This window comes from Vidua macroura, chromosome 1 (assembly GCF_024509145.1).
Source record: "Vidua macroura isolate BioBank_ID:100142 chromosome 1, ASM2450914v1, whole genome shotgun sequence".
NCBI lineage: Eukaryota > Metazoa > Chordata > Aves > Passeriformes > Viduidae > Vidua > Vidua macroura.
This window is the reverse complement of record NC_071571.1, coordinates 58,627,094-58,915,451: the sequence shown is the minus strand read 5'-3', so window position 1 is coordinate 58,915,451 and position 288,358 is coordinate 58,627,094. Positions and strand designations below refer to the sequence as shown.

General features: G+C 39.7%; 1 protein-coding gene across 1 annotated transcript; it reads left to right on the top strand.

The window, feature by feature from the left end:
* Positions 1-135,655: 135,655 nt before the first annotated feature.
* TNS3 (tensin 3) lies at positions 135,656-271,869 on the top strand. Its single transcript, XM_053993578.1, has 29 exons — positions 135,656-135,660; positions 147,932-147,979; positions 162,401-162,453; positions 163,194-163,365; positions 167,149-167,199; positions 168,429-168,551; positions 170,050-170,114; positions 174,465-174,548; positions 177,731-177,843; positions 179,488-179,548; positions 179,711-179,783; positions 189,502-189,631; positions 190,582-190,647; positions 193,950-194,054; positions 211,475-212,731; positions 223,224-223,402; positions 223,748-223,865; positions 223,967-224,050; positions 245,751-245,922; positions 248,649-249,292; positions 249,937-250,023; positions 253,973-254,101; positions 256,359-256,454; positions 261,247-261,324; positions 263,060-263,137; positions 266,968-267,136; positions 268,106-268,174; positions 268,298-268,324; positions 269,298-271,869. Exons 2-29 carry the CDS (start codon positions 147,953-147,955, stop codon positions 269,440-269,442), a joined length of 4,455 nt encoding a protein of 1,484 aa, XP_053849553.1. The 5' UTR covers positions 135,656-135,660; positions 147,932-147,952; the 3' UTR covers positions 269,443-271,869.
* Positions 271,870-288,358: the final 16,489 nt, after the last annotated feature.

Here is a 288,358-nt window from a genome sequence, read left to right as displayed (position 1 = left end):
TAATGGCATGTCTCAAGCTTACATTTTATGGAGAACAAAATTGTCTTTTTATGTCCAGACCCAAAGTGGGAGAACTGGATTATGCTCTCCTTACAAAGACAAGGATAATTCTGTGGGGAGAATATATATATCTCCTATTTTTCTAGTACTCTCTGAAAGAATATTTTGTGGAACCTGCAGTATAAAATAATGTGATAAAGACTAATCTCCTCTCTGTAGGTTAACATCTGTCTCCAAGCAGAAATACCTGTGTCCTGCTTCTGGCAGATATTGATATGATGTTCTTCTAAAGACTTCCAGTAGACTCCAGCCTCCCTTTGCTTGGCAATCTAGTCCAATCTAGGGTATCTTTATCAGTAGAAAATTTTTCCTAATAACTGACATCAATTACACTGCTACTGTTTAAACCTATTTAATCCTTATTATCATGCACTAGGGATATGCAAAATGCATATCTTTCCCCTTTGTCATCAGCTGTGTATGTGCTTAAAAATGAATGTTCCCTCCCCAGCCAAATGGAAAACATAGACATAGAAAATAGCAGAAGCAGCCTCGTAGGGTGTGAACCATGCAAACTAGAATCCTCTTTACACTGCTGAACAGTATGCTAGCTAGCATCTTCTTCTGTTTGATGTGTTCGCAGAAGTTACTTAGTTAATAAATATATACACTAATATTTACACACATAAATGGTAAGACTGAAGTTGTAAGGAATAAGAAACTATCAAAAAAGAAACCTTTTAAACCTCATTCCTCTTATCTCCTTTCCACCTCACTTGAGGCACACAGATTTAAAAAGTACTTTCAGACCCAAAAGGATACATTTTAATGGATTTGCAAGAATAACTAATCCTTACTTTTACAGACTTTTTTTCATTTGAAATTTTCAAAGTGTTGCAGAAACACTGATTAATTCAACTCAACTGCATATACTGTGTGAAAGATACTGCAGTGTTATGCCAACTTACAAAAAAGGAAATGAGACTGTACAGACTCAACCCAAAACTGGGCATAATTAAAACTAGACATCTTAACAAGTGGTCAAATTTTTAGCCTTCCTTAGTAGTGCAATTTTTACAAGTGCCTTCTTATGGCTGCTAATAAAAATGAATTAATCAGCTCTTGAAAAGAAAACATTACTGAAATACCTTTTTTTTTTTTTTTAATCTATCACAATTATTTGTTTACTGTTGTTGTTATACTACTTTCCAAAGACATTTCCAGAAGATACGTTGAGAAGAGATGCAGCAATGCTATTTTCTGCAGAGGCTTTATTACCTTCTTTAATTTTTTTTTACTTTATTCAAATACAGTCATGCAGGAAAAGACGTTATCAATATTAACCATTGAAATGAACATAAATCTTGGGTGGTTGACCCCAATCTATCTTTGATGACAACTGAACACAAACTCACTTCCATATGTTGCTCAGTGTTTGCACACTCAGTTACCTAAACATTTTGAGAATCTGGACATTCAGCATTGCAGGAAAAACTCAGTGAGCTTTTGGGGTAACAAGGAATGCAGGATGTACCTCCGTAATATGAAGCTTGCCAGACTAAAATTAGATGCATTAAAGAATTTGTATGACTATTTGTATAACTATTTCTTCTCAGATTGCAGTAGCATTCAACAAAAGTAATCTACATTTCTAGACCAGTGGGGGGAAATAAAACTTTAAATCTTTCAAAGCTTTAATGATTTTGCCAAAAATTTAACTTCTCTATAATGAATGATATTTTGTCAGCCTTTTTACCCTGAAAACTTTAACACAAAATAGTCTATACAACATTAGAAACTAAAACCTGGACAAAGTTCTGCAGTATGAGGACACATTGTTACATCTTGTCCTAGGGTGGCTGTATGATGCCTTTATCCCCAGTCGTCTGCCCTGTTTATGTTGAATAATAAGTTCTACACCTTTAAGTCTTGTTCCAAGAGTGAAAGGAGGAGGGAAGAAGCTCAGGGTTTGTTTTCAAAAAACTCACTCCCTCCTCCACATTCCTGCTCCGGGACGGTGTTGTCTGTGAACGGACGGACAGCAAGACAGAGCTCTCCTTTGCTTTTTTCTAGTTAGTTTTAGCTAGTTGAGGCAGAGAAGTTCCCTGGACTGTGGTTTTTTTCCCTTTCTCTGGACCTGCTCTGGACTGAACACCAGAAGAGCATCAGCAGCTCACACCTGTGGCCCAGCGGGCCAGGCCTGGGCCGCGGCATTGCCAGCGCCGGAAGGACTGGTCAGAGACTGAGTGAGCTGAGCTGCAGCCCGGGGGGATTTGCTCTGAATTTGTCTCCCTTGGAGTGGCAAGAAGTCTTATTGTTTAATATTGTCTAAGTTCTCTTGTATAATAAACAGGTTTTTTCCACTTTTTTCCTCCAGAGGTATTTCTTCCCGAACCGGCTGGGGGGAGGGACCAATTGAATCTGCTTTCCTAAAGGAACCCTTTTGTGGGGGGGAGGGGAATTCTTTCCCCAGACTTGCCCTGAACCAGGACAAGTACATTATTTTGGCGCCCAACTACCAGGGCTCGAGAAAGTGGAAAAAACCTTTATTCCTCTACTGATTGCATGCTGGTTGTGTTTGTTTTGTAGTGGGTTAAAGCACCCAGTAGCCATGTTGCTTACATCCATAATGTCTCTTGGGGTGGAGGCCTTCATGTGGTTCTGGTCACTAGGCCTTTTTGAGGTTTTAGTACTTTTCTGGTCACTAGGATTGTCCCTTACACGCGGTTTTTACAGTAGAAGAGCACAGATTAAAATAGCTATTGTGCTGGCCTTGGCAATAGTGATTTATAAGGCGCTTGTAAAGATACTGGATTCTGTTCAAAATATGTATGCCTTATGGTTTTTTCACCCTACCCTGCATCCTAGTTCCAGTAGGATGTTCTGGGAGTTTATTAGTAATTGCACCTGGTTTGTTAGAGGAGGAGCAGAGGATGAGGTTTTCCAACCCCTCCTTTCCTTCTTCTCTTTTGAATCTGTTATGTCATTTTTTGAGAATGTTCAGTTTCCCCTGAATGTTAAAGAGACCCTCTTTCTGGTATTTATTCTGGGAAACTCCCTGGGAAACTTCCTTTATACAGCCTGCAGTTTCTCTAGAGTGAAGGCTGAAAAATCCAGAGGGACTGATGAAACCCCTCATCCGGATGTGGAAAATCCTAAGTGGTGTGGAGAATGGGAGAAAATAGGCCAGACCCTGAAGGAATTTTCTGACCCTGTAGAGTGGGATTTTCCAAGTGAACAAATTCAGAACCCAGATGAGGTAGGGAAATACCTGAAAGAGAAGTGCCATGATGACTCTAAGGAGAAAAGGATCATTGCAATAAGCTGGGCTCTGGCTTATGCTTATCGCACACTGCTAGATACTGTAGGCCAGCAGACAGAGGCAGGGGGGCAGGGAGATAAACCAGCAGCAATCCCAGTCACTCAGTCCGCAGCCAACCCCCCAGTTACTCAGGCTGTAGCTAAACCAGACAGTGAACCTAAACCACTGGCAGTTGCTGCAGGAAAGAAGAGAAGCAAAACTGACCAGCCAGGGACTGATGATGATGATCCAGGAGAAGGACCCTCAAAGCTAATTACTGACACAAAAGCCGAAGTTAAGGCAACTGATGCAGGATCAGAAGTCACTACTGAGTCCTATTCCCTGAAGGACCTTCGTGGCCTAAGGAAGGATTACACTCGACGACCTGATGAGTCTATAATTAGTTGGTTGTTCCGTCTTTGGGATGCTGCAGGGGAGGCTACAATTCTGGATGGTAGCGAAGCGAGACATTTGGGATCCCTGTCACATGATCCTGCCATTGATCAAGGAATGATGAGGGGGGCTAATCCTCGCAGCCTCTGGGCACGGGTTCTGGACAGTGTAGCACAAAGATACTTGTGTGCAGATGATCTTTATATGCAGCAAACCGAGTGGAAGACTATAGAGCAAGGAATTCAACGCTTGAGGGAAATGGCAGTGGTAGAGATTGTCTTCTCGGATGATCTAGATACTGTAAATCCAGACTTGGTACCATGTACATCTGTGATGTGGCGAAAACTTGTAAGACTTGGGCCAGATGAATATGCTTCTGCTGTAGCAATAATGAAGCAAGATGACGGTGAGGAGACTGTGCTCGATATGACAAAGACGCTCCGAGCATATGCAGATGCTGTACATGGCCCAACACACATGAGAATTGCAGCAGTAGAAACACAACTGCAGAAACTAGAAAAAAAGATAGAGAACAAGATAGAGGAGAATCTTAAGAGATTCAGGGAGGAGATTAAAGAGGACCTTTTTAAAATTTCTGCAGTACAGATCAGAGGTCCTGGTACCCAACGCAGACGTCCCTCAGATAGGGAGAGAAGGTACACCTCACGAGCTGAGCTGTGGTTCTTCCTGCGTGATTGTGGAGAAAATATGAGGAAATGGGATGCGAAACCTACTGCTGATCTGGCACAGCGGGTGCGTGAATTGAAGGGAAGCAAGACTCCGAGAGGAATTTTCACCAAAAGGGAAGCAGCTCCAGTGACCCATAACCAAACTGCCATATATGATGATGATGACGATATTTTCGATCCCCTTGAAGGAACCTCCAAGACATATGCCCCAGGAAAGAAGGATAACCAGGCTTAGAGGGGCCCTGCCTCTAGCCAGGTAGAGGCTAGGGAAAACCGTATTTTCTGGACGGTGTGGATTCGTTGGCCTGGCACATCAGAACCACAAGAATATAAAGCTTTGGTCGACACTGGTGCGCAGTGCACATTAATCCCATCAAACTATGTGGGGACAGAACCTGTTTCTATTGCTGGTGTGACAGGGGGATCACAGGACTTTACTTCAGTGGAAGCTGAGATCAGCCTGACTGGAAATGAGTGGAAGAAACAGTCTATTGTAACTGGCCCAGAGGCCCCATGTATTTTAGGCATAGACTTCCTCCGAAGTGGGTATTTCAAAGACCCAAAGGGACTCAGGTGGGCATTTGGGATAGCAGCTGTAGAGACAGGGGGCATCAAGCAATTGAACAGCTTACCTGGACTATCGGAAAACCCATCTGCAGTGGGACTTTTGAAGGTAGAAGAGCAGTGAGTACCAATTGCCACCTCAACAGTGCACCGCCGGCAGTACCGAACGAATCGAGATGCCGTGATCCCCATCCACAAAATGATCCGTGAGTTGGAGAGCCAAGGGGTGGTCAGCAAAACCCATTCACCCTTCAACAGCCCCATCTGGCCTGTGCGTAAATCCGAAGGAGAATGGAGATTGACAGTGGACTACCGTGCCCTAAATGAGGTGACTCCACCGCTGAGCGCTGCTGTGCCGGACATGCTGGAACTCCAGTATGAGCTGGAGTCGAAGGCAGCAAAGTGGTATGCCACTATTGATATTGCCAATGCGTTTTTCTCCATTCCTCTGGCAGCAGAATGCAGGCCTCAGTTTGCTTTCACCTGGAGGGGCGTGCAGTACACCTGGAACCGACTGCCCCAGGGGTGGAAACACAGCCCCACCATCTGCCATGGACTGATCCAGGCTGCACTGGAAAAGGGTGAGGCTCCAGAACACCTGCAGTACATTGATGACATCATTGTGTGGGGGAAGACAGCAGCAGAGGTATTTGAGAAAGGAGAGAAAATCATCCAGATTCTCCTGAAAGCTGGTTTTGCCATCAAGAAGAGCAAGGTCAAGGGACCTGCTCGAGAGATCCAGTTCCTGGGAGTGAAGTGGCAAGATGGACGGCGTCAGATTCCTACAGATATCATTAACAAGATCACAGCGATGTCTCCACCAACCAGCAAGAAGGAAACACAAGCTTTCTTAGGCGCCATAGGTTTTTGGAGAATGCACATTCCTGAGTATAGCCAGATCGTGAGCCCTCTCTACCTGGTCACTCGCAAGAAGAATGATTTCCACTGGGGCCCTGAGCAGCAACAAGCCTTCACCCAGATCAAGCAGGAGATTGCCCATGCAGTAGCCCTTGGCCCAGTCAGGACAGGACCAGATGTGAAGAATGTGCTTTACTCTGCAGCCGGGAACCATGGTTTGTCCTGGAGCCTTTGGCAGAAGGTGCCTGGTGAGACTCGAGGCCAACCACTGGGATTTTGGAGTCGAAGCTATAGGGGGTCTGAAGCCAACTATACTCCAACAGAGAAGGAAATTTTAGCAGCCTGTGAAGGAGTTCAGGCCGCCTCGGAGGTGATCGGTACAGAAGCACAACTTCTCTTGGCACCCCGACTACCGGTGCTGGGGTGGATGTTCAAAGCAAAGATTCCCTCCACCCACCATGCCACCAGTGCCACATGGAGCAAGTGGATTGCCCTTATTACGCAGCGCGCCCGGATTGGAAAATTGAATCGCCCTGGGATTTTGGAGATAATTACAAACTGGCCTGAAGGTGAAAACTTTAGTCTTGCAGATGAAGAGGAGGAAGTGGCACATGCTGAAGAAGCGCCACCATATAACCAACTGCCAGCAGAAGAAACACACTATGCTCTTTTCACTGATGGCTCTTGCCACATTGTAGGAATGAAACAGAAGTGGAAAGCAGCCGTATGGAGTCCCACACGACGAGTTGCGGAAGCTACTGAAGGGGAAGGTGGATCGAGTCAATTTGCTGAACTCAAAGCGGTTCAACTGGCCCTGGACATTGCTGAAAGGGAGAAGTGGCCAAAACTCTACCTCTACACTGATTCATGGATGGTAGCCAATGCTCTGTGGGGGTGGTTGGAGAGGTGGAAGAAAGCTAATTGGCAGCGTAGAGGAAAACCAATTTGGGCTGCTGATGAGTGGAAAAACATTGCTACCAGGGTAGAGAAGCTACTGGTGAAAGTTCGTCATGTAGATGCCCATGTCCCCAAGAGCAGAGCCAATGAGGAACACCAAAACAACCAGCAAGTAGATCGGGCTGCAAAGATAGGGATATCAAAGATAGACTTGGATTGGCAACACAAAGGGGAATTGTTCTTGGCACGATGGGCCCATGATGCCTCAGGCCATCAGGGTAGAGATGCCACTTTTAAGTGGGCACGAGATCGAGGGGTGGATCTAACCATGGACAGTATATCTCAGGTAATCCACGACTGTGAGACGTGTGCTACCATCAAACAGGCCAAGCGGGTAAAGCCCCTGTGGTACGGTGGGCGGTGGTCCAAGTACAGATATGGGGAGGCCTGGCAGATTGACTACATCACACTGCCCCAGACACGCCACGGCAAGCGTTATGTGCTCACAATGGTAGAAGCCACCACAGGATGGTTGGAAACCTATCCTGTGCCTCATGCTATGGCCCGTAACACCATCCTAGGCCTTGAAAAGCAAATTCTTTGGAGGCATGGTACCCCTGAGAGGATTGAGTCCGACAATGGAACTCATTTCAAGAACAGCCTTATCAACACTTGGGCTAGGGAACATGGTATTGAGTGGGTGTACCATACTCCCTACCATGCACCAGCTGCAGGAAAAGTAGAGAGGTACAATGGATTGTTGAAAACCACACTGAAAGCATTGGGTGGGGGATCTCTCAAGAATTGGGAACAGAATCTGGCAAAAGCCACCTGGTTAGTTAACACCCGAGGCTCTACCAGTCGATGGGGCCCTGCCCAGTCTCAGCTTTTGCATATAGTAGATAGAGACAAAGTCCCAGTAGTGCATGTTAGAGGCTTGTTAGGAAAGACAGTGTGGATCAATTCTGCCTCAAGTACGGACAAACCCATTCGTGGGATTGTCTTTGCTCAGGGACCAGGTTGTACATGGTGGATAATGCAGAGAGATGGAAGAACACGATGTGTACCTCAGGGAGATCTGATTGTTGGGTGAGAACTATGTATAACTATCACTGTTTCCTGAATACTGCTGCCATTGTCTGTGTATAGTTGTATATTAGATGTATAATGTATCTATTTATAGGGTTTGAATATATATATTAGTTTTAGTAGTAAGCTGACGATATGGGGATAAGGGGTGGAATGTCCTAGGGTGGCTGTATGATGCCTTTATCCCCAATCGTCTGCCCTGTTTATGTTGAATAATAAGTTCTACACCTTTAAGTCTTGTTCCAAGAGTGAAAGGAGGAGGGAAGAAGCTCAGGGTTTGTTTTCAAAAAACTCACTCCCTCCTCCACATTCCTGCTCCGGGACGGTGTTGTCTGTGAACGGACGGACAGCAAGACAGAGCTCTCCTTTGCTTTTTTCTAGTTAGTTTTAGCTAGTTGAGGCAGAGAAGTTCCCTGGACTGTGGTTTTTTTCCCTTTCTCTGGACCTGCTCTGGACTGAACACCAGAAGAGCATCAGCAGCTCACACCTGTGGCCCAGCGGGCCAGGCCTGGGCCGCGGCATTGCCAGCGCCGGAAGGACTGGTCAGAGACTGAGTGAGCTGAGCTGCAGCCCGGGGGGATTTGCTCTGAATTTGTCTCTCTTGGAGTGGCAAGAAGTCTTATTGTTTAATATTGTCTAAGTTCTCTTGTATAATAAACAGGTTTTTTCCACTTTTTTCCTCCAGAGGTATTTCTTCCCGAACCGGCTGGGGGGAGGGGCAATTGAATCTGCTTTCCTAAAGGAACCCTTTTGTGGGGGGGAGGGGAATTCTTTCCCCAGACTTGCCCTGAACCAGGACACATCTGTTTAAAAAAACTAGGTAATTTTCTTTGGATTTTTGATTTAAGAACTACAGTAACTTCAGATTTTTAGTTCAGCATTTTAATGTTTTATTTTTGGATAGGCTTTTCACTTTCATTGACTTTACCATTGGATACTGAAAATCAAAATTAAAAGACAGTGTTTCTTTGTGCTTAAAAAACCACTCTATTTTGAGACTCATCCCCAAGATGTATATATAAAAACATGTGGGTTTTAATGGAGATTGTGGAGCATGGTAGGGGTTTATTTGGAGGTCAGGTGAAATTAGAAATTATGAAAAACCTGTATGAGAGAGAAAACTCATTCTTCACATAGCCTTGGTTATTCATTTATTTTTAACATGTACAAAAGGCCTAAACATTTTGCTATTTGTCAGTGTCCAAGTAGAGGAAATAATGACTTCATTTTAATCAAGTGGAAATTTGAATATGTAGTAGAAACTGCAATATGACAGTTGGAAATAAAAAGTGACTAAAGAATTGTTGACATGACTGCTTTAGTAATGGTGTGTAAATGTTTCAGGCTGCAGTTACACAGTCAGACCAGTTCCAAGACTTTTGCGGTACTAGGATTATGGGGGAATGAGGGTGGGGAGCTTGTTTGTATCACTTCAATGCATATCCCCATTTATTTTCCTACTTTTTCTGAAGATCTTGTTTTTAACATATTACCTTCACTAGGAATTTATTAAAGTTGAAGCAACTAAAAGATACAGTTTGCTTTCAATTCAGCATATGCATCTTTAATCTACCCAGCTATAGTCTCTCCTTTTGTCAAATGATTTTGAGTTTTTGTGTCCACAGCAGAAGTTTTTTGACCTTGTGTTTAACAAGCAAGCAATCAAGGACAATTCAGGAGCATATGGATAATAGGATCAGACAATACAACCACATTGGTTTTCATAAGTAGAAGAGACTTAGATACAAAACTACAAAGATGGAAAAGACAAGTGTAAAATTGGAGGGGGTAGTTGTATCACTTGAACCAGCACACATGCATTCACATAAAAAGAAGTTATTTTGCACTGATAGTGTCATGTGGCTGAAGGCCCCAAAACTAGCTGACCAAGGTGATGAGTATGTACCTTTTGGTCTGTCAGAGATCAGGCTGTCTTTTCTCCATCTCTTTTTCTAAGGAAGTGAAATACAGAGCTGAAAACTTGTCATTAGGCTGGGATTCACTTGAACAGGGCAAAACGTGAAGGCAAGGGCTCTCCTAGCCTCTTTAACTGTAACTCTGGAGAAGGGATTGGTGGCAGAGAAGAGTAACACAGTAACACTTGCTGTATTTTAAAGTAGCTGAAGTAGTCACTTACAAAGGTTAAGCTTGCAGCCCTCACATATAATTACACCCCTTTTTTTGGTGGCTTTTCTACCATCCACATCAAGGAGCTTCCTGTCAGCTTTGCAAAAGACACATGAATACACAACAAATTAAATTACCAGATGGCTCAACTAGAACCTCCTTCCAAAAGGAGCACTATGCACACGTTTATGCGCATGCATTTGCAGTTTGAGGCCTACAGTATAGTTAATATATTTCAGACCCCAAACTGCATTAGAACTCAAAAAACTACTTTTCTTTTACTTTGAAATCTCGCTTTTCTATCTATCCTCCTTTTATGCATTTATGCTCATTATGCAAGATGCAATTACCTGTACTGATTAGCTGTATCTACATATCTTATCAACTGTTCAACAACCTGTGGGAGACCATAAAAGCTACTTTGAGTAGAACCAAATATTTTTTCTTTAAAAATAACAGCATAAACATATCAAAACAGATTTTCATTTTCATTTGTTGTAAGTAAGCAAATGTCTTTGGAAAGGGTTTTTTTGATTAAAGGCTAAAAGAAAGGGTAGTTTTGATAATATGTTAAAGAGTGCAGAGACAGCTTTGCTAGGGGAAAGTTTATTGAATACTTGGAGGAAGCACCTTGTATAAACCGTCCTCAGTTCTGCAGAGCTACTCTTTGCATGTGTTGCTGTTCTGATTTTTTTCTGAAGGCACCCTTTAGAGACAAGTTTGGTTGTGAGTAACAAAAGTCTGGCAGAGGTCAAACTCAAGTCACCTGCATGCTCCTAGAATGACCAAAGCACCAGAAAGCTGGGGTAGAGGGGATGTGGAACAGTTCAAAAGCTTAGATACTGGACAAATGAAAACATTGCTGCAACTGAGGACCATTTCCTGATATTTCACTGCTATTTTTTAGCAAGCAGAGATGGGAGGGGATGGGTCTGGAAAACATCAAATTGGCCCCAGAGCATTCAAAAAAAAGTGGAATTTTGGAGGCATTAACTGTCTGTTGTATGGCTGTGTGTTTGGAAATCCAGCACAGTTATGTAGCATGTTTGGGGTTTTTTTAAACTTCCTTTTCTTTACAAGGTGGCACCAAGAGTTTTGGCTAGTGTCTTCACTGTAACAATGTGAGTTTTGAGGACATGTTCCCATTTTTCATCAATAGCTAAGCTAATTTAAGAACAAATACAAAATCTGAACAATTCTCATTCAGAGCTGCATTTATGCAGAGGTTTGCCTTTCTACTGGTGGCTTTTGAAAAAGATGATACTCTTAGCTTAATTACTTTCAGGGCGAAGTTTAATTGCAGTGGGAGAGTTAAGGACATAACTATATGGGAGAAATTTCAATGGTTTAGCTTAACACCTTTTCCTCTCTAATCTTTTCAGGCACATATACTAGGATGTCTTTTCATTAGGTTTCCCAGACATAGTGAAGCTGTTAAGTCTGCCACATCTGTCTCTTCTTTCTCGACCTCACACATTTTTGGCTTGGGGTGAAAGAGCAATGTCTTCCCCCATAATTGGATGGCAGAGCAGGAAACTGGGTGTTCCTGTATTTCGGCTTGGTGGTCCCCGGGGGTCCGTCTGGCCCCCAGGGCAGCAGCCGCTGTAGGTGTCCCAGATAGCACTGTGCTGATGAGGTGCAGCATGTCTGGGCCCCTCGGCTAGCTCCAAGCCGCTGGCTACTTTGCGAGCAATTGTGGAGTGATTTCAGCTCTTAGTGATTTCAGCTCTGTGCTCGCAAAGTGCCTCAGCAGATGCAGGGAAGGAGAGAGGTGAAGGCTGTGTGGAGTTCTGCGGATATGTCTTTATTGGCAGCTTCTGCAAAGGGTTCCAGTGACAGCTCTTCCGTCTGAACTGGGCAGTGGTATGGGTTTATATAGGCTGTTGAGGAATCAGGATTTGTCCTATGGCTGAGGTCGAGGAGAATACGACCTATAGCCTTACAGAGAGATAACAGGGGTCTGATGTGCAGAAGAGGGGCAGCTCTGTTCCACTCATCACGACTCTGCATTTCTTATCTTAGGGTAGTGACCGCCATGGAGGCCTTGCAGGGCCTCTGACTGCTACACTCCGGCAGCTCAATAGCAGAGCTAAATGACATATTTTCTGAAGCCTTTTATGATTGGCCTCTTTGAGGGGAAATTTTTTGGGTTAGACTTTATTATGAAGGCATCAAAAAGAGAGGTTAGCAGAGACAGTGGATAGAGATAAGAGAATGGCCAGAGTAAAATTTTTAATATGTGAACTTTGTTCAGTTTTTGAATTCAGTTTGAATTTTGTTCAGTACTTTCTCCAAAACAATCCTCACAAGTTAATGTATTTGTATATGCTGGTCTCAGATTATGAGCCAGGGTAGTTACACATCTTGGATAAGTGGGTTATGGAAATTCTGTTATTAGCTCTTGATGGGAATTACATTCACACAGGTTTTCTCAAAACAAAGTTCAGAACAGTATTTAAAAGTGTCTCAATTATAATGATACGTATTAGAGGAATAGAGGAATTAGAGGAGTTCTGACAGTGTAAAGGCCATGTTTTTCTTCGGGAACTGTAGGCACACAGTTTGTGGTAATTGGGAGTGGGGCTGGGGCCAAGCCTCATCCCTAATGGGCTACAACTCTGCAGGACAGGTGAACAGTATTGAAGGTAATGAGACATGGAGTGCTGAGGTGTACTACCAATCACAAAGGGGTACAGAGGGCACAGAGGTGTAATGCATGTAAGATGAAGGGTATAAAAGGTTGTACTGAAGAACAATAAAATGCTGATATTTGAAGCCTTCTTTTGTGTCAGTTGTATCTTCACTGTCAGGGAACTTTCCATTTCTGGTTCTAATGTTGTGGTTTAGCCCCAGCCTTTAACTAAACAGCACACAGCCACTTGCTCAGTACATCACAAGTGGAATGGGGGAGAGAATCAGAAGAATAGAAGGGAGAAAACTCATGGGTGTGGATTGAGATAAAGACAATTAAACAAGAAAAGCAAAAGCCATGTGCACAAGCAAAGCAAAGCAATTAATTCATTCACTGCTACACACAGGCAGATGTTCAGCCATTTCCAGGACAGCTGGGCTCCATCACACCTAATGGTTACTTAGGAAGATAAACACCACCGCACCCCATTCCCCCTTTCTTCTTCTTCCCCTAGCTTTTTATGCTGAGCATGGCATCATATGGTGTTAAATATCCCTTTGGTCAGTTAGAGTCACCTATCTCAGCTGTGTCCTCTCCCAGCTTCTGGTGCTTTCCTAGCCCAGTCACTGCCGAGGCAGAAAAAGCCTTGATGCTGTGCAAGCATTTCTCTACGTTATCAACCCTAGTTTTAGCACACATCTAAAACATAGTTCCACACTAGCTACTGTGAACAAATTACCTCTACCCCGGCCAAAAATAGCACAAATATACACTTCATCCATATGTCCCAAGATGAGATTCAGGCTTATTTTATTTCACCTCTCTTATGCTGTATTCAGACCTAGAACTGATTAGGTTAGCCAGGGTATCAGCCCCACCATTTCAGAACTCTTTACTGCTATTGGTATAAAGTATTACTGGTACTACAGAAAATGAGTATAGTGTATAGTAGCTTTCATTAAGATAAATACTTGGACCCATGAGGGAAAACACCCACAAATGCCAATGTAACTGTCAGACATCATTGCAAGGTAATCTCAATTATCTTTGCTCAGTTACAGAATCTGGGAGAAGTACCTGTTATAAGTAAAAATTAATTGAGCTAAAATTAATATTTAATAAAAATAGATTTTTATTACACGACCAAAATTTGGTCCAAAATAGCCACAAATCAATCAGAAAGGGTCAGTGTCTAGCCTGGGTATCGGCACTGGGTTAGACACAGGTCTGATCGCTACAGCATTGGGTCCCCTATGTTTCACACCAACTGTCTTGCCTGAGTGGTTTTTATACAATTTTTCCTGCCTGAGGAAGAGTCCCTTTTCTTCCTTTCAGGAGTTCACATATTCATGTGGAGTTCTTTCTCTGCAACAAACTGAACGAAACCATGTCCGGGGAGTGATGAACATCCATGATTGTGTTCCTGGAATCCGGAATCTGGTATTGAGATGTATCTCACTAATGGCTCCGGCTATCTCAATCTTAGATATTTATCGCGTATTCATCATCCGTGCATTCCTCGGATCACCTTGGGGAACGACCCATCTCCGGGTTGGCCACACTCATTCATTTCTAAATGAGGTTCTCCTTCCTCTTGTCCAGGTGGTTTTAACACTGTGATGCAATCCCCAACCCTGACTTGTGCACTTAAAAAATCTTTTAAAAGGGTGTTTCTTACCAATATATATATATAAGATATATATAACATTTTTATACGCACGAATTATCCCATATACACATAACAATCCCTCCCCTTCTACATAAACACATTAATTTGTGCTTTCTAAAAACATTCTACATGATTATGTGTGAATTTACTTCTAACCTATGCAACTATCCAATTTCCTAATTCTTTAAGAAAAAAAGAAAAATGAAAAAAACCTCTTAGTTCCCTCGAGGCTCATCATCCTACTCTTCTCTTCTTCTCTTGGAATTTCTTGTTACAGTTTGTAAACATCCCCTTCTCCCTTTATCTGTTCTTCAAATCTGGCCAAGGCATCTGCTGCCCTATGGTGTAGATTTTCCTCCAATTTCATTATTTTTGATACCTGATATGTTTTTCCCATATCACATTCTGGGTCTGTGGGCATGGCAGCTATCTGCATACCCTACACTACTGAGTGTATTAACCTGATAAAGCAGGGTATCAGGCAGGGCAGGAATATGATCTCAGCTATTCAATGTTACATCCCGGGTTTGGGTTCAGATTAGGGGTTCTGTTATGTGTTAGTTAGCTGGTTATGTGTACCCCTGTGCACCCCCCATGTTTCCCCCCCCAGCGGTGGTCTGCTCCAGGTCTCTTACCATTGGAGCATCACCATGTCAGTCCTGTAACCACCCCCCGTCCACTCTGGAGAGTTCTGTGTCTGTCACCCCGTCCCTGCAACCCCGTTTGCCCCGGAGTCCACCCCCGTCGTGTCCTCGCTGGTTACCCCGGTCCACGTCACTCCCCTGTAGCCTGCCCCCATTGGGCAAGGAGGGCTTCCGCCCCCATTGGGCAAGGATGGCTTCCGCCCCCATCGGGCCACACCCTATAAAATCCCGAGTGCCCCTGGTCCCAGCGCCATTTTGTCCATGTGGCGCTAGGGAGCGAGCCACGCTTCTCTCTCGTAGCTCCATGGAACAATAAAAGCTCTCCAGCTGACCACATGGACAGAGTGGACATTCCTTCCCTCTTTGTCTTGCCCCTCATGCACGGTAGCAGAACGCGGCCAGCCCCCCCGCCGGTGCGCGGAACGCAGCAGCACCCGGAAGAAGCTGCACTCCAGTCCTGCCGAGAAGCTCTCCGGAGCTGCCCAGGACCAGGGAAGACAAAGCAAAGCCGCAGTTCCACACAAGACAAAGAATATCACCTTCTTCTACCATGCTCCATTAAATAAATGATCCCACCAGGATGCTTGGAGTATGGACTTCCATTTTCATACTGGGATGTATGCTACCCTTTTAATTTCGGTCGCCAGGCCTCTGATGGTTTCTCCATAATCATTAATCTCTATACAACATTCTGATTCATTAAATTTTCTACAGACTCCCCCCTCCTCTGCTAGTCCAAGGCTATCTTGTTTTGGTACACGAAGGCCCTAATTTGGGAGTGTTGTTTAGACAGTAGCTCAAGGGCATCTGAGGTATGGTTAGAGACAATCTCTACCACTGTCTGAAGTCTTATTAGTCGGTTCAACAGATAAATTGGGGTCCTATACCCCCAACTTCCATCTTGGGCCCATGTTGTGGGACCATAATATTCTATTATTCTTTACGTGGGCCATTCTTCCTTGCCCGAAGTCTGGCCCCCACCAAAAATAGGGAATTTCTTTTTCACTTCCCTTCTCCTTCTGCTCAAAATTTCGTGTAAGGGGGCCCCTAGTGAGCTACATTCTGATCAGGGCAGTGTAAAGAAAACAGGTCTGATCAATCCTATAGTGCATGACCCCCTCCACCATCGAGGTAGTTCACGATATGCTTTCTTCCCACAAATCCAATATAAACTATTTGGGGCTTTCCATCTGACTTTTGTGTTTTTGAGTTCATTCTAGAATCCTCTCAATTCATCTATGGATTGATAAGGGTTAGCTCCAGGGCCTTTGTTCTAACAGAGTCCAATTTTTTTCACTCTATTCACATTTGGTCCCTTTTTCCTGGCTCTAGTACCCTGTAGGGTTTTCTGGCTGCTAGATTTTGCTTTTGTTAGAGGAATTTACTGTTAGAGTGGGCACACATGGAGTGTATCCTACCATTTCAGTATACTCTTTTCCCTCCCTGCTAATGCAAAATGTCCCAATTACTTTCTTGTCTAAAACCCATCCCTCAGGTCTCTGAATTATCCTCGAGGTTTTAGCATTATCCCATTTCAGGAGTTGCTCTGGAGCTAAACTCTCACTTTTCCAAGCTCATTTCTCTGCAGACTTGAGCCCTCCGCAAATCTAGCAGTCAGATAACCCCAATCCTGTTTCAATTTCTTGCATCAGATCCACAAATAGGTTTTGATCTGAGGCAGGTAAAACCCTGTTGCATCCCGGAGTTTGGGTTTAGATTAGGGTTTTTAATTTATGCTAAAATAAGTCAAGTTCTGTAATCCCGCGTTTCCCCCGTGTTGTCCCCCCCCGCGGTTTCTGCCCCCATGTTGCCTGCTGCCGGCTCTTACCCCTGTGCCGCTCCTGTAACCACCCTGCCATCCGGCCCCGGGAAACCCCGTGCTGGCCACACGATTCCGCTCAGCCCGCGGCTCAGTGCCCGCCCCTGCGGGGTTCTCTGGTTGGTCGCTGTTGCTGGCGTCACCGCCACGGCAGCCGCCCCTATTGGGCGGCAGGCTGTGGATCCTCTCGCCCCGCCCCTCCATAAAGCCCTGTCCCGCCGGCAGTTAGGCGCCATTTTCTCCCATGCGAGTGCCGGGAGCGGTCGCGCCTTTCCATCAAACCGCGCCACGTGACCAATAAACCGTTCCTGCCAAGCACGGAATAAATGGACAAATTCCTTCCTCTTTGCCAGGTCCCTAGTGCACGGTAACAGCGGCTGGCCAGCCCACGCGCCCGAGACACGGAGCCGTGTCCGGGAACCCGCGGCAGCAAACCCCGGCAGCACGTAGAAGCTACGCCACAGCCGGGCTCCCAAGAGCCGCGTGCAGCCGGGGAGAGAAAAACCCACGCCGCAATTGCAAAACCCCAATTGGTATATTGTTTTTCAAGCTGATCATATTGCTCGCTTAGGCTTCTCAGCCTTTCTTGCTCTATCTTTCTTTTTCTCATCTCTGCCTCCCGTCTTTTTAGTTCCTGTTATACCTGTTTCATTTTGCTCTCTGGGTCCACTCCCTCTTTATTTCTTGATAAGCAGAACATCCTGTCATATTGCAGGCAAACCCTGTCATCCTGATCCTCTAAAAGGTCCAGGATAACTGGCTCATTTTTGAGGGACATTTTGGTCTTTCTTCCCATCACACACATTCCCAATTGATTATTGTCATAGCACAATGGGTTAGCCTGAAAGTAAGCTACAAATACTGACTCCATCCTTCCCCTAGTCCATACTGTGCGGTTACATTTATCACTGATTGGGACAGATATTTGTTCAACATTCCTTTTATGTACTTTGTGCTCTGGTTGCCTGTCCTTAGGGGTTGCCCTTTGTGAGTAACACCTTATTTTTTCTTTTAGTCTGCATATCCTCTGCTGAGTGCTGTTTATGGGACAGTGTCCGCTTATCTTACCCTTGCTGCAGTTCCTTGGGGAAGGGGATGTCAGAGCCTCCGATTCCCCTTGTCCTCTCTGGACAGTCTGTATGCATTGCCTGCACTTGTCACCCGGGCCTCGCACCTCTGTGTTGGGTGAGTTATTCAAATGCATACTGATCTTGAGGCACATTGCTAGACTCTGGTTGATCAGGATCCCCACGATTATTATTATTCCTCTGCCTATGCCCACTGGGTTGCCACCAATGGCGAGGTAGGCCATCTTCTCAGCAGCAAGAATAGTCTTCTGGGGTGTCATACCTGGACCGAGCTGCATACCTCCGTTTAAAGATGCCCCACCTTGATAGTTTAACTGTATCTGTGCTGCAGGGTACTTTATTTAACCTCTGTCACTCAACAGTAATGATTTGAGCTTTTGATCTTAATTTTCACTTTAGCCTGTTTTGAAACAAACAAAACCAGATCTCAGAGTCCACTTCAATTATTCTTAGACTAGTGGCAAGCTCTAAGATAATGGCTAGTCAGGCACAGTTCCCCTTCTAGGCACTTATCGCATAAACCCTTTGGCCAATATCCCCTTCTACAGTGTGTGACCCAAACCTTGTTACAATACTTGCATTTGAAATGTACAAATGGATAACATTCACAATCATGTTCAATGCACCTTAGCAGATCTCTATCAGTCATTTACTTGGCCGACGCAAGGTTATCTTCAGGTCTCCAGGGGGAGAGGTGACTTTCCACGCTGATGTCTCCTCCTGGTGCTCAACCTTCTTCACTCAGGACATGTGTCTAACCCTTTTCTGCTGTTCATATTGCTGTATCTGTGGTTAAGAGGACAAGAAAAGGGCCTTCTCAGTGAGGTGTCAGTAGGGCTTCTTTCTACATTTTTATGAGCACTTTGTCCCCAGGTTGTACTTTATGTATGGAAAAACCCAAAGGGGTTCCTTGTGTTATTATTCTCTGCTTCCGCAATTCCTGCAGATTCTTACTCATGGCTATGAGATACGGCTGTATCTGTCCATCTTCTATCCTCGGATGCCCCACTGGCATGCCATGTTCGTATGGCATCCTGTACAGCATTTCAAAGGGTGACAATCCAGTCTTGGAGTGAGACATGGTCCGGGAAGCATTTTAACCAGGACATCTTTGTTTCCAAAATCAATTCTGCTAATTAAGCCTTTAATGTTTGATTTATCCTTTCAACTTGTCCAGAGCTCTGAGGATGCTGCGGGGTGTGGTATTCCCACCGGATCCCCAGAGCGTCGGCTAGTTGTCTAATAATTTTTGAGGTGAAGTGTGTCCCCTGGTCTGAATCTATGTATTTTACTAACCCATATCAGGGTATGATTTCTTCTAGTAGAAATTTTGATACTGCCTGAGCTGTAGCCTGAGAGCTTGGGAGGGCTTCTACCCAGTGGATTAGTTTGTCCACTATTACCAATAAAAATTTATGTCTCCCCAAATTAGGCAGATCGGTGAAATCTACTTGAATTCTTTCGAAAGGCCAGTATGCCACTGGGCGACTTCTCAATGCCACCTGCTGTGTTTTTGCCTGATTAACCTTTTGACAAATCATGCACCCTTGCACCTCTTGTTTTGCCAATCTCAGGAATTGCTCTGCCAGAGCCTGCCCCCCAGTGTGTTTGTTGATGTAATCTCCTCAGGATCTTTCTGGTATAGTCTTTAGACAACAGCTCCCTCCTGTCTGGCAATTTCCACTTACCTCCTTCTAGCCTGCCTCTATCTTTTCGTACCACTCAATTTCCTTCAGGGAAGGGTGTGGGGGATATTCCTGAACCTCTCCTTCCTCGATTCCTGGGGTACTTACCTTCATCAGAGCCGCAGTCTTGGCCTCTTTGTCTGCTAAATTGTTCCCTCGGGTCCTGAACTGCATTCCAGTTTGGTGCCCTTTCACATGAACTATGGCAATTGCCTCTGGCCCCCTTATAGCCTTTAAGATTTGCCTGATTATTTCTTCATGCACTAATCCCCTTCTCTGAGTATTGAGTAACCCTCTTTCTTCCCAAATCTTTCCGAATGTGTGTACTACCCCAAATGCATACTTTGAATCTGTGAAAATTGTTCCTTTTTTCCCCTCTAATTTCCACAGGGCCCTCAATACTGCATACAATTCACAAGCTTGCACTGACCATCCAGCATTCAGGGGTCTGGATTCTACTACCTCCCCAGTTTTGCCATCCACTACCGCATAACCTGATTTCCTTTTCCCATCTATGACTCTCGCAGAACCATCCACAAACCATTTTTCACCTTCTTCTAATTCTTCTTCTTCTAAATCTGGTCTTATTTTGGTCTGCAGCTCCACCACTTCTGTACAATCATGGGAAGGGACTCCTATGGCTTCCCCAAACAGGAACTAAGTGGGATTTTGTGCTGACGTTGTTTGCAATTCTAAATCCTGGGAGCAGATTAAAATAGCCTCATATTTTAGGAGCCTGGCATCAGTCAGCCACTTGTCAGCCTTTTGCTGCAGGATGCTCCTTACACTGTGTGGGGTGTAAACTACCAGTGGTGCCCCAAAGGTCACCTTCTTAGCCTCCTCTACCAATACTGCCACTGCTACAATTACTTGTAAGCAAGTAGGCCACCCCCTCCTCACAGGATCTAAAAGTTTTGATACATACCCTACTGGCTTCTTGGCCCCTGCCCAATCCTGGGTTAGAACTCCATGTGCAGTGTGATTACTGATGTCCACGAACAGCTGAAAGGGTTTCTTTACATCAGGGACGCTCAACACCGGAGCTGCCATGAGGGTTTCTTTTAATTCCTTGAAACCCTCTTCATCCTGCTTTGTCCACTTTAGCCTATCCATGGTAAGCTTTTAGTAAAGAAACCTTACCTTCTCGCTGTATCCCTCAATCCATTGCCTGCAGTACTCTAGAAGTTCCAGCAGCTGCCTGACCTCCCTTTTTGTTCGTGGAGGGGGTAAGGTAATGATACCTGCTATCCTGTCTGGATCCAATTTCTTCTTACTTTTTGTTAACCAATGCCCTAGGTACTTGACCTCAGGCTCTGTGAACTGTAATTTAGATTTTGAGACTTTCAACGCTTTTCCCCCAAAAAAGTTTAATAGTGTAATGGTACCTGCCTGCATGTCCTCCTCCCTGGGTCTGGCTACCAATAGATCACCTACATATTGTAGTAATTTGGTCCCTTCAACTGGCACAGACTCACTTAAGAGTTTTTCAAGGGCTTGTCCAAATAGGTTTGGTGAATCTACAAAGCCCTGAGGCAAGGATGTTCACTTTAGTTGTTGTTTTCTATTGGTGTCTGGATCCTCCCATTGAAATGCAAAATAGTCTCGGCTTTCCCGGGTTAATGGGCAAGTCCAAAAGGCATCTTTTAAATCTATTACACTGTACCAGGTGTCCTCCAGGGATATATTATTCAGTAGTGTGTAAGGGTTTGAGACTGTAGGGAACAAGGTTTTTGTCCTCTGATTTACCGCCCTCAAATCTTGCACCAGCCTGTAACTACCATCCACCTTCTGCACTGCCAAGATAGGTGTGTTATGTCTTGACATGCACGGTTCCAATGTGCCTTTCTTTATTAGGTCTTCTATTACAGGCTTTAGCCCCTTCCTTCCATGGGAATGGGGTATTGTTTAATCTTGATCGGATCCTCTGGTCTCTTGATCTTGATGTGGATTGGTTCTATGTCTAACCTCCCCACCTCCCCCTGAGTGTACCACACTTCAGGGTTTATCTCATTCTCATCCTCAGTGGTTAATTTGTATAAATTTACCATGAGCTGAGAGTCCTGTGCTATCAGGCTTATCCCCAGAACAACCATTAAATCCCTCCCCAGCAAATTATAATCTGCTTCTTCCACTAATAATATGTTCCCTAGGCAAAACTTATTCTCTGATTCTATCTCCACATTCTTTGAAACCGGTACCTTAAAAGGTTCCCCTTTAGCCCTGATGACCACCATTGAATCCTTGCTTTTAGTGCATCCAGGTGGCAGTCACTGAACCGCAGTTCTCTCTGCTCCTGAATCGATCAGAAACCCCAATTATTGTTTTTGGGGTCTAGTTTTCAATTTTATTAAGGGCTCTCCAGGTGTTCTGGACCCCAAAATATAAAGCCCCTGATACCTCTAACCCTCCTGGAAGATCCTTTCATCCTTCATTCTCTTCTTGCATTCCCTCAGAAGTGCCCTTTCTGTTTACAGTAAAAGCACTCAGGGCGGCTTACCTGTTTATGCCTTTCTTCTGAGGCCCTGGGGTCATTGTGTTTGTGCCACCTTTCCAGGATTTTGTATCCGCTCCTGTTTCTGCGCTTCCCTTACTGCTGCTACCAGTACCCTTGCCTGTGCCTTTTGTTTTTCGTCATCCCTTCTCATGTAAACCTTCCGTGCCTCCCTTAGTAATTCTTGCAGACTTTTTTTCTTGCCAATTCTCTATTTTTTCTGGCTTTTTCCATATGTTCTCCCATGATTTAGCAACAAATTGTGTTTTCAACAGAATTCCCCCGACAGGCGAATTTGGATCTGTCCCCGAATACATTTGGAGGCTCTTTCTCAGCCTTTCCCACTATTCGGTGGGTGTTTCATCCCTCCCCTGGCATTCCCCCACTGCTTTACTGATGTTCTATCCCTTTGGCACTGCCCCTCAGATACCCTGTATTACATGTTCCTTAATCCTATCATTTTAAGCTGATCCTCCTCCACCTGGACGTTCCACGATGGCCTCTGCTCAGGCCATTTCTCGGCGCCACTCCCTCCCTGGGGGTTCCTGTGTTCTCAGTCTTTTTTTGAAGCTTGCCTTATCATGTCCTGTTCCTCAGCATTAAATAACGACCTCAGAATGGTGCTGATGTCATCATATGAATACATGCTATTCCCCAAAAATTCATCCAGCCTCTCCACCACTCCCAGAGGGTCATCCATTAATTTTCCCATTTCCTTTTTGAAGGCTCTAACATCCCCCGTGTTGATCGTCACATTTACATACCCAACGATTCCAGGAGCGGTTGGTACTTCCCTTAGAGGGTAAAGATTGGGTCTATCTCTTTCCTCCTCACTATCATCATTGTTTTCTTTCCATGTCTTGTGCCGTGTTCTGCTGGCAGGGGGAGAAGTGGTCTCCCTGGCGGGAAGTGTGTGCCCAAAATTGCCTGTTGTGGCGCGAGTAGGGGCTGGTAGGGACCCAGTGAGTCCAGCACCACTGGAGCCTAAGGCTGTATGCTATGCGGCGGTGCCTGTGCCTGTGCGGGTTGAGGCAGGTGTCCCGCTGGTGCAGGTAAGGGGGCCTGAGCCTGGTGAGGAGGAATCTGGTATGGAGGTGGAAGGTTGTCCAAAGGCTCCCAGATCTCACCCTGGTTTACCTTACTGCCACAAGTTCGGACTGGGAACAGCCTCGCACCAGCATATTCCCACAATCTGGCATAGTCTTTCTCCTCACTTTCTGGCTCACTTACTTCATATATACAATCAGATAATGCTTGACACATCCTTGCATCAAACGTGCCAAAAATAGGCCAAAATTGGTATTTCCCAATTTCCACGTTCCCCCATACCTCCAAGCAATAGTGAATCATTTTTTCCTTTGATTTTCTCCGTCTCTCGGGGCAGTCTTCCCAATGTTCTAGCATCCATCCCAACTGGCTCTCCCTTGGGATTTCGGGCAAGCAGTCCCATTGCCCCTTACCAGGTTTATCCTGGGCTTTTCCCTGAATTTTATTCTTCCTCTGTCCCATTTCTTAAAAGCTTTCTTACCTTAATTCCTCGAACAAAGTCCTTAAAGCAATCCCAGTCGGTACCGTGGTTTTAACCTATTCCGATTAAATGTTACCAGCCTATCAGTCACAAGCGAACTGATCTGTGGACTTATGGCTGATAGTGAGCTCTTTTACCTTTTTCCCCTGGACTTCTGAAGGCCTGGACTGAAGAGGTTTACCAGTTCTCACACACCCGAGAATGTACCCTCCCTCCTTGATCTGCCCGTAATTGAACCCCTGAACTCCCTCAGTTGCAGGCTTTACGTGTGAAATGAGTTTTCCCGGTTTCGTACGCTTCCCCCGTGACCAACCACTTTCTTTGCAGAAGAGTGGAACTGTGATCTTGGGGTCCGCACCCACTTCGTGACAGCATCATGTCTCACACACACGCTTGATCACACCTCACTCAACCATGCGGTACTTACAGTCCTTTTCTCGTGTGGATTCTTTGTGCACGTAGATTTTAGGAGTGAAAAAATTAACCACAGCCTCGGAGATTCTGCTCCAAGTTCTCGAGAGCTCTGGGCCCATTTATATCCCCTTTTTGATAGTGGCTCTAGCACTGTGTTCGAGATCTGATTGGTTCTGCAGGATTCCCCAATCCTGTCTGGCCACCAAAATTGGAGGGGCACCGCCCGGACTAAAGAGGGGGGTCACCAGACCCCTAAATCAGACCACGTCGGGATCACCAAGATTGTCATAAGTAAAAATTAATTGAACTAAATTTAATATTTAATAAAAATAGATTTTTATTACACAACCTAAATTTGGAATTTGGTCCAAAATAGCCACAATCCAATCAAAAAGGGTCAGTGCTGAACCCGAGTATCGGTGCTGGGTGAGACACAGGTCTGACCGCTATAGCATAGGGTCCCCTATGTTTCACACCAACTGTCTTGCCTGAGCGGTTTTTATACAATTTTTCCTGCCTGAGGCAGAGTCCCTTTTCTTCCTTTCAGGAGTTCACATATTCATGTGGACTTCCTTCTCTGTGATGAACTGAACAAAACCATGTCTGGGGAGTGATGAACATCCATGATTGCCCCGGAATCTGGTATTGAGATGTATCTCACTGATGGCTCCGGCTATCTCAGTCTTAGATATTTATTGCGTATTCATCATCCATGCATTCCTCAGATCACCTTGGGGAACAACCCATCTCTGGGTTGGCCACGCTCATTCGTTTGTAAATGAGGTTCTTCTTTCTCTTGTCCAGGTGGTTTCAACACTGTCATGCAATCCCCAACCCTGACTTGTGTGCTTAAAAAATCCTTTAAAAGGGTGTTTCTTACCAATATGTATATAAGATATATATAACATTTTTATACGCACAAATTATCCCATATACACATACCCAAAGGCTGTAGGAGAGAAAATGTCATACCTATCTTCAAGACAGGCAAGAAGGAGGAACTAGGGAACTACAGGTCAGTTAGCCTCACTTTGATCCCTAGGAAACTGATACTGGAAAACATTTTCATCCTGGCTACCATTTCAAGGCACATGAAGGACAAGAAACTCCTCAGCAGCAATCAACATTTTACACTACAGGGAAACCCCCAACCTGATAACATTCTACAATGAACTGATGCATCTGGTAAATGAGGGGAGAGCAGTAATTACTGTCTGCCAGGCCTCAGTAAGGTCTCTGACACTATCTCATGTTACAGCCTCATAGACCTTCAGGCAGGTGCTTTAGGGGCTGGATAGGGAGGTGTATTGAAAACTGGCTGAATGGCCAGGCCCTGAGGGTGCTGATGAACAATGCAAAGTCTAGTTGGAGGCTGGAAAATAGCAGTGTCAATATCAAGAGTCAATACCAAGTGAATCCTGTTAAACATCTTTGATAGCGATCTTCACGATGGGGCAGAGTGATTTTACTGATGGCACAAAGTTGGGAGGAATGGCTATTGGGCCAGACGGGCATGCTATCATCCAGCACAAGATTGACAGGCTGACGAAATGGGCAGACAGAAACCTTGGGAAGTTCAGAAAAGAGAAATTCAAAGTCCCGCACCTTTGGAAGAACATTGTGAAGAAGGATGTGTGGAATTGTGAGGAACAATTCCACACATCACTGTATGCTGGGGGTCACCCAGCTGGAAAGAAACTTGTCAGAAAAGGACCTGGGAGTCCTGACGGACACTAAGTTGGACATGATACAATGATGTGCACCTTGTGGCAAAGAAGGCTACCAGTATTCTGGTTTGTTTAAGCAAAGTGTCAGCAGGCTGACAGAGGTGCTCCTTCTCCTCTATCCAACACTGGTGATGCCACATCTGAAATGCTTGACCTAGTTCTGGGCTACCTGCTACAGGGGAATTATGGAGCTACTCTAAAGAGTCCAGCAAAGGACCTCTAAGATGATTAAGGGACTAAAGCATTCTTCCTATGATGAAAGGCTGAGAGAGCTGGGACTATGAAGTCTGGAGGAGAAAGGCTTAGGAAGGATCTCATCAATGTATAGAAGTATCTCATCAATGTATAGAAGTATCTGAAGGGTGACTGCAAAGACAACACAGCCAGGCTCTTTTCAGAGGTACTTACAGACAGGACCAGAGGCAGTGGCAGAAAGAAAAACACAGGAGGTTCCCTCTGAACATCAGGAAGCACTGTTTTACTGGGAAGCTGACCAAGAGCTGTCACAGATTACTCAGAGAGGTGCTGGACTCTCCATCCTTGCAGATACTCAAACGTTTTCTGCATGTGGTCCTGGGCAATTGGTGCTAGGCAGTCCTGCTTAATGCAAGAGTTTGGACCAGATGGCCTCCAGAGGTTCCTTTGAATCTCAGTCACTCTGTGATTCTATGATATTAGTATTTATTGATTATTATACTGAGTCTGGAATTCAATCTGGAAATATTAAACCTTATATGCCTACTTTCCCCTCAACTTTGCATGCTCATGATTTATTAAAATATGAATATCGATCTAATATCAATATCCAACTGAGATGGACAAAAAAACTAACAGTTTAAAGTTAGAAAGTGTATGTGTATTACAACGGCCGGGCAGTATGTGGAGTAATTCCCTAATGCACACTGCAAAAATCACAAGTATTTCAAAGCCCTTTTATTTACAGAAGTCTTGAATACACAAAATATGAATGCATATTCATATCCCTGTCACTTCCTCTGCTCCGCTTCGTATGCTAATTGGCAAAAAGGCTATTAAGCATGCATAGTTTTGTTCCCTGAAATGAGCTAGGGGTCCATTTTGGGGAGGGGTCTCCCAAATGAAGAAGTAAAATAAGTCTTCCTCGTTCTGACCTTTCTACCTTTTCAATGCATACGTGACAAATGAATCCTTGTAGTTTTCCTGTGTTCAATGGATTCCTCAAGTATGGGAAGTCTGCAACTGTTTTGTGTCCCTGAAATCTGTTTATCACATTCTGTTTTTCACGATAAGCACAGCTACCCAAACATAAAGTTGACAAGCAATGAGTTGCTAGATCCTGGATATCTTATCTCAGATCCGGCTACTGTTAACTATGAGCAAAGCCTATTTATCTACTTCTGCTAACTCCGCAACATCTAATTTAATTATCATCTGAACTTTCCTAAAATTCTTAATTCTTCAAAATTAATGTCTCAGTCATATTCCTTCATAGGAAAAAAATATTTTGTAGGAGTTATTAATAGCAGTGCTTCTTTTGCATAGGTATCAGACTCAGAGCTTGTGATTGACATCAGTGTATCACACCCGTGTCAGAAGGTCTACGTGCTGCACTGCACAGCTGAGGTACTACTTCACTTCCCCTGGAAGACAGTACTTTAGTTTCTTTGGTCTTTAGGACTGGATGTTACCACTAAACTCCTTACCAAAACCAGTACTGTTTGTGCTGACTGAAAAATGTGAAGTGTTATAGAAGAGCACATTCCTTCTTGGTTTCGCTTGGCTCTTAAATTGTGCCATTTAAAGCACTATGCATGAAATGCAGTGTATTATTAGTCTTACAAAACATTGATCTCTGTTCAAAACTGGCTCTCATGGTTTAACCCCAGTATCTCAGTTTAGGGACAAATTTAGCAGAAGACACTCTGGAATGAGTCATCTCCTCTAAAAGCATTCCAAAAATCCCTTTCCACCAATAGGAAATGAATACTAATGGATAAAAGTGAAGGGAAGAAGTCCCCAACAGTCTATTAATGCCTACAAGATGAGGAAAAAAAAGTAAATAAATGCTAGGTATTAAACTGTCACACCTTTAGCCCCACACACACTGGAACAGAACTCCAAAATGCTAGGGAAAATACCCACTCACAATATGTGGTACAAGATGGTGTTGGGGTCTCTCTCAAGGAGGGAAAAAAAAAATAAAAACAAACAGGAACTTCATGCAGCAATTTGGGCAACAGATAAAAATCTGGTTACTCTCTGGCATTGACCTCCTCTCCACACGAGATGAAGCAGGTGGGCTGGAGCCCAGGTTGGTGTGTTTGGTGTGCTTTTTCTCCCTGGCTCACCTTTCCCAAGGTTTGGGGCTGAAACAGTGACCCCTCTCCTGCAGCCCTCAATTCTCTGGTCTTGTACTAACAAACTGTCCAATTCACATAAAAAGGTTGCTGAAGGATTGCTGCTGCAGCTTCTCCAAGGCCAGGGAAGGGAAAAAATTTCTTGCCTTGGCTAACAAAGCCAAGCAAAAGCAGACCACATGGCACCTGGATGCCTGGGGAGTGAGGCTTTGAGAAAGCCCGCCAAAGAGCCCAAGGCTCCCCTTTCCCCTGGCCACACTTTAAAGATACAGCAACCATTTTTGGGCATAAAGCGGAGGATCATAGAATAGACTATCATCAAAAAACACCCCAACACACCCAGCCAGCAACTAAGTACCATGCAATGGGTCAACAATTCTCTCCTCTCTGCCCCAGAAGGATGGGAGATGAAAATCAGAAAAAAGTAGGACTTGTGCATTAAGTGGAGAAAGATTTAATGCTTGAAATAAAGTAAAATATACTACTACTGCTACTAGTATTAATTGTAATGAAAAGGGAGATAACAATGAGAGACGAGTAAAACTAAAACCAAAACCTACCCCAAGTGATGCACCATACATCTGCTCCCCACCTGTTGGCTGCTACCCAGTCAATCCCCAAGCAGCAATCAACTCATACTGGCCACGTCCCCCCAGTTTATATACTGAGCATAACATTCTATGGTCTGGGATATCCCTTTGGCCATTCTGGGTGAGCTGTCATGGCTGTGCTACCTCACAACTACTTCTGCACCAGCTCACTGACAAAGCATGAGACACTGAGAAGTCCTTGACTCAGGGTAAGCACTACAGAGCAACAACTAAAACAGCAGTGAGTTATCGACATCATTTGCATACGAAATTCAAAACACAGCACTGCTACTAACAATAAAACCAACTCCATCCCAGACAAAATCAGTACACTAGTGTAGATTGATTGACCTAATCAAAGACTTAATTTTGTCAGTCCAAGTAGAACTGTCATTTTTCTACTAAAAATATAATTTTTGTTATGTCCAGATAATCTGAATAATAAAAAATAGTCTGTTAACATATACTGTTAAGGCTAATGGGAGTCTTTTGGCAGTCATATACTGGAAAACCAAATCTTTCAAACAAAGTTAAGTATTTGAATGACAGAAGGCTAACTAATAGAACCCGGACAATAAGTGCAAAATTTAGGGGCTGGTCCTCTTTCCTCTGCAACAATACTTAAAATTCCTAGAACTTTGAAAGAATGTCAAATAACTTCTGTGATCTTCCTCTGCAGATGTTCAAATACAGATGCAGCAGCACAAAATCAAAATAATTTTTCTTCTGCTCAGTAGAAATAATGGCACACGAGGAAAATGTCCTTCTTGCTTGACCAATTTCTCTCCCACCAAGTAATTGGCTATAATTTCAATAATGACTTCACACTCGTACATTTACTGGAAAGCTAATGTCAGACTTGATGCTAATATTCCTTTGCCTGTGTTTGTGGTCATGTTCTGGGTAACCCAAAATGTTACTGCTGTGAGAAGCAACTTCTCACTTTTAAAATTTCAAAGGTTTATTAAACGTTAACAAAATACAACAAAGGACTGAATAAGGAAAAAGGACAATGCTGCTGGGAGTTTGTGACTGGCAGCCACGTGCTCGTCTACAAAAATCACTGCTCCACCTTTTATACGGCTGGGAGTTGCATCAGGCAACCCGAGCCCCTCCTAACGTCTGTCAGTCAACTCTTCTTTGCCATTTATTGGTGGAGGCTACGTTCTTCCAACTTGATTGGAGGCCAAGCGTTGTTATGCTGCACCCCCTAGCAACAAGCTTTTCTCATTCTCAACTGCCCCATGCAAGGGGCACATGTACATGCCTTCTCTCCACATGTCCTGGACAACCCATGCTGACCAGTGGCAACAATACAGGGGTGTGGGGGGAAGGGGACTACGGGGAGAACAGAGGACATCTAAGGAACAAACCACAACAGCATAACCATACATCGATAAAACTTCTTTTAACATACATACAATATTAATCCCCTAATTGCGAGAGCCAATCATATTGCCTCTCTATAACACTATTGGCGCGTCCCGTCCCAACTTCGCAAGTGCAGATCCCTTGCTAGCCCCGGCTAGCTCTTTTCGGGGTGAGAAGGACAGTGAGAGGCACTCCCTGCTGAATCCAGCTGGGCTTTAGAGAGTGCCTTCGTGGGTCCAAGGACACTGCTGATCCCACTGGCAAGGAAGGAGGTGACACTCTTCTGGGGGTAGGTCCAAGATTTATTGTGACTCCGAGGAGAGCCCCAGAGCCCAACAGCACTCGAAGAGGTCCCAGAAGAGAGTGAGTTCTGGGCATTGAACAGGCCCTGATATAGGGTGGGTGGGGAAACTCGATCAGCCAATGGGAGAAGACATGGGTGTGGCCCTCCGAGGGAAGGACAGCTGAGGTATCCACTTAGCAGGGAGGAGGGGAGGGACCCCAGGCCATTTTCCAGTCACCCAGTGACCCTGGCAGAAGCTTCCAGACAGAGGGGAAGGATGGACAAGTCACCTGGGCGGGGTCAGGGGCCTGAGTCAGGGTTTTTGGGATTGATGGACACACAGGTGCTGATGGGAAAACCCGGGATGAACCAAAAAGGCACATGGGGGGTACAGAGGGATAAACCATCTTGAACATACATACAGTGGAACCTAAAAACACAACTCCACACACTGTATTCCACATACATCTGTGACCCAAATTGTTACTGTCTCTTTAAGACCCAGCACCATGCAGAACAAGAGTCAGCAGATTGCCAGCATCCCTTGGAAAAGTCAGAGCTGCCCAAGCAGATCTTTTTTGCTTTGTGGTTTTTGTACAAGGTAGAGGTTCTGCATTGATTTTTTTTGTTTTTCCCTGGCCTCCAGAGGTGGTTGATTCCAGTAAATTTCTGTGCTTGCAACAGTAGCAACTTGAGAAGGTGCCTTTTGCAATCAGAAACTGTTTTGGAGTGAATTTTGTAACACCTGTCAGCTGTGAGAAGCTTGAGTCAGTATGGGGGATTGGGTCACAGCATGTCCATGCCCAGGTTACTCCTCCTGCTCCTTCCATTGGAGTGGGGACCCAAGGCACTGGCGGAGTCCAGCGGGTGTCAGGAGATGGTAACAGTGACCTCACACATGTGGTAATCTGTTGTTTTTCAGTTTGTTCTTCTGTAGTAGGTTTTACATATTCCTTGTTATAAGTTTGTAATGGTTCATTCCATGTACCCCATTTGGCTTCCCCAGGTACAGTCCTGAGTTGTTTACCCCAAGATTTCCCTGCCAAGTGGATGTCAATCTACCTGTCAGTCTCCTTGTATCTCCTTGGTTCCCTTCTGGAATGTTTCCTGTCCTTCATCCCTTCCTCAAAGCAAGACTGGGGTGTGAGTTTTACTCCTTCCTCTTGTTGGCTTCTATTGGATAGCCCTTACCCTGCACTCCTCTCCTAATGCCTTCCTATTGGTACAAGGTTGTGTTCTCCCCTTATTCCTGCCTCTCCTTAAAAGCAGCTTTTTGCCCTCAGTTATTGTCACTTGTCGCTGAATCCTCTAGGGAAATAAAACTTCCTTGGAACTCAAACAAGTGATCCCTCTCTATTCCTTTGCCTTGGTTCCTCGTATTGGGTTGCTGCTGTGTCACCTACACCACAGTCATCTGCTGCAGGGAGCTGTGAGTCCCTGTAAGCACCACCACCCGGGAGGGTCCCAGTAGAGATCTGGGGGCGGCCACTCTCGTGACTGTCCATCAGTCTCGGGGAGTGAGCTGGCTGGAGAACATCTTCCCTGTGACCAGAGCGCGCAGTTACACACACACTCTTGCCCACTCCTTTCTTCCACTAAAAAGCCTCCTATCTGCCCTTCTGCCCTTTTTTTTTTCTTTTTTTTTTTTTTGTTCCAGGGGGAAGGTGGAGCCAAGCAGGCTTTGGCGACCATTTCTCTTTTGTCTCCTGAACCATGTGGTCACCTGCAGAGGGCCCTGTCTTGGGGGGAGGGTTTTCCTGACATTTTCCCTTTGTCTTCCCACATGTGGTTGCCTGTGGCAGGTGCCATCCTGCTGAAGTAGGGTGCTTCTCAATTTTGCTTGTCTTTGTTCCCAGAGAGTTCCTAAGATTTAGAAATTTTGTATCTAGTGATTATTTATTGTTATTTTTCATGTTGCTGTTTAGCTTCTTAGCTAACTGATGTTTTTCCACTTTTATCTACTCATATTTGTTTCTCTTTACTGGTGGATGATTAAAAGTATAAGGGGAGGTAAGTAATTTTAGATTATCCACCTCTGAAATTATCTTAAACTAAGACAGGTCATTAGCCTCGAGAAGTGATCTATGTCATAATTTCAAATTGTCAGGAAAATTAATCCACAAACACCAGAGGTTTATGTCCAAAAAGGAGACAGAGGAGTCCCATTACTTTACTCAAATAAAGGGAGAGGCCTTGGGGCATTTCCCCACGGGCCTCTCAAAAGGATGCAGGCTCCTTTCTATCCTAATTTCCCGACTGCATGTCCCTCTCTCTTTCCCCTTTGGCTGAGGTACTTCAGAGGTATAGACTCTCTCAAACGCCCAATACCTAAGACCCCCTTCTAATGTATAACCTCCTCCCCCTTTGTCTTTTCCTTGTCTCAATTAGTGGAATTCCTTGTGGAATTTATGGGTCTTCCCATTGTTTCATTTGATATCTATAGATCAAAGTTACAAAATGCTTATATAGCTTGAGTTATATAAATATAACCTGATGTATCTATATAACCTGATATCAATATAACCCAGATCATGACTTTTTATCTATCTGTATAACCTGATCCCTATATAACCTGAATCATAACTTCTATAACTATATAACCTGATATAAATAATTTTTCATACAATGTAATGACTAGTATATGGGTAATTAGTTACTTAATGCTGAAAAGACAAAAAAAGAAGAAAAAACTCACCAGGTAGATAGCTTTAGAGATAGGTAAGCATAGTACTAATGAAAAATTGGCAAGTGCACAATTAGCCACAAAACAAAGAATTTAAGCCGGTTAAGACCAGACAGACCAAGTGTCAAAAATAGGTTAGAAACTGTTGTAGAATAGTTAATAATTGTTAAATATATACTGTTAAAATGTTTAGTTACTATATTTTAAAAGGGGTTAGAAGGGTACTTATAAGAAATATGGTACTCAACATACCGTAATAGACCTAAGTAAAGTGCACACATCCCACCCCCCCAGCAAAAGTGAGCCAGCCTGGACAGAACTGTAGGAGCCAATCAGCATCTTACACTTCATGCAAATATAGGATCCCAACAGAAAGCAATCCAAAGGAACAAAAAACTGTATAAAAGGGGGCATCCAAGTCGGTGAGAGTGTGCCACTCCACCTGAACATCGGGAACATCCCTGCTCAAGAAAGGGAGAAGTTCCAGAGCTGCGTCTGCAGCATCCTCGCTCACTGTTGACCGGGAACACTCCTGCTCTACCCGTGGGCCCCTATGCTCTAGGCCTTATAATAAAAGCTAAAATCACTTTAGTTCTGGGAGTGTGCTCCCATTTATAACACCAAGGAACACTCCAAAGTGTTGCGCACATGCCCCAAAGACAAAATTGAAAAGCCCGGATGCAAAGAAGACTTTGGAAGCCTTCATCAAAGACTCCCAATGACCCCAGAATTGGGGTGCAAGTGCAGTGCAAAAGAACTAATAACCATGAGATCATACTATGTAAATTAGTTCAGCATGTTTATGATGATGTTGTAGTGACATAGTGATACTAAGCAATACTTACTGTATAAATATACCACAGCACTTGACAAAGGTGAGAGAGTTAGGTGTAGATATCCCCCTCACCACCAGCGCTGCAATAAACAATTTGGCTGGCTAGTGAAATAAAGAGTCTCTTTTCTGTAAACATATGGACTGACTCAAAATATGCTTTTGGAGTAGTGCATGTACACAGAGCACTGTGGAAGGAAAGAGGACTACTGTTTTCTCAGGGTACACACATTAAACATCAAGATGCAGTCCTTCAATTGATAAAAGCAGTACAAAAACCTAAAGAAGTGGCAATTATGCACTGTAAAGCACATCAATCAGGAAGCTCCAAAATTTGTGAGGGAAATCAAAAGGCAGACTGGACAGCCCGACAGGCTGCTCGAAAGGTGCAAACAGCAATGGCATTGGTACCTTTAAAACTTAATGCATCTCAATTCAATTTACCCCCACAGCCAAAATATTCAGCAGAAGATGAGAAACTGGGACATTCGCTGAATGCACAGAAGAATTCAGAAGAGTAGTATGTAACTACACAAGGACAAATAATGGTACCCCCCCTTGGTAATGAGAGAAGTTCTACAACTTAAACATAATGAATGTCATTGGGTTGCAGAGGCATTGGTAGAGTTCCTAAAATGCAATTTGATCTCAGTACGAATGCTAACAATGGCAAAATCAATAATGTCAAAATGTGAGATTTGCTTAAAAAACAACCCGGTGGCTAGGCGACAGGCACAACTAGGAAGGATTTGGGTAGGAATAGAACCAGGAGATTATTGGCAGGTAGATTTTGTAGAATTACCAAGAACTCAAGGATACAAATATCTGCTAGAGGGGGTTGACACATTTTCTGGATGGCCAGAAGCCCTTCCCTGTGGCACAAACCAAGCAAAAGAAACAGTTAAGTTGTTGCTACAAGAAATCATTCCCAGATTCGGGGTGCCTCTAGGGATATCAACAGATGGAGGCCTCATTTCATAGCCACAGTAGTAAGAGAAGTAAGCAGGTTGCTGGGAATAGCCTGGGATCTCCACACACCATGGAGACCCCAGTCAAGTGGACAGGTAGAGAGGATGAATCAGACATTAAAGAGGCAAATCAGTAAAATATGCCAGGAAGCCAAACTGCAGTGGCCACAGGCGTTATCAATAGCATTGCTGAGAATTGGGACAAAGCCTAGGAATGGGATGTCAATCAGTCCCTTTGAGATATTGTATGGGAAACCATACAAATCTCCTGGACCCAATCCAAATATACACGCCATGGGAAAGCAGAAAGTATATAATTATGTTCTGTCTCTCAGAAAAACTCTAGTACATCTTCAGAGCGCCCTCATGTGGAATAGGTCACTGTCCCTTGAGAACCCAGTTCATGATATATATCCAGGGGACAAGGTGTACATTAAGAATTTGAATGAAGAACCACTAAAAGAAAGGTGTACTGGACCCCATCAGGTACTGTTGACCACCTTTACAGCAGTCAAAGTAGCTAGAGTGGACCCCCGTATACACTACACCCGAGAGAAGAAAATCCGTCCCAGACTGTGGACCGTGTAAACTGGGGGACCAACAAAGCTGTAGATAAGATGTTACCAGAATGTTCAAGAATGTTACCAGTAATTGTACCAATGCTCATTTCATGGTCTTTGGCATGTGGGATGCAAAAAGATCAATTAACCACTCTTCATTCTGGAATGAAGAGGGAGGTACAGGCAGAAACACAGGTGATAAAGGTTTCCAATGCAATTCGGGCTGAGAATGTAATGATTGGATTAGTTAAAGATTTTGCCAAAATGCAGAACACAGGCAGCAAAATAAATGCTTGTCTGCCAATACCAAAGGCAGCAGAAGACCCAATAAATTGGGGAATCATAACATCAAAATTGCCTGAAATACAAAAGAACAAAACAATTGCATGCAAACAGGTAACAGAATCAAGGCAAGTAGTCAAGGAAACCTGGAAAGAAATAGGAAAATGGATGAAACCTCTGAGGAAATGGGACTGTATTTTAAGTCATGGCACGGTAGGATAAATCATAGAGTGGTGGGTTGAAGATCAAGACATCGCAAATTGCGAATGCTTCTTGCAACACCATAAAAAGATTACAGAAAATGTTACAGAAACCACTCTGGTGTGGAAGTGTGAGGCAAAAAATCAGAAAGGTCAAATAGAGCCTTGGGACAGTGCATGGTCTCTGAGTATACTTCAAAAATTCCAATACATGGCAACCATGCCTTGGTGCATTAAATGGGAAGGTTCTGAGAATGAAACAGATCCAGCAGTAATGAACACTGCCACTAATAGTAGAATAAAGGCAAACAAAGTAAGTTGGTGGGCATGTAAGAAAACTTATGATTGCACTTCTGATGATATAGAGATAAAGCAAATGCCACCACTGGTAGTTGCCTTACAAATTGGTTGTGCCTGCAGAGGAATCAAACAAAAACAAGGTAAAGTGTATCACAAAATAATTGTAGGATGTACCAAGAGTACAGTCCGAAGTCCAGGACAATTTGTATGGGCAACAAGTGATGGTACCTGGACCACACATCTACCTGTAGACGGGAAAGTAAAAGGAATTACTTTGGGCCTCCCTACTTTATGTCTAATTTGGAAAAAGTCCCCATTTAATGGAAAACATGAACTTCTGCAAATAAGAACAAGACGAGAAGTTCCAAATGATGAAAATCAAGATGACACTTGGCAAGAACTCTCTAGTGGAGTGAAATTTGGGTGGGCCCTAGAATCTTTGCTCGGTCCTATAGCAAACTATCAGAATAGAGAAATGTTGTACAAACTTACTGGTCAAGTAGATAGACTGGCAAGAGTTACCTGAGAAGGATTTAAAGAACTAAACGTACAATTACAAGCCACCACAAAAATGACTTTACAAAACTGATTTGCCTTAGATTTGTTACTCCTGAAAGATCATGGAGTGTGTGGATTTTTAAAGGGATGGATTGATCATTGCTGCGTCCACATCCCAAATGTAACTGCAGATGTAGAATATTGTAGGAATATAAAAAGGTAAAAGACTTTAGAAAGTGCAAAAAGGCCCCAGAAAGTAGACATAAAGCTAAGAAAGGCTGGAAAATTTCAAAACCTTCTCATGGGAAGATAGGAAGTTAAGAACAAAGTGAATACATTTATATTTATCATAGGGAACAAGAAAGAACAAGAACTTACTGATATTTCAAGATGTGAAAAGTCCTAGATATATGCTTTGCAAAGATAGAAGAAGTTTCAATCTTAAATAATGAATTATTGTGTATTGTTTGAGGTTCGTAGAAGTCCCTTTGTTAATGTTAAACCCATGTGAGGTCCCTTTCTTATTGGTTAGAGTATAATGACTTTACACCTTTTCTTTTATGCTTTTGGTTCAAAGAATATGTAGAAAAAGGCTTTGCATAAGCTGCCATCTTGTCTCTGATCTGGATTTGCATGGATGTTGTTGTTTCTCTGTGTCTCTTGCTTTTTGCTACGGACAGATAATAAATCCTAAATCTGCAACCAGTCAGGATCCCATCCCGTTTGTGAGACACAGACTGATCCGGCAGACATCAATCTGACATCAATCAGTTGAAACAAATAGAGCATGAATTACAAGAAGACCAAAATAATTTGACCACGAGCTGGTTAGACAAAGTCTTCAAAGGGTTAGGATGGAATGTGAGTTCATGGATTAAGTCTACCATTGACAGTTTGATAATCTTATTAATCATGTTCTTAGTAATTTGTAATTACAAATCTTAGTAATTTGGTTAGTTTACAGTGTTCTAAAAGGAGAGATACAGAAGAAGGCGTCCCGGAACCGAGAGATAATAAAGGCAGTGACACAGGATCCACACCCACATCTTCCTGTAGGCTCTCCCCTTCTGAAACTGTTTGCAAAGTCATTCTTTGTGTCAACTTTACCCGGTTTTCAGTCTCAAGTTACTCGGGTACTATCAGCTAACTTTAGTGGCAGACTGCTGGGATGTTTGCTTTTCTTCTGCACAAAAGCAGCACACCCTCCGAAGCAGACTGTTTTGTAAGTCACTAGTTTTGTTGTTATTGAATCCATACCACTCAGTGATCCAAAAGCCCTCCTACCCTTCTTCTTAGGGAAGACTAAATTTTCCAGCTGGAGACAGAGATTTCCTCAGCGGCTCTCTGATTTGTCGTCCTAGCCATGGAGGGAGCACATTGTGGTCAGCTCTGGAGCCCGTTAACAAATGGCAAAGCGAAGAGGGAAGGGGTTTGCAGAGTGGTCGATCTGGAGATGGCCAGGGGAGCTCACAATGGCCAGGGAAACACCACACCAGCCGTGCAGGGGTGGAGGTTTCATGACTTGCCAATATTGGGTGAGGAGTGGACAGAGGAGAGAGCCACAGGGCTGTGCTGGAGGCAGGAAGCGGGCGGGAGTGCCCTATGGGTGGCAGGGAGAGCCTGGCGTGCTCTGGGAGGAAGATGCATCCCCTGCCCCATCGCCATGCAGAGCAAGAAGAGGATGTGACAATGATTCAGGTACATGGCCGCGGAGTGGGCGGCAGCACGGATTTTGGCACTGCAGAAGCTGCAGCCACTTCCTGCCGGGCGACTGCTCCGTTCACCTCTCAGGGGCTGCGTGGGTTGTTGTGTGGCAGCGGCAGCCTGCATCTATCTCTGCGGTGATGAGGGAGCCAATCCATGGATTTGCGGAGCGGCATCTTAGCTGCCTCCCTTAAGTCCTACTGGGGCCTTCCCAGCACCCAGTTTGAACCCGGCGGAGCCTAGAGCTCCGCTTGGTTCCGGGGTGCCTACAGGGAAGTTCTTGCTTGTCACTGCTCTGGTGATGGGTGCTGAGCCCAGGGAGCTGGAACAGCAGCGTGCTGCTTTCCTCTGACACCAACCACAACTGGCACGTGCCACAGCATGTGTTCACCTGCCTATTCTTGGAAATGTTCCTGGTTGCCTTTTAATATAAATCTAAAGCTCTTTTTTGGAGGCTTTGTCTTTTTTTTGTTATTCAAAAATGAGAATGGGTTGACAGTCCTGAAGTATACATACTGGCTTTTAATGGGTATGAAAGCCTGATCAACATTAAATAATACTGTTTTTAAGTAATAGGTTCCCTTTGATTTTATGACAATGGACAAAAACAGAGAAACTGACAAAATAGCAGATTCAGGGCACAACTGCAGATAGGAACTTACCAGAAATCTGTAGAGCATTAGCCAAGAGTCTCATGCCACAGAGCTCATTCAATTATCTCTGGTTTTGGTTTGCTAAGCAAAGTTCTGGACCTTTGAAGTTTCATGCACCTCCTTCTGGGTTACTTCTGAAAGCTTGATTCAACAACAGACTTTAATTAATTTTAAGCATATGTTTAAATGTTTTTGCTGACTTGGGTTCAACTTAGCAGTCTTTCTCTCCTTTTGCATACTTAAGGAAGCAACCTCTTTCATTTCAAATTCTTTCTGAAAACATCCCATTTCTATTGTACCCTTTTAGGGTTAGATTCCCAGAAATTAATGGACAATATATCACACAGGTATATGGCATGCACTAAATAATCCTTACTGGTTTCAAGTTTCCTTTGACTGTCTCATGTGTGCACTCTACCTGTGAAAATATCTCCATCACTCTTGTGTCTAACATTTCAACCAAGTAGCTTCAAATAGCCATTTAATTATAAAAAATTGCCAAGGAAATTGCCGAGTCTATGTTTTTCTGCCAGAGTTGCTTTCCTCTGAGGCTACTCACAATAGTCAAGTGAGTCCTTTAAAGGGCTGAATTTTTGCCATCTCTCAGACCTAGAGGAACGAGTGTGATTCTATTTGAATGCATATACAATGGTGTCCAGTGATCTCTTGGTAAGTATCAGCCTGTGACCTTAGGCACAATATTAAATTTGAAAATCATAATGCTACATTTGAAAGAAAAATCAATGCAACAAACTTTTTTCAGGGATTGTTATATATCAGCTTTCAAGTAACTCTTAGCTCCAGCACTGTGAGTCTGATTTTAGAATCTTAATGAAAGTAGAGGGAAGACTACTCTTAGTCACGTGCAGTGGCTCAGTTGGCACCGGGGCCCCAATTTTGTTGGGTGATCTTGAAACAAATTGAAAGAAGGCACCTCTCTATGTGAGTTTGGGAGCAAAGCTCTTGTTCTCTTCTTCATGCTAGCACTTACATTACTAGAACTTAGTTCGGGATGGGTAACCTGTTCACCATGACATTTTTGCCCCACTGTACTTTGCTGCTTTTCTTTGTGGGTGCCTGGGAATGCTAAGAGTCTGCTGCTCAGATGGCTCTCCAGGGATTAATGTTACTCCTTTTAAGTTAGATTTTGCTTTCATGTTTGTTCTTGATTCTTCCTTTCCTTTTTTAAGATATCCTGAAGGGTCAAGTGAACCTAGCTGCAAGAGAACAAACTAAATGACAAGTCCAAGAGAACAAGTCCTTTTTATGTGACATTTAAAAGGACAGGGGGAAGTAATATCAAACAAGAAAATAATGAAATCTCATTGTTTCCTTACCACTGGTCTATAGGGATGTAGGAGGGGCTGACTGAGGCTAAGCTGAGCTTCACCACTCTCATACAAAGTTAACATGAAATGTATGGTCTGCATTCTTCTCATATTGCGTGTTATTATAGATCAAGAGATTCTTCTTTGAAAGAACCAATTGCATTTCATCAGTTTTAAATTAACGTGAGTGATATGGGCAGCAAAGCTAGTAATTCTCAAAATATTAGTTATAAAATGAATTCAAATGGTGGAATAGTCTAAAAAACTGGCATAGACTCCAATTTATGCTATTATTATAAAATAGAAAACATGTGGGCAAGATGTATTAATATCAGTGGCTTTATTTTACCTCTGGAATATGAAAAAGGAGGCAACAAACAATAGCTTAAAAATGAGCTTTCGGTATTGCTCTTGATCTTTCTTTTCCAGCAGGAAGATATATAATTATACAACAGGCGATCTGAATTTCTATCACTGGGTGTTTGAAATAATTGTAACATTAGACATTCTGCCTCAGAAAAGGCCTTAACATATATTTGAAGGGCAAAATGGCATGGTTTTGAGTCTAGGAAGGTATTCTAAAGACTTAGGAGGTTGTTTTGGTTTATATTTTCAAGGGGAGTGGAAGATTTTCCCAGTATGATTACATTACACAAGTATTTTGTTTTTTTAATCAATCAATTAAATTAATTTAAAATTAGTGGCAACTAATGCCAGGGGGTTGCAGTTGTGTTATTTTGTTAGGCCTCATCCTTGGGTGTTTTATCAGCTTTCTGTGAGAGGCTGTTGTGACACTGACTATTGAATTCCCTGTTCAGTCTGAAATGGAGTCAGGACTGACCACCCCAGGCCCAGTTTCTGTAGGTAATTCTTCCTCAGCACATCCTAATGCAACCTGAAAACTCATTGTCTTTACTTTTTAACCACCTCTTTAAATAGTAATTTTTTGGGGTGTAGTATTGTAAATGAGGTCAAACTCCCTGAACAACTTTTTGTGAGATCAGACTTTCCTGAGGATCAATTTTTGTGATGTTTTTGGTTTAGGTTTTTTTTTCCCCTTGGAAGTTGACTGTGGGAGACAGGAAATTGTTCACATATGATTTCTGATATTTTCAGTTCTATGTCTGGTGTTTTTACAGCTCATAACATTTTATGATAATAAATACCTGTGTTTTGCATTGCTGAAAGAAGAAAAAGGTTTATCAGTCCTGCTGTCTTACATCAGCAAAAAAACAGAGTGAAAACTGAAGTGCAAAGTAAAGCAAATAAAGTAACTTTTTCAGAGTTGCTTAGCAAATACATAAAAGACCTTAGGTTATCTCATTGTAAATGCCTTTCCACTGAAGTACATTACTTTTTAAGTAATGAGTTATCACATGTGCAAAGCAAGGGAAAAGGGGAGTCCAAATGTATCTCTGTGGTGTTTTCATTTGTACAGTAGGCTTTTGTATTGTAACTTAATATCTCTGACTGTAAGAAAATGTGCAAATGTGAATACATCAGAGCCAGCCACCAATGTTACACAGTCCATAATTTCCATGCAGAAATATTCTGACTTCTGGTACGCATGACCTATTTGTACATATAGAAAAAATAGGAAGTAGTTCTTCCAGGGGAAAAAAAAATAGATATATTATGGATTGAATATCAAGCAAATAGCTGCTTTAGCTCAAAATGTTCACAGGTCCATAAGTCTTTAGCATCATTTCATGGTATGGTGTTTTGCAACAGAAAAGTCAGAATAAAACATTTTTTTTTTGCCTGTGCTAACTTCTTATTGCAGATTGCAGGCCAAAATGACAACTATAGAAAACTGAGCCAGTGGGGTCATTATTAGTCATATTCTATTCAAGATGTTGATGAACCCTGTGGGCCAATCACCATTTTGTTATTGAATGTGTTCTTTCATCTAATGAATACATTTTGGAGGAAAGTGGCATTAGTTTAATTATTTTATATAGACAGGAAATGCCTTAGACTGTGTATCTGGTTCCCTCTTCATGATTATTTAACAAGTCAGGTTAATTCATGTAATGGTGTTCCTCTTGCTAATGTTACTGAGTGCATAACAATCTTGGGGAAAATGGGAGTTAGACTAACACAGATTACAAAGCAGTATGTAACTGGAGCTCTTTTCAAGGTCCTCAACAATTCCTGGTTCCTTAAATGCAAGCTGTCTACCATATTTTTAATGACCAAGGAGGTGAAAAAGCTTTTTAAAACCTCAAGCAATTTAAGCTGCTTTCTGTTAAGTTTCCAAGTGATCTCAAACAGTTGAAGTACAATGAAACATATGATGGCTTTTACTTGAAAGAGTTACATACATCTTCAGTATTCTGCCTTCTGTCTGACAGCTACAACATGTCCTGTGGAAAATAGGCTGGATAGTTTTCAGTCATTATAATCCAGTTTTATAGCGGTTTTCAGCAAGAGGGAAACATTCTATTTTAGGAAAATAAATGCAGCTTTAAAACTTGAAAAAAAAATTCTTAGAGAAAATGATAAGTGAAGAAGGATTTAAAACACTTTCTTTCCAGAAGAATATTAAGTGAACAGTAGTGTCTTAGGTTACAATGTAAGATGTAACCAAAAGTATGTATTCTATTACTATCTGTTAAAGCAAGGTGGGGCAGTGTTCTTTATCTCTTCCATGACCCATCCTTCATAACTCCCGAGGGGATATCTTCAGTTAATGGGCCATTGAGTCTCACTGCAGGACTCATAAAATTACATCATACCATTGTGAGATGCTCTGTTCAGGGGGAGGAAACAAGCATTTCTACCTGGATATAATCTGAGGTTTGTAATATCACAAGCAGCCTTATCCACTGAATTCCCAGAGGACAAGAGTTCCATAACCACCATTGGATCTTCAGAGGTACAGGATCACTGCTTCAACAGAATATCTGTTGTCACAGTACAGCTAGACTGTAGCTGGAGACAATATAAATCTAGCCACATCATAAATCCAATTTGGCTTGCCTAGCTCAGAAATACACAAGTGTCTGAGTGAGCAATCATAGGATAGATTTAAACTCAGACACCTCAGCTAATTATGTTCAATGTAGAATGCAGAGATATCACTGGTCAAGGAGCTGGGTAGTGCTGAGACCTCGACCAATTAGTTGTCTAGACCTGGGAGTTTTGAACTCCCTATATAAGAAGGCTTTGAACAATAATACGCTGTTTGTATTGGAGTTACCAATATCGAGAACGGGACATGCCTTGGCTTGTCTGGCCCCTGCTGCTGAACCAAGTAGCAGCCACTGTGGTATTTCACCCCAGAGGCACTTTCGGCTAGCTGGATGTTGCAGCTGGGCACATGGAGACAAGTCCAGACATGCTGGAGCTCAGGTGATGGCAGGATGGAGCTTCCTCTCGCAGAGGGTCCGCTCCTCAGGTTTCCCTCTGCCAGAGAAGCCTTTAAGGTGATGGTGAAGGAAAGGAGTAAGTTCTGATGGAGAGTTTTAATCCGGAGGTTTTATTCTGGCCCGCAGGCCTCTGAATGTAGCAACAGCTTCAAGCAGAACTCCCAGACCGTGTGGTTCCCCTCTCTTTTACCTGCGGGAGGGTGGGGGGAAGGGATAGGGAGCTCACCAACCAGGTACAGGAGACGAAGTCTCAGGAGACAAAGGACACCTGGATGGCCCAATGCCCCCCCAGGGGTGGAGGGCATCTTTTGAATCTGCCCAATCACTCGACGCACCTCTGGAATGCCAGGAGTGACGGACAGTGCTGGCAGGGTTCAGGGTGGGGAAAGGAGAAGTGATTGACACACCTGGGAAGACATCTTCAGGGGAGGAACCAGGGTTCGGGGGTAAACCATGAAGGCACACTGCAACAAATACATCTGCAAAATTGTAAGTAACAACTAAGAAATTAAAATATCCTAGTGTGCAGAAATCCAGACATAAGATATTATTTAATGTTAATTGTGTCCATTTCTTTGATTATTTATAAGTTCTTTATTTTGAATAACTTTTCCAGTAAATATTAATAAAAGTTTGTTTTTAAAATATGTTAAGGAAAACTTTCCCAACCAAGTCCCCGGCCCTGATCAAGCCCTGGACTTGGCTAGTAAAGGAAGAATGCCATAAATCCTAAGTGTTTCTATCCTAAAGGATTAAATCAAGGCACTTTGACTTGCAAATTTGGCCTTATAAAAGCTGAGCCCGCTTTTTGAGCTAAACTTGGAAACTTGTGTCAGAAAAGGCAATCCAGGTCTAGCTATGACAGACCCTAGGTGAAAATAAACATTTAAATAATTGTAAGTAATTTTGTTTAATAGTGCTTATTGTATTATTAGATGTATTGTCTCTTACTGTTCATGATAAAATAAGTGCATATTTTCTTCCTGTTATAATTGTTAAAACAAAGAAATGGGGAGAAGTATGAGGTGGAGTTACACCCCCCTCAAAAGTCTTGGGTGCTCTCATGTTTTTATATTTTTCTCATATTTTTTTAATCAATTCACAACATAACCTAGCAAGCTGACAGCTTGTTGGAAACAGAAAATTAAGAATGGTGCAACATTCTGCCCATCACCCTATTCAAACTTCAAGATTCAAATATTTGGAAGACATCAATAGTAGAAATATGCGTGGTTTTAATTGAAATTATTTTAATTGTTTATGGTTTTTAGTGTTAAGTTGTAACTTCTGAGCAAATAGCCTGTGACATCCTAACATGAAAGATTGTGATATTGGTAGTTTTTGTCTAACAGCTCCTAGACATTAGTGCTACAGCTCCAGTGATACATGAGACACATTACTAAGTTTGCCAAATCGAGTAGAAAGCCTCATTCAAATTAGACTCATGCTGTCTTTGTCGTCCTATCTGCAAGGCGCCTGCAGGAAAGATAACAAAGAACATTTTGCATTTTTAATAAAACAGAAAAGGAGGAACTGTCACATTACAGCTAGTCTGTAGCTGGACAAGATAAATCTAGCCATATCATAAATTCAATTTGGCTTGCCTAGTTCAGAAATACGGAAGTCTCTGAATAAGCAATCATAGGATAGATTTAAACTTGAACAGAAACCTTAGCCAATCATGTTCAATCCAGAATGTGGAGATATCACTGGTCAAGAGCTGGGCAGTGCTTGAGACCTCGACCAATCCATTGTCTATACCCAGGAGTTTTGAACTCCTTATATAAGAAAGCTCTGAACAATAAAACTCGCTATTGTCATGTGATCTTGGTGACTCGAGTCATGAATCTGTCTCCAACCTATGGCCACACATAACAATCTGTCACTCCAAGAGGACTGCAGCCACCATTTAATTGCACTGCTACCAACACTCTGACCAACACGGTATCAGGTTGTATTCTCACTCTGTCTGTGTTTCTGTTATTATTGCATTTATTTTAATTTTCCTATTAATTGTATTTCTGACTTGGGATCTCCAACTGGTTTGCTTTCAAACTAGTACAAGTAGGAAAAAGAGGGTTCCCCAAATGGCTGAGTCACTGCTCCCAACAGACATTTGGTAAGATGAACAACTTTCTTATGAAACTTACAATAAAAAGAAAAAAAACTTTTTTGTTTTAGAGTTTGTGGTTCACTTTGAGCATTGCTGTTGCTTTATAATTCCAGAATTTTTTCTTTCCACAGTAACTTCAGTACAACAAATTGTATTATTCTAAAAAGTGATTCATTATTGGTTCTCTCTATGTTATTTTTTTTTAAGTGTAAATACGGGTGTTTCCTGAATCTTTGATGGTCTTTGGTTATCCAGAAAACTGATAGAATCAAAGTCATGGAGAACAGTGAGGGAGAAATGAATATGTTGAATCTAAGTATGTGCAATCTGCTTCAAATCTATCTGCTTGAAAGCAAAAAGGTTAGTTTTGGTCATCCCACCATTTTATAAACCTGTTTCTTTGAATCAATGGCTCAGAATGCAGATAGATCACTGATACACAGTGTTTAACCATCCAAACCGATGATAAAATTATCATAATTTTATTAAAAACACGTGAGGTTCTGTGATATGTAGGTTGAGTCCTTTTCCTATTTCTCCTTTGTTTTAGCTGGTCCTTCCTTCTGACCTAAAGGTTGATGCAAATCTCTTGACCCTTCAAATGCAGAGAGAGTTCCTGCTGATTGAGTACCACTGGTGCCTGAGCAGTCCTGGCTTCTTTCCTTAAAAAATAAAATGTTCACAGTATTTCTGTCCCTCCTTCACTCAGCTCTACTTATGTAAAAGGTAATAATGAATTTGGCATGGTTGGATGTTTACTTAGACCCAGCAGCACTGGGTTTTTAATTCAGGAAAACACTTGAACATTAAACAATGTCTTAAGCCTATAAAATAAAACACAGGCTTATGTGATCTTGACATCTCTAGAAACTGAAAATGAATTTTGAAGATAACTTAAGATGAATTAAATTTAGGAGTATTTAATCCTCTACTGACATATATATGGTGCTGGTCATGATAAATTTCTCCTTTCTACCCAAGCAGAACAACACTTATCATTATGCTCCCTCTTCCTCCAAAGAAATACCTACTTGATATTTTCTTTTGCTCTGTCGTGCCCTCCCAGATAGCCTCACAAAACCAGCTGTCTTGCCCACTGCCCTTCTTTTTCCCCTAATGTGTGTATATAGATCACATGATTTTGCTAGGAGTGCCTGTAACAGACCTTATGAGTTCACTTTATCTGTGCTTTAACTATCAGTCGATACTGCTTTCTGAACTAAAGAATTCCTGGATTTTTATAAAACTATTTTTTATTCTTAAGACTTCTTTGTTCTTAAAGCAAAATTCCTGTTCTTATAGATAAGTAATGAGATTATTTTCTCTCACAATTAAGGAATGAATATTGTGTGTATATTAAGAGAAGCTTTATTGATGTATAGTTATGTTATTGTGGTTTGTTGTTTTGTTGTCCTCTGTTCTCCCCCTAGTCCCCTTCCCCCCCACTTTGTATTGTTGCCACCAGATGGTGTGGCAACCCACAGCCTGCGTTGTCTAAGACAGGTAGAAAGAAAGCATGTAGATATACCACTTGCATGGGGCAGTTGGGAATGGAAAAGCTTGTTTCTCAAGGGTGTGGGGGGGGAATGCGGCATGATAACAACTGACCCTCCAATCAAGTTGCAAGAAAGTAGTCTCCACCAATAAACGACAAAGAAGAATTGACTGACAGACTTTGGGAGGGGCCAGGGTTGCCTGATGCAACTCCCAGCGGTATAAAAGGCAGAACAGCCATTTTGTGGGTGAGCCAGGTGGCTGGCAGCCATGGGGGCGGGGGAGATCCCAGTGCTGTTATTTTTCCTTGTTTAGTCCTTTTGTTGTATTTTTTAAAGGTTTAATAAACCTCTAAAATTTTAAAACGTGAGTGGTCTCTTCTCATACTATTTCTTGTGGGTCTTCCTTTCTTCAGTTATCCCAAATAATGTAGATGTGAAATGTTTTAGAGCGTCAACTGCCACTATGGTTTATCAGAGCTGTTTAAAATCTAGGCAGAAAAGATTGGATAATGCCAGAGGTAACTAAATTTAACTAACTGAAGGGAGTAGGCAGTCTCATTCATTCCTGGCCTATTTAATTTCCTAGCATATACATAAAACTGAGGAAAGAAGTCTTTATGGTGATAGGGTAAAATGAAGTTTATCTCAAACTCATTGAGATTTCTACTTATTCTTAGCCAACAAGTACATTTTCTTGTAAGGACTCCTTCAGATCACAGGAGTTTGCTATGACAAGGATGACCACCTGTCTTTGTTCCTTCATCTGCTAGGGAAGGCAGGAGTCCCCCCTGGAACAGAAAATGTGATCCCCCTCCCTCCAAATTATTATAATTTTGGAATTAAGGGGCTCTTAGGCAAAGGTATGAGAATAAGAATAACAGTTCTTTACTAGTATGTATAATAAAGCAAATAACAACAACTATGTCATTAACAACAAAGAAGAACTAGGAACTGATTTGCAGAAAAAACTTACTCCACAACTTGTAGAACTTGTAAAGCCAGTATGTTTATTTCAGCACTGGGCGCATGTAGGGAGCGTTCCCCTCAAAGGACATGCGCACACCTGAGAACTCCCGATCCTTTTTTATTCCCCCTTACTAGTACATACACATAGAGTTTCACAATAGGTTCATGTGGTGTTTATGCTGTATATTAAGTTCTGCATCTTTAAGACTGGTTCTGAGACCAAAGCAGGGGAGAGAAGCATGGAGTTTTTTTGCAGAAACTGCACTTGCTCCCCCACGTTCCTTCTGATGGACTGTGTTGGCCTTCTTGGCCACCAGGGTACACTGCTGGCTCATATTCAACTGGCTGTCGACCAACACCCCCAGGTCCCTTTCTGCCTGAACACTGTCCAGCCACACTGTCCCCAGTTTGTAACATTGTAGGGGATTTTTGTGGCCAAAATGTAGAACTTGGCACTTAGACTTATTAAACTTCATGCTGTTGGACTCTGCCCATCCATCCAACTGATCTAAGTCTCTGCAGAGCCCTCCTTCCTTCCAATAGATCAACACAAGCTCCCAACTTAGTGTTGTCTGCAAATTTACTAATGAAGGACTCAATGCCCTGATCCATATAGTCTATAAAAATATTAAACAGAACTGGTCCCAGTACAGACCCCTGAGGGACACCACTGGTGACTGGCCGCCAGCTGGATGCAGCACTGTTCACCACCACTCTCTGGGCCTGGCCATCCAACCAATTCCTAACCCAGCAAAGAGTGGTCCTGTCCAAGCCGTGGGCTGCCAGCTTCTCCAGGAGTATGCTGTGGGAGACAGTATCAAAGGCCTTGCTGAAGTCTAAATAGACAACATCCACAGCCTTTCCTGCATCCATCAGATGAGTCACCTGATCACAGAAAGAGACCAGGTTGGTCAGATGTGACCTACCCTTCGTAAATCCATGCTGACTGGGTCTGATACCCTGGCCATCCTGTAAGTGTTGTGTGATAGTATTCAGTATGAACTGTTCCATTATATTACCTGGTACTGAGGTCAGGCTAACTGGCCTGTAATTACCAGGATCCTCCTTCCTACCTTTTTTGCAAATGGGTGTCACATTGGCCAGTTTCCAATCGTCTGGAACCTCACCAGTGAACCATGACTCTTGATAAATGATGGAGAATGGCTTTGCAAGCTCCTCTGCCAGCTCCCTCATCACCCTGGTGTGGATCCCATCTGGTCCCATTGATTTATAAATACCCAAGTGTCCCAGCAGTTCTCTGACTGCCTCTTCTTGGATAACAAGAGGACCATTCTGCTCCCTGGCACCACCTACCAACCCCTGAGGACAGTTGTCTTGAGGACAAGCTGTCTTACCACTAAAGATTGAGGCAAAGAAGGCATTAAGCATTTCTGCCTTTTCCTCATCTTTAGTTACTAGGTTGCCTGCCTCATCCATTAAGGAACAGAGGTCGGTTATACCCTTCCTTTTACCATTAATATATTTACAAAAACTTCTTTTATTATTTTTAACAGAAGTTGCCATGTGTCGTGGTTTGACATGGAAGTGAATTTTTTCCAGGAAGTTGGGTCAAACCAATCAGTAGTCAGGTTTAGATATTAGCACCTGGAGTGACCACTGAAAGTATGGATACGCCTCTGAGAACACAGGGGGTTAAAAGCAAGAACTCCCAGGAGAACTGTCTCTTTTGGTTCCAGTTGTCAGAGAGTGCAGACCTCCCCTGCCCGGCCTCAAGCTGGGTGGGGGAGGGGAAGCCACGCGGCCTTGTCCGGGTAGGCCGAGGAGCTGAGGGTCTGGAGCCAAGCCAGCTCCTGTGGACGGAAGGGTGGAGAGAAGTAGAGATGCCTTTGCCCCCCCCCCCCCAAGAGGGAAAGAGACAGAGAGCCTGGCGGCACCTAGAAATCTGCTGGCAGAGGAGAAAGAGAGGGGGGGGGATGCCCAGCGTGAGAAGCGGAATGCTGGACCGAGATATCAGCCGTCCAGGGAGTCTGAACTTTTAACCCTTTCCAGGAAATGAGGGCTTTTTAAAAGTATTACTCCTCCTTGATTTGTAGTAGAAGAGAGATAGTCCGGGAACTGAGATGTTAGAAAAAGAAATATTTAGGTAAGAAGAGATGATGAAATAACTTTAGCTAGACTTTTCTTGTTAGCCATAGACTGAACCAAACTCTCCTACAATAGAGACTGCATTTTAGGGAAATGCAGTGGTGACCCAAAGAGACCTGTTTCAGCTTCGAGCAACACAAGAATAGCAAGAAACGAAGAAAGCTGAAGAAGGAATAGTAATACCCTCTGTCTTCAGAAAGAAAATGAGTCCTGTTTTTAGACCCCTCAGCCCCAAGGAAAAATGGGGGGGACTGTAGTCCCAGGATGAGAAACTAAACTGTTATATCTTTAAGTCCGTAGCAAAGCATCCTTAAAGGAGCCCTATGAGCAGTCTGTCCATACACAGTAGTGAGAGCACTGTGACATAGAATAGAGAGTGTCACACTAGCAGATTTTTTTTCCGGGCAGTTGCCATGTGTAACAGAAAAACACAAGGGGGCAGCTGTGTTTCCTAGGGGTCTGTAGTACAAGAGAAACTTCTCTCTCCCTTGATAGTTTAAGTATAGATTACCTAAAGAGTAGTGATTTGATCAAGAATCCCGAGTAATGTTTCATAGCTAAGTATTTTTAGAATTAAGAGAAAGAGAGGTAGTTTAAAAAGTCTTCATCCTAGATTTAGTTTATGTGTTTTCTGTATTAGTAGTAGTTTAATAAAGTTTTTTTTTCCTTTGTTATTAAGCTTAAGCCTACTCTACTCTATTCCTGATAACATCTCACAACATTTATTTAAAAAAAGTACATTTTCATAGGGACGCTGGCATTGCGCCAGTGTCCAACCATAACACCATGTTAAGTTCAAACTGAGCTTTGGCCTCCCTAATTTTTTTTTCTACATGCCTTAGCAGCATCCTTAAGTACTTACTGAGAAATCAGTCCCTCCTTAAAAAGGTGATGCATCTTTTTTTTATTTCTAAGTTCCTTCAAGACCTCGTTGCTCATCCAGACTGGATGTTTGCCTCATCGACTCATCTTCTGGCACACAGGGACAGTCTGCTCTTGTACCCTCAAGATCTCTGCTTTGAAGCACACCCATGTCTCCTGGACTCCTTTGTTTTCAAGGGCTGTTTCCCAAGGGACTCTCTTAAATAGAGTCTCTTAAATAGGCCAAAGTCTGCCCTCCGGAAGTCCAACGTAGAGATCTTATTTATATTCCTCCTTATTTCACCAGTTATCAAGAATTCTATAATTTCACGATCACAGTGCCCCAAGCAGCCTCCAACCTCTACATCACCCACCAGTCCATCTCTATTTGTGAACAGCAGGTCTAACATAGTCCCTCCCCTTGTGGGCTTGCCCACCAGTTGTGACAAAAAGTTATCCTCCATACACTCTAAAAACTTTCTAGACTGCTGTTTTTCTGCTGTATTAAGTTCCCAGCAGATGTCTGGTAGGTTGAAGTTGCCTACAAGAACAAGGGCTGATGATCCTGAAACATTGTTTAGTTGCTTATAGAATAAGTTGTCCGCCTCTTCATCCTGGTTGGGTGGACAATAGCAGACTCCCAGTAGAATGTCAGCCTTGTTGGCCTTCCCCTTAATTCTTACCCATAGGGACTCAATTTCATTGTCATTAGTTTCAATACCTATGACATCCAAAACCCCCCTAATATAAAGGGCCACCCCTCCACCTCTTCTCCCTTTTCTGTCTCTTCTGAAGAGCTTGTAGCCATCCAGTGTAGTGCTCCAGCTATGTGAGTCATCCCACCACGTTTCTGTGATGGCAACTACATCATAGTTCTGCTGTTGCACCATGGCCTCCAGCTCTTCCTGTTTGTTACCCATGCCGCGTGCATTGGTGTGCATGCACCTCAGCTGGGCTACTGATTTCTCCCCTAACAGAGTCTTACCATCTTTGGGCCTGCTTCCAGACAGCCCAGATGCATCCCCTTCCCCCTCCAGACCTAGTTTAAAGCCCTCTCAACAAGGTCTGCCAGTTCATGAGCTAAAAACCTCCTGCCCTTAACAGAGAGATGTATCCTGTCTGATTCCAGTAGAGCAGGTGCTGTAAAGGTTGCCCCATGACCAAAGAATCTGAAATTTTGCCAATGGCACCAACCCTTGAGCCACTTGTTAATGATGTGGATTCTCCTATTTCTTTCATTATTTTTTTCTGCCACCAAAGGGACTGAGCAGTATACACTACCTGTGCACCTGTCCTATTAACCACTTGACCCAGTGCCCTAAACACCCTTTTAATTGCCTTGACACTCCTCTTTTCAATCTCATCACTGCCAGCCTGGAGTATCAGCAATGGGTAATAATCAGAGGACTGAATCAGCCTAGGAAGTCTCTCAGTGATATTTCGTACCTGGGCCCCAGGGAGGCAGCAGACTTCCCTGTGGGATGGGTCTGGTCTACATATGGGGCCCTCCGTTCCCCTCAAAAGGGAATCACCCACAAATGGTGTGTGGAGAAATCACATCTCTTCCTGTAGTAAGTCAGAAAAAAAATTGCCACACTGCATTCCTCCTCTAAAATCCTGTTTGCAGTTTAGGCCATTATACAGAAATTGGGAGCCAGGATTAGAGAGGAAAACTCTAATCCTGAAGGGGGATAGAAAAGACAGCAGAGAGGAGCAGAGAGGAGAAAAAGTGAGACAGAGAGAGAAACAGAAAACAGAATTAGCGTTATGGCAAGGACCCCGTGCGCTCTGTTGGCGTCAGCTCAGCAGATGGAGTGTCTGTGCTGCAAGCCGCGGTGAGACCATGCAACTCTTGTGAGTGGTTGGGCACAATTTCCAAGTGGCTGTGGCAGTGTGTCTCCCGCATTGGCGACAAGCTGCGGCGAGCCTGCGCGACTCTTGTGAGAGGCTGGGTGCAGGCAGTGGCTGTGGTGGACTGGCCACTGTGGACTGGTACCGTGGCAGGCTGGTGCAGCAGGCAGCTCTGAAAATATGGTGGCATCTGCTCCGTCCAGGAAGCAGTGGAGCCCCCGGTCATTGCGGCGACGAGCTGTGTCTCGGAAAGAGGTGAAGCAGGGCAAGAGAAGTGCATGCAGGGAAGCAGGACCACAGGTAGGAAAAGGCAAAGGGGGCGAGGAGGGCCAAGTGAGCCCCTGATCCCTCCAAGAAAACCAAAGAAAATGGCCCACGGTTGTGTCACAGTTAACTGCTTTTATGTTCTAAAGTTCCTCCTACAGCCTGATTTCCCAGGCATTTCTTCCTGGGCATTTTTCCCAGACATCCAGGCATCTGGCCCACTGGCCATTGGGTGGTCGCTTGCAGCCCAGTCATGGAAGCTTCTCTCCCAGTTGGCTGCCAGGCGAAGTCTCCACTGGGACAGGGCTGCCAGCACGCATAGAGCTGTCGCCGCAGGCCCCCAGACGGGTAATAATTAGCATTGACTCCATGATTGCAGAAGGCTGATAAATTGCTTTATGATATCGTCTTATACTCTATTATACTCTTGTTATAGGTAAAAATGATCAGGCTGAATTTAATAATTAATAAAAATAGATTTTTATTTCACGACTGAGATTCAGTCCGAGATAGCCACAATCAAATCAAAAGGTCAGTGCCGAGCCTGGGGATCGGCACTGGGTGAGACACAAGTCCGACCTATACAGCATAGGGTCTCCTATGCTCACACTGACTGTCCCGTCCAAGCAGTTCTTATACAGTCTATTCTGCCTGAGGAAGAGTTTCCTTTCTTCCTTTCAGAGTCCCACATATTCATGTGGTTTCTGTTCTTCACATGGAGCTGAACAAAACCGTGTCCAGGGAGTGATGTATGTCCATGATTGAGTTACTGGAACTCGGCATTGAGATGTATTTCTCCGATGGCTCTGGCTATCTCAATCTTAGATATTTATCACATATTCATCACTTGGGAGTTCCTCGGATCACCTTGGGGAATGACCCATCTCCGGGCAAGCTACGTTTGTTCATTCGTTTGCAAATGAGGTCCTCCTCTCTCTTGTCAGTGGTGGTTTCAACACATTGTGAAGCAATCTCCTGACTCTGGCTTGTGTGCTTAAAACCTTATAAGCATATTTCTCACCACCACAACATATTTTATATATATATCTTTTTATACGCATGAATTATCCAAAATACACATAACACTATACTTATTAAGAAACTCAGTAACCCTTACATCCAGTCCGATACAGCTTTTACCTAATTGGTCAATCCATCCAAACACCACCCAGTGTCCAATTAAGAAATCACCCTTTGGTAAACAAATCTCCATGACACATTCCATATGTGCACAACAGCAGGTGCAAGTGGAGATAAGAATTGTTTCTCATTTTTTTCTCTGATCTTCTCACAGCCTTCCCCAGGAAAATGCCTGGGAAAGTCTGCGCCTGCTCTCCGTGGCCAGAGAGTTGCTGCCACATACAGCCCTTATAGGAATCCTTCAACTAATATATAACGTATGTTGAGGCATAAATAAAAATCAGATTGGTCCCTCTCAGGAGGCATTAGCATAGTTTGCATCCTTCAGCTACCTCCTGTTTTCAGGAAATCTGAATGAACTATCCAGGAATGAAATTGCTGAGTTTGAAAACTACTAAAAAAATTGCTTAAGACAGAGATCTAAAGCAAGGTGATTTTTGTACTTACAAGTAATAGTTATAAAACCAAGCTAAAAATAAAAGTAACAGAGACAAATGTAGTTGCAAGGCAACCACAGCCTAATTCCTCGTTAGATCTGCTGCCTCACACTACACCTAGCTGTGAATTTTCAACTTGTCAAGAATTAAACAAGGAAGTGTTTTATAGTGATTACTGTATTTCTATTACTGAAAGACTTCTAGGAATACATGAACATCTCCAGCAAGATCTGAGTCAGAAAAATCTAGCAAATGTGCATGAAGGTGGTTCTGTAATAGCTATGTTTAAAAACTTCAGGCAGTTCTGATGTCACTGAGAGGTACTTTTTAAGGGGAGTAAATATAAATTCAACACATTGTCATGGTTTAACCCCAGCCAAGCACCATGCAGCCACTCACTCACTCCCTCAACAGCTGGACTGTGGAGAGAGTTGGAAAGGTAAAAGCTGGAATATTCATGGTTTGAGATAAAGACAGTTTAATAGGGAAAGCAAAAGCTGTGCACACATGCAAAGCAAAACAAGGAATGAATCCACTGCTTCCAACGGGCAGGCAGATTTTCAGCCATCCCCAGAAAAGTAGAACCCCACCATGCATAACAGTTACTACAGAAGACAAACATCATCACTCCAAATGTCCCCTCCACCCTCCTTCTTCCTCCCAATTTATATACTGAGCATGATGTCTTATGGTCTGGAATATCCCTTTGATCAGTTTTGGGTCATCTGTCCTGGCTGTGTCTCCTCCCAACTACCTCCAGCTTCCTTGTCAGTGTGGCTGAACAAAAAGCAGAAAAGGCCTTGGCTTTGTATAAGCACTACTCAGCAACAACAAAACATCTCTATTATCATCTCTGCATTCAGCACAAATCTAGAGAATAGCCCCATACCAGCCACTGTGAAAAAAGTTAAATCTACCCAACCAAAACCAGCACACATCCTCTTTCATGATCATTAAACCTTTATTACTGGTAAATATTTTTTGTAAAGAATATTCAGATTAAAGGCAAAATTGCTACGGCAATCTTCTACCTCACTATAAAATTTTAAGTAATTTCATTCTGATTTTAACTGTTCTAGCTGATTAGTAGAGACAGTAAAATAATCGCCTTTGAGTCAAGTGCCATTTGACCCCTCTATTCCTTGGGGGAAAGAAAGCTATTGACTGGCGAGCTCCATACAGGAGCTGAAAACTCCTCTTGTAATGGTTAGTATAACCTCAGAAATTATGATGATTTGGTTAAATATCTGAATAGCCTTAATAGAAGGGAAGGGCCAGAGATGTTGCCCCCAGAATCACTCACTAAACACATTATTTTTTCAAGTGTCAGCCATTATTACCTGCATTTCCACTGTACTCAGAAATTGAATGCTTTGACACAATATGGTGTTGATTGTGTGCTTCATATTACAGACACTGACACATGGCCAATGGTTTCCCAAGTAACCAACAGACACAGCTATTCAGGCTCACAGTGTGCTCCAGATGTCAGTTGTTGTAATTATGGTGTTTGGGGTTCCTTTTATTGCTAATTGGTACTCCTTTCTTTATTTTGGTGTTTGTAACTCCAAGTTTTCTTGGTGAGAAAGAAAAAGAAAAGTGATCAGTATTTTATCTTTCTGTGTAATTTTAAATTATTTTCTTTCCTGTTAGTCTTTTTTTTTTTTTTTTTTTTTTTTTTTTTTTTTTTTTTTTGGCTGTGATTTTGTTATACAAAACAATGAAGTGTTTGGAACTTGTCTTGAATGTGTCTTTCCCTGGTGACTGAAATGAAAGGAAGCATTGTGCATGTGAGGTTATAGAATTAATTGAATGGAAGGAGATGGTTTAAGATATGCTGTGGTGTGTCTTACTATGCATAAATCCAGTGCATTTGATAGTTGCCTACTGAGCTGCAGAAGAAGGTGTAAATTATCTGTGGGATGCCCAGACCCTGATGTCAGTGTTATAGCTGTCTGCCCGCAGCATTGTAAAAACTGAAGTCCAAAGAGAGGTGGCATAAATACTTCATGTCCAAGATGTCATCAAAATGTGTGCAAATTATTTAAAATAAAAAACCACTGTAAAAACTTTGAAGAAAGATGCTAGTGCTCTAATTTCTAATTCTAATTTCTGGAACTAGTGTTCTAGTTTATAATCTGTCAGTTAGTTTCTCCTGCTAGATTCTTTCCTCCTAACATGGTCAAAAAGTTTTTGTAAGGTATTATTTAGCTACCAAAACTCTCCCCACCGCCCCACCAAACTAGATAGGAGTTAGACTTACTGCTAAAATCAAAGTAATTTGTTACATCCTGGGTTTTAGGTTCAGATTTGGGGTTCTGGTCTTTGTTAGCTTACCGGTTCCATGGATCCTCGTGAATCCCCCATGTTTCCTCCCCCCCACAGAAGTTAGCCCCAGGCTGCCTGCCATTGGGGTTTCCCCCCTGCCACTCATGTGACCACTCCCCTGTCCGGCCCCGGGAATTCTGTGTCTGTCACCTCATTCTCGTGGTCCCACTTGCCCTGAAGCCCCGTGTCCACCCCTGTCATGTTCCTATTGGTCGCTGTGGCCACGTCACCACCACAGCATCTGTGCTCATTGGGCGGAGGGTTCCTGTCCTGCCGTGTGCCACCCCTATATCCTTCCGCAGCTCTACAGCCTCGGGGCCAGATTCGTCCAAGCAAGGCTGGAAGCAGGCTGCCTCCTCTTCATCGTGGCTCTCGCAACCAATAAAGCATCCAGCCGCCATGCGGACGGATTTGGACGAATTCCTGCCTCTTTGTTTCTTCCCTTGCGCCGATGGCAACACGCGGCCAGCCCACCCCGGGGCACAGCTGCAGAAGTGCCCGGAAGTAGCAGCCAGCTCGACCCCAACGAGAAACCGAGGCGCCCAAGCCGGGCACTCGGGAGCCGACCGGGGCCGAGAAAAGTAATGCACAGCCGCAGTAATTGACATTTAATAGGAATACTTATTTAATAGGAATTTAAAGAAATAAATGGAATTAAATATGAAAACTGATCATCTGGAGATAGTTCTAAAAATGGAACAAAGAGAAGAAAATTACAAACTTAGCAAAGGAGGGTGATTTAAAATGACTGTACGGGTACAGGCATTTATAGAAATAGATTGGCTTCAGCTAAGTAAAAGGGCAGAAAATTGTCAGAAACTAATGTAATTCTGCTTTATATGGTACCTAGAGTTTATGTACAAATACTCTGGTGACAGAAAGGCATCCCAGGTTCTGAGGGCTACAGGCCTTACAGATCAAGAATAAGCTAGGAGTGGATCCCATTTAGGATGGGATTAACTGTGCTGTTAAATTAAAGAATGAGTACATTCACAATTGACAAAAAGATGGACACTAGCAAATACACAGCAAAGCAGGCACTGTATACATAAGCTTTAATAGCAGCTACATATGTAGTGATCAAAGCTGAAGATAAGAAAATGGTGCTAAATAAAAAAATAGTTAATACAGAAGAAATAAACCCAGTATTAATCCAAATAGTATTCATGGTGGAAAAGACAAAAAGTATAACAGGGAATTCCACTAGAAATGAAAGAGTTGTTCATGGATAAACCTTAATTTCAAAGCACACCACTCTTCAAACTTGATTAATTTACATGATTCCCTGATTTCTCTGTCAAGGTTGTTCTGAACAGGGGACAAAAATTCCTATCTTTAAAATTTTAGGAAGTATTTAGATGGTAAAATTAATATGTAGAGTACTCTTACTAAGGAGAAGGCAGTAGCTGACAAGACAGGGCTTACAAGACCTGGGCATGAGTTAATATGCTAGGAAAAATTGTTATATGTACTTGTAAAGGCTTGTACAGATTCACTGTATATCACTTTCAGTCATAACTCACCAAAATCACAAGATGCTTTGGATGTAAGAATAAATAAATGGATATAATTGTACCTAAAGTCACTGGTATTATGATAAACTGTTACATACACACAACCACTTACCCCTTCTAATGCTTCTAATGCAGTGAAGCTAGGGCTTCGCTGTAAGCAGGTGCTGATATCCCATCTATAAAAAATAAACAGCGACTTGAACACAGCTCTTGCTTAACACGTGTCTGGTTTGAGTGATTATTAAAAACTCAAACTGAAATGCAGTTTATTTATAATTTTTGGCATTTCATCTATTTCTTCAACATGGACAGGTGAAGTTGAATTGGCTGAGTCTCTACTCAGTAATCTCTGCTGTTGGAAGAACCTGGACAGAATAGTAGTAGGACACTTTTACTTGCACTGCTGACTAAACTTGGCCCTGGGATCTAAATCGAGGAAAAGAAAGTAGCCTTCCTTTGAACAAAGGCATTCTCTTTCTCTACTTGGATTTAGTTTCAGATATATCATTACAAAATGTCAGACATGAGATCACTCTCCACTCCTATACTTATAAATTGCAGAGCAGTAGTTAGAAGAATTCCTTAGGGCACAAAAGTTAAGGTTGCATGATGTGCATAGTTAAGGTTTCTGAGGCAGCATTTACAAACAATAAATGATCTGTTTTCCTCTTATTTCCTTTGGGGAATATTTTTTGTGTAATTTGGTTAACTGATACAAGTGTGTGCCTATGTGTATATATAAGTACATACCCACAATTATCCCTAGGCAGAAATGCAAATAAATTGCTAAAGGTCAACAGTTGCCCTGTTGCTGAGCCAGTAGTAAGAGGCTCCCTGTTGATGAGCCAAGGAATTATGTTTTCTTAAGTTACGTTCACTCAGATAAGCTAGCTGAATGTGAAAGAAGAGTCCTCTTGATGTCTGTTGAGATGCTAACTAAAATATCTTGAAGACATGTTTGCTGCTCATATTGCAACTTACTTCTAGAATGCATCATGGTAGTATCCTAGGTGAACCAAAAATGTGTACTATATTCTGTATTTCCTCTATGTCCATCTGCACTGTTTGTGTTGCTGTCACTGAGAGTCGACAACCTGGGAAATTGAACTTGTGTGTTTTACCCAGGTTCACAGAAAAGGAGGGGTCTGCGGTCCCTTTAAAAGACAGCCAACAGACATGCAGAGACCCCTTTTGTCACCCTCTGGGCTCCCAAGGAAGTCTCAGAGCTGTTATCTCAACAGATTGTTCTGAGTTGGGGCCTGTTTCACTGTATGAAAAAGGGAGGTGGAGGAAGAGAAATATATTATTTTGAAGCTTTTGTGCCATAAAAAAACCCTGGCAGTCACCAATCATGGAACAATGCACTGAGATTTGAGGAGGCATGTTGTTACATCATGCTATAGGTTCTCTGGGTTTTGTTTTGTTTTGTTTTGTTTTGTTTTTAACTTTGTATAGCCAGTTACAGAAACTTTTGTATGTTCTGCACTAAATTTCCAGTCATGTTACACTAAGTATATGGTACATGGCATTTGATTCAGTTGTATCCCATCACAGGAGTTGAAGAACTGTGCAATTGATCCCTGTGTATGGAACTTCTGTTTGAGTCCTTGCCCTGGGGTGACTTTATGATGCTTGTATCCCCATTTGTCTGTTTAGCCCAGAAATAAGTTTTGCAACTTTAAGACTGGTTCCGAGAGTGAAGGGGGAGAGAGAAGAACCGCGGAGTTTGTTATCAGAAACTACACTCCTCCACATTCCTACTCCTGGACTGCGTTGTCTGCAGACAGACAGATGGCAGGACAGAGCTCTCCTTTGCTTTTAGTTAGTTTATAGCTAGCTGAGGCAGAGAAGTTCCCTAGACTGTGGTTTTTCTTTTTCTTTGGACCTGTTTAAACCTGCTCTGGACTGAACACCCAGAGGAACACCGGCAGCTCACACTTGTGGCCCACCGGGTCAGGCCTGGGCCGCGGCATTTCCAGCACCAGAGGGACTGATAAGAGACTGAGTGAGCCGAGCTACAGCCCACGAAGGGCACTTTCTGAGTTTGTCATCTCTTTTGGAGCGGCAAGAGGTTTTATTGTTTCATATGGCTCATTTATTTTGTGCTGGTGAATGCTTTGTCTTTTAAATAAACAGTTTTTTTCCACTTTTCTCCAAGGAAATATTTTTCTTAAATGGATGGGAGAGGGGCTGCTTGAATCTGCTTTCTAGAAGAAATCCTTCAGAGGTTTTCTCCCAGATTTGCCCTAAACCAGGACAGTCCTATGAGAAAATTGATTTGAGTTTTGTGAAGAGTAAAAAGCAGGAACTGTTTTACTTTTTATTTAGTTCTCTTTCCTACTGGTTTTCTTTGTATCAAATAACATATGACTTCCCTCACTCAGTACCACCAGACTTGCCTTGAAAGCACTTCTGGAGTTGGTGTTTTTTTTTTCTGGACTACAGTTGTGCTAGTATATGTTAAACAAGGCATCAATTATACAGTACATTAGAGGCTTTTCTCTAGCCTTCACAATTTTAAACTTGCCAATTGCAGTGTTTCTTACTAGTTTCTTCTTAAGGGTTCTTAATGCAAGGGAAAAAAAAAAAAAAGGAGCAGTTCTAGGAAACTGGAGAATAGAAAAATGTTTATGGGAATATTTAAAGTACCAGGCTTCTTTTGTTGTATCACAGGGCATCACGTATTGGATTACATGAATACACATATAGTGCTCATTGTATCATAATAATATAAATGAGCCAACCTTAAAACTGCACAGTCCTGATTTTTTGCAATTATTTTCAGCATGCCTATACTATCTTGTCCTGGCTTGTAAGATAAGCATATATTCTATTTGCCATCTGTCGGAGGTGGGGCAGGTATCTTCTGTTGGGCAGTTTTCTTATCTCTTCCAAGAACGTCTCCCTCCGGGGAGATAGCTTCTGTTAATGTGCCATTGAATGGCCCACTGCATGACTGATAAATTTACATCATTCCATTGTAAGATCCTCCACCCAGAGGGAGGAACCAAGCATCCCTACCTGCATAAAATCAGCATTTCTTGAGACAGCAGCTCAGCCTCTTCACTGGATTCCCAGAGGAAGACCAGGCCCATCTACTCTATCACCAGACCTTCAGAGAAAACTACACCCTTCTACTGGACCATCGCTTCAGCAGCATTTCATCTGCCACTCCAGGAGCAGGAGGAGCAGCCACCATTTAACTGGACTATCATTAACACCCTGACTCCTCAGGGTGTCAGGTTTCTGACTCTATCAGTAGTTTTGTTTGTACTAATTACATTTTTTTTTTAAATTTAGTTTTTTCCTAGTAAAGAACTGTTATTCCCATTCCCATATCTTTGCCTGAGAGCCTTTTAATTTTGAAATTGTGGTAATTTGGAGGGAGGGGGTTTGCCTTTTCTATTTCACGGAAGGCCCTTGCCTTCCTTCACAGACTCCTGTCTTTTCAAACGAAGACATATCTTGTAGTGGGTGATGTATGAAATGAACAGGGCTAATGCCTTTATTAATGTTCAGCTCTTTATTAAAAAGATCAGCTGGGCAGGGGGCTCGACGCAGAGCTCGCCCCCGCGGTCGTAGCTTTCCCAGGCAGCCGAAAGGAAGGAGGCGTGCAGAGTCGGTCACTGGAGTCCCGAGCAGCAGCTGTCCTTTCTTCTTTCCTTGTGGCACACTGACGGCCCGAGGATGAGGAAGTGTGGCATGCAGAGTCTGTTGCTGAAGTCCAGAACAACAGCTGTCCCCGCTCCTTCCGTGGTGGCAGCACCAGAGCTCTCTGTCTCTCTATTGCCCTGCTTCTCAGAGCCTAATATAGTCTGTTCCTTCTTAGGTGATGGCAACAGTTAAAAGTCAATCAGGGGATGTGTTTCCCTCTTCCTCAGCTAGGGCATTTGCCTAGACTCCTCTACTGTGTTCAGTTTTTGATTTATATTCTTTTTTTCCTCCTAAAAATACTCCCATGATCCTAAGGGGTTTCTATTTGCATGTTAGTCTCAGAGTGGCAGCGTGGAGGGGTGGGGGGCCGGTTGTCCCCAGGTAGTTTAGAGAAAACAAACAGAGCAATTAGCTAATTAGCATTTCAATATCGGTACTTAGCTAGAGTTAGTAGTTTTCTTTTAGTGTTGCCATGGGAACTAGGAAAGCCCTGCCCGCGTCTCTGGGGAACACCTGGAAACTGTTCGTAACAATGTAGACATGCATTTACAAGGGCTTGCCTTTTAAGCTGATAACCTGCAAAAATGTAATAGTTTTTTAAGAACATGATAAATCAGTACAGGAAGAAAATGTTGTAAATACTGTGCAAGATTCTTGTTCTTATCCATTTTTTATTAAAGAATTGGAGTACCAATAAGAATCATTGATTCTTATCTTATTGATACCAATAAGAATAATTGATAGATTTTTCTGCAGCACACTGCTAGTATGGACTCAAGTTATTCACAGTTTAGAGATTTTGTATTTTTCTTTTGATTTTGTAGGAACTGAACATTTCAGAAGGTTAATGCAGATTGATATTTCATTGCTGCACTTGTAACACAATCACGGGTGTGTTTGATAAGTCAGCAGATTTAACATTAGCTCTTTAACCACCACAGATACCATGTATCATCTGTACCAGTAAGTCAGTAATGGAAAATAGGTCAGGTAGGTTCATTCCTAGAATATAGAACATGGGGTTAAATATGGTCTGTTGGTGTGGTAGCTTGAAAATTTCTGAAATGGTGGTTTAGTGCCCAAAGCTGACATATGCAGGGGCAATTAATAAATCATAGAATGTGTTACAGACACCAGTTCTCTCAACAGTACATGAATGAGATGATTATTAGTTGTACAGCACTGCAGCTATAAGGATTTGTTTTGCTGAAAATGAAAAGAAACAATAAAACCAGTTACGAGAGAACTCTTTTTCTTGTTACCAAAAAAAAAAAAAAAAAAAAAAAGAAAAAAAAGTGGTGGTTGTTCATGCCAGAATACAGAGCTGCTGGAGAGACATTTATGAGACACTGTAAATTCTTATGCTACTGTTTATGTTACATTTGGTGCTACTTAAGGTTATTTTGTGATCTCTAACACTGAAGTCAGCTTACAAATTTATATTAAAATAGCCTAGTTTGAAAGAGTATACTGAGTTTTAGGAGACTTGCTCAAGTGCTCTTGATGTAAATATGATCTATATATATATATATGCCTTATGAGTGATTATAAACATAGCATATGCCATCATTGTATGTATTTTATGCACATGAAAGACTATTGTTCTGGTCTGTGTTATTTAAGCAAAATAGCAATAGGACTAAAACCATTTTTCTGTGCCCTGATTTCTGCATAACTTGCTCTCCAAGTTCTTGGTTGCTGATAAGAATAGATGGTTAGTTTCAACACAGTGATAACTGACCAAGCAATCCTTCTTCCTTCTGATATAAAAACTTTATTTGTTCACCTGATACATTATTCAAATTTGGTTGCTTCTGTAGAAACCAGTAAGAATAAAGCACATCAGGGTAACTGGTAACCCAGTGTGTAAAAGGTATGAATCACTACCATAACTACTCTTACTCCATTCTTTGGAATACTTAAAAGTGTTTGTGATGTCATTAAAATAGGAAACAAGACTATTTTGATAGCAGGTTAGCATAGCACACAGCAGATTTCTTGACTCAGCAAGTTTGTGTCTGAGATGAATGTTTAATGTGGTCAGTGCAACATCTCTAGGCAAGTTCAAAAACACTGAAACCTCTTTAAAACACAGATACAGATTTTCTCCTTTCCTGTCCTTCCCCATTCCTAGGAAAAAGCAATGAATGGAGGAATTCACAATATAGAGGTGATAATCACAGCTGTAAATATATAAGAAGGTATTATTTACCACAGACATACTGTAAAATGTAAAGAACATTTATGCTAGGCTAACACTGTGGTATTACCCCTACACACTGAACTTCCTGGCACTGAGCCTTCACATTGCAGATACTGTGAAAAAATACTTTTTTTCTTTGGCTAGTGTCATATGTAAAATATGTGCATCTGTAAGCTGGTATCTGCAAATATGTGATATATTGCCTAAGTGCAAGAATTTAAAAACCTTGTGTCAGAGTGCTAAATCATGATAGTTTAAATTAAAAAAAAAAAAAAAAAAAAAATTCTGCCTTCTTTTCTTGGAGGTCAAGTTTTGGAACTTTTGCTTGAAAGCTAGAAGGTGATTGTAATTCTGCTTTTGTTTTGTTGGTGTTGCAGGCACTTTGCCTATTCCCATAATATGAAGCATTGCAAAAAACAGACTTAGCATTGAACTTTGAAACCCATCTCTGGGATCTCTAGAGATCTCTGTTTCTTGGTGGTCCTATGTCCTCAATGCAACAGAATTGCAAATATTAGCCACTGTATTGCCTAAATCAGCCAGAGGAAGTGCCTAGTGCTAGAATAGGCTGACTGTAAATCTAGCCTCTAAGAGTAATAAAGTCTTTATTATTGCTTATCACTTCTATGAGCTTGTTTCTGGAACAAGCTACAACCAGGTCACATCATGTTTACATGGGGTCCTAGTCATAAGAGGCATGCTCAAATCCTTTCCTTTGTCACTAGTAATATGCATTCACCTCAAGTGAGGCCTCAGTTACCATCTGATAGTGTGGTGTGTGTTAGCAAATCCCATCCTATTAGAGTTCCATTTTGCTTCAGTTAATATTTGATTAACTATATACATATACATACATACATATATATATATATATATATATATATATATATGCAAGGAATGGCCTCAAGTTATACCCATTTTAGCTAAATTTCAGGGTACCTTTGGGGGTGAAATTCTACACCAAAGGAAAGATATGAACTCTCATTTTTTTGCACCTGGAGTAAAACCTTTGCTTTCTGAAATGTGGAGCAAAAGGACAGTAGTACTTGTTTCTTTCCTGCCCTGCTCTTTGGCTGTGTTATGTCACGGAAGTTACTCCTTATGCAAGTGGAAGTAGCTGTGAACCAGCAGGTACAGAGAACAGTGCCGTGTTTGTATGTCCTGCAGGAACTCCAGGTGAGGGGCTGCCCTTTCTTGAGTTACTTCAAGGGAGAGGTAATTCTTGACGTGTAAATAGCATAAATATCAGTGTAGTAAAGAACTGTACTTGCATGAACATATGTACACAGGGAATCTACAGACTTAGGCAGCATCTAAGCAGTGATTTTAGGGATCATCTTTGCATCTCTGGTGCTGTGCTGAGAAACTAACAGGTGCAGACCTCTCGACACCCAACTGATTTTGGCTACCTTACTGTGGCTGCTTTGCACGTGGCTGCTCATGGGTGTTAGCCTCACTCCTCTGCCGGCAGCCACGCCAAGCCGTTCCGGAGAGAGGTAAATGTTCTTGTTTCAGGAGCTGCAACTTCTAGCCTTGCACTTAAGCTCAAAGCCGCCGAGGTACAGGGAGGAAAGCCAAGCCATGGAGGGCCCTAGGGATGGCGGCGCTCTCCCGACCTGAACATCCCCCACCCCCCTTCCAGGCAGACCAGCTTTTGAACGAGGCAGTCGGGCTGCCGCGGGGAGATGGCGCCAGGTAGCAGGCCAGAGGAGGGGGCTGGTGTCGCCGCCTCAGGGTGAGGGCCAGCAAGGCACGGCTAGGCTGTCCCGTACGTCCTCCCGCCCCAAGCCGGGAGAAGTGCCACGCGCCTCTTCCCCGCCTCCTCTACAGCCTTGATCGAGACGCTAGAGGCTTCTCACGGCGGGAGGGAGCGCAGGAAATAAAAACAAGTGTGTGCAGCGCTGGGAGAGGGGGATCCCTGCTCCTGCTCCCCGGCCGAGCCGCCTTGTCCTGTCGCGGAGCCGGGAAAACGAGGTAAACTTTGTCGGCCGTCGTGATCCACGGGAATGAGAACGCGCCCAGCCGGTGCGGCGGCGCGGGGCTTTGTTCCTGGTGGGGCGGAGGAGATTCGGCGGCGGAGAGGGGAGGGAGGCCCCTCGGCGGGCCGCGGGGCCGCCGCGGTGGGGATTGAGGAGATGCGGGGTCCCCACAGTCGCCGCTACTGAGCGCCAGGGCTCCGCGCGCTCGCCCCAGAGCGTGTTAGGGCGGGAAGGGCGCAGTTCCCGATGGTGGGGCCGGGCGAGGGTTCGGGCAGTCCAGAGGGATTGGGAGCGCCGACCACTGGGACAGTGTTCGGGAGTTGATATTACCGGGAGGGTAGAGGTGGTGGAGCGCCGCCGCAGGGAAGGCAGGATGGCGCCGGGCCTGAGAGCCGTGCCGTCCGCAGGCAGGCTCCGGCCGAGGGGGCGGGAAGGCGCTCCTGTATCTTTGTAGTTACGCTAGCTCTATCCAGGCTGGGCAACTTAGTGGCCGGGCACTCGCTTCTCTCTTAAAAAGTTACTTCAGCCTGTGGGTTTGTCAGGCAGGGAGACCCCCTCGTCTGGGGCTGGGGTGCGTATGCCAGCGAGGAGCCCCCCCTCCCCGCTTAGCTCGTCCTGCACAGACAGCCCTTGCTGAGGCTGCCCTGGACCTCAGCACATCTGCTGGTATGTGTAATAAATGATGTTGTCTTTGGTACCCACCCGGATCTCACCCGATGCCCAGCTTTTCTGAACTGTCGGCAGTGTCTTGCCATCACTAAACTTTCAGCTGCTTGAAGCTTTCTGGTCCCTTTTTTAGATAAATAATCCTTACTGAGGATCGAGATTCTGGATCTTTGTATGTCTTCTGACAAACGTCCAGATCTTAAACAGCTTTTGGCATTGGTGCCGGCCAGTAGTGCAGGCTAGATGGCTCAGGCTCCACAGCTGTGATCCTCCATGTTGGGTGGTCTCCTGAATGGTAAGGAGTTGGACCTTAAGCAAGAGTCCCATTTCCAAGTCTAGGATTAGGTGAGAAGGTGAGAACTACAGTATTTTCTGTAACTTGAATTTTTTATTTTGGAATGCTCCTTATATGTTTAACAGCATGGGTCCTGTCCTGTCCTGAAACAGTAGTGAAAGCTATAAGGCCTTTGGGACTATTTTCTATGATATTTGATAGGAAATTTCTGTATGCTGCTAAACTTTGATTACAGATGTCTTAAGCTGGCTAATTTTTAAAAGAAACAACTACAGTTAGTCTAGGCTAAGCAGGACTTTTGCTTAAACAAATGAGATTTTTGATGAGGTTGAAGCTGTGAAAGAGAACCTCTGAGTTTTTGAAAGTAGTGGGTTTTTTTTCCTACATAGGCAGAATTGGCTTTTTTTTTGTATCTAAATTGATTACTTCTAACAACTCATGTTTATTGGAAGGTTTAATTAGTCATGTAATTTGTTGGAAGTACATGTGCTCATGAATCAGTGCTGCATTACCAAGAGTTTTCTATGATTTAAGTTAAAGCATTCTATTTCAGTTTAGACTGTGCATGTGCCCTTGGGAATGATTATTTAGAGAAGGCAGTGGCCAAAAGTAGTTTAATCCGTGTTCCTTGCAATCTCTGATTTAATCCAAAGTACCTTTCTACAGGTTACACTTTGTTTTACTAGAACAGCTGTGATATTTTCAGATATCATCACCATTGGCATTACCTTCTTTGGCCTGCTTTTGTTTTCTGGTCATTCAGAAAATATTTATATCTCGAACACAGAACTCACAACAGTGGTCTTTTTCTCTCTGGGCTGCTTGCAAGGAGGCATGTGAGTCCATTCCTCAGGGTTATCTGCCTCTGACTATAACCTCTATAGCTAGCAGATCAGAAGATAGCACTGAGATAGAGATGTAATAATGCATAATATTGGAAAAATACAGCAATTTCTTTTGCATTAGAAAAAGCTGATGGGGAGTCTCTTAATCTCTTTTGTCTGACTTCCCTTCTCTGGAAGTGACCATGACAGAGAATGAGTTGGTATTCTTGAGAAATGGGTGGCACTTATTTGGATAAAACCTTGTTAGTATAACTACCTATGTGTCTCCTGAATATACTCTTTAACAAAAAGAGAGATGGTAACTAAAATAGAGTAGTTCTGAAATTGCAGAACACGTATAATGAAGGAGAACCAATATAAGGAAATTATTTTAGAAGTCAGTAAAAATGCTATAGAAAGCTAATAATTGGTTAGCATTTAATTTTAGGGCTTACAGTTCCATAGTATTCCTGGTGAGAATTTCTACTGGTGTTTTTCTGGCTGCCAGTTGAAGAATGGGATTATTAACTAATTTGCATTTGGGAAGTATCTTGGCTCAAATACAGGACTGAAAATAAACAGAAGTTACCATGTCATAATGAGAGTCTATGTATCGGCTACACACTTGACCTGTTGCTGTAGAGTCTCTTGGAAAATACCTCTTGATGGAGACTCTTCAGCTGTGATGTGTGATAGGAGAGGTGGGAGACAGGGAGTGAACGATTCAGCTTTTTTTTTTTTTTCCTATTTTTTTTGAGTTTTCTTTTGGTTGGGCTGGGTTTTGGATATTTTGTTCTGTTTCTCCTGGTCTTAGTACCTTTGTGGATGGAAGGTGAGAAGCAAACCACTTGAGTGGGTAGCCCCTCTGAAAGTTAAGTTTGGTTCCTGCTTAGTTATTTCTTACACAGCAGGCATGTAACAAGGATTTGTATGTAAGTATTTGCAGGTGTTTGGCAGCAAATTATTTTAGTGAGGGGTAGGGAAAGCGAGCATCTGGGAGATGTCAAAGCTATTAAAAGTTTTGGCAGGCTAGCGTCCCCAAAGCCTGCCATTTGATGATGAATAAAAACTGAATTTCAGAGAAACAGCCTGCAATATATTATTTTACACCTAGGGATAGAGCAGGCTGCTGTTTCTGATAAAAGATGTACAATATCAACAATTTGTTAAAAATTACATTTCAATTGCAAACATGACAGGAAAGTCCACCAGGTAAACACAACCTAGCACATATTTTCAGAAAATCAGATGTTCCCAGAAGTACACAATACCCACAAAAATATTCTTTATGGCTACTATTTCCAGGACACTGACTGTTTAAAAAAATATCCTGTAACAAGTTACTATCACCCTGAGGTAGGTCTGAAGTTTTCTTGCATTTATGGTAGTGTGAGGGAGTCTGCAGTGATAATGGTAATACACTTAATCCATGTAAGTGCCCCCTCTCCCTTTTTTCCCCACTTGATCTGGTCATCTTCTTTACTGATGTATTTCACAATGTAACTGCTTTTAAAGTTGCTATTTTTTTTCACAACTTAAGAATATAACTGGATTTGCATACTCAGGATTTGTTAACTTCTGGAAAAGAGTATAGCTTTTCTGTGTTTGATATATTAAGCCAGAATTTTAGTAGTCTTCAGGGTCTGTTGTAGTGATCTGCCAGTGACAGGAAATTAACATTGCCTTGCTTCACAGGGATTAGGTGTCCACCTTTCTTTTTTCTTTTGCTCACTACTCTCTCTCTCATCTTGCCTACCCCACCATGCTACTATCTAATTACCCTGCAGGTACAGACCTGTGTGATAACAGAATTGAGATAATTAATTGCTTGAGGCATAAGGTGGCAGATTGATGTGCAGCAATCTAATGGATAGATGTGTTAATGCAGCCTGCTTTCAGTGTACATCCACTTAAAAGGATCTGAGGAAATTAAGCAGCCTCAGAGACAGAGGAAGGGAAGATGCTGTTATATCTTTGTAGTTCCGTGAGCTGTGCAGACACTCTCTTAGCTTTGGGGATGGCAGAAAGAGGATGTGAATCCATTTAGGAATGTATTTATTTGTGATTTGGGGAATAAGAAAAAGAATGGTGGTGTTTGGAGAACAGTCTATTAGGTTTTATATGTTCAGAAGAAACCTCTAGAGCTTAGCTTTTTAACTTTCTGTCTTGCATTAATTTACTGAAAAAACAAAACTTTGGTAATGGTATCTTTTAAGCCTTAGCCACGAAACAAACAAACCAAACAAGAAAAGCAGAGTAGAGGGCATCTTTTTTCCACTCCATTTGGTCAAATCTATATGCTTGCAGACGGACTGAAAAGGTGATTGTAGACATCTGATTTTACTTCCAATTAAAATGCTGTATTCTGGTTTTTCTTGAAGGATAATTTTAGTTGGGGAAACTATGGAATCCTGTGATGTGAGTTTGAGCTCTTTTCAATGAAAGGAAGAAGGTACATTAGACCATATACAAAATTTTCAATGTACCGTACTACCTTGTATACCTTGCATACCATTCCTCAGATTCTATGCTTTGTAAGCACATTCTCATTGATCAGTAGAAGAACTGTATTTACAGCTGTCTTTTTAGCTGAAGTAAAATGGGTGGCCTTCCTTCTTCCATAGGTCTTTCTGAACTTGTTCTTTTTCTGCAGCTAGTACTACTAAAATTCTTTTGAGGAGATAAGGTAAAAAGAAATCACTAGTGTCTAATTTGACGAGGGATATTTCTATTTGTGTAATATTACCTTGTTGGATACCAGAATCTCTGCTGAAATATTTTCTCTATCAGTGTTTCTTTGTGCCATATAAAGCATGTTGCACCTTTTATCTTTTGGCAGACAAAAACATCAGCTTTTTGCGAAGCTTCTTGATAGCCAAAATAGGACATTTTTATGTCCTAATCGTCTTTATTAATCTCAGTTAGTGCATTTTGGGGCCTTTTTTTGTGCACTCAGGTTTCCATATCTCTTGGTTTAGTGATTCAGCAAGTTGCTGCAGTTGAAAGTGACCCAGAGAACACTTTGATCTGGCTTGCCACCTGTTCTCTGGAGAGGATGAGGAGGGCCCAGAGAGCTGTGTTCTGCATTCTGCACCGTCTTTCATGCTGCTGGTCAGTGTCAGGATGCTGCTGTTGCTTCTTGTCCTTGTGTAAGTGGCTACATCCTCCTTCTCCAGTCCTCTGGCAGCAGTAGTGTCAGTAGCTCAATCCTCTGATATACTGAGGTTTTTTTGCTGTTTCAGGGTTGTGGCTGTGTTTGTAGTGGTTAGCAGAGATAGCTTGCTGCTGTTAGATAAGTTGGTAGTTTAGCAACATAGGGGGAATTGAGGGAAGCCCAGTGTGAAGAAGGGGGGGTAAAATTGGTGTTGGAATCTGAGACTAGACCATTGTGGTAAATAAATAATCTACCATTCAGAGAGCCAAGAAAAGACAGATACCACAGCACTGTGTTTGGGGTGCTCATCTGCAGTCTGGAAGAAGAGGTGAGAAGGAGCTTGAAGGTGAGCCTTCCACGTCAGAGGACAGTGTACTGTCTTAGAGGTCTTCCAGTATGCCTCTTAGTATGCTGTACATGCAGATTTATCCCCTTCCTGCTTCAGTGCTTTAGTATGAAGAGAGCAATTGCTGTAACAGGAGAGACTGAGATATGCTCAGGTCAGGCATTCCTGACTGTTTTATACGAAACACAAGTTAGTGGATTACTCCATTAGAGATTTCTTCCAGAGCTGGATGGTTTGTAAAGCCTAGCTTTAGCAGTGTTAGGTTCTGTACCACATTGTGAGCATCCTTATTTTCTGCCTCTCATGGAGCTAGTGGAGAGGGAGACATGACATGTGTTCCACAGTCTGGTGTGACTTTTACTGTAATTGTAATGCAAGCTTTTGATGAATGGATGATAGTGACTTGTAACAGGATACTTTTCTAACAGTCAGTGTCCTGGAAATAGTAGCTATACAGAATATCTTTGTGGGTATTGTGTACTTCTGGGAACATCTGATTTTCTGAAAATATGTGCTAGGTTTTGTTTACCTGGTGGACTTTCCTGTCATGTTTGCAATTGAAATGTAATTTTTAACAAATTGTTGATATTGTATGTTTGCCAGGTTATGGGTGATTGCTGTTTTTTAATTTATTATATATATATATGAAGAAACTTTATCTGCCTGGATTTTGGTAACAAACTGTTCCCTCTGGCTTTGATGAATGTGTTGCTACCTGATTATAGCTAATAAGCACATACACTGTTGTAGTGGTCAAGAAATGAGAACCTAGGTCTATGGTTTAATTAATTGCTGTTGATTTTAGTATGTAATCAATTTAATTTGTACTTGGAAAACATCTGAAAACATTCAAGAACACAAAATATTTCACTAAGTTAGAAATAAGGAATTCCTGAGGCATGCTATCTTTTTTTTTTCAGTCATTCAATTATTCTTGCAGGTATCAGCCACACTCCATCTTTAGGACTGTTTTTATTTTCAATTGAGATGGATTTGATTTGGAAGATGAAAAGTCAATTACAACCTATTACTGCAGGTTCTGGGAAACCTGGCATTTCCAGTGGCAAATTCAATAGGTTAGAGTGTTTAAGATCAAACTGTGGGGGAAAAAGTATGGGTTGTTTTAGTAGTAGACTGGATTTTAAGTAACGAATGTTTGGATTAGTAGATTTCAGTTGAACCACTGAGATTGTTATTGGCCTATTTCCTAAAATTTTTCTGTCTGTTCTCTATTGGGGCTCTGGTCTAACCCCAATATTGGATTTTTTTTTTTTTTTTTTTTTATCTGTAAGGTATAAACATCTAAAAAAAAAAACCCTGCTATAGCTGCTCTTGCTCTTTGAGTATGGTTTATTGAAATAAAACTGGCTTTCAAATATCAGCAGTATGCATGTTTTAGAAGTGCATCTTCAGTCCATAAGTAAAATATAGCACATAAATATGGGCAAGTCTTGCATACTTTCTTTATGACTGTGGAAACAAATTCTGTGCTTTTTGTAACTTAGCAGGTATTCAGCAGTGGCCTTGCTGCAGTTGATTCCAGCTGTTCTGTGTTATTTTGAGGGCTTTTTTTTTGTTCTGCAATATTTTATGGATGCTAGTATTCTTTTTGTCTAATTTCTTTCTGTCTTATGTACTGTGGTTACATAAAATATTTTGGTGCTGCCCTGCTGCTCCTTTGCCTGTCTGCCTTCCAAAAGTATATTTAAATGTGCAAGCTTGAACCTTATGTTAAATTTGTCTGTCTATATTAAATTACGTATGTGTTTCAAGACACTTAATGATAGGGCAGAGGAGGAAATAGTTTTAGTTCTGGCTTGACACTTAATATTCTTCCCTGGAGTTCTTGCCTTTTGCAGCTTAAATATTCTGCCTTTTCAGTCTGATATTTTGCTTTGACTTCTGTACTGCTGTCTGGAGTGTGCTTAATATGTGATATTTTCTCCCCCCTCCCCCAGCCCCAGCCTTGGTAAGCACTGGACTTTTCTCCAAGGAGTAGCTTTGCTGAAGCACAATAGTTTTATTGTTAGCATTGATAAAGTGCATAATGAGATTTATAGCTCCATCTAGGAAATAAACCTCTAGAGGAGTTATGCCAAAGCTACTTAAAACTCCATTCCCCAGGAAGTGCAAGAGTAGCATGTCAAAATCTTTTAGCTTTTGTGGGGAGTATTCTTTTGTTTAATACCTGCTCTGTCTGCTGTGTAAAGATAATTTGAAGAAAACAAATTTTAAAAAATTGCAGTTTTAACTTTTTATTTCTATGTCATTGAAACACTTTGACTGTCCCTGTGTGTATACATGCTGCTACTCTATTTTATTTTGAAATGCAGATGCTCATTATGCCCTGAAAAGAGAGTTGTCTTTGTATGTTAGGGTAATAAAGTGTATCAACAGGCTGACCTTTACTGAAAGCTGGAGACTACTTAATGAGGCTCTCCAGCTTTCATTATGGTCTGCAGGCGATAATATACCACTTTACCAAGAAAGCGGATTTGGGGGCTAATTGGGAAAGAGTGGCTGTGTTCAGCTGTGACATCTTGAATCTGCAAGTACAGAGCAGTACTTCTGTGGAAAACCAGGACTGAAGCATTGATTCTCAGTCTAGTTTAAGAATATAGATTCAAAATGGTCAATGATCATGTGGTGCAAGATCATGTGTTGCTAGAAGGAACTGATAAATAATCAGAAAAATATTTGAGAATTGTTTTCTAATGGCTTGTGCTCATTTGTGAAGATGGCAGCCCCTAGTTGAATTAACACTTCATATAAAAGACCCAGTTGTCCTGGTTAGTGCCTTTAGCTGTGTGCTTTTAAGTGACACTATGTCCCCTACAGGTGTGAGATTTTGTGAAAACATAGTTGTGGCAAGCACATTTCTCTCTCTCTCAGGATTTTTTATTGAGGTGCACAGAGAGAAATGAAAGAGAAAACAATTTCTATTTCTGCTCCTTGTTTTTCTCTTGTGGAATGTGTTTGGAGAATTGTTTACCCAGAGTGAGCGCTTGGTTGGACCATGGTGGATTGTTTGGGCCTGATGGCCAATCGGATCCACCTGTGTCTGGACTCTGGAGAACAGGGTCACGAGTTGTGAGGAGTGAGATATGATAGTTAGAGAAAGTAGCATGTAGTATTTAGTATCCTCTTTTATATAGCATATTAATGTCTTATAACATAGTGATAATAAAGAAATCATTCAGCCTTCTGAAATGGAGTTAGACATCATTATTCTTCCCATTGGGTTCGCCGACATCTACAACACATAGTTGTTCTGCTTAATGCAGAAAATGAGGTTAGGCTGAGCTGGACTGAAATGTGAGTAAAGCCATATTGGTTTGCATGGCCTGGTTTTTGGCAGTGGGGGGTCACAGAGATGGCTTCTGTGAGAAGCTGCTAGAAGTTTCCACCATGTCCAGCAGAGACAATCTCTGATGGGTCTGAAGGGTCTTTGGCCGCTGGCCAAAGCTGGGCCAATTAGAAATTACAGTAATGCCTCTGTGATAACATATTTAAGAAGAAAATCAAAACAAAGTGGGGGCACAATGTTTTTCTATCCAGAGAAGAGGAGGAGGTAAGAACATGTGAGGGAAAGAACATGGTAACACCAAGGTCAGTGAAGAAGGAGGGGAAGGAGGTGCTTTAGGCACTGGAGCCAAGATATGTCTGCACGCCATGGTGATGGATGACCATGGTGAAGAAGCTGTGCCCCTGCAGTCCATGGGGATCTGCAGGGGATGCAGAGATCCCCAGCCCATGGGGGAGGTGCTCATGCTGGAGTGGGTGGATGTTTGGAGGAAGCTGCAATCCAGTGGGAGACCTGATGGAGAGAGGGGGTCCCTGCTTCCAGGCTGGAGCAGCCTGTCCTTGAAGGACTGCACCCCGTGGAAGACTGACCCATGCTGCAGCAGTTTTGGGAGGACCATTTGTCTGTGGGAGGGACTCATGTTGCAGTGGTTTTGGGAATACTGTTGCTCATGACATTGGAACCACATTGGAGAAATTAATGGAGAGCTGTGTCCTGTGGGAAGGAACCCCATGGTCTCACAGGGGAAGGACATCTCTCCCTGAGCAGTGGAAGAAGATCTGGGGTGACGAACTGACCAAAACCTCTGCCCCCTGTTTCCGTGCACTGTCGGTGGGAAGGAGGGAGGCATTGGGGGAAAAAAAGTGGTTTTAAGGGCTTATTTTATTTCTCATTATCCTCCTCTGATTTTGTTAATGATAAATTTACTTTGTACCTCTAAGTTGAGCCTGTTTTACCCTTGGAGTGTCTTCTCCTGGTCCTTATCTCAGCTCATGAACCCTGGAGGGTGAGTGAATGACTTTCATGGGTGCCTGGCTTTTGACTAGTGTCAAACCATGACAGCATTCTGGGTAATCATTCTAATTTCAAAGACTTTAACTTTTTGCTCTGGGAGGGACTAGAGGGATATAGTATGTGTGGATGGGAGGTGTTGAACATTCCTGAAGGGGATTAATTTTGAGGTGACTTAGATGCTTTGATCTTTTCCATCTGCGGGTTGGCTTGTTTTAGCTTGCTAATATAGGGATAGCAGATTCCCACCTTCCTTTTATGTTTGGAAAATTGCTTATAGACCACACATGACTCTGTAATTGGGAAGAGATTGTTCATTCTTGCCTGCTGTAAGACATTTCTCTGTTTGCTGACATGGAGTTCCAGACTAGGTACAGGGAATGCAAGAAGTATGTAGATGGGAAGCAGGGCTGCACAACTCCTAAGCTACAACTCTTGAAGAAATTGACACTAATTGTCCAGAACAACATCATGCATTCTGCAGGATGACGGAAGCAAAATTGCTCAGTAGCGCTCCGAGCCACCTCTGTAGTATTTGGTTACTGTGTAGAAGCTTTAGTGAGTTTAGGAAAATGATATTTATTGACAATCCACAATAGTTCACTCTCATTAATATGTTTTTCTTGTTTATTTCAAATTCAGACCTCTTAAATGTGGGTAGAAGGGATCATATACATAGACAAGGGGCTGGTGATAGCAAAATTTATGCTCTGCTTCTCAACCAAACATCATAAAGACAGTTAAGCTTGTTCTCTGTTGAACTTGTATTGCCCTGCCTCCTCTCAAGTTGCTCTTTTATAAGTCAAAATTTTCCAAAAGAATGAGGATTTTCTTTGCATTGTATTTTCTCAGAATTCTGCTTAGGTGCTTATCCTTCAGATTAGATAGCACTCATCAGGTTACAGAGATTTAATCGCTTTCCTCTTCCCCAGTCCAGAAAACATTTTCAAAAGTTTTTTATGTGCACATGTGTCATTTGGAACATTTCGTCTCTCTGAGGGTATTTATTTCTTATTAAGATACAAACTAGCAGCACATGAATCAGAGTCCTGGCATAAGCTTATAGATTTTTTTTAGTGGAATTTCCCCCAGTGTTGCTTCTACATTTAAAGATTTTAGGAGTTTGCTTTGGATTGGGATCATGCTTTGATTATTTTAAGATCTCACAGAATTTTTTTCAAAAATGTGTTTGACAAAGGCCGTGTTCTAGGATGAATAAATGTAGTCTGTCCAGCTTTGATTAGATGAGTTACCTTGATGCTTTTGTAGTTTGTGGCTCATTCTAGGTGCACTGGGATCCTAAGGAAAGAAGCACTCTTCTCACCCACCTCACAGAGGTCTTTTTAAAAGAAACCAGGGGCAGTTGAAACCTGCTGAACTCACAGTGACTGTCACCTGCTAGTAGCTGGGCCTCTGCTAACAGGAGATTGAGTATTTGGGGTTAAATTTGAGTAAACTGAATAAATCATGGTTTTTCTTTTTTTTTTTTTTTTTTTTTGTGTTTGAGAGACCTTGGGTGATAAAGTAGTATTAAAAAAATAAAAACAATTGACAATTCTGCCATCTGCTACCATTTTTCAGAAGCAGTAAGTGGTTTCTAGTAATTTAATTGCTTTCTTAACAAATGTCTCTTTAAAAAAAGAAGCTGATGACTAAAGCAAGTTGAGTGAGTCAAAGAACATAAACTGTGCAATACCTGTAAAAAAAATTTTTTTTTTTGAGGACTGTTTGAGATATTGGCACTTATTATAGGAAGACCTTTGGGGGACCTTGGAGGATAATTTTTTGTTGCTTTCTCTGTGGAAGTATTTGCTTCTAGATTTAGATAGGTCAATCAGTGGTGAAGAGGAAGTCTTAGCATAGGTCATGATGCAAGTAAGCATTGCAGTAGATTATAAGCTATGCGAGTTTATGCTGACTGGAATGCTTGGAAATGATGGCATGAGTTGGACAACTATGAGTCTAAATTCCAGGTCATCTGATTCTGCTAGAAATTTTCACTTAGATGACCTTGTAGGATTACCTTGCTTTCCTGAGACTGAATTTACTGGAACATTGAATCTCAGTTCGGGCAGCCTGATGTTTGGAGGATGCTTCACATAAACCAAGAAGTCTATAAGCAGATACTCAGTCACAGAGACACAGTTAAACACAGGCATCCTTCAAGAGGCAGAGTAATAGAAAGACAATAAATTTTCTGCAAAGTGTTACTATGACAAGACATAATTTAGTCTGAAGACATCTGTCTGTACTCACAGCACCTGCAAACAGTAAGAGCAGAAAGGGGATCTATATTTTGTGGTACAGGAATTATACAATTAATAGATTTGGTATATGTGCATGTTTTGCATGGAAAAATATTAATTTGTAGTGGCTGGGTGAATAGAATACAGTAGTTCAGGTCACGAAATTGCAGAATTTGTTTTGGCTTTAAAAAAATTTTATCACTTACTCTAAGAAAAATACTTTATCCTTTACTTGCTTGAAAATGTTATTTCTTTAATGTTAAAAATTTCTGTGCTGGTATTGATGTGTTACTACCTGATCTATCAGCAGTAAATTTTGATTTCCAGAGTTCAAGCTGCTATCATATATAAACATAATATGCTTGTGACTGTATGGAGGACATGGAGACACGTTGGAGTCTTGGGTTCGCATGGTGAACTGTGGTGTGTTAGGTTGTTCAAGGTGGTGAAAGAATAACTGGAAAGCAAAAAGGTGGACAACTAATTGCAGGTAGGGGAAGGTGACAGTTGCAGTCGGTGTAATAACAGGCTGTGAATTGAACTTAAACTGAACTGAACATTGGTTTGAACAGCTGTCTGGCATTTTGCTTTCCTTTACACATTTCCCCCTGTGCCACCACCCTTCCTTCTGCCCCCTTTAAAAAAATTCAGACCTAGTCGGATCTCATACAGGTCTGAATTAAAATATTGCCTTCATCTCTGCTAATAATATTGGGAAGCTTTTTCAGATCCTTTGGTAAATATTTTTATTTCTCACTTAACTGTTTTTTGATGTACAGAAGAGAAATGGATATACTTAGAGCGTAACTATGTGGCTATGTAGGGGTTAAGTGCTATTTAAAATTGTTTTAGTGAGGGGAAAAAGGTTTCTAATTCTAGTGAAGTATTTTTGGAATTTGCCCTGTCAGTTAGTAATATTTCACTAATTGAAGCAACCCTTTATTTAAAACAGGCTCATAACAATTCATCTGGAGAATTGGCTCGTGGGCAAACTGAAGTGTGTTCATTCATCAGTGATTCAACATATTTTATATGCTGCTGTTTCTGAAGTAATGCTTTTAACTTGGAAGAATATAGTCACATCTGTGCATTCCTTGTGGTTTCTCTACTGCTGAGAGTTGCAGCTTATAAAACATTTTACTGCCTTACAATCTTGTGTGTAATGAAAATTAACAAACAAAACAAGCATATAGCCACTGGCTCTCTTTGGCTGTTAGTATCAGGTTTGTTTGGCAACATTAAGGCATTATAAATCTTTGCTGAAAGAACATTATGAAGAGGCAGGTCTCTCTTTTCCCCTTTCTCTTCTGTACACTCTTGCTTGGGAGAACAGTGTGTATTCTGACTGTAGTTTGCTCAGTGTCCTCGTATGTGTTTGTAGGAAAGTGAGTTATTGTTTGGAAATTTTGCTTTTGCTGTAAGGGCAAGGACAGGGCCTATGTTGATATATACTGACAGTTGAAAAAATTTACAAATTTTCCTGCCCTAAACTGCATTACATGAAGAAAGTCACGTAATTCTAAAAGGTCAACATACAAATCTTGAATAGCTAACTGTACACTTGCAGATGGTGTTTTCCCAATACTACAGAATCCCTGCTTGTTCTTAGTTGCTTAGTTTTGTCAAATGGCTTGCTGCTTGTTAAGAAGTCTACTTTGCCAGATAAAAGTATTTTGAAATAGTAAAACCTCTAACCATCTGGCTTTTTGGGTGAAATCTGTGGAGTGATGAAGACCTGCTAATACTTTTGGCTGGACTGAGACTTGGTAGCTTTTTTTGAAAGATTGCCTCTTCTTCAGTAATAGATGATTGCAGACACACCTCAGGTTTTGAGAAAACAATATTTGTGTTTTCCCTTCACATTTATTAAAATATCAGCCTGCAGACCTGCCTTGTCAACAGACCTGCAAACAAACATGTCCAGGCAATAAAGATGCTTCAGAAGTTTTAGTTGATTTCAACAGCAATATTGATACACTACATGATATACTCTGTAATAATGAAAATGTTACCAAAATAATTGGATGTCAAAACTAACTAAGCCTTTTAAATAAGCATTCTGTGGTCTCACCTGCTTTTTGTTATTAATTTCCACGAAATTTCAGATTTTGGCAAGTGTATCATGGGACTATTGCTTTTGTAAATTGATGTGATTTAGAAAATTACTTTATTTGAAGAATCTATTCTAGAAAGTGCTTTCCATTTTGTTTTTCCTGTGGGGCAGGAGTAGTAACTGCTCTGATAATGAATGAAACCCTCTAAAAGTGCAAGAAAAAAATTTAACCTATGATAAAGTTGATGAAGGCTTTAAAGGAAACTTGTTTTCTGAGAAAAGAGTAAAAAAGCAGAATAATACTTTTCCAGTGTGCCAGTATGAAAGTACCCTTGGTGCTACAAATGTGAATGGAAACAGAAGATCCCTGATGAAGTCATACTGATGAGATTGGAGAGTATTTGATAAGAATAAGGGTTTGTGGAGCTTTGTTGTTGGTAGAAGGAAGAAGTTGGTGTTTCAAGTGGATTCTTTGGGCATTGGAAAAGGATCATGAAAATCAAGTTAAGCATGTGTCTTGGTGAGTTTTTCTTTATTTGCTGTGATAAGAGATCCTGATTTTAGTGCCAGAGAAATAACTAGGATAGCTATTTAGAAATTTAAAGTGTGTAGTTTTTTGAGCCAAAAGAAAAGAGCAGGTTAGTTGAGTTAAGCAGCAGTTGTATTTTATGTAATTTTCTTGATTTAATAGTTTAACTATTTGTCCTTGGGTGAGTGTCCAAGTTAATCAGCACAGAGCAGGCGCTGTATAATAACTCCATAAATGTCTCTTGTGTTTGATTTCTATTTCCACAAGAGCTCTAGGTCTTGTAGCTGAATGTGATCCTTGTACTTATGCCATTTTACATTATTCTGGTTCATTCATATGGTAGAGGAGAGGAATTAAAATTCCAAGCCTCAGGCCAGTAGCAACAAATCTTTTCTTGGTTGGATGAGAACATAGAGTGGTCCCAGTTGGTTGCAGCCTGCACTCTTCAGTGACCTGAATTGATGAAATTTGTCAAGGTGGCTATTTTCTTGTACTCTTGCTAGAGGTAAACATTTGAACGGGAATAGCTAACTGAAAAGGCAGAGACAATTTGGACAGGCAGCCAAGGGTGTTATCCCATCTCCAGCCTGTGACTGGTGACTGTGAAAATGATTGTTAATAAGGTGGGGTTAACGTTAACTTAATTAAAATTCTTTTATGTATAAAAATCTGAGGTTCAGCAGAAGTAGGTATAATTATGGTTATTAGCTTTCTATTGATGCATTCTTTTACCATCACATGGTACACTTTGCTGCTAAATATTTCTTAACATTTGCTCTCTCAAATAGAGGTAAGGTTGAAACTGACATGGCAAGTGCTTTCCCTTTCTGTATGGCAAAGGGTGAGTGCATCTTGTGCTCAGCATGTCTGCCAAAGCCTGAACAGCCTACTTTCCATAGTACTGATTGAGGTACCAGAGTGTAAAGGCTGTTTAGAGCTGGAAGCAGTGTGCAGATTGGAAGAGGAGCCTTATTTTTCTGTTTGTCACAGTGAGCAATGTGTCTGTTACAATCAGGTGAACACTGATTCCTCCTTAGCATTTTTAAAAGTCATTATGCATCATGAAAATGTTGTAATGCAAATGATAGTTTTAACTAGGAAGTTTTGACACTAGTGCTTGCTGTTATTTGTTTGTTTGGGTTTTTTTTTTTTTTTCTTTGTGTGTCATTCATGTTCTTCAGTAAAGATACAAACCTACCTAGTACCTGCACTATCTCAAAATTTCATCTGATTTGTTTAGGTGGTGAGTGTGGGTTCTGTATATTGTCTGTGGTTAGTAGTCATTAAGGAATAAGATCAAGGCTTTGATCCAGTAAACTGCTTTAACAAGAAACACTTGTATTCAGTGGTCAGTACCACCAATCTTGTATTATCAAAAATAAAAAAAAAAATCCCAGAAGGTATGCAAAATATACAGTTCAAAGTAGAGTGTTTTTCATCAGCTTGTGTTTTCAAAGACCACACAGGAACACCAGGATAAATACAAAATAAATTACTAACCACAAGTTGTCTGCTCTCCAATGAAAGAAGAATTTGCATTCCAGAGCAGGATTATTGAGTAAACATTTCTGATTTTTGGAGTGACATTTATCCTAGAAAAATTTTTGTAGAAGTCTCTGTAATACTAGTTAGATTCTGTTTCCTGAAAATGGTTGATTACAACTTGATGGAAAAAAATTGTCAAAGCTTCAGTAAAAGAGCAGGAAAAAGTGAAACTAGATGTTATGAAGGAATTTAAGCTTTACCCAGAAGTGCACAATGGAGATTTTAATTTTCCACATGAGGTTCTCTCCTGCTTCCTAAATTACTGAATAAAAAATTTTGTAAGCAAAAAATTTGGAGTCCTTGGGTTTAATGAAATGCAAAAAAATGCTTATATTTTAATTTGTTGTATAAAATATGTTGGTTTAGATTACTGTTTGGAATAGTCAAAAATAAAAATAAAAAGAGGAAATAGATAAGGAAATAATTCCAGGCATACATACGGAGTGTTGTTTTCAGTATGAGTTACTATCATTAGTGCAGATGGTAATCTATATGGGATTGCTTAACCAGAGCTGCTTACACACTGAAAGAGGAGTGTTTGGAATACCATTGCTTCTGACCTAGAGGAATAAATTGAAGTATCTGCTTTGATGTGGAGAGTGAAGGTGTTGAGTGAAGATGTGTTGGCCACAGATGCTGGTGTGCAGTCTGTTCTTTGCTTAGTGTAACTCCAGCCTTTCAAAGTGTAACAGCCAGGTAGACTTCATGCAGTCACCAATACTGTCTTTGTCAGTAGGTCTTATGAGCCATGCTGATAGCGTTGGTTAAAATGAAGTCAGTAAATAAGGATATGTGTGGGGAGAGGAGGAAACTGAACTGAGATTGCCATTTCTTCATCCTGCTGAATACCTTTAATGAGATCTTCCTGCAGACTTGGAAAGCTTGTTATCTTCTGCTTTTAAAGATGTAATGGTCTGACTGATGACCTCCTTGATAAATGCACTTTCACTGTTTATGCTTCCTTAGTACAGCAGCTGCTGAATGCGCATATATATGCAGTGTGCAGCTGTCAACTTCCTTACCTCTGTGTACTTCTCTCCTGGATGCTGATTTTTTTCTGGAGGATAGTGGGTAGAAAAGATAAATCTGTAAGATATCACTTCTGTTCTGCACACATTACCTGCTTGAAGTGCTGCATTGAATATGTATTAGTGTAGCACACTTGCCTCAAGCAGGATTGTTAGGGTAGGAGAGAAAACTCAAGCTGTGAACCTAAATTAAATGGGTAAAAATATTCACTGCATTAGCATCAGTAATATTTTGTCAACTTCTTAGTGACTGATTTAGTGACATACATCTTCAGTCCTCTCAGCTGTCTTTCTTCTGACCAGTGTTCTGACACATAGCTCCTTCTGTCTGTCCTTTCTCTGGTGCAGGTCTGACTTCTTTTGCTTTCTCTCCTTTCTCTGCAGAATCTGGTAAATTTCCTGGTTATTCCTTGTTAGATTGTTCCTAGTTGTTTCCTTGGTAGATTTCCTGGTTGGGTTTTTTTTTTGTGGTTTTTATTTTAAATTATTGTTTTGTTTGTTTTTGTTGTTTTTAATATCTGGTTAACATCAGAAATCACTACAAGAGAACTCTTGGTAGCTCTTTGGTATTTGGCCTTGTATCTGCATTATGCTACAAGAAGGTTAGGTCGCACATTGCTGCAGTCCTTTGTTGCTTCTGGAAACAGTCTCATTAGGGACTATCAAGATAGAGAGGGGAAACATACATGTAAACTCAAAGTGTTTGTGTACGTGCAAGGATTCATCTGCAGTGGGAAAAGATTTGATTGGAAATTCTATGTGTAAGATGATTTTAAAAAAACCTGGTTACCTGGCAATATTTTGAGGGTAGATGCCTGATGTATCTGAATTTTAACTTTTCTTATGCTCTTCATTTTTTTTTCTGTAAACAGAAAATAAACCAAGTATGTTCAGTTGTGGCCTTTTCCCTCCTATTATTTAAATACCTGAATTCTAGTCTTCAGCTGTCTAGTTCTGACTATGTGGGAGTTCCCATCATTACGTAGTAAAAGCAGTGTTGTAGTCTCAGAGAAGACAAGGTCAGTTCAGTTAACAAAGAAGAAAAATAGCCATTGACAAACACTGAAATTTCATAAAAAGTGAAGAACAGTCCTTTGCTGCTTTCAGACATTTCCTTTCTGTGGTATTTTCCCATACTGAACAAATTCTGGCTTGCCAATGAGATGAGGATAAAATAGACAAGTTTTTCAGTGTCTGGAGTAATGATTGTCTTAATGGACTGCCCATCTGTCTCCTAATTGCTATTCTGCTTATACAGATGCATGAGCAGTGGAGAAATGGAGGTGTGGAAACAAAAATGCAAAAAAGTGATGAAATGAAAAGATGTGAGACCTGCTGCTATTTTATGCGAGGAGTGAACCTCAGGCTCCCCTGTTTCTTCCTGTTTGGAGGAGTGGGAATGAACCACTGCTCTATACAGGGGATTGATTCCTAGGGATATTAGGATAAAAGAGAGCAGTGAGGATTTGGCTGGAGAAAGGCAAGAAGGTTGCGTCTCTCCAGCAGGCGTGTTACTCTGCCTCCATTCTGCTGGAAGGAATGTTAAGACTACTAATGGGCATGCATTCAGACAATCCTGGGCGCTGTTTTTCTTCAGCAAGTGTTACTCACTTCTGTGCAGATCTGGACCTATTATTTCCTGGGCTGAAATCTCAGCCAAGATCATAAGGGGAAGAACTTTTTGGAAAATTGCAAACATGATGAAGTTTGTATTTGTTGTTTAGAGTTGGAGGTGGTCAACTTTAAAGCTTAAAAAGGGAAAATAAATTTATCTAATTACTAGTCTTTTTCAAACACTTTATTATCTTATGTTACGTTTGCATCGTGTAGAAATCATTTTTCAAAGAAAGCTGATAGTACTTTGTCTCAAGAATTTAAATTTCTGAGAAGAGCACCTGCAATTGATGAAGGACCTAGATGGTCTAGATAAAGGACCTCCTCTGAGGTGAGCTGTCTACGAAGGACAAATGGGTGTGAAAGAATAGTACACGAGACATAGATCCACTCTCTTATTAGAGAGCAGAGCAGTCGCTGTTAGGTTTAGTCATGGCTCTCTCTGGACAGGTCACTTGGTAGAGTAGCTAAGGCTCCAGACCCGCATTCCAGAACCCAGTGCGAGACCAGGTTTGTTCTGCTTCTCTGTTGCATCTTGTGCTTCCTTGTGTCTGTCTGGCTTTTAACTTGTTAGTTCAGAGCTGTAAGTGAGAGAACTAAGGTGAAAAGCTTTTTGTGTGAGGGCCAGTACAATTTTCCTTTCAGCTACCAAGATGTTTTTTTTTTATTCTGACAGCAGGAATTAGAAGCAGCTATGTCTGGAAATCTAGATCTAGAGTACTAGGCTGTGTGAATAGGCTGTGGAGCAAATTTATCCTTTTGAATTGTTGACTTGAAACTTTGAAGCATGTGTGAGATCCCAGCCTATATATAAAGCATGTGGTGGGGTTATGGAAATGGTGAAGGGGATGGAATAGTTGCTTTTTGGGAAGGGACTGAAAAGATGAGGACTCTTAACTTTGGTTTTCCAAAAACATAAAGCTGTTGGGTAGGTTAACATACAGGGCAAGTTATGCAGGCCCACAATGCAGAAACTAGTAAGTGTCAGACATAGTGGGAGTTTACTTTAAAGTGTACAAATAAAGATACTTTAAACAAGGAGAGTATGACTTTTTGGAGCATTCTGCTGCACAATATTGTGGGGCAGACAAGTACCAGCATGTTCAAAGCAAGAATTTGACAGAATTAGTGGGAAATGGGTCCATTAGCACAAACAGGGAAGATGGGTCTGTGATGGACCTTCTAGCATGCAGGTACATGCAGGAGCATGAAGGGAGTGGGATGCAGAAGAGACAGGGCTGGCTTGCTCTGCTTGAATAGTGTCTCTCTGAAACAACAATTAAGTACTTGTGTGAAGGAGGTGGATGTTGTGCTAACCCAGTAAAGCAAAGTTTATGTTTTCAGCCACGCTTTTTGCAGTTGGCTGTTGATACACTGAATAAACATTGAGTGTTGATGCTTTTCACTTCTAACCTTCTTTAAATCTGTATGGCTTGTAAGGTCATTTGGACAGAAACTTGCTTTTTAGGGGCTTTTTTTGGTTGGGTTTATCTATTTGTTTGTTTTTTGAAAAGTGTATCAGTTTGAAACCCTGGTACCTGGGCAGAATTTCTTATTAAAATAATGAAGACCCGAATTTCTTTAGTCTGAGAAACTACAAAGGTCTCTGCTGCTTGAAATTGTAACACCAAATATTTTCAGCAAGCTGGGAAAAAAGTACTTTCTGTCATTTTATGTTACTTTTTTGACCTCTTATGCTTGTATAGTAAGGCAGTTTTGTACTACCAGATTACATTATTTTTTTCTTTTTGACATGAACTTTACTCAACTGGTTTGGTGCGACATTTTTTTCCTCACTAACTTGTGAGGAAAAACTCTCCATGTGCTCTCACTTGAATCACAAGTCGGGAGCAGACTTCACTTGGAGACATAGGGCTGATTCAGGTTGTATGATCCTAAGTCATAGCTCTCTTCTCTAGCTTGGTCTACTAGTTTATCTTTCTGTGAAACACCTTGAATGAATGAGGAGAAAATGGGGTATCTATAACAAAGACTCCATTGTCTTTGAAATTCCTCTTAAGTTATTTAGTAATAGTGTTGTAGTATAACTAGCCATTTGTGTACATTTAGGATGTGCGTGTAAAAATAAAACCATATTTTTATGCATACATGCATGTATATACAGCCAGAAATGCCTTATTTCAGCCAATGTAAAAATACTTTGGTATTCTAATTCTTTCATCACCATCCCATATTCTTGTCATGCACCATAGGTTCTACAGTATTTATATATTCACTGCTGGTACTTGTGGAAGTAGTTAAATGTGCATGCTAGGTTTAGTTGATTAGTCATTTGGTTAAATTATAGTGCTACATTTGAAGCAATAATATGTTTTCCAAGAGATTCTCATATGAGAGCTGCAGGGAATCTCATATGCTATGCTCTTTGCTATTTCTGGGAAATTCTTCCTTGTATTTTCATATTATCCTTGTGCGAGACTTTTGACATAATCACTTTTTTTAGTCACCAAGAAGCTGTGGTCAGCCCTGTTCTAAAAGCCAGATTTAGAGGAGAGATGGACAATATATTACTTGGTCTGTATGCACAGTAGGCATTCTTAAATATTTTCCTGGAAATGAAACCTGCAGCAAATGTGGAGTAGTGGTTCAGGAGGAGGAAAGTTAGAAAATGCTTTTACTGTGTGGAGAGTAGAGAAACTCAAAACTATTTTGTTTCATCAGTATAATACCAACTGCTGTATTCTAGGAAGCTCTATTTCATCATTATATGCTTGAGGAATGCTGATTATGGGAAAGTGTGGATAACCTGAAGAGATTTTTTTTATTCTTTGATTTTTCCCTGGGATCTTTAAGTAACTGGGCAGAAATCATGTAACTTCTGTGATGCATTTCAAGTAAGAAGGAAGAGAGGAAGTAGAGAAGTGACAATGAGCAAACTTAACAGAAAGGGCTGAGAGATGACATTCCTCTGTTTGGTGTTTTTTTGTTAGTGATATGGTTTATTTATATAGCTTAGTTTTGCAAAGGTTTCCTTTTTTGAACTGGAGCTGAGACTTTTCATGAAGACTTCTTTCAGTCATCTCTTGTCTGAACCTTTCTTTTGGAAACACGTATGGACATTTCTTTAGCCTATAAAAGGTGGTGAAATACCTATTCTGCTGATACATTGCTGTCCCCTCCCTCCATGTATTTAAAATAATAGTTGTAAGGATTATATAATCCAGTGGATTTAAAGCTACCTTGGAGAGTAGAAGAATGCACAAGGAGAGTCCTAAGAAATTGCAGTATAGGTTGGTAAGTTAGAGGATAAGGAAAAGGAATTTGTATGACCACAGGTGGGAAGTGAACAAAACATATTTTTGCTTTATATGATTCTGCTCTTATGCTAAGAGGCCATGTAGAATTCAGCAGGACTAGGGTCTGCCATAGGGAAAGTTAATAGGGCTTTGTATATAATTTTCTTGTAGCTGGAATGAGACATGGATTTTTACAAGTTTTGGAGAATGGAGAAATAATGTGCAAAGATGTTTTGGCTACCTCATCAACACAGAGTAACACCTGAAATAAATTATTTCATTTCAAAAGTGTAATCATTTTTGATTAGATTTTTGAAAATTTTCTCATAAATATAAATTAATCACTGCCTGGATGACTTTGTAAGGAGCCAATTCTGTTCAGCTAAGTGCCTTTTTTTGGTTTGTTTTTAATGGAGCATGTATGTGTGTGAATATTATTATATAGTTTTTGTGATGATTATTTGAAAAGGTTTAATTTTAATATTTTTTTGATTATTTGATAAAATATCTAAACCCTCTGACTGCCTCTTTAAAGACTGAACTGTTATTACAATCGCAGTTTACATGTTGGAAACAGGAAGTTGAAATAAACTAATGTTGCTTAGGTCTATTATTCATTGAAACATTACCTGTTATGTTGTGATATGATATTTGAGAATAATATTAGGAATACCTATTCCATAGGTGTAATGAACCGGTGTTAAGTCTCTGTCAGGAAGGAATTGCTGTACTGGTATTGCCAAAAACAAAGTTGTGGATCTTGACTGTTTTAATATACATTGGTTTAATTTCAGTCTGGAGAGTTTTTTGTGTAAACTGCCTTTGACAGAGTTGCTGTGAATTTTGCACCTGATGATGTTTAGCCTGTAGCTACCTAATGGAAATGCTCTGTCATGAGAAGTACTTGAAATTCATCATCTGATGAGGACAGCTGAGGATGCATCTGTAAGTTTTTACACAGTCTGCAGAGTTACACTGATGTAAGTCTGGGACAGAATTCCAGCTTCATTAGATTTCTGCATGCCAAAGAGAGCACAACATGGCAAAATATTTCCAGCGTAATTTTTATAATGCTATCAATTGAGACCACATGTAATTACAGCCTTTTCTTTGGGCAAAACCTGAGTCTGGAGCCTATGGTTCTGCATTATTTTCTTCCAGTTTTTGCTCCTAAAAATTAGGCACACTTTGGATTCCAATCTTGAGCCACATGAAAGTAGCATTGCTTGCTGTCTGGTGTATTTACTTTGTCTTCCCTTACTCCCACCTCCCCCTTCTTTTTATATATTTGTCTTTCTTTTTCCTTGGTGTCTTTCTTTGTGGTTCTCCACTAAAGCTGTACCAGGTGACAACAAAGAAACCTTTGTCTAGGCTTCTGTAGATTTCACAGTAGGTTACGCTGAGTTCTTGTATAAGGAGACTATGAGATGTGGGCACTGAATTTCCTAAATGAACTGTTTAACTGAATTGCTTGGAGAGCCCACAGTGGCCTAAAATGAACAACAGGGAACAAACATGCACAGTTTTAAATACAGATGCCAAGACTGCAATGCAGAATATTTCCTAAATGCTACAGAGAAAAAATTGCATTTGATGTTTATGTTATAAATTAAATGGACAGGTTGACTAGTTGATCAACTAATGTCAAGACCTACTTACACTAAACTCCAGTATATAAACTGTGAGTTATGGCAATTGTCTTTCTTTGTAATAGTGCAGGTGCCAAGGTTTGTGAAGAAGTGTTTGTTAGGTAGGAAATAAGGAGAAGCAGGCCTAGCAACAGAATAAATTTACAGTGAAGTTTATCCATTAATTTCTTCAAAAAGGCAAGCTCTGCTAAACTCATTTTCAGAGAGAGACACAAACATGTCCCAAAAGTAGAACTCTGCAGGGAAGAAGGGAGGATAAATCTAAAATGAGAATTGTGGTTTTTTGTTTAGAAGTTTACAAAGAGAAATGGCAGCAACCAGTGGAGATTGCTTTTGTTTTTTCCTTTTTTTTTTTTTTTTTAATATATATATAGAAGAGGTATGGAAATGAGGAACTCCCAGCTCTTTGGGAACAATGCCCAAACCCAGTACAGAACCTCCTTGTCTTGGATTAGAGAAGTGACCTGCATATAATGACACTTTCTTCCTCCTAGACCCCCTAGACCCCTGTCTCCTTAAAAGCATCTCCTGTAGTTTCAAAGGCAAAAAAAACAATCATGACGGAGATTTTTCAAAACTAAAACCTTTGATCTGTTTGCCATCAGCTATGTTCCTATGTAATTCTGGAGTTCAGCTATTCTTTTTCTTTATTCTTTATTTTTGATACGAATCATACTTTTGACAATATCTTCAAATTTAACCTGAAGTAACATGCTGCAAATGTCATACAGGAGAATTTGTGCCTTTGGTTTCTACAAGGAGTGATCAAAGTGTCTAATTACCCTGGTTTTAGCTAGGGTAGGGTTAATTTTTTCTCAGTAGCTGTTACAGTGCTGTGTGTTGGATTTGGTATGAACCGGTGTTGATAACAAACTGATGTTTTGTGTTTTGTAAGTTGTGTCAATAACTTTTTTCTCCCCCTTGTCTCATGCTCTGCCACTGAGGAGGTGAGCAAAACGATCTGGGAGGGAGTGTAGCTGGGACAGGTGACCTAAACTGACCAAAGCGATATGCCACACCATAAAACATCATGCCGTATATATACAAACTGGAACGAATTACTGAAAGGGTGGCTGATCTGCATTCAGGAGGGGTGGTCTGGCATTAGTCAGCGGGTAGTGAGCAATTGCATTGTGCATTGCTTACTGTTTCCATTTTATTATCATTATTATTTACCATTGAACATTAAGTACAATACAAGAATAATTAATAATAAATTGTTCCTGTCTCAACATACAAGTTTTGCATCAATTCTTCTCCCCATTACATGTGAGGTGGAGGGGGAAGAAAGAGGGGAGCTGACTGAGCAGCTGTGTGGTACTTAATTTCCATCTGGGCTTAAACCACAGCAGACCCCTTCCTAGGTTTTGGCACTAAAAAGACTGTAGTGGGTTGACCCTTACTGGATGACAGGCACCCACCAAAGCTTCTCTATCACTTTTCTCTGCAACTGGACAGGGAAGGGCTCATGAGTTGAGATAAGGATAGAGTGAGGTGACTCACCAAAGGCCATCATGGACAAACTAGGCTCGAATTAGAGATATTAATTGAATTTGTTGTTAACAAAATGAGAGCAGGATAATGAAAAACTAAGTTAGACCCTAAGAATATCTTTCCCCACCCCTATGTTTTTCCCAGCTCTATCTCCTCCCCCCCAGTGGTGCAGGGAGATAGGGAATGAGGATGAACATCAATTGATGACAAGTTGTTTCTGCTCCTGCTTAGGGAAAGGAGTCTTTCCCCTGCCTCAGCATGAGGGCCCTCCCATGGAAGGCAATGCTCCACAAACTCCACTGATGCAAATCCATCCCACAGGCTACAGTTCTGCATAAACTGCTGCAATGTGGGTCACTGTTCCATGTGTCCTTTGAGAACAGCCTGCCCCAGTGTGAGTCCTCCATGGGGTCACAAGTCTTACTAGGAAACCTGCTCCGTCCTCTGCAAGAGTCTGCAGGTCTCTGCCAGGAGCCTGTTCTAGCATGGGCCTCCCATAGGTTCACAGCCTTCTCTCAGGCATCTACCTCCTCCAGTGTGGGTCTCCTCCATGAGCAGCAGGTGGATTTCTGCATCCCTGTGGTCCTCCATGGGCTGCAGATGGTCAGCTGCTTCTCCATGGTCTTCACCGCAGACTGCAGAGGAATATCAGCTCCCATGCTTGCAGCACCTCCACTCCCGCCATCTCAACTGACCTTGGTGTTTGCAGAGTGGTTCCTCTTACGTATTCTCACCCTGCTTTTCTCTGGCCAAAATTATATCTGCACAATAACTTTTTTCTTCTTAAAAATGTTATCATAAAGGCATTACTACCATTTCTGATTGGCCCAGTCTTGACCAGCAGTGGCTGTCTTGGAGCCAGCTGACATTGACTGTGCTGGAAATGGAGGAAACTTCTATCAATTTCTCATTGAAGCCACTGCTGTAGTCACCCTGCCCACCAAGACCTGGCCATAAAAACCCAATACACTCTTAACCACTGTATACAATTTAGTTGTATTTCTCAAATGTTTCATCCTCTCTTTTAGAATTCCAAGGATGTGGACTAGTAGATTATTTCTCTCACTAATTTCTGCTGATTAATATACCTTATCATGGCAAAGATTTTCCTGAAAGTTTATTCTTGTAGTCTCTAATTTATTGCTTATGGATGTAAGTGAATTGGCTTTACACTGTGGATAAGACCAACAGTATTTCTTGAAGCTATTCTTAAGATCAAGCTGACTTGAACACCTAGTGGGGATAGCCTCTGAGTCCCCACACAGCTCAGTGTGGTCAGTTGTTGCAATCTGTGCTCCTCAGGGCTTCTGTGGAGTTTTGGATAGGCCCATGTGGAGGCTGTATGTGAAAAGTGTAATTGATTTTTATTACTGTTCTTCTGCCTGTCATGTAGTTGTGTTGTAGTTATTTTTGGAGTCAATAAACCTTTCACCTAGAGCCATGGTAAGTTGCTTAAAGTCACAAAGAAATCTTGTTATACCTCTTTACCATGTTACCTTCTGCATTGCACCATGCTGGGAAACTTTCTCAGCCAACATATGGGTGGAAGTCTGGTGCTGCAATGGTCCAGCCATGGGACAGCTTTCTGCTTCTAGACACTTGTGCTGCTAAAGCTCAGCACAGGTGTTAGTGTTGAATGCAGGCTTGTTTGCAGTATTTTAAGGACAGTAAGGTGCAAATGTGAAATGAAAATGAAGAAATATGAAGAGCGTTTGGAGGTTTTCATGGTCTAGTGAAATGTATTTTTATTTATGAATAGGTAACTGATATTTCCAAAAAGTCTGCCAATGAACATGAATGTTGTTCTGCACCTTCTAGAAAAGATAACAGCTGTCAAAGGCTTTTGGTAGCCTTCTCTGTTTTTCTACCTCAATGTTTCCTAAGTTATAGAAGCCATAAAATACACATTCCAAATATGGTATTGACTTTTTGAATTCTGTCCCCAGTTAGAAATTTAATAATTGCATTATATTTCAATATGATATTGCAGCTACTGTGGAAATGATGCTACTTTAAACTAGTGCATGTTTCTTATGCAGGAAAGAAACAAAGGGATTTTAAGGCTTTGGTTAAATTGGCTACTGTGATAGGGCCGTACTTATGATATTTTGAACCAATGCTAGTTTTTATGTAGATAAGACCTTAGGTCAGAAGTCTGTTGGGTCATATCATAGACATTATTCTGTATTTCCTCTTAAAAGATAAGTTATAGAGGGAATTGTGAAATTATGATAAAAAATTAATTGCAGTGGCCATGTCCTGATACGGAAGAGGTTCCTCACATTCTGTTGTCTCCCACACTTGAGAGTGCAAATCTTATGTTAGGGAACAAGAGCAAGGATGAGCGAGCAAGCGAGAGCACTTTCATGTTACTGCTATTATACTGCTAAATATAACATTACTGTTAAATTGTATTACATACAAAAGTATATTGTCAAATTATTTTATATATATACACTACTATATATATATGCACACTACTATATATAACAACACTGTTATTTTTATTTTAAAATTATTTATGTTTCCCTTAAAATTATGACTCAAAAGCTGAGTGAAGGTCTGATGTTATTCTCCTGACTTCCAGCCTCAAGAAACAGCTGTAAGGTCTCAGACCTTCAAAAATAAGTCTTTTAAGAAATCCAATATCTGTGGATTCTGCAAACAAGTCATTGATAGCCAAGGAATTTCCTGCAGAGGTGAGTAATACATGATGTGGTTTTTACTTTCTTGCTTTGTTAAGAAAATTAGTTTTATATTAAGGTTTCTAGGAATACATGTTTTTAGTAATTCCCCTTGGACTAAGTTACCTTCAGTTTATTTCCTTTCTTTGTACAGTAAGGTTCCCTGCTACTGTCAGGAAATAGGGTTCTGTAGTAGGTACTTGGACTTGTATAATCATGTGCTTTTACTACTATGCTATTCAGACAAAATAAGGCAGTGCCTGCTGAGAATCTGTGAAGGGCGTATGAGTGTGACGTCTGCATGGTGGATGACACTTGGCTCTGGAATTCAGTGTACAAAGAGGAAGTGTGTGACCCTTGCTCCCTGAGGCATGAAGGATTTATCTATGTTAATTTGAAAAAAAAGAATCACAAGAGCAGTTGTGTATTTCCCTTAATTTTTCCATTTGCATTATGCTCTGTCTAATCCTTAGTCCTTTAGTCTAATCACTCACAGAAAGAGTAAAGATCTCCTGGATAACACAGACTAGAGACTTTCTGCCTATGGCATTCCTGCCTGCACCTTACTACTGTTTTCCCTCACTCTTCTCCTTTGCTGCACATCCTTAGAATTGTGCATCCTTTCATCTTCTCCATGGGGATACCTGTGAAATAAAATATACCCGATAAAATGAAATATTGGGAAAGCTCATTAGGTCTTTTCTGCTGGTTATCCAGTGATAGGGCTTTTGATCCCCTGGTTCCACCTGGTTAATGTTTGACTCCTGTTATTCTATGTTAATCAAATAGTTTCTTTACTTGCTATATGCATGGTCTACTTCCCAGAATGAGAATGTTATTGGCTGTTCATCTAAAAAGTAGTTGCGGTTTTCACTTAGAGATTTTTGCACCAACTTCAGGTTCTAGTTGGATCTCCTTCTCCCATCTCCACCCTTCCATATTCTTCAGACGCCTTAGGATCCCTCTGAGGGTTTGAGAGGGAAGTGTGAGAGGATGTGGAAGAAATGTGGCCATTTTTTTGAGCTACAGTACAGACTGCACCATAGAACAGCTATATATTCAGCATTATAGCTATCATCATAGGAGTGGTAATTATGTATGCATTTCTTTAAAAATTTCTTCTATCTGTCCTTCTGGAGGTTGGTTCCAAAGTTCTTAGGATTTAGTTGTTTTCAATTTAGCAGAAATCTTTTGGAAGGAAGACTGTTTACTGAAGGAACTGCCTAAAGACCGTCTTGATCAGCTTCAGTGTAAAAAGTACTGTATCAGGAGTGAATCAGAACTTTGATGCATAGAATTATTTAGACAGGTAAAGAGCTCTGACATTGAGTCCAAGTGCTAACCCATCACTTCCAAGTATAACATTAAACAATGTCCTAAAGGGCCACATCTATATGTCTCTTAAATGCCACTTCCTTCCAATACAGTCCCCATTCAAATACATTCATGTCTATGATACATCTGTGTCTATATCTAAGACTATATCTAAGTGTGATAAAAAAGCTGTGAGTGGGTATTGTGTAGGTTTTTAGTAGTATGTGGTAGTCATTTTGGAGATGTGTTTTTTAGCCCTGTCTTGCAAATGTGGTGTGTAGAAACTTATTGTGAACAATGAATGTTTGAATGAAAGGTACCTTTGAATGGTGTCCCTTTATCCTTTCATACATCGTTTCATCCCAGTAAAGCATTCGCAATTACAGTTTTTCTACAAAAGCAGTGGCAAAAAGGAAAGAGAGTTGAAGGAGGGGAAGCTCCTGGCTCTTCTGCATGGTAAGCATGTTTGTCTTTGATACAGATTCTCATTATGAAGTAAGGACAAAAAGCTGTGGATTGATTTCGACAGTACCAGCATACCTTGCAGTAAGTCCAGGCCTGCACAGCTCCCCGTGTCTTTTCAACACTACCTCAAACTTGAATGTTCTGATTTGATTTTCCCTGAAGTACAGTGTAACTTAATTCACAGCTAAACAAATGATACATAATAATCTTGCACGTTTACATGGTTAGCAAAAGGCCACTAGAGTTACAGGAGCCTTTTGATTTTTGTTTTAAGCTGCTTGCCCTAAATGTTGAATGTTCACTATTTTGCCTTATTTGTAAATGTAGAAAACGCCCCTGCCCCTCCCTGATGGGAAGACCCCTAAAAGGTTCTGTGCCAGTATTGAGAGACGAACGGGACTTCTGGTTTTTTCGGTCTTCAGGTTGCTGTTTTTTTTTTTTTTTTATCAAAAGTTTAGCATGCTGTCTACATATTAGACAAAGAGAAGGCACCAAAAGTCACAAGACACACAGGTTCAAGGTCTTTTAAAGCTATTTTGTCCAATTAACTCTTAGAACGTACTTTATTTCTACTTTTCTACCAATAGCTAATTATTTGTCTGTTCACGCAACATCTGCATTGCAGTTCTTTCTAACCAGTCACTCTGTGCTACCAACACTGCAGAAAATGGAGTAGATGACGAACAAGAAGGAGATCAGACAGCACCCAAAATCTTCCATCTTGTCTTCTATCTACCTCCATACTAAAAAACCAAAACTCACACACTCATAGATTCCAATTCATCCCAAAGTCTTGGAAGCTTTCTCCATCGATGAAGGTTAAAAGCAGTATTCTCCTGTGGATCAGGACTTCTCAGGACAGGCAGAGAAGTATTCCCTGTGCCCTGGGTTCCAACAGTAAACAAGCCATCATAAGGATGTAATTTCTGTCTTTACAAGTAAATTTCTATTTTATTATTTTTACTTTATATTTTATATATATAAAACATATGTTAAAAATGTCTTTTATTTTCCTTTCCTTTTAAAAATTATTATTTATCTTTGTTGTGTTGTGATTAAATAATTTTTAGTGTAGAACAGAGAGCTCTGAATCTCCTTAATTTCTAGACTTCCTGGCAAGTAAAAAAGCTGGAGACCAGATTTGGGAGATTTGAGTAATTTTAAATAAGAAAGTATAATTTCACAGCTCTTAGAACATTGATGTGATGGGTGAAATATATGTGAAAAGTTGAAGCACTGTGTAGATGTCTTTTGATGAAACTCTCCTCATCTCCAGTTGAAAATTAAGTTACCTAGTTTAGGTTTGGCTGCTAGTGAGGCTTTACATGCAATACAAAGCATTCCATAAGCTAATTTTTGAACTTAAAGCCATTAATGGTTGTTTGAATGAATTGAGTATCTTTTTGTTAGTCTAATGTAGCTATGAATGTGTTTGTTTTGGAAATATATATTTTGGAGTGATCCAAGTAGGAGTTCTTGTAGAATTTTAGTTCCTCTGTCTTAGGTTTTTTTATTCTGAAAACCTTTTTCCTTGATGCTTTGACTACATTTGAGTTTTGCTTTCTTCCTTTGATATTTTCTTACTTTAAACCATGTATAAATGTTAGCCAGAGGTGCCAGATTATATTGGTATGTGCTGTTAACTATTATGAGTAGAGAAACGCTTACCATGGTATTATGTGCAAGCTGAGTGTAATAAAGAATATAATTAATCTTCTTGTCTTATTTGTAAGGTATTATACATCTTTAAATGTAAATTGTGTTAACATGTGTTTCATTCAGTTGTTAATTGGCTTACAGTAAATAAGTCCTGAACCATTTCGTTGAGCAGGTTAATGATAGAAACTATGTTCTCATCAAATTGCAGTATCTGTGTTTAATCAAGCGCTTTCACATGCTTACAGACCATAGATCAAGATTTGAAGACAATTGGAGAAATTTTTCTTCTTTAAGAGGTTTGATATTTTCCTTGGAAATTCACCTGCTTGTTTGTGACTGTGCTTGTGGTTGGCTAGTGATCCACTTAATATCTCACTTCTGGGTTAGTTGGAGTTACTCAATTGAAAAAGCCCTCTGTATTTAATCAAATTCATTGCTTATGGCAAGTCAAAATACATTTTTATATTAAGATTCATATCGACATGACAAATTGTTTGGGCATACTGTGTGTGTAAATATATGCATATTTAATTTTATATTATTATGTTGCAGGTGGTTTTATGTACTCTATTTTTCAGGAAGTACTAAGACCAGTAATAATATATGAGCATCTTCATAATGTGCAAAGTGCGTCTCTTGTTACAGTCCTGGCAGACAAACTAGAAAGCTTGAAACTGAATTTGAATTGACAAACTAGAAAGCTAGAATTTGTATCCTGCTTGGGCTAGTGGCATTGCAGTTGGCTCTATATGGCAAAGAGTGCAGCGCAGTAGGAGTGTTTGTGTCAGTCTGATTTCCACTGAGTGATCCTTGTGAATTAAGATCCTGTAATGTGCTTACATAGGTGTATTATGAGACATATCTATGTATCTATCTATTTATCTATCTATCTGTCTAGCTATCTATCTAATATTTATATTTATATATATGTACACACACACACACACACACATATATATATATATATATATATACACACACTGTAAGTTCAACATAACTAAACCATCTTCTAATTAATTAAGGCAATAGACATTGGTTGATTAACCATAAGATCATTAATTATGGCAACAGGCATACCCATCTACTCATGTCAGTGTTATAACATGGGAAGTCTTTGAGAAAAGGAAAAGATGGTCATCAAATTGAAGGAGATTTCCATCATGTTGCTATTTGCTCTCTGTGTGGTGTTTGTACACTTACATGTTTTCTTGAGGACTGATCCAGCAAATCAGATTGTCTTCTGAGGGACTGTTTTAAGATAGCTTTGAATCTTTTGTATGTGTGGTTTAGACTCACCAAGAAGCAGCAGAAAACAAACCAGAAAACCATACTATTTTCCTAAGTAATTAACTGCTAATTATCTCCCAATTTAAAGCAGGATATGCAGGTTATAGGACCAAATGGCATGGTCTGTTGTTGTCCCTAAAGCAGATTAATAACTTACAGCTCTGGTGAACTCTAAGGAAGAGAGAGTACAAATTGCCTAAGCAAGGCTGAGTTAGGTTGGGACCCAGGCTCTTGCTGTAAAATTTCATTTGTCTGTCAGTCTTGTTTGTGAGGATGTCCAAGTGAGACTGTGTTAATTGAAGCAGAGAAGTCTGTTTAGTGACCCCTCAGAAATGGGTGGATGTTGACCTGGATATGAGTGACACAGAGTGTACTGTCCTAGAAAGGAGGAGAGTCAAAAAAGAAATGTGGACTGCAGCCCATCTGTGGCAGAGGAAGCTCGCGATTGTCAGCCCCTATTCTCTAGATAAAAGGTGCACACAGTAAACAGCAAGTTCCACTGGATTAGTAAAATGTACTCTAAAACAATTCTTCAAGATATGCATTAATGTTTCAGTGCAGAGCTTAGCTAGTCAGTTATGGAAACTATGTGCACCATGGAAGTTATGTGCATAACAACAGCACAGCCATGAAAGGGAATAATGATTAAAGACTTACTGGAGCATATAGAGATACAAAAGAAGCCCCTGTAATCAGTAGGCATTACGCAACTGGTACATAAGCATTCTGGCTGAACGTACCCACTCTGGAGCTGAGAGAGACGGTAAAATTGACATCCTTTGAAGGAATATTGGTACCTTAGTAAGAACTCAGGGAGAGGGGAGGAATTTTAGCACAAATCTCTTAAGGTAAGTTCCTACTAACTTAAAAATAAAAAATACACAAGGCCAAGACCTCTGTGGAATGTTTAATGTTCACAGCTGTTATATGGTGTTTCCGAAAATTGTCTGTAGAACCCGAGTTCCCTATTTGTTTACCTCAGAAGCACCAGCTTAATGACACCAGAATTTGATCTGTCATTATTTAATTTAAAATTAACGTTTAAACCGTATACTTTTGACCTTAGTGCTCCTAAGGTTTCTAAAAAGCTGCAACTTTTCTTTATTATGGCCAATAAATAATTAAATAAAAAATAAATTTGATCCCTCACTCTACAGTTTTTCCCAGCAAAGCCAATGACTATTGGCTATTTCATCTGATATTTCTGCAATTTTATAAGCTTAGCCCACTTGAAAGGAACATAGAATTCCTAAGGGTAAATGGAAATTAGAGTTATCTGCTCTAATGGGAAAATGTGAAATTAAATGCTAGTATCTTTAGAATATATGATTTGAATGTGACAAACTTCATATGCTATGTGAAGAGAGGAACCTCAAAGTAAATATTGGTGCATTTCAAAAACAACTTCACCCTTTTAATTAGCTTTAAAACAAGGGGTAGGGCTGGGGGAACAACTACAATGGGAGACAAGAATAATGTATAGGAAGATAAAATTTATTTAAAGAAAAGGTGGGTGAAGAAAATTGTTGTAATACTGAAGAGTTTGTTTTGGTAAATGAAGAAAGCTTCAAGACACTAAGGCAGGCTACAGTCATAACATATTGATTATATAAGCATATGTCTTAAGTTTGAAATGCAAGATGTGGCTAGAGGTGTGTATTCTATTGCCATCTGTTAGAGGTAGGGCAGATATCTTCTGTTAATTGGGCCACCTGTTAAAACCAGGTAGGGCAATTTTTTTCTCTCTTCCACAGCCAGTCCTCTCTCTGGAAAGTATCTTCTGTTAATGGGCCATTAAGTCTCACTGCATTACTGATAAAATTACATCATCCCATTGTGAGATGCTCCACCTGGGAGGAGGGGCCAGGCATTCCTACCTGAATATAATCTGATATTTGGAACATCAGTCAGCCTTTTCCACTGGATTCCCAGAGGAAGACCAAGGCTATCTACACCACCACTGGACATTTAGAAGAAAACTACACCCTTCTACAGGGTCACTGCTTCAACAGAACCACATCTGTCACTCCAGGAGGACTGCAGCCACCATGTAATTGGAGTCCTACCCAACAGGCCGTATTCTAACTCTGTTGGTGTTGTTTGGTATTACTGCATTTTTATTTTTATTTTTATTTTTATTTTTTCCTTTAATTTTTATTTTTTCCTGATAAGGAACTGTTATTTCTACTCCCATATCTTTTCCTGAGAGCCCCTTAATTTCAAAATTAGAATAATTTGGAGGGAGGGTGTTTGTATTTTCCATTTCAAGAGAAGCTCCTGCCTTCCTTAGAGGACACCTGTCCTTTCAAACCAAGACAGCATATCATATTGATCATATTCAGATAATATTGATGATTTCCTTTTCATAGCCTATATTATATTCTCATCATGTGGTGGTCTTTGTCACTTATATTTTTTTGTAGGAGCTTTAAGAACAACTGTGAATCAGAACTTCCAGGCCCATAAGGTTTTACCCACATAATCTAGCAACATCTGCCTTCTTATATATTTTGGAGATCACCCATTTTAAGCTGATCTCTTCTTATTTTTCTTTGACCCTTGCTCTTAGCATAATTTATGCAGGATATGTTTTTGAGATCTATCTCAGCCACGCATGCTCTTGAGATCTTACACTGCCTGCAGCTGAAGATAGAAAAAAAAGCTGAAGCCAGTCCAGCCATTTTTTGGGTTTCACGTGGGTTGCTGTGTGCAGTAATCCATAGTCTGGTTGAAATGGTTTTCTGGATGAAATGTTACAAAATGGGGTTATCTTTTTAGCTGGAGGAAAGAGGTCTAAAAATAACCTTTGTTTCTAAAGTGGAGTAAGGTTTATCCATTTCATAATTGACTGGCAAGTGTAGCTTAAAAAGATCAGAGAAATTAACAGTATGAGTATTTCTTAAAATGTTAAAATATTTTCATTGTTGCTACTGTTCTGCCTTTGTAAACCTTTTGTGGTCAAGATTTTTCTACAGGACAGGAAGAAGGTGGGAGTAAAGGAAAAGAAAGGACATGCTATTGCAGCTGTAGTGCCAAACTATTTTTCTCTTAATAAAGATTTTCCACTGTTGGCAACAGAAAGTGGAATATTTTATCAGTGGGAAGGCTCATTCACAACACTGTATTGCCCCTCCCTCCCCCCCCCCCCCAACAAAATGCTGAAGTTCTGCACAAATTTCCCATAACTGTCTGTTAGCCTGGTCATGGTTTAAGGAAGTCTGGTTTTCAGCTGGGGGAGGTGGTTCCCTGTGGGGAATCTGGTGGAGGCAATGAGCTGGCTAGTTTTGAAGAACCAAAAATCTGGCTAGGTTTGAAGATTGATATCCGGTTAAACCACTTAAAAGAGTTGAACATGCCTCTGTGGGAAAACACATTTAAAAACTAACAAACCAGAGAAAACTTTATTGGCTTCTGGCTTTTGAGAAGGTAATTGGCTGACTCGGCCCCATGTAGCCAGGTCAGACAGGGCTGGGCCAGGCTGGGCTGGGCTGGCGCTGCGTGGTCAGGTTGGCTTGGCACGCAGCACAGCTGAGATTTCTGCCCTCTGATGGGTGGTGAGTGGGCTGCTGAGCCCCTTACCAAGGAGCCTGCTGGGCCCCATCCCAGTGGGTGGCTGGGGCCCCTTCCCAGTGGGGCCAGGTCCCTTTCCAGCAGACCCTGCTAGTCCTTTGTTCTACTGGTGCCGCCATGCCATTCCAGCTGGAAGCTATATTGGCTCCAGGAGCAACCATACAGTGGGGACCAGCACCGGGAGTGGCCCTGTGGTTAGCACAGGGGGCAGCTGGGCTGGCCATGTGGCCGCTGCCAGCCCGGACTGGGAGGGACCATGTGGCTGAGGCTGTCCAGCTGAAATCAGCATGACCGGGACAAAGGTGTGCGACCATGGCTGCCTCAGCATGGCTCATAGATGTCGCACTACAACACGAAATAATGGACTTTGTTTGTTTAGCTGCTTTTAGTGAGCCATGCTGTGGACAGAAGGACAAAACCAGCAGCAGCAGCTTTTCTTGGTTTTGGCACTCTGCATGAAGGAACAGTGCCAAGTAAAGCTGGCAGCTGCCAAGGCTCGCATGGTGTCAGTGGAGACCATGTGACCAGCAGCGAAAGACACAGTGATTTCCCTGATGCAGAGCCTGGATGAGATCAACCTTTGAGTGCTGTAAAACTCTATAAAAACGGTTTCAATTGATAAGGCTTGAGAACAAATGAACCTATGAACACCAATACTCTCCCAAATCAGGAAGAGGAAAGGGTGAAGACATGTATGGAAAACAACATGAGACACTGACCTTTACTGAGGTCAGTAAAGAAATGAATCAAATTCTAGATGGGAGGGGATTGAGGAGGTGCCTTAGTCTTGGACTGAAATTCTTTTTTGAGGCTATGGTGAAGATATATTTTTTGATATATTAGACTTCGATTTTTCCTTGTAATTCGTGAAGTGCATGGGGGGATGTAGCACTAACTCGCAGCCCATGAGGAAAGGGCATTCATGCTGTAGTGTGTGGATGCTGCAAAGCTGTAATCCAATGAGAAGCTTGAACAGAGAGAGATGAGAGTGATGAGAAACTTTGCCCCATGGATAGAAGAAGAAGAACCTTGTTCCCAGAGATAAAAGAAGAGAACTTGTGTTTTTATGCTAAACTAGCTCATCCTTAAAATAGTACCCCATAAGTTGACATGGCCCATGAAAGCAGCTTTGGGAAAAGTTGCAAGACATGGGAGGGACTTTCACACTGTGAACAGATTTTCCTCGCCCAGGCAGCTGATTGGCTGTGACGTGGAAGCCAAGACTGTTGAGAGAACTGTTTCTTCTGGAGAAGTCTCCATAGCATGGCAAGAGCAACTCCTCTCCTAAGTGGACTGAAGAAAGATTATTTTAGAGGTGGTAAACTGATTGAAAATTCCAAGTTTTGTCTCTTTATGTTGTTGGTGGGAAAGAAAAGAGGATGTGGGGGGAGAAGTGTTCTGAAGGTTTATTCTGATTTTCATATAATTTTTCTTTTAATTCACTGTTAATAAAGTTTTCTTTATACCCTTTAAAGTTTTGAACCACTTTTGCCCTCCTCCTCTTAATCTATATTTCACAGCAAGAAATGAATAAATAATTTCTAGTGGGTTCACTGGCGTTTGACCAACACTAAACCCACTACATAATGGTGCATTGGCTTGGAAACTCAGATTGACGAACCAAAACCGCTACAGCCTTCATCTTCAAAAACAATGTCACTGTCATGAAGTAATGGGAGCAATATTCAGATGAGGAGACCATGATTGGCTGAATATTAGAAACAGAACAAAAGAAAATGAAGGATAATATTTCAAGCACAGGAAATGTACCAGCAGATGTTGTTGCTGTAAAATGGCTCTTAGAGTAGTGACATCTTTGGCATGTGGCTTTGGTAACTTCTTAAAAATAGAAGTGTTTACTTTTGCATCTAATGACTAGTATTTCCAGCTAGGCTACACTTCTCCCACCCTCTACACAAAGAGGGCTGAGGGAAGAAATGCACAAAACTTCCTCACACAAAATTGCATACCAACCTATTTTTAATGCTGCACTTAACTTCTGTGTGTCTGATTTTCATGCTGCTTTCCTTTTGATTTTTTTCTTGAATTGAATTGTTGTGAAGTTGGTAGGAATAGGTCAGCAGAAGGGTGTGGTGGTGTGAGTTTTTTTTCCTCATAATCTGGTCACAACATTATTAAACACTTGTTGAAATAAAAATAGTCAGCAAACTGCACTTGTAGCAACATTTCATCCACAAAGCTATTTCAACCAGACAGTTTTACTGTAGCTGTTTCATCCTGGGATTGGGTTTTAGGGGTTCTTATTTGTGTTAGCTAGCTGAGTCCTGTGTAACCCCGCGCTTCCCCCGTGTCGTTCCCCGCCCCGCGGTTTCTGGCCCCATGCTGCCTGCCGTTGGGCTATCCCCTCTGCTGTTCCTGTAACCACTCCCCTGTCTGGCCCTGGGAAACCCCATGTCTGCTGCCCCATCCCCACGATCCCACTCAGCCTGAGGCTCAGTGCCCGCCCTGCGGGGTTCTCTGATTGGTCGCTGTCCTACGTCATCATTGGGGGCGGTGTCTGCCCTCGCTATCACATCCCCTATATCATCCCGCTCCCTCTCAGGTCCCGCCGCCATTTCCCCCACGTGGAGTGGAAAGTGCGGGTTGCTACCCCCCCACCACAGCTCTCAGCGACAATAAAGCCTTCCTGCTTTCCTTGTGGGTGATCTGGACATTCCTTCCCTCTTTGCCTTGGACCCGTAGTGCGAGCAACAGAACCCGGCAGACCCTGAGCCACGTGCCAGTGCCAGCGGCACGCGGGAGAGAAGCAGCGAACCCGGAAGTCCGGGGGGAAGCGGTGCCGGAGGGCGTCAGAGCTGCCCTGGACCCGGGGGAAAGAGCAAATGCCGCAATAGCCAGTAGCCATTTGGGAGATTTTGGTCAAAAATAGCCTCTTCTCGTCTGCTCCGAGGAGATCTTCTTGTGGTGGCTGTAATTTGCATTTTCAGAAACCAAATCAAGATATTTTAACAAAAAGAAAATATATTTTCTTCAGAGCCAATGACAGGCCTGAGAATTTGTGTAGGACATTTCCTGCAGGTGTGAGCTGTTGGTCAGTAGCAGTATCACCAGCCTACATATTAAAATAGCTGGGCTCTACCACTTCTGTTACCCTCTGACACCCATCTGTCCTGGTATTAAGAGAGAAGTCTGGAGTTGGGAACTATAAAACTTAAGTCTTGATTACACAAATCTTTTTATATGCTTGGTTTAGATTACATTGTTGTGAATTTTCAAGGACTCTTCTATTACTGTCAAAACCTATCTTTAATAGCATGTGTCTATTTTGCTGAGTTGGAGATGCTGAGGGAAGGAAAGCATCTTTCAAATATCTAGGCCTTTGATTTGGTATCCTAGTTTATTTTGTCACCAGGAAGTTAAAAATTAATATCCAGGCCTGTCTGGTGTATGTTTTTGGAACAAGTAATTTTTCTTAGGGATTAGAAAGGCATTAAACTGGGTTACATCTCTTTGATTCTCTATTTATATGCAAATTTCTACCCCAAGAGTATTCCTGAATTATCTTCTTTCTACCCTTGCCACACATGGTGAGGTTTAAAAACAAACACACAAAAACCTATCACAGAGAATCACTTGATAAAAGCTGTGGTTAAGTGCATGGTTGTCTTTGTAAACCAGACATATTCACTATGTGTGCAGTGTGATGGAATATATGAAACATATTGCCATAACATAAGTCCATTAAATGCTAAAATGTGTCAAGGTGCAGAGCCCTTACCAGACAGAGAAAAGGTTAAGCTATTTGTCCTGGTTAAGCAAAAATCATTCTGCGGTTCATTTACAGCAGTAATTTCTTTGTAAATTCATTGCTAGTGGTTTTACAAGAATGTAAGAAGAAGAACTTTCATTTTACAAAACCTTTGGAACTTAAGTCTAAAAAATATGATTCACTATGCTTATTCTTCTCTCTTTACCCTGGCAGCAATATTGGTAACTTGCAGGAGTTAACACATCTTCATTTTTATACCCTTACTCCCTCTTTCTCCCTATTGTTTAAGAACTGTAAATTGACTAAATATGGCTTAGTCTCCATTTTACTACTAGCCAGCTTGGGACAGTTGTTCTTGAAGCTGATGCCAGAATCTTTGAACATAAATTTGGAAAGTCTGGTATTTGATGAGAACTTGTGTGTGGGATACAGACATTCAGCTATTTTGCTGAAGAACTGAAGTAGCCTTGCAGAGTATGACATTAAGTCCTCTGGACTGTTTCAGGCACATTTTAAAATGGGAATACAGTTAGGCTGTATTCCTGTGAAGAGCTGAGTGCCATTTCACTTGTAAGCTTTGCCTGAAGGATGCCAGCATTCAATATAAGCTGTTTGTTGTGATCTTTTAAATGTAAGTTGCATGTGTTTTCCTTAGCATACTATCAACACACCAGTTGTTCAGTTATTAGTAGGATTTTGTATTGCATGTTTGTTGCACTGAAAAGACATGGTGTCTAGGTTTAGAAAGACAGGTGTCTGCTAAAGAAGGCAGGAACCTCCCCTGAAATGGAAAAAATGTAGACCCCTTCCCTCCGAATTGTTATAAATTTGAAATTAAGGGGGGCTCTCAGGCAAAAATATGGGAGCAGGTATAACAGTTCTTTATTAGGGAAGAAAATTAAAAAAATATAATAAACAATGCAGTAAACCAAAATAACACTGATAGAGTCAGAATACAACCTGACACCGTGTTGGGCAGGGTGTTGTTAGCAGTCCAAATGGAATTGTGGCTGCAGTCCTCCTGGAGTGTCAGGTGTGGTTCTGTTGGAGTAGTGATCCTGTAGAAGAGGGTGCAGTCTTCCTCTGAAGAGGCAGTGGAAGAGACAGCTGTTCCTCCGGGAAAATCCAGCACAGAAAAAGCTGTGCTGGTGGGCCAGAATCTCTAGACTGCATGCAGGTAGGAATACTTGGCTCCTCCCTCTGGGCAGAGCATCTCACAATGGGGTGTTATAGTTCTTATCAGTCATGTAGTGACACTCAATGGCCCATTATCAGCAGATGTCTCCCTGGAGGGAGGATTGATTGTGGAAGAGATAAGGAAAAACTGCTCACGACAACTGCCATACAGATGGCAAATAGAATACATCTTGCTTTTCAACCTAGGACACATGGGTTGCGCAATTATTGTATAATGCTGCTCTTTTGGCCTTCGAAAGTAAATGCCTAGGCTGAGCTAAAACCAGCCTTGGTCTGAAGGGGTGCAATCATCCAGGCAACACATTTCTTTGATGTAGTAGAATTCATTGTATTTAGAATTCATCATAGAATTTAGAATTCATTTAGAATTCTAAATGAATGAATGAATTTAGAATTCATCATCATTTAGATTTCATCATGTGGCACAATGAATTCTAAATAATGAAATAGCAAGCAAATAAATTTCTCTCTATGGGTAAGTGTTTAATTTGCTAGTGTTGGTGAAGGGAGTGATCTCTCACTGTTCATAATGCTAGCAGCTCTAGTGGAGAAACCCATATGAATTACATTGTGAAAGGATGTGCCTGGAAAGGCAATGATGCTTCTCTCCAGTACTTGTCTATGCTCAGAAGCTTGACCACTACAGCATGGCCTTATTCTATTCACTCTTTCTTGATGTGCCTGTATGCTTCCTTACAGCCAATTCATAGATCTTTCTTAATACCTTCATCTCTTTCAAATGCTGCTGCTACTTCTCCTTTTTTAAGGTTAGTTTTAGCCACTGAATGCACATCTACTAAAAACAAGACTTCTGTGCTTTTTGGAGTATGTGTACATACGTGTTTATATATATTTGTGTGCATATGTTCACATGTATATATCTGTAAATGTATACACACATATATAGAACCTTATATTCCTAAAAATATTACCTTACCAGCAAACAAAAACTTCTGATGCTTGCTGTACCTCAGTAGGACATATGTAAATTACGTAGTCTGTTTTGAACACTTGAGCATCTAGTAAATGCAAAGAAAAGTCCATTAAAATGGGCCCAGTCATGTAAAGTTTTGTTGTTCTGGGCAGAAACTAGGAAAATTCAGACCTTTCAAGAAAAGGGAATTAGAGTTTGGATCAGTTATGCATGGGGATCCATCCCATCTGTTGTTGGGATATAGCTGGTGTGCCTTTTAGGAGCAACGTATGCAATGAACAGCTCGAAGTTCTTCTGAGAGGGAAGATGGAGAACCTCCTTTCTGCATCTGAGCACAAAGGAATGCTTTGTTTGCTCCCAGCATCTGCATAGTGATCTCATCTTGAGTGCTTATTTCTATCCATTTTTGTTCTCATAATCAGCTTTACTAGATAGTGAAGAAGAGAAGGTAATAACTCAGTCTAATCCATGCAAGTACTGGATTTAGATGTGATTAGAATATTTCTGGATTATGAGGAGGAATTAAGTACTTTGTGAATCAAATCTCCATGCTCAGAATGTTATAAATCTAAACATCTGAAAAAATACAGTTCATTTCAGTCAGAGAGCTTTGCCTGACTGTATTTAACTAATTATCTCTGGAGGCTTTAGTCTTTGTTTCCTTTGAGTCTCTTAAAATATAGCAATATAGCTTTGTGAAGTGTTCTCACTTCAATTATTTATGGAGGTTCTATGCTGTATTTCTGTGTTGCTTATGAATTTGAATGAGATGCTTCTGAAAGGCTCAGTCTTGAAGTTGCTGTCAAGGTTAAGTTCACATCTGACTCAAGTGATTTGTTTCCAGAAAAAAGTGTAAGAGATGTTGTGTTACACAAGTGCAGAAAACACTGATTTCCTTGTATATGGAAACTTAAAAAAAAAAAAAAAAAATCAATGCTTGCATTTAGTTATCAACAACTTTAATAGAGGTATTGTGTTTTGGTGATATTTGTGATTTGGTTTTACATGAACCAGTAGCAAAATCATGGAAGTTTTCATGGAATTAAATCTGTTTTATATTTCTTCTTGTCTCACAGAAATCAAGGTGTAAGCATCTATAAAGTAGATGAGACCTTGCCTGTAATATCAGGCCTTTCTGACAGATTCACCATTTTATTATTTACTTCTTTTGTGGTTATCTTTGTTTTTGGAGGAAATCTCCAAGTAGCTTATAGAATAAACAGATAATATGTATATTTTTAGAGCATTTGTTAACCTTTTGCAAAGTTAAAGCTAATCATTGTACTTTGGACCTGATTAGCATAAGAAATTTGCTAATCAGGATGCCTTGGTAAGAACAAACGGAGCAAGAAGATAGAATCAAGAAAGAAGATTGCATCAAGACTTCTACAAGCAAGAGATGTTGCAAAATGTATAAGTTTGTTTATGTGATGATTGACCCAATCATTGTAGTAAAAAATTACTAGCCTTCCTGGAATAGTACATAAGCATACGTAGTCCACAATAAAGACAGATTCTTGTGGGAATTCTTAAAATCAGAATGTTTTGGGTAAGTTGTAAAAGGCAGGCCTCAGAGACAGCAGAACTGTGATTAGAGCTAAGCAGTAGCCATAAGATTTATCAGCAGAAAAATTATACAAGAAGTAGAAAGTAAGGACAAAAAGAACAATGGTCACTGTATTAACACTTGGCTAGAATAACTCCCTAAGTTACAGAAAGGTATATTTAGCAAGATATTAGGAAGTTTGAAGCTTAATACTGGAGCTCTGTGCATTGTATCTTAAGGCTTCCAAGCAGGTATTGTATTTGAAATAAGCGAGCATTTTTTTAACCAAAAGTACGTGTGCGTATAGTGGTTGGATCGAACTACTGTCACTATGCTTTTGCTTTGTGTGATTGGTCAAAAAGCTTTTAAAGTAAGTTGTAACATTAAGTTCTTGGTCTGCTGCCTGGGATATGAGCTGCTGGCATCTCCCATTGTCATAACCATGTAATGAGACTGATGCTAGAAAATAAACAGCTCAAGACACGTTCCTCACTTGTCCCGTCTCATTCATGATTTGTACATAGTCCCCCAGCCAGCGATAAATGGTGCTCTTCTGTGAGGAGGACGGTTAGACTAAAAGAATAAAAAAGATGATCATGGACACTGCAGTCATCAGAGGCCCAGGTTGTTAAGAAGAGGAATAGATCATCCCCTTAGTTGTCTGTAGCTGATATCCTTGTAAGTAATAAGTAGTAACTTTAGGGGCTCCTGGGCAATGAGATGGGAAGCCATCTATGTAAACCAGAATGGGATGTCTTTTACTGGCTTAAGACAATTTTACAAGATAAAGGACGTTCAGATATCTCAAAACATGAACTGAAAGACCTATTAACCTGGGTAAAAGCGAATACTCAAAATATAGACTTGAGTCTGCTTTTACCTTTGATTTCTGGGACCAGATAAACTGGAAAATTTACAATCTAGTCTCTCTCAAAAAGGAGGAGACTTTAGTCAAATTAATGCCTGTCTCCAGAGCTTTAATGCAGAGCTTTAAACTGAATGATTGTAACAAAGACTTTCTCAAACACCAAAACAGTACACCTGGTTCTGAGACTTTGAGTTGTGCTAGATCTTTGTCCTCCTCTAAGGGGGTCTTGGGTTTTGTTCGGGGTTCCTTCCCTTCTCCTGGTGTGTCTGGGGTTTTGCCAGGCAGTGTGAACAACACTCTGATCCCCAAGAAGGGAGAATCAGATCAGCCTCCAGCTTTGGTCGTGTCCTGTGTTTTTCCGGGACTCCCTGCTCACTGATACTATGACTGGGCGTTCTCCCATTCCTCCATGAAATCATCCACCTCCAGAATTCCCAAGAAAGCATTCAAGATTTTTGTGTTCTGAGAATCTGGGGGGTCAAAGGTCGTGTTCTAGAGAAGTTGGGAGTTGAATGGGTCCAGGAGATGAGAGTTTAAGGAAGCTTTGCAAAACAGGGGCTGCTGTTTCTGTGCCCTACTTCTTTTCTGAGCAAAATGTGGCCAGATCGTGTTCAGAAGTTGTGCAATCAGAGTCTGCTGAGGTGGACTCTAAATCCACTCTGCCTAACCAAGGGGCTGTAGGGGTCACCCTTGCCACAGTTTCCCCTTCCCCAAAAGTTACCCCCTCAGATCGGGCTTAAGCAGGCAAATTGCTTTGTAGTTCTGAAAACTCTTTTCATGTTAATTCCTCCCCCAAACCTCTTCAAAGATTTTCGCCACTTTTAGATCCCCAGCCTCCAGTTGTAGCTAGAGGGGGGGCTTTGGGTTTGGCTCTGTCTACAAGGGAGTGAGCAGGAGAGCAGATAGAGGCGACAAGCAGCAACCAAAGGTTGAGCAGGGCTAAGATGCTCTGCCCAGAGAGATAGATAGAGTAGAGGTGGGAGAGCTTAAAAAAAGTTTCTGTGGAGACACAGATGGATCATTTAAAAGCCTTGAAGCCTATCTCATTTGCTGCTAAGGGGGAAAAAAGCTTGCTGAGATTACAGTTTAGAGCTAACAGTTTTCCAGCGACACCCCCACGAGCAGAGATACAGTGTGGAGCCTGTAACAGTTCATTAAAAAGTGTCACAAATACAAATTCAAGATCTGCAGCTTGAGAGCAGCCCAATTTGTATGAACCTAAAAAGATCCAATTTAGTAAACTGAGGCGTGATCTTACAAGCTCTAACTTTCTTTCTGTAACCAATACAACACATTCCTCAGGCACTATCTCCCAATGGGGGGGTGCTGTTAAGAATGTGGAACTCTTGTCCTCCACCCTTCTTAGCAAAGGTCCCAAAGAAGCTTGTTGCTCCAGCAACACTTCTACCAAGAACTTAGAGCTCTCCTCCCCAACCCTTCCTAGCAAAGATCCCAAAAATCTTGTTGCTGCAGCGACACTACTACCAAAACCTTAGAACTTCTTAGCAAGGTTCCTAAGACAGCTGATTGCTGTGACAACACTACCTATTCTTCTGTATCAAACACAAGAGTGATGAGAGAGAAAAAAAAAAACGCAGAGGTGAACTTTCCACTGCAACCACCTAATAGGTCTAATATTAATCAAAATCTAGGGAAAAAAAAAATCAGATTTGAATAAGCGACTCCTTTCCTTTGTTACAATGATGTAAATCCACAATACAAAACTTTCTCACCATAATGTCAAAGAACTTTTAAGAAGAATGTAAAACAACTATTTTAACTTTACCTAATCAGCTTCCAACTGTAACACAGATACTAACAGCTTACAGCAATCTCACCTCTCCACAACATCTTACTAATGTGCAACTTAATGCTTTTGGAAAACAGGTTGCAGAATCTCAAAAAAGTTTAAAAAAATTTAAGAAATAATCTAGCAAAAGCTTTAAGAAAAAATTTAACACAACAAATAGAAAAGCTTAAAAAAGCCCTAAAAACACAAACAAAAATTAAAAAAAAATCTGTTGGTACTGTACAATAAGACTCTGATAAAAAGACTTGTTACTTTGCTTGTAGTAAACAAAGACATATTAAAAAAAGATTGACCTACAAAAACAATCCAACCTAAACAACATTCTATTTACCTGCAATGTCAGAAAGAGAAGCATCTTACTAAGTACTGTCACTCTCAATTTGACATCAATAGCAAACCTTTATCGTTAAACTCAAAAAAGAGCACAGATTAGCACTGCGCTTCACCACAAATAGTAGTACCTCCTTACAGTCAATTACCCAGTCAGATAGTATTGGTACCTCAGTTGTTTATCCCTCAGTCAACCATTCCTCAAACAGTCCCAACTCAATACCCTCAAGTACAAAGTTCAAATTAGCCTCCTCAAAATTGATACACCTTTAAAATAATTCTTGTTATGAAAACATTTCTACCAGAATTATCAATTTTTTTTCAACAAAGACAATTTTTTTTTATTCTAAGCAAAACCAGCAACAAAATGTTAGGACTTTCAGTCCTTCCAGCTGTTGTTTCAGTAAATTGTAATGAAGAGTTAGTAATTTTAGCTCTTACACTTCATGTTCCTATAGTAATTCCACCAAAAACACCTATAACTATTAAATTTCTTTTACCCATGAATACACCCAAACAAAACAACTTTCCAAAAAATTCAGTTATGTCTGTGCCATTTAGTACCTCAAGTCCTAAAGTCTTTTGAGTGCAATGTTTAGACCACAACCAACCCAACCAAAATTGACTTGTAGCTTGACTCATCATAGTAAAACAATTTATATTACAAGTATACCAGATACTAGTACAGATGTCACTGTAATTTCTCACGTTTTAGCTCAACGATTGAAATTTAGTAGCTCCTACAAGTTCCCTCACAAACATTAAAAGAGCTACTGTGTGTTTGCAAAGTGCATCCATGATTAACATTACAAGTCCTAAAAGAAAGACGACAGTGTGTCCTTTTGTTGTTCAAAAGCCTCTCACTGTCTAGAAGAGAGATGTCCTAGCCCAATGGAGAACAAAACTAAAAGTAAGCCTGTGATAAAAACCACGTCAAAACCTTCCACTTTAAAACTGAACTAGAAAACTAATCATCCGATATAGATTAATTAATAGCCTTTAAGAGAGAAAAAATTAAATATCCATAAAAAATTAGTAAAGAAACAATTACAACAAAGTCACATCACTTCCACAAGCAGTCCCTAAAATTCACCAATATTCATCATTCCACAAAAAGACATCAGACTTCTAAAAATTACTTCATGACCCAAAAAAATAGTAATTGAAGACATAAGACCTCTTCAACCTAAACTTCCTTCTTTATCAATGATCCCAAAACACTAGCCTCTAGTTGTTATTGATTTAAAAGACTATTTTTCCACATCCCACTTCATCCCAATGATACTCTAAAATTTGCCTTTTCAGTGCCAGTCATCAATCAGAGAACCCATGCAGAGATACCACTAGAAATCATTACCTCAAAAAATAAAAAAATTGCCTATAATTTGCCAAAATTTTGTTACACAAGCTTTTTCTCCAGTTTGACAGAAGTATCCAAGATCCCTGATTCTACACTACTAGATAATTTGCTCATCGCAGCTCCAACACAACCAAAAATAGAGCAAACTGGTACTAGTATTGTTACTAAAATGCAAAATACTAGACTTGAAATTTCTATAACCAAAATTCAAGAAGTTCCACCCTAAAAATATCTGAGATAGAAGATGACTAAAAAACCAATTACACCTCAAAAATACAACTCCAGACCAGTGTCAACAATCTTCAAAATTTATTACAACTTCTAAAAAAAATAAATTGAGTCAGACCTATTTTGAAAATTACCAACGATAAAGTAAGTCCACTTTTTAATTTACTAAGAAAAAGTTATATCATCAATTCTCCTAAAACTCTAAATCTCGTACAGCTCTTGACAAAGTCATAGAAGTTTTCCAAAGACGACAAGCTCATCGCTGTGTTCCAAAAAAGCCTTTCCTTTTTGCCATTTAAAAAAAAAGCAACTTTGTAGTCTCATCTTTCAATAGAATCCTTCTAAAAGAAATACTTTGTTGATAATAAAATAGGTTTTTCTTCCCTACAAGTTTCCAAAGACTATTTTTACAGTTTTAGAAATGATAGCACAAATTGTAATTAAGGCTAGAACAGGATTGTTAAGTTTAACGAGTCAAAAATTTACAGTTATCTATTTACCATTAAAAAAAGATTATCTTAATTAAACAATGCAAAATTCTAATAATTTACAATATGCATTATTAAACTTCCCAAGTATTTGTTCTGTTCATTACCCAGCCCACAAATTATTGTAAACAAAATTTGAGTTTTAGAAAGAAATCTGTACTAAGCAAAGAACCTTTAAATGAAATAACTCTCTTCACTAATAAATCTAACAAAAGTCACAAATCAGCCATAACTTAGTTAAACCAAACAACTAAAGCTTAAGAATCAGATATCCAAATAGTAAAAAGATCTCCTGAAATTGTTAAACTTCCTACTGTAGTTCAAGCTTTTCAGCTCTTTCCACAACCTTTTAATTTAATTACGAATTCTGCTTATGTTGCTAATATAGTTAAAAGAATAGAAAGATTAGTTCTAAAAAATCTTAGTAATGACACTTTATATCGTTAACTTTCATGTCTTTATACAACTTTACAATATAGAATTAATCCATATTTTATTTCTCATATTAAGGCTCATTCTTTGCTTCCTAGATTTTTAGTAAAAAGAAATGCAAGAACAAACTAACAATAGTTATTTCAAACACTTTACCAAACATTTGTGAACAAACAAAATTGAGTCATGCCTTTTTTCACCAAAACACACAAGCACTTTTACAAATGTTTCATATTTCCAAAAGTCAAGCTAAAGCTATCATGAGTACTTGCCCTAACTATCAACTTGTGCAACCTCCTGTTTCTACAAGAGCAGTCAACCCACAAAGTTTACAAAGCCTACAGTTACAGCAAACAGATATCACTAAATACCTTTCCTTTGATAAATTTAAAAATATTCATGTTTCAGTAGACACATTCTCTATAACAGTTTTTGCTTCTCTTCACACGAGTTAAACAAGTAATCATGCCTATTACCATTTTTTGCAAGCTTTTACTTCGTTACGTGTACCCCAAAAAATAAAAACCAACAATAGTCCCGCATATATATCTCAAAAATTAACCACATTTTTAAAAGATTAAGGTGTTCATCACATCTTTAGTATTCCTCATTCTCCCACAAGTCAAACAATTGTTAAGAAAGCACATCAAACATTAAAACACATCCTTAATCAACAGAAGGGGGAATAAAGGTCACACCACAGATGAGGTTGAAGAAAGCTTTATATGTTTTTAATTTCTTAAACAGCTCTGTTGCAGAACCCGATCCACCAATTTTTAGGCATTTTTCAAATAACACACAGGCAAAATTGAAAGAAAATCCCCGTTTTGATTAGAATCCCTGAGACAAAACCAATTGAATGTCTCCTTTCCGATTAATCACTTAGGGCAAAGAGTATGCTTCTGTCTCTACAGGTGCAGGAATTAAGTGGGTCCCAACAAAAAACGTCAAACCATATCACACCCAAAAACATGTTGACGAGTCCATGACCATAAAAGAAAGTACGCAAATGTAAGCTGGACAGAGAGATCACTGGTCATGCGTAATATTCCTTGTTCATCAGTAGAATCTACAATCTTCTAATTTTATACTATTTATAAATGTGCCAATTGTTAGTTTTGTAGAGCTAATTTTTGGCAAAAGCATGGTTTTTGTTTTGTTATGTTATTGATCCCCTCTATTAAATTTTCAAAGGTAAAATTTTATTTTAAGGTCAAAAACAAAGTTTCTAAATTGATAAATATGGGAGAATCTTTTGCCAAAAAGTAGCTGACAGAAAAGACAGAGCAAAATCGAATGATTCACTAGTGTTATTTAGTTTTAATTGCTTCTTGTAGTGCAAATTTTTCTGTAGAACAACCAAAAACAAATGTTTAGGTGACCTTAGCCAAGGCAGCAGGCTCAGATACTATATACTTGTCTAATTCAGAACCAGAAATCCTTTCTCAACCTGTCTAGTCAGTGTGCCAGTGAAGAATTTGCCCTTAGTCAAAAAGGAATTCAACAGTAAGCCTAGTAAAATTGACAATAAGAGCAATCCTGTATTAAATTAGAACATTTAGGCCAAAAAACTTCCCAAAGGAATATCTGAACCCCAAGAATTGGAAATCCTCAGTTCTTTAACGATAGATTTTTGCCTTACATTTACAGCTAATGATTGGCGAGAAAGTGATACTCCAAAGTACATTGTTACTCCCCATTATTTTACATGCAAAAATTCATTTTTTTAGTGTAATTATTCAGAGAGTTAAAATGTGCTTTCCGAAGCTGACCAATATCCACGACAATTACCAAAAAGATATTAGTTCATTTGTAGAGACAAGGCTTGGCAAAGCCTTCCATCACACCTTAGAGGTAACCCATGTAGCACTAAAATGCTCACTGTAATAGAACCTACTGCTAAAACAGTCATTAAGAAGAAATATAGGGGAACAAGATCTGCTCATCACTATGATGAGAATTTTAAGAGTGATTTCATGCCTTGGAATGCTGTGAAAAGGGTTTCAGCAAGTTTGTTTTTACCCCAACTGGCTTCAGCAATGGCATTGAAACAATTAGATCAGGTTGGATGTTGGCTGAGTAAACAAACTAATGCCACATCCACTGCAATCAGCAATATGCTACCAGATGTTAACAGTGTTAGGCATGCTACCCTTCAAAATAGAGCAGCAATTGATTTTTTTTACTGGTACATGGACATGGTTGTGAGGAATTTGAAGGATTATGTTGCATGAACCTGTCAGATCATTCTGAATCCATCCACAAAAGCATACAAAAGCTGAAAAATTCGATAGCTCAAATTAAAGAAGATGGTGAGTCATAGTTAGATAATTTGTTCCAAGAATGGAGCTTTGCACCTTGGCTAAGGGATCTTTGTAAAATAAGTTTATATGTGTTAGGTGTTTTAGCAGTTGTACTAGTGGTAATACCTTGCATACTTCAGTGTGTGCAACAAACGATAGACAAAACTATCAAAGAAGTTTTTATCATGCAAGAGAGAGAGGTAAGAAATGGATTCACAGAGAGTTCTCAAAATCTTACAGAGATAGTAGATAAAGGTATAGACATGGAAGAAGGTTTTGAATTAAGACCTTGGAACTGGCAAGACTTTTTTGAACAATGACTTGTAATTGCTCTCAGATATGACTTATGCTCTTTAAATTGATGGGACTTTAACAGCATTAAAATTCCTGTATTGTTATATAGCAATGCTTAATGCAAGCACAAAGGACGTTTTAAGCACGTAATAAGCAGATATATTCTAGTAAAGCTATGAAATAGAAAGTAGTTAATAAACGGCAAGGTTACAAAGGTTTCTTTTTAGTTGAACCGAGAGGGGGAATTGTGGGAATCCTTAAAATCAGAAGGTTTTGGGCAAGTTGCAAAAGGCAGGCCTCAGAGACAGCAGAACTGTGATTAGAGCTAAGCAGTAGCCATAAGATTTATCAGCAGAAAAATTATACAAGAAGTAGAAAGTAAGGACAAAAAGAACAATGGTCACTGTATTAACACTTGGCTAGAATAACTCCCTAAGTTACAGAAAGGTATATCTAGCAAGATATTGGGAAGTTTGAAGCTTAATACTGGAGCTCTGTGCATTGTATCTTAAGGCTTCCAAGCAGGTATTGTATTTGAAATAGGCGAGCATTTTTTTAACCAAAAGTACGTGTGCGTATAGTGGTTGGATCGAACTACTGTCACTATGCTTTTGCTTTGTGTGATTGGTCAAAAAGCTTTTAAAGTAAGTTGTAACATTAAGTTCTTGGTCTGCTGCCTGGGATATGAGCTGCTGGCATCTCCCATTGTCATAACCATGTAATGAGACTGATGCTAGAAAATAAACAGCTCAAGACACGTTCCTCACTAGTCCCATCCCGTTCGTGATTTGTACATAGTCCCCCAGCCGGCGATAATTCTGACCACCTCTCAGTCTCCCTGCCTATCTCCATCGCCGATAAATCATACTGATATAAAGTATGGATTCTACTAAATAGACAGTTTTGGTATGTGAAATAACTTAATGAATTTAGCCATTTATCCCCTATGCTGTCATGCAAGAAAATTAAGTTTATCCTCATGGTTTAAGAGCAGTCTTCCATTTGTTTTAAGGTTGATAGAGTTTTTAAGTGGTATAGATCATTATCAATGCTAATAGTGTATTTGTGTGAATGTTAATACATTTTGAGAATAAAGAAACTTGATCCTGTAAGGCACTATGAACAAAGAACTTGGTCCTAATTTACATGTGGGGAAAATAAATGAATATAGCATGTACAAGATAGAATAGATGATGTGTCAGTAAACCTTACTTTTTTTTCCCCCTGAGCAGTGATTGGAGCATGAGGGCTTTTCATTCATAAGTTACTGCACTTGAATCTGAAATGAGTAGGAGAATTTGCTGACCTCACACCTTGGTAGTTGTATCTTTCCTGTTGGGTCAGGAAGCACAAAGAAACAAACATGACTTTCAACTTCAGTGGTCTGAGGTTATGCCTCAGTTAATATTGCAGTTAAACCTCTATGGTATTCTGCAGCTTACTGATCTTGGAGATTGAATAAGTAAATTTTTCCTGAATTTAAAATACAGGTTAGCTCATGGTAATCCAAAGGATAGACTCTGCATGGAATTAAAGCAAATTTCAGAGTAAAGGAGGAAGTGCATATGGAAAATCAAATAAAAACCAGCTTGTGTCAGATTCTAGCTATTATGCTTTGCATCATAATTACATCACTGCTCCTCTGGCTACTTTTTAAGTTAAATGCTGTTTCCTGAATCTAAAGTTGCTGGTACAATTCATCCTTTCCTGCTCTTAGGAAGAAGTAATTTTAAAAAAATGAAGTGCTTACCTCTTGAAAGTAATGTTTGAAACACTGTATAACTTGAATGTCATCATCAGAAATTACAGTCTGGCCAGTACTAGTTGCCTGTGAGTTTGAAGTCAACCTGCTTTTCTTACATAAGTCAACCTGCTTTTCTTACATCTGTGGGCCTGCTGATATGACTAAGATTCAGAGGTTACATTGGGAACATATCTGTGATATTTAAATGGTTACATTTCTGGTATAGGTGAAGCTTTAAAGGTAAGTGTCAAGATATTCAGCCCATGATGTTTAACCAGACATATGGTATCAGGAGCTGATAGAATGCACAAATCTGACAACACTGCTGTAATTAACTAATCTTTCAGGAATGGGTAAAAACTAAAATGCATTTTTTCTTTTAGTTTCGTTTTGTTTTGAAGGATGTAAATACTTTTAGAGATATAGACTTGAGTTTGGCCAGGTCTCTTATAGAAAGCTGATGTAAAGAAAAGGAGGGGACAATCCACCTACTCTTTTAGTCATATATTTTGTTTTTTGGTTTGTGTTTTTTTTGTTAGTTTGGTTTTTGTTTGTTTGGGTTTTGTTAGGTTTTTTTGTTTGTTTGTTTGTTTTGTTTTTTTTGTTTTAGTTTGCAAGTATGCCTGCCACAGGAAATGTGAAGAAAAGGTAAGCATGTTTTTTTGGCCTCCCTTCTTGCTGTTGATCTACATTTATTCAAAACTGAGGTAACAAAATCTGTATGAGGTAATTAAGAATAAGATGCCTAGCTGGGGTATTGTTCTTGCCATTGATTAAAAAAAAAAAAAATCCCAATATAGTTGAAACATTTGCACCAGTGGTTGAATTTCTCATTCTTCCCACCGGAGGAGATGTTTTAAGTTAAGTGGATGAAATACAAATCACACAGTTGTGCCAGAAAATAAAAAAAATATACCTGAGTGAATATGGTATACATGCTGTTATGATCTGGTTTAAGCCCAGAAAAGCAAAGAACACTAACTCTCTGTGTATAAACTGGAAAGAACTTGGGGGGTTCCAAATATACCCAAAAATGGGGTTAAAACCAAACAAGGTTAGATGTTGGTGCCAAAAAATGGATGTATTTTATTTAATAGTAGAAGAGGCAGAAAGAAAAAGAAAAAAGAAAAGAAAAAAGAAAAGAAAAGAAAAGAAAAGAAAAGAAAAGAAAAGAAAAGAAAAGAAAAGAAAAGAAAAGAAAAGAAAAGAAAAGAAAAGAAAAGAAAAGAAAAGAAAAGAAAAGAAAAGAAAAGAAAAGAAAAGAAAAGAAAAGAAAGGAGGAGAGAAAGAAAGAGAGAGGAAAGAAAGAAAGAAAGAAAGAAAGAAAGAAAGAAAGAAAGAAGAAAAGAAAGAAAGAAAGAAAGAAAGAAAGAAAGAAAGAAAGAAAGAAAGGAAAGAAAGAAAGAGAGAAAGAGAGAAAGAGAGAAAGAGAGAAAGAAAGAAAGAAAGAAAGAAAGAAAGAAAGAAAGAAAGAAAGAAAGAAAGAAAGAAAGAAAGAAAGAAAGAAAGAAAGAAAGAAAGAAAGAAAGAAAGAAAGAAAGAAAGAAAGAAAGAAAGAAAGAAAGAAAGAAAGAAAGAAAGAAAGAAAGAAAGAAAGAAAGAAAGAAAGAAAGAAAGAAAGAAAGAAAGAAAGAAAGAAAAGGAAAAAAAAAGAAAAGAATTGTGTGTGTGGGTGTGGGGAGAGAAAGTGACACAGGTTAGGTGGAAGCGTATCACCCATCCAAGGGTCCCAATGATGTCTTATTGCTCCCTTCCATCTGGTCTTCTTGGTGGTGAGGGTCTCACACTATGCCGCCACATGCTGAGGAGTATAGAATTCTGTGGATTAATATACGCTTTGGGCCAGGTAGGAACGTCTCACTTGCAGGGGGCTAGTTTGACATTGTCCCTTACAACACTGAGGGTCTGTTGCATCATCTCAGATGCTATGGTGCAGGGTCTGGAGACCCTTGGGAATGGCCTTTTGATTGGTCGCGTCACCCCCTTCTGCTGCGGATAAGCTTTTCCCCAGGAGAAGGGCCCCTCAGCTGAGCTGGTCTGCATGCTGAGCCTCTCTCCCCACACCCTTTGGTGGGAGGGTTTGTGGGAAGCTTGGCAGCTGATTGCCCTGGGGCTGTGATGTTCTCCCCGAAGGTGCTAAGCTTGTGCTTTGTGAATGTCTCCAGTCCTGAGTTTTACCTTATGTACATCAGTGAATGGTCCAGGGCCTCACTCTGAAGGTCTGTTTAGGGTGTGGTGGTATTCTGTGCAGCTTTTGTAATACAGTTCTAAAAATCTTCAATGAAAATTGAAAGTCAAAAACTATATTATTTCAGTCTCTGACACTTGCACACCTGTATATCAGCCCTCATGTATGTATATATGCACACATCCATACAAATATATATAATTTGTACAGCAACAGATATTTAAAGGCAAACTTTTGGCATTGTATTATAAAAGCATAAACATATTATTAATTTTCAGTGATTACTTAGATTCCCCCAGTTCAGTTTCGTTACTAGATTTTTGTTACTTTAGAAAATCTTCAAGTTCCTTTCACATAAGATGAGATCAGTAGTTCCATGGTCTCATGTGACTTACTTTCCCATTGCTAAATTTGTGTAAATCAGAGACACTTACAGATTCAGTCTAAATCTAGCACTCTTGGAGGGCTTTATTTTTCCAGCAGCACTTTTATGGGGTAATATTCCCTTCTTTTAACTTAAACTTTTGATTATTACTTGCTATCACTTAAGACAGCATATTTTATAGTCTCTTCTGGAGACCAAAGATCAAGACCTAATATCTGTGTTGTTACCTTGATGTTTGCAAGCATTTGTTTGGTTCAGTGTATCCAAGGTATATAACTAAATTTAAGAGAAGAATATTTGCTTTGTGAAGGACTTAGAGATATTTCAGGACATTTTGGTAAATTCTGGTAAATACAAGTTTCAGTAGGCTAAGCATTTCCCCTTTTGAGTAAAAATGGTACATGTGCATTTGCAAATCACTGTGTTGTGTTGTATGCTGGGTAAATGCAGAATTCTGGGTTTTTTTAATGAAATAAGATGATAAAATATACAGTGGTAATTATATCTTTAAGTAAGATACTACCTTTTAAAGGGTTTCATCACCTATATACATTCAATAAGGACTAGTAATAATACTATAATAATGGTGGTCTATTGGTAGACGCAAAACAGTTTAGTAGAAAGATCTACTTTTTATTAGACTAGATGAAGTAATTGATCCCTCTTTGCACAGTAGCTTTGGTTCTCCAAATAGTACTTGCAGTATGGAATTCTACCAGTTGTATAAGAAAGAATCTGGTTCGTTGATAACATTGGTAGCTCGCAGATTTACTTGGGTAGGTGCTGCATAGAACTAGAGTTTCCAGAAATGATGATATTTAAATGATTCTAGAGACTGTTGTGATTCTTTGAACTTGTTTTGGAGATGAACAATTTAATAGATGTGCCTTATGATTAAAACAGGAAACTCTCATTTCATCTCTCAGCCATTTGGGTGTTGACTGTCAAAAAGAGTAGTATATGGAGTACCAAAAATATATAATAGACTAATATCTAGATACTGACTGGCATGTTTTATGACTTTCGAATAACTGAAATGAAATTATTAGCATTTGTTACAGAATATTAAAAAAATATGAAAAGAAGATAAAATTCAATAATCAATTATTTCTTAGAAGAGGCTTATTTTCTGATTTTCAGAGTAGTCAGTCAGCACATAACTTAAATTCAGACTTTTTCAATGAATCTTTTTTTTTTCTGACTGCTTTCTAAGGCTCAGGATTTCTGCACCCATCAGTGTATGTAGTTTCATGTTGCAGTTGAGACAGTCACAGTACAAAGCAACACTCCATTTTCAGAAGGCTTCAAAGACGGTTTTACTATACCATACATGCTTTTTATACATTCTTACAAAACATAATTTTATACCTTACCTATTGGTCAGGAAAGACAAACAAAATGTTTATTGGAATAGACAGTTGCAGGTTTCTCTTATTTATCCTTCTTTCTTTCTTGTTTTCTATGTCAATGAACTTGGTAGAAAATTCTTTCAGGGGTAAACATGGATCCTCTTATCAAACTTCTCTCTGGCTCACAGAAGTTGCTGTAAAACCTCTTCCGCAGTTCCAGATAGTTGATTCTGTTGTTTAAGACCCAGCTGGTACATTGTCCTGGTTTAAAGGACAGGTGTCTGCCAAGGAAGGTGGGAACCTCCCTTGGAATGGGAAACGTGACCCTCTCCCTTCCAAATTATTATAACTTTGAACTGACAGGGCTTTCAGATGAAAGATATGGGGAAAAGAATAACAGTTATTAGTGTATATATATGTATCTGTATGTATGTATGTATGTATGCATGTATGTATGTATGTACAACAAGGCAAACAAACAACCACAGTGGAAGCAACCACAAACAGAACCAGAAACCCAGTAACAGCCTTCTCTTGGCTGTTAAGCACTTTCCCCTTTGTTGTAGTTACGGTTACAGCTGACAGGGGCACTGGTGGCTGCTGGCCAGACCGGGCAGGTGCAATGATTCCCCCACAGCTGCAAGGGGCGCTGTGGTGCGAGCTCAGCTGTCTCTCTTTACATGTATAATGGTGGGTACACTGGCAAGAGAGATAGGTAAGGGGCTTCCTTTACCGCCTCACTGGGGCAGCTGATTCTGGTGGAATGGCAGAGGCAGGCATACCCTAGGTGGCAAACAAAATGTAAGAGAAAACTCCCCAGCCTTAGCTGGAGCCCATGGTGGGGGAGGGCTGGTTGGGTGGAGACCGAGTGTCAGGGTAGAGTGTAGCAAAAACTGAGGCAGCGGCAGAAAGCAGTGAAGCTGGGCAGTGGCAGCTGGGTTTCTCCGTAGCAGCTGCCGTACACAGCCAGAGAGATGCGTCCCTCGGGGAGGGGTCGGGGTCCTGTGTTTTTCCCCTGAGGCACCTGAGTAGATGATGAGGGTCCTTTCCAGTGCAACTGGGTGTTACTAAGGTCCCAGTTCACCAGCTGGTCTTATGAACCATGGTAAAGAAGAAGTAGAGCCGGGCTGGACTCCATGGTGGCATTGAATTCTTCCCATGGTAGCAGGAACTCGACCATTCATTCCCCTCCTATCCTGAGGATGAGAGACAGAGAGAAGCCAAGCCCCACCATTCACCGCCCCCGCCCCCCCCCCCCCCCCCCCCCCCCGCTAAAATCTGGCTGTTATCTTTGTTCTTCCCAAGAGAAAGCCCCTCAGCTACAGGAATGCAGCCAGCTCTATCCCTCCCCCTCCTCTTTGACTACATCTTTTTTTCCTCTCTTGTGTATTGGTCATTGTCATCTCTCAGGCATCAAATGGGACAAAATTCCCTTAGAGAAAAGGAAAAAAAAATCCTGACTTCCAACATACGTGTATAACTTTGAGGTTGGGGTTTTTTTGTTGCTCTTCTTCACTGAAAATAAAAAAATATGTTGGCAAGGGGAAAAGATACTGAGATGATATTAATGAGAGAAAGAAACAGAATTGTGGTAAATGGATGTGATTCGTGCTGAATAAGTTGTACTTATATCAATAATTTGGGAAAATAATTGGAAAAGTATATGTGATTAGTATTATTAAGCAGATGGGTTTCTTCAAGAATACATGTGGAAAGTAGGATGCAGGAGTTGGATTTGGCCTTGGGAATGGAGGAACTCAACTGATTCCCAAACCAAAACTGGCATCAACTGAAGTTAGAAGACAACTCCCAGAGCAGGATCGACCTTGAATATGAATAAAATTGGGGCCATTCCAGATAGGGAACCTAAAATAGTGGTCTTGTCTATGAAATAATAAGGCTCAATTGGAACATAAGGCATCAATCTCAATGCGCATGCGCCACCTGCCAGGTTATTCAGAGGACATGTGAGGAACACCTTTGGCCTTCCTCCAAGAACACCCCCAAAGAGACAAGAAGACCCCATAGCAGCAGTGGGAGCATGAGCTGTGTAGTAGAATGACGTAGATTTCAAGAATCGAAAATGGGAGGAGACTTACAGGAACTATCGATGAATATGTATTAACATACAGTATAAAAGTTGTGCTTGGATTATTTTGCCCTTTGTACGGGTGGTAGGGTGGGAAACCCTTGCCGTACCCTGCCTGGTTTCGCTTATGGTTTATCCGAACCATTGCCAAATAACTCTTTGTAACCATTTCATTATATTTGATTGTATTATTATTATTTTACACCCCAATTAAAAATTGCTGCTAAATTTCAATCTTGTGATTTATGAAATTGGACATATGGAACCCTATTCATAACAGAATGATTTCTGCTTGTCTTTGTTCACCACCAAAATACGGATGAGTTACTTTTTCATCATGGATTTGAACTTTCTGCTAGATATCTCAGGATGCTTTACAATGTTTTTAGGAGCTTTTGTTGTTGTTATTGTTTTTTGTTTGGCTTGGTTTGGTTTGGTTGGTTGTTTTATCCTCCCATGACCTGTCCTGTTATGCATGATTTGGGGAAGAACCTCTTTACTAGTCCAGTTATTAGCTGATTAGCTCTGATTCTTTTTGTATAGATGCAAGAGATCTCACACAGACTTGCTGTGTAACTTTTTTTCTTTCTTTTTTTAAAAGAAGAAAAGCATCCTTTAGACTTTGAAACTAGGATCAAAGAATCTAGGAGCTATGCATTTTACATTGCTGCTGCTTGGAACACTCCCTTAGATAACATTACGTAGCTCATGCCATATTTGTTTCTGGGAAATGGGAATTAAGTAGCTTACAAAAATATACCACTCCTTTCTTCTTCAGTTTCTGTTACAAAAAGTTGTTTGCCCTTACTTACATTGCACTCCAGGTTTCTACTAAAGAGGCATTGCCTGCACATCCACTATTACAGCTAAAGGGAATAGCAGCATCTTGAAGGGTATTCTGAGTATCAACAGTGGCTGTAATTGGGTAGCAGGCCAAATGCACTGGGCCCCAGTGATGCATAGCCTTCTGCAACATTGCTGTGTAATACTGTATTGCTTTTGCTGTGCTGCTTTTATTTACTATGTTGCTTTTGCTGGGTATTTTGATGAAGCATACATACACATAGAAACTGGTTGAATTCCCTCTTGCAGTATTGCATCTGAAAAGTTAGACAGCTTATATTGCAGCTGTCTTGGTTTGAAAGACAGGTGCCTGCCAAGGAAGTGGGAACCTCCTTCGGAATGGAAAATATGACCCTCCTCCCTCCAAATTATTATAACTTTGAAACTGTGGGGCTTTCAGGGAAAGATATGGGAAAAGGAATAACAGTTCATTACTAGAGTACACACACACACACACATATAATAAGGCAAACAAACAAGAACAACAGCAGCAAAAACAAACAGAAAAAAAACCCCAGAAACCCCGTAACAGCCTTCTTTCGGCTGTTAAGCACTTTCCCCTTTGTTGTAGTTACGGTGACAGCTGGCAGGGATGCTGGTGGCTCCTGGTCATGCAGGGCAGGTGCAATGATTCCCCCACAGCTGCAGGGGGCGCTGCGGTGAGCTCAGCTGCCTCTTTCTGTGTGTGTAATGGCAGGTCAGCCAGCGGAAACGGTAGAAATTTGCACGGGGGGCAACTGTCTCGGTGCCCCTCCAGATGGCGAAATGGGCTGTAGCAGGAACCTCAGAATAGCAGGCTGGAACAGCAAAGGCAGGCACACCCAGAGTGGCAAACAAAGTGTAGCAAAAATTCCAAAGCCATAGCTGGAGCTGCGGGGTGTCCCGGCAGACAGAGGGTGATGGATTAAAATGAAGCAAAAAAAAAACAAAAAAAAAGGCCCGAAGTAGTGGCAGAAAACAGTGGGACTGGGCAGTGGCGGCTAGGCTCCCTCAAGCAGACGGGAGACGCTCCCGCCGGAGGTGGAAGGGGGTCAGGGTCCGGGGTTTTCTCCTGAGGCATCCGAGTAGATGGTGAGGGTCCTTTCCAGTGCAATCAGATGTTGAATAGGTCCCAGTTCAGTGGCCGCTGTTACGAACAAAGGCTCACCCATGGTAAGGAGAAACTCTGCAGGACAGAACTCCACGGTGGCAGTGAATTCTCGCTGCAGCAACAGTCCCACACTAAGACCACGACCGTCTCCCCTCTGATCCAGAGAACGAGAGAGCGAGTGAGTACGGAGTCCAGCCCCTCACCCCCCACCCAAAATCTTGTGGTATCTCTGCATTTCTCAAGAGAAAGCTGCCCAGTTAAGAGATGGTAGCAAACTGTACCCTTCCCCCACCTCCTCCCATCCACATCTTTTGTCTCTTATGTGTTGTAATTACTATCTCTTAGGCAACACATAGGAGAAAATTCCCTGAAAGACACAAAACCAAAAACAAACAAATGAACAAACCCACAAAAAAAAAGAAAAAAAACAAACAAAAACTTCCAACAGTGAGGAGTTGCCTTACGGGCTTGATAGAAGATTGAAAACTGGAGACAGACATAATGAATAACCACAATTTGGTGGAAACAGAATGACTATTATCCATTATGAAGCTTTATCCCAGCACTGATTATTCTGTTTTTTTATCAGCTAACTGAAATGTCTAAGCTTTGTTAGAATTTGCTTTTACTACTTCTGTTGATAATATAGCATTTTACTGGTAATTATTTCTAAAAGGCTGCTTCCCTTGTCTTGTTCTATGTAGCTGAAGAAAGCATTTAAAATACTTTCTACAGTTAAAGCATAATAAAGCAAATTCAGTCTTAGTCTGGGAGAGCTAGTTTTGATGATAAAGTATGTATTTAAATATCATTCTGTACCATTTTATTGCATTATCTCTTTTCCGAATAGCTGGAAAACGGAAGATATATTTGGAATGTAAATGTTTAAGACTTTATTCTAATGTGTTCTGAGAGGAGGGACTTTTTGAAAATTACTAGACATCTGTTAAAGTCAGTATTGTGATATATAAAAGTCAGAAATAATGCCGTAAAATTCAGGTATTTCCATGTCAACCTCCAACAAAATGCACTCAATCTCAAAAATGGGTAAATTGGGTCCTCACAGAGGGGACTGCATCTTTAAACCATGGCATTTTCCCACTTCTTGTGGGAAAGTGGAAGCTTCTTGTGGGGAAGTGGGAGTTGGAACCTGCTTGGTTCACAACTCTATGGGCTAGTTTAGCCTCCTTTGGCTTGCTAAGCAGCGTATTCCTAAAGTGTTTGCAAATGTTTTCTATGAACTTCCTGCTGGAGAGGTCACTGCCTTTTTGACATGATTCTTGCAGACCTTCTGTCACAGATTGAAATCAAGCCTGTGCTAAATTGCTGTATGCATCTTAGTATTGCCTGATGCAAAAAGCTATTTTTCCTTCTTATGATTTAATACATTAAGCACTAAATTTACCTTAGGGAGATGGAAAGAGTCATCCTGTAGATGGATGGTTTTCAACCATCCAATGTAGGGAAATAAAGCAAAAAACCACAATGACCCCCAAACTAATTTTTGATTTTTGCTTTTTTACCAACAAGTTTGACATGTGTCTTCTGCCTTCATATCTTTCTGTGATGTTGAGTAGAAAAGACTGATTTGCTGCCTTCTGGTGCCCTTCTCTACTACCCCATTCCTTTCTTTCCTGCAATACATATTAAAAAAAAGAAAACAACCCACACTTCTCCCCCATTTTAACCTATGCTTATTGTTTAAGTATTGCTTTTATCTTTCATCCTTTTATTTGATGGGCGTAGATCTGTCCCAGGTCCTAGACGTACACTAGATGCAGTGAAATCTGTGCTCTGAGTAGTGATATATGCAGTTTGTTGTGACAAAAATCCTGTCTCCTCACCCTAAAACTTCTGATGCTGTTGACTGAAGTGCCATTTATGACCATAGGAACCATAATGCCTAAAGCTCTTATCACTATTATTCAGATGTTGGAAGCAGACTGAAACCCTGAGAAACCAGACCGATACTTGTGTTATAAGTCCAGAATTCTGAGATACAGCCAGTCTGGTACACAGTTTGTTTCCATTCAAGAAAATTCAATCCATGCTGGTAGTTCGTTCTTTTGGGAGAGGAAAATGTTTGCAGAACAAAGAACCCCTCTGCTTCCTGACCCCCTCCATATCTGGTAATGTTGCAAGTTTTGTTTGGCTTTGCAAATGAAGAATGTTTTCTCATGGAGATTGTATCAAAATACATACACATGGAATCCTTAAAGGGTAGCATAGTTCCTTGAGTAATCTATGCCTCATAAAGCTTGAAGAGGTCAGATCAGATACAAAGAAAGCAGAAGTTAAGTCTCAGACAGATGTATACAATTGTCAAAATTAGGATTTTTTAGCTAAAGAGGCAGCAAAATGAGACATTTTGAGCAAATATGCTATATTTTTGCAGTTATTGGTGTTAAATAATTTCAACCTACTTTATAAAGCTCTTTCATCTGTTACACAGATTAAATCAGGAGGGGCACTAGCTAGCATTTACAGTTCAGGTTGGCAAATTAAACCACGGTGCAGAGAGCTAGTGCAAAGTCCAGTAAAATCTAGTTTTAAGATCTTGGTTCCTGCTGTCTGGTTTAACCCCTGTTAACAACACCCAGATTCTGACTTTCTTTTCCTTTGCTTCTGAACTAATTTTGAACAAATCCTATTATTTGAAGAAGGAAAGGACTTCATCTCTGTTTACTAGTTTACAGTTATCAAGGGAAACTCATCAATTTTTGCTTCTAAGCACCTTCTGTTCTATTAGAGGATTTAAGAAAATCTTTTCTCCAAATAACCTATGTACCAAGTGTCTTTGACTTGTGTGTATTCTTCAGAGAACTGAAGAACTTTAATGACGTAGGTCAGGACTATGACATTGCAAAATAAAATATCACAGCATGAAGAAAGCCAGCATTTGTCTTGAGTGTTTTGGAGGGTAGGCTGGAAAAGGGGAATAATAACTGACAGGCATGCCAGAAGAAGAAAACTAAGGAACTAAGCAAATTTTTTTTTCCCCAGGCTTAACTCGAGAGTTCTAGATTGGAATAAAGGGTGTGTGAGGTTTATGTAAAAATAATAAAAAAAAAAAAGTAAAAAAAAAAGGATGTCTGTATATATATATATATATATATATATTCATATTAAATACGTCCATGAGCTTATCATATAGCTTACTATGTAGGCTTCTGACAGTTATCTATGTAACATTCAAAAAAATCTCCTAACAAGACTATAACTTCACGCTATTTGCAGAATGCCAGTGACTTCATTTTGCAGGTCTTCTCACCCTTTCTCCTCCATTTTGTAACATAAGTAGTGACCTAGAGTGAACAGGTTTTTTAGTAGGTTACTTTATAGGTGAAGATTCTTCCCCCTGCACATAGTTTGTGTTACACATAACCTGTGGCATGCCGGAATTTCTTACTTGATAAAACTGTAGCTTGAAAGAAAGTGATTCATTATAGCTATGTGGTTAAATTGCTTTTGCAGAAGCAATAAAATAGTGTTTGAGATTTGGACTTTGAAATGCACCTTCGGTTATAACTTGCTCATTCTTTGAAGATGGCTCTTCCTCTGAAAAATCACATACTTCTTGCAAAAAGAGAATAAAAAGGAAGGAAGATAAAAATGAAATATGCATCTGGAAGTGGAAAAAAAATCACTGAAATGTAACTACTGGTTATCCCAGCCAATGAACTGTTGCGTGTTGTGCATTATTGTGTTACTATTAAGAGCAAGTGGGAACAGATTTTATTTCCCTAGCACCAGATATCCTGCCATTTGTTGACTTTTTTTAAATTTGACTTAACAGTCATGTTAGTCAGTTACTCATTAACTGATGTGACTGATGTTATAGTCATATGAAGAAAAATTACCCGCAGATTCACTGGAATCAGAATTCTTCATAAAATAATTTTTTGAAATCTTTTTTCCATCTATATGGGACTTTTTCAAACTAAGGCTGAATGCAGGAAATATCACACTAGGAAAATGTTTATATATTAATTGTGTATGCAAGAATAGGTAATTTGTCTTTGAAATAGTTGCTTGATTATTTGTGAATAGACTAACAAGGTACCTCTGTGTCTATGTGCTGGGCACCGAAAAGGTAGCTATTTCTTAAAGTAAGCAATGCATTCTTACATTCTGGCATAGCTTGTTAGTATGTGAATGTACAGAAGTACAAAAGCTAAATCCACCTTGGTGTGGAGCTATGAAATATTACACTAATGCATATGCAGTACATTTCTGACAAGAATAAAGAAACTATTGAAGGCTGACAAACCTGGTTATTGTAGATGTCTTTAAGATTAGCTGTAGCTTCAGTAGGTGGACTAGAAAAGTCCTTCTGAAGTTTATTGTTTTGTGCAGTTGGTACACGGTGTGTAACTTTTTAAACCAATGATTGAGACCTTTATACTTGGTTTTCTGTCTCTGCATTATCACTGGATTAAGTCTTGCTGTTTTACTTTTTAGCTCTATACTTTTTCTAGAAAGCTTATTTTTTAGCATGTCCCAGATCTTTGAAAACTAGGAAAGACAATTGGAGCCACTCATATATTCTCAATCTAGATTGTTCGGGTGTCATAATGTCCTCTGTTATCTGTTAACAGGTTAAAAAAACTCTCTTGCTTTTAGCCTGTGTCTGGGCAAACAGTGGAAGAATTTGCTTCAACTGCTCAGAAGAACTGAAACTGGAATACAGCAAGGTCTTGATTATTTTGCTTCATCTGGGAAGAAATGTGCGATTTGTGCATATGGAGTTAGAAGAAAAGAAGTCAGTGTATCTTGGGTGGTTCATTGAGTTTTGTAGCTCAAAAACAGCAGCAGAACATCAAAGTCTTTGATTTCTGTTAAAAGGAAGTGCAGAAGACACAGAATCAGAAGAAGATGAAATTATTTTGTAAAGTCAGTTTGCAATATATAGCTGTTTCAAGTATAGAGGAGTTTAGGGAAGAAAAACAATCAAGTGTTATTTTTATTGTTAGCTCTCATCCTCTCACAGTCCAGAGTTGCCTGAATAAGGTGCCACAAATCTCTAGAGATCTGCAGTTCTCTTCTTAAGTTTTTGTCCACTGGATGTCCCCAGTGTTCTTGTGTCAGAAGAAAGCGGATTTTTCTTAGGCAGTGAGTCGGCTGTAATTAGCAAGCAAATTACAGTAGAACTGTGTTTTTGTTAGCCAGAGGGGTAAAGATATGCTTGATTCCTCAAGGGTTTTGATCAGTGGAGGGAAGGGAGACAGCAGAGATTATATTTATATATGTCAGTGATGACAATTTTATTCTACAGTGGTTCCAGTTATTAATTGCACGAGCATGTAATGTTAGTTCATCTCTTCCACTGCACTGCTCAGCCAGTCTGCCAGCTCCTTTCATGTTTCCATTAATTCTTTCTTTATAGTATATGCAGTGAGAGGAAAGAAATTTAAATTTCATGTTTATCTACTTTAACCTTAGGTGTTGCTAATGAGAACATGAGCAAAACCAGTTTATAAGTACGAGGTAATTGCATGGTCAGGACAACTGAGACAGTCTTTCCTCCCTAGATGCAGGTGTTTGCAGCTTGTCTTGGTGGTGCAGGGTGCATGTGGCTTTGATTCTTACAGCTGGGCACTGTTCTGCTTGATGGTTTGTCACTTTGGCTTGAAAGGAGAGTTGGTGGTTGTAATTCAAGTTGGCATATGAAGTTGTAAATGCTATGTCAGGCAAGAAGTCTCCAAGGCAGATGATGTGCTTGCTTCCAGCAATAGGCATGCTATTATGACAGGTTAGTTAACATCTTCCATGTATGGAAGTATGGGTGTTTGGTTGGATAGAGTAGTGAATCATGAGTCGCAGTCACAAAATGAACTGCAGAGATGCAGCATATTAAAACCTTGGACTTGCAAGCCCACTGAGGAGTCAGAGGGGAGAGCAGACAAACGGCAAGAGTTCAGTCTGTCCTGTTTTCTTTAGGGGTAGTCTAGAGATCATGAATGAGCTGGGAGTTGAAGAAACAATGTGCTACTTTTTTTTTTTTTCCTTTTTATGAGTAATTTATGATTTAAGAAGCATTGAGAATTGGAGATCGATCTTTTTCATAACCATTTAGGGAGGCAAATGCTGTCTCTTCCATGCTAGTGGTTAAAAGCTGTTCCTGAGTGTTTAAGCTGGAGTGGGTTGTCCTTGTGTAGTCAGGTAGTAGCCCCTTTGACTCTTTGACTGTGTGGTGTACAGAACTGATGTTTCTTTTTGTTCTTGCAGCTTGCTCTGTTGCATGGGCTGCATCTTCTTTTTAACATTCTAAGGATTACAAAGGACCTGAGGCATGGAGGCCCCCTCTACTCAGTAACCCACTCTGTGTACCATGAATTGAGTCATCATAGAAGTGTTCAGAAGATCATAGCAGCTGTTCTGAAAGAAAACTCTACCTTTGTTGTCCAGGTGTTGCTGCAGAGTTTCTGGTTCCACTCTGCTGGCTGAGTGTGGGTGGCCTTAAATAGCTTCCCCGGGCAGGTGCTGTCAGGGTGCCTGCAGCACCGAGTGTGTGCTTTGGCCTGCATTGGCAACTCCCCCAGTCCACCTTACGCCTGAGCCCAGATGGTGTAATAAAGCCTCATCAGAATGACGAGAGGGCTCTTGGTAAAATCCAGCAGTGTTTGTTACGGAGAAATCCAAGGGTCCAGGCAGGGCAGGAGTGGGTAAAATCCAAGGAGGCAGGGTAGAAGCAGGAGCACAACCTCTGCTGAAGGGAACTGGTATCAGAGAGCCAGGACCAGCGGAGGGGTTAGGGTATATCACTGAGGGGAGGTTGAAAGAGTCAGGATACAAATCATCCAATAGGGAGAGGAGTCAGGGGAGGAGTTGGAGTGGGGTGACTTGACCTGTACCCATGGGGAAGGAAGGAGGGAGTAGTTTTCCAGGGAGTACTAATGAGGGAACAGGGGATACAGTATTTTCTAGAACCGGGGAGTGAACCCTGGTGACTGACAACCATCCCTTTGCCTGAAAAAGCAAGGAATCATGGGAAATTACACCAGCCTCTATGTTAAATGATGGTGCTTTCCAATGGCATCCCGGCTCTGTCTTCCCCACAGCTGTCTCCCACAGCTGAGAGACAAATCTGTCTCGGAGAGCCATAATTTTGAAGGTGAACATGTTAAATGAAACAGTTTTCACTGGGGTTAACCTCAAGATATTTGTTAAAGTGAGCATGCATGATGACTACTACTGAAGCTCAGGTGAGTGGTGTAAAGGGATGAATCTACAGTCTTTAGACTGTATGTGTGAGATTTGAGGGTTCCTGCTATATGAGATTGTAGAAATAATCTAACACTTAGTTTTTCCTAGATCATCCTGTAATCCAAGTTAGTCATGCTTTTCCTGGCTTTCTTTGTGTTATGGTTTCTGAATATCAAAATAAGGTGGTTTGGGTTTTTTTGGTGTGATGTATACAGACAAGGTTCTTCATAGGAAGTGGTTTTAATTTTGAGACAAATCTGTGAAGATATGTGAGTCCACAGAATATCTGTTCTGCTTCCTCTGCTAAACCCATGACCCAAAGTCAATTCCAGAACAAGGGTAAAGTGTTGGGAACTGCTGAAGTTCTAGATTACTTGAAAAGCAGAATATTTACTCTGACTAAAACTGAGGTGATGATTAAAGAATGCTATAAAGGATAGAGGAAGGGAGAAAACCCTTGTATATGTGATGTGAGGGAAGGCATTAGTCTTCAACCTGTTTCATTGATTAGAGTATGTGAGCAGGGCACTGAGTTTGCATTGAGCTAGTGCTAACTTTTTATGGAGCTGAGACTAAATAGTACAGCTGAGAGCAGCAGTGGATGCTCAGGCTCTGCATCTGATCTGATTGGTGCTTCTTTGTCTGGACAGAGCTCAAACAATGCAGCTGGGACATCTCCAAAGGTACTATCTTTTTTTCCTTATTTTATCATCATTTTTTATTCCAGGTGCTGACACCCTGCTTTCTTCCAAGCAGCTATGAGCTGGTAAGTATTTTTGGCACTACTGATATCCATCAGGTTTTATTAGGCTATAGGTTAGATTATTCTTGTAGTCTCCTGTAATCTCTTATTATTTCAGTACTGTGCTATCACCTTTCCTCTCTGAAGGCTTGGCAAATCAAGGGTCTATTCCTGAAGCTTGTTACTGTGTCCTGTCCCATGCAGGAATCCACATGTTTTATGCTTTTATTTGTGTGCTTTAAATATAAAAAATACTTCAGTAATTATTTGTTTCAACATCCTGATGTCTCATGTCAGTTTGGAAGTACAAGTAGTGTAAGATTTATTTGGGACCTGTTTTTTTTTTCTTCCTGGTGGAACCCATACTTGGTTAGGATAGGAAAACTTTAAGCCTTTTCTGGCTTGCAATACTGTATTTGGTTGTTTTAGCTCCAAGGGTAATGTGAGTGATGCCTGGAAGATGGATTGTAACAGTTACTTATTGAACCAGCACTGGCAGCTGCTAGTGTCAATACTAGGACTAATCAGCCAACAGCTGATGCACAAGTGTCAGCCAAGAACTCTGTGTATTGTAGGTAAGCGATACAACCACTGGCAATTAGGAATCCTACATCTCACTTCTCACTTCTGCACTGCTGTGTGAAATGGCCAAGTTGCTTTGTATATTTTTGTGTCTTGATTTCCCTGCTGGAAAAATAGAGGTAATGGTACTTACCTATCATGAACCACAGAAGTCAAAAAGTGCTTTTAAAATTATTACCATGTAAAGCAAAGTCTGGAAACCAAAATCAGTAATTTTTGGTATTATGAGGAATGTAAGTATCAACTCATTGGAGGTCTCTCCTAGATTTGACCCAGTAATTTTATTAATTAACCCATATCAGAGTCTGAGGATCTTGTATAGCATCACTATATCACTATATCACAAAAATTATAAATAGAAAAGAAACCCTTTCTTTGTAGCTCACAGTATTAGGGGCAACTGCAGTTTCTTTCTTTTGTCTTGTGCACACAACCCAAGTATTGATTCTGAAATGGAAAACCAGTTACTGTGGTTCAGAAGAAATTTTAAACATATAGCAACCTGGGATATGTTACTAGCCATTAATAATTCTGATTGAACTTGGTTTATGTGAACTTGGTTTATGTGTACATGGGGCAGTGCTGATAATATAGTCATATAATATAGACCTGCTGACACAAAAAAAGTGTAGATGGCATAAGTGGCCTAACCTGTATTAGTTTACTAGCAGGAATGTAGACAGAGGCATATTCATTCACCAAATAAACATTTACTAGTTTGGGCAGAAGGGGTGGAATTCTATTTAAATTTCTTGCAGGGATATCTGTAGGTGAAATATTTTCACTATAAAGTATATAATATGTTTTATTGCTGAGAGTGAGATTGAATAGTGTGGTTTGCTCTTGGTGAGAAATGTGGTGACATTTTTATATTAGGAGTCTTTGTTCAGCACAAGTAAATTTTTTCTATTTAATGAAGAGTTCTGTTGTTCTGAAGGAGGAATAGCTGCAAGCAGTTTCTTTTACAACCATTTTGAGTGTAAAGTTTTGTGTAAAGTTTTGACAACATCAAGAATAAATAGTTGAGAGGTTTAGATAATAGGGAGGGTGACATCTATTCAAATTAAACAAAACTTTGTGGCATCATAATTTGCTGCTGAACCATGGATTTATCCCCATTCACTCCAGCCAAGGAATTCCAACCTTTTAGTCTTCACATGAATAAACAATACATATGCCTTCTTTAAATCAGTGTTGCATCTATTTAGTCAGTGTAAAGGTTGCCTATATTGTGCTCATTAAACTGGCTTATAGCAAGATAGTAGTTAAACTCTCAGTGACATATTTCTTGGAAGACTGTTGAAGCCTGATGAAATTTACAGATGTTCTTTTTCTTCAAAATCTGTATTTTATTGAGTATTTTCTTTTGTCTGTTATCAAATGTGCCCTTCCCATTTCTCATGAACCACATGTCGTGAAACTTTGTAATGACATCAGGAGGCTCATATATCAACTCAATGCAGCTGTTTGGACTTTCAGATGCTAAAATATAAAGCAGTTCCTGTGTTCTAATAGTACTTACTTTATGGTGTCATGCACATTCCTCAGAATGTGGGATGATGATAGTCTAGCTCTGTTCATTCAATTCAAATGTTTAGCAAAGATGATATATTCTGTTGCACTTAATTTTATTTCATGAAGAAACAATGGACTATTTGTGGGAATGGTCTTCCATTACAGAGATTTATAGCTTAACCCAAAAACTAAAAAAAAAAAAAAAAAGGCGGGGGAAAAAAAGTGGCATGGTCACTGTGTTTGTTTGTTTTTACCTTAGAGATGAATAAGCTTATATAGTACTTCTAAAATTAAATTAAAAAAATAAAAATCAAAGATGGTAGGTATGTTTAAATGGCCTTTACTGGAATTATTGGATCTTATTTTGAAAAAATTGTTAGTTATTCAGCTGATAGTATTTCTTAAATTGATGTTTTTAATTTAAAAAAATGCTGACAACTTTTAAGTCTTTTTCTCTAGTGCTGTCAAAATAAGAAAAGGTTTAGGTCCTAACTGTAAAGGTCTGAATACTTCTTGTTTTATCTATTACTTTAAAAATATAAAAATTAAAAGGAAAGCCAATGAAAGGATATTATTTTAGAGATAATTTTTAGATTCCAGGAAATAGTCTAGGGTATTTTAAGATGCTTCAAAAGGATAGTAAGCTAGTCTTCTTCACTGAATTTTTTTTTGTCCTTCATGATAGTGTATCTTTGAAAAGAATAAAGCAAACTAAATATTAATTCCTCAGAGTGCCATCACCTATGCTGCCAAATTTCTTGAAGTAAAGAAATGTGTGAAGTCCCAAACCTCTTACATACATGAATTCTTATCTTAAAATTAATTCATTGGTGAATGGTCCTTATGACTGCATGACTTGTCAGTTTTAAGACACGTTTAAAAAGTGATCTTCAACACAGAAATTTCTGATTGAATTTCCTCCCCCCCACTTTTTTTCTTATGTTTTTTTTCCAAATGGTTACCAAAGAATTCCGCATACCTCTAGTCTGCCACTTAATTATCACTTTTCATAACTCGCTGTTATAATGTGGACAGATTAAATGGGCACATACCTGTAAAGTATATTTTACAATAACAGTCACTTCAAGCTGAAGTTTGTTTAGTTGTTTTGCTAAGTCTTGAGTGGAAGTTTGATAATTTTGATAGAAATTGGAGAAGGGCACAATGATTCTGATTCCCACCCCCTTGTCCTAAATTATACAAGCCTCTTTTCTGCCTGTAGAAAGAAAAATCAAAGACTTGAACATTCAGGCCCCTCCTAACAAACTAAAACCTGATTTTGAACAGTGAGTCAGATTGTGCTCTATACTGTTTCAAAATAGGAAGAGAACAGAGTAAAAGTAATTGTGGGAGAAATAGAGATTGGTTTGCTTTGGGTTTTTTGGGTATGTGTGTTTTTCATTTGGTTTTTTAAAAGGAGCAGGAATGTACCTTGAAAAAATGCTGAAAATGTGAGTATGAAATCACAAAGGCTTAATTTTAATTGCCTATCTAATTTTTTACTTGAAATCCATGGTAGTTTATATATACACCTACATACATTAAACCTAGTGCCAATATTTTCTTAAAAAAATTTAAAACTAACACCTGAAAATCCATGTTGATACATAAAAGTTAAACCAAACTCTCAGTTATATATGGGTAAAGTGAGGAAGAGAACAGGAAACTTTAAGAAAATTCAGTACTCTTAACAGTGTTTGAAAGAATGCTTGTCCCCTGTTGCAAAAGAACCCTCTCCTTCCTTTTTTTCATGCTGTTGAATGCAATCCTCTCCAGAAGCTTTGTATAAGAAAGATCAGTGAATATGGAAAAATGAATTTTTATCCCTACTGCATTCATTTTTAAACACATGTTTTGAGAAAAACAATGTGAGACAATTTACTGTTCCCATGGAACACAGTCAGTCTGTTTTTAATATGGGCATGCAAGAGATTTTTTAAGAAATGGGAAGTTGAATAATTGTTTGTAGTATTGCGAAGGTCTGTGCATGTAGATGAAGGATTGCATTCTCCAATTTCATTTTAAGTTGGGTCTCATTACTAGAAGATATAATATGTTAATTTGGGTTAGTCAGGCATTACCTCCAAACACAGTGGAGTATGGTGACATAAATAAACTGAGCTAGAATCTGACATATACAATGATTTTGCTCTGCCAGCTCTGAATTTGGTTTCTGGCTTACATCAGTAAAAGCTTTTGTGAAAAATTTATCAGTTGGGTTTGGTTTGTAATAAGTGTCTGTGAGATGCATGCAAAACAAGCATTATATGCATATGCAGGCATGATTTGGTGAAGATGAAGAACGTGCTAAATCTACCAGACTTTCCCATTGATTTGAACTCTCCTGGCTCTTTCCAAGACTGTCACCAGAGCAGTTCTTAAGGGAGTGCTGCAGGCTATAGCTGCCTGTCTCATGTATGTGCCTGCGCATCATGGGAGGGCAAACGCAACAGCCTTGTTCTGTTCTCTGGTTTGTTTGCAAAGGGTGGGAATATCCATTGGAGGTTTGTATTTGTCTGTTCAGTTCCTGCTCTGTCACCATCCAGAACCATAGTGCTCATATCTCCATGAAAACTGTGGGCTTTGAAGAAATGTTTAAGGAGGGATGTTTCTTCACTTCTGGTTCATACAGCTTTCTTGAACTCACAAGGAAGCAAAGGTGCCTTGAAACTTTTTGAAACTTTTTCTTAAAGCTCTCTCTGTCTTGCTGTTCAGTTTTTCTTTATTAAACTTCGACCTGTGCTTTTCTCTTACTTTCCTTTTTTTTTTTTCCTTTCAGCTTCTTAAAAAGATTTTCCTAGTTTTCTCAATTTCTTGATTTGTAGTCATAGATATGCAGAAGAACAGACTAATGAGACACTTTCTTGACAAAACCTGTGAGCTGATGCCTGATTTGAAATACTTGACGTGATTGTGTTTTAAACGTTTTTGGATTTCAATTCTCCAGAAGCGGGCTGGTGTGGGCCTCTTTATAAAGCATTTCTTTGAGGTTTGTTTTTTAGTTTTAGATTTCAAGTGCTTACAAGAGTAAGACTAGGCTTTTCAGAGACATGCAGAGTTGAGGTTCCAAAATGCTGTTTTAAGTATAGTCAGTGCCTTGTTCTTAAATGTCTCTGACTTAGAGACATAACAGAGTGCAGAGAATAAAACTGCATGAATTGGCTACCCCAGTCCCTCAAATTAATGAAATGCAGTGATCCTGAATTGAGCTGTGCAAGGGACACTCAATTCAAAAGCTAGTCATTGCATTTGCCAGGAGAGAGGGCTCACATTGTTTCTAGGAATATTAGAAGATTACATGATTTAATAGGAATTCAAATATGAAGTTTTGTTATAATACAGTATGTTCAGTTCCAGGCATTCATCCAAAATGAAATGAAAAGTAGGCTTTCTTTGAACAATCGACAGAAACAGGGAATCAGCAAGAGGGAAAGGTTTGGTAGTTTCCAGAGCCAAGTTTGCCTGTTTGTTTATTTTCTCCAAATTGACTTCAAACCTTTCTACTGAGTGTAGTACTTTTTCAAGGCAGAAGCATCTGCTTTTCAGAAGTGTAACGCTAATTACTATAGTAGATAAATCCAGAAGCATGATGTTCTTTCAAGGTATAGCATGTTTTTTTCTGCCTACCCAGCTTTCTTTTTCTAAAGCAAAATTATCCATGTTTCAGATTCCTCAGTATCGATAGTTTTCAGATGGCATAGAAATTTTTCTTTTATGTTTGACTTCACTGACAAGCAAATGGGCTTGCATAGCTTCTGCTTGACAGCTCACACTGGAAAAGGGAAATAGCCACCACAGGGTGTATTTTTTTCTGCTTATCTGCATAATTTTCTATTCTTTCATAGCTTATCCTGAGAGTGACAGATCTTATGTCCCTTGTGAAGATGGCTCTGGTTAATATTTGAAAATGCTTTTTCAACGCTGGAATGTGTGAAAGGATAGGACAGTACTAATGCCATCACTATAAGGGAATGCTAGCCAAATATTGAAATAATAAAAGACTGTGGCATTAGTTATTGCAATGTAATTGAGGACTGCCACTTGTCTTTCAAAAGGAAAAGACAAATCTTGTAGTGTTAATTTAAAAATCAATTTTTCCTATGGTCAGAATTCATTGTAATAAGCACAATGAATCATGTATCTATGTGGATCCTTCTCTTCAGATAGAACTGTGAAGCAAGCGTGATACTTCAGGTAATATTCTGGTGTTTGGTCTGACTGCTATATAATGGTGGATTCTGTTTGTTTATTGCTTAACTAAACTTCAGCCTCTGGCATTTCATTTAATTTTAGTTCTCTATCATGTCAGAAATCATACTTATTTCATTTAATTTAGATTTTTCACGTTGGTGCAAAGATTTAGTATTTGATCATAAGTAGAATGGTGTGGCAGAAGTGTTACATATGAACTTGCTTTTGATTGTTCTCATTTAATGTCATTAAATGCTGGAGTCAAACCACAGGCCAGTTTCTTGGAGAAATGTCACAACACCACCTGGTAGATTTTGAGGGTGGAAAGGGGGAATTAATTGGGTTTTGGATGTCCTTGAAGTGCAATCCAGATGAGAAGCGTTCAGGGTAAGGTAGCCCTACTGATGCGTGAAACGAAGTTAACAAAGGTGAAGAAACTATAAGTGGTGTCATTTTATCTTTTGCTATAATGACTTCATTTTTCCTTCAGAGAGGCTGTTTTTAGGGAGTCATTGTGAAAAATCTGTGATGGTTTTCTTCAAAAATGGTAGGAGAGAGAGGTGGGATTGGTTTTGGAATGATTTTAACTCGTTCCACATAAAAGTGGTTTTTATTTCTAACTGTGTCAATCTAATTTCCTTTGAACTGTCTTTATTGGGGAGTGACAAGGATGTTTTGTTGTGTTTGATATTGAAATGCTGTGATCGGTGAGGTGCAGAGGTAGAACGATAGAATCACAGAATGGTTTGGTTGGAAGGGACCTTTAAAAGATTGTTTAGTTTCAACTCCCCTGCCATGGGCACAGACACCTTCCATTAGACCAGATTGCTCAGAGCCTCATCCAGCTTGGCATTGAACTCTTCCAGGGATGGGTATCCACAGCTTCTGAACCTGTTCCAGTGCCTCACTACCCCCACAGTAAAGAATTTCTTCCTAATATCTTATCTGAAACTATCCTCCTTCAGTTAAAGGACATTCCCCTATGTCCTCTCACTGCATACACTTGTTAAAAGTCCCTCTCCACTTTCCTTGTAGGCCACCTTTAGGTACTGGAAGGCTGCTTTAAGGTCTCTCTGGAGTCTTTTCTTCTGCAGGCTAAACAACCCCATCTCTCTCACCCTGTTTTTATAGGCGAGGTGATCATCTTCATAGCCCTCCCCTGGATCCTGCTCCAGTGGGTCCACATCTTTCTTGTATTGGGGTCCCCAGAACTGGATGCAGCACTCCAGGGTTCTCACAGGAGCAGAGGGGCAATCTGTCTTGACCTGCTTACCACACTGCTTTTGATGCAGGCCAGGATATTGTTGGCTTTCTCAACTGGAAGCATGCTTTGTTGAGACGTATCAAGCTTCTTGTTCACCAACACCCTCAAGTCCTTCTTCCCATGGTTGCTCTTGATCCATTCTTGGCCCAGACTGTATTTATGCTTGGGATTGTCCCAACAGCACTTGGGGTTTTCTCTTGTTGAACTTCATGAAATTCACACAGGCCCACCTTTCAAGCCTGTCTAGGTCCCTGTGCATGGCATTTTTTCCCTCCAGCATGCCAATCACATCACACAACTTGGCATTGACAAACTTGCTGAGGATGCACTTGATCCCACTCTCCATGTCACTGACAAAGATGTTACAGTGCCAGTCTCAATAGCTACCTAAGGAATGCCACTGGTCTCCACTTGGACATTAAGCCATTGACTGCAACACTGTGACCATCCAGCCAATTCTTAATTGTCCAAATGGTCCATCTGTGAAATCTATGTCTCTCCAATTTAAAGACAAGGGTGTTCTTTGGGACAATGTCAAATGCAATGCACAGGACCAGGTAGATGATGTCAGTCGCTCTTCCCTCATCTGCCAGTTCTTGTAATGCTGTCATAGAAGGCCACCAAATTTGTCAGGTGAGATTTGCCATTAGTGAAGCCATGTTGGCCAGCACCTTATTTTCCATGTGCCTTAGCTTAGTTTCCAGGAGGATCTGCTCCATGATCTTGCCAGGCACTGAGGTGAGACTGACTGGCTTGTAGTTTCCTGGGTCCTCCTTATTTCCTTTTATAAAAATGGGGGTTATGTTTCATTTTCTCCCAGTCAGTTGAAGCTTCAGTGGAATGCTACAACTTCTCAACTGTGTTGGATAGTAACTTAGCCACTTCCAGTTCCCTCAGGACCCATGGATGTTTATTATCATGTCCCATGGACCTGTGCTCCTTCAGGTTCCTTAAATGGCCTTGGATGGTTCTTCATTTTTCCAGTCCCTGCCTTTACCTTCATTGAGTACCTAAGCCTTTTCCATGTCCTGGGTAACCAGGTCTCCCATATCCTTCCTGAGAAAACCCACATTTTCCCTAGTCTTTCTTTTATCACCAGTACACCTATGGAAACCTACTTTTAATGCCCTTGGCCAGATTTAATTGTGTCAGTTCCTTGGCTGCTTAGACATTTTTTCTGTTTTTCTTAGTCTCTAGCTTCACCTTTTGGAGCGTACCTTTTTGTGTTTTGAGTTTGTCCAGATGCAACTTGTTCATCCATGCAGGCCTCTTGAAATTTATGCCCAATTTCCTCTTGGTAGGGATGCATTGCTCTTGAGCCAGGAGGAGACGATCCTTGAATTTCATCCATCTTTCTTGAGCCCCTTTTCCCTCCAGGGCTTTAAGCCCACGGCATTCTACCAAGGAAATCCCTGAAGAGGGCCAAGTCTGCTCTCCTGAATTCCAGGGTAGTGAGCTAGATGTGCATGTTCCTCATTACCCCAAGGACCTAGAATTTCACTGCTTTGTGGTCACTGCAGCCCAGGCTTGCCTTGAGCTTCATATTCTTTACCACCCCCTCCTTGTTGGTGAAAACAAAATCCAGCATAGCTCTTCTTATTGGCTCACCTGTCACTTGGAGAAGGACAGGATCAATGTGTTCCAGGAGCCTGCTGGATTGCCTGTGTCCTGCTGTGTCATCCTTCCAACAGATACTGGGTTTGAAGTTCCCCATGAGGACCAGGGCTTGTGACCCTTGAGGCCATTCTGTTTTACTGCAGAAGGCCTCATCAACTTGGCCTCATCAACAGGCCTTAAGTGACCTGTAGCAGGCCTGCACTATAATGTCATCTGTTTCTGCCCTCCTCCACATTCATCCTTACCTGTAAACTTTCAAATCAGCTCCTCATCCATCATGAGGTTGAGCTCCATGCTCATTCACGGAGGGGACAACAACACCTCCTCATTATCTCTGCCTGTCCTTCCTAAAGAGTCTGTACCCTTCCATTCCAAAACTCCAGTCATAGGAGTTGTCCCAGTATGTTTCCATGATGTCAGTGAAGTCAAAAGCATATACCTGTGTTATGCAGGTTAGCCATAATATACTGAGTATACTGTTATCATGGTGTTCAATATCTTATGTTGAATTTAAATATAATAACTACACATGGGGCTAATGAAATGTGATGGGCATCAAATCTTCTGTTGTCTCTGATTTCTAGTTTTACGTCTGGAAAATAATTCTCTTAATACACATCACAGTTTCCCCATATAAACCTCCTTTTACATATAGTATTAGAAAAAAAAACACCCCAAAAATGATGTGGTGAGATATTTTAATATTTGGTGATGTTTTCCATGTGAGATATCAGACATTTTGCCTATGGCAGTATGTCTTCCAAATGGAAGAGGACTCAGAAACTGGAAAGAGCAGCCATGAGATGAATAGGGAAGGAGGGAAGGGAGGACTTTCAGAGTTTTGTTACAGAGATTGTAAAATTGATTTGGCTGTTCTTTTTCTTTTTTTTTCTAATACATTTTTTCCTTTACTTTTTTTTCACTTGAATGTCTCATAGATTTATGTGTCATCTCTTCCTTTTTATTTTTCTTAGGACTTAAAACCAGAAAGATTTATAGTTGGCACAGCTATCTCTTAGAGTGGTTAGAATGGTCACCCCATGCCAGTGTAGTAAATAATGTTGAAGTTTCAAAGGAAGTGTCAAGCCTTCATTAAAACTTTAGGAATTTGAAATTTAAGTCTTCAGTCTCAATGAGGCTGATAGTCTTGGTTAAGATGTTTAGCTTGGATATTAGAATATACTTTCAAAGCCCCTCTTCATATGTGTTCAGTCAGAGACTTGAAGCTGGATTGTCCACATCTCTAACAAATGTACCACAGAAGTTAGCTAGTCAAGGAGTTTATTTGTAATTTTAGTCCTAGAGCTGATGAATAGGAAGCAGGAATAGCAATATTTGGCTTGGGGGCAACAATTTTAAAGCTGTGAAGGGAGTGTATGAAGGCTTGAGTGTAATCCCTTATTACATACATGCATACAGACACTCCATGTGTATACAAACACATCTGTTTACCTGAGATGGTTCTTTCAGCAGCGCAACTCATTTCAGCAGTCTTCCTCTTAAGTCAGAAGAAAAAGGAAACAGTGTAATCCTGCAAGCTGAGATAGCTATGTCAAGCCCTGTGCTTTTAGCACTCTGTTTCCTCTCAGTACTGGACAGAGCTATTGCGTCTAGCAGTGTGAGAGAATATGAGACATTTCAATAGAAGCTTGACAAACTGGAGAACAAATTCAAAACATTAAAAGAGAAGAGCTTCTTGCTTCTTATTCCATATTCCACCTTACAGCTATCCTAGGAAACTTGCACATTATACCAATCCAATGCCAGACTGAGAAATACATGGACAAAACCCCTTTTAACTGGCACACATTTAGGTTTAAGCCTAATTTATGTCTCTATATGCAATTACACAAATAGGCTTGTTGCTGAAGAGTGGGTGCTGAGTTCAGCTTATGTATGAACTTTCTGGTGAAGGGCCAAAGTGCACAGTATGTTTTCCCAAGTGCTCTACTTGTGCACCTCATGAAGTCTCTTTGTACAGAGATTTCCAAGTGAATCCAAAAATTGTATTTTGTGTGTTTTTCCTTTTTCTATTTGAGTCTGTGTATTTTTCCTAGGTAGCACTGGATGTGCTAAGACTGAAATAATGGTAACTAAAGTTACAGTTATACAGTTGTTTGTCCTATATATCACCTTTAATCTGGTAAGAAGAACCTGGAAGTTTCAAACAATAGGGTTCATGGGTTGAATTAACAGCACTGATCAGTCTGTATGTTAGTTCTTCTGACTGACAGATTTGTACTTTCAACTCTGGAGATTGGATAGCTGATAAGGTAAGTAAAGCTTTTAAGTAATAAAATCAAACAAATGCAAAGCCTATTCTCATGGATTAACTGTAAGCCAGTCTCACTTTATAAGCATTATGGTTTATGTAGGATGTATGCCCGAGTAAACTGTGTGTGGTTCATTTAACTATGCAAGGTTTTGAAGGTGTTGTAATTTATACACACTGAAAGCCTATAGCTCTTTCCTGTCGAGATTTTAACTAGAGTGTGTCTGGACTTCAGTGAGCAAAAAAAGTTGACAGTTATGAAACTGCCTCTCTAGTTCAAAACATCTTTCCCACAGCAGGATTGAGAGGCCAATTTTTAGTTGTCCCACTGCTGATATTAGACTTTTTATAGTAATGAATTGGCTCTTTCCTTTTAAAAGGTTTGTTTTAAGCCTCCATTGATACAATTTAGCATGTTTTAAAGCCTTGATAAGATTTTTTTGTACAGTACTTACAGAAAATTCTCATCAGTTCACTAAATTAATGTCCACTCAAGTGTCTGTTTTCATGAAAAAGCATAAAATGAGAGATTGGGTAAAAATGCAAAAGAGAATAAGTGGTTAGCAATGTCCATCTCCATAGATATTGTACCTTGGAATAAACTCTCCCAGTAGCTGAGTAATTGTCACATAGACCTGAATATGCAGGACGATAATGCAAAACTAATTAATTTTCCATATCTGTTTGAAAGGTCGTTAGCTTATTAATACTGCAGAATGAATGTGTACTTCTGAATGATTTTTTTGTGTATGTTTGTGAATGCATGTATATGCCATTAGGAGGGGATTTCTTAGAACATACTTAAGCTATCTGGAGAATTAAAGTAGTTTGTGATAACTTTTCTCCTTTTGCAGGCTAGTAATAGTAACTCTGAGATGGTTAAAAATCTTGTAACCAGAAGTGTAAGTAATTCTATTTTGTTTATTATTTTTTCTTTTACTTGGCCAGATTTATTTTCCTGCTTGTGCCTGCTTATTTGTATCACATCTTCATAAAGCATTTGTTGCTAGCCATTTTCAAATTATGCACTTTGGTTTCTGTACTGTGTGAAATTAGCTTCTGATTAGGACCATTAGTGTTTTTTTCCACCACTGAGTTTTTTCAGAAACAATGACATGAACTCTGCATGCCTTGTTTTTAAAATCAAGCAGGGGAGAAGTAAAGGGAAATATTATAGTCTTCATAAACTGTATTCAGAAGCTTTCAGAAAGTCAATTCCTTTTTTCTGCAAGGATAATATTAATTTTTGTATTTTATTCAATATGAAATTGATCTTTTAGCTAGTATTTGTTCCAGTTGCTATGCCATGTTATTTAAAAAATAACTTAGGTGCCACTTCCCAACCCTTTATTACTTTGGCTGTAGTACTCCTGGTAAAAGTAGTATTAATGACATTTATTGAAGTACAGTAGAACCCAGTTGTCTAATTGATGTAGAAATTTCTGCAAATAGGAAGTACAGCCCATTTCAATACTAACAGCACTTATAAGTACACTTTTAGTACAATTTTTATAAACTAAATAAGACAAAAAAGTAAACTTTTTAAAGTCATTTGGAGTTACCTTTTAACAGAGATGCCAAATATTGTAGATTTCTAAGTAAATCATGGGAGATGCCTGTAGTTAACTACTAGTCGGCAACTGTGATGCAGGTGTTTGATTTGCCACTGTGAAAATGAGGCTAAAATTTAAAAAGGGACAGAAGAAAGGACTTGCAAAATGCACATGGTCTTCACCGATGTATTGTTCAGTTTCAGAACAGCTCTCTATTGCAATAAATGAGCATCTGTTTCACAGTGTTAGTCCTGTGTGTGTTGCATTTATTTTGTGATGCTGTCGATGGTTCAGTGTCCTGAGCTGTGGTTTCCAGTTTTGGAAGTGCTGTGTCATGTCCGGCGGTTTCCCATTTACCTGGGAATGAGCTGTGGTTTCCAATTTTAGAAGTGTTGTGTCTTGTCCGGTGATTTCCCATTTATCTGGGAATATAATTACTGTATTCTGTTCACTTAAAATGGAAACTTGAAAAAATATCTTATAATACTATTGCACTGGCTGCAGTGGTGTTGTTGCTGGATAGTATCATTGTATGGAACCCAATCCAGGTCCAGCCTCCGCTGCCGGTGCCGGTGCTGCTGAGCCCTGTGCTTGGGCTGTAGCAGGCAATGCTGACTGTGAATGTGGGCAGTGCTGAATTCAGGTATACAGCCGTAGGTTTTGGCTCCCCGCATCAGCGGCGGCTTGGATTCCCGGAGTCGGGGGAATGGCTGTTGCCATGCAGTCTGTCGGCGTTTGAGAGAAAGCAGGCAGGGAAGGGAGACTCCCCGCAGCTGCTATGAACGTTAGTGAGCACCGATTGTGATTTTTGGGTCTGTGTTTGCAACTCCCGGTCCGCAATCCGGACCGTGTTCCCGTTCGCTCGTTACGAGCGGTTTCTGTTCTCTCGCAAACTCCGTCTGACCCCGGCTCATCTCCGCCGGGCTCTGCGAACCTGCCGAAAGCAAAGCTGTACTTGTTACCTTTAAAAATTGCCGCGGAACCGCTGAGCCCGCCCCGCTGGCACTAAAAGCAATTCCACTCGCACAGGCCTGTGTTACTTCCTTATTTTCCGCTGTTTGTGGTGGCTGCGCACTTTGCGTAGCCTGATCTGTCTGTGCAGCTCCTGGCTGCGCAGATTGCGTATCTTGTAAACTTTTCGCGGATTCAAACTGTCGAGCACCGGGGAGTTAGCCACCCGCTCTCCGGCTGGTCCCCAGTAATTCAGGGCGTCCCCTGTCTGTGGAGAGCGCCTCTGCTTGACGGAGACAGAGTGGAGCGGGATGTGCCTCCTCGGGAAATGATAGCTGCCCGAACTCGGCGATACTTGACCGCATCGGCCGCCGGCGAGGCACGACCGCCTCCTCAGTGGAGGAAGTGGGGGGGGGCGCCTGTGGCTGCGATGGAGACGGGAGGGGCCGCGGGTTGCCTTAGGTGTGCACAGGGAGCATGCGCTGTCGCTGGCACGGACTGAGCCTGCGCGGACTGCCGGGAGGGGCGTGTGGTGACTTGCCTGCTGTGAGTTCCGCCCTCCATGGCGCGGTTCGGGCTTCAGGGCCGGAGGTGGGAGGGACCTGGATGGCGTCGGCCAGCCCCGGGGCCGCTCTAACTGAGCGGGGCGTGCTCTTGGGATGCCTTTTTCGGAGGCTGGGCGGTGACAGAGGCTGTGGGCGGCCCGCCGAAAACCAAGGCGTTGCCACTGTGACACCTCCCAAGGCGGGGAAAGGGGCGGGGGAAAGTGGCGGGGAGACGGGTTGATCTTCCAACCCCCTCTTCCCCACCCCAGGAACATGCAAAGACGCAAGGAAATCGAAAAAAATACACATTGTCTCCCGTCTCCCTCCTCTTCACCGAGGAGAACTCAAAAGTTTGGGACTTGTTGCCTCTCCTCCTCCACGGGAAAATCCCCTTCATCCACAAAGGGAGTGGCTTCAGCCACAAAAGGAAGTGGCTTCCTCCGGGAATTGGGGGGAGGGGGAGGTGCGCACGGGGGGTCACGAGTTTCAGGGACAGCTCTGGAATCCAGGTGCTGGGGCAGCAGGCTCCCCTGCCCTTCTGCCCCTGGGGAAAAAGTCTCAGTTGCCCTGGGGGTCTGCGCCCCTGCATTTGGATCCTGTGAGGTGATGCAGTTATATAATTTCATGCTAGCATCTTCCCGTAACTGGAGTTTAAATCAATCTTTTTCTGTAAGAGCTGGGTCAGTTTTCCTTGGTCACACCAGCAGGAATTTAAAGTCTTTCTCAGGGATGTTAATTGGGTGCTGTTTCAGTAAGTGTTCTAGTTTCTGGAATGCATCTGCCTCTTTTTTCGAGAGTTGTCCCTCCCATTTTGGTCCCTTTGGGAGCTTATGGAATCTGGGGTTCAGCTATCAGTCCCGAGGTCCATCCAGCAGTGCACAGGATGCGACTCCTGTCGCCACAAGGAATCGAGATGTTGAATAGCTGAGTCCTTTCACCTCTGGAGGAATTTTGATGGATCTGGCTCTGTTCCAGGGACTCCACGGGATGATTTCTTCAGTTTGATTTCATTGACGCAGGGGCACCAGTTGTGAGTTTGCAGGCCCCAAGTTGGGCAACTCCCTGGGGGCTCCCCTGGCAGGGGAGACCCTCCTAGAGCAGTTCTGTGTCAGGAACGAGAGACGCATTGGACTTTTTCGGTCTTCAGCTTCTGTTTATTGTTATCAAAACTTCAGCACACTGTCTGCACCAGAATCTGTGTGCAGGAAAAGCAGCACAAAAAATGGCTAACAATCTCTTGTAACAAGGCCTTTTAAGTCTAATCAAAAACTAAGCTACCCAATTAAGAAGTGACATCTAAATTATTTCCTTTCTAACCCAATAACTGACCCCTAAAGACCTGCAATGCGGATTTTTCTACCAATTACAAGATACCAAAAAAACCCAAGAAGAAGGAAGAAGAAGAAAGAAGAAAGGAACTCAAGACAACACCCTATATCCTCCATCTTGAACCCATCTATAACATACTAAAAATCCTAAAACCTAAATTTCTCACCCATGTGACATACTACACTACTATCTACAATCTTTACAATCTGTTTCACACTTTTGTTGTTTCTAGTTTACCTTGAGGCTTTGGAAGTTTTCTCCATGAATGAGGGTCAAAGTCAGTGCTCCCCTGGTGGTCAGGACACCCCAGAGCAGACAGAGAAATATTCCCAGTGCCTTGGGTTTCCACAGCAGGCTTCTGCTGCTGCCACTCTGTGCAGGGTGTGAAGAGTTCTGATCCCTGACTACCTGTGTAGACAGGAGATGTTCAAAGAAGTTATGTTTATTAGCAGTATTTCCTTTGGCTGATAATAAATGTTTTTCTACAACAAAGGGTATCTCTGTGTTGGATCCATGCTATTATCTACTCTGTTTCAGTAAAATTAGAATTATTTCTAATTGCTAGAATATATTTGATATTAAGACCTGCTAAAATGTCTAGTGACATGGTTGTTTCTCCTTTCAGTTCACTGTTTTCCTCCTTAACTAGACAAAATGACTAAAATTAAAAAATCAGAAAAGAGCAGACTTCTTAGTTATTTGCATATGAATAATTGGTTTTGACAGCTGCTTATAGTGAAACAAACATGAAGCAAAATAATGAGATCACTCTCTGATCTAGTTGCTAGTTGGAAGTTTTTAGCATCTTTGTATTACATCTGAATACTTCAGAGGGTTTCCTTTTTCAACTGGTTGTTACACAAGCCAAGATTCTTGGCTTTTTTTCCCTGTACATGTAATACTTTGTGCATTTTGAATGCAGCCTTAATAGCAAGCAATGTTTTTTCAGCTGTGCGTTTTGTCTTACTGTGTTCTGCATTCATTATTACTTGACCATTAGCAAGCTTCCTGATATTGTCAGTAGTTACTTTCTTTGAACCAGTATATTCCAGGAGCAAAGGTTGACTTGGACTGACGTGCTGAAGAAAGGTCCAATCTGAAACACAGATGTCCATTTGGAAAGAGAGGAGGTGTAAAGCTACAAGGCTGGGTGATTCATAGAATGCTGGCCCCAGACAGTGGAGCTGGATGCAGCCATGAGATGAGGCTTGGATGAGGCTTTTGCAAGTCTTGTTCTGTGACTGCAGCACACATCCCATCTGTGTGGTGCTAACGGGAGGTGCATCTTTCTGTTCTCTTCCTTCTGATTTTGTGCCATGCTTCTTGTTCTTTTTTTTATTAACTAAACTGGAAGAAACTGCTTTAACTGTTTCTTGTCTCTGGGATTGCTTTTTTCTCTCTCTCCTTTTCATATTATTTCATGGCATCTGGTCCAGGAAAGAAAAACTTGCTTTTTTCTGGAAATGTGTCTGCTAATGGAATATTTCTAATGTCAGCACTTACTGCTTTATAGGAAAGCTGTGCAAACATCAGCCAAGACAGTTTTACCTCGGTTGTGATGCTACCTAGAATTCAAAATTTTGTTAGCTTTATTCTAGTGTTCAGGGTAGCTCTGAGGCATGGATAGCACATTCTTACTTGGAAAATCAAAAGTGCATTTTCTTACATTTAAAGGACTTCTTCATGGAATGTTATTTTATTCTTAATATTAACATATTTAAAACAAATAAATTGAACTTCTTGTTTCAGCTAAAGGCTAGCAGAAATGATTCTGTCATTTTCTGTTCAAGAATTGTGTGCACATAATCTTCTTTTAGTTAATCGGTGCTCTAAATTTGTGGTGAAAGTTTTACTTCAGGTTTGATCACTTGCATCTTAACTAGGTCTGAGAGAAACTCAGGAGATCCATTCTGAAGGCTTTCCCTCTGCTGCCACTTTTTTTTTTTCTACTCTGCACATAACTATCTCTTTAGAGGAAATAGAACGCATACATACAAAAACTTTGTCTTAGGTGCTACTTCGTCATGCCATACAGAGCCTCACAATGTGGTAGGTGTGAATTAATGCAGAAACCTTTACACTCTGCTGTGTCTGTTGTGCTTAATTACATTGCCTGTGAATAGTACTCATTCAGGAAGCTGTTTCAAAGCTCCAGCATAATTATGAAACTATGCTACAACTGGAGTTGGAGCACATACATTATTTTAGTCAGTTGAGGCAAGCTCCTTTCCTAATACTTAAAGTAGTAATACTTACATATGGATATACTAATTTTCCCCATAGATTTGTAGAGGAACACAGTCATTTGAGTGTTGACACACCCAGGCAGGAGTGCAAAAGACAATTGTGCTGATTAGGGCTAGGTGCTAACCTCACAAAGTTTTGTGTGAACTCCTATTCTTGGGATATTGTAGAATTAAGGCTTCAAGAAATATGATTTTCTAAATGTGAGCATGTATACCTGTAAAATTTTACACTAAGTAAGACACAATTATAACTCATTCTCACATGAATAATGACTTTACATGCATTCAGTATTTTCTTCTAAAGGGTTCTTAGTAGCAGAAATGTGCTATGTGCCTTCTCTCTGTTATGAAGAGAGAGCAAACCATGGATAGACAGCCCAACTGTACAAGGAACTTTCAGGACATGAGCTGGGCTGTTTTATTGAATCTAAGTAAGTTGGAAGATAATCTTTCTGCCCTGGTTAGTTCCTTCTTGCCCTGGCAGATTGGTAGGTAGAACTCTATATCCAAGGGTCCAACATATTTTTTTTAAAATTGAGGTGGACTACAAAGCCCCACAGTGAACTTGTTTGTGGAGCCTGGCAGTTTTGGCTGAAATGTTGTAGGAAAGAATCACGGGAGCAGTTTGCCAGCTGCTAAGAGACAGAGAGAAAGCAATCAGGGATTTATAAGTTCTGTTGACACTGCCATTTGCAAGGGTCACATCTGTCTGGATTCCTGCTGTTACACTGCACAAGGGAACAGATCAGGATCTTTATGGACCACCGTATACAAAACTAAATTTACTCTCAAACAAATAACTGCTTGCAGTAGAAATAACTCTCTTCTGTGGAGTCAACTAAAACAATATTTTAAATTAATACTTAATATTTACTTCAGGAATTGATACACCATAGCGTAGAGACATTTTTATTTACAAAGCATGAATACTTTCTGCATTTGGAATCATTCTGAAGCCAGAAGCCAAAAGATTATGCAAATTCTGGTTCTCATCCAAAACATCCAAACATATTTCACTGTATCAGTAGGAATTATTATGGTGTACAGTCCAACGATCAGTGTAGTTCATTGCCCTCTTTTTCTGCAGTATGCTGGAGTGTATAGAACTATTACACTGTGCTTTGGAACAGGTTGGAGAATTTCTTCTGATTCCTGTCCATGGCTTGAGGAATGAAAATACATCACAGATCTGGTTCAAATGCATTCCGGTATCCTGCTGATGAGTCTCTCTATTTGTATTTTTATTTATGCTGTTTGAATGGTGAACAATCACACAGAAGAAGTTTCATAAGATTATTAAAATCTGTGTAAAATCCATGTAATTTTATGCATATTAGCTAATCAAATCCTCTGTTGCTTATAGCACCATTAAAAATAGGCACAAATAAAATACTTACATCTGAAGTAGATAAATGTCATTCTTTCAAAATGTCCTGATACCTTTAAGTCACAGATTTGTCATTGATTGACATTTCAGATAGTTGTGGTTTCTACTCATCAATCCTTATGCCTGTTAATGCTTTCATTCAAGAGCGAGCCCACGACAGAAACAGATGAGGTACATGAATGCATGCCAGATCTTGTAGCTCTGAGTTTGCAGCAGTGTAGTTCCTCAAAGGAACATATATATGGTTGATGTACAGCTGACTCAGCTGTTTAGAACAACCCAGTCCTTGAAACCAGATTTTCTTATATTTTGCTGAGATAACGTTTAAGAAGATGCTATATCATTCTACTGATACTATTGTATTGTAGTTCAGTGCCAGCAACAGGGTCTTAGGAAAGGCAACTGCTTGATTTTTCATTTGGCTTTCTTAGCCTTTCTTTGATTCCAGTCTCAAAAGGGGCAAGTCATAATCCCATGTAGGATTTATTAAGCCCATGTGTGGTCCACATGTCTAGTTTTACTTTGGTATTGGAAGCTAGTAGGTCACATATTAGGTTTTTGATTTACTTACTTTTCCAGAGCTGTGTAGTAACTGAGTATACTGCAAAAATGCAAATGAATTTGTCTGAGGCAAAACTGAACTTCCTTGTGTGTTGGGGTTTTTCACAAACAGGACGGGACTGTTGGGATATGTTCCTTGAGCTTTACTGCAGCATCAGCCTCATTACATGGTTAAGACAGTAGAAAGATGTCAGCAGCTCATGTACAACCAGCAGCAGCCAAAGATTTCTTTGTTACAGAGCATTTTAAAAACTTTATAGCCAATAGTGTATTGCTAAAGCTTACGGACAATTGTTCTAGCCAATCACTAAAAGCGCACGTACGCCTGCTTCACACAATGCTTGCATGTATGCCTTCTATTAACAATACACAATACACCATTATTAAGCTTAAAACTTCTGTTGTCTTGATAAGCATATTTTCCTGCAGTCTTGAGGTCTATCTTAGCCAAGCCTGAATCTCAAGCTATTGTTTCATGTCCTTGCTTGCTGTACTATTGTAACTTTTTCTACTTTCAGACTTCGCAGCTGCAGCTAGCTCTAAGTTTTCTGTTATTTCTGTTTCTAAGGCCTGCTTTTACAGCTTTCTGGAAATCTTCTTGCCTTTACTATTTCACACATTTCCCTCTCGGCACAGCTACGAAGAAACTTTCTTAACTTTGTAGTTTATTAACTACCTTGTGTTAGCTCTATTATAATATGTATTTCTTTTTGCTTGTTTGAGGTACTTCTCTTGCTTGTTTTAAGCATTGCTATTTTACACTACAGCAATTTTAATGCTATAAAAGATCTGCTGTAAAAAATATTCAAAGAATATAAGTAAAATCTGGTAGTAGTTACTATTTACTGTTCTAATAAGTCTTGTTTGTTCCAAGGTCTTAACTTAAAGCCTTCATTTATGTCTATACTTGAATCTACTATCTCTGTATGATCTTGAGAATTTTCTGTGATTCTATTTCTTACATCTTTCTCTTGTACGATAAAAACTTCTTTGATAGTTTTGTCTATCATTTGTTGCACACACTGAAGTATACAAGATACTACTACTAGTATCACCACTAAAACTACTAACACATATAAACCTATTTTACAAAGTTTCTTTAACTAAGGTGCAAAGCTCTATCTTTTGAACAAATTGTCTATGATCTACTGTCTTCTTTGATTTGAGCTGTTAGATCTTTCAGCTGTTGTATGCTTTTGTGAATGGATTCAAAATGGCCAGACAGATTCATATAACACAATCCTTCAAATTCCTCACAACCATGTCTATGTGCCAGTAAAAGATAATCAATTGCTACTCTGTTTTGAAGAGTAGTATGTCTAACACTGCTGACGTCTGTTAGCATATCACTAATTGCAATGGATGTGGCATTGGTTTGTTTACTCAGGCAATGTCTAACTTGATATAACTGTTTCAATGCCATGGCCGAAGTAAGCTGGGATAGAAGCAAACCTGCTGAAAGTCTTTTCACAGCTTTCTAGGGCCTAAAATCACTGTTACAATTTTCTTCATATTGATGGGTGAATCTTTTTACTCTATGTTTCTTCTTAATGACTAATACTAGGTTTTAGTACTAGGTGCTAGCACAGTAAGTTGTCTAATACTGCATGGACTACCTTCAACGCATGATGTTAAGTCCTATCTCCACAAATGAACTAACATCCTTTTGGTAATTGTCGTGGATATTTTCAACCCTGGTAAAGTCCACCCCAACTATCCGAGTAATTACACCAAAAACTCGAGTTTCTGTAAGCAGGGTAATTGGGAATGACATTGTATTTTGGAGGATTATTGTCTCACCAATTGCTATGTAAAAACGTAAGACAGAAATATATTGTTAAGGAACTAAGAATCTCCAATCCCTGGGCTTTAGAAGGTGCTTTAGGAAGTTCTTTAGTCTAAATGTCCCGATTAACTATAGGATTGCTCCCACTGACAACTTCACCTGGCTTACTATTGTTTTTTGGTCAAGAGATCATAATATATAGGTATTGGCTAATATTTTACTGGCACACCGACTAGACAGATTGAAAAAGGTTTTTCCAGGTTTGAATTGGACAGGCATATGGTGTCTGAGCCTGCTGCCTTGCCTAAGGTCACTCAAACATTTGGTTTTGGTTGTTTTACAGGCAAATCAGTACTGCAAGAAGCAAGTAAAGCTAGCCAGCACCAGTATAACACTCGATTTTGCTCTATACCTTTTGTGAATTGTTTTTTGGCAAAACATTTTCCCATGTATTTCAACTCACAAATTCTGCTTTTGTTACTTCTTAAAGTTGCCTGAAGACTAAACGACTGTGTTAAAAAAAAAAAAGTGTTCTTTTTGTGTGTTCTTTCTGTTTCTAAGGCCTGCTTTTACAGCTTTCTAGAGATCTTCTTACCTTTACTACTTCCCACACCTTCATCCTTTGTCCTTTTCATAATCTTTCTGGTGTCAGAAGCTCTGTTAGAGGATAGCCTATGAACTATGTAAGCCTAATGAGGTATGTAAGCCTACCGGCTGTAACCCAAGTTTCCTTATTCTGTTCTTGGAAAAGTTGAGAATGATCATCTAGCTGAGATAATGACTTTTTTTACAGTTACTTTTTTTTTGCAGGCATTATTTTTTACTTGATTGTCTCGATTTCTTTGAGAGACAGTCTTTCAGCATAGGACAGGGGATGCAGATTTAGCAGAAAGGTTATTTCTTATTTCTTCTGTTTCTGGATTTGTGGAAAAATTATCTCAATGCTATCTCTGTGCCACATGGTGTGAGATGTCCTGTATATGACCTTTGTCATGTTTTTGCTCTGAAGCTGTGAAGCAGCTCAAGTAAGATTATAAAGATGAGATGCTGTTTGCTGTGTGGGACAAGCACAAGCTTGCTATTTGAAGCAAGTCAGGAAATCCATTAAGAAAATCACCCTCTTTGGTGTCAGAAGAAGGTGAATAAACAGGGCTGATCTCAAAAGTCCGCTTTGTTCAATCTGTGCTTTAGTTTAATTGGACTGCTTGGCTCACTTTCTACACTTGCATTGGCAGCAGGCTGTACTGGGAAACTTAAGTCTAGTGACTGTTGTGAGCTGGTGAAAATGATTCAGAATTAAATATAGGACTGTTTCTTAGCTTCTGTATCATGTCTTGTCTTGGCTGTAGGAGACTCTGGGATGGTGTCATGGTTTGACAATGGCCCAACGCCAGGCACCATGAAAGTCACTTGCTTGTCCTCCCCTGCCACAAGTGGGCAGAGGAGAAGGGAAAAAAGGTAATGAAGGCTTCATGAGTTTAGATAAGGACCGGGAGAAAACATTTCAAGGGCAAAACAGGCTCAACTTAAGGTTGCAAAGTGAAATTTATTACTAACAGAATCAGAGGAAGATAATGAGAAGTAAAATAAGCACTTAAACACCGTTTCCCCCCAGCCCCTCCCTCCTTCCCACCGACAGTGCAGGGAGACAGGGCATGGAGATTTTGGTCAGTTCATAACCGAGATTTTTCTCCTGCTGCTCTCGGAGAGGAGTCCTTCCCCCATGAGACTGTGGGGTCCCTCCCATGGGAGACAGTTCTCCATTAACTTCTCTGGTGTCGGTCCACTCTCACAAGCAGCAGCCTTCCACACCTGCTGCAATGTGACTCCCTCCAACCAGCAGACAGTCCTTCCAAAACTGCTGTGGTATGGGTCTCTCTTTCCACGGGGTGCAGTCCTCCAGGAACAGGCTGCTCCAGCCTGGAAGCAGGTACCCTCTCTCTCCACTGGGTCTTCCACTGGATCACAGCCTCCTCCAGGCATCCACCTGCTCCAATGTGGACACCTCCCCCATGGGCTACGAGTGGATCTCTACATCCCCCATGGACTGCAGTGGGACAACCTGCTTCACCATGGTCTTCACCATGGCCTGCAGAGGAATCTTGGCTCCAGTGCCTGGAGCGCATTTTCCCCTTCCTTCTCCACTGACCTTGGTGTTGCCATGTTGTTCTCCTTCACATGTTCTCACTTCCTCCTCTTCTCTGACTAGGAGCAAAACCTGTGACTTTTCCAGCAGCTTCCCACAGGAGCCATCTTTCTGGCCCCCCTGCTACCAAAAACCAGGCTGTGCAAAACTAATACAGATGGTTTTGTCTAAGGACTTAATTTTTGAGAAAGTTGGTGTCACAAGCTCTGTGATGAGTCCAGTACTAGATGCAGGAGCCAATGGTGGTAAAAGAAGGAATACAATTTGTGTCAAAGGAGAGAATTGTATGGCTTGAGTTTTTACTGGAAAAGGGCAATGACAGTACCTTGGATGCAATGAATTTGCTTATTAATTCAAATCTGTGACTGGAGAGAAGATGGTTGTTTGTTGAGAAGCTATTGCCTCTACCTGCTGGCTTTCATGCAAATGCAGGTAAATTTGACCAAATGGTTCCTTCCACTTGCTTACACAGAGATAACTTCTATGCGGTATTGTTTGGAATATCAAAATTGCTTAAAACGGAATAAATAGGTGAATAGAAGTTGTTTACTTTATTGAAAACTGTTTCTTATATGACTGGTTATACTGTCAGGTGTACAGGTTATGGCAGCATTGCCAGGCATTCCCAGGGAAGCAGGGGAACAAAAATCACGGGGAGAAATTAACAGAAGAATACTCTCAGGGTGGTCTGTCCTACTCACAACATATCAAGCATTAGTTTCACTGAATCTATTGTAGTTACAACTCTAAATTTTTAGCCAGGTATTTTTCATTGCCCTGCATCTTCTCTACTGTTGTTAGTTGTCAGGAAATGAAAATCATACATAGTTTTGTGAGATTTTCTGTCTAATTGTCCATTCTGGGATATGCCAGATGGCATTTGCTGTCCTGGAAGGTTAGTCAAATTTTTTGCCATTATCACTCCAGTGTGTAGCAAGCAGCTGTGTTTGTTTTCACTTGGATGGAGATGATTTGCCTTTATGGATTGTCTGCCCTGTGCTGCTGAATCCTCTTTGGAGAAACTTGTTTTCTGATGGTTTGGTGACACAGCATGCATACAGTAAATATATATCTCACTAATGGTTCTTTTTGCTAGTGGTTTGCATTATGTTATTGTTCATATGCTTATTCACTGCATGCTACTAGGATTTATTCTAGTTTATCTGGCACAACAGTGTGAAATACAGAATGATTTTATGACTAAGTTTCTTACCAGAGGAAGCTGTTTTAAGTGTCTGATTATTCAGGATACATGACAGTTTAGTCATGAAATTTTTAGTAAATCACAGAAGTACTTAAGCAATGGATACATCTGTCACCAACAGAAGCCAAGGAAGTGTAGAATCCTGCTTCTAATTGCTTTCTATTTACAAGACCAAAACAAAATACACCAAAAGCTATGTCTTGAATTTCAGTTATAGTTATTTACTTGTTTTGGCACCCGTGGTATATTATCTAAAGCCTTTAAAATTCTAAGAAGGGATTGGGTAAAAAGAGGCTGAAAATACCATGAAGTTTCCTCCTCTTCTGTTGTATAAGTAAAGACAGAAACTAGTGAAACTGGGACCAAACACTTACATGACGTGCACCTTATGCCATCAGTTGTGCTTTAAAATTTGCCAGAACAGTTCATTTTGAGAAATTCTGAAAGAAAAAGTGCCACTTTCATGCTTATATGTGTCCTAGCTATTCCCAGATTTTGATACACAGCATCATTTTATGGAAAATTCTAAGGCATCTTCCATTCAAACTCAGTTTATCTGGTTTGGGAATACTTGTTGTGTGTAGCCCAAATAGATAGGGTTTATCAATTTTTCAGCTGTAACTCTTAATAAATAAGCTTTTATGTGCATGTGTCTGTATATTAAGCATGAATTCAGGGCTGGGAGAGGAGGGAGTACTCTTTCTCTTGTTGATTTACTGATGCATGATACTAAATTGAACTTCTGATTTTCTGTATCAAAATATATCCATATCTAAGTGCTAAATTAAAAAATATACAAAACACATGAATTAAAAACTACATAAAATAAAATATACACAAGCTAAAAATATATATAGACATAGCTAAATGTAAATTGAATCATATTATTTATTTTTATTTAATGTTTGTATATTAGTAGCTGTCTTTTTGTAGGGTTTTTTCTTTTTAAACCTGTCCTGGAAGGAAGGGGTACTGCCCCCTCCAGATGTCTCTTTCTCTCTGTTACATGTGTAACAGATTGGGTGACAATCACACTGGAGCTTAAATCTAAGACAACTACAATTAGGTGAGACAAATTCTATTACTATGGTTCATATGGGAGTATATTTTTACACTTTTTCATTCATAGTTACTATTACTGCACAAATGGAACCACAAAAGTAAACTACTACACATTCTCAGGAATAAATTCTCAGGAGTCTGGTACAGTAGTATACATATTTCAATATTTAAATTCTCAGGAGTCTGATACAGAAGTATATATTTCAATATTGTCCTAAGAAAATCAGTGGAGAGGAACTTCTTTTGCAGGTTTATACAAAAATTCAAGTTACATTTTCTCAAAGCCCACTACATTTTCTCTAATCTTAATGCCAAGAAGAGCACTAAAAATGTCACAAAAGACTTCTGGCAGTAGTGAGTTGGAAGAGGCTCTTAAAGACAAAACTAGGGCATAACTACAGTGTTTGCATTCAAAACATAGGGCAATGATCCTCTTGTATCCTCTTGTTCTTATAGTCTTTCAAATCATAAATGAGGAAAAACGGCAGAAACATTGACATCAGTGACAGCAAGTTAAGATTCTGGATTGATTTTTCTGCTTTCTTTGTTCCAGAATTCCAGCAGTGTTTTGAAGAACTCGTTTTTCAGTTGTGACAAAGTATCACGGCAAGTATTTCTTTCAAATTTATGTAGCAGCATCATGTGGTGCAGTGGTGGGCTTAGGCTTTGTTATTTGTGCTTGTGATTTCTGTGAGTTCAGTCTTCTGCAAGATATGATCTGCTATGCAAGTTCCATTTTTACAATGCTTTTGTGAGAAAATGACTAGATGAATTTACTGAGGTGATCTTCTGATACTTTATTAAGAAGGACAAAGTTGTGGAAAAGTTCCATCACCTGGAAAAGAAAGACAAGTATTTGTAGACTAACCAGGGAAATTAATTTAATTACATTCACGTCTGTTGTACTCTGGGGACTGGTTTTAGATTCACTTAAGTTTTACTCGGAGCAGGCTTCAAGATCTGCAGTGTTTTACAGATTGCTGGTCAAGCTTCCAATTTATAAAGCATTTGCAGAATTCTACAGAGAGATGCGTACAGACAGATGTACCTATACATTTCTATTTGACTCACAAATTTGTTGTGCTTGTATTAATTTCCCACATTATTGTTTGCAGAGATTTTTCCCTACAGTTTTGATGTAAAGAATTCTGGTGAAGAACTCCATTTGTGTTCTGAACTGAATACTTTGAGCTCTGTAGGCATTTAATGAGTTGTAATTCTAATGAAATTCATGGAAACATCTGATGCTTGGCTGTAGGAGTCTAAGTTGCAATTTCTTCTCATTAATATGCTATGTTTCTTCTTGGCTGCATTACTCTAAACTGCCACATCTAATTTCTTCCCAGAAGTGCAGACTTTGATCACATTATGGAGGAAGGCTCTGAACTTGACCTCATTTACATCACAGAGCGGATTATTGCTGTGTCCTTCCCTTCTGGCTGTTCTGAGGAAACTTACCTCGACAATCTACAAGAAGTAACACAAATGCTCAAATCCAAACACGGTGATAATTACTTGGTACGTGTAAGATCAGCCGTTTGTGACACATATTCCTTTGTCATGCAGGAAGACTACTTTATGTCCACATAAACCTTTATAAACTAAAAGTCACTCTTTGGGCCATCTTTACAGCCTTGTAATAAAGTTCAGGATTTTCAGTAGTGTTTTAAGCTGCTAGATATTGAAAACACTTTTTTTGCTGGGGCAGTACAGTCTCTGTGGTGATGTGGTGAAAACACATAGTCAAATGCTGAAGAATAATTGCACTGACCATTTTTATTGTCCAAAGCATGCTCTTAAAAGATACACACCCTGCAATGAGGAGTGTGTTCTTCATTTGTAGCAGTGAGCTACATCTGGGTTCTCAGGTGGGTATCTGATAGTCTCTCACTGTCATGTTTTCACTTGTGAAGGCAACATTGAAAAGTAGGGTTGCTGTTGATGTGTTCTGTCCAACTCTTCCTCATTAACTTGTTTTAGGCACATTTTTCATGCCATTTAATTTTCTATAGGAAATCAAACAAACGTATAGTGAGCTCCGTGTGCAGATTTTTTTTTCAATCTTGACAAAAAGCTGTTAATCTCTTGTGCTGTTTACTGGCTACTGCCATGGCATATATTGTCTCAGCTTGTTCTATGATGGTGAACTTAAAACAAGGCCAGTATTTAATTTACTTTTTTTCTTGTACTGTCTTTTTATTGTGTGTAAACTGTTAGAATTAAATCCATGACTTCAGGAACATGAACTTTACTCACAGTAGAAATTAGTTACTGGAGAGATTCCACTAATGATTTAAACACATTATGTTCTTCTCACAAACTGAGATGTCATAGGTGCGTTATAAACCAGACTGAACTTGTGATGTGGACTGATGTCCTCAGCATGCTGCCTTGCCGCCCTTGGCTTCCCTTCCATCAGGCATTGGTAGCTTATAAGGCACACATTACTAATAGTTTGAAGGTGACCTGTGTGTAAAGCTTTATAGGTTCAAATGCACCTTTTCTCTGGCCATTTCCGTGCAATAACACTGTAAGCTTGTAGTCTCTCCACTACACTTAATCTCACTTAATACTTCATTGTATTACAAAAATCTTATATATGGTAAGTCTGGTTCTTTTTTTTTTTTGTTTTTGTTTTTGGTTTTTTTTTTTTGGTTTTTTTTTTTTTTTTTTTTTGTTTTTTTTGGTTTTTTTTTTGTTTTTTGTTCTAGTTCTGTTCTATTTATTAATTTATTTTCTAATGGGTACTTTGGAAATTAGCTGTCCTGATAAAAAGAAAGCTTGATGCCATCTGCTCCAAATGTGTCTCTGCAAATTTGCAAAATAACCTGACAAAGCACAGCCAGGTTGTAGATTCAGAGAGTTTGTTTTTGAACTACCTTTTGTTTCTCATGTTTTGAATACCTTTTCAGCCTGCTCAAGAGGTGCATGTGAATCAGCAAAGAAAAAAAACCCCAAAACCTCCACAAAATAGTATTCAAGTCAGCAATCCTGCTGAAGTAGATGGGAAAAATTCTACTCTTCTATTGGGTCAAGGTCTCAGATAACAGAACATATACTACTGATTAGCATTTATCATTTTTTCTAGTTGTTTTCTGTCACCAAATGACACAAGCAAAAACGACGCACCACAGCCTTGGTCACGATGAAGAGACTAATTTATTTTTTCTGACTCCAATCTTTTATAGTTCTCAAAAGATGCCAGTGGATTGGAGGGTGAACGTGCCACCTCTCCAACGACACTGGACAAACTACCTGTACATCAAATTTCTCCTCCTCTATGAAAGAATGCAAAACAATAGGTTATTTACAGAAAGTTGTGTGAGAAAGTTCTCTACAAGAATATAAACTCAGAAGGCTTTAGAAAACTCTTGATAACCAGGGCGACAGTTTTCCTTTCACTACAGTGAAAGGAGTGAGTGGGTTAACAGAAAAGTTGGAAGATCTCATAGGCTAAGTTATAGCTAAATAGGTATGTCATATCTTCCCTGCAAAGTTTTGACAGACCAATACTTTTTTGTCAGGCACACGAATTCAAATATTTAACAGTGTATCACTCCCAGACTTCTCATTGTTAATTCTTATGGTCTACATTATATTTCATGGTAGCCAGGTCTCTCAGTATACCTCTGACTCAAAGCCATTTGAAATAAATAAGGTGTAGTAGAATTTATTGTCCCTTTTCAAAATGTGCATTTAAGTTTAGCTTTAGTTTTATTGTAAAATAACTAAATATCTAAAATACATTCACTAGTGCTACCTAATGTCAAATGTTAATTTAGTTTAGTAGAACAGAGGGCAAACCTGAAGCCATATCATTGTAGTTTCTGGTAATTTTTATGTTTCAAATACATCTATTTACTACATAAATTATAGAGTGTCGAGGTTTGACATGGAAGTGAATTTTTTCCAGGAAGTTGGGTCAAACCAATCAGTGGTCAGGTTTGGATATTGGCACCTGGAGTGACCACTGAAAGTATGGACACGCCTCTGAGAACACAGGGGGTTAAAAGCAAGAACTCCCAGGAGAACTGTCTCTTTTGGTTCCGGTCGTCAGAGAGTGCAGACTCTCCCCTGCCCAGCCTTAGGCTGGGTGGGGGAGGGGAAGCCACGCGGCCTTGTCCAGGTAGGCCGAGGGGCTGAGGGTCTGGAACCAAGCCAGCTCCTGTAGACGGAAGGGTGGAGAGAAGTGGAGATGCCTTTGTCCCCCCCCCCCGCAAGAGGGAAAGAGACAGAGAGCCTGGCGGCACCTGGAAATTTGCCGGCAGAGGAGAAAGAGAAGGGGGAGGATGTCCAGCGTGGGAGACGGAACACCGGACCGCGATATCAGCCATCCAGGGAGTCTGAACGTTTAACCCTTTCCAGGAAATGAAGGCTTTTTAAAAGTATTACTCCTCCTTGATTTGTAGTAGAAGAGAGATAGTCCGAGACCTGAGATGTTAGAAGAAGAAATATTTAAGCGGGAGGAGATGATGAAGTAGCTTTTAGCTGGACTTTTCTTGTTAGCCATGGACTGAACTAAAATCTCCTGCAATAGAGACTGCATTTTAGGGGGATGCAGTGGTGACCCAGGGAGACCTGTTTCAGCTTCAAACAGCACAGGAATGGCAAGAACAGAAGAAAGCTGAGGAGGGAATGGTGATACCCTCTGTCTTCGGGAAGAAGATGATTCTTGTTTTTGGACCCCTCGGCCCCAGGGGAAAATGGGGGGGGGACTGTAGTCCCAGGATGAGAAACTGAACTGTTGTATTTTTGGGTCCATGGCAAAGCATCCTTAAAGGAGCCCTATGAGCAGTCTGTCCATGCACAGTGGTGAGAGCACTGTGACATGGAATGGAGAGTGTCACACTGGCAGATTTTTTTTTCCGGGCGGTTGCCATGTGTGACAGGGAAACACAGGGTGGCAGCTGTGTTTCCTGGGGGGTCTGTAGTGCAAGAGAGACTTCTCTCTCCCTTGATAGTTTGAGTATGGATTACCTGAAGGGTGGTAATTTGATCAGGAATCCCGGGTGATGTTTCATGGCTGGGTGTTTTTGGAAATTGGGAGGAGGAGGGGTGTTTTAAAGGGTCTTCATCCTAGATTTAGTTTATGTGTTTTCTGTATTAGTAGTAGTTTAATAAAGTTTTTTTTCCTTTGTTATTAAGCTTGGGCCTGCTCTGCTCTATTCCTGATAACATCTCACAGCATTTATTTAGAGAAGGTGCATTTTCATGGGGACGCTGGCATTGCGCCAGTGTCCAACCATGACATAGAGTCTTGATGGTTAATATTTTTTTATTTTTTTCTTTCTTTCTGAACAGGTATTAAACCTCTCTGAAAAGAGGTATGACCTTGCCAAGCTTAACCCAAAGGTATCAACTGTCTTCCATAACATAGTTTTCTAGTGTTAAATACAACTTAAATGGCCTGATAAGCCCTGAAGCTATGCAAGTGTTGATATACAGAGTAAGAGAAGTAGTTTTGGAAGATACTAAAACACCCCACATGCATCCTCTTATTTTTTCTCAAGTTCTGTTAGATCTGTGTTTTATTTTTACACAGCTATTCCTGTTGTTTTCTTAGGTTTTATACACAGGACCATAAGCCTGTTGTGACTTCTGAAAAACATCTGTTGGGTGATACAAATTTTACTTCAAGTATACTATTTTGTGCAGTCACAGGATGCGGGGATTGTGTACTGTAATATACAGTCAGCTGAAGTTAGTGAACTTGATTCAGATAAGGACTTCTCTCTTGTACTATTTTTGAGTAGTTGCTTCTCTGCACAATAGAGACATAAGAAATTTCAGAATGATTGATATCTGACTCTTGTTCCTTCTCACCAATTGATGTGTTTGTTTGCTGTAAGAAATGGTGTGCAGATACACTTCAGCATCTGTTATAAGGCCAGACAGAGTGGCACAGATGTGTATTTACAGCAGTAGATTTACAGAGAAAATCTACCTGAGGAAAGTACTAAAACCCCTCTTAATTTTAAATTTTTGCATGCTTTATTGATCATGAAGGATGTATTTTTTAATATTAGGCATATGTTGAATGCATAATATGTATGTATTGCATATGTTTTGTTAGTAAATATGCATATAATAAAAATAGGCTTAGTAAACTGTATTATGTAGTGAATAGAAAATCTGAACAAAATTTTTACATGCTGTTATCATGTTGCACATGAAGGAAATAAATTGAAAGTAAAATGAAAGCCATCAAAAATCATTATTTGCTCTAATTCTAATTGAATTTACTGGTATAAAATACCAGAAATTCTAGACAAAAAATCATGTAAGAAATCAAGACCTTCAGAAATATTGTCACTTCTAAGTGTTTGGTGAGATTGGGATGGGCAAGGAGGAGGAAGTTTTTTGTTTATCTTTTATAAAAGTACTAGTATCTTAAAAACCCACAAATTCCCTCCTCCCCTGTAGAGACCTGTAAGCATCATGACAATTGAATTGCATGATTATGATTATGAAATGGGAAAAGTTGTGGAGATTTTCAACCATGACATTTATTTGAGTCCAGAATTTAGTATGTGATACTAGTGTCAAGGTGTTTCTCGTAAATGTTACTGGTTTAATTGCAGATTATGGATGTGGGGTGGCCTGATCTCCATGCTCCACTTCTTGATAAGGTGTGCACCATCTGCAAGGCTATGGAGTCCTGGCTGGACAATGATCCTCAACACGTGGTGGTGATCCATTGCAGAGTGAGTGCTGTGCATGACTTTGTATTCATTTTCAAAAACCTTGTCCTTTACTTTTCTTATTAAAAAAAAAAAAAAGAAGTTAGATCTGTTTTCAGTGTTGGCAGCAGTATGCCAGATCTTCTGTTGATGTAAATAAGTTTAAATCCACTGACCTTCTATGCTTGTTAAAGATTTCTTTTTTATGATTTAAGTCCTAGCCCTTTCTGCAGGTATAGCATGAACCGATGTTACTTCATCCTTCAAAGGTCACTGTTACTTCTGTAGATGTATTTAGAAGCTTGAGGGTTTTCCAGCTTGATGGTGACACTCATATATTCTGTGACACTCATGAGTTTTGTTGTTGGAAAAAGATAGGCACTGTATCACAGATCATGTCTTTAGACTCTGTATGGTTGTAGGAAATCAGGTCATTAAGGACCTTCTGGATACTTTTGAAGGATTTTAATTGACAGCATCATTGCAGTGCATTAGAGCAATGCTACCAGTGTGCTGTGTTGCTTCCTCCTGCTTGCTCGCAATAAACAGAAATAAAGAAAAACCTTAGTTAAATTTGGATAAAATGAATTCAGAACTGGGTTGGTAGCTGTGCTCATGACACTTGATGCAATCTTGATATCTTTGTATCACTGGCAGATGTTACTCTCAACAAAATGATGGTGATAATGGGTTGGAAACTTCAAATCAGGTTGTGTAGTTTCCAGTCCCAAATTTCTTCCAGGCAGAATGTCATTGTATGAAACACTTGAAATCTTACTAGTTGCAGGAATGCAGCCAGGAAAATGGCCCATACATGGAACAAAAGGGAACGAAGTATTTCTAGGTACACAATCATATACAAATTGATAATTCATGTTTTTGATTAATGCCTTTTGCTAATATAGGTTTCCAGCCACAGAAATAGATACAGCCAACTACTATCAGCTGAGAGACTGAAAATATTTTGAAAACTTTGAGAATTACTGCTTGTTAAATTTTACTGCATTTGTTATGTAAATTATTTAAAAATACTTTAGAACATTTTAAAAATTATCCACAGAAAATCAGTTACTATAAATCTCAGGTGCTGGGGAAGTAAAAATGTGAAAACATGCCAGAAAGGCCTATTCTTTCTAAAATAGGTATTTTATAGCATTTCATCCTGGGAATTGCAGCATTGTCTAGACTTATTGTGAATGACCTCTGAAAAAAATAATACAAAATTAGAGTAGTTCATACAATTTTTTTCTTTTTTCCCAGTTGATTCCTCTTAATTGGTAAGATTTGACAGGCATGCACGTAGAAATTCTACTTAGTGTTTTTTTATGTCATTTGTGAGCCAGCTTACATTGACAGATAAGCTGCTGCCCATTATTTCCACCATTCCATCAACCCAGGGTGCATGGGCAAAAGGACTCTGAATCTCTTGCCTTGAAATTGTATTTAGTATGAGTCTTAAATATAATAATGTCCAATAATGTAATACATAATGTAAGTTATGATTCCCTTTTTCCTAATACAGGGAGGAAAAGGAAGGATAGGTGTAGTCATATCATCATATATGCACTTTACCAATGTTTCTGCAAGGTAGGTGTGAATAATGCATGTTGTGTGTTTTTTTACAATAAACATTGGGGAAAATGCCTTTTAGTTGATTACTGTTGTCAGCTTACTGTTTGTTAGGTTTTCTTCTCAAGGAGTTTTAGAGCATGTCTTTCTTAACAGAGTCTGTTTTCATGATAGTTTTTGTGTAATCCTGCTTTCAGTAGGAGACTGGATTAGGTGACAGCCTAAGGTCACTTTGAAACTGAGATTTTATTGGTTTGCAGAAAACTTTTCTGAAGGATGTTTTCAGATGAATGATAGAACGTACAGGAAACCATTTTTATGTCATGGTACTATCTTTATTCTGTTAAACCTCTCTGTTTGCCACTTCCATCAAGTGGCCTCTTGAATTGGTGAGAAATTATTCCTTAAGTACTTAAGAAAAACTGTTATTAAAATCTGGAAAGAGTGTTTGAATAGGGAATTCCTAGACATTGATCCAAGTGCAGAACGAATTGTAAGGAATAATCTAGACTTTAGTTTGCAGTTAGTTCAAACAGTAGGTGTCTGATTACTTAGTTTTAATTGTTTCTTTTGGAGTGCTCAAATTATGGAATGACAATTTATATCAAAAAGATACAATTTGAGAAATTGTCTCAAAAAGGATGAAGTGTGTTTTGGAGATTTTTGTTGGGATTCTAATAATACTGTTTTCCCTTGGGGTTTTTTAATTTATACACATACATAAATGTATGTATATACATTTTATATACATACATAAATGTATTAAAATAAGGATACACTCTAAATGTCATGGTTAAATCAAATTTGGTCCTGAATTCACAACAGCATGTCAGTAATAGGTTTGATCCACAACTGTAGTTGACGGAGTCTTGAATTGCTAGAGGTTGATAGCAAATTATTCATGGATGTCAGGCAAACTAGGTAAACCAAATTTATAAGTAATTATGGACCAAGAAACGAAGTGCATTGTGTACACTAATATGTACTGAAAAAACCACTTGCTTCAGTGATTGCCACAATTTCATATTTTGTTGAGAAGTATTGTGAATGACAAAAACTGTCAAATGAGGGTAGTACAGTTGTGGTGTGATTTCAGTGTTGCAGTATTATGTCATCCTTAAAGGTGGTACCTGGCTATAAATATATTATAATAACATCATTACAGTCACATTCAAGCGGTGTTTTGTTAAGCCCAGCAATTAAAGGTACCACCTTTTACCCCAAACAAATTCAGGATTCCTCCAGTGAAGTTGCAGGAGAGGAGTGAGCTTGGAAGCCCTCTAACTTTCTGGATATCTGGCAGCTGCTATCCAAAGCTTAACTTTTCTGTATAAGGATGAGGTTGGGGTTTCCCAGCTAGGATTTGTTCATCCCTAGCATTATCAAGACTCCTGAAAATGGTACACAGCAACCTTGCAGAAGCAGAAATTACTGCAGGTGCTGCTGTTAAGGGTGCCATCTACTGTGTCTGAATTGGTACTTAGAAGATGATACTTATCTTTTCAAGCCAGATCTCATAAGCTCGCAGAGAAAAGTACCACACGAGGTAACTCAGCTACCTCAGGTGGCATAGAAGAAGCAGGATGGCTTCTGCGACAGTGTTGGAAACAGAAAAGTTTTAATAAAAGGCAAAATAACAAAGCTCTTGACAGAGAAAAACTGAGCCAGGGCAAGAGGTTCTTGCTCCTGCTAAAACACTTCACAAAAGTGATTACTTCTTTTGTTCTCTTCTTTTTCTAGTGAATTGCTTAGGTGGGACCTTTTAGCTTCTGTCCAATTAACGGTCCTTAAGTTTGAGGTGAAATCCCCAAGGTCCTATGAAGTGTCTTTTAACCAAATTGAGGAAAGAAATTTCTAGACTTTTTTCCTTTTTAAGGAGACATAGAGTAATTTGTTCACTCTGTCAACAGGGGACATATTCCTACAAGAAGACCTTGAAGAAGTTGGCACTAAAGAAAGTTCATACTTGTCAGCATGCATAGGTGTCCTGGTTCTGGGCAGGACAGGGTTAATTTTTTCAGTATGCTTGAGGGAGCATGGCCAGTACCCAGAGGTTATTCTAGACCGCCTCATGTCATTGCTAGGTGTGGGGGGAAGGGGATCCTTCAAGGGAGAAGGGGTCCCTTCGGGTTGAGAAAGTGTGGCAGATGAGCCATCCAGCATTGTCTATTATTGGGGGCTTCCACAGTGAGCGATAATGTTTCCTTTCTTCTACCCTCTGTCATTAGTATTGTTGTTGTTACTATTAATTTTTTAATCTCATTCCTGTGTCCAGTAAATTGTTCTTATTTAAAGATCAAAACCCGTGATCTTTGCCGTTGTGCCTCCAATTCTCCTCTCCATCCCACTGCAGGGAAGGGGAGAGGAGGGAGGGAACAAGCAGCAGTGTGGTATGGAGAGCATCAGTAGGAGTACTAAATTAGGGAATTCCCTTCCTGAACCACGACAACATGCCAAAAAATTCTAGGCTTAGTGAAATCCTGTGAATTTCACAGGTGCTTAGCACCTCTGCTGTAAAGAGAGGCTAAGGGGTTGTTCAGTCTGAAAGAAGAGTAGGCTCCAAGGAGACTTTCTGGTGGTCTTCCAGTACCTAAAGGAAGTCTACAAGATGGGTGGAGTGGGACTTTTTCAAAGTAAGGCAGTGACAGGACAAGGGGAGAATGGCTATAGACTGAAGGAGGGTAGATTTAGATTAGATATTAAATACAAAGAATAAATTCTCTACTGTTAGCATGGTGAGACACTGGAATAGGTTGTCCAGAGAAGTTGTGGAGGCCAGATTTCTGGAAGTGCTCAAGGCCAGGTTGGATGGGGCTTTGAGTAACCAGGTTGGATGGGGCTTTGAATAGGTTGTCCAGAGAAGTTGTGGAGGCCAGATTTCTGGAAGTGCTCAAGGCCAGGTTGGATGGGGCTTTGAGTAACCTGGTCTGGTGAAAAGTGTCCTGCCCGTGGCAAGAGAGCTGGAACAAGATGATCTTTAAGGTAGTTTCCAAGCTAAACCATTCTATGATTCTATGAAAAATCCTTATTGGTGCAGCCCCCCTTTAGATATATGTTGTAATATCAAATTTTCTCATTTAGGAAGGATTAATGTGTCATCAAATTTAATGAGGTCAAACAGAGCTCTTTGCAATTGTTGGTAAACTCTATTTTAACAAGTGAAGTGCTAGCAGGTTTTGGCTATTATGTAGGAATGGGCTGCCTAAATTCTGGATGGCAGTGTGGGTGAAGATGAATGAAGATACATGATGGATTGGGTGAGAAAGAGGTTTTGGGTCAAGAATATTTTAAGTACACACTATGTAATTTTTAACACCCATGAAGAAAAGGCTTGACTTTCTAGCCTGATCCAGCACCCTGTCAAGACAACTGGCACCTTCTGATTAATTTTTGGAACAGGCATAAATTTCATTTTTATCCTGACGTGCATATGTGTACTTTGCACAAGTTTATTTTCCTCTGAACTCATTTAGGTTGAACTAGTTGTGGAAATTAAAAGTTGAGATTTTGGTGTGTTCTTATATTTTGGAACTTCCAGATCTTTTATGTTCTGATACAAATTAAAAATGTGGACTATATCTGTTATGAAACACATTGTTATTATCTGGAATAGCTATAAAAGAATCACCATAGCACGTTACTTGGCATATGTGATGAACAGCATTCTTACTGATTTTTGGCACTTCTTTTTCTTTTTTTCTGTAGCCTCTTGCCTTCCTTCACCCAAAAAAGACCCACATAAGAGCCATTCTGGATAAAGAATAGAAGAAAATATATTTTTTGGAATATGTTGCTCCTTGATTGTGTGTTTGCCGAGTTTATGGTTTTCTGATGTAAAATAGTTCCTTTTCAAAGACAGTCTCTTCCTTGATGGCTCAGGGTGCTGGGGAAGGGAAACAAAGGCTGAATGAATTATTGACTGCTTAAATTAACCTCTATCCTGGTATTACAGTTCTTTCTGAAAAAGAAAATAAATTTGTATTTTATAGAGAGAATTCCCAGTGGCACATGCAAGAAATTATGGCAAGTATCCTTCTTTAGGAGCCTAAGCTGTTTGGTTCTGCCAAAGTTTTTTGCATTCTGATTTCAATGTATTCATGTTGGAAGTATGCAGTTCAGTTCATTGAATAAGGAAGGTGCTTTGCTCAGGAAGGAAGCTATCTTGAGGTGTTGAATGAGAAGGTGTCAGTGGAATAGACATCATTGTCCACAATGTCCAGATTACTAGAGTTGCTAGTTAGGTGCTTGTTTTTTTATTTTTCTTCCCTCCTTTTTTCCTTCCAAATATTTTTGCATATTTCAAGCAGTAGCCTGCTGAATTTTTGAGATAACACTGAAGAAGAATAACATGTGTCTCTTTCTTGACAGTGCTGATCAGGCTCTAGACAGATTTGCTATGAAGAAATTTTTTGATGATAAAGTTTCAGCTTTAATGCAGCCGTCCCAAAGAAGGTATTCAATTTGTTTCTAATTTATATCAATAGGAAATGTCTTAATTATCTTCTGCTCCCATCCCTTAATTCCTCCCCAGCTATGTGAAGGCTATTTCCACAAGATCCTCCAGTGATTCCTGAATTCTCAGCACTGTATCTTATATTATTATTCCTTGATTGATGAGATCTCTCCTTCAGTTCCTGTATGTGGTCCCAGACAGACAAGACCTTTTGTACCACATAGTTATCTAAATGGGTTCTCACTGCACTGTTTATTAACAAAGAGATGTCACAATCTTGATTGTTCCAAGATAACAATAAACTAATTTTTCTGTGGTATAATGATGAGTATGGGAAATGTGCTGATTAGTGTGCAATAAAGATCTTTTTACTACTTGTTTAGAGGATCTGCAGGTTATGCACTTGCCCCATGTCCATGCTAGTAAATGTTTGTCAAAGCATGCAATATTTATTATGTTTATCTGGATGTGTTACCTTTTCAGTCTGTCTTTATGACAAAGGTTGAATTAGGATTCAAAGTAATAAGCACTTGTTAAAGTGAATAGTTTTGGGATTCACTATGTACCTTGTTTTTATGACAGGTAATTGAAGGATTCAGTACCAAAAGAGACTGATATCCATCAGACAAGTAATTGTGATATAGGTGAATCTCTTTTAGAAATATAAAATATCACCTAGGTTTGATTTGGTAATTACTGTTTGGGGTTTTTTTGGATTTTTTTTTTTTTTTTGGTCTTAAACCATGTGTATGCAGTAGGTTGTTTAGAAGTTGTTTAAAGTATAGGAATTTGCTAGTAATTAAAACAGAAAAATCAGTAGTCACAACTTGGTAAGGTGTTTGGTTCTGTTAATCTCTAAATAAAAACTTACTGGTTACTTTTTTAACCCATTAGATGACATGCACAGCTCCTTTTAACTTGAAAAATAGTAGCACAACATTCCGTTCGACTTGAAATAAACTTTTCATTAGTAGAAGTTGGCCTTTTTTTGTTTCAATTTTGTACTTGCATATATGTGTATCGCATTTCAGTAATAAGGATTTGAGAATTCTGCCTACCAGACAGAGAAGTGTGAACCATAGCAGCAAAAGGAAAGAGATATTGTTAATCTTCCCATACAGAAGCTCTAGATAGCAGGCATATTTTGGTGAGAGCCAGGAACCTCCACGACAGCCTGTGAATTGTGCATCAGGGCAGTTTTCCAACCATGTTGACAGGAAGCTTCAGTACCTACTGACTTAAGTGAACTGTATGTGAGCCCTAAAGCTAGATGCTAGCTATAAATGGTTGCATCTATCTTTCCTATACCCCCTTCAAGGACACTTGCTTAATTCTTCTGGGGGTAACTCCGGGAGGGAGGGCCTCAGAGATACTCAGTTTGCTTCTTGACTGATGGCGTTAACATCTTTGTTCACCAGTACTGAACTTGAGCTGCCCTTGCCATCTTCCAGACATATACACATACTTCGGAGTGTAATTTCTCATAAGAACAGAGGTAGTTTTCCAAACTGTTTGTCAGAACTGTTATCCCAAATCTCACCTCTCCTACTTTGCCTGGCCTGGTGGTGGCCACTAATCTTATTGCAGAGAAAGGAAAACCAACTCTCTTAATATTTGTGGATAATTTCGTACTCCTTTGTTCCTATTCTGATCAGTCAGTGGCCTTTTAATATCCTTTTTCTCTGAAACCATTGCTGGGTAATTAATTAGTGATATCCTTGTTAAAACCCAGTTGATGTATAAATGGGATAATTTAAGTGGATCTCCAAATCGTAAAATATGAAAATGCACCCATTTTTCACATTTTGAAACTTTTTCTTCACTAAATCTTGTCCAGATAAAAATAAATTGTGGCCATTAAGTCACTTAGCTTTTCCCTACTGTTAGTTGGGTACTGTAACAATGGTAAGAAAAGTAACTGTAGACCAGATCTATTTTGAATCCATTCTCAGATAAGCAGTTGAAGATTTTTCTGAATGAGAAATGCAGATAGAGACCCTTCATATGAAAAAAATTTCTCATAAACCTTCGGGATAAATCTTTTGTCGCTCTTATCAAAAGTAAGCCAACTGTCTCTAGGCCCCTTAAATGCACTGCCTTGAGAAAGTTTTTCAAAAATTCAGTATAATTTTTGTAATAATTAAAAGCTGGTAAAGAGAAAATGTTCACATTGATAATAATAAACTATTTTATTAAAGTCGTGAGAGGTCACTGACAAAACATTTTAACACATTATTTTTTTTTGTCAAGTGTGTCAATTTGTAAAATTTGTGCTTTTGATGTACCAAATCCTTTCAGAAAGATTGAAGGAGAAAACAAAAAAAAAGTTGCCTTTTCTTAGCATTTAAAATAGATTGAGCTTTGCAAGCTGTCTGTAAAATGAAACCTATTTTAAATTACTCACAACCCCCATTCTGGGGTAGAAAAGCTGTTGTTACTCAGCAGGATATCCTTATTTGTGGTGTTACCAGGAGTTCAGTTAATGAGATCTGTGCATAAAGGTGAAAAAAAGGTGATTTTACTCTATACATTCCTGAGACTATGAAGGAAGATAAATGAAGATCTTCTCATAGGCATGGAAAAAAAAAGGGACTCAAAGCCAGTGGAAAAATTAAAGACACTGCAGTGATGTTTACTAGCATGTATTTGCTCATGAGCTTGTGACCAAACCACGTATTAAATCACAGAAACAGAATAATTTTCACATTGCTGTGTTAGTTTTCCTCTTGTTTTGTGCTGAATGAGTTCTCATTATGAAGATGTTATTTGACCACGTTGCCCTTAATGTTAAGATTTCTGACAAGGGCGTTTCTTGCTCTTGTTTTAATGAAGATTACTTTACTGTAAATTGGATGGAAACCATATCATGCTGCTGTGAAAGACATTTAAGACTACAGTTGTAACTAGGAATGTGTACCAAAACAATTGACTTTACTGTCTCTTCTACTTAATTTCTTACTTAGAGTAGTAATGTAAATAACCAAAATAAAGATACCAACAATGGCAATGTAACAGCCATGGATTTAATACAGTGGTAAATGAAAATGTCTTTTCATGCTGTTTTTTGAAGATTATTATTTTGGAGCTATGTGCATTGTCACAAGAAAATGCCATTGTGTAAATAATGTATTTCTCTAGTATTAGTGGTTTTATATAATTCAGACAAACTTTTTGTTTTCAGATATGTGCAGTTCTTAAGTGGCCTTCTATCTGGGTCTGTGAAAATGAATGCAACCCCTCTTTTCCTGCACTATGTTATCCTTCATGGCATCCCCAACTTACATGCTGGCGGAGGTAAAGTACCTAATTTTTCCTATTCAGGTGTAGGATCAAAGTCTTGTTTCATTTTGTAACTTTCTAGAAAGTCTGCATGAATCTCAAATTAGAATTAATATCTTCTTGATATCCATCCAAATATTCTCTATAAAGTAGCCAGAAGAGAAGCATTCTAAGAGTAAAAATTGGAGCAGGTGAAATCAATTTCTTGTTCTTTGTTAAATGAATAGTTGATGCTATTCGTGTCTGCCTATCTCTGAACAGTTGTGGTCCCTGTTACTGCAAGGGATCTGGGAAGCTGGTCAGCTTTCACAGTAAGTTCCTCTTTGTTTTGGGAAATGATTATAAATATAATCTCTTTTCTGTTTTGAGATTGGATTTTGTGTGGATAAGCTGTTTGGATAGGGTGTACAGAATTACACAGAATCATTTAGTTTGGAAAAGGACCTCCAAGATCATCGAGTCCAACCTTTGACCCATCTTCGCTTTGTCAACTAGATCATGGCACTAAGTGCCGTATCCAGTTGTTTCTTGAACACCTACAGGGATGGTGACTCCACCACCTCCCTGGGCATTCTGTTACAAAGTTTAACAACCCTTTCAGTGAGAAAGTTCTTCCTGCTGTCCAAAAGGAACCTTCTCTGTGCAGCTTGAGGCTATGTCCTCTTACCGTATAGTTAGTTGCCCAGGAGAAAATCCTGACTCCCACCTTACTACAACCTCCTTTCAGGCAGTTATATGGAGTGATAAGGTCTCCCTGAGCCTCCTTTTCTCTAGGTTAAACAACCCAGGTCTTTCAGCCTCTCCTCATAGGACATGTGTGGAGACTCTTTACCAGCTCCCTTGACCTTTTCTGAGCACACTACTGCACTTCAGTGTCTTTCTTGAAGTGAGTGTCCTAGAACTCAACACAGTAGTTGAGGTGTGGCCTCACCACTGCTACTAATGTGGCTTGCTATCCTAAGTGGATTTAAAATTAAAATGATAGAATGAGATAATGTGCTAGAGCACAGTGAAGGAATACAGCTTTGATGGTTGCACTTGATGAACTTAGAGGTCTTAATGATTTATGATTTGTGTTTCTGTGTTTTTATTATCCGAAGGTAAAATAGCACTGGTCTTTTGTAATATAATCAGCATGAATTTGCAATGATTATATTGTCATTTTTGTTTAGTCTGATTTTATTTCTAAAATAACTGCTTTAATAAAGTTAGGGTATTGCTTGTTCTATGTAGAAATTTAAGGGCCTTAAATACTGATTTTGAAACAAATCTGAAGATCAAATAATTTGGTTTTTTGGAAAATATTTTTATTTTATATTGGGGGTTTCCTTTCTTTTGGCCATTATCATTCTTCCTTTATTAATTCTGTTTTCATGCAGAATTTGTTTCCTTCCTTACTAGAATACTTTAAAGTCCCTCCCTATTGAATTCAGAACTAGTCTGAAATAAAATAAAAAAAAACAAAAACAAAAAAAAAAAAAAAAAAAAAAAAAACAAAAAACAACCTTTTAGCCAATTTTGCTTTGAAGGGTATTTTGACAATCCAGCATTGCCACTTATGTGCCATTTAACTCAGTCTGGATGTGCATGAAACTTCCTAGTTGTAATTGCTTCCTATATCTGAATGTTACAAAGCATTTTTTGTTGGCTTCTTTTCAGCTTGTTGGCCTTTTCTGAAGTTATACCAGGCTATGCAACCAGTTTATACATCTGGAATATAGTAAGTTGTAAGCATTTTCCACTATGTTTGAATTTAGGTTTTAATTTCCATGATTGCAGAATTACATAGCCATTTTTACTTTCATTTGTGCGTTTCTTGTTTGTTTTGTGTTTTTGTGTCTTTAAATAATGGTTTTGTTTTTTTTTTTCTTCTGTCAAGTAGCATAGGGTCAGAAAATCAAAGTCGAATCTGCATTGCTATAGACCCTGCCCAGCTTTTGAAAGGAGATATTATGGTGAGTTAATTGTATGGAATGAAAATCTATCGACGTGACATTTAGTTTACAGTTTCTGACCTATTTTGTGTTGTAAAAAACATTATTTTATGAAATGCCTGGAGATACTACAGAATAATTTAGGTTAATTTAGTCATCATCTTTGGCTTTCATGGGAATAAAAACTCTTGTAAAACTTAAACAAGAAGGTTTTTAGGAGAAAATTGTTTTCAAAAAATTGCTGTCAGCATTCTCATTTTATAGCATCACCAAGTTCAGTAAGGCCTGTATTGCTCTTTTCTTTATAAAGATTACTGTGGGATTTGTAATTTGGCATTAAAATATCTTGCCCTATAATTTGGCAGGCAGTGTGCACAACTGTAAAACTATCTGCTATAAAGAAAATACCTAGGTAATTCTAAATTGTTTGGGTACTCAAAAAGGTGAGATACCAAATAAGGGATAGATCATGTCCAAGGTCTGGCCAGCATAGGGTTAAATTTTGCAGTAGCCAGACAGGGTATGGTTTGGACCCAAAGGTTATTTTGTATGACCTCATGTTATTTTTCAGGGGAAGGGGAAGAGCTTCCTTCCTGGTCAGGTAGCATGATGGAGGGAGTGCTTGGGTATTGCTGGGGTTTCTGGGAGGTAGGGGGAAGGAAGAATGGGAGACGTCTGTGAGCAATCATGTGTGAATTGTCTAAGTTTTGTTTATTTGTACTCTCTGTCATTTGTATTGTTGCTGTTACTGTTTGTGCATCCAATTCTCCTCCCCAACCTGCTGTGGGGGAGAGGAGGAGGGGTAGTGCTTGAGTAGTGTGTGTGGTTTGGAGTGTTTCAGTGGGAACACTGAATTGGAAAACACCATTCCTGAACCACAATAGTCTTATTTGGCACCCAGTGTTAGGCACGAAGGGTTAGGATAGCAACAGGTCTGCCCAGAGTGGGTTTGAAACAAATTTCATCTAAGCATTTTGTTGCATTAGGTCCAGAGCCACTGGTGACAATGTTGTTTGATTTGTCCATGTGGTGTGGTACCTAACTGTGTATGTTTCCATACCTCATGATATTTTTCAGATCAAGGAGAGGGATCAGGATTGTTTTGTTGATGTATTATGCGATACAAGCTTATGATGTGGTAACATCAAGGACAATGGGGGTCATTTGGGAAGTGTATTGAGTGCTGCTCTCCTGCCCTTACCTCCAGCACTACCTTTGGGAATCCATTAATAATCATACCCAGTTTGTGTGGGGAACAAGGGAGAATAATTTTCCCCAGCTTTTCACCTCCTTTTTATCTTTCAGACCTCTTATAAAAGTTTCTAAGAATTTTGAATTCCCCTTAGATATTTAGGAAAGCTTGTTCTTGTGGCTAGGTCTGCTAGCTCTCCTCAGTCTGGTCCACATGTTAGAGTTACAGGAGACTTTTAGGAGGGTCTTTCAGAGATCTGCCCTGAGGGTGGGTTGTCATAAGTGGCATGAAAGGTAGGAGAAAATGGGCCAGCTTCTGAAGGACTGTTCTGCTCCAATGGCTTGTAAGTTCACCTCTGAACAACTACAAGACTCTGTTGAAGTGATAAAATATGCAAAAGAAGAAATGCTGTGGCAGTTCCAGAGAGGAATGAAGTTTTACAATGTTCTGGACTCTGGCTGCTGTTTATTGAACATTGCTCATTACCAGACAGCACCCTCGGGGGGAAGGGAGGAAAGCAGATCAACAGGCACTGTGGCCACTCAAACTGCAGCTGAACCAGGGGAACAACATGTGCTGGTAGCAGTTGCCCCTACACAGAAGAAGAAATCCAAGACTGAATCAATTGGCATAATGAGGGATGAAGAGGCAGTAGGGCACTCCACAAGACGAAGAAGCAGGGCTAGAGATAATCACCTGATCTCTGTCCCTGGGTGAGCTATGAGGTATGAGTAAAGATTGCAGCCATCAGCTGGGTAGCCCCTGGTGACGTGGCTTGTCCAGTACTGGGATATTGTGGCCCAAGATATGAAACCAGATGGTAGTGAAGCCAAGCAACTGGGATCCCTGTCCTGGAATGTGTACGTTGGGATTGGGAAGAGGACAGCGTCTCAGCCTCAGGAGCTGACTCCTGTCAAGTATAAAGAGTGTCTTGTATCTTAAACAAAGATGATATATTAGTGCACTGAGACAAGTAGAACACCATGGACAAAGGTATCCAGTACTTGAGAGAATTAGCTGTGCCAGAGATACTTTATAATGGATTAAAATAATGGGCAATTCCCTATAAATCCAGATGAAGTCTGGTATACACAAACACTGCATGTAGTGGAAGTTCCTAGGAAGTGCACCATTGCTGTGTATGAACTCATTGACAGTGATGTCACGGAAAGAAGGTGAACAAAGAGGGGATAATTTGGTTGCCAAACTCCGGCTATATGAAGAAAGTATCTCTTCCTCCCTATGGGCCTGCATCCTGTCCATGGAAAGGCTGTCCCAGGACCTCCTGCAATTTAAAGAGGACTACCAGCAATTTAAAGAAATGTCCCGTGCCCTGCCAATACAGACCAGTCTCTGCTATTAGCAACAAGCGTTTTCCTGCTCAATAGAGAGGGTACACACCACAAAGTAACCTGTGGTTTTACCTGCATAACCATGGAGAGGATATATGGAGGTGGATGGAAAACCCACCTCTGTCCTAGCAGCACTGGTGTGTGAGTTGAGAGGAAGCACAACTACTACAGGAAATTCTTCAAGGATATATCGTGCTCCAGTTTCCAGTGTGTAAGTCCTCAGAGATAATAGGAGGACTGATGCTACTTCCAATGCTCTTGAAGGGACCTCCATACTTACAGGAAATGAGCAACAAGTACTGTTACCAGGAGGGGCCCTGCCTTCAGCCAGGTGTGGGAAAGGGACAGAACCACATGAGTGTAAGGTTTTAGTTGACACCAGCATGCAATGTACCCTGATGCCTTCAAGGTATGTAGGGGCAGAATCTTTTGCTGTTTCCGGAGTGACGGCTGACTGTAATGGAAGTTGTAGTGAGCTTGTCTGGGAATGAATCGCAAAAACACCCAGCTGTGACTGGTCCAGAGACCCTGTTGCATCATTGGCATAGATTACTTTAGTAGAGGGTATTTTGAGGACCCAAAAGGGCATCACTGGGCTTTTGGCATAGCTGCTATGGAGACAGAGGAAATTGGACAGCTGAATACCTTGCCTGGCTTCTCAGAGGACCCTTCTGCTGTGGGACTTCTGAGAGTTGAAAAACAGTAGGTACTGATCACTACCACAACAATGTATCCTTGACAGTAGCACAACAAACTGTGACACCATGATTCTCCATGCATGAAATTATTCATCCTCCAGAGAGCTAGGGAGTGGTCAGCAAGACTCACTCATCCTTTATTAGTCCTGTATGGCCAGCACATAAGTCCATTGGAGAGTGGAGACCACTTCTGAGTGCTGCTGTGCTGGGCATGCTGGAACTTCACTATTAACTGGAGTTCAAGGCAGCAAAGTGGTGTGACTTTTCATATTGCTAATGCATTTTTCTCCATTTCTTTAGCAGAAAAGTGCAGGCGACAGTTTGATGTTACCTTGAGGAGTGTCCAGTACACCTGAAATGGACTGCTCCGGGACTTGAAATAGCTTCACTCTTTGCCATGTACTGATCCAGACTGAACTGAAAAAGGGCAAGGCTCCAGAATACTTGCAACACATTGATGACATCATTCTGTGGAATTACACAGAAGGAAGTTTTTGAGAAAGGCAAGAATATAATCCAGGTCCTCCTGAAGGCCAGATGTGCCATAGAGCAGAGTAAGGTCAATGGACCTGTCCAGGAAATTCAGATTTTAGGAGTAAAATGGCAAGATGAGTGTTATCAGGTTCCAATGGATGTAGGCAAAAAAAATCCCCACCAGCAAGAAGGAAACACAGGCTTTCCTAGCTGTTATAGGTTTTTGGAGGATGTATTTTTCAGATTTCAGTTAGATTGTAAGACTTCTCTATCAAGTGACCTAGAAGAAGAATGATTTTAAGTGTGGTCCTGAACAACAACAAGCTTTTGAACAAATCAAACAAAAGATTGCTCGTGCAGTAGCTCTTGGGCCAGTCAGGACAAGATAAGATGTGAAAAGTGTGCTCTATACTGCAGCTGGGGAGAATGGTCTTTCCTGGAGTGTCTGGCAAAAGGTACCCAGGGAGACCTGAGGACAAGCCCTAGGGTTCCAGAGTCAGGAATCCAAGGCCTGCTACACCCCTTATGAAAAAGAGATCCTGACAGCTTATGAAGGTATAGTATAATATATATATTATCCTGGCAGCTTATGAAGGTTTGAGCTGCTTCAGAAGTGATTGACATCAAAGCACAGCTCCTCCTGGCACCTCAGCTGCCAGTGCTGGATTGGATGTTCAAAGGATATTTCACACATGCCACTGACACTTCATGGAGTGAGTCATGCTGATCACTTGGCTAGCTTGAATAGGAAACCCCAACTGCCGAAGGATCTTGGAAGTCAACACAAACTGGCCTGAAGGCAAAAATTTTGTACTAACATCAGAGAAGCAGGAGGAGAAGGTGACGTGCTGAGGAGGCCTCACTATATAATCAGCACCAGAAAATGAAAAACAATATGCTCTCTTTATGAATGGTTCCTGCTGTATTGTAGGGATACACTGAAAACAGAAAGTTGCTGTATGGAGTCCTATGTGACAAGTTGCAGAAGCTATTGAGGGACAAAGTGGATCAAGTCAGGTCACAGAGCTGAAGGTTATCCAGTTGGCTTTAGGTATTGCTGAATGAGAGAAATGGCCAGCACTCTACCTGTACACTGACTCGCATGGTGGCAAGTGCTCTGTGGGGGTGTCTGTACTGGTGGAAAAAGATTGGTAGCACAGAGGTAAACCGATCTGGGCTGTTGAATTATATCAAGACATTGCTACCTGGATAGAGAAGTTGGTTGCAAAACAGGTGGATCAAGCTGCCAAAATTAAAATGTCTCAGGTGGATCTAGACTGGCAACATAAGGGTGAATTATTTCTGGCTTGGTGGGCCCATGATACCTCAGATTATGAGGGAAGAGATGCAACATACAGCTGGGCTCGTGATTGAGGGGTGGATTTAACCATGGGCTCTATCTCCCAGGTTATCCATAACTGTGAAATGTGCTGCAATCAAGCAGGCCAAGTAGGTAAAGCTCCTGTGGTATGGGGGACAATAGTCAAAATACAAATATGAGGAGGTCTGTCAGGTTGATTGCATCACACTCAGGCAAACCCACTGAGGGGAGCGTTACCTTCTTACAATGGTGGAAGCAACCACTGGAGATGTGCTCTGTGCCGCATGCCACTGCCGGGAGCACCATCTTCGGCTTTGAAAAGCAAGTCCTCTGGAGACATGCCACCCCAGAAAGAAGTGAGTTGGACAAGGGGACTGATTTCAAAAATTGCCTCATAGACACCTGGACCAGACAGCGTGGTATGGAGTGGGTGTATCATACTCTTTATCATGCACCAGCCTCTGGGAAAACTGAACATTACAATGGACTGTTAAAACCATATTGAAAACAATGGATGGTGGGACCTTCAAAAATTGGGATGTAGCAGAGGCCACCTGGTTAGTTAACACTAGAACTCTACCAATTGAGCTGGCCCTGCCCAATCAAAACCTCCACATACTGCTGAAGGGAATAAAGACCCTGTAGTGCATGAGGAGTATGTTAGGCAAGACAGTTTGAATTAGTTCTGCTTCAAGCAAAGGCAGACCCATCCATGGTATTGTTTTTATAAAGGGACCTGGGTGCACTTGGTGTGTAATGCAGAGGTACAGGGGAAATGCGGTGTGTACTTCAAAGGGGCTTGATTTTTGGGTGAGAACAGTAATACTAAATTGTATAATGTTGGCTGCTCAATGACACTGCCAGTGTATGTCATAACTGCCATGAACAGTGAGAATGGACTGCTCCAGATACACCAGTCATGAGCTCCTGTTGCAGCTTGCAACCAGCCAACAGCACAACAGCCCTTCTGCCTTAGAAGACATCTAGGACAGATGGAAGTGACAGTCATAAACTGAATGAACTCAGCAGACAAGTTGGAGGGATTAGGCCAATGGCTATAGAAACTATACCTCTTCTTGTATATATATATATGTGTATATATATATGTATGTATGTATGTGTGTGTGTGTGTATAGATGGAAGGTGTGGGTTTTGGGCATGATGTAGATGGCATAGAATAAGGGGTGGATAATATCCTGGTCCTGGTCAGGATAGGTCTAATTTTTGCAGTAGCCAGAAGGGGCATGACTAGGACACAGAGGTTATTTTATACCACCTCGTTAATTTCTTGGGGATGGGGAAGGGCTTCCTTCTGGTTCGTATTGCATGGTGGAAGGAGCAGTTGGGCACTGTTGGGGATTCTATGGGGGGGAGGTTTGAGCAATTGTATATGACTCATTCATTTGTTGTTTTTTTTTCTTGTACACTCTGTTATTATATTGTACACTCTGTATTGTTGCTGTTACTGTTCATTGTCTTACTTCACTGTAAATTGATTTTATCTCAGTCCGTCATCATTATCTTTTGCCCCTCCGATTCTCTTCAGCATGCTGCTGGGGAGAAGGGGAGAGGGTGTGGTTGAGTGGTGTGTGGTTTGAAGTGTTTCAGTGGGAACACTGAATTGGGGAATAATATTCCTAAACCACAACAGTGTTCTTGGTATCAGATTATTTTTTTTTTATTTTCCCTCCCCCTTCAGTTCTGTATATGTTTTTTTGTTCTTTCACCGAAAAAGGGAGAAACAATTGTAAAATATACTAATATAACTTGGCATACTCTGAAAGTTTGAAACAGTTTCAAATTAAGGACATTTTGTTACTTTCTGAAGGACTGTTTGTGCCTAAGGAATTGAATACATCACAACAGAAATCAGTCTAAGACAAACTCGATATCTCTCAAGTGAGATTTTAGAATGAAAAAAGAGCACATAGCTTTTCAGGAATGCATCATTTTAAAAGAGATAATCTTCCTTAATCTCATGCTATTATTTGAGATAATTCTGAGCAAACCAGTGTCTTTTTCAGCACTTCAGTATTTCCTAAACAAAGACTTCAGTTTTGAATTTTTTTTATTATGTCTAAACAAAATTTTCAGTGGTATAAGACAACAATAATGATCTGTAATATGCTTCACTTCCAATTCCAAAAGGTTTAACTACTTGAAATGCATGCTTGTTTGTTTGTTTGTTTTTAAAAAGGTAAATAGCCTTTCTTGCCTTAGATTTAGGGAATTTGTTAACATCATGTGAATAGCATGTGGTGATACAGAACAGATGCAGCTGTTGAAAAGCTGCACTGACATCTGCAAATGCATATAGGAATTTTCCAGCACATTGCAGTGGCTTGCATTAATTCTTGATTCTGGCATCAAAAGCTAGTGAACTCAGAATTCAAAGTTACACTTAGACTTCATTGAAAGTTTATTATGCATACTGAGCACTAAAAGATATATTTAGTCTATGGATATAGAGGTAAAATATTACTGATTGTAAGAGAACAGATTTTCATTAAAAATTGCAATTCTCTGTAGGTAAGTTCTTTAGAGCAAAAATTGAGTTAATTTTAACTTAAGTGAATTAAAACTTTAAATTATTTAATTTTAAGCTAATCTAGGTTAAATCCAAGGCTGGTACTTTGAATTAGAAAGTAGAAAAAAGGAAGAACTCCTCTCATTCAGTATTTTTATAAATGCGATTATGTAAAAGACAGTACATTTTCAGTAAATCCAACAACTGTGCAAAGCCAAAATGGTTCAATGTATATAAACTTAAATATGCTCTTTTCAAGTATTTTTGCTCACATAATACAATTACATGGAATTATCACAGTTACTTTCATACCAATCCTACATTTTGGAGCAGGCTAATGTGGGAAATAGATTTGTAGAGACCCGCGAGGGGTAGTTTTAGATTATTAGCTTTAAAGCATCTACACATCGTAGTGTGGCAAAAAGCTGATAGGCCAAGAAACACTTATAGTGTATTGTAATTAAGAAAAAGTAGGCTTCTGATTGTGATGGTGTGAATTATAACATCTGTATTGTCTCAACCTTCTCAGGAGACTGAAAATAAAAGTTTTTAAAATACCTATCAGTTGCCCCATCTCTAGATTAAAAAAAAAAAATTGTCCAACAAGTTAGTTCTAATATCTCTCATCAGGGCTCTCTTAATTCTGTTTCTGTCCATTTTTCACTTCTGGGCAAACTTGCCTTTTTCATCCTTTATGATGGTGTTTTGTCTTTACTGAATTGCTTGGCATGCTGGAGATTGAGCATTTTTTTATTGACTCAAGCAGTCAAACTGTTACTCATACCTTACCTTTTGGTATTTAAAGTAGTGAAGTCATGCTTCACTACTTTAGTTGTGTTGGACTAAAAGGAAGTAGATCCCTTTTACAGGGGTGTGTATACAATTAGTGCATGTAAAGAACTGTCCAAAAAAAGAAGCAAATACTATTTTACCTGGTATTGCCAATATACTGTAGGGCATTCTCTTAAAACAAACTAACAAACAAACAACCTCCTCACTTTCAGATGAAATAGAGATTACATGCATAGAGAAGCTCCCAGCCCTTATAATGGTTTAGGAATATGTGATTTGCATACTGAATACTTGACAAGAAAACATTTCTGGTATATGGGCTGAAATATTTCAGAAGTTGTCCTGTGTGCCAGGTATATGGTGAGTGCTGAGTGACTTCTGGAATGTAGGATATCATGAGGTTATTATAATGAAGGCTTGATAGAATTTTTCAAATTTTGTAGTGAGAAGAATTTCATAACTGTGTTTTAACCCCAACTTTCAGAAGCATCCTTCGTAAACTCTTACATCTTTCTTGCATTATTTCATTTGAATAACTATGCTCTTCAATTGTTTGGCATTTTCTATCTGATGCTTTTCTTATTTTGACTTTAATAAAAGTGATACTTGTTTTCTTTTTAATGCATTTCAGTAATATCTGCTTTATCATAAAATCCTGATATAATGAGGATAGTATAACAAAATTTTCAGTCCTGTGACTGAGGTTGCCAAAATTTTTACATATTCCTGTAAGAATGCTGAGTGCCTTTGTATGACAGTAGACTCAGAGAATTAGTAAGTAAAATATCCATAGATTTTGTCTAAGGGAAGCTGGTGTTAGAGAATGGGTATAGAATTCACTTTTAGCTACTGAAATTCATACTAGATGTTTTTGTAGAGTTCTGTGTTCTAGCCAAGGTGTGAAAACTACTATCAACTTCCTTATCAACTTAAAATAAGATCCTATCATTAGAGCAGGTTTTTTACAAGTCCTAAAATAGATATAATCAGCTTGTGGGCTTGCTTTGAAAAACTCCTCATATTCTTCAGTTATTTTGAAAAGGGTGTGCTGAAACTAATTAATTTTGTAGGGAAGAAATCTGTATACAGGTCAGCATTTCAATATTGTACTGCCAGATATTATGATTCTGGCTCATAACCTACTGATAGGTGACTGATAATGGTGAAAATAGTGATTATTATTTTTTACATATCTAGAAGTATCCTGCCTTGGGCCTGTGTAATCTTAAAGGATTGAATAACACATACCTTGCTTCTTCCAACATCAGATGTGTCTACAATAAATTGTGTTATGGCTGCTTTAATTAGCAACTAATATATACACATTTGTTCAGAATTGTAAGAAAATACTATCTGACATAAAGCATTGCTCTCTCTTTCTAGATGAAGTGTTATCACAAAAAATACAGGTCAGCTACTCGTGATGTGATTTTTCGCCTTCAGTTTCACACTGGAGCTATTCAAGGACATGGTTTGGTGTTTGGCAAAGAAGATTTGGATAATGCCAACAAAGGTACTTGTCTTCTGTGGTTGGATGGATGTGTATGTGTGTGGGCATGCAAGCATATGTATGTGATGATCTTCTTCAGAACTTGTTTTCAAAAGGATTATTTTTTTCCCCTTACTTATTTTTGGGGAAAAGGAGACTGCTTTGAGTTAGTTAAATTATAGTGTTTAATACCAGTAAAACCCTAATGACAGGAAAAGCTCTTCAAGCGAGTTAACTTGTCAGAATAATTCAGATACTCTTACACAGTCCTTATCATCTTCTCCCTCATTTAAATGGTGACTCTCTTTGTCATCATTGAAGGAAATAAGATGAGCTAAATAATTCCCTTTTCTGGCTAGTGAAACAGTGATAAAGTCTGATAATGTGTTTGTGGCATAGTCTGAGTCTTTTAATATGCTTTAGAATATCAAAGAATGGACACAAAGTTTTCAGACACACTTGAAAATGTGTCACACTAGTCCTCATGTTTTCCAAATCATATTGTCAGTTTTATTGTGTTTATATGCAGGATTGGAACTTCCTCAGCCTATGTTACTAGCAAACTAAAATCAAGCATATTTTCCTGCAGCATGCAACATAAGGATTCCAAAACTTTTGTGGTCAAGTATTGTGCTTTAGGCAAGAGGGAGAACAATTTTAATTTTTCTGGGTGTGTTTTCTTTATAAGCCACATCTGTCTACTGTCTAGAGAGAGGGTTAGGAACTGTACATCTCTTCTGCTTTTGACTGTTCTAGAAAGCAAGCAAAACTTCAGCTGGCATTTATGTGGACTTTTCTGGAGAATGTGTGGCACAAAGAATGTGGCTTTTAAAAGCAGATCAGTAAGCTGCAATTGGGAAGGGAAGAGTGATGAGGATACATATATAGATAGCCATAGAGAATCCTGATTTCTGAGCGCTCTGAAACTGCTCTCCTGGAAAACATCTTGCTGAATTCCTGTCCTTTGTTCTCAGATGACCGTTTCCCTGACTACAGTAAGGTGGAATTAGTGTTTTCAGGAACTCCAGAGAAAATTCAAGGTGAGCATCGAGAACCAAAAATATGCTTAATTTGAAAATAAATAATATTGAAATACACATTAAAAAAAATCTTTTTCCCTCTTTTTTTCCACTTCTCTTGTAAAAAATCTGAAATTTTACTTTTTCATTAAAATATATTAATTACTGGTTTAAATTTGGAAAAGTTAATAAAGACTCTGCATTTATATCAGCATAGAAGTCACCAGAATTTTTAAAGCTATACCAGAACACTTGCTACAACTAGTAGAAAACATTTGTGTATTTCTGTAGAACATAGATAGTAGGTGGCTTGAATCGGCATAAGTGACAGCAGTGTCCTATCCCATAACCTCTTTTGGATGTTTTCATAATTGATTATGTTTGCAGTATTGAAGTTTGGACTGTCTTCAGTTTAGCATAAAGAGATACAACTGTAGTTTTCTTGGACATGCTTCTGCTTTGAAGTTGGCTTGTAGGATATTCTTCATGACTTCAAAATTCTGTTTTAATTTATTTAAGATTATGTGATAATTCTTACTTGCAGTAAGAATTTAAGATTATGCAGATCATTGTAGCTTAATTCTGTTAATGAATGTGTTCTTAATTATTTTATGGTGTCCCAAAATGTATGCCTAAGACTGATTGAAAACCAAACACCCTTAATGTCTGTCTCATACATATTCCCGTTCAGTGTCCTTGCTGTCCTGTGAATTGCATGTTTTCCTCTTTTTTTCTTTTTTTTCCACATGAGTTTGATAATCTAGAAAATTATGGCCATAGCCACTAAGAAGTTGGATTCTGTCCAACTGAGCACAAAAATCTCACTTAGCCTGTTTGAAAGCTATAAAAGAAAGAGAAAACCAGTTTTATAAATTAATTTGTCTAGCTTGTTCTAAATGTTTCTGGATAGTAAGTGCTTGAAGACAGGCCAGTTTGCATGTCTAAAAAAGGACCAAATTTTTCAAGTTTCCCTTCCTTAGATGACAAATGAAAGGTGTGGATTTTTTAGTAGGCTTCAAGCTGTTGAAAAATAAGGTTCTAAGTAACTGGGTATTTGTATTCAGTTGCTGTCTGAGGAATTAACTGGCTAGGAAGAGCAGCTCAACTTTGTTACTCAACAAGTTATATTTTTTTTAAGAAGTTGTCTATGCAGCGGTCTGGGAAGACATTGAAAAATGCTTTAACTTTAGCACAATAGTATATGATTCTGGTTAATGCTTAGTTTTGCACCATACAGTGCTTAATACAAATACCAGAGATAAATGTGACCTTGTGTTAATTCTCTACATTCTGTGACTAACAAGTTTTGTGCCAGCTAATGCTTCCTTATTTATTTATATTAGCGATTAATATGTACTAGTAGAGACCTTAGTTTGGAGAACAAGGATCATCTATCAGAACAAAGAATGATAAGAGAAGTACATTGTGACATCATCACATGTTTGAAATACTCTCAAAGAGAAAAGATTAATCAGAAAATCTGGAACCATAGCCAAATAAGTCCGCAGAAGTAATTAGCATATATGCATGTATTCAGGAAATGTGATGAGTATGTATTTGTTTCAGGAATATAACTTGGTCTGTTAAGTTACTGGGAGTACCTGCTTTCAGGAGAAATCCCAATGCAGCCAGTGCTGCTAGAAATGCTGGCTTTCTAACCTATGAATTGGTTGGAGAGTTTATTTCCTGGTTTTCATGACACCTTGAAATACTTACTTACAATTTCTACAAAATGAGTTTTCCATATCTGAAAATACTACAGAATCTAGTATCTCTAGTCCATCCTCCTGCTGAAACAAGGGTCATTTGTGAGATCAGACCAGTTTCCCTGTCTTTGAGGTCTGTGACAGCTTTGTCCAGTCAAATAATGAAAAACTTCCAGGACTGAGACATCACAGCCTCAGTGGGTGAACTATTTAAACATCTGACTGTCCTCATTTGGAATTATTTTTTTCTCATATTGACTCTAAATTTATCTAGATTCAAATTTTGCCTGTTTATTTTCCTTCTGCCTTTCTCCAAACTGTGTCTCCTCTGTGGCCTTCGGGAGGCTGCTGTCAGCTCCTTGTCAAGAACATCTCATCTCCAGATTGAAGAAGCCCTGACCCTCAGCCTTTCCTCACAGGGAAAGTCTTTCAGTCCTGAGCACCCTGGTCATGCTCCCCTGAATTTGCTTCAATTTATTAATATAATTCTTGTATTCTGTAGCTTGAAGCTGGACACGGTGTTCTAGAACATAACTGACTGTGATATTTTTAAGAAAGAATGCAATTGCCAAGAATATAAGATCCCTGAATATTTAATAATAAAGTTTATAAATCTGCTTTGTCACAAATGTCATCACAGAAAGTCTATAGATGTTTTTTTCCGGGCTGCACATAAAAGTACAGGACATTCTTGTCCTAATTGTAACTATTTTTTTAAATGTCACAGTGTATGCATAATACTGTTGCTTTAGAAAAATTTACAGTAGGACTTAGTTTGTAGACACAGCCAAAGGTTTGATAACTGAGGATTTCTTTTTTCCCTAATCTAGACATAATAGAAAAGACAGTCTGTTTGATATTTAACAGTATCAATGCCAAGTTCAAGGTCATGAATTCTTGATGCCTGTGCTTTGCTTTTGAATCACTGGACTATGCCTAAATTCCTCATTGTATCCATTTAAAACCTGAACATTATTTAACGGCTTGTTAAGGGCACAAAAGCATGGGTTACTGCTGAAAATTCCAGGTATGTTCAGCAGAACATACTTAAATGCAGCAAAACACTTTGAAAGCCAGCTGTCTACTCTCAGATTCTGCAGTGCTGCCATCTTGGGGGAACTGGAAGGGACATGAAATCACAGTTTTCAGCTCTTCCTGTTCATCCTTAGTTCATAAATTGCTCTGGTATCAGAATGATAATCTATATGAATCAGAATGAAATTTGTAACAAAGCCTAATTTTATCATTCCTTTAGAACCATCTCCTTTATAGATACCCATGGTTTCATTCTCAGAAGCTCTTTATCATGTCTGACCCTCTAGGGCTGGGTGGATCATCATTGTTAGTTGTGTTTAGGGACTGATCCAAGTTTTCAGCCTACATCATAATCAAAAAGCTCAAGATAAAATTCTCTGAATGATAAATTAAGCTTTTTTTCTTTTTTTTAAACTGTTTTATTTAACCTTTCTTCCCCTTCTGGTGCTTCTTGCATTTCAGAATAGGGTATTGCCATTCAGGGAGCAAACATCTATCAGATGGCTACATACATACATCTGTGTGTGTATATAATTACATATGTGACTGATAATTTTTGGTTTCTAACATGTCTCATTTTAGGATGTGAACACCTTCAGAATGATCATGGAGTAATAGTTGATTACAATACATCAGACCCACTAATACGCTGGGATTCCTATGAAAATATGAACCCTGATGGGGAAGGTGAGTAATTTTGTCACATTAGACCAGGGCAAAATCTTTTGCAACAGTTCCAGAGTGTCTGAAAGAAGAAAGGAGACCTCATTTACTTGAAGCGAATGCTATTTTATTGATGTGTGAAGTAGCTGTCTACCCTTCCTATTTGGCATTAGTGGTTCTAATTTAGGAAAGAAAGCTGTAGTACTTAAGTGAGATCCCTGTCAATACACAGAATGAACTGAGACAACTGATTGATAGAAGTTACTTTATTACTTGTAAATTTGCCTAGAGACATCTTCTCTTTGTTCAAAAGCTTCTAGTTGGAATTCTAATATAGAATTTTAAGAACAAAATTATATGGTGAGTTTGTAGCTTTTGATTACTATGTTATCTGGAGTATTTCAGAACATGCACTAGGCTGTTAATAAACAAACAGTAAAGGATATGCCTATTTTCATATCTTCCTTTGTAAATGTACTTGTTTTCAGGTTTTTTAGATTTTTTTTTCTGTAATCAGATGGCACATACAAAAGATGAAAACCTCCAGTAGCTGCCTTCAGATTCTGACTCCAGTGTGAATGCTCTCCTGATGTTTTGCTTGAGTGAATGCTTTGCTTTTCATGTAGTTATCAAATGAGAGACACATGAAGCTAGGATACTTAGGTAGCTGCTCTCTAGGTTCAGTTTCAATTGATTCTTATAGTCTGGATTTAGCATTAACCATCTAATGACCACATCAATGAGGGCAGAAGCTTACTGGGAGCTTGACCTTCTTCCACTGCCTCACTCTTGTAATAAGAGTATTTCCTAATGCACAGCAGACTCCCATATGCAGAAAACTGGGGGAATAGAGAGGGTGGAAAGAGAACAGTCATTGCATGTGGCAGGTAGACCATTCCATATAGAGTCATCAGTTGGATGAGACTGTGCAGTGTATTTTAGGAGTAATGTCAGAGAGACTGAATCTTGACTGGTGGTGATGTCTTAATTCCTACCCATGATGTTTCAATATAATTTATGATTCTTTTCCCTTCCTCTCTCTGCCATCCTTTCCCCCTTCCTTTGCATATACCTAGCCCTCAACAAGCAATGCATTGATGTCAAATATTTTTTAATTGCTGAGATTGATTGACTAGGTAGATTTGACCTTCCATCCTCATGCATTGCACTGTGGGTAACTACAACAGTGCAGGAAGTTGAAAGCAGAGATAAACATGCAGGCAGCACTGTTGGAAGATACAGAACTGTATGCTGCTCATTAGTGGGTCTGATGTCCTCAATAAGAGTTGGTCAGAGACTATTTACAAGTACAACTAGCTTGTTTGCCTGCTGTTCAGAAGTCGTATGTGCTATTTAATAGAATTTTATATCTAATTTGTGTGCAGGGTACTTTTTAAATTACCTGAGTTATAACAGAAATATGATGTGATAGCATAGATATTGAGACTTTCATTGTACATCTGCAAAAAAACCCACTTGAGTTTAAGCTAGAAAATATACCATATGATTAGATGTATATAGTTATTCCATTCTCAAGTAAATATTTATGAGGCAGACTGTTACCTTATGATATTCAATAAGGGAATTGCAGGCAGAGTAATGTGTCTGCATAGGCTGGGCAAGGAGGAGGAGCACATACACAGGCAACGGCTATATTTTCTCTTAAGGATGGGGTCTTTACTTAACACAAGTTTGAGCTTAGTCTGCTGTTTAAGGTAAATATAGTGCAGTTAGGTCATCTTCTGTGTAAGATTTATAAACACCAAGACAAGCTTCTCTTTAGGGTTTGTGCAGATGTTTAGTATCATGCTTGTGTGTTAAAAACATGTATTTGCATCCTAGTTTTCACTAAGGTGAGAGACCACTAAGAGAAGATGCTGATTTCACATCAGAATGTGATCAAAGTCAAAAACCTTAGAATACGAGGCCTTTAGCTGTAATCCTGAAGTCTGAGAGAGAATCTCTTCTGTATACTTCAGAAGATATAAAGGTGCAATACATGGTACATTTGAAAGTGCATAACAGTGGTGAAATATTCAAGGTTCAGGGAAGTCTATATAGAGTGCCTTTTTCAGTTCTACTTTACATTAAGTTAAATCCCTATCCTTATGCAGGAGCTGGTCTTCATGGTTTTACTTGTACCTGTTTTCCCACAGGGATTTCAGTAGGAATAGCATGAGATATAAGTGTGACAGATCATTCTTATCTTACAGTTATACACCTTTTTGTTAATTTCAAAAAATGTGGGCCCATGAAATTCCTTACTAAGGTGGTCAGGAAGGCTACAGCAGAGCCTTGTGAACACAAATTGTTTTGTAGGTTGTAGGTATATGTGCATGGAATGTGTATTTCCAAGTTGCTGTGTTAAAATAGAAATTGGAAGTGAATAAGAGAGTAGTACCTCTTTTGAAATGGGACAAGTATTTGACTTTATTACCAAAAGAACAAAAGATGGGAAGATATGATGAAAGAAAAATATACCCAAAGGCCCTTGATTTACTGCCAGGATACAGTATTTTGGACATAAGGAATTGCCTTTTAAATTATCTTGAATTATTTGTTAATAAGATTTTGTACATAGGTTTTGAATGTAGCCAGGTTGTATTCAGTTTGTTACCTGAATTTAGTTCCTTATCCTTCATTCTTAATATTCTTAAGGAATTTTGACAATTGGAAAGCAATAAATTATTTGCATTTCTTCTTATAAATACTGTTTCTTTTCAGATCCCTTGGGAAGTGGTCCTCCATAATAGATGAAAAATTATATTAAGTTCCTAATTTTCACTTTATATCAGATTTCCTCCTCCTTGAGCAGTACATTAGCACAGAGACTTCTGTTACACACTCATTTAAAAGTATGCAATTAAGTGTAGCTTTTGGAACTAGAAGAATTGGATCTTCCCACTGCCATGTAGAAGTTTGACATAGTTGCCATTGCTTTTTCTTGTGGTTTTGAAGTCAGGAAGGACTTTTGTGATAGAAAGGACCATAAATGACTTTTGATCTTTCTGAGCACTCTTATTTTTTTCTTTAAAGTGACACTTACCATACAATGAATGTGTATGGATTTACAAAAGGTTGTTCATTTGATGCAAAATAGCAAGATACCTGTGGCCACACGTGTAGTATCTTCCGAAATCTCTCTCAAATATTAAATTGACAAATAATATTGAAGAAAGGTCCCCCCACCCCTCTCCCCAGACCAGAGGGATTGAGGTAAATGGTAAAGGTTTGATTTGTCTTTTGTTGAGGAGTTTATTTTTAATTCTCAGTGATAATTTCCAGGATTATTACTTGGCATAGTGCATAAGAGATACTGTTCTTAAACACTTCCCTCCTCCTGAAAATGCAGGTCTTTTTTGAATAGGAACCATCAGTTTATATGAAACCTGCCAGTGGATCCTGGTAAAAGCCTGGGCTCTGAAGTGTTCTGAAAATGAAATCAGATTTTAAAAAGAGATTAAAATAAAAATATATTAAAATAATATATATTTCTAAAGAACATAAACTCATTTTAATAGAAAAGGTGAATTATTGGAAGAACAGATGAATGCTACTCTTCCTTTTGCACTGTCTGACTGCTTTATCTCAAGTCTATTCTAAGTATCCTGATAGCATGCTAAAATTATTCTAGAGAGAAAATGCCATTTGTGTGTATGGCATTCAGTTGCCTGAGATACAGGATTTTAATTTTTTTTAATAAAGAAAAGTGGTAATCCCAATGTTCATTGTTGGCCAAAATAGTATTTGTTTTGGTTCAACTGAATTCAGTGCATTGGCAATAGAAATGCACATAGTTCTTGTTCAGTGTTCCATTTTAAGACATTTCACTTATTTTAACAACTGCTAAATCCCTCTGCACTCTTTTGTCTTCCAACTCTACAGTCTGTGGAAAGAGAAGCAGATGTGCATGTTAGAATTGCTTTGATTTAGTCTTCACAAAGCAGATATTTAAATTTCTCTCTCAACAAAGCCTTGCTGTTTTTTTCCCAGCAAAGTACCTTTGCTTGCTCAGTGGTGCTTGACAATTAGAACAGAAACAGCTTTGGCATAAAAATGATGTTTTTAATCCAAATAGGGTAGAGCTGAGTGAATTCAAATTCCTATATTTCAGGAGTGTTTCCAAATGTTTTAGTCTTTTGTATCTGTAATCAAGAACAATCAGTCTAAATTTGCCAAATATTTATAAATTGGTTTGTTCCTGCTTTTTTTCTTCTCATAAAGGAAAATATTTGAGAAGTGTCTCCATGTACGCAATAAATGTTTCCATGGAGGCAATAAATAACCAACATTCTGGTATGCATCCATGTTATGTGATGAGACAGGATGTTTGACTTTTACTGAGATTTTTTTCTCCTCTTCAACCCAAAGTAAATATTCAGTAGGGAGGTGCCCTCATATGTTGTTAAACACTTGTTTTTTCCCAGAGGGCCCCTTTAATATTGCAAAACTCAAAAGTTAAGGCAAAACTGCTTGGTTTTGGTACTGTAACAGGAATGCAGATGACTACCAAAGAAAACAGCAGCTTTGATGCCAGTTCTGGTGAGTGAAGTTGAAGAACAAATTCCTAGTGAATAAATGTTAATTTCAGGTTTTTGTCACCAGTTGGATGCAGTATTTTTTGAGACAAAGAGAAATTTGGTAGAAGGTAGGGATAAAAATGTGTCCTCTAACAATTCTCCTCTATTTGACAGTAAAAATAGAGAAGCCTATAGAAAATAGACAAATTTACACTATAAAATGCTGCCAGCTTGAAACAGTGTCTGAAACATTGTGGAGTGTCTGCTTTCAATTGATTTTTCTTGGAGAAAACTTAATTCTTCTATGTCTTTAAGTTTTGTATGTTCTTTTCTTTAACAGATCTAATTTAAATTAGTTCATCCACGTAATAATGAAGCTGACAAAGAGTTAGAGAAAAATTAATACAGGATGTTTTCTTTAGTATGTTAGAAACATTGAATGCAAACATAGGATTACAAGGTTTCATTTTTTATGTGCAGCAAAAGGCAATTCTCTTTTGCCTTCTTCATTAATACAGCATTAATTTTAACAGTACTGTGGCTTGAGTTTTTTGTTACCTCAGTGTGTTAGGGAGTAAATATAATTTCACACAGATGTATTCAAGTTTGTGCTTGATAAACTAAGATTGGTTTGGAGGGTATTTTCTTTGGATTTATGCTTTGGGGATTTGGAATTTTGGTTGTGTTTGATTTTGTTGGGTTTTTTTTGGTTACCAAAAAGAAAATTATTATAGTATTTTACATAGGTCAGATAGGAGCCAACAGTTAAGTGCAGCCAGGGGCCAGACTTTCAAAAGATTTACTCATTCAAAGTTACTTTCTTGTCTCTTTTAGGAATATATCATAAGATATACTGAACACTTCATTGAAAGTCTAGAGTGTTCACTTAAGTGCTATTCTGAGCTCCAGAACTTCACCTGTCCAGTTCTGTTGAAAATTAGTTTTTTCCTTTTACCCAAACATATAACCATGTTGATAAGAGAGTGTCTGCAATAAGAAATTCTGTGTAATTTACTTAGTGACCTGAGACAGTGATTTTCTTAGGTACCATTTGCCAGTTCTGCTGAGTTTAAACTTAGCTCAGATAAAAAGAGACTCTTCCCCAAAATGCTAAGGGCCAAAGAGGAATAGTGATACCTTACCTAAATATTGAAAGTCTTATCTTTGAAGACAAGAAGAGATGAGAACCAGGGTTCCCTAGGCCCCTGGATTTTTTTCTGTGAGCCTCCTGCCCCTCACTACCTGTACTTCCATTTCTGGGAACACTTGCCTCCCTTGGTATCAATGTTTTTAACAGTGCACAGGTTTATCTGAAGCACGGGTTGCACTTGTCAAATACTTCCAAGCTACTGCAGAGCCAATTTTTTTCTTTCAAAAGAAAAAATGCATTTTAATGTCCTCCAATTTATTTCTGTCCTGTCTCAGTAATAGGCAGTATTGTTATCCCATGGATTTATCCACTAGCCCTCTGTCAAAAGCTTTCATTACACTTCTAAACCCAAAGACCATGGGGTGAAATTTGAGTGGTTTAATAGATGTTAATGTAGTTTATGCGACATTTAAATGTTCTCTGCAGTTCTACTTTCGTAGGACTGTGCAAAAGACCACTCTGTTCAGCGCAGCAGATTCATATAGTAGAAACTAGGAGGAAGGTAACACGTGACTGTGAATATGTGGCAGTTTCGGTTCAAAAACCGGGCAGAAACAACAATTAAGTGTAGTGGTTTTGATCTACCTATCTGAGTTTTGTGGCCAATGCACCAATGTAGTGGGTCTAGTGCTGGCCAAATCACCAGTGCACCCACTAGAATTATTTACTCATTTTCTGCTGTGCAACGAGGATTAGGAGGAAGGCAAAACAGGCTCGAAACTTTAAAGGATATAAAGAAAACTGTATTAACAGAAGTAAAAGGAAAAAAATAAGAAAAAAAAAGAAAATACGAATAAACCTGTTTAGAACACTTCTTCTCCTCCCACACCCTCTTTCACACTGACTATGTAAAGACAAAACCTGGGACTTGCAGTCAGTTTACCATTTCTAAAATAGTGTTTTTTCAGTTCTCTTAGGAAGAGGAGTCTCTCTTATCATGCTATGGAGACTTCTCCACAAGAAACAGTTCTCTCGTGGTGTTAATGTCACAGCGCATCAGCAGGCATCTGGAAATCTGCAATCGCAAAGTCCCTCCCATGTTTTGGAAGTTTTTTCTCATTTCATCTTATTGGGGTACTATTTTAAGGATGAGCTGTTTTAGTATAGAAACACAAGTTCTCTTATCTCTGGGAACAGAGGTTTTCTTCTCCCATCCCTGGGGCAAAGTTTCTCATCTCTCTCTGTTCAAGCTTCTCTTTGGATTACAGCTACTGCAACATCTGCTTATTTCAACACTGGTGCTTCTGCTCACGGCTGTAGTTAGAATGCTACAGCCCTCCAATGCATTCCATGAATTACAGGGAAAAAACAAAGTCTAATATATCAATCATATCATCACCATAGCCTTACCAGAGAATTTCAGCCCAAAACTAAGGCATCTCCTCAATCTCCTCCCATCTAGAATTTGACCCTGTCTTCACTGACCTCTGTGTCCCATGTTGTTTTCTTTACATGTCTTTACCCTTGCCTTTTCCTGATTTGGGAGAGAATTGGTGTTTGTAGGTTGGTTTGTTCTCAAGCTTTATAAATGGAAGCAGTTTTTATAGAGTTCTGTAGCATTGAAAGGTTACTCTTGTCCAGGCTCTGCAATCAAGGAAGTGCTGTGTTTTTTGCTGCTGATCACAGGGTCTCTGCTGGCACTGCTTAAGTCGTGCTGGCTGATGGTGCCACTCCACAACTTTCCTTCAAGCGGGGTGCTGGAAAAAGAAAAAACTGCCACTGCTTTTGTCCTTCTGTCCACAGCATAGCTGGCTAAAAGCAGTTAAGCAAACAAAGTCAACTGCAAGCCATGTCAAGATAGCTGCGGCCACATGGCACTACCCTGGTTGTGCCAATTTTGGCTGTGCACTCCTGACCACATGGCCGCTCCTGGTCTTGGGGCCACTCCCAGCGCCTGCCTTGGGGCCACTCCCGGTGCTGGTCCTGGCTGTCTGGTTGTTCCCAGTGTTGGGATGGCCCCTGGTGGCATGGAGTGACGGGCTCTGCTGGGAAGGGGCCTGATCCCGCCAGGAAGGGGCCCCAGCCACCCTACCATGATGGGGCTGGCAGACTTCTCAGGAAGGGGCCAGCCTGGCCAGTTACCTCTGCAAAGGCCGGAAGCAAGAGAGCTTTTCCCAGGCCTTGTTTGTTTCTGAATGTGTTTTTCCACAGAGGAGTGTTCAACTCTTTTAAGTGGTTTAACCAGGTGTCAATCTTCAAAACTAGATTAATTGATAGCCCACTGATTGATTCTGCCAGGTCCCCATAGAGAACCACCCCTGCAGCCCATGGACTGCCTCCCCAACTAAAATCCAAATAATCTGTTAAACCACAACAGACTAGCTTTAACTTAGCGGCCATGTAACACTGCTTTTTCAACCAAGTCTATATTTGCCCAGCTTATATGTTTTTTTTAGTAGGTTTGTATTTATCTTTTAGCATGTGCCTGTTTCTTAGTCATGTCAGCTTCAATCTATGGTTGTTAATGTTGTTTTTTTAAACACTAATGTCTAAATCAATATCTCTTCCCATGTACAGATATGACAGGAGAAGCTTCCTCACGCAATCCTACAACCTGTTTAATGGACCAGGTTGAATAAAAAGTTGCAAGAGGTGATGCCTTAAGATTTTAGCCTTTTTATTTTTCACATCCTCTACTACATTAGTGCATAGCTCTAAACTCCATCTAAAGTGTTAGCTACTGTCTACACATTTTGGTCAGACAAAACAATTCCTCTAGGCCTGAAACTCAAGGACACCCTACAGCCTCAGGCCCCAAAAAGTATAAAGAAAAGTGAATTTGGGGGAAGCAAACTGGGGGAATATGACTTCATTACCTGAAGCTGTAATTGGAGGATTAACCCCTGATATGTAAATAGACCAAACTTATATCTGTCTGAAAAACTCGTGACCATTGTTAATTTTGGGTGTAGCCCTTTGGGGAGGCTTCATCTGCCCTTAATATACCTGAATGCCCTTTATTAAATATATCTGCTTTTATGTTTTGAACTTTGTCTGCCCTCTGTTTCTAGGTAAGCTCAAAAAAGGCATCAGAGGCAAGCCTCTTCCACAGGTGTTTTCCTTCCCTGCACCTGCTTCCTGAACAACTCTTCCTCCTTCTTTTGAAGGCAATAGGGCATCCCATCTGTTTAGCTTCATTAGACAAGGAAAAATAACCTTCTTGATGTTACAGGTATTGGATGTATTTTAACAACATACTTGCTTGAGAGTAAAATTAGCATGACAGCATCAGAGATTAAAAGTGTAAGGAAGAAACAATCCAAAATGCCTTAGTACAAATTAGGATTTGATGCTTTCATCATTTGATCAGAAGGAGGAGCAATTAAATCCCCACTCTCTGTCTGCACCAAAGTACGCATACACTGAACTACCTTATACGTCTTATATATGTGAGTGTTTACTCTAGTAAACAAAGGAAATGTGAATAGATGGCATTATCAGTCATGATGCCATTTGTATGTGATGTAAGAGGTCAAAGAATCATTGCATGTGTATGAATTAACTTGAATTAAGATACCAAATTCGTTATGAGTGTCAAATGACAAATTCCTGGCAAGACTTACAGAACAAGAGACAAGTTTTTTTAGGCCACCATGAAGCAGTAGCAATCCTTTTTCTGGTGAATCCTGAAGTAATCATATTGTTCTGATTGGGAGTAATTTCTGCCCTTCCGCTGGTCTTTTATGAAGGAGCAAAAGAGGTCTGTAATTGAAGCAAGGAAAACAGTTGGGATTTTTTCCTCACAGAAAACCAAAATGCACTGAGATTAAAACTAAATTTGCATGTTAAGTAAGACTCATCAGTTTGCATTAGGAGTTTTTAATATACTTCTTTGTTTATTTTCATATCTTTGAGGCAAAGGTGGATGTTTCAAATTTAAAAGCAATTCTGCATCATCCCAAACGAGAAAGCCAGTTCTCTGGTTCTGGAAAAGTACTGCCAGCATAGGTTGTGTTGTGTGCTTTGTGTCTTTTATCGGAGTTCTGGCTTGTTTCATGTGCACCCATTTACTGATTTGCAAGAACAGCAACACTTGAACCAAAAAGTATGTAGTTTCTGAATTAGGTTTGAACTTAATTTTTAACTCCTACATAAACAATGAGCAGGTAGATGTATTTTGAGGATACAAGAACCACTTTTATCTTTTGTTCAACTGAGAAGCCATTAAAGTGCTGACAGTCCTTGAAATAGAACATGAACATTGTCCAGGGGCACAGCTGTCTGGTGGTGATGCACGTGTACATTTGGGATTATGTTTAGAGTAGAAGTTTGTGGGCTGCTCTGTGGTGAGATACAGCTGTTACTAAAGGAGGAACTAACAGCTCCACTTTCCCTAGTTTGAGGTGATTCATTCCAGAGACGGTAAAGTCTTCTGGGATCTGGGAGCTTGAGAGCAGCAGCTGTTAGATAAAAATAAGTGTTACTGCTACAGGACTGCCAGAAAGCTTTTCCTGCCTGAGAATTCCGGCAATACACAAATTCTTGAAGATGTGTTTGAGTGTCTAGCCTGATTGGTCAGTGCGGGAGAACAACTTTTTCTAGCAGCTGTTTATTTTGGGAAGAATGATGTCAGTGATCTAAAACCTGAAATTCACTCAGCTTTCTTTGGATATTGAAACAGAATGTGAAAAGAACCACTGTAAGGGAATACCTTGTAGACTGAATTACCTTTTCAGCCAACTTGTTTCCACTCCTCCTTTGCTGCAATAGTTCAGATTCCATTGAACATGATTGCCTCCTCCGGCTCCTCCCTTGTGTTTACATTTTCATTTGCTTTTTTTGGCTGATACAAGTCTCACGATTCTTTAGCAAAACTACTTACCTCCAGGAGCAGAAACGGTGGCTGCAGCTCAAACAGCAGGGGTAGAGACATTTCTGGCCTTTTTAAGCTCGGAGATTTGCCCTAACTTTGGTTTTCCTATGTGCAGGGTTTTGCTTAGAGAATATTAGTTTATGTAAATAAAGCAGTGATTGACTATTGCAGAAAATTGCTGGTCATGCCTAGTAAAGAGGTAAGTGGCTTTGTTGTGGTTCAAGAGCTGGAAATACAAACCACATGTATTTCTCCTTGGATTTTATAGGAGTTACACAGGAAGAGCTTGTAAGGAATGAAGGCCTGTCTTTGATAGAGAGGGAGAAAGGAAAAGAGAAGCACACATAAAATAGTTTAACTTGAAAAGAATGCAGCTCAGGACTTGTCCAGGTTTGCCTGAAGGTAAAAATATTTATTTATGAGGTTGATAAAAGATAATCCAGATCTTCTATAATGTTTCCAGCTGCAACATGAACAAGGGTACAGTTTGAAAAAAAAAAAATGTGTATTTGCAATCATCTTCTTTTTGTTCAGGTGGACTGGATCAGAACAGCTCTTGCTGAATTTGTTGTGTATGAGTTTACCTAGCTGGCTTTTATTTGTGTATGTTTTCCCAAGTGATTAATGGACAGTGAGTAGCTGTGGGGACAGGTCAAAAGGCTTAGAGACGGAAATATTTTTAATTGACAAGCCTGACTTTGGGTATTTAGATTTCAAGAAGAGAAGTGCCAGGAAAACACAGGCTTGGAAGGATGTCACTAAATTTGGTATGTGTTAGTATTTCAGGTCATAATTTTTAAATAAGTTACTCTTTGTTTATCAGGTAGAGGAGTGACAATACACACATAACCTTTGCTCTGAGATTTTCAGTTAGGAAAATCAGCTAGTGTGTGTTTAATTCAGATTCAGCATGGCAATGTTGTCGGGCTTCAGCCTGGGCAGTTCAGAGAGTTGGAACAGCTCCTGGGAAGTGTGGTCAGGTTGAAAGAAAGTAGGCCCCTTTGGTTTAGTTAATTAAATTCCAGCATTACTTAGGTCACCTCTCTTGTAATCTTGTTTTTTGACAGCTGTATTACTGTGCATTTTAAAGTGTCGCTTCCTTGGAAAAAATGGTAGCAGGGATTGAGTTGTGCATGGAGATGAGATATTGAATTTATACGGTGTCTGCGGTACCATTATTTAGCAAAGTGTAAAGAATGAAATTTTGCATTGCTGTTATGTTTTCTCATTTTCTTTTGTCAAAACTGTTCCCTGCCTATATGCATAGCTTTACTTTTACAATTAAGTAGGTTATCACCTTTTTTGGGAAACACATGGATGATGACCAGGGTAAAGCAAAATCCAAAAGTCATAGTGCAGAGGTATTCTAAAATTGTATTTAAGAAAGAGGTAGAATATGAAATAAAGGTGTTATATAATAGAAGAACGACTACAAACCCTTGTATTTTGCAGGTTTGTAGTATTTTAATAGTTCATTTGTCCTAGTTTTGTGAACAAACCAACCATATATGTATATAGCTTTTATATATTTATGGTTGTATATATTTATAGTTTTTATATATATAGTTTATAGTTTAATAAGACCAAGTGCAAGGCACTGCACCTGGGTCGAGACATCCCCCAATATCAATACAAGCTAGGTGATGAACAGATCCAGAGCAGCCCTGCTGAGAAGGACTTGGGAGTACTAGTGGTTGAGAGGCTGGACACAACCCAGCAACATGCTCTTGCAGCCCAGAAAAACACACGTCCTGGGCTGTATCAAAAGCAGTATTGGCAGCAGTGTGAAGGAGGTGATTCACCCCCTCCACACTGGCGAGATCCCACCAACAGTGCTGCATACAGCTATGGGGTCCCCAGCACAGGAAGCAAGACCAGAGGAGGCCATCAAGTTGGTTGGAAGGATGGATGGTTTTCCTTATCTCCTGTGAGGAAAGCCTGAGAGAATTGAGTTTGTTCAGTCTGGAAATGAGAAAGGAAAAAAGGGGTGACCTAACTGTAGCCTTCTAGTACCTGAAGGGAGCCCACAAGAAATATAGAGGGCAATTATTTAAAAGAGCATGTAGTGACAGGAGACGCTTTAAACTGAAAGAGGAGAGATTTAGATGAGATATAAAGAACAAATAGAGGGTGGAGAGACACTGGAACAGGTAGCACAGAAAAGTTGTGGATGCCCCATCCCTGGAAGTGCTCATGGCCAGGCTGGATGGGGCTTTGAGCAACCTGGTCTAGTGAAAGGTGTCCCTGCCCATGGCAGGGGGGTTGGAACTAGATGATGTTTAGTCATCCCTTGCAATCTAAACTGTTTTATGATATATTTTCTGATGATAGTTAAAATTAAAAACACCAAATTAATCTAAGAATGTTTTCCTTCAGCTGTGCAAATTAGAAAATAATTTTGGTATGTGCAATACACATTTTATTTTCACAGTTAGAGGCTGCAAGTTTAAATATCCAGACTCCTCAGGAACAACTGGATTTTTGTTTAGCTATGAGTTTCATTCTTTCTTACCTGTTTATAATGCAGAGTGGTATTTTTTGGTTCCTAAAAAGGCAGCTATCTATTAGAGTAAATTGTCTAGTTGCAAGTAAATTGTTTTGACCCACAATCACAGTTGTTTTCGTGTGACGTCTAATAATATTGTATTGATATTTAAATTTAGAGTCAAAAATCAGCAGGTCCCAAATTCTTCTGTTTCTCATTTCATTTCTAGACACATAATATGGCTCCTCAAGTTCTAGCATAAATATCAAAAGTAATGTCTGTCAGGCTCACCATCCTACTTGTGATCAATGAGACTTCTGTCTGGGAAGCCATTATTTCAAGAAATTGCTTTAGGGATTGTGAGAAACGACTGCTCGCTTTAAAATTTTAAAGATTTATTAAACCTTAACAACACAACAAAGGACTGAATAATGAAAAAGGGACAGCACTGGGAGAATAGCTGACTGCCAGAGGCTCATCCACAAAATGGCTGCTCCACCTTTTATACCCCTGGTGTTGTATCAGGCAACCCTGGCCCCTCCCAAAGTCTGCCAGTTAACTCTTCTTTGCTGTCCATTGGTGGAAACCTTGCAACTTCATTGGAGGTGAGATGTTCCCATTCCCAACTGCCCCATGCAAGGGACATTTGTGCATGCTTTCCCTCCACACGTCCCTGAAAACTAAGGCTGTCCGGTGGCAACAGTACAGGGGGCGGGGGCAAAGGGGACTATGAGGAGAACAGAGGGTATCCAAACAACAAACTACAATAACATAACCATACATAAACAGAACTTCTCTTAACATACACACAATATTCATCCCTTAATTTTGAGAGCCAATCATATTACCTGGCTGTAACAGGATTTTTGAAACTTGGTAGTGGACCAGACTTTCTGCACTGATGTCTTTTTTTCTAAAATGGTGTCCCAGCATCAATGTGGGGTGACCCAGACCTGGGGCTGGCTCAGGCTTTGTGCTGCTGACAGAGTTTGCAAAATTTACTCCAAAACAGTTTCTGATTGTGAAATTCAGCTTTTTGACTTGTTATTTTTGTGAGCCCAGAAAAACCTACCTGAAACAACCTCTGAGGAAGTCAAGCCTCTGCCTTGAGCAAAAGCCACCAGGGAAAAGAGAACCTGGCTTGGGTGCTCTAACTTTGTAAAGAAACCCTGGCAACCTCCTGCCCTGTTTCCAGCCACAGAACTGGGTCTTAAGGAAACAAGAACAATCTTGGACACAGATAGATATGGAATACAATAAAATTTTGGTTACCCTGGAGAGATAGCTTTTAAGTAATTTTAAAAGCTATTTATTTATTAAAGTTATTTATTTATTAAAGTTATTTATTTATTTATTAAAGTTGTTTATTTTTAAAAGCTTTAAAACTTACTTAAAAGCTATCTGAGATTCCTGAAGTAGTTTAAGGCTAAGGCTAAGTTAAGGCTACTAACACACAAATGCAGTACTTAATTTTCTGTTTGTGGGTTTTGCTTTTTTGTTGTTGTTTTTGTTTAGGGGTTTTTGTTTGTTTGTTTGTTTTGCTTTTTACTCCTAAGTGAAATTTTAAGTAAGCTATACTTGTGTATCTTCTTCAGAGTGGAAGCTGTACAATTCACAGCTGGAAGACCGCTAAATATTTGGGGTTGCCTAGCATTCCTAGCAAGATACAGAATAAATTTGATAATTTTGTATTAGTGGAAGAAGGACAGGATTATCTCTGAAACTTAAAGAGTGCATATGTGTAAGACCCTTGGGTCAGTAGTCCACTGTCAGTGTGTTTGTCTTTTTGTCTGTACTTCTGCCACTATGCTTGTATGGTACTATATTATGGTACTAGAAGGGCTAATAGAGGGTTCCATTGCTTCCATGGCTGTACTTGAGAATTTGAGAGTTTTTTTGTACTTACCATTTCTGCAAGGAGAACCAAATCTGCATGCTAGAATGTTTGATCTTGTGTGAAGTACTGTATTTGGTTTGGCTGAGCTGAAGTTAATTGTCCTTAGGAAACTCTCACAAGTGCTGTGCTTTGCATTGGTAGCCAGAAAGGTGTTGACAACGCACCAGTGCTTTGTCTGCTTCTGAGCAACACTGGCACACTATCAGCGCTGTCTCTTTAACAGTTCTCTCATGTCCTCCTCCCATCAAGTGGGCTGGGAGTGGGGAATAACCGGGAAGGAGACACATCTAGGCAAAAATAGCTGACCCAAATTAACCAAAGAGGTATTCCATACCATATGATGTCAGCTCAGATATAAAAGCTATGGCAAGGAAGAGGAATGGGGGCATTTGTTATTTTACAATGTTTGCCTTCTGGAGCAACTGCTCTGTGTGGAAGTCCTGCTTTCTGGGAAGTGGCTGAACATTACTCTCTGCTGGAAGGTAGAGATCACTTCCCCACCCCCACCCCCACCCCCCGCCCTTTGCTTAAGTGCACAAACTTTCTTTTTTTTTCTTGCTTTAATAAACTGCCTTTTCTCAACCTTTTCCATCTTATTTTTCTCTCTCGTGTCCTTCTGGGAAGGGAAGTCGATAGAGTGGCTTGGTGGGCACCTGGCATGAGAGCCAAGGTCAACCCACTACAGTATTTAGGCTGACTAGCATTTTTAAAGCACAGAGCCTAGTTTTCAGTAACAGAACAGTCAGACAAGACTTTGTAATAGTTCAAGTGTACTGTTCCGGATTGACTTCACTGCATTCCAGTTCATACCTGTAACTTTTTCAAGTCTGTGTTTTGTCAGGATATACAACTATTCCAAACAAAGCAGGGTTTTTTTTTATTGTTTTATGTTTTTTAAACTCAAAACCAAGCATACAGTAAAAAACCCCACCTAATAGTTACTCTTAGTTCCAGTTTCTTGTTGTTGTTGTTGTTGTTGTTTGTTTGTTTTTAAAATCTTGTACTTTATTGTGGTAACTGTATCAAAATACTTCATATGAAACACCAAGTATGCTTCATAGTCCTAGAAGGTCATGAGAACTTATGAGAAATCACAGCATGCAAGAGCCTGAGAAACTGTCTGTTGGCTGAACTTTTTGATACATCTTCTTTCAAAAATACTGTTTTTAAGTATCTGTATACAGACATTCAGCCTCAGGCATTAGCAGCCCTTTTCAACATGGAATTTACACATCAAACTTAATCCACAGAGAAATTTTACAGCAAGGGGAGTTGCTTTCCTTTTTGCTCAGTTTGATATTTTTTTCTGAAAAGGAGTATTTTGGTGTTTTGCATGTGCTGTTTTTAAAATCAACATCAAACAAGTAATAGTTCCTAGTCCCTAGAAAGTAAATGACTGTCCTTTAGTTTAGCTGAAATCTATTAAAACTGTTGTATAACCTTTAGTATGTAAGTATTTTAACTGATGGAACCTTGTCAGTGTGTCCCCAAAACTTTTTCCAACCAGACCACTTTTCTTGCCATTATAAAGGCCAATGAATTAATTACCATTGTGAGTACAATTTCTGCATAATGCTTTTTCTAAATGGGTATTGCCTAGAAAAGTTTATTAGTTTGGAAATTCATGATCATGATGCCATTTTACATATATTTTGAAAATGTGTGGTACAGTTGATGTTGAAATGCAGTGGGCTCTCCATAGGGCTTTTGATTCTGGAACTACAACAGACATAATTGATGGTTACCTTTGAGAAAAGTCTGCCTGTTCCTAAATTGTAATGGTTTAATTTTCTTCATCTCAAACCATTCTCAGACTATAAGTAGGAAAAGTTTTTCAGAAATATCTGCTTAATATAAATATTCTGATAAATGAACATTAAGTCCTTTGAAAGTGGAACTACTTACTTTACTTTCTTGGCATTACAGACACAAGACATATTTATTCCTAAAACTTTCCTTGAAAAATAGAATTGTGCTCATTTTCAGCACTGGATAAAAATTCAGTAGCGATACTTTAACCTCATATTGGTCTAACCTGTGTGATATGTTAGGTGTGATGTGTTAGAAGGGAGTAAGACAAATATAGTTACTTCTGTGGAGGCTTCCACTGAAGTTCATTAGTCCTTCTTTGAAACAAAAACATGACATGCATACCAGGTCCCCCCTATATGTCATAATCATGTCAGAAATGTCATACTCTTAACATTTACTTGTGCCTTCCTTTGTGAAGAGGCTTTATGTATATTCCAAGGACTGCAGCTCTGATTAAAAGCTTATCTTTTCCTTGCAACACCAAGAAAAGGAGAAAAGTATTCTTTGTAGTATAGTCAGACCATCAAGTAAAAATGGACAAAGTAATAATTACATAATATATATATATTAAAGGCAAGTATTGCTGGTGGGTTTCTACCATTCTTGCTCTGTTGGTCATTGGTATTTGCTGTAGTTGTAGAGTTGATTTAGTTTTGCAGAAACAATACCATTAGTGTTAACAATACTTGTGGCATGACACTAGTCAAAGCCCTTATATGATGCCTTGTCCTTATCTCTCCTTTTCCTTTTCACTCATATCTCCACAGTGTTCCATATCCAAGGTCCCATTGATGGCAGTCTGTATGCAAAAGTGAGAAAGAAGAGCTCTTCAGACAACATCTCTGGTGTTGCTCGGGGTATTCATGTTACAGGCAGTCCTGATCACAGTGATCACACCCTCTCTGTCAGTAGTGATTCTGGACACTCCACAGCTTCCATCAGAACAGACAAAACTGAGGAATGCCTTGTCCCAGGAGTTAAACGGAGTCTGAGCCCACAAGAGAAGGCAGAACTAGACCAGCTACTTAGTGGCTTTGGACTAGAGGATTCTGTCAGCACCACCAAGGATATGACTGATGCTCAAAGCAAGTACAGTGCTACTCACCACATAGTGCCAGCTCACATTCTCATGAATGAAGTCACCAAAATGAAGGACAGGGAGACTGATATTCTGGATGATGAAATGCCTAATCATGACCTTCACAGTGTAGACAGCACTGGGACGTTGTCTTCCTCAGAAGGGCAGCACTCCACCCACCTAGGGAACTTCAGTTGCCACAAGAGCAGTCAAAACTCACTTCTTTCAGACGGCTTTGGAAGTAATGCTGGGGAAGAGCATCACAATGCTTTTGCTGCAGACCTGGGAATTGGTGTGGATTCCCTCTTTGAGAGATTATTTGAAAGCACTGAGCCAAAGTCAACTGAGCAATCGCAACAAAATCCTTCTGTCTCACCCCATCTACAAGCCTATGGCCCAAGTAACTACTCTACTCAGACCTGGGTATGCCAGCAGCAGATGGTCACTGCTCACCAATATGGTTTTGCCCCAGAGAATGAAATTATGGTTGGCATTCATAACACTGTGGAGAATTTGGGCAGTGTACAGAGCCAGTCCCAAGTTGCAGATGCTCCAACATGCGGCTCTAGCAGCAGAGATGCTGTGCAGAGAGGGCTAGGAAGCATGCTGGGTGCTGCAGAAGCTGAAGAACATGCAAGTGCTGACAATTTTAAGTCAAGGCTAATGCCTGAGAGGAACACAAATGGCCTGGATCTAGGACAAAATGCTGGAGACGTACCACCTTCTCCAACTTTGGATATTGATCAGTCCATTGAACAGTTGAACAGGCTGATCTTGGAGTTAGACCCTACATTTGAATCTATCCCAACCCGCATTAACACTCTCACCAGTGACAGAAATCAAGTAAATGGCTTCAGCAGCCTTGATGCACACATGGAAGAGCTTAACAGTAGGTCTGGCTTCCGTGACAAATTAGAGATCAGAAACAGGAATGCCTCTGGACATGGTAAGCTGTTATACTTTCTGAAAATCATTCTTTTTCTAGCACCTGTGTGTTCATTATATGGTACAGCAGGACCCTCAGGTCATTGCTTAAAACTTTTGACAATGATTATCAAGGGGTTATTTCTGATGCCCTCTTTACATAATCATCCAAGATATGGAATCAAATGATGTAAGGTAAGTGAGTTTTGCAGGTTCTTGCCTTTTTGCTTGAAAAAATTACTTTTCAGGAAGTTCTTATCTGTTATAGATCATCTCTTGGGATTATTTTGCTGCTGTGAATTTAAGTTATAAGGAAGCAGAATTTGTACATTGAGACACTTTTAGAAGGCATTGGTGGTGTAGGTTTTTCATTATTACAGTTTCGATTTAAATTAGGAGAAAAAGTTCCAACCACTTTATCTTCAAATACAGAGTAATGATGCTGGCATTAAATTTCTATGCAATATTTTCACAAATAAAGTAATATTTGCCAGTAAAGTATTTTAAGACATGCTCTTTTGGAAAGTTTTTGTTTAAAAATGTGCAAGTCAAAGTGCTTGTTTGTTATCTCTGACTCTGAAATTATTACAGCTGATGGAATTAAATGCACAACACTTGCTAACTGTATTGCCTAAGTAATGCTACTAGAACTAGCAGCTTTGCAAAAGGATGAGTAGTCTGCCTCTGGCTAAGTCCACTAAACCTATTATTAATAGTCAACCTAAAGTTTGTGACAAATAAGCTCTTGCCTGTCCTACTGTCATGTTTGGAAATTTTATGTGGTCTAATTTCTCTGGCAAAACATATACCCTTGCCTCCCTTTCTCCCCTTCCATCTTCCTCTTCCTCCTCTTTTTGTCTCCAGTCATGGTGCAATGAAAGACTTGCTTGTGTCCCTAGGATTTGATTGAGTGTTAAGCCAGCATGACAGAAGATCTGCCTATGCCCTCAGTGGACACAAATGACTTGCTACAGCTCAAACCCCATAGGACACCATGAATGTGCCTAACTAGCATGTGGTGTCTGTTCATGGGCCTATGTGATCAAGGATGGTGATTCTTGTAGGGAAGGTGAAATCACAGTTCTGTGTTTAGAAGGGTAACTGAGGACTGAAGAAGTCCAAAAATCCATGACTAATGAATGTGAGATGCTTCACTGCTTATTTTTAATACACAATATGTATTTAGTGGCATTAGTTTGTAATTCTCTTGAATCTTTCCAAATTATTAGCTGATGGTCAAATTGAGATTTTTCCAGCAGGAGAACACTCTTCTCTTTATGTACAGTAAATCTAGTGAAGGGGATAAAGAGATCATTTAGAATAAGCCACCTTTTACAGTTCAGTGTTTGAATATATGAAGCTTAAAAGAGATACTTGAAATTTTCTCAGAGTTTCTGGTCATCTCAAAGGAATTAGAAGTCCCTGTAATTTCCCTTCCATTTTTAATGCCAGGTAAATAAAGACCAGTGAAAATAATTGTACTTGGGGAATGATCTGGAAGAGGATGTATTTTAAAAAACTAAATTATGGAATTTCCATATTTAAGGGAATCAAATATAAATGTATAGATGGCATTTAAAATCCTGGATATCTGAGGGGAAGTATCAGGGCACAGTGTAAGAGGAAAGACTTTAGTAGTCAGGAACATAAGAATAACCTTTAATTAAACAAAATTAGAAAAATAATTTGTATAGCTTTAGAACAATAATATGTTTTTAAGTTTGTCTTTATGTCAAGTGCTAAAATGTTCTATTTCTGACTTCTGCAAGTAACATTCAATTTATACTAGCAAGAACCTGATTTTAAAACTACTCAGGGCTCTAGAGGTAAAACAACACATATATGTGGCATGCTGCCACCTCTGCTTGAGACTAGGAGGTCACCAGCACGTACTGATTTTCTAAGTGCTGTAGAATTTATTGATTTATATATCTGGACTTACCCCACTCAAATATACAGAATCATATATTTATTCATGCATGGTGTGCACAAACCAGCATGGGGATAAAACAATTTACCTGAATGAATATTAAGAATGAGGAACGCTCATTCTTAATATTCATTCAGGTAAATTTAATGAATGTTTTTCCCTATATGCACCACTGTTTTGAATCACTGGATTGAGAACTGGCTGCATATCAGGTCTCAGAGGATTGTGGTCAGTGGCACAGTCTACAGATGCCTGTAGTTCAGGTATCTAAATCCAGTCTTGTTTAACTTATTAATCAGTTGGATGAAGGGGTAGAGTGCCTCCTCAGCAAGTTTGCTGATGCATAGAGCTGGGTGTCTAACTTGAGGGTTGGATTACAGGAGGATGGTGGAATTATCTGGTTTCCTGCACGAGTGTGCAGAAAATACATGCCTTAAAGGTGTGTGCATGTTTCCAGTGCCCTGCAAAGCTGGAAGAATGTGCCTAAGAATGAAATGTGTGTGTGTCAGCTGGGATGTACATTATGGTACGTTCTTGCCTCTGTTTGCTCATATGATTCTGCACTGACTGACAGATAGGCTACAACCTATCCTTTCATGCTTCTTCCTAGATGTTTTTATACACATGTATCCTTAGCATAGGTCAACCTGGCACAAACCACTGACTGCCCATGCAGCAGAGTTCTGGGTTCTGTCTGAAATGATTTCTTGTGTTAAGTGCTTAGCATTTTTGGATCATTGAATTTCTTTTTGCCAGGATGTATCTTTATGAACCATGCAGAGCAATGGTTGATGACCTTTTCTCTCCTTCAGTGTCATGCTTATCAGAGGTGAATCACTGCACTGTTTATTAAGATTTTTCCAATTTTTATCTTTTACTTGAGCTGAGTTACACACAGATGGAGTTTCTGACAGTGAATGAAGCTGCCATTTACTAATGACACAGTACTACAGGAGTGCTTAATTTTAAATGACAGGAAGTTCATAGCATGAAAAAATTTTGATGTGTGTATAAGCTTTTCTTTCAGCCATTTTCTTTCAGCCATTTTCTTTCAGCCATTTACTTCACTCTCTGTATATTCTTTTATGCCTAATAATTAACATATGACCTCAGTCTACTGCTAAAGATATTAGTAAGACTTATTTTCTCAAATCAGCCATCTTTTTACCACAAGGCTTATGCTTGTTCAGTAAAAAAGGAATGCTAAATCAATGTTCTGCTTCAACCTACAAAATTGTAAAAGCAAGAATTTAGTAAATGTAGAGAACAGAAAGGTTTTTACCCATTTTCATTATAACTGACCATCATTGTCACCCATGTCTCATCTGTGTACCCCACCTTTTCACGGTTAAAATGTTACAATTTGCATCTTTAGAAAAGTACTAGATGCAGGTGAAGAATTATGTGATCAAGTGAAGGCAGAACACAGAAACACATGCATTCAGTATTTGGGGCAGCCTTTTTCAATGACTGTGACCAAGATATGCATTTCTATCTGAATTTGCCAGCATGACAAAGAGAGGTTCTGTGTCGGAACCCAAGGTGTCCCTCAGACACTCTTGGATGTTCTGGGCCCAGGGCTGAAGCCTCTGAGACCCTGGCAGGCGGCCAGGGACCCCTGTGGTCTTGAGCTTGACCCATGGAACAATTTACCAACCTTGCAGGAAGAACAAGAAATCACAAAAGTTTAGATATTATAATAGAAGTAGTCACAAGGTGAAAGGTAGGATTTTTGAGTGCTGTACAGGGGGGTTTTAGGCCTTGTACAGGGGGGTCTGAGGTTTGTACATGGGGGTCAGAGGTTTTAAGATGGAGGGATTTGGGCGTGCCCTGTCCTCCTTCTTTCTTCTTCCTATTCTCCATGTTCTTGGTGATGTTGGCACTCACAGATTGGTTTAGAGTAGAAAGTCACTGTTCAACATAGGTAGTAGGCATTGGGAAAAAACTATAAACACCTAATACGTAATGTGTGATATAAAAGATGGCACCCTCCCTTCGGGGAGGAGAGAGGGGGACAGCCAGAGACGGGGACAGCCAGAGACGGGGACAGACAGAGTCAGGGACAATGTCAGGGAGTCTGTGTGCCTTGAGATAATATGCAATAAACTGCCTTGAGACCGGACGACTGAAGACTACTGAGTCTTTCTTTGAAGGCACGGGTTGGAGGAGAGACTTTACCACCATCCGGAGTCACCCAAATCCGGGGAAGACTCCGGCAGTTCTGTATTTGCCATAAGGTTGAAATTATATTGTTCCTCTCAGGTAATTCTAATTCTTCTTCACGCATGAGTTATGGTGTTTGAAATTACCATCTCAAAATTTCCCTAGGTTACCTACTGTAGGAACTACAGAGATACACAATTCATACAGCCTTATATTTCACTTGGAGTTTATCAGCTCAACACAGAATTGAACATTAAACAAAGCCTCCGTCTCTCAAATTAATAATGTGAAATGAATAAAACTGAGGTGGCTTAGGATCTGATTACATGTCTGGAATACCTTCACAGATCTTTCCTCTATAAAAAATAAACCTTTGGAGATGGCCCAAGATAACAGTATTGTAAATCATACTACAGTGTCTCTGCAGACAAAGGAGAGAGAAAGAAATCCTTTTTGCATACCTTATTAAATAATATTTTTTAAAAGCATTGATGTTCCCATTTACTGTGCTATTCTGTGGGTAAGCATAGTCCCTCTGAAATAAGTTGTAAAGTGAGAGAAAAACAAAGCTTGTCCAACTTCTTACCTGCCTTATTTGTATGTAAAATACATTACAAAACTTGTCATTTCTGTTGTACAGGAAGATTTTGGTGCCTGACTTGGGAGTTAATTTTACAGTAGTTAACACTAAATTTGAGTTTTTAGGTAAATCAAAGGTAAAAATTGAAGTTTTAAGTTATAACTGAACAAGATTCAGTTTTTAAACTAAATTAAATAACTTCTTAAGCTACAGTTAAAATTGAATTTTAGTTACATTTAGCAGCACAATAATTTTTAATTTATGCCATATACTTACACCACAAAATTTTAAAGTCTTGTAATTTTCAGCATGTGGGCCTGAGTCTACCATTATGAATTCTCTTTATGGGTTTGGAGATACCAGTTTGGATTTTGCACTGGGCTTGCTCCCCATTCTTAGCATAATGTAAATGGGCTCTGAAACTAAAGTGATAGATCTGCAGAGCTGCTGTGTCCTATGCTTGATGGTCTGCTTAAATTTGGGATAGAGTTTAGACCTTTTCATTTGCTTGTTAGACTAATTGGTTATAAGGAGTTTACACTCCTAATCTACTAGCTGTTAGAAATTGGGGTTAAAAATACTAGTTTGCTTGTTAATAATTGCTAATTATTGGGTATTTTTTCAAGAATAAAGGGATTTTTCTGACTTAAGCAGCACTTTGTGTTACATTTTAGAATGGTTAAGGCATTGAATGTATCACAGGCACAGCATAGTTGGCTTGTTTTCTAATTAATGCTTTTGAAACAGTGTTCCTAAAGATCTGGGAACCTGAAAGTTTGAGCATATCAAGATCCTTGTTTAGTATTTGCATCACAAATCCACCAAGGTGATGGGTTCAATCCTCATACTTCATTTAAGATTTGGACTCAGTGATCCTGCTGGGTCACTCAGAATATTCAGAGATTTTGTTTTTCAACTGGCTATATATGTGATTATCCTTTTTCCACCACAGCAATATTTAGTTCAAGTTTTGTCTTGCTGTCTTTGAAGATACTTTTTCTTTCAGTATGTAATAATGATTGTAAAGCTGAATCTAAATTTTTAAAGTAGATTTGCTATGGTTTAAGCATAAAGCTGTTTTGAAAGTTTGATCATTGCATACCTTCTTTAAAAATCTTAAACTTGTGTAGAAGATAAATGTAGAACTTATGTAGAAGATAAATGGTGGCAAAGGAGGAGATCACTTTCAGTTTGGATGGCATTGTTGGTAACATTTTTAGTATGTGGGATAGTCCCTGAAGGCTCCTCTGTTAGAAGTTAACTTACAGACTTATTTTTCCTCGTTGCGTTCTTAAGCCTCATGTTGGATTGTATCCCCTTGTTTCACAGTAATTGATAGGTCTTTTTAAACTGCAGTGTAGGCATGGACTTCTGGAATTTCTGCAATGCTAACAGAGTTCTCCCCAGAGTGTTATTTCAGCCTTCATTACTTCTGCTGAGGTCTGTGAAAGGGACATTGGAAAATCAGTTTTGTGGAAATTTTCACCGTTCCTTTCACAACAGAGCCCTGCATTTTATTGCTCTGTGGGTAGAACTGGTAGAGCTTCTTATATCATGCTAGCTTTCCACGCCAGTTGGAGCTGTGGTAAGAAGCTCACTTGAATGCAAGCACTTTATCTTTTCCTCTCTGTGTGTACCATGCTTGTACACAGGCAATGAATTCCAGCTTGTCTGTCTGCAAAGTCTGTTAAGTTGTATTGATTGGTTGATTAAGCATACATCCTAGTAAGTTTTCCTTTTGTTTCTTAAAAAATATATCATTTTCTTAAACCACTTAAAACTTTGTCAGATATTCTTGAATGTATAGATGTTACCTGTTTCTTCTTGTGAAAGGGTTAGAATTGAAATTAATTGCAGGGGGTCTATGTACAAATCATGAACGGGATGGGACTGCTGAGGAACATGTCTTGAGCTGTTTATTTTCTAGCATCACTCTCATTACCATGGTTATGATAATGGAAAGATGCCAGCATCTCACATCCCCAGCAGCAGACAAAGAACTTAATGTTACAACTTACTTTAAAAGCTTTTTGACCAATCACACAAAGCAAAAGCATATTGACAGTAGTTCTATCCAACCACTATAAGCACATGTTCCTTTGGTTAAAACAATGCTTGCTTATTTTGAATACAATACCTGCTTGGAAGCCTTAAGATACAATGCACAGAGCTCCATTATTAAGCTTAGAACTTCCTAACATCTTGCTAGATATACTTTTCTGTAGCTTAGGGAGTTATTCTAGACACGCATTAATACACTGACCATTGTTCAATTTGTCCTTATTTTTCTACTTCTTGTATAATTTTGCTGCTGACAAATCTTACGGCTACTTCTTAGCTCTAATTGCAGTTCTGCTGTCTCCAAGGCCTGCCTTTTGCAGCTTTCCCCAAACCCTCTGATTTTAAGGATTCCCATATAGATGTTACCTGTTTCCTCTTGTGAAAGGATTAGAATTGAAATGAATTGCAGATTCCAAAAATCTTGCTAGACAATAAAAGAAGTTAAGTAAGTGAGAAGCTGCCTGTGAAATAATATAGTTAACACTGCTTAAGCTATATCTAGAGAAAATTATCTTAACTGTTGCTCAAGTATTGATGATTGAAATTCAAGTGGCTAAAATCAGTTTTACAAATTCAGACATTTTTATTTCAATGCTATCACAAGGAATTACATTTGTAACCAGTTGGATAATTTGCTAATAAATGGGATACAGCACTGTTATTGATAAGCCACTGGAGACAAGATTTTAAGCTTAGCGTTGTTTTCTTTCTAACAGTTACAAATACCTCTCAATAGTAGTTGAGGAAAGCTAAGCAGTTAAAGAAACCAAACAATGATTAACCTTTAACCACTGGCCATGCTTCTGTTAGCTGTAGCTTTTGCATGGTGATAACCATCTGATGAGGTAAGTACCTGATGTTGTTCTGATGCCAGTTTGTTGGAATGTTATTATTTGTTCATTGGGGAAAATAAAATTGCTTTTGTAGGGAAAAATTACTTTTCACATTGGGAAAGAGAGAAAGGACAGTATATTAAATGCTTTCAAAGAAATAAATATGTGCTCCTGGGATATTTATGAAGCTCTGCCAAAACTTTAAGCTAAATCATAAGAATAAAAATGAATTTTGTAACTTCTAGGAAGTCTTGGCAACTGACACCTTACACTGTAAAAGGTTCCTTTCAAATTAGTAAGTCTAAAATATTAAAATATTTAATTATTAAAACATTAAAATATAAGTCTAAAATATTATGAAGTACAGTTTTGAAATGAATGAAATAAGTAGAAGTAATTTTTTGCTCACTCCTTCACTTAATTTTCTTAGATTTATTTGCTTTAAGCTTTACTGAAATATATCAGCTCAACTTCTGCTCTCTGTTGTCCAGCATCTGATGGTAATTTGGTATGTAAAGCACTTTCAGTCTATTTAAGGAAAATGTCTATTTTCCCAGAGAGACCTGTTTGTAGCTTTCTGGGGACTGCATTAACTTTGTAGAAATTACAAGCTTCGTGAGTGTATCAATATTATTGATGATGAAATCCTCTCATTAGTATGACAAGCAAAACTTGTGTTAAATTTCAAAGGTCTTTTTTGACCCATCCAAACATAGATAGTCTTTATCATAAAGTAGTCTACAAGGCCATATTAACTAAGAGAAATAATCTGAAATAAATTGTGTATGGCTTTGTAACTTCGTTGCAGATGCAGTGAAACTCTTATGTGCTCTTCCTGGCTTCTGCTGCCTCCTGTGGAGAAGTGGTGGTACTGGGAGTGTCTGATCTCAAATCATCTGCAGTGATTCTCAGTCATTTTTCTTTACAGAAATGACAAATAAAAAAGGAAATGCAATGCAAATGTTGGTAAATGCTGGAATAGTATGAACTCAGTCTACATTCTTAAATGTCTCCAATTTCATAGAATTCACTGTGACTGTTTAGTATCATGTAAGAGGTTTAGAAGATATTTGTGATTTCATGTCCTTTTCTGGCTTCGAAAATCTTGAGTGATGCATCTAGTTTGCTTACAGGGTCTTCAGCACATACTCTTTCCATAAATAAGAGACCACACATAAAGATTCAAGTCGAGGAAAAAGGAGTTAAATATGGATGCTTAAAAAGTTTTTGAATTTTCCAGGTTGCAGCAACCATAAAACCAGAATCTCAGTTGTGTCTTTTTCCAAATGTGCTAGGTTTATAAATACTGACTCGATAAAATTAATAACTGGCTGTATTTGGACCCTGAAATTTTACCTTATTGGTGGAATTCTCAAAAATTACTAACATGGTTGTATGTATTTATTTATTTGCTTCAATAGTAGTTATTGTAACACTGCCTTAAATGCTAGCAGAGATGGATTTTTTGGAAGTGTTTAATTTTGTAGTTTAACAAGAGATTTATTAATATTTTTAGGATAAGCTACTACTTGCCAGCAAGTTACTCAGGTTGATACATACATATGTCAATGCAGAACCAGTTAAGTATCATGGATTTTAGTCTAAAATCCCTGTCTCTGTTTCAGGCTTGAATAAAAACTGTTCCACTATACAGAAATGTATTTGTGAATTAATGCTTTATAATTATGTAGTGTAATCAAGGTGGAATGTCTATAACACAGACTCTTATGCTGCATGCCAGATTTTACACCTTAGCTTCTATCAGCTACTTCAGATTAGGAAATCGATGTGTGTGTAAGGTGTATGCTATCATTTTTCTCTACCCAAGTTGCTGATTAAGTCCTCCTGCTGGTTTAGATGAAGGACACACTTTGGACTCCTAGTGTTATGGCTCCATGATCAGGGTGTGTAAGAGATGTGCTTCAACAACACATACTTACATTTGGTAATTACTGTAAAGGTTTAAATGACACCAAGCAATTAAAGCAATTAAAGAAATTATGGAAAAAGAAGTTGTGGAAATACTCAGCTCTTTTAAGAGAAATAGTTAATCCTCAAAGATCTTTTTGCATATATATAGACCATAGAAGCTCTCAGAGGAGTATTTGAAAAGTTACTATGCATGTGGTTGTTTTAGTGACTACCCAGTAGTAAGTTCTACGGATCCTTATTGTTGATTTAAGAAGGGTAGAAAAAGCAATTGTTGCAGGAGTAATCTGGAAGTGCCTGTTGTTTGGAATGGATGACCATGTATAAAATCCTGCTAATCATAGCTCTGCATCTAGTGATGTGCTCTTAATGTCTTTGGAAACAAATAGTGCTTTATATTCTTGAATATTCTGGATTGTTCTGCTGGTTGAGGTTAGTCTTCTGTGCTGTTCCTCAAAAGAATTACAGCTTCTGTGTGTAGCTAATACCTAATTTTTGTGATTAAGTGTGATTGCTGTGTGTGTCACAAAAGGTGTACAGTGAACTGAGTTTATAAGGGCCAGGATCTGTTTTAGCTAAAAATAATCTGCTTTTGGGAGGGGAAAGGTGGGGGAAATGCAGCCCTGGACAGCCGCAATTGTTTTTCTGCCAAGAGCCACTCACTGTGTGTCAGAAATGACACAGAGAGTTGTTTCTCCACAGAGAGGCCTCTCTTCGAGTGCCCTTAGCAGCCCCTGCTGGCTTGCTCTTCCAATTGCACTGAGGGTGATTGCTTCAAAAATGAGCATCAGGAGAAACATGCTGCTTAACTTACTCCTCTAGAACAAAGGGGACTGCAAATATTTTCCAACTGGTGTCAGCAAAGAAATTACAACTGGTATCTTTTCCCCACCTATGTGGTTTTGTAAAACAGTTTGAACATTCTTGTTTATAGTCACTACAGACAGAATAGTGAAGTTTGTTTAAATAGTTCTATCTGGAAAAAAAATAGTTTCTTAATCAGCTTGCCTGTTTTCAGCAACAGGTATGCAAGATGATGATGCAACAGGAAGAAGGCTCAGAAAGTTAAGTGTTGGGCAGTATGACAATGATATTCCTGGGGAGTCATCCTATAACAGGTGTGGATGGATGAAGTCTCCTGCTAGTCACCAGGCTGTAATTCCAGGATCACTGGTTGCTGGAGGGAAGACCAAGGAGGTAAACAATCAAGAATTTTTCACTAAATACTGAAGTGAGTGGCCAGTAGGAAGTCTTATGTTCTGTGTCCAAAATTAATATGAAGCAATTGGGCAGTTGCATCATGGCAATAAAAACAAGTAACTGCATTCACCTCATAAATGCAATTCAGTGTTTAAGGATGCTCTTGTCTGTTCTGTGTTTGCATGTTTTCAGTGTTCCAAGATCTCTCTGCTGGAACAGTAGATTGCATTATGCATCTGATTACAGAAGCCTTCTGTAATTTGATGAAGAATGCTCCACTGTGTCACAGGGTTAAGTGAAAATCGTCACACTATAATTTTGCTTTTTTGTGTCTTCTCTTAGATGATTGTTGTACATTACCAAGATGAAATAGATGGGGGAGTCTTCTCCACAATAAAAAATGGAAATGAAGCTGCCACATTCACATCAGCTTTTCCCCTGTCACCAGAGGTGACATACGGTAAGAAAATTACTGTTTGTTTGTTTATTTATTTATTTAAATAGCGCTATTAACATTTTAGCTGTTACTGAAGAGGAACTGCCCTTTTCCCTCTCTCCTAGTGACAGCACCTCCACCATGCCATCAGCAGATTACCTCCAGCCAAAAGGTCAGCAGCCCATCTGAGCTGTACAGAACCATTTCTGGTAAGGTACCCCTCTTTCCTAAGTAATGTGAAAATGAACTGTGTATGAAGGCAACTAACAGAACAGTGGTTTATAAGTAGGACATACAAATGGTGAATTTAGATATGCGAGTCAAAGAAACAGATTTTAGCAGTCCTATTTTCATTACACCAAAAACAAGTGAGTAATGAAGAATTATCCAAGAAATATTTAATACCTTCCAGATTTTAACTGCCAACAGGGAGTCCTATGTTCACATTCATTGTGCAAATTTAGTGTGAAGCAATTAGACAGCTGTGTAATGGAAATAAGAGGAAATGCAGCTCAGCCTTTAAGGCTATCCTGCTCTTGTTCTCTCTCTGTGTTTGCATGGTTTCCTTAATCTTTCTGCTGATATTTGATGACGTCAAAATACCACTATCAGGAGACTTGAGTTCTTCGTGATTTTAAGCAGGTTTTGTCTCCATCTCAGGAAAGATGGGTGATATTCATGTTGCCATCTTTCCAGGCCAGTGAAAAAGTGAAAAGCGCAAAGCTATTCTCAGCAAAGTGAAGCTGAGAATAGAACTTGACAGTAGCTATGCTCAAGTCAAGGAGATCCTTTACTGGAGGAATGGATGTTCTGGAGGGCTTTTTTTGCCATAATACACTTTGTAAATGTGCAACCATGGGAAAGTAGTCGGTAGTGGATGATTACATATATGATCTAGCTACGATTTTTTATAATAAAGGATGATTTTCAAGGCCTTAACTCTTTGCTACTAAAAATAGCAGCTAAGCTACTGTTACCTGTCACCTTTTTTGTGCAAAATTATTTGAAAACAATAGGATTTAAAAGAAAAAAGTTTTTCTGGACTGCATCAGAAAGTGCTGGACATAGCAGGAAGCCAGCTAATGTATTTAAAACCTGAATAAAAATCACAGGCATTCATTTTACGCATTACGTGATGTTCACATGAAAATTCATGTATATTATGTATAGTTTTACTGCTTAGGCTGTGACTGTCTTCTCCAGGAGGATCTCGATAGTAGACTTTTCAATAAATTTGATGATGGGTTTTGATGCAATAGGAGTGTTTCAATTTTAACTTTAAAAACCCTTTACGTTCAATTTGCCTCACTTAATAGTTGTCGAAAGCAAGTAACGTCAACACAGAATAAAATTATCTTTAGAAAAATCTTCTACCTGGTTCAAGACATCTCTTTATGGTTCTCCCTACTTCTAAGTAATTAGTGGCTTATATCCCCCTGGGGACAACTTCATCAAATCAATTATAGGTTGATCTACTGAACTTTGTTGATAAATGGTTTCTATTAATGTTGCTAAGGGCTAAGACTTGCCCTGGAAAACTATTTGGCTTTCAATGTGTTTCTCTATTTTGATTCTCCTGCTTAATTTTAAATGATGTCCTCTCTCAAATGCTGGTTTTAGATACTCATAATAATTATTCTAACTATTAGAAAAGTAGGCAATTGTTCCTTTGAGTGCCTGTTTTAAAATGAAGCTCAAGGTATACTGAATGCTGCAGGTTAAGTGCTCATCTCCGTGCAGCTTTGGTTTTAGCTGTAAACGTAATGTACTGTGACATTAAAGATGTTAGTTGTTAATTAGTTAAAGGTTAAAAGTGTATGAGATGGGTCAGCTAGAAAACATGCAGTAAAGACACCTGTTTGCAAGCATCTCCTAGAAATATTAGTAGAAATGTTAATTGGGTGATTTTCCCATCAGAGCACAGAAATTTCTGTTGTCAGAGGCAAGTAAGAATAATACTTTAAATGTTTTAAAATTATTCTTCTTCTTCTTCCTCTTCTTCTTCTTTTTCTTCTTCACTTCTACTGTAATTATTGCCTGTATCTACAGTAAGTATGTACTGTACTTCTATGCTTCTGATTCCTTTTGCAAGAAGTGCTTCTTATTTCTGCTACTAATCCCTAATTCATGCCCTGAGCAAGAGTGTTATGTTTTGTGTGTTGAAGAGGCCAAGAATCTGAAGGGAATAGACACAGCTGTTCCTGGGTTGAGACTGCTTTAATGCACCTGCCATAAAGGTTTAACTCTTGCAAAGTGCACACTCTTAGAGTTCTTAACAGCCTCAGTTTTTAGTACTTTCCCTTGCAGCCAGCTCTTCTTTTAAATGCTTACATTGTCTTGGTAAAAGTCAGGAAACATACTGACTTCTTCAGAGATTTTCAACAGCGTAAGGCCTTTTGCATCATGGACTCTGGAGTCTTAATTTCTGCCATTAAGATATTACTACTTTTGTCTCAGTTCAGATCACCCTTGAATTCAAAATTGCTTTGTTCTGCATCTCAGCTTTGCTATTTATCTGCTTTTTAAGTTACCAGAGAGGATGCCATAACCTGGTTACCAATTATCTAGATGGATTACTGTGTTATTTCTTCCCTGTTTCCTTGTGGAGAATAGCATTCAGTGTAATTAGCACTTACCATATCAAGAGATTCTGTTGTGCTTTTAGGAAAGTACAAAAGTATATATTTTAAAAGAAAAAATAGTCAGTAATTGCAATGACATCCAGTCCTTACATATAAAAATTCTCTCTTAAGTTATTAATGTAAACTGTGTATCTAGTATCTTGAATGCATCTGATTTTTAACCTGTTTACTTAAGGACACTGTCTTTAATAAAGTCTTACAAAACAGTGGTCTGTTATCCCTAGAAATCTTAATTTCTTTCCAATCTAGTAGTGTTATGTATCTGCCTCCCTTACATTAGCTATGCCCTAACTCTCCCTGTACATTTATTGGAGATGTCCTGCATGCAGGATTTCAGAGCCTTGTTCTTTATCAAACAGGTGTAAATTTAACCTACCTCAGTCTGTATGCATGCAGTCAACTTTGTGTCAGTGCTACTGCTCCAGTGATCACTTGCTGCTATGGTTTTATGGCCCTTTTCTTCACTTTACGTAGCTTGAAAGTAATACAGCACCCACAGAGTTCATTCTGAATTGTCTTTGAAAGATACCTTGTTTCTTGAGATGAACCTAAGTGGTCTATAAATTGGCTAGTGGCCTATAAATTGGCTAGTTTTATAAATATCCCTCAAAAAATAGGGCTGTTCCACGTAGAACCCAGATACATCTCTCTGGAATTTCACAATAGCTGATGTATATTACATGGGAGAGAGAATCCCACATATCAGTGAAGGAACTGAAGTACTATTTGTAGGCCATTTTGAAACTTATAAGGCTCTCTTTTGTCAGACAGCAGACAGCTAATTCAAGTCCCTTTGTATATAGAAATAACATATAAAAGCGTAGCAAGCTCTTTGCCCAGGGACTGAATGCTGGCTCGCTGCCCTGCCACTCCACCCATGAGGCTAAATGTGAAGACTGTCCCTTCTTCAGCCCTGGTCAAAGCATAGACAGAACTTTGCAGAAGGTCTGCATTCACAAACAGGCACTGTCTTGCAACAGAGGAGAGGGATCTGTGGAACAAGGGAAAATTGTCTATAATCCTATCAATGTACTGACAAAGAGAAGACATGATGTCACTTTTTCCCATCTTTTCTGAACAGCCTAACTAGACTTGTGTACCTCAAGCAGTGCAAATGATCAAATTGAAAGCATTGTTGCCAGTATAAGGAATCTCTGAGCCTTCAACCATGTGTAAAGCCTTGCCTTTTCATCTCTTCCATGGAGCTTAGACTACGTACTGTACCCAAAGCTTGTGTATGAGCTGCATCTATTCTAAAAATTTTAGAAAGGGCAATTTTTCTCCACATGCCATTGTGGAGCTCTTCAAAACCACATACTGGAATATTTCCACAATTTTTCTCATACAGACTCTGTTTTTATCTGACAGAGACATTGTAGCCCTAATTCCCCTCATTGACTAACATAGACTTACTATATTACATCATCCAGCAGAGTGATGGCTGTTTAATAAATGTATTGGAAAGCAAACCCACAACCTAACAGCCTTATTATTGTATAATTCTATTACCGATTAGAATTTTATGCTGTTGTGGTATCATACTGTTATTCCAGGATTGTCATTTCTTCCAGTCTTAATTGCAAGGGAAATGATACATACTGTTTAATTTTTTGATTAAAAAAATATCATGTTTTTAAACTGAGGGTCAGTTTGGGAATAAAAGTGAAACTAATTTGTGAAGGGAAAAATTCCCTGTTTATGATGGGCAAAAACTTTTTCCACAATGTGAAAAGCTTTCATGTAATATTCATTTATACCTGTCTTTCTCTCCTCCTCTTACCTGTTTTTGTATGTTTTTGTAAGACATACATGTCCAAAGCAAGTAATAGATTCAAAACTTTTCCAAACATCTGGGTTCATTTGCTTAGAACATCAATGCATCCACTTATGTGGATCTTTAACATAAACTCTGTCCTCCTGGAAACAGGTGCATTTACATTTTTGCTATTGTAATTTTTGTGTTTAGGTTTTTTTTGATGTTTTGTTTATTTTAGTGGGTTTTCATTTGTTTCTTTGTTGAGGCTATCAAAGAAAAATAAAAAATACAAGTAGAGAAAGGAAATTTATGGTTTAATGCAAAGCAGATACACCAGATTTCTGTTATGTTTTGCATTGTCCTGCAATTGCCCTTGACATGTTTATGTCGTGGCTGAATACAGTGTTCATCTACACAGTATTTTTATAATTAAACACCTAATGTTTCACCATTTACTACTGCATAAGAAGCCTCTATAGGCTTCAGGAGCAAGCAGGAAATTACTTGGATGTCCTGTTGGGATTATTCTACCAGCATGAACTTAATGAGGGCTTCCAGAAAGAGCATTTGGAATGCTGTAAAGCAAAATCATAAATGTTCAGAGACCACTTCTTGGTTGTTGTAAAGACTGAAGTCAATACAATGTACTATGATCTATCACACTTTTCTATCTCTGGGTTACTTTCATTGAGACATTCAGCTCAGTAAAACTAATCTTTATACAAAGTTTTTATTGCAGGAAGGTTGGAGATGACTTGATGTGTTTTCAAGTCTTCATTGTCACAGATCTCTTTCCTTTTGTGCCACTGATTATAATACCGTTCTCAACATATCTTTCAAATACAGTCATGGAAATATTGTATTTCTTTGGCCTGCAGAGAAATGAGTAACACTTATTATCAGTGATTTCACTCTAGTAGTTTAAATTCACAGAAAAAGTAATAATATTCCATCTCATGTGCTAAAAAGTTTAACCATTTCATTTGGTTTATATCAATTTGAATGGTGGAAAATTTCTTGTAACAGTAGAATGGAACTGAAACTGAAAATAACTTAAAATACTTGTAGTCTATGCCTCCACTGAGTGGTATTAACTACAATCCTTACAGTGTAAGTGTCTACAACTGAGCTATTTGATAATCAGCTGTAATTGAGCTTTTTCCCCCGCCCCCTCCTGCCTCAGTTTGACTGAGATTTTCATGGGAGGAACTGTCCCAGTCTATACTACTTAACTTCCCAAAGCTTTAGAGATGAAATTATTTAGAGTTTAATCCATTTAGTTAGCTAGATATGGACAGGTTTTGTTTACATCTATATGTTTCTACATAAAACTTAAAAAAATCTGTACATATATTAGCCACTGAGCAAACATTCTAATATGTCATTGATTCAGAGGAGAAAGGAATATTATTATACATAACTGAATATAAAAAGCTAGGGCATGCCAAGTCCATGGCAGATAGTATGTGATGATAAAACAGTGGGACAATATAAATGGGTGTTTTCTTTGGGTGATACATTAAAGCTGACAAAATAGACCACTCTCGTTACTGGATTTTCATAAGAAAACTCATTTTCTAAAATATACTCTCTCTTCCACTGGTTTTGGATACTCTAGCTTGATAAAATATTCCAGAACATGAATACATTTTGGTTTGTAGCCAGTGTTGTATCGGATCACAGACTCAATGATTCTTCAAATCTGGTGCTTATGTTAAGACAAAGATATTTCATGATTAATTGTTCTTACAGCTCCCCGAGTTAAACTTCTGCAAAGGGACACAGTCTGCTGTGACCTACATATTGAACATCACGTTGAACATAAGAAAAATTCAAGTACGACAGATGGTCATGGAAAATACTGTGCTAGCAGAATGCATAATCTAGTGCACATATATATAATTCCATGTGCAGCTTCTCTGTGATACTGAGGAATTTGAAGGGGAAAAAAAAGAAGATAGGTGTATTTGGAGGTTTTTTCACAAACAGGATGGGACTGTTGGGATACATTCCTTGAGCTTTACTGCAGCATCAGCCTCATTACATGGTTAAGACAATAGAAAGATGGCAACAGCTCACGTACAACCAGCAGCAGCCAAAGATTTCTTTGTTACAGAGCATTTAAAAAGCTTTCTAGCCAATAGCATATTGCTAAAGTTTACAGACAATTGTTCTAGCCAATCACTAAAAGCGCACATGTACACCTGGTTCACACAATGCTTGCATGTATGCCTTCTATTAACAATAAACAATACACCATTATTAAGCTTAAAACCTTCTATTATCTTGCTAAGCATATTTTTCTCCAGTCTTGAGGTCTATCTTAGCCAAGCCTAAAACTCAAAAAAAAATCTTCTTACCTTTAGTATTTCCCACCGATAGATTCTTCAAACATTACATTGAAGAGATGTTATGAAACTATTCACTGTCTCCTCTTCCTCCCTCCCTTGCTTTTGTAGCAGGATTTGCATCTGGACAGAAACACTGTGATCATAAATCAGAATGGGCCTTAAACCATTAAAACTGCCCTGTTAAAACTGCTTTGGAGATAGAATCAGATACTGATTTGGAAAGACTTTGTTTTATACTGTGTGTTTAATTTTCTGTGCAAGTATTTACATTGATTTGTTTGTTTTAATGGATGAATTTTCATTCAATGTGGGCAAAGTGCTGATAGATATGTAAATCAGAGAACTGAGACTGTTCTCCTAGAAATGGCCCTTTCAGAGGTCCCTTGGCACTGCCTGCATTATCCATTTGAACCAAGACACTTCTGAAAAGTTATATGGAGTCTTCTGCCTCAACCAGCAAAGTTTTCTCACGGGAAATAAGTATCCAAGTATTGGAGACCCTAAATACAGAAAGGGGCTCTCTACTTTCTCGTTCATTTGTTTTGGCCTGAATTCAAATGTTGAACTGCATTAAAGGAATGGCAGATCTTGTGACAAAGGAGTTTTCCTACAGGAGTTCATATGAAATAAGGTTTCTAGCTTGGGACATCTTTAAAGTCTCTTGCATCTTTCATCAATGGTACCTCAACAAGTCTGAGTGATCCTTGATCCCTCACTACTAGCATTAAATCAAGCAACTGCTGATTGGGTTCTTCATCAAGAACCCACCCACCCTCTATGCACTTCCCTTATTTGAGGCACCACACTTTAATCCAGTCTGTATGTTTTGTCTTGATTAACTTTTCATACCACTGTGAACTGAAAATGAAACAACTGCCTTATTTCAAAAGGATTTATTAACTGAGAAAAAACTTGAAGTTTTTCATAAGACACGTTATTACCTGTTATATTTTCATCCAGGAACCAATACATCTGAAAGTTTAATTGTGCAGCCTGCAGCTTTCATCCTTCCTGCAGCTCTAATCCAAAGGCATTTTCTCTAGAGAGAAAGCAGTAGCATTTTCTGGTGTTTGTTTATTTTTGTGGTAGGTTTTTGTTTTTTTTTTTTGTTTTGTTTTTTTTTTTTGTGTGTGTTTTTTTTTAATACTTGCCATACAAGATAACTGACTGTACTTGGAATATGCATTTATTAGTTGAAAAGATGATGGCACTTGGCACTTCCAAGGGTGCTGAACACAGTTGCTTGTTATGTTCACTAGTATCTGTCAGAGCTCAAAAATTCTAAAATTCAGGCAATAAAATAATCTGTATAATTCTGAATTTCCAAATGCCAAAAAAAGTTGTTTATATAATCAAATATTACATGGGAAAAATGTGTTTATACAATGCTTCAATTGTTACTTGATCATGGTCTCAAAGCATATGTGCCTCTTCAGTTAAATTTGAAATGCACCCTGATAATACACTGGTGGGTGGTGGTGGTTTGGTTTTGGTTTTTTCCTCTTTCTTTTTTCTTGCTAAGAACCACTGAAAAAGTGATTACTTGAAAGGTTTTTAAAGCATTCTGTTTTAGAGAGTTTTGTTTCTCTTTCTTTTGCTTTCCATGGGAAAAAGTAATGCATTTCCCCACATAAATCAGTCATTTGATAAATAACTATCTTTGTATATATTCATTGAAATATCAATGAATAATATCTTACACATATATAAAATCCAAAATAATGTGAAGCTGAGAAACCCATCACTAATATTTGCTTCTTTTGAAGATGCAAACAATAAACCATTGACAGAAACTTAAAAACAATTTTAATAGAAATACGTGATTGGATGAGCAGACATCCTGGCAGATGTGTTTGTTTTTACACATATCTGAGGTTGCTTGTTAGCAGTGCATGTGCATAGCATACATTTTTGAGATGTCACTAGTCACTTTGTTTGGAAAAGGTTAAATTAACAAAAAACATGGGAACGACTACTGCTCTTGCTATGATTCTATAAATTTTTTTCAGCTTTTCCAGGGTGAGGCCTCCCACTATATGACGTGGCACTTCATGACTGTAATGTGGCAGATTAATCCATGTAGTTTGAGGGAAGGCTGAAGAAGAGAGCTCCAAAAATCAAAGTACAGCTGTGAGCACACGTTTTCAAAAAAAATACAGTTTTAAATGATCCTGTGTTTGAGTGAATGGGAGGGTCTGTCTACTGCATTCACAAGTTAAAGATATTCTGTAGTTTCAGAATGACAGACCTTCCAGTGTTGAGTGGGAACAGAGAGGAAATACACATTCAGTTCTACTTAATTGTTTATAGTCTAAAGGTCATATTGGTCTTTGTTTTTTAGGATGCTGTTCTCCCCTATGTTAATTCTCTTCATGTTTATTCCCTCTTGCAGAGGAGGAGAAAACCAAATTAATCTGTGTTTTTCTATGCCTGAGTTAGGCATGTTATTTCACAAAGCCATTTATATTCAGGCATCTTGTGGACAAAATCCAAAATGAGCAATCTTCTTGACATTGACACCTACATTCCTGTCAATCATCAGAGCAGGAGAGAAACACATGACATTCCTTAACAAATTGTGGCGTTTGCTGAATTTGTATGAAAAACATGGCATAGCCACTTCGCTTCAGGAGTTCTTGCTGGACAAAGGTGCATGTTACAATTCAAGCCCTACGTTTTAAACTATTTTCATTACAATTTGCAGTGTAATGGTTCTGATCAAACCAGGAATCTTATGTCCTATATCTAGGAGAACTGTATACTGGTACCACCTGGCAGAGATTGAAAGACCTGATCCTGATTTCCTGTGCTGTGCCTGGAACAGCCAGGAAACCAATTCTTCTTGCCAAATAACAGACTTTTGCCTTTTGAGATGGCAGTACCTTACACACTGACCTAAATCAAATCAGTTCCTCACTGGAGACATCCAACACTGCTTTTTCTTCCCTTCCTAACTCTTCTTTTGTATGCAATCAACCTTGCCCTTTCTATCTTCTGGCTTTAGAGTTTCAGACTTTTTTCTTCTTTGGAGAAGAAAGTCTCATCTGGTTGAAACTTTGAATTTGTGACAGAAAAAGAAGCAAAAGGTGAGATTTTTATTATGTGCCCTTTTGTTTGTTATTAATTGTCCATGTCAGAGGGTTTTTCTTGATGAGTAGCCCCTTAAGTATAACTGAGTCTGTTAGAAGGATCCATGCAAAAAATCTTTTAAAAGGATGAATTTGATAAATGCTGGCAAAACTCAATTATATTAATATTTTAATTACATGATTTCTGCTTACATTACATCCTTATAATACTTTGGACAGTAAGTTTCTTACTTAACCAACCTTCTTCATACGTCATCTCAGACCACTGTTATCTTCTTTGTTAAAGGTTACTATTCTTGTTCCCTTCTGTCCTGGTTCAGGGCAAATCTGGGAGAGAACCCCCAAAGGCGTTCCTCTAGGAAGCAGATTCAGTCAGCCCCTCCCCCAAACGGTTTGGAAAAAATACCTCCTTGGAGAAAAGTGGAAAAAACTGTTTATTAAACAAGAAAACAAAAACAATATTAAACAATAAAACCTCTTGCTGCTCCAAAAGAGAGACAAACTCAGGAAGTCCCCTCCCTGGGTTGCAGCTTCGCTCACTGAGTCTCTCTTCAGTCCTTCCGGCACTGGAAATGCCACGGCCCAGGCCTAGCCCGGTGGGCCACAGGTGCGAGCTGTTGGTGCTCCTCTGGGTGTTCAGTCCAGAGCAGTTTTAAACAGGTCCAAAGAACAGGGAAAAAAACCCCACAGTCCAGGGAACTTCTTTGCCTTGGCTAGCTAAAACTAAGTAAAAGCAAAGAAGAGCTCTGTCCTGCTGTCTGTTCATCCACGGACAACACAGTCCAGGAGAAGGAATGTGGAAGAGTGAGTGCAGTTTCTGAAAACAAACTGCACGCTTCTTCTCCTCCGCTTCACTCTCAGAACAAGTCTTAAAGGTGCAAAACTTATTATTCAGCATAAACAGAACAGATGATTGGGGATAAAAGCATCATACAGTCAACCCAGAACATCTTCTAATTCAGCAAGTGTATATAGCCAAACAAGCAAAGCTGTCAAGATTTGAAAATCAGGAAAGAAATGAGATATCCAAAGGTCCAGTGATTACAGTGCTTTTTATGTAGAGACAGGGATGTTTTCTATGGAGAGAAATTTTCTCTAGTCATTATTCTTTATAGGAGTGTGAACACTTTTTTTGACTGCATCTGGCTCTGCCTGGAAGCATCCAAGACGAAGTGTGGTTGTATAATAAATTATTCAAAGTAACTGATATCACTTCTGAACCATAATAACCTCTTCTGACTCTGTGGCAAGATTTTCTCTTCTTTTTACCTGATAATATGGTGTATATCACAACTAACCTTTGCTATTTTGGTTCTTCTGCGTGCAATCTTTATGCAACATGTTTAATAGGAGCAGCTGCTATGAAGGAAAACAGTGGTAGGAATGAATATTCTTATGAAGGAGTAGTTTGATTTACATTATGGTCTGTGAAAGAAAGCAAAATGTAATTACTTTACCAGTACTCATCTCTATAACCAAGCCAGCTTGTGTATTTTAATATTATCAAAATGGTTTAGTACATGCATTCAAAACATGGTGCCGGTAGAAATTTGAAAGCAATAGAATAATTCATAATGGGAAAGTTTTAAATGGTTGTATTTGTTTCTATCTAGATCTAGTAATTTCCTGCAGTGATCCTTTCAGAAAATACGGTGTGCTGGGCTCTGATGAACAATCTGAAAAGGAAACGTGCTGCTCATTGTGGAGCTGCAGTGTTTCCACTCGTCTTCCTGACCTGTGAATAAAACCTGTTCAGAACAGTGCAAGTGGGATGTTGAATGCAACACAGTAAGACTTGGGAAGCGAGTAAAACTTTATTCAGAGTTCTGGATGTTAAATTTATCCGAGAGTGTTGGGCCATTTTGGTGTAATAGAGTAGCTGGGCTTTGGTCAACATTAAAAAGCACTATTCTAACAATTGTCGGTTCCGTTGTCTTGCATCTCTCTGAAAGAAACAAAATAAGTGAGGTCAAATGAAGTGGTGGGGGAAGAACAACACCCGGCCCCCAACACTCAAAGAAAACCCCCAAAATCAACCAAATTACCACCACACACAACCTCTCCCTCCAACCCAAGTTCCCAGTCTCCCTGGCCCCCGCGGCGCTGCGCGGAGCACAGGACCCGCTGGGAGCGGAGCTCTGCGTGGAACAGGCGGTGAGAGCCGGGCGGGGAAAGGGAGGGAACAAGTCAAACGTAAATGAGGTGGAGTCAGCACAGCGGGCATACACTGAATGGGCAGTCGAGCTGAAGAGCGAGCGGGAAGCCTAATCTAACAACTATCGGGGAATTACTTTCTGCCTCTACGAAGTGAACTGTGGCCGTTCTTCATCTGGCTGGCTGTTTTGAGACAAGGGAGCCTGTGCTTCTTTCGCCGCAGACACTGGAACCCACTTTGCGGTGAAGTTCTAACACGCGAGGGAGAGTGGCGAGTGCTGGCAAATGAGGGCAATTGTTTTTCCTAAGGCTTTGCGTGGCGGGCCGGCGCGCCCCGCTGCCTCGATTCGGTGAGCCACAGGCAGTATGCGGCACGGAGGGAGGGAAGGACAATTTCGCACAGCCCCGCGGGGGAGCAGCTGTCACGATGGCTTCCATAGGTAGGTTTGTGGTTCCCTGCGCCCTTGTTTTGTGCGTTTTGCTAAGTCTGAAAACTCGTTTATGTGGATTGGTCTTGTGTTTGGCTGGTCGCGCTCGCCGCAGCGGCAGCGAAACGTGACCCCGGGAAAAGGGGAGGGCGGCCGGAATTCCCTAAAGCGAACCAGGCTCAGATAGGGGCCAATGGGGCCGCTCCGCTTGCGGGGTGGGGAGCTGGGAGCACGCACGCAGCCTGCGGCCTGCTGCTGCGAGCTCTGTAGAAATTAAGTGGGAGGAAGAGTTACGCCTTTTGTAGTCATGTAACAACGTTGGGAGTCTGCCCAGAAACTGAGAAGGTTTGCAGACAAGGAGTTTTGTCAGTATGGGAGTTTTCTGCAGTCGCAGACAATGATTGAGGGCATGAGGCAGGGCTCGGGAGTTTTGTCTAGCCACTGTCCTGCTGAAGAAGCCTTGCAATTTTTTGTGTGCCGTGGTGGGTCTTTTTCAAAGTAGAAGAAATGAGGGCTGCCTGGAGTATACATAATTTCTGTCCACGTAGAAAAAATTTGTCTAGGCTGAGTCTTTTTCCTCCCCTGAGGAAATTTTAGTAATGTTATAGCAGCACTGGATTTCTTTTCAAAAGCATGAAAGGTGTAAGATTTTGTTTCTGCTTTCTTGCTTAGTGAGAACACTTTGTTGTACCATTAGGACTGGAAGGGTAATTGGTCTAATTTGTGCATCTAAGACAAAGTGTATTTGTGTAATACATGTAAAACACTCTCTTACTTCAGTTCTGAATTTTCCATGAAAATATAATAGTCTTAGAGCAGCCAGATATTACATGCTACAGTGTACAGGATATAGCAGAATAAAGAGCCTGGTTCCTACTGCCTTAGTGCAAACAGTTTTTCTATTGAAACAGTAGCAGCACATGGTTGGGTAAAAACTGCAACCCTAAAAGGAGAGTTACTGAATCACAGTTCTCGAGAGACAGACCAAGCAAAAAAATGCAAGACTTCTCAGTTCATGTGTTTTGTGAACAACACTGAAGATAAACTGAATTGAGTTTGTTTTTACCAGTTTCAATTTCAGGTTATTAAAAGCAGCCTTTGAAAAGTCAGTTTTTTCTGGTTTTAAAATAAAATGGTTTAGGTATACTGCTTGAAAATCAAAACACAACCCTCACTTTGTTATTCAGGCTGGAGTGAGCTGGGTTCAGCATTATGTTGCAGGCAAGTGATTGGAAAAGTGAACAGGTTGAAGATCGTCACATTTAGGCAGAATTTTTCTCACAGCAGAAGAACAGGACCAAAGTGAGAGTTTTGATAGAAGGTCCAAACATCATTTTGATTGCTTCCATTTGTTCTATGAGGCAAGTATGCCTCAAACATCAAAAGCTGCCTACTGGGACCTCTCTGGTTCCTCTTGGCACCGGGGAAATGGACTGAGACAGAAAAAGGGGAGTTTAAAACTCCTTCTTTCTCTCTCTTTTACCTTAGGAAAAGTATATAGGATCCTAATACAAAATAGAAAATGTCAGTGAGTCTTTGTGCTTGCTTCTCAGAAGTGTCAGGAAGTCAGGCTCAAGCTCTGTCCCTTCTTTCACTCAGTTTGGCCTCTCTACCTTCACCCTTGCCTCCTTGCCTTTGGCTTTGCAGTGTATCTTGTCAGTATACATGAGTGGCACTTTTCAGTTCAGCACAGACAGCTTAGACCTGCATCTCCTGACATTTCAAGTAATTTTAATGGATAATGAACTTGGCCGGTATTTTACTCTTTTCTTGAAAGATGCTTGGTCTTTCAGTGCATTCTGCCTGAAAAAGTATTACTATTCACTGGAAGGTACAATTTGCATGTTTTGTAGGTTCTTTTTTTCTTCTCTAAAACTATTGCAATTTAATTTTATGGTTTGATGAAAATTGTTGTATTCAGCAATGTGAATGCCTGAAATTCCATTGTGACATGAACCATGATATGAATGGAGTTGTCTGTTTCTAAAGCCATTTTACTAATTTGCTGTGTAAAATTAGTGTGGACATGTTAATAATTGTGTTCTAATTGTTTTATTGGATTTTTTTTTTCACTACTGAGTGTACATGCTGAGTGTACTACTGCTGTATGTAGAGATAGAATAGGGGTACTCTTGTTTATGCATTATGTACTGATAGTGATTCTCTCCTAAAGAGTGTTTTAATCACATTTTATGTTACATGTGATCTGGAAATCTTGAGGACATGCCTTTGCAGCTGATTTGCATTCCTAAGATGGCAAAGCTTGCCAAAATCAGTAGCACAGCATCTGCAAGATCTTTTAAAATACATGAAAAGACATATGCAACTGATTGCTTTAATCCTTGGGGAAGTTTCTTTTTTTCCCCTGGTACTCCTTGGGAGAATGAAATGAATTAGTATAAGAAAGTTGTTCAGAAAGTCATGATAAGGATTTTACTGCTTTCAAGATGCTGTATTGTTAATTCTGTTCAGCAAATAGGAGTTATTTGTATTTTGATGTTTGAATGAATGTATGATACCAAGTTACCTGTAAAACAGTCTACCTATTTTCTCAGAAAAGAAGCCATATAGTGCAGGTCTTAGGGCTTTAGGGTGGAGTAAAGTGTGGTCTCGTAAATCATACTTTTGATTCTGATCAATGTGTCAGCCTATGGTTTCCTGGAGATAAGCTGACACCTGGCATAGCTTCAGAGGCTGCATATGGCTATTACTGGCAGGCTGTTATGGGAGCTAGGACTTGCAGAAGACAGGAATGTAGCAATACACTCCCACTTTTGTCATGAATCTTCCTGGTAGGCCAGAGTCTCCACTGACTGTGGTGAAGTGCCAGACTTCTGCACCCAGTGCTGACTGGAGAAGACTGCTATGCTAAGGATGCTTTCTCAAGGGGCAACAGCTCTCTTTACAGCTCTCTTTCGGGCATAAGGCAAGAATTACTTTTTTCTTAAATTCTGAATGAATCTTACAGGCTCCCAAAACACAGTGAACACTTTCTAAATGCACACAATCAATGATTACATGAAGTTAAAAAGCTTCAGTACTGTAATGTACATTACATTTAATTATTAGCACTTTGGGTTCTAATTGTTGAACATGTTTTTTCTTCCACCAAATAAATGTCTCTGAGAAATACTTCACTGCCTCTCCAGTTGTGCTGTTTTATTTCTGAAGTTGTCAGCCACTCCATTGTTGTATTTTCTGTATTATCCAAGCATGTAATACATATTCCATTGAGATTCTTCTCAGATGAAGCAACTAAAGCAGACCTTTTTATGTGCAGAGAGGCTAATGCCTGGATGGTAGAGCCACTGTCTCAATGACTTTCCCCAGGTTCAGCCTGACTGAATACTTGCAAAGAGGGTTGGTCTACTCAAAACAGGCATTAGCAGAATCTCCTAGCAATAGTAATTTTGTCTTTTCTTTCACAAACATGAAAAATCCTGTTACATTTTCTCTGCTTTGTATTGGTGGGTTTTCGGGATGTGTGGGAACCAAAGTTGACTCTGTGTTGGTACATAACATGTACTTCTTCTAAATGAGAAGTGGAGCTACTTACTTTGAATAGGAAAGCATGTGCTGTGCAAAAGACACAATAAAGTTATTCCATTGCCTGGTATCTGAAGTTATAAAAGACAAGACTTTAGGCTTCCTTTATTGATTTCCATGTATTCTGTGAAAAGGAAGGAGCAGTGTGACCAAAGTTGATGGGTTTCATATAAGGGAATAATTTGGGTCACTGTATTTTAGTGAGATTGAAAGCACAATGTAACAAGTTTAAAAGGTCAGAATTTCAGTAAAGTTAATACTTTGGCCAAAAGCAGGAGAGACTGTTGGTCTCTCTTACTATTTTTGGCACCTTTGTATTTGGAAAAGCAAGTGAGTGAAAGAGAAGATAGATAACCTGTAAGAATCTTAGAGTGCAAATAGACTTGGAAAAGCATTAGTTTGTTATCTGGCTCAAGTGGGCCATTACTTAGTTCAGAGCTGTATTATTTTCTCTGTCCATTCAGCTTTTATACTAGCCTCAGATAGTTGTGAGGTAGTGAGCTCAGTGTTTTGGAAGCAGAATACTGACTTAAAGCTCCCTTTCCCCAGAAGATGTAACTGAGGATCTCTACTTGAGTTTTCAAGCTGATACAATCCACATTAACTAGCACCTTCTCGTGAAAAGGATTACAAAGTTTGAAATGTATGAGAACCTACTAAAAAGGTATGCTAGTGGATCTGGACCATAGTGTGGGTTAAGCTACTCTGGGGTTTTTCTTTTTCGGTAGGGTTTTTTTTTTTTTTTTTTTTTTGTGTGTGTGTGTATTTTTTTTTTTTGTGGTTTTTGTTTTGTTTTTTGGGGTTTCATTTGTTTTTGGGGTTTTTTTGGGGGGGGTGTGTGTTCTCTGTTTCAATAGGTTTAGTAGATTAAAGTATGGGTTAATCTGTAAGATCGTACTTTATATGGCTGTGTCGTCGGCACACCGGCAGTTTCTGCTTACAACTGGAAAAAGCCTGCAACTTCTACAGATTTAACCTTTTGCTGCCAAGTAGAAGAGTGAACTGGATATTTTTGTGCCTTGCATGTTGACACAATTACTATTCTTTTCTTTTTTTAATGTCATTTTTCAGTAGGGTATGGTGCAAAGAGTCCAGCTCCTTTTAAGGTCCTGCTGTTAAAGTTGATGATCAGTGCTAGTAAATGTAGGTCTGACCTGGGTGCATGAAGAGATACAAACGTGAATGATCCTGGCTTTGTCATGTCACTTCTTGAAGTAAGGAGCTGCACTTTTACATTGTCAGTGTTTTCACAGCTATAAATGGCATGGTAGGGGCCTGAACTAAGAAGCACTGATGATTTGCTTTCTGTCAGATGTGCCAGGCTAGTTAATTCTGTAGAAACTATGAAATTGCAGAATTATTGGTTCTGTGAGATAAAGGGTTAACACCTGACTGGTGAACTCTGCATCAATCAGAAGACATAGCTGAAATACCCAGCCGGTTTGTTTTTAATTGAAGTAAAAATAAGGTTGCTTTCATGGGAAGTTCTTTTAAGATATACTTGTTTCTAGCCTGGGAAGAGTTATATCTAGTTTGTGTTTTTTCTGCATGTTTTACATGCCTGGCTGCCAGTAGCTTTTCACTCTATATTTTATACCTGTGAAAATGGAGTGTGAAAGGCATCTGTGAGCATGACAGTGATCGTTCCCTCAAGCTCTAAAGATAATAGAAACAATCCAAGGCCTGAAACAGGGAAGAATCAAACTTTGGTCCCTTTATTCAAGCAAGTGCTGTGGAAGGCGTGGAATTTGCTGTGTAAATCTGTTGGACTAGCTTTTATGCACGTAGTTGAGCTGAGTGGGAGATTTTAAGCTATTTCAGAAGGAGTGCCACTCCCCTCTTTGCCTTCAGACTCTTGGTAACTGGATTCCAGTGACTCCCCTATATAGTCTGGTATCAGGAGAACAGACACGGAGACATGAAAACAAGAAAGCATGTGTAGATAAGCTTGGGATTGTAATTCCTGTTCCTTTGGGGAATGCATTTAGAAGTAGAATCGTCTCAACCTGCAGTGTAATTGGGAAGCATCCGTGCACGTTCATGTGCAGAGATGAGATGCCTGTTGCACTTGAGATACTTTGTCAAATACTGGTCTCTGGAGATTTATCAAAGTTGTGTTTCTGGGGAGGCTCTAGTAGTCTTCATAAGTACATCACTTTGACCAATATGGGTTTGTGCAGCCAGCTTTTCTGACTCTTATTTGCACCAGTATGAGGATGACTGTAAATGTAGCTGATCTGGCAAATACAGATTCAGATTTCTGTAGCTCTTCCACATGAAACATTTCTGCAGTATTTCCTTAAAGTTCACTTCTATGGCTGTTTTGAATATCATTAAAGTAATGGTGTAGTTAAAAGATAGTTTCTGTTAAAAGGCAGTTTTTCTGTTTCCCTCATCCAATTAAATGTTTACTCTGTTCAGTGTGTGCTGTGTGATGAATTCAGATGGTTTATAGTCAGGGCACTAGCATGAAGATTTTCTTGTCTCAGACATATCTTTTAGGTACCTTGTACACTCTTCATTCAAGTAACAGCAGAACCAAGCTCTGCCATGAATTGAAGGGAAAACAATATTCATTTTGACTTGTTTTCAGTGGCTTTTTACATTAGGAAGGTTTGCTTATGGAAAAGATGCATTAGTGTGATCTAAATTCTTTGTAGGAGTGGAATTATTCCCTGACTTCCTTGGTTTTGGGTTCTTTTTTTTCCCCCCTCCCTGATTCTTTGGAAGTGTATCAACTCAAGAGACAGTAATTAGAGATTGTTTCATCTGTGACTGTCTTATTGGGTTTCAGTCCTGCCAGTGTTGAGGTCAGTAGGACTATTCAGGTGAATGAAGCTATTCAGATGCATGGGCATTTGTAGTATTACAGTCTTCTGTCATGGAAAACGGTGTTGCTGAGCCTGGACCTCTGTGAATAGGTGTTGACTTTTTAATACTAAATACAGAATAATTAAATGTAATCGCCGTTAGAGCTTGACTGGTTATTTAAGTGTACCTCTGAAAAACAGCATGAAACTGTTCCTGTATAAAGCTCTGCAGTAGTAGCATTCACATTATTCCTCATCTAAATGCATCTGTTTTAGCTATATCCTGTAGTATTTATGTGCAGTATAATTAAGATGAACATATTTCTTATTTCAGTCAGTTTAGAAACCAGTTACTCTGGTGCTGTTTGCAGGCTATTAGGAAATAAAGGTTACAGTTGTTTTGCTTCTTTGGTGTGGACAAAGTTACGCCTGAAAACTGTAGCTGCACAGGTGTCATGGTTTAAGCGCAGCCAGCTGCCAAGCCCAATGCAGTTGCTGGGCACTCTCCAACCCCCAGGATTAAGGAGAGAATTGGAAGGGTAAAAGATAGAAAACTCATGGATTGAGATAAAAACAGCTTAAGAGGGAAAGCAAAAGCCCTATACACAAAAGCAACACAAAACAAGGAATTACTTTACTTCTTCCCATGGGCAGACAGATGTTCAGCTATCCCCAGGAGAGCAGAGCCCATCACATGTAATGGTCACTTAGGAAGAAAAACACCATCGCTCCAAATGTCCTCCCTGTCCTCCCCCCATTTTTTATACTGACTGTGATGTCATGTGGTCTGGACTATCCCTCTGGTCAGTAGGGGTCACTTGTCCTGGCTGTCTCCTCCCAACCTTCCCATGCACCTCCAACTGCTTTGCCAGTGCGGCACTATGAAAAGCAGAAAAGGCCTTGGCTCTGTGTAAGCCCTGCTCAGCAATAACAAAAATATTTCTGTATTATCATTACGGTGTTAAGCACAAATCCAAAAGATTCACATACTAGCCTCTGTGAAGAAAGTTAACTCTACCCTGGACAAAACCAGCACAACAGGTAAACCATGTGCTGCTAAACATTCAACTTCCAAAAGTTGTGTCCTTTTCTCATCCTGTGAGCAGAAGGCACCTTCATGCTTTCGCATCAGGTTTATATACACAGTTATAATATACCCTTGAGCTTTCTTTTCTTCAGGCTGTACAGTCCCAGCTGTCTGAGGCTCAGCCCCTGCTCCTATGAAAGATGCTTCAGTCGCAGTGATGGTGTCTTTGTGACCTTGTGCTGGACTTGTTCAAGCAAATCCCTGTCTCTCATGTACTGAGGAGTCCATAAGTAGGCATAGAGATTCATATGTAGCCTCTAATGCTAAGCGGGGAGGAAGGATCACCTCCCTTGACCTGCTGGCAGGACTTTGTGATGCAAGCCGGAGTACTATTACCCACCTTTGACATGGAGTTGTATTGCTGGCTCATGGTCAGCTTATTGTCCATGAGAACCACCAAGTCCTTCTCCACAGAACTGTCTCCAGCCAGTCAGCCCCCAGCATGTGCTAGTGCCATGGATTATTCCTTCTCAGTTGCAGGAGTTTGTATTTCTTCTTGTTGAACTTAAGATTCCTTTTTTCCCATTTCTCACATGTATGAATAGCAGCACAAACATCTGGTTTGTCAATGACTCCTCACAGTTTTCTGTTGTCTGCAAAACTTGCTGATGAAACTTCATCCCATTATCAGTGTTGTCAATGAAGGATGTTGAAGACTATTGCTCCTTGTATCAGCCCCAGGGTATAATGCTATGACTTGCCTTCCAGTGAACTTGCTGCAGCTGATCACAAGCCTCTCAGTCCAGATATTCAGGCAGTTTTTATTAGATCTCACTTCCACTTATCCAACCCTTGTTTTATCAGTGTGTTTATGAGGATATTATTGAAGACCAAGATAAAAACCTTACTAAAGAGGAGGAACATCCACTGCTTTTCCCTTAGCCACTAAGCTAGTTGGTTTACTGAAGAAAGTGATCTCAGTGGATATGCACAATTCCCCTTTTGTAAATTCATGCTGACAACTCTCAATCCTTTTTCTGCCATGTGTTTGGAAGTGGTTTCCAGGGTTCCAGTTGCTCCATCACCTTTCCAGAGACTGGGGATAGGTTAACCAAGCCTGCAATTCCCTGGATCATCCTTAATACCTTTCTTGGAGGAATGAGTGATACTTCCTCCCTACTTGTTCTTAAGAATGTCTCCCAGCCATTGAGACCTTTTAAAGATTATTGAGAATGGTCTTGAAGGGTATCAACTAGCTCCCTCAGCTCTCGTGTGTTCAACCTCTCAGTCCTCAATGGATTCAAATATGTCCAGTTTGTTTTAGTTCTCCTTTGCTTAGTCCTCCTCCACTGAGGGTATGTTTTGATCAAGTTTTTTCCCATGGTCTCAGGGGCTTGAGGTTCCCAAAGGCCTGTCTCACTGATAAAGACTGATATGAAGAAGGTTGTACCTCAGTGTCATCTGTGTCCTTATACACCAGGTCCCCTGCCCCATTCAGCAAGTGGGCCCCACACTGAGACCCTCTAGCTTGCTACTACCACCCCCTGTTCCCTCCGTCATGCTTTCTTAACCAGAAGGACCCTTTCTCCCTGGAAGAGACTTCCTTCCCCCCACCCCCAGCAATGACATGAGGTGGTATACAATAACTCCAGGTCCTGGCCATGCCCCCTAAGGCGTACTGCAAAAATTAACTCTGTCATGGCTGGGACCAGGACACACAGTTTTCTACTGGTATTTTAAGTGCAAATGGTGCACTTGACTAGACATACCTGATTAACACTGTGGACTGTGAAATGCAAAGCATCTTGGAACAAACAGTCCATTCTCATCTTCAGGGTTAGAGAATGTATTCTGGAGAACTGATCAAACAGTTTGAGTGTAGCAATTCTGTAATCTCTATTCCCTCTGCTATTTGACCTGCTGGATGTTTTCAGCAATCAACATAATTTTGTGAAATAATATCTACTGCACAAGCAAACAAAAAACCTTCCTTATAATCTTATTAAGAGAAAACTAAACTATTTTATGAGTACTTTTTTCAGTACAAGGTTCATAAAAATGCATGTTGTTTTTAAATTTGCATTTACTTTGTTTTCTTTGCTGCAGAATCTCAGAGTTACATGGAAGCCATAAAACTCTCTGTGGTGATGTCTGATGGCACCGTGGGCACAAACTCTTCTTTGCTGAGGGCCAACATGCAGACTGATCCCTCCTTTCAGCGCTGTTTTGCATCTTCATGTACTCTGGGAAATAGCAGTCCTATCCCAGGAGCAGAAAGGTAGGAAAAGATTCACCTACATTATTGTTTAGTTCTCATAATGATAGTTCCCAGCCAAGACGTTATGCTTACATCTTCCCTGCAGACCATTTTCTAAGAACTTTGAGGTGGGTTGTAACTGCAACTCTGGCTACAGAGAGTGGTACACAACTTTCCCAGGCATTGTCCTGGGGAAAGCTGTGAGAAGATTAGAGAAGAGAATGAGAAATAATTTTTATCTTCACTTGATGTACTTGTTATTGTAAACATGTAAAATGTGTTATAGAGATTTGTTTACCAAAGAGTGATTTCTTAATTGGACAATAGTAATAGTGTTTAGATTCAAAGACCAATCTAGTCTGTCAGTATCAGACTGTCTGCAAAGGCGATAAGTTTCTTACTTAGTATAGTATAGTGTAGTATAATAAAGTGAATGATCAACCTTCTAGAATCATAGAGTCAATGCTAATTATTACCCCATCAAGGACATCATGCTATGACAGTGGGTTGTGACCAATGTTGGTTTCCATCGGCTGGATTTTAACACATACACAGGTGTTACTTTTATGTGACGGACACAATTAGCTTTGAAGATAAGTGAGAAGACAAACATAAATAGAATTTTATAGCTCAGTTATGTTATTTGTCCTAACACAAGCTCATATATATTTTTCTGTGTGCTTAACTGGCGTCTCTGATGTTTAACTTGAAAATTCACATTGCAATAAGCTGTATATGAGAAAAAGGGAGCACTCTTCTCACTGCAGACATATGTTTTTAGTCAGTAAAATGTCAGTAGATATGCTTTGGTAGTTCATAGCTGATTACCTTTCAACGGATCAGCAGGCTTAGAAATTTTATTATTTTATAATTACGTTGTGGTAAACATGTAGGGCTCTAGACAACTGTGTGAATAGTATAAATTTACAAAGCAGTTCTTGTACAAAGGAGCTTACAGCATAAGCTAAGAAATTGCAAGAAACAGTAAACAAACAAGGAGTCCCTAGTTACTATTTGAATGTTCAGAAGACCATAAAAATGCATGATCAGTCATTAGCTGTGCACTATATTTACTCAATGGACAAGGTGGTACATTAGACCTGAAGAAGTTACCTTCTCTATCGCTCTTCAAAAGCATTCCTTTCTGGTTAATAGTCCTATTCTTGTTTTTGGCTATTTGGCTCCTTTTTCACAGTAAGTATTTGGGAATACTTCTGGTTGGAGTGTCAGAGTGTTAGTACTTCAAGTATGTCATTACCTATTTATCTTTTATTTATCTTCCAATCTAATTGGTTTCATTTTCAGTTAGTACTAAGACTGTGACAGAATGTTTTGGTTTTGTGATAATGCATGTGAACCTTAAGATGGAACAAAATATGTTGGTATTTGCTGCAGAGGAGGCAGTGTACAATTACAAGTGGATATGTATTAAAAGCTTATCAGGCAGTTCAGTCATTATCAAGTTTACATTCCTACTTCAGACTTTATCTAGAAAATCTTGTTAACTTCTTTCTAAATATTTTTTCTATATTTTTTTATTTCACCTAGAAGATAGCTACAGCTCTAGGGGTTTTTTTTCTTGCAGCAATGTCTTCTTCAATTTGCTTACCTTCCATATTTTTTAATGGCCTTTCTAATTTGAGCTGTTTAAATCTACTGGCATTCATTTTCACAACTCCCTTTAAAAAAAAAAAATCCTTTTTTTTTTTTTTTATATGTATCTTATGTCAGATTTTTATCTTTGCATTTCACAATGAGTTTTTTCTCTCTGGATTTGGTAATATTAGTAATATTTTCCAGATACTGCCTGAGGGCATTTGATTTTTAGAAGCAAGGAGACAGCTTAAACTTTTATTAAATGATTTTATCAGATGCTTAGTTTCTTTTTGTTTGGAAGGACTTTTTTTTTTTTTTTTAACTTGAACAGGTAGAATTGCTACCCAGTAGAAAAACAGAATGTTTACTGTTGAAATATTTAATTCTATAAATCAGAATTTTTCCACTGTGAAATAAATTAACCAGTGGACCTGCCTCCTTTCTTTTTTTTTTTAATATAAATTGTATTGAAATAGATCTGGTCCACAAGTTATTCCTTGTGAACTGTGTTCTTACCATTATCATAGTTACTGATTTGTTGTATGATGGTGCGTAACCACCTCCTCAGCCCATTTATTTTCATTTTTATTCTGGTGAGCATAAGACACTCTGCATGTAAGAACTGGTATGGCCGTGTCATATTTCTTCCATAAACCTCTACCTCTATGCAGCTTTGGCATAAGAGATTGTTGCCTCCTACTGTTATTTTTTAGGTAGCATTTTAGCTCATCAAGACCACTGTATGTGAAGCAATGCTGCAAACAGCCTCACTAAACTGATTCATGTTAAAATTAACCCCCTCAAACAGGGAGAAGTATTTTTAGCTGTCATTAATTTCATGGAATGGTTTACAGTGCAAACTCAGAAACTATCCCATCCACATGGCTAGGTGGAGGATGAGATAAGACATAGCATAATGATGTACATTGAAGAAGTTATTGGTTAGGGTAAGGTTGGAATCTGATCCAGCTGCATTACCTGGTCCAGCATGTTTTCAAAGAGCACCCTGAGATTTTTGTCCTGAGTGTGATGTTTAATTTCTTTCAATGACTACTGAAGTACGGGTTTTACAGTACATTTTAAGGGAATTATGTGGCTGGTGTTTTATTTTTGTGTTCAATTTTTAGCTTTTTTTTTTTTTTTTTTGACAGCTCTTCTGCAGCAGAATATAATGAAAAATATCATGAAAACAGCTCTAAAGCTTCCCTGTCAACCCAGTTTTCAATGGGAAACACCAGGCAGCCAGGAGGTTACCTTGTGCCCTCTGAATTTTCAAGTGCTGTGGAGGATGTCTCTCTCCTGTCTCATTTCCAAACTCCAGGAATGCAAGTTGTCACCCTGAGCAGCCTGGAGAGTTCACCAGCAGAGCCACACCAAGAACATGGTATCAGCAGCAGTGCCCATGCCTACCTGAGCTACAGCGCAGGTACCAGGGACAGTAGCTCCCCCCAAGAGCAGACACAAGCTACTTACATAGCCAATGCTAGTACATCTAAAACGCTGAGCTCATCAGCGGCAAGTGCTGATGACAATGACTTTTTGACACAAAACTTTCTTACCGTGGCCTCTGGACCCAACAGCCAGAACAGTGCAGTTCTGCATCACCATGGAGGGAACCTACATGCTCAACCGCCTCTTCCAGAGAAGAAGAGGTCCTCTGAAGAACGTTCCTTTGCCTCTGTGTCACCTTCTTCAAGCGGCTTCTCTAGCCCTCACAGTGGAAGCACAATCAGCATTCCCTTCCCAAATGTCCTCCCAGATTTCTCAAAAATGTTAAGCCCTTCCCCAGTGCCAGGTAGGTTCTGTATCAGAGAAATGCAAAATACATTAGATTTTATATGAGTTTATGAAAAGAATTGGGGGGGGGGGTTAAAAGTGGAGAGGGAAAAAAAAAGTAGTGGAATGAGAATGGCACAGAGGACTTAAATGTTTGCAGTAAATGGTGCCAGTTCACTGTCTTTGCATGCATTATTCAGGAAACAAGGCTTCAGATTTCTTCTTTTGCTTCCTAGAAGTCAGCCATTGGGCAGCCTACCTTTTCAGCTGTCAGACTACAATGGACCTGCATTGAGTGTTGAGTCCAATTTCATTTAAAAAGGGCTGGCTTCTCTCTACACCTTTTAGAGTTGTGCCAAGAAAAGTAAAAGATGTACATGAGTGTTCATTGGGCCCTATTGAGAAGTTTGTATTTAATGCATCTTTATAACTAAAATAAATATTTTAATATTTTATAGATTTTGCAAAAAGAAACATTGAACATGCTTTCAGAATCTTAGTATATGTTATTATATTTGCTAGTTCTAAAGCAGCTCAGTTTCTCTAAACTGTCCTAATGATGAGTTTTTTGAGTAATCATGGTGATTGGAAGTTGGAAAGAAAAGTAAAAACGATTTTGTATTTTAAAAAATTCTTGACTTTTTTTTCCCTTTTATTTCACAGAAAACACAGCTGATAAACATCTGACCGTAAAATTTGTTCAGGACACATCCAAGTTCTGGTATAAGCCAGATATTTCAAGAGAACAAGGTATATCAATTGATAAATATTCTGACATATCCGTTCATAGAAAAGCTAGTTGGTAAAGTCTTGATTTTAAATACATACCTGATCTCTAAAAGAAATATAAAACCTAGAAGGGCCACAGACAACCCCTCTTGTTTCTTTTGTTGAAAGGCTGAATTTGAGTGCGGAGTGCTGAAAAATATTCAGTCAATCAAACAAATTATTAGCCTAACTGAATAAATTATGAAGTAATATAAATCTACCTGTGGTAGCTGCTGCAAATGCTCTTTGATGTGAAGCTGCAGATTTTCAAATGGCAGATATGCATGAAACAACACCAAATGGCTGTCTGCTCTTTGAAACTTTTGAGTATAAGTGTGCTTTTCTGACATGATCTCAGAATAATTCATTAGTTAGGTCACCACAAAGGCATCCTCACCCACCAGTCATTTTGTCGCCTGAATTTCACTGTCAAGCGACATACCTTATTTCTTAAAGGTCACTACCATGGAACAACATCTTTGTGATGTATGATGCAGATACAGTACTTCTATATGTAAATGTATTATTGAGTGAACTGAAGAAAGCTTTTATTACTTACGTGAAAATTAATAATTATGAGAACCAGGAGTACTGCATCTGGCATACAGGAAAGACATAGACAGACCTGTTCGAACGAGTACAGAGGAGGGCCACCAAGTCGATTAGAGAGATGGAGTACGTTTCTTATGAGGAAAGGCTGAGAGAATTGAGATTTTTCAGTCTGGAGAAAGAAATTCTCCAAACTGAATTCAGAGTGACCTAATTGCAGCCTTCCAGTACCTGAGGGGAGCCTATAATAAGAAAGATGGAGAGGGACTTTTTAGAAGAACATGTAGTGGTGACAGGGCAAGGTGAAATGGTTTCATACTGAAAGTAGGTTTAGATTAAGTATTCGAAAAAAATTCTTTACTGTGTGGGTGGTGAGGCACTGGAAGAGACTGCCCAGAGCAGCTGTGGATGCCCTCCATCTGTGGAAATGTTCAAGACCAGGCTGGATGTGGCTCTGGTGTAATTAAAGTTGTCTCTGTTCATGGCAGGAGCACTGGAAGTAGATGATCTTAAAGGTTCATTTCAATCCAGGCTATTCTTCCATGATTCTATGAACTTACACACTGTCCCTCCAGCAGTATGTATACAAGCATGCTGGGTGCTTGTTACAATCCACTAATCATAGAGGAGCAAAGTGAGCTCTCTGTGGATTCCAGACAGAAACTTCAGGTTTGAATATTCTGTCAAATGAGGCTAAAACCAAACAAGATTAAATGTTGATACCAAAAAATTGATATATTTTCTTTAACAGTGAAAGAGAAAGAAATAGAAGAAGAGGTTGTGGGGGGACAGGAAGAGTGACAGGAACAGATTAAGTAGAAATATATCATCCCTCTGTGGGTTCCAAGATTAATACAAGTTGGGCCAGGTGGGAGTGCCCAGGTACCTCCCCTGAAGTTTGATACTCACTCTTGCAAGACTCTGAATTGGTTTCATCACTTTGCATCATGTATAGTGCTGTGGTGCAGGGCCTCAGGAATGAGTCTGGGGAGTGCTTTAGGGATCTTTTTTGGATTATGACATTCCTTAGCTGCCCCTCATGTGAGTGTTGTGTGGATGTGGCTTTCCCAGAGTGGGGGGTTTTACAGCTGAGCCAGTTTGTGTAGAGGAGGGTGGATGTTCACTGCCTCTGACCAGAGGTCATGACATATACCCAAAACTATCCTCCTCCCCCCTTGGTTGGGGAGGAGTCTGTGCAAACCTGGTTGCAGATAAGCCTGTGGGCTATGGCCTCCACCCTGAAGCCAGCTGGGGATGATTTTCAGGACAGCTGCTGAGCTTGGCCCTCCTGTGAATGCATCCTTCTTCCCCAGCCTTATCAATTTCTTTGCAAACCTGAGATGATTGAAAAACAGTGTCACTTCTATCTTATCTTAAGCTCTTTTAGGTGGCTAAACTCACAGTTCAGGGTTTCAGTCAGGAGGTCCATTCAGGGTGGGGTGAGCTTTGGTGGTGCAGCTTCGTTGCTGTAGCTTCGTCATACACTTTTGCCATAATGGGCAAAACTTCTTTACAAAAGTCTTTCAGCCATGAAACTATATAATTTCAGTCTCTGACAGTGATTTCCAAATGCAGTTCGTCTGACTGTGCTTGTGTTAATACTGTAATACTCAGCTATAGTGAATTGTGATTAATGAGATAAAGCAGAATTTTAAACTGGGATTTTTTAAAATGTGGTTGTCAGGAAAAATCACTAACTAGTTCTGCATTGAGAAGGATATTCATACTAAACCAAAATAGTGTGAACTTCAGCTATTGGCAAATGATGAATTGCTATGTCTGTCTAGTTATTAGGTTCTCAGATGGTGAGGGTGTTCTTTTGTAGTGGTAAATATGATGCCAGGGGAACAAAGATCACAGAAAACAGAACATTCATTCATTTCTGGATGATACTTTGCTGATCTTTTCACTCCAGTCCCCTTCACGTTATCTACTCACCACCCATAATGAGAGTCTTTAAATATGCAGAAAAATACCTCACGTTATGTGTGTCTGGTGAGGGAAGTAGATATAAAGCAATTTTAAACCTGACTGCTTGAACAAATGAAACAACAGTCTTCCCAACCTTTTAATATGTCTCTTTTCATCTTTTAAATAAAACTTCTGTAAAAAATGTTTTAAGGTACTCCTACTGATTTTTTTTTTATCTTCTTTCCCCTGTGTTTAATAGACTGCTCCTGTGACAAATTATTACTGTATCCCTTTGTATTTAGAAGTGCTATGTACTGCTTAATTGCAGGGTTTTGTGTATTCATCCTTATCCTTTCAAGACATATTGTTGTGGAAAGAGGTTCTTTCTTTTGCCACGTGACACGTGAAGAGAATAGAATGCATACATGTTTGCTTTACTTGCTTTGACAAGACAAAAGAGAGAATTATGTCTTCATTTTCCTGATTTTTTTTTACTTCCCCTTTTTTAATGAAAATAACTTTTGCTTTGTAAACATCGCTCAGTCCTTGCAAAACATGCCTTTGTGCCCCATATGCATAATATCCATTTTCTGTATGAACAGTCATACATTATTAAGGAGTTAATTAAGGAGTCCAGCATCAAATTTGGGCTCTTTCTATTGTTTCTCTGAAGGCATACTGATGATTGGAAATTCTAGAAACGAAGTATACTGGTATACACAAGTATTTCTAAAACTTGTATGGGGGAGGAAAGAAAGCAAAGTACAAAGATTTTATTAAGATAAATCATTAGATTAACTTTTTGTCTGTTTTCAAAGTAAGTTTACTAGATTTCAAAGTCTGCAACTGACTTGTGCAAAGTAGCAGCAATTTCCCTTTTGCAAGTGTTTCCTTTTGGAGAGGTCTTCATATTGCACTTTCAGAAGAGATCCAAAATACAGATGAAAAATACTTCAAAGAGCAAAATATACACTTACATTCCTTCCTCTGCTTTAAAACTCCTAAGGCAGTAAGGTAGCTTTGCAGGGACAAAAACTTGGTGGATGAGAATTAATCTGTTCTGCCTGTTGAGGCTGAATAGGAAGTGAAAAACAGTGCTGTCTAGTCAGTGTGGCAATCTTTTAACAAATTGACAAAATACAAGCAGAAGTAGACTTGCTCTTGCACTGGTTGTAGGAATTCCGGTGGGATCTGAACACTCCTCTTAGTTTAAAAACCAGTAAAAATCAGGGTTCTGTACTTCAGGATTCTTTTAAAATAAGTATCTGTGAGATTTGGACAAGGTGTTTCCTCTTAGGTCCCCCAAATATGCTTGATTGTGTTTTGTTGTATAGCAATGAGGATAGAGAAAAGGATCTTACTTCTTCTGGTGTCCTATTCATTATACATTTGTACTACTGTACTTTTTGAGTGTGTGCATTGTTCTTAAACTGTTTTTTGAGTTTTGTCTCTTTTTTGGAATCCCTTGCAGCCATTGCTGTTCTCAAGGAAAAGAAACCTGGGGCTTTCATTGTTCGAGACAGTCATTCTTTCCGGGGAGCCTATGGCCTGGCAATGAAAGTTGCCACACCACCTCCTTCTGTGCTACAGTTAAAGAAAGGTACTTCTATATGTTATTTAAAAAGCTATACATAGTAGGTAGTCCTTATTTGTGGGTAGCAATCTGTTGGAATCTTCCCCTCATCTCATAAGTGCAGCTTGAATTGCAGGTTATATTTGATGTGTTGTTAAATGAGACTGGATACGATGCCTGTTATACTGTATGGTTTCACCATGATTTCTGTTGTGGCTGTGCATGTGTTGTACCTCATCAACATAACAAAATTCAATGTCATCTCAGCAATTGGTCTTCCCTAGCAATCAGAAGTTTGCATTTGATTCACAGGCTACAATGTAAAGTTTTCACTCGGCTGGAGGGCTGAATATTTTTTATCCCAAAGTTTTGTTTTGAGACAGTTCTATTTCAGATATAAATCTGAAGAGATTCTTAAGGATAATTGTTCAAAAGAAGTGGTGATTTATATATCTACTCTGTCAGCTCTAGTCCCTCCATATATAACTCATGCCTGACAGTTGTGAAACATAAAGTGAGAAGAACATGCAGAAATCATTAATTGGTATATGGAAACTCAGCAGCCAATATCTGTAGTGTTCTTGGTTCCATTTGTACTACTGCAAGGTTAGTGGAGTGGTTTTTATTTCTGCTGTCTTTGTTTTAAAAAGCTTATTATGTTTCATTAGTACATAATGACTGGTGAGGTAGGCAATTAAGATTACAGTAAAGCATTTATTCTTAGTGCTGTTTTTATGGAAGTATGGTTTTGGCTGGTTTTGTTTGTTTTTTTTGTTTGGCTGTTGGTTTGGATTTGCTTACTCTGCAGCAACTTTAGCAGTTCAACTCTATCACAGTAACAATTTGAATCTGTTTTAGTCTCGTGTCTTGAAACAATTTTTAATAACAATTTGCCATGTAGTCCTTTTTGTTGCCAATAAACATCAGCAGAACCACTCCAATGACTTAAAAAGTGTAGGCGTACTGGGGTGATGATAGCAACAACTAGGAGACAAATTGAAAGTGGCTTGTAAGGTGTTTTTAGTAGACTTTTCTTATAATCATTGGTAAAGTCCAGGAAGACATGAAAGCTCAAACTCTGCCAGTCTTTAAGAGACAGTTTATATTAGTAGTAGTAAGACTAACGTTCTTCCACTTCTCGCTTCATGATACTTAGCTTTTTTTGTTTCCACTGTTTAATCCCAGAAGGCACAGATGGTTCCGTCTTGTTCCAGGCTTTCCCTCCCCACATATCTTGTAGTCATTTATTTTTCATTTGGTGGGAGCATAACAGCTGTTTGAAAAAGTGATCAGTGCAATATTTGCTTGCATAGAAGTTTCTGCTATCCATATTAATGCAGTCATCTGTATTGGCCTGAAAGTCAACCCTTGAGGTGTTTCCTGATAGATCAAAGGAACACCTGTTTGTAGCTCTTTTGTTAAGGTTTGAATGGTTTGATAGCTTTGTCCTGTTGGTATGAAATAACCTTTTAACTATTTGGAGAAGGATTAGTTTTGTAGTCAGGTATGAAATACTGTGAATCCATCTTCAAGAAATATTTGTCTTAATTATATGTCTGCATATATATGTACATGTTTAAAAGAATGATAAATCTCGAGGGAATTTTTACATGTCTCTTGGGCTTTGAATCTCCTCTTTTAATCCACCTTTACAGTTCTGGTTTGTTTTAGATTCCTGAGATTAAAACTGTCTTAAAATCTAGTGAAACCTTAGTGTTTCATGTAAATGTTTGTTTTCAGGAGCAGAGACATAGCACAAAACTGCAGACATTTGGAAACATAAAAATGCACTGAGAGAATTGCCATCATTACTTTTGTGTAGCTTAATCTACTCTTAATCTGGGGAACTTCTGTGAACAGAAATGTCACTGGAAATGGGAATATTTTTTTCATACTTCTCTTTCTTGTCACTTTGGATACAAGTTCTTTTAATGGGCAAATGCATCAAAATTTCTAACCATTCATTTTCCAAATTTCTGTTCCTGTCTGTAGCTGGGACCATATTTGGACATTTTTGGACACCAGTGTATATTTGGATGTCAGTCACTTAAGAATATAAAACCATTTCCTCTGGCTGTCTAAAAGTGAGCTGTCTGCTTATTTGTTTTTTGAAAAACAAACTTTTAAATACATCTTGTAACTTGCAGAGTAGGTCTAATTGTATTCTTTGGATTTTGTATATAAAACATTTGGTAGTAATGTGGAAAAACTGCTTCATAAAGACCTAGTTTGTGAGAGTTGTCTGTTAATTGCTTCTTTTCATGAACTTTCTTTTTCAACATAGTTGGAGATTTGTCAAATGAACTTGTAAGGCATTTTCTGATTGAGTGTACTCAGAAGGGGGTACGCTTGAAAGGATGCCCGAATGAACCATATTTTGGTAAGTACTGTGCATCACAGGGACTGAGAAGATGGAAACAGTTGGCATTGCAAGTGCTGACTTGGGTAGAATACAAATGAGAGACTACTTTGAGTCCTGGTGACTTCCGTAGGTACCCATTCCAAGGTTCCAGGAGCTTTTTACACATTTACCTTAAGCAGATGTGCAGGGCACTCTAGCATAGATGCACATGACCAGTCTTCAAACAGTCAAGCTTGTCTATCACTACCAATGTTGCTGCAGAAAGCTGAGCTAAATCACTCTTATCATCCTAATTGATTTGGGACCTTTTGTCCAGTGTCCCATTTATGCTGCATATTAGGTGGCTAAAAATGACACCAGAGTGAGATATTCACAAAATACATTATGCTATGTCAGTACATTATTTAATATAATATGATGGGAGTACAATACCTGTCATGGCAAACAGCCAAAGACCTACCTAGCTGTTGACTCATTTGCTTTCTACTCATTTGGGGTAGGAGGAGAAAATAGGATGGGAGAGCTTATGGGTTGAGATGAAAACAGGGATGCTAACCAGTTACAGGGCGAAAGAAACTCAATTGGGGAAAATTATTTTAATGTTTTTCCAATTAAAATCAATATTCAGGCAGTCAGATGTTGAGGGATACATTCAGTGAAGATAGCTGGGTTTGCAAGCTGGAAGTGCAAACTGCAGATTGATCTATGGGTGTCCCAGGCAAGAAAGAGGCCATGACGTGCTAACTTTTTGCATAACAAAGGGCTCAGGGACCTGTGTGGCCAGGTGACCAGACACTCAAGAGGTGCAGCAGCAGCAGCCAACCCCTAGACCTTCCTGCCTTTTGATTGTAAGGGTATCTCTCCTCGGAGGCTCCCATTTTGAGCTGTTACTTTGTTATTAAATTGTTGCACCAAAATTAAATTGTTTTAATGATCTGGAAGTCTGAGACTCTGCTAAGGGAAACCTGGGGTTGAGCTTCTGAGGCAACATCTGTGTATATACAGTGTGTATATAAGTGTGGGGTGTGTAGCTGTGAAGGGGCTTTGAGTACCTGCTCAGGTGGTGTAACAGTGACTGCCAGAATGGCTCTTGGATGGTCAGACAGGGAAGTTTCCTTAACATGAAAAGACAAGTATTAAATAACACTTTTCCTTCCCCTTTTCCAAGCTCAATTTCACTGCTTCCTCCCAGACTCCTCATGCCCACTGCAGTGGGTGTGAGGGATGGTGCTTCATCCCTCTCCCAGTTTTTCCTTCCTGGGATGTGGGCTTTCCTTGTAGGCTGCCATCCTGCAGGGGAAAAAAAATCTGTTTGAACATGTGCTCTCTGTTAACCACAGAAAATGTCCCATCTGTTCCATTGTGAGATCCTCCAGAGGCTACAGGGTGGAGGATGGCAACTTAGATACCCAGAGCACCTCCTTCTCCTCTTTCTCTGTCCGTGGCATTCTCTCTGCTGTATCTCACCCAGCCTTTTTTCCATAGGTGCCCTGCAGTGGGTCTGCTGGAATGGGCTGTGTTTGGCATGAACTTTACCCAGAGGTCATCCTGCAGCCCTCCCAGCCCTTGTTACAGGCCTTGTCACATACACCAAATATACTTGTGAAAGGGTCATCTACCATAAAATTAACAGATGTGAAATTAAAGTCGTATTTAAAATAAAGGTGGATTGAAGTTTATCAGTATTTGGCATGAGACTTACTTTAAATGAGAACTTTTAGTCCATTCCTACCTCAATCTTGAAGTACTTGTTTAGGCACCTATGTAGCCCTACTAGTCATTTAGTTTGAACATCTCCTAGTCTTTCAGTTTGTACAGCCTGTGCTGGTTTGAAAATAAACCACAGTGAGAGATGAACCCCACACAAATACCTTGAGAGCAGGTTGGAGTTACAATTTAATAGAAAATATTACAGTAAATGCAGTCATACAGAAAAACTGGCTTAAACTCACTAAGTCAAAGTACAATCTCACACCCTGTTGGTCAGGGTGGTGGTCATAATCTGATTAAATAGTGGTTGCAGTCCTGTTGAAGTGATGATTGCAGTCTTGTTGAAAGCTGTGGTCCTGTGAAAGGTCTGGTCTTCCTCTACATCTGTTGAGCAATGGTGGTGGTGCCTCAAGTCCCCAAAACCCCAGATGATAAACAGTCAGGTTCAGGTGGTACCTCCCTTGGGATGGGGAGTTTCACAATGGAATGATGTAATACTCTTGAGTCATTGCAGTCATCCATTCTTGCTAGGGCCATATAGTCCAGGATGGCCTGATGGCCCCTGAGCAGAGATGACTCCCTCAGGATGGATGTAGTTACCATGGCCTGAGTTAATTGTGAAAACCATTGTGCCTTGCAGGGTTTGCCTCTTCTCCCTTATCTAATACCCAGCTTGCAGTCTGAAGGGTTGGGTGCACACTGGGCAGCTGTTAATAATGACCCACCGTTAACACTTCATCAAGAATTAATGTAGATGGGAGTAGAATACATAGCTTGGTTACACCCCACATTGTAACCCAAGACACAGGCTCAAAACTGGTTCACAAAGTAGGTGAACAGGCACTATTACACATGTTTATGGGTAAGATTGTGAAGGACTAATAATATTGATCAGTCTTTGCATTTCTGTAAGACCCTTGTGGAATTGGGTTATCATTCTTTTTCAAATAAATTTTTGATGGATTGTAAAGATGTGGTTGGTTTTGGTTGAACTGGGATTTTTCTCCAGCACATGGCTGTAATGTTAGTAAATGGGATTGAAGGATGGCTTTTTGTACAAACAGGCTGATGAATACTATGCCTTCCTCTCACTCCTTATAGTCTCACATGCTAATATCAAAGATAACTAGTATTGAATTACTTCAGTTAAGCCAAGACCGAATTGCAAGGGTGACTTTGAATAGAAAAGAAGAGTCATTTAATAGAGAATGCTAAGTATATCACTTCTGCATTGAATAGAAGAGGTTTTACCTGGACTATCTCTTGTACTTTCAGAATTACAAAATAGAGGTGTGTGTAGACAGAACACTATATGATGAAGATTAGGTGGCTAAGAGGTAGAACTTGCTTTTATTTTACCTCATCATGTAGCATAAGCGACCTCTTGTACTCTTGCCACCTTCATAAGAATTTGCTACATTTAATGTAGCAGAAGCTAAGAGTGTTGAAAAGAATTTACTGACTTGTGTATGTTACTGATTTTTTCATTTTTGTGCTTTCTTCATTTGAAGCTGTCATGGTTTGACACTGGCGCAATGCCAGCGCCCCCATGAAAATACACCTTCCCAAATAAATACTGTGAGATGTTATCAGGAACAGAGCAGAGCAGGCCCAAGCTTAATAACAAAGGGAAAAAAAACTTTCTTAAACTACTACTACACAAGACACACGGACTAAATCCAGGATGAAGACCTTCTAAAACACACCCCTCCTCCTCCCAGTTTCCAAAACACCCACCATGAAACATCACCCGGGATTCCTGATCAAATTACCACCTTTCAGATAATCAATACTCAAACTATCAAGGGAGAGAGAAGTCTCTCTTGCACCACAGACCCCCCAGGAAACACAGTTGCCACCTCCTGTGTTTCCCTGCCACACATGGCAACCGCCCGAAGAAAATCTGCCAGTGTGACACTCTCCTTTCCATGTCACAGTGCTCTCACCACTGTGCATGGACAGACTGCTCATAGGGCTCCTTTAAGGATGCTTTGCCATGGACCCAAAGATACAACAGTTCAGCTTCTCATCCTGGGACTACAGTCCCCCCCATTTTCCCCTGGGGCCAAGGGTCCAAGAACAGGAATCATCTTCTTTCTGAAGACAGAGGGCATCACCATTCCCTCCTCAGCTTTCCTCTGTTCTTGCCATTCCTTCGCTGGTGGTTGCTGAAGCAGGTCTCCTTGGGTCACCACTGCATCCTCCTAAAATGCAGTCTCTATTGCAGGAGATTTTGGTTCAGTCTATGGCTAGCAAGAAAAGTCCAGTCAAAAGCTACTTCATCATCTCCTCCCACCTAAATATTTCTTCTTCTAACATCTCAGGTCCTGGACTGTCTCTCTTCCACTACAAATCAAGGAGGAGTAATATTTTACAAAGCCCTCATTTCCCGGAAAGGGTTAAAAGTTCAGACTCCCTGGATGGCTGAAATCTTTGTCCAGCATCCCATCTCCCACGCTGGGCATCATCCCCCCCTTTCTGCATCTCCTCTTCCGGCAAATTCCAGGTGCCGTCAGGCTCTCTGTCACTTTCCCTCTGGCGGGGGGACAAAGGCATCTCCGCTTCTCTCCACCCTTCCGTCCGCAGGAGCTGGCTCGGTTCCAGACCTTCAGCCCCTCGGCCTACCTGGACAAGGCCGCGTGGCTTCCCCTCCCCCACCCAGCCCGTGGCTGGGCAGGGGAGAGTCTGCACTCTCTGACAACTGGAACCAAAGAGACAGTTCTCCTGGGAGTTCTTGCTTTTAACCCCCTGTGTTCTCAGAGGCGTGTCCATACTTTCAGTGGTCACTCCAGGTGCCAATATCCAAACCTGACCACTGATTGGTTTGACCCAACTTCCTGGAAAAAAAATTCACTTCCATGTCAAACCACGACAGAAGCACAGACACTTAGGTTAGGATCTAAGCAGTGTATATAAAGAGGGAAAGGGAACATATGATTGTGATTAATGAGTTCAAGATCTTGGCTTAGGTCCCAAGAGATTTTTAAAGTGAAGCAGAGGGGGCCCTTATTCTATAAAATACTTGAGAGTAAACATAACTTAAGCGTTCTTGTTGCCTACCAAGTTAACTGTGCATGTCTTGTTACTTTTCTGACCGCAGGGAGTTTGACAGCTCTAGTGTATCAGCATTCCATCACTCCACTGGCATTGCCCTGCAAGCTCCTCATCCCAGACAGAGGTATGCTTGTTGAAGTACAGAAGAGATATTTCCAGCCAAGTTTTGCTTCAAAGTGTCAGTGTCTGAAGGCAGGTGAATGTGTCACAAGTTGAGATCTAAGCAAAAACTCACTAAGGAGGAAGCTGTGGCGTTGTCATCAGTATTGGTGATGACCCTTATCCAAAGTGTGGTTGTGAGCATACTGATACTGTGATATTCCAGTCATAAATATATATTCATCATGGAAATCCATGCAGTAATTTACCATGTGGGAAGACAAATGTACTTCTTGGACATAACATTATGCCCGTGTATGGTTAGGTTTAACCACTCAATCAGGTCTGGATAGCAAAAGGAGAAGTAGATGAAGAGTAGATGGTGCCGTGAGTGCGACACTGGCAGGAAGAGTGTAGCAACTTGCACAGGATCAAATATTGTTCAAGTAAATTATCAAAAAGCTTATGTTGCTTCATCGGATTATGATTCTGATTTTGCTGATACTGATTTCATAAACCACTCTAAGACAAAAACAAAATGCTCATGCTTGTTCAGTAATTCAGTTGTCTTGTATTCTCCCCATGAAGTTAACCCCAGACACATTATTGAAAAATGTTCTTGTGGTTTATGACTTTAAAGGCTTTTTTGAACCCCTTAAACTTTTGTCACAGACCATATGTTAATATACAAAAATAGCATTTGATTTATGCGAACACATCAATGCAACCATTTTAGCAGAAAAATATGCTGTGGTAGATGTGACAAGAGATCTCATGCATTTATATGGCAAAACAATGTGAAGGTTGGCTTGTTCTCTTTATCCCCATCACCTAAGATGGAAAACTTACTCTGTTCTTCCAGAGGTATAGGTCTGGAACATTTGCCTTGTCTTGAATAAACATACCACAGTGAAATTTTATTTTGGTTTTATTTTTTAATCCAATTTGATTATGCATTTTAAGATGGTCTTCTGTAGTTAATGACAGGATACAGTGCCTGGAGTATTTAAAATGTTTGGATAACTGTAACTAACCATATGAATGTGTCACGAGTATAAACTGTGTTATGGCTCTCTTCCTCAAACTGTTGTATGGCTCTTCCTTATTTGATTATATTCAAAGACGGCATGCCTCATGCTAAAGGCAGCAGTAAGTGAGATCTTACATGCATTTATATACCTGAAATAACATGTTGGTGGACAGTTTTCTTACTACTTTTAACAATCAATTGGGAGGAAACATTCCACTGCTGTCTTAATGGTTCAGATGTTTTTTTTTTCAACTTTAAGAAGAACGTTTTGTTGTCATCCTCTGAATCAAAATATAATTAATTGATTTCATCATGGTAACAGAAAGTCTTTCTGTATAAATTACTGTAAATTATACAAATCAAATTATATCATTAAAATCACACTAGTCAATATATTTTTGGCTGTAGTGAAGGAATACAGATGTAAGTATTGTCTTAATGTGTAATCATGTGAGTCCCTACAGCATATGCCTGTGTTGTGTCTTTTATTGTCAGGAAACAAAAGTTAAGCATCCTGCTTGCAGTGCTCGAGGCAAAAAAAAACCCTGACACAGCACAAAACATACACAAATAATTATAATTGCAGATAAAAAGTGGTTTCATGTTTCTGGCCAAGAGTTGTCCAGTAGATGAGATCACAGTTATAAGTGTAACAGCTCATAAATGACTGTGGACTTAGATTTGTTGATTTAAGTCCATACAAGGCATAGACAGTGTTTTCTTTTTGCAGATCTCTTGGAGGAGATGGCAGAAACTTCTCCACAAACTGCTGCAAACTCAGCTGCGGAGCTTCTCAAACAGGGTGCAGGTCTGTTAAACTTTTATCCTTTTATTTGACTGTTACTAAAGTTTGTATCTTACAGGTTGGGAGAAGCTGAAGCTTAGACTGGATTAAAGGATATGTAAAGGTAGCAGCTAAATTTATTGTGCTGGGTAGAAGTGTAAAGGGCATTGTGAGGGTATGTACCAAGTTTTTTCTATTTTCTGCAACCAGCTCCTACGTGCTACAACCCTGTGTTTTGTTTCTCATCATGTGTCCCATGAGAATATGAGGTATACGTACGTTACTTCAAACATGACAATTTTTAAGCAAGACATTGCTTTCATAACTGATAAGCTTTAAGAGGCTGTTTTCAACCTGTGGTTGCAGAGGTTCAAGAACTCTGTGTGAGGTCTGCAAAAGCTAACTAAGGAAGGTGTTCAGTTAGGGTTAAGTTCTCATCATAGGCATTAACAATACCACTGCAAAATGCTTACTGTTACATCAATCTGAAAAAAATGTTAAAGAACAGTTCTCTTTACTTCACTTGGTGCTGCATGTTCTTAGGAAATGTCATATGTCTTTTCCACTGGATGCTTTTATGGATTCTTATGTGTAGTGCAGCACCCATTCTGGCAAGTTGAGTTGTGTTACTGCAAGCTTATTTGATGTGATAGAAAACCATGACCAGAGTATGTCCAAATTTTGTTGCTAGCACTGTTACTATCTGTATGGCTCTCAAACTGGGATGTTTGCAAGAGCTGTGTAGAGGTGTGCTCTGCTTCTTATCTGCTTTGTTAGTGTGCAGCTGATCCAGAGAATTAATTAAACAGCCTGTCTGAAAAAGTGTGGTGGCATTCTAACTCACCGTATTGGACAATGCTCTAAGAACTCCTGTGTAATCTTAAAGTTGTCCTTAGTAGAAATGCAACCAACTGTGTTACTCTGATGTACACTGGGCATGTCCAGGGGATCCTGCCCATGTCCTGCAGTGGCCCTTGGTTTTCAGGTTGCTACGCATTCTCCCCAGAAGCCACCTAACTAGTGCCATTAGAGCACAGGAATACACTACATTTGCCACTTTCTTTTGAGTTCAGCCTACCCCTGGATCCACAAGTGAGTGTTGTGGCAAAGCATGTGTTTCTACGAATGCTGCCTCATTACCCTCATGCATTTTTAGAGCACTTCTGAAGGGGCAGTTGTCAAACTGGCCAGCTCTGGAGAGAGTGTTGCTCCTTGCTTGTGCAGCAATCTGCTTTGACTTCAAAATTTCAAAGAAAAAGAATTATTTCTTCAGCTAGGATGGTAGTCAGATAAGTCTTTATGGGAGCTGTCGTATCATGGATCATTTAGGGTACTTAGTACATTTGATTTTAACCTGTTTTGATGTTTTTGTTGATTTTAAACAAGAATCTGGAACCCAAATAGATAAATTAGCTATGAGAGTTTTTTTTTTTTTTTCCTTGATACATCAGGGGTCCCTTTCCAGTCACAGAGCATTCAAGTTGTGGAGTTCAACACTGAAGTGCAGATTCAAAACATGTAAATTGAGTCCTTTCAGAGAAGCTTTAAAACAGATACACTTTCTCCTTGCCCTTCTATACCCACACTTCTCTCACTCCACAAGCAAAAAAGTAACGTGTTTTCCTAGAATGATTATTTTTTATATCTCCCTGAAAAACCTAATGAGCATTTCCAGGTTCTAAGTGCTGAAGCTTACTAGAAATCCTTTGCTTCTTAGACACTGACAATTGAAGACTGGAAACCATACAGATAAGAGGCTTTTCCCTAGAATACACCTTGCTTTATTAATCTTCCTGTTCAGCAACAAAATTTTCTGCTCAAATAAATTGCAGTTCTTAATTCTCTTTACACTGATACAGTCAAGAAACTAAGAATTATGAACACAGGACATTCCCAATCTGAAAGCACCACTGTTAAGCTGTTGCTGGTGGCGCAGATGTGCTCCAAAATGTCACCTGTGAAAGACGAAGGCAGCAGCATTGCAGGGCAGCTGCATTGAACAAAAGGTCTTCCTTTTGTTGTAGGTTGGAGCATGGTTTCTCCAGCATTACTGTCCTCGATACCTTGTCCGGCCATGCATGATTTTCTTTAATGACAAATCTTTCTGTTTTTCTCATTATCTCTCCTTTCCTTTTTAAACCAATATGTTTTCACTTTGCAACACTTTCATAAAAGTTTCCATTTATTATTTTCTGTGCTACAGAGGCACCTGTATTGGGTAACTGCTGTTTGAGCTATCACTTTGAGGGCAATCTAGATAAAATGCTTCGAAATTTCATTTAGAAACAAAACCTGAAAACAGTCTGTCGACAGCAATGCACTGTGTGGAGGAAGAGGAAGGGACTCTGATGTGTGTGACTGTAAAAGAAGGGAATCTTCCTGTTCTGGGGAAAGACCTATAGGATAGTGAAGAGCTTTAGATCTGTAGTGACCATACACAGTAATGAGGGGAGAAGAAGAGAGCTTATGGTTTGGAATGTTCATTAGTTTTGGGTTGCTACTCATCATCTTAAGTCTTCTCTGCATGAATTTAATTGATTCAAGCAAAAATTATGGACATTTTTACAGCAATGCAAAAATGTATTTTTGAAATTTTAGACTTGCAAATCAAATAAATGAAATCTCAGGATCCCTTCCTTCACTGATGGACTCCAGAGCTTGAAGTTACTGAGCTGATCATTATGCTGGAGTCAAACTTAGGCTTATGCACTTTTAAACTGTATGATTACTTGGTTGTTTTGAAAGTGACACTGTCTAGCTGTATAATTTTATGTAGATAGTCACAGGAGAAATCTTAAAACAGATTATAGAATAACTAAACAAAAATATAAATTGTTAGATTAAATTAAATCTTTGCTTTTATAGTAATGTTGGCAAGCCAAATGAAATTGCTAAACAGATGAAATGTAGCCATGGTAATTTGTATGTGTCAACTGACAGAGTTGTAAATTTTGTCCTGGATACCTACACAAGTGTTTTTACCAAACACAAAATATTTTGGTGCTAGTGTTTAACTATGGATCTGTATAATCATTCTTGCTTGTTCTTAATTTGTTTGTAAGTTTGACTTTATACCACAATTCTATCGTAAGCATGTGAATCATTCTGTTAATTCCATATAATAGTTCATACTTTAGATGGCACTGTACTGTGTAGTATTATACAGTAGTACAGTACTGTAATAATACATATTTTCCTAGTGCTCACTGCAGATTTGATACAAAATTGTGTAAAAAAAGTATCTGTTTGGTAGCCTTAGAAACTAGAAACTAGATGCAGTGAGCATCTATTTTATAGAGATATTTCAGAAGTTGCTAATATCTCTAGAAGAGGAATAGTACTTTTAGAAGTAAGTGCATGCTGAAATAAAGAAAAGGCCTAAAAATGTATGTCAGTATTTTTATCAGTATGGAAATTGTTTTACTTGCTCTGAAATCATTAAATGTACAGAACACTATTAATGAGAATTAATAAGAAATGAGCTTTGAAATAACCCTCAGTTCTTTTTGGTGTGAAAACTTTCTTGTCTTGCCAATCAAGTGAATGGTTTCCTTTGAATGTAGTTTAAATATTTGAAACTGTAGAATGTGTGAATGCATGCTGCAAATGTGTGTTTTCTTACTGGCTGATGTATTTGAACTTAAAAGCAAAATATCCCTATTCTTTCAGAAATGCCTTTGCTCCAGAACTACTTACATGTGTACTCTCTGGTGTTGTCTTGTATTTATTTTAATTTCAGGATATCTATGGGTAATAGATAAATATAGTCATTGGCTTTGATATAAAAGTATTAATACCAAAGGGAGAGTAAAAGGCCTATGACCTCTCAAAATCTTTCCCCTCTTTCATTACAGCTTGTAACGTTTGGTACCTGAATTCAGTAGAGATGGAGTCCCTCACAGGATGCCAGGCAGTACAGAAAGCCTTGAGCCTGACGCTGATGCAAGATCCATCTCCTATCTCAACCATTGTCCATTTCAAGGTGTCTGCTCAGGGAATCACACTGACAGATAATCAAAGAAAGTAAGCAAATAAGGATGGGAAGGGAATATCTGGCCCTGTCCATGTCAGGTGTTGGCCACTGTTGATTTAACATTCCTAGTTACATTTTGCAATCTCTGTCTCAGAGGATACCAGGATTATAGGAATGATGGTGACTGTGTATGATGGCTGTAGTACAGGAAAATATATTTTTAAGTTGTGGACTTTATTTCCACCTGGCATATTTTACCTTTGGAAGGTCACTTTTATATGACAGTTTTTATTGTTATTTCTTAGGAAAGTATTGGCTTTGCTGGCATTTGATATTGAACCTATTCTGTGAAACAATTTATCTTCATGATGTCTTTCACCAGTATCACTGAACAGACCTGACTTAAGCAGATGATGTGTGTCTCCAGGATCTGAAACTGTGTATTGGATAGCCTGTAAAAAACTATGATAAAAATTTAATTTATATTTACTTTGTTCTGAGTGCTAGTTAGGCTACCACAAGATTTTCCAATTTGAAAAATTACAATAACAAAGGAAGGACAACAGGAATTCATTATAGGTTAAAAAAAAAGTGCCAGATTTCTTCATTCCATGGGGTTTGCAATCATTTGTAGCAGATCACAGAACCTTTACCTTAATTGTAATGCCTAGGAGTGTGAATATTTTGAAACATAATATGATCAAATTATTCCTAAGTTCCACAAAGTTGTCTGTCCCACTAAAATAGTATCTAAATGGCCAGTTTTTACAAAAAATACATTTCATACTCCTAGTTCCTAGCTTGAGAATCAGTTTTCCTTTAGTTCAAAAAACTTTACGTTACTGTTTGAAACATGTATTTATTGGGTTGAAGCAGTTCAGGTGGATTTCAAAGTCACTCAAAGATAGCAAAAAATATTGTATTAAATCAAATACAATTTATTTTTCAGATTAGTTTGTTGTTTAGAATTGTAAGCATCTTTACTGTTTCTGTAATTTGTTTTCTTTCTTCCTATCCAGACTCTTTTTTCGGCGACATTATTCAGTCAACACTGTTATTTTCTGTGCTTTGGATCCACAGGACAGAAAGTAAGTACGACAAGCAGTATTTTTAATATGTTATTTGTATTGTTCTACCAAAAAAACCCAACAAACAAACTAAAATGAACATTTTTATTTCTCTTTTTTTTTACTGCTTTCTTAATGGACAAGGTGGCTGAAAGATGGCCTTTCTGCAAAGTAAGTAGAGTCTCTTTTAACTGAATGTTTTAGGAATATCATGAAAGTGATCAGTTTCTTGGTGTTCTAAATTACTTTTGTCTGAGATGTGGAAGGGAAAGCATCTGTTCAGAGACAAAAGCCTCTCAGCCCTCTGTAATTTGTTACTTCATCTACACCTCTGCAAATTGGGGCTTAATTATGTCATGGGTGGGGATGGGAAGTCTGGAGCCAGAGCTAGCATGGTTTATTTAGATTGCGAGCCTGTGATTTGACTGTGGTTTCAGGCATCGGAGATATTTGTTCTCTCAGTTTTGTGTTCCACCTGTCCAACAAGACTTAACATAAGCTTTTCTCACTTAGACTCATAGCTTTAAAAAAAATCCATCTCCTGGTACATAGATTAAAACACTCCTGCTAGTATTAGTGTGTGGCATAAATACATGATTACGTTGTTGTCACTCTTTAATCAAAAGAAATAACTTAAATAGAGAGGCTCAGCACTTGTTTCTGGAAAGGAGCAGAAATAGATGGCTTAAATCCTTTTTCCAGTACTCTGTCTACTAAGATGTGTGGCTCTCAAAATCCTCTCTTTGGGCAATCTCTGACACACCACACCACACCACATGCCCCCCAAACTAGGTTAGAGAACAGCAGTATCGAATCAGATTATATCTGATATATAGAGAGATATATATTCTGAGATATGTGTCAGAAATATATCTCCAGGGTTAACAGCATGTCTCTGACAGCAAACAGTACAGGATGCCATATGGACAGAGTAGAAGGAAGGAGACAGTCTGCTTCCCTGATTCTCTAATGAGCCGGCTGGTCCATCTGGACCACTGCATTTAGCAGCCACATGGAACCTTGTCCATCAGAACACAGAAGTCTGCTATGTGTGCTTGGTTTTTGCAGTATCTTTTTTGTTTTATGAAGTTAGGCAATGCCTATCTGTCAGTTCTCTGACATACTTTGATTGCTGCCCTTGCAGAGTGTTTGGGTTCATTGCCAGGAAGCAAGGCAGTGCCACAGACAACGTATGCCACCTCTTTGCAGAGCATGATCCAGAGCAACCTGCCAGTGCCATTGTAAACTTTGTATCAAAGGTCATGATTGGATCCCAGAAGAAGATCTGATGCCTTTCCATCCTTGATTCAGAACTCATCGCTGACTTCACTGAAGGAAATCACTCTGAGAGGGAGAAAGGCTATTCAGCAACAATGTCTGAATATTGTCATTCCCAATAAGGAAAGCAGAGAATGATCTGTGTATTGTGTTTGCAAGAGCTCAGGCTTTTATTTCAAGATGCCTCAAAAAGCACTATTAGTTTTTGTATCAGAGGACAGAACAAAAGAAGCTGGGTGCCACACTAAACCATGTAGCCCTTACCTGAATGAAGCATAAATGAAGAACTTTTCTCCTGATGGGTTTCTAATGTATCTCCACATGCTGTTTCTCATAGTTTATTGGAGCAGAAATACTTAGTAGTTTGCACTACTTTTTTGTTCAGGAAGTGTTTTGTAAAACCTCCACGAAGGCACTTGCCATGGTTTCATCAATGGTAGTTATAGGCCTTGCAAACATGCTTTTAGGAGAATGATCATCTGAGGAAAATTATTTGCTCTTCCCTATGTCTTTGTGATCAGTGATGAGAACTGAATAGAGAAAGGGGAAGATGTATGTGAAGAGAACTTTTGTGCAAGTTGTTTTCTGGTAAGAAAGGAGTGGCAGTGTGGAATATTCAGGAAGATTGCTCTGTATTTAGTGTTAAGAAGGCTGAGCTGTTTTAGTTTGAAAATTTTACAATAAAGCAGAAGTGGCAGAACAAAAAGAGGTGTGAAAATCTGTTCTATTATTAGGCAGTTTTTGTAATTTTTTTAATACAGAGAACTAAGCAGGGAAGATTAAGCATTTTAGTAATTACAGGATAAAAATGAGGGACAACCAAAGAGGAAGATTATATAATTTATTCATTTTTACCGGTGACAGATTATTTATAGTGGATCTCAGATCTTGGTATATCAGAGAGATAATTCTTAAACTAGACCACTGTTGAGCTTTACCTTTAGCACTATTTTGTGTAAGTAAATGTGTGTGTAGCCTGTGCCTTGGTAGAGACAGTAGTCAGATATTTTGTCTTTTGTCTTACAGTGACAAGACACTTCCCATTTTCTGCCTCTGCAATACTGGTTTATTCCCCTACAGAATATGTAATTATATTTATGGATTCTTCTACCCCATTATTTTGCTGGAGTTTTCAGGATTATTTTACCTTTTTTTCTTTTCATCTATAGGAACTATATTTGATTTGTTATTCCTTGAGTTAGGGAATCAGGAAGTGAATGGAATTTATTTTGTTACTTCGTCCCATTTCTTGAGAGCATTTATGTCTTGATTTCTACATCCATCACACCTGTACATATCTCTTTATCTTTCTTAACACATTGATATTTGAAATGCATAAGAAAGTGCTATTTAGCTTTATAGAAAATTGATGCAATAAGTTACAGTGGAAGCCTGCACAAGGAGAGTAAGCCACTGAGATCTTCTGTGTAGTTCCCATTCAATGAAAAAGAGCAGTACTAGACTCCTGTATGGGAACTGATGGTTATAATGCAACTTCAGTGTGGCAAGTGCTGAAAAATTTCATTGCTTCTATATCTTTCATGTGTAACTGTCAGCATTATATTAATAACCTGAGGAATAAAATAACATTCTGTATTTTGCTTGATAACTTGATAGATGAGCCACTTTATCCACTTGTAGATTTTAATCCTTTTATCCAACATTTTCAACTACATTTATCCTGTATAAAGTATGGGGTGTTTTTTAACAGCTCTCTTTGTATTCCTGAAGTATTAGGACCATGTTAAACCTTACTCAGTGACCATAGAAGTGTTACCAAATTATTTGTGTAACTACAATTTTGTGTAAATAACTTTATGTTTTTTAAGAGGAAGGTGGTGAGGAAGAGAGAGAGAGAAGAAATATTTGAAGTTTAATGTATTTGGACCAGGAAGTGATTTATTAGTAGCAGTAGGCATTGGATATCTGTAGAAGGGTGAAGCAATCCAAAGTGTGGAATTCAATAGCTACCGTGGAAGCAACAAAGGCAAGTACCTCTGATTAGTAACATTCTGTTACTAATTCTGTTACAATTCTGTTCTTTTGGCACAGAGGTATACTACTTAAACAGTGTTTATGTACCATCCAAAAAAAAAAATGAAGTTCTTACATCTAGGAGCTTTGCTCCTTTTATAAAATGTGAGAACAAGTTTTCTTTTAAGATTCTTTTGGTGTACAAAGATTCCATGAGAATCTCCATGATGTACATGAGATTGCCTGATCTCATCACCCTGTTGGAGCCCACAGAAGTTCTTCAGTTGATATCTCAAGTAGATTTAAGTCTCAATTAGATTTTAATCTGATGTGTTATAAGAATTGAAATGAGGAGGATTTTTTAAACTGTATTTTTTCACTTATATAGATAATAAATTTTAGTGTGTCTTCTTAGACACTAAGTGTTAGCCTTTGAGCTGAAAATAAAATCTTTTTACCCCGTGTATTGTCATTTCCATTCAGGACCTTATTTTTTATTCCTTGTGCTTGAATTCAAAAGCATGAGGGATTGCATGCTGACAATCCTGGTGGTATTTTCTAGGAGTTTAGCTCTACTTGGTAAGTGGGAAAAAAGAAGTTACCCTGTTTCTAAGGGAGATTTTCTATTTTGCATTACTTTGGATGGTATATTGCCACGTGCATTTGCTTTTTAATGAATTAAAAATTGACAAAGCCAGGTAGTTCCGTATATACCATTATACAGTCTGTGTAGAAAAATATTCATTGAACTCATATGTTCATGGCAAATGCAAGACTAATCTTTACATAGCACTTTCTTGAAAGATTTTTGGTCGATGTGTGTATGCAATTTCATAACTAATGGCAGCAAGTTGACACATATGTTTAGCCAGACGCCTGTTAATGTGGTTCGTGAATACACTATTATAATCATACAGTGTTAAACTACAAAAATGCTAAAAGCCACATTTTTAATTAATGGTTTGACTGTATCCAATACTGTCATTAAATATTTAATATTTCTTTCTTGGTTTTTCCTACTAGTGAAAATTTTAATTTTTTCTTGAAACTGTAAAGAAGCCTCTAAAGGTTTTCATTATATAAATGAATGTTCTATAAATTCTTTGTATAGTAATTTTCTCTGCTCTTCAGACCGCCTCTTTCAGATTATAATAAAATTACAAAAGTGAAATTCCACTACACAATGTCACAGGGCAGTCTGTTCTGAATGAAAGTTAACTTCTGGCATTCGAAATCAGCTAATAAGTAAAACCTTCTTCATGAATTAAGAATAATTTGGGTGCTGGGGTTTAGTTATAAGAAATGTTTGAGATTTCTTTCAAGGACTTCAGGTGAGCTTGTGTTGGTGGTTCAAGTCAGTTGAAGCATATGATTTTCCTAGTTAATTTGTGGTTATAATGGTATAAAAGTATCTATTGCTTGCATTGCATATTTCAGTGTAAGAAGGAAGAATATGATACCATCCTCTGAGATATTGTAACCATTTAACTTCGCCTCCACTGTGCTTATGCTGGAAAACCTTCCAGAGAGTGCTGAGAAATTTAACCCCTGGCTGAAACAGGTACAAAATCAGTGCATCAGACAGACAGTGAAGGTTGAGTTATATACATGCTTTATCAGGGTTATTTCTGAGGCTGATAAACTCTGATATGTCATGCTTATGCCTTTTCTGTGAGTGTCTTGGTTTGAAAAGACAGGTGTCTGCTCAGGAAGGCAGGAGCCTCCCCTGAAATGGAAAACATAAACACCCTTCCTCCAAATTGTTATAATTTTGAAATTAAGGGGTTCTCAGGTAAAGATATGGGAGCAGGAATAACAGTTCTTTATTAGGGAAAAAAATAAAAATAAAAAATGCAGTAATACAAAACAACACTGACAGAGTCAGAACACGACCTGACACCCTGTTGGTCAGGGTGTTGGTAGCAGTCTGACTGAATGGTGGCTCCAGTCCTCCTGCAGTGACAAGTGTGGTTCTGTTGGAGCAGTGATCCTGCAGAAGGGTCACTACAGTGATCCTGTAGTTTTCCTCTGAAGATCCAGTGGTGGTGTTGATAGGCCTGATCTTCCTCTGGGAATCCAGTGGAAAAGGCTGCCTGTGGTGTTCCAAATCTCAGATTATATCCAAGTCGGAATGCTTGGCTTGTCCCTCTGGGCAGAGCACCTCACAATACGATGATGTAATTTTATCAGTGAGCCCATTAACAGAAGATAACCTCCCTGGAGGGAGGATTGGTTGTGGAAGTGATAAAGAAAAACTGCCCAAATAACAGAAGATAACTGCCCCCACCACTAACAGATGATAATAGAATACACACCCCCACTCACATCTTGTAACCCAGGACAGTGAGGCATACACTGGCAGGAATTTTTCATTCAGTGTGCTTGACTGTCATTCTTTAGTACAGGTGATTGCAAGGTTTATGCATGGTTGTAAAGTGAGATCTATCTATTAAAAGTGTTGGTCTTTTATTAGGATGAATTATAATGTGGAACAGATGACAAGGATGCAATAGTAAAATGATCTTCTGTGTCAAGAGTCCAGTCTCTCCTGTTAAACTGTTGTCCTTGAACCTGGATGTCATTGTGTATGTGTGCTGCTGTTGGGTGCCTTTTAAGGCTGCTCTGGAGTCTCTTTGCTCCAGTGGAAGAAAATCTGCTTTCAGGATTCATCCTAGATATTTTCACAACTTGTTTATATGCAGTTGTTCTTATACCAGTGTTCTCTTAGTATCAATAACTGTTCTCTCCTTGAGATACTTATAGCAGGAAATCTGGTCCCCCTTGTGTCCCTCAGTCTTTTTTGGCAAGGCTAAACAAGTCAGCACTTGGCCAGACTCTATAAAAGGGGCAGAAGCTGCTGCCTTGTAATTTTTTATATGTTTGTATTAGAAAACTCTTGGGACAAGAAAACTTGACCCACGAGATAGGCAGAGTAAATCCCTCATCTGCTTCTGCTGTTGATACCTAGAATAAAGGTTACAGTAGTGTAAACTGTATCAGGTGGTGTGGACAAAGGAAATTACAAAGGCAAATAGCTGAAGAAGTTTTTTAAAGCCAAAGTCAGAAACAGGAAGCTTGCAGGAGACCTAGCATATCTGGCAAACTACCAAGAGGGCAAAGGGGAGATTTTTAGAGAATTAAAGGATCTTGCTGAATAACTGAGAAGGGATTTGCATCACATATCACAAGGGATCTCAAACCGGAACTATTCCCTTTCTTTGAAGACATTTAGTGTTTCACAACGTACAAATGTTTGACCCGTTTTAATGTTTTATTATTTGCAGAATCACAGGGTGGTTGAGGGTGGAAGGGGCCTAAGGAGATAATCTAGTCCAACTCTGTTGTTTAAAGAGGGGCATTCTAGAGCCATTTGCCCAAACAGCTTAAATTCACCAAAGGTAGAATCTCCAGTCTCCCTGGTCAATTGGTGGTAATTCTTAGTCACCCTCACAGTGTTTCTTAATATTCAGAGGTAACCTCCTGTGTTTCAGTTTGTGCAAATCACCTCTTGTCCGGTTAAGGAGCACCACTGGAAAGAGCCTAGCACCCACCATAAATACAATGTGTATTTTTACACACTGATGAGCTCCCCCTGAGCCTTCTTTGCCAGTCTGCACAGCTTCCACAGCCTCAGTTTTATGTAATTGACAAACTTGCTGAGGATACACTCTGCCTGATCATCCAGATCATCGATTAACATGGTATAAAGGATCCGACCCAGTATGGACCCCTGGGGTAGAGCACTAGTTACTGGCCTCCAACTAGACCTTGCACTGCTCATCAACAGTGTCAGTAACCAGCTATACAGGCAGTTTTCAATCCACTTTACTGTCTGCCCATCTAGCTACATCAACAGCTTGTCTATGAGGGTATTATCTGATAGAAGTGTCAAAGGCCATACTGAAGTCCAGGAAGACTGTATCTACTGGTTTCCCTTGAGCTAAGCCAGTCATTTCATCACAGAAGGTTGATCAGTGATGACTTCCCCTTAATGAAGCCATGCTGACTCCATGGAGGTGGACAGAGGACTGGAGTACCTCCCCTATGAAGAAAGGCTGATGGATGGTTTAGCCTTATAAAATGAAGGCTCCAGGGAGACCACAGCCTTCCAGTACTTAAAGAAGGCTTACAGCAAAGATGAGGAAGGACTCTTTTATCAGGCAATGCAGTGATTGGATGATGGGTAGCAGAGTAATGGTTTTAAACAGAAAGAGAGTAAGTTTAGAAGAGGAAATTCTTTGAGTCAAAGGGTGGTGAGGCACTGGAACAGGTTGTCCAGAGAAGGTGTGGATGCCCTATCCCTGGAAGTGTTCAAGGCCAGGTTGGATTGGGCTTTAAGAACCTGATCTGTTGGAAGGTCTTCCTGCCCTTGTAAAGATCATTAGAGATCTTCTCCAACTCAAAAGCATTCTATGATCTATGATTCTGTGGCCCACAAACAGGTGGTGCTTTGCCTTGTGAAGATTCCTTCTCTAGGTACACAGTTTTGGCAGTGTTTTATGCAAGGTGTTCTGAGTTGCAGCTAACTACTGGTGCCTTTGCAGTAAGATAAGCAGTGTTTACAAATGGATTCACCTCAAATTTCTGCATGACCTTTAAAAAAACCTAAGTCTTTAAACTCATTAAAATACATTTTCATAATTGTAAAAATCTGCTAATATCTTTGGTAGCATTATTTGAAGAGTTGTTTAAAAAGCAGAACTAGCTTTTTATGTAGCAATGACTTATTTTATGTTACATACTGTCCTCAAATTTTGTTTTAAATATCTACAACTATTTGTATCCAGTTTAATTAAATCTGACTTTTGGATTTTTTTCTGTTGCCACGTGTATTATATACAAGACATGATTTGTTTATAAAGCAGATGGCAGGTATGAAAGAAAATACAGGAAAACTAAATTGGATGAAATGCTCTATAGATGGAGAATCAAAATGAGGAATGGAATTGTCCCAGGAGACCTGTATGCTTGTGTTTACTCTAGTAGAATAATCCAGCTTTAAAAATAAATAGAACTATGTTGATTGAAGTACTAGTTTCAAGCCTTTCTGTTTGCAAGCTAATTTGAAACTCCCACTAAAGCACATGGTAATTACTAATACCTAGGGTATGTGAGTGATGAGAGGAGGCCCTCAGATTTCAGCAGGAAGCTTCACAGCACACAGATTTCTCCCTGCATATAAAAATAGTTAAAATGCATTCATAGAACTTAATTCTACAGTAAACTTGGAGTCTTACTCTCATGTAAAAGCATGTTTTGCTCCAACTGACAAAAAGACAACAACCCCTAAAAGTAACTACTAGATGGAATAATTTTCCTTGTTGGAGCACTCAAACAACTTATAACCACTTCAGTCTCTTTCCATAACAAGTACCTGGTACCAGATATTTGAAATAGCACTTAGAAGTCTGTTAAGGATTTTTATGAGGAAATGCGGCTTAACATGTGTCAGTAAGTTCTGTCACAAGGCAATTACGAAAAAATCCCTAAAGGTGGTATTGATCATGTAGTGTGGCATAACTACAGTATATGGTATATATATGCTCTGAAACCTGTACGTAAATTTTTTCCTGTTAAATATATATTTGGTCTCATGCCAATTGAAGAACATCCAGATTTGATATTTTTTTTTGGTATTACTTCTTACGTGGGACCCATCCATACCTATTTCTCAGCAGAAATGGAATTAACATAGTTTGAATCTCTTCAGTGGTAATATTTAGTCACCCTTCACTGTAACTTAGAACTTGTGTACCTCATTTTGTTAGAATAAAATGCTGAATAACTCAGAATTTTGCTTGCTCCTATGTTGCTTCTTTTCTCTCTGACTTCCTTGTTTTCGCCCGGCTCCTCTTTCCCAGGGCGCTGGCCAGGCACTTCCAGGAGCAGCCAGAGAGAAGCAACAAACACCTTTGGGGGTTCGTTTGATAGAGGCGGAGCTATTTAGAGAGCACGATCAAGACTGGGATAAAGAGACTCAAGAGATTGGACACTTGTTGTGCAGTCCAAAGTAGGTTGTATTTGCTCGAATGCCGCACATACAAGTGACAATGATCAGGGGTTGAGTTACAGGTTATGTAGGGGAAAATAAGAGATAAGGTGAAACCAATAGAACAATGCCCAGTATGAATACATTATAGGTAAAATCCAATGGGAATAGCTTCAGGGGGAAGGATGAATACACGTAAAAATACAGAATAGAAACTCCAGCTTTAGGTTTAGGAAACAGAAACTCCCATTTCAAATTCACAAAGCCTTTTTGCTCCGTTTGCATAGCTGTACACTACAACACTCCTACCTCTGATACATTTGTTAGGTGTGGAATACTTCCATGCCTAAATCTTAGTCCAATTCATTGACATGCAGTCTGACTATACATTTTCCTGTGTGCACTGTCACACAATGCATTGGTTTTGCATGGCCTGGTTTTTGGTAGCAGGGAGGCCACAGGGGTGGCTTCCGTGAGAAGCTGCTAGAAGCTTCAACCATGTCTGGCAGAGCCAATCCCTGATGGCTCTGAAGATGGACATGCTGTTGGCCATAGCTGGGCCAATTAGAAAGGTTGGTAATATGTCTGTGATAACATATTTAAGAAGAAAATCAAAACAAAATGAAGGCACAGTATTTTCTGGCCAGAGATGCCTATATAACTTAGATCGAAATTACAAAGTGCTTATATAGCTTGAGTCATATCAATATAACTTGATATGTCTATGTAACCTGATATCAATATATCCTAAATCATAACTTTTTATATATCTGTATAACCTGATACCTATGTAATCTGAATCATAACTTTCATACCTATATAACCTGATATAAATAACTTTTTATACAATGTAATGGCTAGTATGTGGTTTACTAGTTGCTTAATGCTGAATAGACAAAAAAAGAAGAAAAAACTCACCAGGTGGATAGCTTTAGAGATACATAAGTATAATGCTAATGAAAAATTAGCAAATACAGAGCCAGTTAACCACAAAAAGAATTTAGGCCAAAAAGACTGACAGACCAAGGAACACCATAACTGATGCTTCGAAGACAAAGTTGAAAAGTTCAGATGCAAAGACGACTTTGGAAGCCTTCATCAAAGACCCCTGACGACCCCTGAATTGGGAAGATGCAAGCGCAGTGCAAAAGAACTAATAACCATGAGATCATACAATGTAAATTAGTTCTGGTGTGTACACGATGATGTTGTAAGTACATAGTGATGCTAAGCAGTACTTACTGTATAAATATACCACAGTGTGGAGGCCTATGAGCCTATTAGGGAAACTTCTAGGGTATTTCCTTGAAAGAATTTAGTAGAGGCTTCAAGCATATCTCGCTCCTCAGGGTGAGTCAAAAGGGGCTTCTCCCATGATGCCCTGCATTATGTTAATATGCCCTTTCCTCATATGTCACTGCCCTTTGCCCTGCCCTTGTACTACCCCTGTGCCCCCAAATGATTGGCTCCTGACCCCATACTTAATGCAGGGCCCTGCACCGTTTGCCTGTCTTTGTCCCTGGAATCCTTCAGTGTGACTCTACAATAAACCTCACTGGAACTCTATACAGGGACCCTTTCTGTCTTTCTTCGCTACCTGTCTGTGGTGTGTGTGAGTGTGGATTGAGTGACTGTACTTGCTGAGCGGCTTTTTCAGAAGACGCTTCGGGAAGGTAGCAGCTAACACCATCCGTATTACCATGCTGCTACAACACAGCACTTCACAAAGGTGGGTGAGTTAGGCAAAGCCATCCCAATTACCACCACTGCTGCAGTAAACAAATACCTGCTCCATAGAGCAGGTCTATGGGGATTTATTTCCAGCCTATCTTTCAGGCATCACAGAGAAGAGGAGGAGGTGAGAACATGTGAGGGAAAACAACATGGCAACACCAAGGTTAGTGGAGAAGGAAGGGGAGGAGGTGCTTTAGGCACCAGAGCCAAGATGCCTCTGCAGGCCATAGTGATTGATGACCATGGTGAGGCAGCTGTCCCCCTGCAGTCCATGGGGATCCACAGGGGATGCAGAGATCCACCCGCAGCCCATGGGGGAGGTGCTCATGCTGGAATGGGTGGATGCATGGAGGAGGCTGTGAAGGAGGCTGTGGTCCAGTGGGGGACCCAGTAAAGAGAAGAGGCCCCTGCTTCCAGGCTGGATCAGCCTGTCCTTGGAGGACTACACCCTGTGGAAGAGTGACCCACACTGCAGCAGTTTTGGGAGAACTGCTTGTGAGATTGGACCCATGCTGGAGAACTGTCTCCCATGGGAGAGATCCCACGGTCTCACAGGGGAAGGACTTCTCTCCCTGAGCAGTTGAAGAAGATCTGGGGTGGTGAACTGACCAAAACCCCCATGCCCTGCCTCCATGCAGTCAGTGGGAAGGAGGGAGGGGCTGGGGGGGAAAAGGTGTTTTAAGGGCTTATTTAACTTCTCATTATCCTTCTCTGATTCGATTAGTAATAAATTGACTTTGCAACTTTAAGTTGAGCTTGTTTTGCCCTTGAAGTGTTTTCTTACAGTCGTTATTTCAACTCATGAATCTTTTGTTAATTTTTTCTTTTCTCTCCTCTGCCCAGCTGTGGCAGGGGAGGGTGAGCAAGTGACTTTTGTTGATGCCTGGTGTTGGGCCAGTGTCAAACCACGACACACATAGGCTTTTTTAAAGTACTATGTTCACAGTAAGGCTATCTAAGTGTGTATGTACTTTCAGAATCAGGCAAGATGTTGCTGAGTTGTGATAGATCAGACTTTTAGAAACTACTGAAAAGACAAAAAAAAAAATCCCACATGAGTTTGAGATCCTAGAACCACTAAAAGAAAAACAATGTAAAATATTTCACAAGACTTGATTAGATTATTTTTGTTTTTGTTTTGGGGAGATGATTAATCATTTATAAAATGGTAGATGCTTGCATGGAAAAACCCAGTCTCAAGTTTTGGTCTTTAAACTAGACAAGAAGTTGTAGGCAAATGCCTGTGAACATTAATACTATGGTAAAATTGTGAATTGTGATTTCTGAGGTGGGTAAAGTTGTAGGGACGTGTATCAAAAAAATAATGACTTTGACCTATTCCTTCTACATTTAATTGCAGTAGCAGAGGTTGACTTGGTATCTCTGGACATGTTTCTCTGTTTGTATATGTTTGTATTCTAGAGCTGGCTTTTCTGTCCTTAAACCTGTGTGCTCTTATAGCCATGTAGAATCTTGCCCACTATCCTCAAGATCCTTTTGGCTGTACTGAGAAAGGAAGAGCACCATTCCTAGAGAGGAAGATAGCAGTATGGTATGCTGTGAAAAAAACATAAAAACTTCAGCCTTGAAAAAAAGGAGGCTGCAGAACTAGATCTAGGGTTTTTGGAAAGTGGGATATTGTGAACAGGGAGAATAAGTGGGAATTTAATTAATTTATTTTCTTAGTACTTATTTCTACTCTAGTTAAAATTTAGGTGGTTGAATGTGGTATTCACATACCCTCTGAGCAGAGAGAGACTTAGCTTTCTCAGAATTTCTCCTGAGAGAAGCTGTGAGAGAAGCAGAGAAAAGAGAATCAAAACAATTCTTATCTAATTCGCTGCTCCTGTGTTTGTGCCCATGTGGAATGTGGTATGGAAATTGTTTACCCAGGGTGATTGCTTGATTGGATTCTGGTGATGGTGGTTGGATTCATTGACCAATTGGATCCATGTGTGTGTCAAGACTCAGGAAAGAGTCACAGGTTTTCTAGTTAGTTAGTGATAGTTCTTATTAGAGTAATATAGTTATAGCATAATATAATATAATAAAGTAATTTACTTGCTTTCTGAAATAATTGGAGTCCTGCACATCATTCTTCCTGCCAGTCAGACACCGCATTTTACTATAAGTGGTGACTTTGGACGTTGGCTGTAGCCTAGGCTGAAGAACCAGGACCCTGATGGTTTGGGTGGAGTTTGCAGCCAAGGCTGAACACAAGAGGTTCTGCTGAACCCTCTCAGAAGGTGCATCCGGAGACCCTTTGAGGAGTCACGGGATGAGAGACACCGCTAGGACCCTCACTAGGACCCTGTGGAGCCCTGAACAGCCTGCTTGCAATTGGACCCTGCCTGCTTTCCCTGAAGAGGTACTGATGTCCTTTCCCTCATATGCCTAGCAGGGAGACCAGTCTCTTCCAACCGTGTTTTGGCCCAGTAGCCTTAGAGGCTGGGGTGGGGAAAGCTCTCCCAACAATAGCACTGCCCCTGACCTGGGGTGGGCTTGACTTTGTGAAAAGATGTCTGCCGATTTGAGCACTTGATATTCTTGGGGAGAATGACTCACTTTGGAACTGTGGATGTTATAAATTGAGGCGAATAATTTGTTCAGCCTTTCAAGAGTCAATCAGAAATTTATTGATTACAGCAAGCGATGGCAAGCAAACAGCGCTGGGTGGAGCCGGGGAGTTACCGCTCCGCAAACGGCTCACACCGTTTCCCCCTTCCCACAGTCTTTTTATACTCTTTTTCTCCGGGGCCGCGGTATCTCTGGGTGTACTCTACGCTTGTGCCCTCTGTTGCTAGGGGGTCTTCTTCTACTCTCTGGTGGTCGTTTGAGGAAGGCTCTTCTCTTCTTCCTTGGTGAAAGTCCACGGCCCTGTAATGGTCTTTTCCATATGCACCTAAGTTCTAATTACACAACCAGCTTAAGTAATCAACATACTAACTAGTTTCTGTCTGGCGGTTTTCTGTTATCTACACAAGGCTTCTCCTTTGATTTTTTGTTATCTACACAAGGCTTCTCCTTTCTGTCTTGATGAACAAAGAGTCTTTTCTAACTTATCACAATCCCCCCCCTTTTCTTTTTCTTTATTTTGTTCATCAAACCTTTTTAGTTCTTGTAAGCTAAGGGCTAAGGTTTCATTAGTCTTAGGATCCTCTGGTACACGTTCATATTTGGCCCTTATTAACATGAGGTGAGCAGCCTCCAATCTCCCCTTTACTATGTCTATGATCCTATTCAAAATACACGGGCTAAAGTTTAGTCCCAAAATCAGCAAAATTAGGGGCCCCGCCATTGTGGACAATAGGGTAGTCAGCCATGGGGAACTGTTGAACCAGGTTTCATACCAACTTTGTTGGGCTTCTCTTTCCCTTTTTCGTTTCTCTAATCCTTCTCTTAGTTTTGTCATTGTATCCCTGACTACCCCTGTGTGATCTGCATAGATACAACACTCCTCTCTGTGCGCTGCACATAGCCCTCCTTGCTGTAGGAGCAGGAGGTCCAATCCTCTCCTGTTTTGCAAAACTACTTCAGATAGGGATCTCACTGATTTCTCTAAGGCTGATATCAATTGCTCTATTCGCTCTAAGTCCTCGTCTATTGCTACCCTTAGAGAGTGAAATTCTTTTGTTTGTTTTACTAAGGAGACCACTCCCTTGCTTACACCTGCTCCCCCCATGAGCATTAAAGCAGCCACTGTAAGTGTAGTAAAAGGTTCTCGTTTTTGTAGATGGTGTGCTGGGGTAGTTTGTAGGTTATATACATAGTCTTGAGGGTGATAGATAATTTTTGGGATTATGACTACTTGTATGCAGTAATCTGAGGTCTCATCGAAAATTTCCAGGGAGATGCAGGGTGTGAGTCCTCCTTTTGCACAGATCCACTTTGTGTTTTTAGCAGGGAATAACCACTTGGCTGGTTTATCCTCTCGTTTTGCTGTAGTTATTATTTTGCACAGGAATTCCATGTGCTGGGGCACTTGGCCAGTGCATCTCCCCTTCCCTGTTACTGAGGCCAATGTGATTCCTTGCCCCCACGGATCTTTCCAATTACATGAAGGGGGGTTACTGCCATTTGCATGTCTTGCCTTTTCTGATATTCCAATAGCTTCATAAAATGGGTGTTTAACATCAAAGCAGAGCCAACAATGCTCTGTAAGCTGGGGGTTAGTTACATTCAAGACCCGGTACACTCCCTCTACCAGCTTCCAAAGGGTGTTAAATCGAGAATCCTCGCTAGGGGTGCTATTGTCTGGGTGACAACAGTTGAATTTTCCATTCCTGTGTTACTTTGATTATTGATTATTTCAACATAGCTTGGCTCTCCATCTTTAGCTATTACCGGGTTAGGGCCTACTGGTCGGGTATCTGGTGAGATAGGCTCCTTATTTATGGTGAACATGTTGCCTCTGTCCTTACCAGGTTCCATGTACCGAAAACCCCATGTCCGTCCCACTGTCCATCCTGGATCTAATGGTTTAGTTACATTCAGATACACAAACTGACAATTCCCCTGATTGACTATGCCGCCCGACCAGTCCTTCTGTGGAGCTTTACAGCCGTAGGGTCCCCAAGAAACAGTAAGCCATTGATCTCCTTCTACTGACCAATCCGATGCTATTGTTTCACAGCCCCAATACCCACAGAAGTATTCCCCGGGGTAATTGCAATATCCCTTTCCTGGATTTGATGCTGGACACATATAGAAACCTATTTTATTTAGACATGGTTCGATGGGGGCCAGTGTGCAGAATGACAATGTAAAACTAGGAGATCCGGATGATATCCGAGTTTGGATTTCCTTCCCATCTACTCGGGTTAGTATCCACTTAAAGGGTTGATGTGAAAATTGAGAATATCCTCCTGGCAATAACATAATCAGAGTTACAATAATGATAACTTGGCAAGGAGGATGGAGTCCTGTTTTTGCACTTAACTCATAACTCCCTACTATTCCCCTTTTAGTTTGTTGCCCTTTGTGTCTACCCGGGGTGTTTGAGTCGGTACCTTTGGGGAAATTATCAATACCAAGTTGGGAGTATTTCTGTATTATTCCACTTGGGATTGGGAAGAGCCTGGTTCTTTCCCCTCTGCCTCGCCCGCCGACTCGGGTGCTTCGAGCCACAGGGATTACCATCTTCTTGGCAGCAGCGGTACTCTCCAGCACATCCATTCCCTTTTCCCCTTCTAGCCTTATACTGCTCCCAGTTCTTATCCTTGACCGGGGATGAGTTACATAGGATTTCTTTCAGCTCTTTCCGACAACACCGGTTTACAATATGGGCAAAAAAGGGGGCAGGTTCATTCAGGTGGAAACAAAAATTCTCAGGGTTAACCCCTTTTCTGTAAACCTCCCACCACTCTTCTGATTTGAACCTTACCCACTTATTCTCTAATTCTCCTAACTCTAATATGATTCTCGTTAATCCTCGCTCTAGTTTGCAGCAGCTGGAGCAAATCCCAGTAGGTGGCTTTCCTTTGCAACAATGGACCCACCACCGTTCTTGGCAAGTTTTACAAACAAAGCACACAAAAGGATAACAATCACCATGTATTTCTTTAGATACTACTCTATAATCATCGGCCGAGGGGTAAGTGTATCCTTTCTGTTCCCCCTCTTGGTCTATTTGGATTACCCACACTGAGTCCGTTAGTTCTTCTTCAAGGTGACCTTCAGGTTTCCGGGTTGGCTCATTACTCTCCAATGGTCAGCCGTAGTGATCGGTCCTTTAACTCGGCTTGCGTGGGTCCATCCCTTCTCGGCGGTCCAAATTGCTGTCCCTGTGGTGAGCAAAACAACGAAGGGGCCTTCCCAATGAGGTGTTAAAGAATTTTCTTTCCATGATTTAATGAGTACTCTATCTCCAGGTTTAATCTTATGTATTGTTAGGTCTAACGGAGGTCTCTGAGTTAACAGCCCCTTTTCCCTCAATTCTCTCCTTCTGTTCATAATTTGCACAATATAGGTATTGATCTGAGAATCTTTCAAACAAGGGTGATCTACAGGGGCCTCCATATCATAGGGCATTCCGAATAGCATTTCAGAAGGGGATATCCCCACATCAGTTCGGGGTTGAGTGCGGATATTTAATAGAGCCAAGGGCAAACACTTGACCCAAGACATCTTTGTTTCTAGCATTAATTCAGTTAGCTGTTTCTTGATTTCCCCATTCATCCGCTCCACTCTCCCAGAATTTTGCGGGTGCCATGGAGTGTGATACTTCCGCTGGGTCCCCAGGGCGGTGAGAACATCTTTTGCTATTTTTGAAGTAAAGTGGGGGCCCCTATCAGAATCTAGGATCTCTATCATCCCGTATCTAGGTATGATTTGTTCTAAAAGTATCTTAACCACCGCATGAGATGTTGCTCTGGCGGTGGGGAATGCTTCTACATAGAGTATCAAGTGATCTATCAATACCAACAAGTACTTGTACCTCCCTATTTTGGGTAGTTCAGTAAAGTCCACTTGTATATGAGAGAAAGGTCTTTGTGCTAACTCTCTCCCACCCATTGGTCTCTCTCTTTGTTGCTGCTTGTTTACCTTTTGACAGGTCAGGCAGCGTTGGGTTACCTGTTTAGCCAGATTATAGATCCCTATACACATGTATTTGATAGCAAACTGATCAACTAAGGCCTGAGTGCCCCAATGGGTTTTATCATGTATAGCCTGCAGGATTCTCATGGCTACTCCTTTTGGGAGTACTTCTCGACCATCGGGTAATACCCACTTGCCTTCCTCCTTTTCCCGTATTCCCATTTGGTCTAATTTTTCTTTTTCTTGTACTGTGAATGTTAGTAAATATTTCTTTGAGCCATGATACCAGCAATGTTTCTTTTGGGGGTTACCACAAGCACTTCTTACGGAATCATCTCCAAACATTTTACAACCTGACCAACATGGTGTTGTTCCTCAATCATCCCCACAAGCAGAGCAATCCTCCCTTTGTGTAACCTCAAGCTTATGTTTTAAAGTCAGTAGCGCAGCTCTCTTGGCCTCTAAAATTGTTTCCCCTAATGGAGGCTCCTATTCCTGTCTGATGGCCACGGACATGCACTACTGCTATCCTTTCCGGATATCTGAGAGCTTGTAAAACTCATCGGATTAATTCCTCATGTATTAACCCCTTTCCTTGTGAGTTAATTAATCCTCTCTCTTCCCAAATTTTACCGAAAGTGTGTACTACCCCATAAGCATATTTAGAGTCAGTGTAGATGGTTCCGGATTTTTCTTTTAACAATTCTAATGCTCTGAGTACTGCATATAATTCGCATGCTTGTGCTGACCAGCTAGGGCTAAGGGGGCCAGATTCTATTATCCTGAAGGTTTTTCCATCCACCACAGCGTATCCAGATTTCCGTTTCCCCTCAACAACCCGAGAGGATCCATCTACATATAACCGGGCCCCTGAGGCTAGTTCTTCCTCTTCCAAATCTGGCCGTATTTTGGTTTGTTCCTCAATTTGTTGGAGGCAATCGTGTGCTCAGTAGCTCAGTAGTTGGTTCCCCATATAGGAACTGAGCAGGATTTTGTAAACTGGTAGTTTCTATAGTCAATTTAGGGGATGATATTAGGATGCCCTCATATTTAAGCAGCCTGGCATCTGTTATCCATTTTTCAGCTTTTTGTTGCAAAACTCCCCGGATGTTATGAGGAGATAAGACCCGCAGCTCACTTCCAAAAGTTATTTTCCCTGCTTCTTCTACTAAGAGAGCAGCAGCTACTATTACTTGTAAGCAGGTGGGCCACCCTCTACTAATAGGGTCTAAAAGTTTTGAGAGATACGCCACTGGTTTTTTGTTCCCGGCCCAGTCCTGGGCCAGCACCCCATATGCAGTTCCCTCTTCCACATTAATAAATAGGAAGAATGGTCTTTTTAGGTCAGGGAGACTGAGGACTGGTGCATTTACCAATTCAACCTTTAGGGCCTTTAGTCGGTCCTCATCTTCAGGTGTCCACTTGAGTAATCCTTTTTGAGTTAATTTTTCATACAGGAATTTAACTTTCCCACTAAAGTTCACTATCCACTGTCGACAGTATCCAAAAAGTCCTAACAACTGCCGTATCTGTCTCTTTTTCTGTGGGGCTTGTAATGAGAGTATACCTTGGACCCTTTCAGCATCCAATTTCTTAGTTCCTTTGGTTAACTTATGTCCCAAGTATTTAACTTCTTCCTCTACAAACTGTAGCTTAGACTTTGAAACCTTAAGTCCCTTCAAACTCAGGAAGTTTAGTAGCTTTATGCTTTCTTTTCTTACTATCTCCTCCTCCTTGCCTGCGATTAGTAAATCATCTACATACTGTACCAAAGCTGTTCCTTCACCTAAGGAATAATCTGCCAATATTTGCTCTAATGCTTGTCCAAATAAATTAGGGGATTCTGTAAATCCCTGAGGGAGGACAGTCCATCTTAATTGTTGCTTTCGATGGGTATCCGGGTCTTCCCATTCAAAGGCAAAATAATCTCTGGAGGCTTCTTTAAGAGGGCAGGCCCAAAAAGCATCTTTTAAGTCTATTACACTGTACCATTTATTTCCAGGGCCTAATTGACTTAAAAGTGTATATGGGTTAGCTACTACAGGAAATCTTTCAACAGTTCTTTTATTAATTTCTCTTAAGTCATGAACTAGTCTGTAACTAACATTCGGTTTCTTTACAGGTAAGATGGGTGTGTTAAAAGGAGACATGCATGGTTCGAGGAGACCTTGTTTTAAGAGTCTCTCAATTTCGGGTTTTAACCCTTGCCTCCCTTCTTGAGACAGAGGGTATTGTTTTATTCTCACAGGTATTTCAGGGTCCTGGATGGTTACTTCAAAAGGTTCGATATTCAATCTTCCTACAGTATCGGGGGTGTACCACACTTCTGGATTGATTTTAGCTTCATCCGTGGTCCGCAGAGGACACAGTTCTACGCTCAATTTCTCCTCTATTACTTCCACTCCTATTCCTAGTTCAATCATCAAGTCCCGTCCGAGTAGATTATAATCTGCCTCGGGAACTAATAAAAAGGATCCCACCCCCAAGTTAGAATCAGTCTCCAAAAAGACATCTTTTATCACAGGTACTCAAAAAGGCTCCCCTTTTGCCCCAATTACCTGTACCGTGTCAGATGAAATTTTACACCCCTGGGGAAGGGTCTGGACGGTTGATCTTTCCGCCCCCGAGTCCACAAGGAACTCGTATTCTTGCTGCTGGGTGTTGCATCCCGGAGTTTGGGTTTAGATTAGGGT

Bases quoted from the DNA above. Each gene is read 5' to 3' on its own strand.
- TNS3 (XM_053993578.1), top strand. From the start codon at position 147,953: ATGGTTAAAAATCTTGTAACCAGAAGT. The intron at 179,549-179,710 runs GTAAGTTGTAAG...TCTGTCAAGTAG, and splicing joins GTTTATACATCTGGAATATA to CATAGGGTCAGAAAATCAAA. The intron at 250,024-253,972 runs GTATATCAATTG...AATCCCTTGCAG, and splicing joins AGATATTTCAAGAGAACAAG to CCATTGCTGTTCTCAAGGAA.